General features: G+C 48.6%; 5 protein-coding genes and 3 long non-coding RNA genes across 10 annotated transcripts; 5 read left to right on the forward strand and 3 right to left on the reverse strand.

Moving 5' to 3' along the window:
* Positions 1-17,869: 17,869 nt before the first annotated feature.
* On the forward strand, positions 17,870-22,444 carry LOC125634690 (uncharacterized). Its single transcript, XR_007356009.2, has 4 exons — positions 17,870-17,958; positions 19,716-19,803; positions 21,137-21,260; positions 22,223-22,444. It is a non-coding gene; the product is annotated as an uncharacterized LOC125634690 (long non-coding RNA).
* A 7,965-nt stretch (positions 22,445-30,409) lies between these two features.
* Positions 30,410-37,557, forward strand: LOC125634693 (uncharacterized). Its single transcript, XR_007356013.2, has 4 exons — positions 30,410-30,497; positions 32,871-33,008; positions 34,400-34,526; positions 37,334-37,557. It is a non-coding gene; the product is annotated as an uncharacterized LOC125634693 (long non-coding RNA).
* A 46,699-nt stretch (positions 37,558-84,256) lies between these two features.
* LOC125634694 (uncharacterized) lies at positions 84,257-88,030 on the reverse strand. Its single transcript, XR_007356014.2, has 2 exons — positions 87,951-88,030; positions 84,257-85,994 (listed from the first exon to the last, which is right to left on the reverse strand). It is a non-coding gene; the product is annotated as an uncharacterized LOC125634694 (long non-coding RNA).
* On the forward strand, positions 87,337-106,547 carry XKR5 (XK related 5). 3 transcript variants are annotated; one of them, XM_048845761.2, is made up of 7 exons: positions 87,337-87,641; positions 90,252-90,435; positions 94,708-94,889; positions 97,409-97,618; positions 98,330-98,499; positions 99,379-99,490; positions 102,903-106,547. In XM_048845761.2, the coding sequence occupies exons 1-7, from the start codon at positions 87,584-87,586 to the stop codon at positions 104,213-104,215; spliced, it is 2,229 nt and encodes a 742-aa protein (XP_048701718.1). In that variant the 5' UTR covers positions 87,337-87,583; the 3' UTR covers positions 104,216-106,547. The 3 variants fall into 3 exon arrangements, with proteins under 3 accessions (XP_048701718.1, XP_074982447.1, XP_048701717.1); XM_075126346.1 differs by lacking the exon at positions 87,337-87,641 and adding an exon at positions 88,201-88,395; XM_048845760.2 differs by lacking the exon at positions 87,337-87,641 and having other exon boundaries at positions 89,856-90,435.
* Positions 106,548-117,382: 10,835 nt separating this feature from the next.
* TRAM2 (translocation associated membrane protein 2) lies at positions 117,383-172,467 on the forward strand. The gene is made up of 11 exons (XM_048845765.2): positions 117,383-117,551; positions 142,708-142,771; positions 155,252-155,361; positions 155,640-155,756; positions 160,803-160,861; positions 162,412-162,496; positions 162,934-163,004; positions 163,822-163,926; positions 165,145-165,288; positions 166,086-166,249; positions 168,027-172,467. The coding sequence occupies exons 1-11, from the start codon at positions 117,432-117,434 to the stop codon at positions 168,098-168,100; spliced, it is 1,113 nt and encodes a 370-aa protein (XP_048701722.1). The 5' UTR covers positions 117,383-117,431; the 3' UTR covers positions 168,101-172,467.
* A 1,257-nt stretch (positions 172,468-173,724) lies between these two features.
* On the reverse strand, positions 173,725-190,677 carry EFHC1 (EF-hand domain containing 1). Its single transcript, XM_048845764.2, has 11 exons — positions 190,528-190,677; positions 187,252-187,473; positions 185,487-185,774; positions 184,161-184,310; positions 182,689-182,881; positions 182,087-182,307; positions 180,000-180,140; positions 178,532-178,745; positions 177,462-177,609; positions 175,938-176,151; positions 173,725-174,044 (listed from the first exon to the last, which is right to left on the reverse strand). The coding sequence occupies exons 1-11, from the start codon at positions 190,588-190,590 to the stop codon at positions 173,973-173,975; spliced, it is 1,926 nt and encodes a 641-aa protein (XP_048701721.2). The 5' UTR covers positions 190,591-190,677; the 3' UTR covers positions 173,725-173,972.
* Positions 190,678-199,867: 9,190 nt separating this feature from the next.
* PAQR8 (progestin and adipoQ receptor family member 8) lies at positions 199,868-227,033 on the reverse strand. The gene is made up of 2 exons (XM_048845766.2): positions 226,923-227,033; positions 199,868-205,742 (listed from the first exon to the last, which is right to left on the reverse strand). Exon 2 carries the CDS (start codon positions 205,689-205,691, stop codon positions 204,630-204,632), a length of 1,062 nt encoding a protein of 353 aa, XP_048701723.1. The 5' UTR covers positions 205,692-205,742; positions 226,923-227,033; the 3' UTR covers positions 199,868-204,629.
* A 26,021-nt stretch (positions 227,034-253,054) lies between these two features.
* On the forward strand, positions 253,055-274,390 carry MCM3 (minichromosome maintenance complex component 3). The gene is made up of 17 exons (XM_048845762.2): positions 253,055-253,370; positions 255,937-256,049; positions 257,124-257,332; positions 258,714-258,844; positions 259,740-259,978; positions 260,480-260,588; positions 261,726-261,879; positions 261,978-262,109; positions 262,830-263,038; positions 263,681-263,855; positions 265,539-265,665; positions 266,164-266,314; positions 267,085-267,225; positions 268,483-268,580; positions 269,119-269,213; positions 270,245-270,320; positions 272,444-274,390. The coding sequence occupies exons 1-17, from the start codon at positions 253,290-253,292 to the stop codon at positions 272,640-272,642; spliced, it is 2,439 nt and encodes an 812-aa protein (XP_048701719.2). The 5' UTR covers positions 253,055-253,289; the 3' UTR covers positions 272,643-274,390.
* Positions 274,391-286,550: the final 12,160 nt, after the last annotated feature.

The raw sequence follows: 286,550 nt of genomic DNA on the forward strand, positions 1-286,550 counted from the left end.
AGTGTACACTTTGTATTCTGTGTTGTAATGGAAATCAATATATTTGAAAATGTAGAAAAACATCAAAAAATATTTCATTTCAATTGGTATTCTATTGTTTAACAGTGCAATTAAAACTGTGATTAATCATGATTGATTTTTTTGTTTATAGCCTGGGTTAACTGTGATTGATCGACACCCCTAATTATTAACCCTATTTGACAGTTGAGAAACTGCAGCCCAGAGACACAAAAGACCCAGATTTCTCCTTTGGCCTTTACAAATCTTGCCCAGAGTGACTTGTCCAAGATTACACATGGTGTTTGTGGCAGAGCTAGGAACTGAGCCCAGATTTTCTCAGTCCCCTCTAGTGACTGATCCATAAAACATCCATCCTGGCTAACACTGCAACAAGGGGCAGCAGGGTGATTCTGGGAATTATTATCCCACAAGTCACTTTTACTCTGGTAAATCAAAGTATAAAAGAAAAGAGTCCCTAGGGAGGGGATAATGGAACCCTGGGCAGGAGCAGGACATGGGTTTGAAGAGGACAAGCCTTGCCAGACACACCTGACGGCTTTGTGTGGTGGAATTATAAAATGAGCAGCACATAATTGATGTAATGTGTTGGGATTTCAGCAAATCACTTACTACGGCATCTTGTGGACTCTTACCCTGAAAGGGCCAAATCCTGCTCAGCTCACTCAGGTGATCCCACTGGCACAGGCCCACATCGGACAGGCTTTTGGGAGATCAGATAGTTCCATTATGTAAACTTCTTCTAGTCTTCTATGGAAAATCATTTGCCAGTTTTACCCAAATAGAACTATGCTGGCTTCAGTGAAGTTACTCCTGAGTTACTGTAGTCACTGTAATAGAGAGCAGACTCAGAGATGAAGAATCCACCATTAGGTTTGTTACATTGGTTAATTACCCTCATTGTTAAAAACTTCACCTTGTTTCCAGTCTGAATTTGTCTAGTGTCTACTTCAAGACATTGGATCTTGTCATACCTTTGCCTGTTAGCTTGAAGAGCCCTTTATGAAATTTTTCTTCCCCATGTCGGTACTTAAAAACTGTGATCAGCTCATCCCTTAACCTTCTCCTGGTTGAGCTAACTAGATAGAACTCCTACAGTCTATCGCTCTGAGGCATGGTTTCTGATTCTTTAATCATTCTCCTGGCTCTTCTGGACACCCTCTCTGGTTTATCAACATGCTTCCTGAATTGTGGACAACAGAAGTGGACAGAGTATTCCAGTATCAGTCTCACCAGGGCACTATACAGAAGAATTTCACCTCCCAGCTCCAACTCCCTATTCACCTGTTCATTCATCAATGGTTCACGTGAATCCTTCTGCCAAAAACTTGGACTGGGAGCTCATGTACCATTGTTTGTCTATTGTGACCCTTAGTCCTTTTTTAGAGTCACTGCTTTCCAGTTATACAGGTCCCCAGTCTGTAGGTCTGGACTGCAGTCCTTCTTGCTAGATGTATGACCTTGCATTTGACTGACTGTATTAAAATGCATTTTTTTATTGGGCTCAGCTTACCAAGCAAACCAGATCACTCAGGATGACAACCCTGTCCTCAACATTATTTATCAAGGCACCAAACTTTGTGTCATTCATCAATTTTTGTCAGCAGTTAAATGTATTTCTCTAGTCAATGACTTTAAACATCCTCATTAGTTACTTGTACACTGTCTCATCCTCATGTGATATGCCAACACCAAACTTCTTTTTTCCAGATGCAGAAAAATATTTATTGAACATTTCTGCCTGTTTCTGCATCAGTCTGAGTTATTTTTCTGTCTCCAAGGAGTAATGGGCCTGTACCATTGTTAGAATCTCTTTTGTTCATGAAATACTTTAAAGAGCTACTTGTCATCCTTGACCCTGCCAGTTATGGAGTTTTCCCCAGTGTCTTAGCTTCCATTTTCATATTTCTGCACTTTATTACTTCTAATTTCTATTGATTACTATCTACTCACCCCATTTGTTTTCCACTTGTTTCTTAATTTCTAACTACATGCAACCAGATACAAGGGAGACAAACACTATTGTAGAGATTTCACTTTTGTTCTCCTTGGTGGATTTTCCTATCCTAAAACGAAAACACAGTGTGGACAACAGATTGTTTCCAGCCCCAAACCCTGTCCCAGTGCGCTGCTCCAGCAGCGTATGGGAGATTACACACAACAAGGGGTTAGGAAAGAATTCTCCCACATGAGAAGGATACAGCTACCATAACTGGTCTCCATTTTCTCTGGGGCAGGCACTGGCTTGCGGTGGTACTAGAGAAATTGCTGTGGGCTGTTATGTCTAAAGGGTATGTCTACACTTCAATTAGACAACCATGGCTGGCCCACGTCATTGACTCGGACTTCTAAGGCTCGGATTCAGGGCCTGTTTTAATTGTGGTGTAGACTTCTGGGCTCAGGCTGCAGACCGAACTCTGGGACCCTCCCACCTTGAAGGGTCCTAGAGCCCAGGCTCCAGCCCCTGCCTCAAGGTCTACACCACAATTAAACAGCCCCTCAGCCAAAGCCTGAGTCCACTGGCACGGGCCTGCCACAGGGTTTGACTGCAATACAGACACAACCTAAGAGGCAATCCCTGGAGGTCTGAGCACTGTTGAAGTTTTGCACTGCACCAGGCTGTGGATTTACCCACAGGCCCCTTGGGCAAAGCCGCTGTTAAGAAAGAGTAGCCACTTGGGTGGTTCTAATATATGCTGGGGCTACCCAGGATCTGAGACGCACAGAAGTATCTAAAAGCCTCTTTTCCTGTCTGTTCCTGGGCTGGGCCATGTGTGCTGAGCTCCCAAGAGCATTAAACAATGCTCTGGATGCAAGAAGAAGAGGAGGAAATATTTCTGTTCATGCTGCAATGTCTCCCTTGTGGAATGCTGAGCTTACTTGAAACAGCCAACAACATCCACTAGAAAGCATCTTCCAGATTGTATATTATTCAGGAGACAGCCTAGTATAGCAGGTACCCCCAAAGCATATACACTTCACTCTGTTATCATGAGCCCAGGAGAATCCTGCACAAAGAAAATCTAAATTATCATTCAGCTGGGCAGAGAAAATAGGAGCTGTGATCCCATCATGAAGGGCATTTCCCATGCACTGAATTGCCCATTCACCAAGACCCTGCCACATCGGCCCAACTACCTTGCAGGGCACAAAGTTATCACAACTGGAGAACTGTTTTACATGGCTGTAGTTCTCTACACATTCAATAGTTCCCTCTGAAAAGTAAACAGAGTTCTGACACATGGTTCTTTGTTTCTCTGTTCCTAAAGGACAGACTGAAGAATTATTGCACAATTATGACTTTTATTAGCCAAAATAGAATTGAAAGCAACTAAGAAATTACAGAAAGGAAAACAAAGGTGGTTCAATGCTCAAGTATATGAAATTTAGAACAACAAATTCATCAGGCGAAATAACAATTTCCTGATAAATCAAATCAATCCATTCACAGTCTTATCACAGTCTTTTTATGTCAGCAATCTTAGTGATCAAATCATTATCATACATTAATTCCCAAACATAGTATACAAACAATGATTAAAATTATTCCAGCTTCTCTTTATTTTTCAACAGTACTGTCTGCTTTTAGGCAAATTTAACTGTATAATGAAATGGTGGTAAAGATCTTTAGCTTACAAGCCAATTAAGAGTTTCATCCCCTTCTTCTGCCAGAATCTCTCCATTTCTCTTGACCACAAAATCTATACGATTTCTGGGCTAAACTCTGAAACATGCAGGTTTTTTCTCAGCTATCTTTTGTTGTAGGTAAGTGCAGTTTCCTGTTACAGATATTTCTAGACTTCAGTAATTTGAATTACTGAGTTACTGCAGTTTCTAATTCAATTTTTTAGTGAAATGCACGTATATATCACACATTTTAGTTATTTACATGGTTGTAATTTGGGTACATACTTTCAGAGAAGCTTTAAACTAACCAAGTTTTCATTTGGAAAACAAAATACATGTATTTTTGCCACTTATGCATTGAAAGTGGCATGAAAGCAAATTCTCCAGCTCAGCCTCACGGTAGCCCCGACTGGTTTCTTGATATAGATAGAACGTTCATTCAGTAAAAAGAAAAGGAGTACTTGTGGCACCTTAGAGACTAACCAATTTATTTGAGCATGAGCTTTCGTGAGCCACAGCTCACTTCATCAGATGTGTACCGTGGAAACTGCAGCAGACTTTATATACACACAGAGAATATGAAACAATACCTCCTCCCACCCCACTGTCCTGCTGGTAATAGCTTATCTAAAGTGATCAGCAGGTGGGCCATTTCCAGCACAAATCCAGGTTTTCTCACCCTCCACCCCCCCACACAAATTCACTCTCCTGCTGGTGCTAGCCCATCCAAAGTGACAACTCTTTACATAATCAAGTCGGGCTATTTCCTGCATAGATCCAGGTTTTCTCACTTCCCCCCCACCCCCAAACACACACAAACTCACTCTCCTGCTGGTAATAGCTCATCTAAACTGACCACTCTCCAAGTTTAAATTCAAGTTAAACCAGAATATCGGGGGGGGGGGGGGGGGGTAGGAAAAAACAAGAGGAAACAGGCTACCTTGCATAATGACTTAGCCACTCCCAGTCTCTATTTAAGCCTAAATTAATAGTATCCAATTTGCAAATGAATTCCAATTCAGCAGTTTCTCGCTGGAGTCTGGATTTGAAGTTTTTTTGTTTTAAGATAGCGACCTTCATGTCTGTGATTGCGTGACCAGAGAGATTGAAGTGTTCTCCGACTGGTTTATGAATGTTATAATTCTTGACATCTGATTTGTGTCCATTTATTCTTTTACGTAGAGACTGTCCAGTTTGACCAATGTACATGGCAGAGGGGCATTGCTGGCACATGATGGCATATATCACATTGGTGGATGTGCAGGTGAACGAGCCTCTGATAGTGTGGCTGATGTTATTAGGCCCTGTGATGGTGTCCCCTGAATAGATATGTGGGCACAATTGGCAACGGGCTTTGTTGCAAGGATAAGTTCCTGGGTTAGTGGTTCTGTTGTGTGGTATGTGGTTGTTGGTGAGTATTTGCTTCAGGTTGCGGGGCTGTCTGTAGGCAAGGACTGGCCTGTCTCCCAAGACTTGTGAGAGTGTTGGGTCATCCTTTAGGATAGGTTGTAGATCCTTAATAATGCGTTGGAGGGGTTTTAGTTGGGGGCTGAAGGTGACGGCTAGTGGCGTTCTGTTATTTTCTTTGTTAGGCCTGTCCTGTAGTAGGTAACTTCTGGGAACTCTTCTGGCTCTATCAATCTGTTTCTTTACTTCTGCAGGTGGGTATTGTAGTTGTAAGAAAGCTTGACAGAGATCTTGTAGGTGTTTGTCTCTGTCTGAGGGGTTGGAGCAAATGCGGTTGTATCGCAGAGCTTGGCTGTAGACGATGGATCGTGTGGTGTGGTCAGGGTGAAAGCTGGAGGCATGCAGGTAGGAATAGCGGTCAGTAGGTTTCCGGTATAGGGTGGTGTTTATGTGGCCATTGTTTATTAGCACTGTAGTGTCCAGGAAGTGGATCTCTTGTGTGGACTGGACCAGGCTGAGGTTGGTGGTGGGATGGAAATTGTTGAAATCATGGTGGAATTCCTCAAGGGCTTCTTTTCCATGGGTCCAGATGATGAAGATGTCATCAATATAGCGCAAGTAGAGTAGGGGCTTTAGGGGACGAGAGCTGAGGAAGCGTTGTTCTAAATCAGCCATAAAAATGTTGGCATACTGTGGGGCCATGCGGGTACCCATAGCAGTGCCGCTGATCTGAAGGTATACATTGTCCCCAAATGTGAAATAGTTATGGGTAAGGACAAAGTCACAAAGTTCAGCCACCAGGTTAGCCGTGACATTATCGGGGATAGTGTTCCTGACGGCCTGTAGTCCATCTTTGTGTGGAATGTTGGTGTAGAGGGCTTCTACATCCATAGTAGCCAGGATGGTGTTATCAGGAAGATCACCGATGGATTGAAGTTTCCTCAGGAAGTCAGTGGTGTCTCGAAGGTAGCTGGGAGTGCTGGTAGCGTAGGGCCTGAGGAGGGAGTCTACATAGCCAGACAATCCTGCTGTCAGGGTGCCAATGCCTGAGATGATGGGGCGCCCAGGATTTCCAGGTTTATGGATCTTGGGTAGTAGATAGAATATCCCAGGTCGGGGTTCCAGGGGTGTGTCTGTGCGGATTTGATCTTGTGCTTTTTCAGGAAGTTTCTTGAGCAAATGCTGTAGTTGCTTTTGGTAACTCTCAGTGGGATCATAGGGTAATGGCTTGTAGAAACTCGTGTTGGAGAGCTGCCTAGCAGCCTCTTGTTCATATTCCGACCTATTCATGATGACAACAGCACCTCCTTTGTCAGCCTTTTTGATTATGATGTCAGAGTTGTTTCTGAGGCAAACAAGGAAAGATTAAGAATGAGCTCTCAAAAATGGATACTCTCATAAAGAACCAACCTTCCACACAAACTTCCTCGTGGCTGGATTTTACTAAAACTAGACAAGCCATTTACAATGCACACTTTGCTTCTCTACAAAAGAAAAAGGACACTAAACTTTCTAAACTACTACATGCTACAAGGGGCCACAGCAATGGTTCCCTCACCCCACCTAGCAATATTGTTAACCTATCCAACTATACTCTCAGCCCAGCAGAAGCAGCTGTTCTATCTCGGGGCCTCTCCTTCTGCCCCTCCACCCCCACGAACATGATACAGTTCTGTGGTGACCTAGAATCCTATTTTCGACGTCTCCGTCTCAAGGAATATTTCCAAAATACCTCTGAACAACATACTAATCCACAGAGGTCTCCCTGCCAACACTACAGAAAGAGGGATTCTAGATGGACTCCTCCTGAAGGTCGAAACAGCAGCCTGGACTTCTACATAGAGTGCTTCCGCCGACGTGCACGGGCTGAAATTGTGGAAAAGCAGCATCACTTGCCCCATAACCTCAGCCATGCGGAACGCAATGCCATCCACAGCCTCAGAAACAACTCTGACATCATAATCAAAAAGGCTGACAAAGGAGGTGCTGTTGTCATCATGAATAGGTCGGAATATGAACAAGAGGCTGCTAGGCAGCTCTCCAACACGAGTTTCTACAAGCCATTACCCTATGATCCCACTGAGAGTTACCAAAAGCAACTACAGCATTTGCTCAAGAAACTTCCTGAAAAAGCACAAGATCAAATCCGCACAGACACACCCCTGGAACCCCGACCTGGGATATTCTATCTACTACCCAAGATCCATAAACCTGGAAATCCTGGGCGCCCCATCATCTCAGGCATTGGCACCCTGACAGCAGGATTGTCTGGCTATGTAGACTCCCTCCTCAGGCCCTACGCTACCAGCACTCCCAGCTACCTTCGAGACACCACTGACTTCCTGAGGAAACTTCAATCCATCGGTGATCTTCCTGATAACACCATCCTGGCTACTATGGATGTAGAAGCCCTCTACACCAACATTCCACACAAAGATGGACTACAGGCCGTCAGGAACACTATCCCCGATAATGTCACGGCTAACCTGGTGGCTGAACTTTGTGACTTTGTCCTTACCCATAACTATTTCACATTTGGGGACAATGTATACCTTCAGATCAGCGGCACTGCTATGGGTACCCGCATGGCCCCACAGTATGCCAACATTTTTATGGCTGATTTAGAACAACGCTTCCTCAGCTCTCGTCCCCTAAAGCCCCTACTCTACTTGCGCTATATTGATGACATCTTCATCATCTGGACCCATGGAAAAGAAGCCCTTGAGGAATTCCACCATGATTTCAACAATTTCCATCCCACCACCAACCTCAGCCTGGTCCAGTCCACACAAGAGATCCACTTCCTGGACACTACAGTGCTAATAAACAATGGCCACATAAACACCACCCTATACCGGAAACCTACTGACCGCTATTCCTACCTGCATGCCTCCAGCTTTCACCCTGACCACACCACACGATCCATCGTCTACAGCCAAGCTCTGCGATACAACCGCATTTGCTCCAACCCCTCAGACAGAGACAAACACCTACAAGATCTCTGTCAAGCTTTCTTACAACTACAATACCCACCTGCAGAAGTAAAGAAACAGATTGATAGAGCCAGAAGAGTTCCCAGAAGTTACCTACTACAGGACAGGCCTAACAAAGAAAATAACAGAACGCCACTAGCCGTCACCTTCAGCCCCCAACTAAAACCCCTCCAACGCATTATTAAGGATCTACAACCTATCCTAAAGGATGACCCAACACTCTCACAAGTCTTGGGAGACAGGCCAGTCCTTGCCTACAGACAGCCCCGCAACCTGAAGCAAATACTCACCAACAACCACATACCACACAACAGAACCACTAACCCAGGAACTTATCCTTGCAACAAAGCCCGTTGCCAATTGTGCCCACATATCTATTCAGGGGACACCATCACAGGGCCTAATAACATCAGCCACACTATCAGAGGCTCGTTCACCTGCACATCCACCAATGTGATATATGCCATCATGTGCCAGCAATGCCCCTCTGCCATGTACATTGGTCAAACTGGACAGTCTCTACGTAAAAGAATAAATGGACACAAATCAGATGTCAAGAATCATAACATTCATAAACCAGTCGGAGAACACTTCAATCTCTCTGGTCACGCAATCACAGACATGAAGGTCGCTATCTTAAAACAAAAAAACTTCAAATCCAGACTCCAGCGAGAAACTGCTGAATTGGAATTCATTTGCAAATTGGATACTATTAATTTAGGCTTAAATAGAGACTGGGAGTGGCTAAGTCATTATGCAAGGTAGCCTGTTTCCTCTTGTTTTTTCCTACCCCCCCCCCCCCCCGATATTCTGGTTTAACTTGAATTTAAACTTGGAGAGTGGTCAGTTTAGATGAGCTATTACCAGCAGGAGAGTGAGTTTGTGTGTGTTTGGGGGTGGGGGGGAAGTGAGAAAACCTGGATCTATGCAGGAAATAGCCCGACTTGATTATGTAAAGAGTTGTCACTTTGGATGGGCTAGCACCAGCAGGAGAGTGAATTTGTGTGGGGGGGTGGAGGGTGAGAAAACCTGGATTTGTGCTGGAAATGGCCCACCTGCTGATCACTTTAGATAAGCTATTACCAGCAGGACAGTGGGGTGGGAGGAGGTATTGTTTCATATTCTCTGTGTGTATATAAAGTCTGCTGCAGTTTCCACGGTACACATCTGATGAAGTGAGCTGTGGCTCACGAAAGCTCATGCTCAAATAAATTGGTTAGTCTCTAAGGTGCCACAAGTACTCCTTTTCTTTTTGCGAATACAGACTAACACGGCTGTTCCTCTGAAACCGTTCATTCAGTAGTTTATTCACTTAGGGGGTCATGACATTTGTGTGCTTTTTCTGGATTTTGTACCTATGAGACTTGAGCTGTTACTAAATGAGGGGTGCTCTCAGTGGCCAAGTGACAGCAGGTGTCTCTGTCTCTTTCATGCAGATATTTTAGTTTTTAGAAGCAACATTTTCATCCAAACAGCCTATATATACAGTATCTGAGAGGTGGCATGGCTTGGCTTCTCTTTTGGTTAAAGTTGCTCTGGACCAACCAGAAAGTGACCTGTGCTCCTGGCAAAGATTGTAAATGTCCTGCCAGGACACAAGTTGTCCCTTCTCATTGTCCAATGAAAACATGAGACATCTCTTATGAGTTCTTCTAACTTTCTCTCTGCATAATTCCATGGTCTTCATGCAAGACATCATGTGTTATCCCCATTTGTGTAAGACACATTAGGCCGCAGCGGTTTGTGCGAAACATGTTGTGACACACACTGAACACCTACTGGTTTAGGTCTATTCAGCACTGTGCTTCTGCAGACCTTTTCCCATTGGAATCTTTCCCACAATTTCTATTTAAAACACACAGCATGGTCTAAAATGCTTCCAATATTCTTTTTAGTGAGATCACCTTGGCAATGAAACTTCCTCAGTCTCCAGGGCTCTGTCTCAGAAAGCTCAAGCTAGATTTTAATTTTCTATATAGTTTATAAAGTTATCCATTATACTGTCATATCAGGTAAGCGCTTGATCCACTATATGTCTATTATGAAATTCTAGGAATAAAGCTTACAATGTAAAAAAATTGATAAAAGAAGAAGTTACTTCACAATTTAGGATGACTTTATGGTTAGCTGAGTCAGTGACTGTTGCTTACACAATCCAAATCCTCTATGAACCACAGCTATCTTAGATGTATTAAGAAGTTAGGCATAAATTATGCCAAGGGTTCTGGCTTATGCCGGGATGTCTATGAAATAATTATTAATAAAAAATTCCATAATTTCTGTGTCATCATTACAGTTGATGAATCCTTGCTGGGTGGAAGTTACAATCTTGGGCAGTGGTTCCCAAACTTGTTCCACCGCTTGTGCAGGGAAAGCCCCTGGTGGGCCGGGCCGGGCCGGTTTGTTTACCTGCCGCATCCGCAGGTTCAGCCGATCGCGGCTCCCAGTGGCCGCGGTTCACTGCTCCAGGCCAATGGGAGTTGTTGGAAGCGGCGGCCAGTACGTCCCCTCAGCCTGCACCGCTTCCAGCAACTCCCATTGGCCTGGAGCAGCGAACCGCGGCCACTGGGAGCCGCGATCGGCTGAACCTACAGACGTGGCAGGTAAACAAACAGGCCTGGCCCACCAGGGGCTTTCCCTGCACAAGCGGTGGAACAAGTTTGGGAACCACTGCTCTAGGGTGATATGCTGGCCCCATGGAAGTCAATGGGAGTTTTGTCAATGACTTCCATGGAGCCAGAATTACAGCCTTAATATCTACACCCATTAAACATCATTAGCCTGCCACAAAACTGACTGAAGTGAAGGGAAAGAGTCCCATTGCCTTCAGTGAGCTTTGGATAAGGCCCGTGGTGCACAGAGGAATTCAGAAAACAGCTCCCCGGAGAAGTGGCTTCTCACTAGACTGTGTGTGTGCAGGTTGTGTATTTAGTTTATTTTCCGATTTTATGCACACACCCTATACAGAGAGGTTACAAATGGTGATAAAATAGCAAAATAACCGTAATAACTGTTCATACGTTGCTGAAGGGCAGGGTGGATGGTGCCACTCTGCAGAGAATGACTCCCTCAGAGCTGTGCAGAGACCCGTGTGGGTAGGGCTCTGTGGTGGAGGTGCAGGCAGTGAAGCCACTGACCGCGTGGAGGGGGCAGTCTGGGCTGCACTGAGCAGGGGCTGGCATACAGCGCAGAGGGCCCAGCACAGATGCCCCCTGGTGTTTTCCTGTAGTTCTTCATTACAGTAATGAGACTGGAAATCTGGCTGTCCTGCGGGGTGTATTGAAAACTGGGTTAAAATTACAAGCTGTACTTTGAAGTTTGTCTGACATATCCTGATCCTGCTTTCTGGCTGGCAGGCTTGGAAGGAAGCGTGCAATCTGTGTCCTCATCCTTCAGTCTACAGAGAGCCAGCTCAGAGGAAGGTGGGATGAGGTGACCCCTCTGTTTTAGGGAACAGCCTGCTTTGCCTCTCTCAGTTTTGGGGTTCTTGTGTGTTATCATTCCGAATTCTAAGAAACAAAATAGGGTTATGTTGCCACCTTCCTGCAAGAGTATTTTACGTTTTTTTAATCTCACTTCTCCATTTGTGTGCCATGAACATAATCCCACGGAGCAATGACATGGGAGGTCATAGACCGTACAGACAAGCTGTGCCAGAACCAACTCCTCTTGAAACCAAGAAATGAAGCAGATTTTTAGCATGTACAAGGAATAGATTCAGAACAACTGACATGAGTTCTTAGAAACACAAACAGCTTCATAGACCAGGGTGACATACCTTCCCATAGGGATGCAACGTTCCATAGGGATAAGTTTGTTTTCATTGGTTTGTATTGTTCTTTCCTTTAAAACAATGGATTTCTAAAGAGTAGGATGGACACAGCCCCTCCGCCCCCGCACACACGCGCTCACACACAGACTTCTATCATGACACACAGGCACTTGTCAGCATTGTGATTTCACAACAACTAGATTTTATTAAAAGGGGACAAGCCAATCTCTTTCTGGGTGATAAAAGGCTCCCGTCTGGATTTCTCTAGATCACGAGGTTCTTTCCATCCTGAGGGATCAGTGTGCCTCACTCAGTTTTATCGGAAGATTTCTGACCAGCTCTAATAAGCCCCTTTATCCGAAGAGAACAGTGTCCCCACTACCGGGGTGGTACTGGACCAGTAACCAGATGTTACTAGACAAACTCTGAGGAAATAAATCCCATGGGTCTTGTGATTTCTAAATGATCACTGGTGTCCTGTCTCAGGTGTGTAGTTTGATGTGTATCCAGACTGTGATTTCTTTGCTGGATTTATAGGCACTCATCTAAACACAAAAGTTGTACCACTCTAACTATACGGCTCCAGATATATGGGTACAACCCATCTCACAACATCCCTGTAGGTAAGGAAAGTGCCAGTCTAATTAAACCGAGTGCTGCAGCCCAGAATTCATTTTAACCCTTTCATTACCAAATTAAAGCGTTGCACAAAGCAGATAAATAACAGATCAGCAATCAATGCATGCTGCAGACCTTCTGAAACCTGCAGACCTGCATCCTGCCCTGTGACCATCCACAAAGAAAGCTGATGTCTTTGTGTAGCAAAAACATTTAATTGCCACAAAGCCATCCCACAGACCTGAGTTTGCAATGTGATATGGCAGCAAGAAGACCACTATAGTGTTTGGCCTCCCTACAGAGGGGCATAGTGTTCTGGACTGCGAGGTAATCATCCCTCTCCACACATCCCTGGTGTCCTTCCATAAGGAATAGCGTGTGCAGTTCTGGACTGTTCCTTCTCTGACCAATACTGGGAATCTGGTGAGAGGTGAGAGATGAAGGAGCAATGAGCAGAGTGCAGGGAAGGGACTGAACTGGGTTTTAAATATGAGACTGTACATGTATCCCTTGGCAAGTCAAAAACATGCTTCTCACTACTTCTACTTTGGAGCGCTCGCACTCAGCCCCTCTCACAGCTCCAGCCAAGCTGAGTACAGGGTGCCAAGGTCAGTGACATGACTAGGGAACTGTTCGGTTCCATAAAACGATGCGTATAGGGCACTGGCACTGAACGTTTTCCACGGGGGGGGGTGGTTTTTACTGATATCTCACTCCTGAGGTAACAAAGGCACTGAGACCACAGCTGCTGCTGGTGTCCCAAAGTCTCCTGGGCCTGTATGCCACTATCCTATTTACTGCAATGGTGCATGTCAAAGTTATTGCCAAGTGGTGGGGGAAAGTGTCCTGCCATGCAGGAAGAGATAAGGCTGTCATCCCTAGAAACCTTCAGGAGGGGATTGGAGAGGTTCTCCATGGATGTTTCATCAAGATCTCTCAGGAGGATTTAAGGGACATCTCTGTGTATGTAACCCTTCTGCCTGTCAGAATTGGCAGCAACAAGGGCCGGGTTCAGTATCTAAGGGATCCATTCTAATAACACAATGCACAGCCGGCTCGAGCCCCTGCCCAGTGACCTGGGACAAATATATACCACCCCCGCTGGGCGCCTCCAAGAGGCCATACTTCCCCTCTCGCAAGCACATAGTCTGAGTGTAGCAAAAAGCCTTTTAATAACAGAGAGAAACAATGTGGCATTATGTTGGAGAAACACCACCAACAGGATTCCTAACACAACCCATGAGCAAAAAACCCACCCCAAGCAAATTGGGGTGTGTCCTTTCCCTTTGGTTCTTGAGTCCAGCCACCCAAAATCACCCAAAGTCCCAAAAGTCCAACGACCCAAAAGTCTCTGTCTCTGGTCAGGGCAGTCCCAGAGTTCAAAAGCTTATCTGCAGAGTTTTACCTCCCAACCTGGGTGGAGATTGGGGGGGGGGTTAAGGGGCACCTTATGTGGTCCAAAGCTGATGGCCCCACCTCTCCATGGGGCTCCACTCTGCCAGCTGCCCTATGAGCTGCTCTAAGCATCCATCTGCTTAACAAACTGCTCTGCTCACCATCCCACAAACTGCTCCACCATATATCTTCAGGCTCCTCCACTACTTAACACAACACACAGTGATTTCAGCTCTTAGTAAGTTTAGCTCTTTTGTGATTTCAGTTTGTAGTAGGGGAGCCTCAGTGCTGGTGCACCATTAGCCCAAAGTGAATTAGCCCCAATAACAGAGACACTGGGGATCCCACAGCAGCCAAAGTGACCATTTGGGCAGCTATGGCCTCATTCTAGGCGGGGTGGGTGTGCCTATGCAAATGAGATCGGCCCCTGAAGTTCTTTTCCACAACTTGCCACACCTCACCACCAGATGTCAGGGTGGAGCTCATCCTGACTCTGCTTACATGTACATAAACAAACTGGTCCACATGCCCTCCCCTGCCTCACTCTACAGGGGAATGGAAACCACATAACAACTCTTCCTCTCTTTGTTGTACCACTGCCTCTTCTAATATGAGTAAATGAATGAAAAGTCCATAGCTGGGTCCTGCTAGTTTTGGGCATCATCATTGTAATGGGAAATAAATGTACACACTTCCCCAAAGTTTGTTCTCCCTGCATTGGGCTGAACTGCGAGGACTGGTTAGACTGGTGGAGTCCCAAACATGTCTTGGGTCACACCATAGCTGGACTGCCCAATCTTATGTCTGCATCCCCCTCCTTTTCCTCCTCCTCCTCCACCCCCTCCTCATCCTCATCCTCGCTGTTCACATCAGGAACCTGTGACTCAGGCTCCTCAGAGGTATTCCTGTGGTCAGTGGGGTGGTGATAGGTTATTCCCAAAGCATGGCATGCAGCTCTTTGTAAAGATGGCAGTTCTGCAACTCGGCAAGGGATCAATTCTGGGCCTCCCTGGCCTTCTGGTATGCCTGACGCAGTTCCTTCCCTGTGACGTGACACTGCTGCTGGTCCCTGGCATAGCCCTTCTCCTGCATCCCCTGAGCAATCTGCTCATAGATGTTCATGTGATCACAACTGCCCCATGGCTGCGCTTTCACAGCCTCTTCTCCCCACAGGCCCAGCCGATCAAATATCTCCTGTCTGCTAGAGGCAAGAACATGTCTGGAGCATGTAGCTGGCATGGTCAGCTGGGCAGTTGGGCACAACAGCGGAGAGCAGATAGGGATGTTCTCACCAAGATGCACATCCAGAAAAAGGCATTTCAAAAATCCGTGCGGGTGCTCAGAGGGGAAGGGGCTTCCAGCCTCTGTGCCCCTAAGCAGTGGAGGTAACAGTTGTGACCAGCACAGTCAGTGTCAGGAATTGTGGGATGGCTGGAGGACTGTGAGGGTTAACCTAGGTAACGCAGCGTCTACACTTGTGCTGCGCCAACCTCTGTACATGGGCCGTGGCTCAGCACCACTCAGGGAGGTGGAGTTACTCTGTAACTGGACACCAGGCCTCACATTTCTGGTTGAGAGCCATGAAACAGGGTGAATAGGACAGTTGATTTCTGATCAAAAGGCACAGCAGGAATTGTCCAGTCACTGAACGGTGAGTCCAACATTCCCTGTTACCTACTGCACAGAGAATTCATTTCCCTGTTGCAACAGTCTGCTACAGAGATTTTGTCAGCAAACTGAAATAAAGTTAATACCAAAAACAATCACTGAGTGCCATGGATTGATGGGCGTTATTGTAAATCTAATCTGGTAAATTTAACAGCTTTTACTGGAACTTTTCGATTATTTCTTGCCAGACAAATCCTCACCTTCACTATAACAAGCAAAAGTAAACACACGACCTGTTGATGTGTCAAGCCGGGCTGCTGCTGCAAATCACCTCTCAAAGTTCGCCTCATTCCCACAATTCAGGGAGGAGAGAACCAGAAGTGATGGGGCTCAGACTCTGGCTAGGAAAATGTAAGAAATATCGAAAAGGTTCGATGATGGATGTCACAGTTATGGAGCTGCTGGCATCTCTGTGACCCCTCACCTGGTCTTTAGTCTGCTCCCCACCCCACCCCACCCCAACTCATCTCATGCATTAGGCCTCAGGCTCTGACCTGCCCAGGAGTGGAGTTACACAATTCTTCCACTCTTTCATCAGGATCTGGGTACAACACCTCATTCATGCCAATTCTTTATTGGTAGACAGCTCTGACTAGACACCTGCGCCTCTTCTCTTCGACAGCCTGAGACCAGAGCAGTACAGTGACAAACAGCCTTCTGAGAACAACTGGGTTTATTCTGCAAAGGGTAGAAAGCATTAGAGAACATAATTTTAAAACACCCAGCAGCCAACTTACGTTTCGACTCTTCTAACGTTATGCTTCACTTCTAGTTAAGCTACATGGGATTCATTCCTAAGTTACAGCAGAAGAACAAACCCATGCCCGAGTGGGTCTCCGCCGAGCTGGGTGAGGGGTCAGGAGTCTGTCCCCCTTGGTGCCTCTGGCTCAGGAGTAGAAGCTGGCTGCTGCTGTACTGAACAAGTGTTCAGGCTTTTGAGTGCAGGGCTGAAAATAGGATGCAATGACGGTGGGATTAGATGGACACGTCACCCCTGCTGAAAAACCCGTCCAAAGAGACATAAGATAAACCAGGAAAAGGCACTGCTTTAGGGATAAGGGTGTCCAGATGGGGGGTTGCTCCAGTGTAACTACAGAGGTGTAATTGTACTAACATAGTTATGTCAGGAGATTTTCCCACATAAGCCACTAGCTAGCCCTGCTCTGCTCCTGTAACTCAGCAGAGAAGCCCTTCTATGTAACATGCAGTGAAGTGTAAGGTTAAATAAATCTGAACAGGTGTGTTAGCTCTTTGTTGTCTCAAAATCATTTTCTCTAATGCTTTCTTCCATTTGCTAGATCTACCCCCTTGTTCTCAGAAGGTTGTTTGTCACTAGCTCTTCTCACAAGCTCCCAAAGGCAAGAGGCGGAATCCAGACCGATCTGCACGGTAATAAGTGGTTGACATAGACGGGTTGCAGTTCCCAAACCCTGGTCACAGGGTAGGTCAGCACTGCAGTCAAAGGTGTGTCTGCAGCCTGTTTAGAGGTACCCGAGCTAGCTGTATCTAGCTAGCTGGAATAACCATATCAGTGAAGTCCTGGCAACTCAGGCAGCAGCAAATACTGTAAAAGTCCACACAGGACCCTGGATATGTACGTGAGTTGCTCACCTCTGCTTCTGTGGCATTGCTGCTATTGGTTCTTCAGCTAGCTAGATCAAAGCTAGTCTGGGTGTGGGTCCATGTGCTGCAGTCACACCTCCGATTCCAGGGTAGACATATCCTGAGAGTGGGAGACTTGTGAAATTCCACCCAGGGGCAGGTCAGTGCCCAAGACCTAATGCCTAAGAGGTACACCCAGAGACCAGCGAGGGGACAGAGGTGCAAGCAGCCCTGATCTTGACATCCAGCATGGAACCCTTTGAATTTTTCTGACAATTTCCTACTCAGAGTGTAAGCCTAATCATTTCTCTTTCTCTCCTACCTGAATCATGTGAATGAGACGAACCCTGAGAGGTGTTTAGCACCAGCAGGCACCACTGGCTTCAACAGGCTTGGCACATCAACAATTTGTCTCTGTACTTTTGACTAGTATTGTTTCACATGGAGTCATGTCAAGCTGGCCAAGCACCACCCTGCAGGGAGGCCCCTGGGAATTGGCCTGAAGAAGTAAGTTGCTGATCACAGCTAAACCAGTAGGTGTTTGTTATATGTCCCAAGACGTTTTGCACAAACCACGGTGGCCTAACGTGTTTTACACAGTCTGGGATGGCACAAGATGTTTTGCACAAAGAATTCCAACGTCCAAATTGTGGTTGGACATTTCAAATCTTCCCCAGAAGCAGGGGTCACCATCTGATTGGCCCACAGCAGCTTTCCCAAGAAGAAACCAAGCCCTCGGAAACTGTATAAAAAAGGCAGTTTTAGTCAAAGCATCACTTCCTGAAGCTCAAATATCGGGACGAGAGAGACGGTGAATAGGACTGTCATCACCTGGCTACTGAGAGCACCCCTTTCCTGGTAACTACTATAGTCACTTCTCTGATAATCACCCCGTTAATTCTTCCTTTAAAGTCCTGTCTAGGGAGACGGCTGTGAGATCCAGAAAGGGAAGAAGAACACAGCTGTCATAACCCCTTGAGTGAGTGAACTACCTAAATGAAGTTTCTAGGTATCTCGAGAAACCACCTGGAGTTCTGTGAGGCTGAGCTGGAGAACATGCCTTCCTACCAGTTTGAATGGAGAAGTAGCAAAACTACACACATTATGTTTATTATTAATGATAAGTTGATTATTTTAAAGCTACCTGAGTTAAAACCATCTACAGGATAATTCCAGTTATCCAAATTCCCTTTATCCAGAAATCCTAGTTATCCAAATGCATAGTGTGTGTCCCCCTGCAACCCTGTGTTAGTTAATCCCCCACTGGTTACCTAAGAGTAAGACTGTGGGAACTTTGAATTGGGAGGATTTCTTGCTTTAGGGATGATGACTGCAAGAAAGGGAGTGGAGGGGAAGGATGGAGAAGGTAGGGCAGGAGAGAAAAGGTGGGGGGAGAGAGAGAACAGGCAAGAAAAAAACAGATGAAGGGGTTAAGGTAAAGACTGAAAGGAGAAGTGTTCAGGGAGAGAAAGGACAGGGAGAGACAGAGAAAAAGCAGGGCAGGAGGGAGGGGAAGGAAAGGAGGCAGAGAACAGGGAAGAGGAGAGAAAAGGGGAAGAAAAGGAGGAGAGATGCAGGAAGAGGCGGAGTAGCCAAATGGACTGGGGCCTCATGGTGCTGCTTGAGCACTTTCAAGCACTATTAGCCCTGGGTTCAGCAAGACCTGGTACAAATAGGGAGGGGTGGGTCCAGCTCCCTCCTCCAGTCCCGTCAGTGCCGGGAAATATCAGAAACATGATCATCTAACCACTGTTCTTCTTTCTGTGATTTCTGACTTCCTTTAAGTGCTGCGTTAAAGCATATAAATTATGTAAATGTGTAATAAATCCCCATTCTGCACTTTGACAAAAAGAGGAAGAAGCTTTGAATTGTCTGGTAAGTGAAACATTGTTTCCACTATTTGAATATTTAGTAAAAGTGGCCTAAGACCAAAGGTTACTGGTAAAATTCCAGAGTAACTGGAATAGTTTCAATGAGAAGTTCTCAGCCTGGGGAAGGGGCATGGCACACTTTCTAAGGGGGGAGCGTTGAACCTGCTAGTAATTCAGTCATGATATAGTGTTGCAACACCACCCACTCAATTTGGCACTGCTGGCCTTCCCCATCACGACAGAGGGGCAACTGGGCCAAATTTGAGTGGCATTGTGGGTGGCTGGGTCAAACTTGAGTGAGTGGTGTGGAACCCCTAGGTGCCTGGTAACAAGGCCACTCACTCAAATTTGGCCCTCCATAATGACTATATATTTGCAACCCCATGAGTGAATGACTTTGCAACCTGGCTCACGGGGTCACAAAAAGCACTAGAGGTCTTCAATGCTGAAATTAAGAAATATGGTCCTGAAAACTTTGTGACTATTGATATATGTGCTTTGAAAAGGCCCCCGATACCACAAACTCATTACCACAGTTAGGTGGCAGTATCCTTCCTGTTATTGTAAAAGGGCAGGTGCAGGTAAAATAAATGCTAACGTTGGGCACGATTCAAAAAAGATTGCAGAACTCATATTAGAAATGTCCTTTGGATTAAAGGAATATTTCTACAGCTCAGCATGTCACAATCCCCAATGTCTTAATGTCCTCTGTCTCCGATCTATCTTGGTGTCTTTTCTCTCCAGTGACACTGAGTTCCCAGCCAACCTCCAGCAATGAAGATCCTTTACCTGCTCTCCGCTGTTGTCTTCTTGGTGCTCCTGACTGCCCCAGGTAAGGTGTCAATGAAAACAAGTGATGATATAAAGGGATATCTGGGAGCCATTACTCAGCTTGTCTAACACTTTCTACTAGAAAAATTATTCTGACTTTTTCTTATGATCTCTATCGCCTGCCCCCAAGAAAAACCATTGAGATTTGACTGAATTATGACCAGTCAAAACAAAATCCATGTCCCCTCAGTGTTATTTCCGCAGAATTTACTGAGGCTTGCTGAGTAAGCCACCCCACATTCTATCTGCACAGCATGTACTGTCCTTATAACAGGCAATCACAGAACTGAATGTCTGGAGGTGATACTGACAAATGAAGTCTAGCCATCCCCTTTCAATCTACCCTTGCGTTTGGGAGACGGTGCATAGGGCTAGGAGCCAGGAGACCATGACTTAAAGTGTAACTTCTGCTGCTTGTTAGTGTTAATAATTCTGTGCCCTTCACAACTTGACATTATAAAGTCAGGCCTCGTCCCACTGAGAGGTTACACATCTAGGAACAGAACCCAGATCTCTAAAATGGCAGCCTCTCATCTCTGTGTCTTAGCCCCACCATGTCTCAAAACCTTCCACAACAAGGGGCTTTGCTTTGTTTACAGAAATGATGTCCTCTGGGGGTGGCACAAAGTTTGCAGGCATGACAATGAATCATTTAGGGGGTCAGTTTCTATCTGTTAGTTGAAGATAGTTTTGTGAAAGCACAACAAATGTTCTAAACTAATCAACAAAATTTGGCTGTGCACATTTGAGCTTCATTTTTAAAATAAGAGTCCCCTCAGGTATAATCAAAAACTGGCAATTGCTCATGAGGAAGCTATTCTTGAGTGAACCTTCTGAAGAAAATCTGAACAGTCTCTCTGAGATGGGCAGGATTTCAAACCAGAAGGGACTTTTTCAAGCCTTTCTTTTTTGATAAGTTGTAGTCATCCAACCTAGTCCTATGCCAGTTCACCCTGCTTAGCCAAATTGCATTGATCATACTGTCTGGCCCATCACTGTCAGAGCCAGAGAGAATCAAAACCACACCTCCACCACAAAACCACTTCCGTTGCTTAAAAGTGTGGAGCAGTAAAAGATGCCTGAGTTCAGAGCTATGGTTCTAAACTGCAGCTGGAGAGTCAGTGTCCCTGTTTAATTCTCTTCTTTCCGATTGCCATTGAACGTGGGTAGAACTGCAACCATGGAAATAGTACTAAAACTGTGATAAACTTTCATACTGGAAGATAGTCGGGCTGACTTGGCCAGATCTTAGTGAATGGGAAATGCTTGGCATCCTGGAATCACAACTGTAATTTCCCCTGCTCTGCAGATAATTAAGACTCTTTCTTTGTTAGGATTCTCCCAGGCTAGATTTAGTCCAAGCAAATGTAAACGCCGTGGCGGTTCCTGTTACTTTAGGGGATGTCCCTTTAATGCTATATACCTTGGAAAATGCTGGATTGGTTCTTGCTGTCAAAGGTAAGAGACCCTGCAGTGTGAGCAGGAATTTTCATTACTCTCTTTCCATTTAACATCTGGTGAATCCTTCCGTCTTTAAAGCAGCTCAGCTCTTAGCCCTTTATTTTCCCACTTTTGAAAACCAAGGGAGGACATTATAAAAATCTTGGTGATGTCAGTGTGAACATTGTTCTGAATGAATGCGAATGGTTTAAGCACGAAGGTCCCTCTGTGAAGTTAACTCGGCCACATTGCAAATCTGCAGCCTGTCCTATTCCTGTTCTTTGTGACTGGAGGTGCCATAAATTATACAGGCCACTCAGGTAGTCACATTAATGTTGCAGCAGGAACAGGTCCTAGAGAAACAGTTAGGAGGGTGAGACACTTTCCCGCCCACTAAAATACCAGAGAGGCCACTTGGGGAAGGAGATGTGATGCTGGGAGCTCCTTGGGCCTTCAGAGCGGGAGCCAGGGATCTCGGCTGGAGTGGCCATGCTCCCAACTGCAGGGCTACTCTCAGGGCCAATTCACTGAGCATGCCCAGAGATCTGTGCTCTCCCCAGGCAGGGCTGCTAGCATGGAACTGCCACCAGATCAGAGTCAGGCTTCAGGCAGAATTAGAGTTCCCCTGCATTCCTTCAGAGTTAGTGATCTGTCACCTAAGTAAGTCGCATTTTACCTTCAGTTGCACACGAGGTGTGTTTGATAGAACAAGTACATGGATGTGTCATGCTTTTATGATGTATACTTGTTATAGACAGTGATTTCACCCATTTAGACACTTATAGCTATCCCCATTAAAACTCTCTAACTGAATATCACAGTAGCTACAATGGATTCCCTGTGCTGAGGTTAATCAGGAATCTCTTCACTCACCATTCAGTGACTGGGCAATTCCTCCTGTGCCTTTGATCTGAAATCAAACACCATATTAGCCCGGTTCTATCAACATCAAAAAATCTGATTTTCTTTCCTTTGTACAGGCTATTTACTGACTGATTGTCCAGGCAGGATCTCTGGGAATCTGGCAGACAGCCACTTGCTTCTAAAATCATCAGATCCTGCTTCAATGGAACCCTGAAGTGCTACTTATTTGGGCTGTAAAGAACCTTGCGAGCTGGAGAAATTCCAGAAAGGAGCTCTCGTATCACCATATAATATTTGTTACTCTTCTATTAATAAAAGCAAGCTGGTTTAAGATCCTATTACCAAAGTGTGTATGTGTTGCTGGGAGGCAAGGGGGTTGTTTCTATTATTCTTCTCCTTATGAAATCCAGTTTGTTTATCTTTTTAAAATTGAACGTAAAATGAAATACCCTAACAAAGCCCCTATCACACAAGGGTATTTATAGACTATGGTCCACACATCTCTGTAGGTATCAATGAGCTCCTGTGGGTAGATATTTATTTCGTATAGTAATTGCAAATCCTATCAGTTTGTGGTGTCACAGGAGCTGGGTACAGTCCCAGTTTGACTGTATGGTGTGTAACCCTCACCACAGTGTTCCATCGCACCTAGACCTTCCCTCTACTTTGAAACCTCATTGTCCACAATGAGGAGAACAGAGGAAATCAGACCAAGCTGTTTTAAGCTCCAAGCCCTGATTCTGCTCCCTGTTACACTTGGTGCTGTAAATAAGGAGTAACTCTACTGAAGTCATTGAAGCTATGCTGGTATAAACTGGTATAAGTGAGATCAGAATCAAGCACATGATTGTTCAGAAAAAGATGAGAAGAACTTTACAAAAGAAAAAAGAAAAGGAGGACTTGTGGCACCTTAGAGACTAACCAATTTATTTGAGCATAAGCTTTCGTGAGCTACAGCTCACTTCATCGGATGCATACTGTGGAAACTGCAGTAGACATTATATACACACAAAGACCATGAAACAATACCCCCTCCCACCCCACTGTCCTGCTGGTAATAGCTTATCTAAAAAGAAAAGGAGTACTTGTGGCACCTTAGAGACTAACCAATTTATTTGAGCATGAGCTTTCGTGAGCTCGAAAGCTCATGCTCAAATAAATTGGTTAGTCTCTAAGGTGCCACAAGTACTCCTTTTCTTTTTGCGAATACAGACTAACACGGCTGTTCCTCTGAAGCTTATCTAAAGTGATCATCAAGTTGGGCCATTTCAAGCACAAATCCAGGTTTTCTCACCCTCCGCGCCCCCCCCCCCCCACACACACACAAACTCACTCTCCTGCTGGTAATAGCCCATCCAAAGTGACCACTCTCTTCACAATGTGTATGATAATCAAGGTGGGTCATTTCCAGCACAGAGTGAGTTTGTGTGTGTGGTTTTTGGAGGGGGGTGAGGGAGTGAGAGAACCTGGATTTGTGCTGGAAATGACCCACCTTGATTATCATACACATTGTGAAGAGAGTGGTCACTTTGGATGGGCTATTACCAGCAGGAGAGTGAGTTTGTGGGGTGGGGGGGCGGAGGGTGAGAAAACCTGGATTTGTGCTGGAAATGGCCCAACTTGATGATCACTTTAGATAAGCTATTGCCAGCAGGACAGTGGGGTGGGAGGGGGTATTGTTTCATGGTCTTTGTGTGTATATAATGTCTACTGCAGTTTCCACTGTATGCATCCGATGAAGTGAGCTGTAGCTCACGAAAGCTCATGCTCAAATAAATTGGTTAGTCTCTAAGGTGCCACAAGTACTCCTTTTCTTTTTGCAAAGACAGACTAACACGGCTGTTACTCTGAAACCTTTACAAAAGAAAAAGTTTTCAGTTATTTCAGCTGGTCCCAAGATACCAAAATGGCCATATCTGATCCTACTCTAAAGGTTCCCTGAAACTGACCTCAGCCATGGGAACATGCATCAAAAATTTCAGTCAAATCTTTTTTTAACCCCTTCAGTGTGGGGAATCTACAGTGGAAAATTGATCACAGCCTTAGGCAGAGGCTATCTTTTCTTGATTGTCTCCATTATATGTAGGGTCACCAGATAGCAAGTGCGAAAAATCAGCACACTTTTTTGGAGGGTGGGGGAAAGGAGGTTGTTGGGCATATATGACAAAGCTCTTAATATCGGGTTGGTCCCGATAATATCGGGATGTGTGGTCACCCTAGTTATACGTCACAAAAGTCCAACAGGCTCAACTGAGAGTCAGAAGGTTCCTATTTCAAGGCTGATGCTCAATTAGAAGGACACAAACATCTTTCTGCTGTGGCTGTCATCTAGTGGTTGAGAGCCAGGAGTGCCAGTGAAAGACACTTTAGAAGTGTAATTAGATCATGGATTATGAGCCCTTGACCTCTCCCGTTTCCAGCTGTACAGAGCTTATCAGCTCTCACATCTTCTAAGGGCCATGTCTACACAGAGGTGGAGGTGTCATTTCCAGCTCGTGTACACACACCTGTACAAGCTCCGAGTGAGCTGGTGCAACAAAAACAGAAGTGTAGCCATTGCAGAGAAAGTGGTGGAACTAGCTAACCACTCCCAGTACGATCTCATCTGAAATTTGGACGCATTCTCAGGGTGGCTAGCCAAAATTACACTCTCCTTCCAGGGTAGACATAGCCTTAGGGACACTTGGCATTAGGAGGAGGTAGGGGTGGGGTTAAGATGCTTTGGGCAGCTTCAGGGGGGGAGGGGTTGAGGCTGTTCTTAGGTGGCAGGCAGAAGTTGGTAGCTGGGGAGGTGGGGGCAGGGTTTGCCCATGCAGTGAAGATCTTGGAGGGGGCTTTGAGGCTGTGGGCGTGCCAAGTGGAAATTACAGAATCAACTTCTTCTGTAGGTTACATGTCAGGTGTCTCATGCTGGCTTGAGGGCTTTGCAGCAACAGCCATGGATTCCACCCTGTCCCAAACACACTGGGTACATTATCTGATGAGTTTTCTTGTGTGAGCTTGTTCTGTGGGCCTGTCCCAAGGGTCTGCCATGATGCAGGTGGATGTGGTCAATGATTGATTGTTATTATGCAGCCCAGGGTATTTATTGCTCAAACCATACTTTCAACTATTATTAGTATCACCGTGATTAGAGGCCTCAATCTGGATCAGAGCCCCATTGCTCTAGGCACTGTATACGTACCTAGGAAAAGATGGTCTCTTCTCCAAATGCCTTGCAATCAAAATAGATGAGATAGATGAAGTATTATTAACCCTATTTGTCCCTGAAAAACTGAGTCCCAGAGAGACAAAGAGCCCAGATTTCTCCTTTGACCCTTTACAAATCTGGCCCAGAGTGACTTGCCCAAAGTCACACATGGAGTTTGTGGCAGAGCTAGGAACTAAGCCCTGACTTTCTCATTCTCCTCTAGTGACTGAGCTATAAACCATCCTTCCCAGCTAACACTGCAACAAAGGAAAGTAGAGTGATCCTAGGAATTACTATTTGAGCAGTGAATCATATCCTAATAGAGCAAAAGGTGAAAGAAAAGAATCCCTGTGGAAAGGATAATAGAACCATGGGCAGGAGCAGGATGTGTGTTTGGAGAGAACAAGCCTTGCCAAACACACCTGAATGCTTCCTTAATGATTCTGTTCTGGTTTCATAGCTCATCATGCTGCAACATCAAGGCATCTGACTCGGTTTCTTGGTTCACCACCAATAATACTGATAACAGTTAATGGGGTAATAAGATAAACAGCTGTATCCTCACCTGATGGTTCTTTACATTTCATTTGATAGTTAGAAGGTTGGATACATATGTTATGAGATCTCTTTGGAACCTACAGTCAGATAGATGATCAGGCAAAGTGTCGTACAGGCCTTGTAATAATTTTTCAGAGGGAGTCACTTTGCAGATTTTCATTCTTCATTGGTTTCACAACATATCAGCTGAGGGTATCACCTCCTTTATTCTAAAATAATGCTTTGTTATAACTTTGCTAAAGATTAATTATATCTATAGTCTAAAGTACTTGCAATATTCTTTTTAATGAGATCACTTTGGCAATGAAACTTCCTCAAGCTGATGGCTCTGTTGCAGAATGCTCAAGATAGATTTTAATTTTCTGTACAGTTTCTAAAATTATACATTATACTGCCATATCAATTCACAGCTGGATCTACTGTATCCCTTTTTGGAATGTCTAGGCACACAGCGTATCATATAGAACGAACTGTTATAAGATGAAGTTACTTCATAGCTTAGTAAGAGTTTGTGGTTAGCTTAGCTAGTGCCTGTCGCTGTCGCTCAGTGTAACTCCTCTATGAACCACAGGCACTGCATCTGCCATTGGACATGTTTTAAGAATTTAGAACTAAGTTATGCCAAGGATTCTGGCCTGTGCCTTTCGTAGTAATACAGTCCATGTTTTCTGTGTCGTCATTGCAGTTGACAAGCCCTTGTCTTGAAGAAATTACAATCTTGGTTGACATACTGGCCCCAGGGAAGCCAATGGGAGTTCTGTCATTGACTTCCATTGGGTCAGGACAAGTTCCTGAACATCTACACCAATTAAACATCATTGGCCTGATACAAAACTGATTTAAGTGAATGGAAAGAGTTCCTTTGATGTCAGTGGTCTGTGGATGAAGACCTTTGGTTCAGAGATGAATTCAGGAAACAGCTCCCCTGAGAAGTGCCTTGACACCAGACTGTGTGTGTGTGTCAGGTGTGTATCTCTTTTATACACTGCTCATCAATAGTCTATGAGTTTTTAGTTTATTTTCCTATTTTTAAGCCTCCATCCCCTTACAGAGAGGGCTCAAATCCTGGTAAAATCACAAAATAACAGTAATAGCACTGAGGATACTGTGAGCCATGAATCATGAGTCTGGTGGGTGAGGATATTATGTGGTGTACAGGAATTGGGTGATATCCTTTTAAACAGCTGGAAGCCCTCTCGTGCGCTTCCCTATCTCCTGTTACTGTAGCCACCAGAACTCTGCTGGAGCAGAAGTGTTTGTGGGTAGCCAGGCCTAGCATTTTTGTACCTAGTAATACACACATGAGAGAACAGGGTCCCAGAGCCTAGGCTCCAGCCTAAGTAGAAACGTCTACACTGCAATTTTAAACCCCACAGCCCAAGCCCCGTGAGCCCTAGCCAGGTGACCCAAGCCAGCCAAGGGTGTTTAATTGCTGTGTAGACATATCCTTTGAGTTTGTCACTATAAGGCGTGCTTTCTAATCCTTTAATCAGTCTTGTGGCTCTTCTCTGAAACCTCTTCAATGTAATCAACATCCTCTTGGAACTATGAACTCCAGCACTAGACACAGTATTCCACCAGTGCAAAATACAGAGGTCAAATAATTTCTCCACTTCCTCTCGAGATGCCCCTGTTTATGCATCCAGGATTGCATCAGCTCTTTTGGCCACAGCTTCACACTGGAAGTTTATGTTCAGCTGATTATTGACCACCACCCCCAAGTCTTTTTCAGAATCACTCCTTCCCAGGATAGAGTCCCCCATCCTGTTTCTTTGTTCCTAAGAGTTTAAAGGGTTCTAGGAGCCATTTGACCCTCCCCATCCAATTTTTAAAGACAGACGTGACTAGACTCAATTGAGAGACCTGGTTCTTTCTCAGTGATCACTAGAGCTGATATCAATGATAAGCTGATCTAAGGGGGCAGTGTCATGTTGTGGAGACAGTGCTGCAGTGAAATGACAACACAGAAGAGGCAGCAACAGAGAGATTTCCACTACCCAGTGAAGTCACGAAGAACTGGGCTCGGTGATGGAACCTCAAAACACGGCAAGCAGCTGGGGGCATCAGTGACAGTGGCTGCAATGAGCCGTGGCAGAGAGGCCGACAGAGACAGCGACCGCAGCCAGCCGCGGCAGTGACAATGGCCGAGAGAGCGGCAGAGACATTGACAAGAAGTGGCACAGACCGCAGAAACAGTGGTGACCAGAGATGGAGGCATCACTCAAACCCCCCTTGCCCCAGAGGTGGGAGGTCCCCTGGACTCTGGGATGGCACTGATCTCAGATAGCAAACCATGAGTGGGAGGCACAGGGGGAAATGGGGAGTGGCGTATTAAAGGACTTTCACACTGTACTGTGGGAAACTGAGGCAAAGGACTATTGCCCAAGATACTGCAGAGTGGGTGTTTTACTTATTGTTTGCTTTCTTTCAAGTCATTGTTGCAGCATTTTCCCAGATTTGTGCTGTATTTTCTTCTCTTAATAAACATTTAATTCTCTTATACACACTCTCAGTACCTGCAATTGTGGAACTATTCCCTCTAAAAGGGGCCCCGAGGTGGTGGTTTTTCCCCCCAGATTTCTGGGTGGGGTCTCGAGCTGGTTCTGCTTCACAATGATAAGAAGTACCCCTGTTACTGCTGACACCACCTGGCAGAAGGGTTACAGGAGGAATAAAGATTTGCACACATGAGATCATTGAAACATACAGAGATGTGTGGACCATGGTCTATAACCACCCATGTGTGGCACTAACCTAGAATAGGGACTTTTTAGGGTATGTTATTTTATTTCTTATTTTGAAAAAGGTAAAAGAAATGAATTTCTAAGGAACAGAACAAGAGAAACAATCTGCAGTAGGGGACTCTCCAAAGCCTGCTGATGCCAATGGAGGGTCTTTCCATTGACCTCATGGGGCTTTGGACCAGGCTGTAGATATTCGCCAGGTCTAAATATACATAATGTAAGTTCTTCAAGGCAGCAGGGACTTGCCAATTACATTTCTGTAACCTACTCTGGTGCGGTGTGGATAACAGTCATTATTATTAACTGCAGCACGTGTGTTTTAAATACCACTTGGAGCAAAACAAGATTTCTACAACATCACAATTCTCAGTGCTCTAAATACAGGGATGCTCTGTCTCCTCTCTGTCATGATGTCTCTTCCCTCTAGGGACCTGAGATCCTCAATGACCCTCTGCCATGAAGATCCTTTGCCTTCTCTTTGTTGTTCTTGGTGCTCCAGATTGCTTCAGGTAAGATGTAAATAAAATCTAGGGATAATATAGAGGCACATTTCTGAGCTTCGAGTTCAGTTGCCTAATTCTTTCTATTAAACTTCTTCCAGTTCCTTTTCTGAAGACTTCTAAAGCCTCAATGGGTTGCAGCCAGAAATGTGAAATTTGATAGGTGAACAGCCCTGACGCCAGGAAGGTTCCTTTGCTGCATCCATGGAAATCCATTCAGATTTGGTTAAATTCTGAACTAACAAAAATAACATTCCCAGCTGTGTTTTCCTCAGCAGAGCTTAGATGCCTGTTGCTAAAGAAAAAACCAAACTCAGCAGTCGATCTGCACCTCATGGCACCAAGAACTGTAAATACTTTCAGTTTTGAAAAGTTATAAATAATTGAAAACAGTGTCAAATGAAAGAAAGTGTCTAGTAACCTCAATTTTAGGTGTTGTTACCTGCGCCACCTATAATGTCTAACTAATTATAACACAGGGAACAAAACATTTGATTTATATTGAAGAAGGTGATAAATTTGAAGCCAATATGAAGTGAAAATTTGTAAGGTGAACTCAACTAAAATGTAATAAAGCCTAGATGGCAACAAAGCCCAATCAGCATTTTGACTGGTGCAAAAACAGATTATATTGTTATTCTTAATTGTTAGTATTTTTAAACTTATGATGCAATCCTACTAATTTACAAATGAAATGTAGAAATTACCCAGCTGCTGGTACAGTGCCATGTAGAGCAATTTGTCTAACTATTGATTTAATTGTAATAAACATTGTAAGTAATGAATGAATCAAATGACTTTATGCTGCAGCATGATGAGCTATGAAACACATACAGAATCATCAAGGAATGTGAAAGGACTTTACATGAAGAATTTCTCCTGCCTTCAAAATGGACATTTCTGCTGGCAGCTCAAACTGCTGATGGAGAAATTGTTTCTTGGGGAAGGACACAGAGTCGTGTCAAGTTGGCCAAGGACCACACCACAGGGAGGCCAACGGAAAGGGGCCTGAAGAAGTAAATTGTCGACCAGAGCTAAACCAGCAAGTGTTCGTTATATGTCCCAAGACATTTTACACAAACCTCTGTGGCCTAACGTGTCTTGCACAATCCGGGAGGGCACAAGATGTTTTGCACAAAGACCATGAAATTTTCCACAGATAAAGTTGCAAGAATTCCAATATCCTAATTATGGTTGGACATTTCAAATCTTCTCCAGAAGCAGAGGTCACTTTCTGATTGGCCCACAGCAGCTTTGCCAAGAAGAAAACAAGCCCTCGGAAACTGTATAAAACAGGCTGTTCTGTTCAAAGCCTCACTCCCTGAAGCTCATAAATCTGGATCAGAGAGACGGTGAGCAGGACTGCCATCACCTGGCTACTGAGAGCACCCTCTGTCTGGTAACTTCTAAAGTTGCTTCCCTGAAAATCACCCCATTAACTCTTCCTTTAAAGTCCTGTCTAGGGAGATGGCTGTGAAATCCAGAAAGAGAACAAGAACACAGATGTTGTAATCTCAAGAAACTACCCAGGGCTACTGTGAGGCTGAACCAGAGAACACACCTTCCTGCCAGTTTTGAGGGATAAGTAGCAGTAATACATGTGTTTTATTTGCCCAGATGAAAAGATGGTAATTTTAAAACTACCTGAGTTAAAACCATCTACAGGATAATGCCAGTTATTTGAATTCCCTTTATCTGAAAATCCTGGATATCTGAATGCCCAGTGTGCTCCCCTTGTAGTGCTGTCTTAGTTAATCAGCCACTGATTAACATTCACACTGTGGGAACGGCAATTTAAGAGATTTCTGGAGTTAGGGATGAGAAAAGGGGAGAAAGAATGAGAGGCAAGGTAGGAGAGGAGAGAAAAGATAGGGAAGAGAGAGAAAAAGAGCAAACAGACAAGAAAGAAACAGATGAACGGGTTAAGGTGAAGAGTGAAAAGAGAAGGGTTCAAGGAGAGAAAGGACAAAGGGAGACAGGACAGGAGTTAAGGGAAAGAGAATGGGTTAAGAAGAAGAGAAACAAAGGTGGGTAGAGAGGAGGGTGTAGGAGAGAAAAGGGAGACGAAAGAAGAAGAAGAAAGGGAGCGAGGGAGTCGGGAGTAGCTACAGGAAACAGGACCCTCCTTGATACGGTTTGAGCACTTCCTGGCCTGACATCCCTGGGCTCTTTATGCACGAGTGCAAATAGTGAGGGGCAGGGCCAGCTTCCTGCCTGGGGCTGTCAGTGCTGGGAAATTTCATAAACATGATCATCTAACCATCTTTATTCTTCTTTCTGTAACTTCTTAACTGCTTTAAATTCTGACTTGGCTAATAAAATATGTCAATGTACAATAATTCTCCACTCCACACTTTGACAAAAAGGGGAAGAAGCTTTGAATTGGCTGGGGAAAGAAAACCATGTTGACTACATATTCAGATTGTGGTAACTTTGACTATTTAGTCACAGTGGCCATAGATACTAGTAAAATTCCAGAGAAATAGGAATCATTTAAATCAGAGGTTCTCAACTAAGGGGATGTGTCAAACTTCCTAGGGGGTAGAGGCAAGCCTTCTAATAATTATGCAGGGTCACCATGCCATTCACTCCAACCTAGCCTAGCTTCTCCCCTCCCCTGTTCATGATGGAGGCATGCCTGTGTCAAATTTGAGAGGTATTGGGGTGGCTGGGCCCAGTTTGAGAGTTTGAGTGAGTGACGTTGCAATCTGGCCCACAGGGTCATACCTGAGGGGCAGCCAGGCCAGATTGGAGTGAGTGGCGTTGCAACCCCACGTGCCAGGATATAAAGCCACTCTCTGAAAATTGGCCCTACTTCATGCCTATACATTTGCAATCCTACAAGTGAGCGACTTTCTCGTCTGGCGCATTGGATCACAAGACCCTCTGCGCTCTTTGAGGCTTTAACTGAGTTTTGAAAACTGGGCAGATGTTAATGTAGGCTCTTTTAAAAAGGTTACTAGGTACAACAAATGCATTAGCAATACTCGGTGCCAATTATTGTAAGTGGGGGGCGCTGGGAGGGGGATGCTAAGGTGGGGCGTGATTCTAAAAAGGGTGACAACCTCTAGTTTAAATCATTCTCTGTTTGGAATTCAGTGCTTGATAACTAATTGAATTGGCATTCTTAATACTTAAGTAACTGCTTGGGTGAGCTGCCGCAGGTATTCCCATAATTCCACTGGCAAACAACATGAATAGAAATGGATAAGAATCTGCTTTAAAGAAGTCATAGTTCAGTGTTGGTGCCAAAGTCACCTGCCCAGTGCAATACAGAGCTAAGGTAAAGTTTGCCAATGTAACAAGACTGTGATAAGACCTAGAATTAATTGATGTGATTGATTAATTCTTGGATAATGGTAACATCACATGATGAATGCATTCTTATAAATTCCATAAACATGAGCATCCAACCATCTTTGTTTCGCTTTCTGAAATTTCTTAATTCTTTTCCGTTCTCTTTTTGCAAATAAAATACATAAATGTGCAACAATTCTCCAATCTGTATTTTGGCTCAGGGAAACAAGATTTCCATAATAACCCAAAATTAAGTAACTGCTTAATTACAATTATTTACGAAACATCTGTTTTTAAATTTATCTTGCATCACACAATTGTATATCTCTGAAGTCCTCCTAGGAGATAGATCTAGGATGCTGTCTAGAATATGATCATTATTATTGCTAGCAGATTGCAGAACATATACTATAATTGTCATTTAAATTAAAACAAAATCTCTAGAACTCAGTATATCATAATCCCCACTCTCCAGCAAATACAGGGGCTCTGTCTCCTTGCTGTCTTGGGATCTCTTCTCTTCAGTGACGCTGAGTTCCCAGCCAACCTTCAGCAATGAAGATCCTTTACCTGCTCTTTACTGTTGTCTTCTTGGTGCTCCAGGGTGTCTCAGGTAAGATGTAAATGAAAATGAGGAACGATATAGAGGGTCATCTGTGAGCCCATACTAAAGTTGCCTAACACTTTCAGTTAGAAACACTTTTCTGACTTTTTTCTTATGAGCTTTAGTGCCCTGCCCCCAAGAAAAAGCACTGAGATTTGACTAAATTATGACTGGTAAAAAAAAAAATCTAAATTTCCCTTAGTATTTTCCTCAGCTCTTGCTGCTTTAACCACCCCACCTTCTATCCATACTGCACATACTCTTCCTATAATGAGGCAATCACAGAACTGACTATCCAGATGGGACACAGACCAAATAAAGTCTGGCCAACCCCTTTCTATATTCCCTTTGGTCTAGGAGAAGGTGCGTAGGGCTGGAGGCCAGGAGACAATAACTTAAAATATAACTTCTGCTGCTGACAACTATTAGTAATTCTGTGCCTTTCACAGCCTGTATCATAAAGTCAGGCCTCATGTCCCCCTGAGATGTTACACAGCTGGGAACAGAACCCAGATCTCTAAAATGGCAGCCCCTCATCCCAGTGTTGTAGCCCCATTATCTCTCAGAACCTACCACAGCTATGTGCTTAGCTTTATTTCTAAAATTATATTATCAGGGAGTGGGCCAGTGTTTGTAACCATGACAGTGCATCATTTTAGGGTTCAGGTTTCGATCTGTTGGTTGTAGATAGTTTGGTGAAAACAAAACAACCTCAGTTAAAAATGTTCTAACCTAAATATTCCAAAAGATTCGGCTGTGCATATTGGGGCTGCCTTTTCAAAATGGCAGGCTCTTCACGTATAACCTAAAACTGGCAATTGGTTGTGAAGAAAGTATTCATGAATGAGTTTACAGAAAGAAATCTGTGCAGAGTCTCACAGACAGTCAGACTTTCAAACCAGAAGGGACTTTTTCAAGCCCTTCTGTTTCAAAAAGTTGTCATCATCCAACCCACTGCTGAGCCAATTCAACCCTACTTAGGCAAATTGACTTTATCATACTGCCTGGCATATCACAATTAGAGCCAGGGGGGATCCAAAACACAGCAGCAGCCACTAAAGAAAGTGGGTGATGTAGGCAGATTTTTGTTTTCTGTCCTTAAAGGCATGGGGCAGTGAAGGACGCAAGTGCTCAGAGCTACAGTTCTCGACTCAGCAGTCAGAGAGCCAGTGCCCCATTTCAATAACTTTCTCCATTCTCTTCTTAAGGGCTGCAACTGAATGTCCACAGAACTACAGCCATTTAAATAGTACTAAAGTCGTCATAAACTTTTGCACTGGAAGATATTGGGGCTGAAGTGGTCAGGTCTCAGTGAATGAGAAATGCCTGTCATCCTGGACTCCAGCCCTTATTTACCCTACTCTGCAGAATGATGATTAAGACTCTTTTTCTTTGTGCAGAATTCTCCCAGGCTGAGAGGAGCACCTTGGCGTGTGGAGAGCTTGGAGGTGCCTGCTTCCCTCTAAGATGTCCGTCCAATTCTGTGCACGTTAGAAGTTGCTATCCACAGGGCGTTTGCTGTCGAAGGTAAGTTCAGCATTCCACAAGGCAGACATTGCAGTGTGAACAGAAATACCTGTTCCTCTCCTTCTTACATCCAAGCTGTTGTTTAATGCTTTTGAAGGTTCAATGCTTATGGCACAGCCCACGTTCTAGGCCACGTGGGGGTGGGAGTGGTCCCAGAATATATTAGAATCACCCCCGTGGCTGTTCTTCCTTATATCGGCCTTACTCAGGATACCTGTGGGCAACTCTGCAGCCTGGAGCTGCCCCACTTCTCTGCAGCGCTCAGTGTTACAGGGATTGCCACCTTAGACCCTCCAGCAACGTCTCCAGCACCACCCCAACTCCAGTGCTTGCAACAGGGACAGCAGAGCCCTCTTATGGCAGTCGTGTGCTGCTCACGCTTTGAGCGAATTCTTTGCCAGCCCCTTGTCATTCTTTTACAGGCTCCTTCTGCTGCTGAAGCATCATATATGGGCAGGGGTTGGAGCCAAGACACCCTGTTGTCAAACATTGCTTTTATATTTTAGAGGAGTGAAATCAAGCAGAAGCAACAAAAGTCTCCACAAGAGAGTGTGGGGGCTGCATCTCCTCTGTATCAGTCTGCTGGGGAAGTGAAGGCAACAATTAGAAATGAAACAATATCTGTAACAAATGGGAAACAGGGGAAGTAGATAGTAATCAATATAAATTAGAAGTCATGAAGTGCAGAAATATGATAAAGGAAGCTAAGGACATCAGGGAGGAATCTATGGCTGGCAGGGCTAAGGACAAGAAATCATTTTTTAAAATATCAGGAATAATAGAAACCCTAACAATGGTATAGGTCCATTCCCTGGAGGTGGTAACATCGTTAATAATGATGCAGAGCAGGCTGAAGTGTTCAATAAATATTTCTGCTCGGTATTTGGAAAAAAGCTGGATGATGTACTGATGTTACATAAGGATGGTGAACTACTGTCTAGTCCACTGGTTCCCAAACTTGTTCCACCGCTTGTGCAGGGAAAGCCCCTGGCGGGCCAGGCCAGTTTGTTTACCTGCCGCATCCGCAGGTTCGGCCGATCGTGGCTGCCAGTGGCCGCGGTTTGCTGCTCCAGGCCCATGGGAGCTGCTGGAAGCAGTGCGGGCTGAGGGACATACTGGCCGCCACTTCCAGCAGCTCCCATTGGCCTGGAGCAGTGAACCGCGACCACTGAGAGCCGTGATCGGCCGAACCTGTGGACGCGGCAGGTAAACAAACCGGCCCGGCCGCCAGGGGCTTTCCCTGCACAAGCGGCGGAACAAGTTTGGGAACCACTGGTCTAGTCCATTAGTAACTATGGTGGATGTTAAATAGCATCTACTAGGGATAACCTTCTTTAAATCAACAAACCTGGATATTGCACCACAGAGTCCAAAATTGCACCACAGAGTCCAAAAAGCGTTCACTGAGGAGATCTCTGTTCCACTGATTATTGTTAATACAGTAGGAAAATACCAGAAGACTGGAAAAGTGTTAATGTTATGCCAATATTCAAAAATGGCAGGCAAGATGATCCAGGTAACTATAAGCCAATTAGGTTGACAACAATCTCTGACAAAATAATGGAAAAGCTGATTCAATCAATCAATAATTAAATATTAGGAATATAATTAATGACTGTCAAAATGCACACAAGATCTTTGTAAATAGACCTAATTAAATTTTTGATGACATGACAAGTTTGGTTGATCAAAGTAAGTTTGTAACTGTAACATGCTTATACATTTGTAAAGAGTTTGTATTTAGTACTGCACAAGATTCTGATAAAAAGACCTAGCATCATACAATTTCAGCAAAGCTCACACTAATATAATATAACAACCTCAAAATAGCTGCCATTGGGAATCATCATTGGATATGGGTGTCTCCCAGGGGTTCTGAAAGGATAGGTTCTAGACCAGGGATCAGCAATCTTTGGCACGCAGCCTGTCAGGGAAAGCTGCTGGTTGGCTGGGACAGTTTGTTTACCTGCAGCTTCCGCAGGTTCGGCCGATCGCAGCTCCCACTGGCCACAGTTCGCCGTTCCCAGCCAATGGGGGCTGCGGGAAGCGGTGCGGGCCGAAGGATGTGCTGGTGGCCGCTTCCCACAGCCCCCATTGGCCGGAGAAGGCAAACCGCGGCCCAAGGGAGCTGCGATTGGCCGAACCTGCGGACGCTGCAGTTAAACAAACCATCCCAGCCCATCAGCAGCTTTCCCTGATGGACCACGTGCCAAACCTTGCCAAACCCTGCTACACAGGATACTCACCATGGGAAAATTAATGTTATAGCTGGGACAGATTTCAGAGAAGCAATTGGGAGGGTGAGAGATTTTCCCACCTACTAAAACACCAAATATGCAGGAGATGTGAAGCCGGTAGCCCTTTGTGGTTGCAGAGGGAAAGCCAGGGAACTAGGCTAGAGTGGCCATGCTCGCAGCTGCTCATATGCAACTATCACCTGAACAGAGCTGGCCTTCAGACAGAACTGGAATTTCCCTTCATTCTTTAAGAGTAAGTTCTTTATCATCGAAGTAATTATCTGTCATTTTAGCTTCAGCTGTGCACAAGGTGTGTGTGATAGAACAACTGTACCTGGATGTGAGTCGTGCTTTTCTGCAGTATAGATTTTATAGGCAGCCAGTTCACCTGATTAGACACACCTGACTATCTCCATTAATACTCAGTGACACAATGTCACAGTAGGGACCTCTTTGCCCACCACAGAGTGACTAGGCAATTCCTCCTGTGTAATTGATTTGAAATCAAACATCATATTATCCCTTTTCTGTGGGAAAACATCACAAAATCTGATTCTTTTCTTTATACAGGAGATTTTTTTGACTGATTGTCTAATCAGGATCTCTGGGAATCTGACAGACAGCCTCTTGCTTCTAAAATCATCAGATCCTGCTTCAATGGAACCCTGAAGTGCTGCTTATGTGGGCTATAAAGAACCTTGTGAGCCGGAGAAATTCCAGAAGGGAGCCCTTGTGTCCCCCATATAAGATTTGTTATTCTCCTTTTAATAAAAGCAAGCTGGTCTGAGATCATATTCTTGAAGTGTGTGTGTATGTGTTTTGGTGGGAGGCAAGGGGGCTCTGTCTAGCATTATTCTCTTCAGAAATCCATCTTGTTTATCTTTTTTAAAATAACAAATTAAATAAAATATACTAAAGAAGTCCTATTGCATGTTAATACCACACATGGGTGTTGATAGATGATGGTCCACACATCTCTGTAGGTTTCAACGAGCTCTTGTGAGTAGATATTTATTTCTTATAACTGTTACAAATCCTTTCAGTTTGTGGTGTCAGAGGAGCTGGGTTCGGTCACAGATTGATTGTAAGGTGTTACCCAGCATGGAACTCCATGGCAACTAGACCGTCCCTCTGTTTCAAAACTCATCATCCACATTGAGGACAGCAGAGGAAATTAGACCAATCTGCATTAAGGTCTAAGGTCTGATTCTGCTCCCTGTTACATTGACTGCTGTAAATCAGGAGTAACTCTATTAAAACCATCAGACCCTTGTGTAAACTGGTGTAAGTGAGATCATATTTAAGCACTTGCTTGTCCATAAAAAGATGAGAACAATTTAGAAAAAGGAAATATTTTGTCTACTTCAATTGGTGTTATGATTTCCCAAAATTCAAATCGGATCCTTCCTTGAAGGTTCCCTGAAACCAACCTCACCCATTCCACCATGCATCAGAATTCATAGAATCATAGAACAGTTAGAATCATAGAATATCAGGGTTGGAAGGGACCTCAGAAGGTCATCTAGTCCAACCCCCTGCTCAAAGCAGGACCAATCCCCAATTTTTGCCCTAGATCCCTAAATGGCCCCCTCAAGGATTGAACTCACAACCCTGGGTTTAGCAGGCCAATGCTCAAACCACTGAGCTATCCCTCCCCCCCAATTGTCACATAGATATTTTTTTAAGTCTTTAAATGTGGGGGATCTGCATCTGAAAGTTGATCACAGCCTTTATCTAGGCAGATTGTGGTTGTCTTCATTGTTCTGTCACTAAAGTCCAGCAGGCTGCACTGTGAGACAGCAGGTTCCTACTTCAAGGTTGATGCTCAATTAGCAGGAGCATCTTTTTGCTGCTGCAGTCATCCAGTGGTTGAGAGCCAGGAGTGCCAGTGAAAGACACTTTAGAAATGCATGTAAGCAGAGTCAAGATGAGCTCCACCCTGACATCTGGTGGTGAGGGGCCGATCTCATTTGCATAGGCACACCCACCCCGCCTAGAATGAGGCCATAGCTGCCCAAATGGTCACTTTGGCTGCTGTGGGATCCCCAGTGTCTCTGTTATTGGAGCAGGAAGAATAAATTGTTATTACCCTGATTATGGGAACTGTGCTTGGAACTGTACTTGGCCTTTTGTTATGATGGAGGGACTCGCCATCAACTAAGTAGCACTCGCTAGGCAAGGGTCATGGGTTCCAAAACTCTGTGACTTAGGAGAGGCTGGGGACAAGTATTAATACTTAGTGGCATGGGCCCCTTGGTGGGGGCCTTACATGCTAATTGTACTTCCTTCTCTCTCCACTGCAGAATATCAGAGCTAATTTTGATTCTATTAGAAGTCTAGTTACAGGCTGCTGAGCTCACTTTGGGCTAATAGTGCACCAGCACTGAGGCTCCCCTACTACAAGCTGAACTGACTAAGAGCTGAAATCACTGAGTGTTGTGTTAAGTAGTGGGGGAGCCTGAAGATATATTGTAGAGCAGTTTGCAGGATGGCTGGAGTGCCTTGTGGACCGGCTGGTGGAGCAGTGCGTGGGACGGCGGGAGCTGCTTGTGGGCTGCGGAGCGGAGCTGAGCAAAGGAGTTCATGGGGCGGCTGGTGGAGTGGAGCGGAGCAAAGGCCTATGGAACTGTGGGGCGGTCAGCTTCAGATCACGTAAGGTGCCTCTTACCCTCTGCCCTCATCTCCACCCAGGTTGGGAGGTAAAGCTCTGCAGATAAACTTTCGAACTCTGGGGCTGCCCTGACCAGGGACAGAGACTTTTGGGTCATTGGACTTTTGGGACTTTGGGTGATTTGGGGTTGCTGGACTCAAGAACCAAAGGGAAAGGACACGCCCCAATTTGCTTGGGGTGGGTTTTTTGCTCATGGGTTGTGTTAGGAATCATGTTGGTGGTGTTTCCCCAACATAATGCCACATTGTTTCTCTCTGTTATTAAAAGGCTTTTTGCTACACTCAGACTATGTGCTTGTGAAAGGGGAAGTATTGCCTCTTGGAGGCGCCCAGCAGGGGTGGTATATATTTGTCCCAGGTCACTGGGCGGGGGCTCGAGCCGGTTTTGCATTGTGTTATTGGAATGGATCCCCTAGATATTGAACCCGGCCCTTGTTGCTGCCAACTCTGACGGGCAGAAGGGTTACATGCATATAGATGATGGAATCGTGATCTCTCCCTTCCCTAGCTGCACAGAGCTTATCAACTTTCACATCTTCTAGAGGTATGTTTACACTGGGGCTTAAGGGGTCATTTCCAGTTCAGGTAGATGTACCACACAAACTCTGATGGAGCTAGTGTATTAAAAATGGAAGTATAGCCATGGAAGTGCAAGGGGTGGAACAGGCTGAGTATGATCCCATCTGAAACTCCGGACACTTTCTTGGGATGGCTAGCCGAAATTACGCCTCCACGTCCACTGGAGACATAACTTGAAGGACGCTTGACATCTGGAGAAGATGGGGGTGGGTTTAAGAGGGCTTGGGCAGCTGGGAGTGGTTGAGGCCTTTCTTAGGGTGTAAAGAGAGTTGATAGCGAGCGAGGTGAGGGTCTATGAGGGTTTGTCCATGTAGTGAAGACTCCCCAGGGTAGTGTGCAAATAATGATTTAAACCATTCCTGTTTCTCTGGAATTTGATGAACACTGTCTGCTCTTAGGCAACTTTAACTATATAATCAAATAGTGGTAAAGATCATTAGCTTACAAGACAATTGACAGCTTCTTACTCTTTTTGTGCAAGAAGCTGTCAATATCTCTTGACCACAAATCTGTAAGATTATTAGGCTTTACTCAGACTTTCTCTGTGCAATCTTTCGCTGTTGATAAGTGCAGTTTCCTGTTACAGCTATTTCTAGACTTCAACAATCTTAATCACATATTGAGTTACCACAATTTTGAAACAACAAGGATTCAATTTCTTAGAGAAATGCAAGTGTATATCACACATTTTAGCCATTTACATGGTTTTAACTCAGGTACATACTTTCAGAGGAGTATTCAGCTTTCAAATAATCAAGTTTTCATTTGGGAAACAAAACACATGTATTTTTGTGTAAGCAGAGTCAGGATGAGCTCCACCCTGACATCTGGTGGTGAGGTGTGGCAAGTTGTGGAAAGGAACTTCAGGGGCCAATCTCATTTGCATAGGCACACCCACCCCGCCTAGAATGAGGCCATAGCTACCCAAATGGTCACTTTGGCTGCTGTGGGATCCCCAGTGTCTCTGTTATTGAGGCAGGAAGAATAAATTGTTATTACCCTGATTATGGGAATCAAGGACAGTGGAACTGTACTTGGCTTTTTGTATGATGGAGGGACTCACCATCAACTAAGTAGCACTCGCTAGGCAAGGGACATGGGTTCTAAAACTCTGTGAAATGAGAGAGGCTTGAGATAGGTATTAGTACCTGGTGGTGTGGGCCCCTTTGTGAGGGCCTGAAATACTAATTGTAACTCTGTCTCTCTCCACTGTGGAATGTCGGAGCTAATTTTGGGTCTATTAAGAGTCTAGCTCTAGCTGCTGAGCTGAATTCACTTTGGCCTTATGGTGCACCCTCACTAAGGCTCCCACTGCTATGAGCTGAAATCACCAAAGAGCTAAAATTACTAAGAGCTGAAATTGCTGAGCACTGTGTCAAGTTGTGGGGAGCCTGAAGCTATAAAGTGCAGTGGAGCTCTTTGTGGATGGGCTGGTGGAGCAGTTCAGGGGACGGCGGGAGCTGCTTGTGTGATGTGGAGTGGAGCAGTTTGTGGGATGGCGAGCAGAGCAGCTTGTGGAGCGGATCAGAGTGAAGCCCTGTAGAGCTGTGGGGCAGTCAGCTTCAGGTCACGTAAGGTGCCCCTTACCTCTTTCTCCTCCCCACACACACGCACATTTTTACCCAGACTGGGGAGTAACACTCTACAGATGAACTTTTGAACTCTGGGGCTGGACTTTTGGGGTTGTGGACATTTTGGACTTTGGGTGATTTCAGGATTGCTGGACTCAAGAGACGTTTGGGTTGTGGGACTCAAGAACCCGAGGGAAAGGACATGGCCCAATTTGCTGGGGTGGGTCTTTGCTCATGGTTTGGTTGATGAACCCTAGTTGTGGTGTTTTCCCAATGTAATGCTGATGTTGTTTAGCTCATGTTTATTAAAGATTCTCTGCTACACCGAGACTCTGTGCTTGCGAGAGAGGAAGTATTGCCTCTTTGAGGTGCCCAGGGGTGTGTGTAAGATTTTCCCAGGTCACTGGGTGGGGGCTCAAGCCAGTTTTGCATTTGCTTTGATGAGAGGGAACTCCTGTGTACTGAACCCGGCCCTTGCTGCTATCAACTCGTCCTGGCAGAAGGGTTACATTTGTGACTTATCCATTGAAAGGAGCATGAAAGTGAATTCTCCAGCTCAGCCTCATGGTAGCACTGACTGGTTTCTCAATATAGATAGAAAGTTCATTCACTCAGGGGGTCATGATAGTTATGTCCTCTTCCTGGATTTTGCAGTTGTTGCCTTAGGTAGGACTGTAGGACTTAAAAGGATCAATTTACTAAATTGCTTCTTGGGAAAGAGACTTGAGTTGTTACTAGACAGGGAGTGCTCTCAGCGACCAAGTGATGTCAGGTGCTCTCCCTCTCTCTCATTCAGTTATTTTGGCTTTAGGAAGCAACACTTTGATCAAAACAGTCTGTTTTATGCAGTTTCTGAAGGGTGTCATGGCTTGACTTCTCGTTAAAACTGACCTGGAACAATCAGAAAATGACCCATGATTCTGGCAAAGATTGGAAACATCCAACCTGAATACAAGCTGTCCCTTCTCATCATCCAATGACTAGGGTGACCATATTTCCCAAAGGGAAAATGGGACACCACTTGGGGCTAGACCGACGCCTTCTACCCGCCTCGTGCAGGCCCAAGCCGCTCGCCCGAGGCCCCCTCCAAGCCTTGCACTCCCCTACCCAGCGGGGCTGGCATCACTGCTCACCCGAGCACTGCCTGCCCCCCACCCAAGCCCTACATCCCCCTGCATGGTGCTGACATCGCCACTCAACACACACACCCCATGTTCCTCCACAGCCCACTTTTTTGACAAAAGTGGGCATTTGTCCCATTAGTTCTCACCAACTGATCAAGTTGGCAAAAGCAAATGGGACAAATGCCCAGTTTTGCTTCAAAAGTCAGGATGGCTGGAACAGGGCTTAAAAAAGAGACTGTCCTGGCCAAAACCGGACATACGGTCACCCTATCAATGACAAAAAGAGGCATTTCTCATGGGTTCCTCCAGCTTTCTCTCTACAAATTCCATGATCTTCATGCAAAACATCTTGTGCTATCCCAGTTTGTGTAAGGCACATTAGGTCACAGTGATTAGTGCAAAATGTCTTGGGATACACACTGAACACCTGCTGATTTAGCTCTGATCAGCAACCTACTTCTTCAGGCCTCTTCCTTTAGACCTCCTTGTGCTGTGGTCCTTGTGAAACTTTGCATGACTTCGTATCCTTCCCTACTGGTAGTCACCAGGAACCTATCCTTGCAACAAAGCCCATTGCCAATTGTGTCCACGTATCTATTCAGGGGACACCATCATAGGGCCTAATCACATCAGCCACACTATCAGAGGCTTGTTTATCTGCACATCTACCAATATGATATACGCCATCATGTGCCAGCGATGCCCCTCTGCCATGTACATTGGCCAAACTGGACAGTCTCTACATAAAAGAATAAATGGACACAAATCAGATGTCAAGAATTATAACATTCAAAAACCAGTTGGAGAACACTTCAATCTCTCTGGTCACTCGATTACAGACCTAAAAGTGGCAATTCTTCAACAAAAAAACTTCAAAAACCGACTCCAACGAGAGACTGTTGAATTGGAATTAATTTGCAAACTGGATACAATTAACTGAGGCTTGAATAAAGACTGGGAGTGGATGGGTCATTACACAAAGTAAAACTATTTCCCCATGTTTATTTCCCCCCCGCTTCTGTTCTTCACACGTTCTTGTCAACTGCTGGAAATGGCCCACTTTGATTATCACTACAAAAGGTTCCCCCCCCCGCACTCTCCTGCTGGTAATAGCTCACGTTACCTGATCACTCTTGTTACAGTGTGTATGGTAACACCCATTGTTTCATGTTCTCTATGCGTATAAATCTCCCCACTGTATTTTTCACTGCATGCATCTGATGAAGTGAGCTGTAGCTCACAAAAGCTTATGCTCATATAAATTTGTTCGTCTCTAAGGTGCCACAAGTACTCCTCTTCTTTTTACTTGACTACCAGTTTGTCACTTGACAGCACTTTGAGCTGCCTACAAAAATGTTCATTTTGAAGTCAGAATTTATTTATGTACAATCTTTTCACATTCCTGGATGATTCCATTCTTGTTTCATGGCTTATCATGCCGTAACATAAAGTGACTTGAGTCTTTTACTAGGTTTGCAACTAATAATATTGATAATTTTTTGGAGTAGTAAGATAGAACAGCTGTATCCTCTGCACCATACCTGATTATTCTCTACACTTAATTTGATAGTTAGGAGGATGGCCACATATGTTTTCAGATCTCTTTGAAATGGGCAGTGAAACAGATGACCCGATCCAATCTCATACAGGCCTTATAATATTTCAGTGGGATTCACTTTACAGGTTTTCACTTTTCAATGGGGGGAGGTCCCGTACAATTGGAAAAAGGCAAATATATTGCCCACATTTTAAAAAGGGAAGAAAGAGAATGTGAAAAACTACAGACCAGTCAGCCACACTTCAGTCCCCAGCAAAATCGTGGAGCAGATCCTCAAGGAATCCATTTTGAAGCACTTGGAGGAGAGGAAGATGATCAGGAACAGTCAACATGGATTCACCAAGGGCAAGTCATGCCTGACCAACCTGATTGCCTTCTATGATGAGATAACTGGCTCTGTGGATATGGGAACAGCGGTGAATGTGATTATATCTTGACTTTAGCAAAGCTTTCGATAGGGTCTCCCACAGTATTCTTGCCAGCAAGTTAAAAAAATATGGATTAGATGAATGGATTATACGGTGGATAGAAAGCTGGCTAGATCGTCGGGCTCAACGGGTAGTGATCAATGGCTCGAAGTCTAGTTGGCAGCTAATATCAAGCGGAGTGTCCCGGGGTCGGTCCTGGGACCAGTTTTGTTCAACATCTTTATTAATGATCTGGATGATGGGACTGATTGCACCCTCAGCAAAGAAGGACCAACACCAACTAAAACATCCCAGCTAAGGCTTTGTCAAGCCGGGCCTTAAAAACCTCTAAGGATGGAGATTTCACCACCACCCTAGGTAACCCATTCCAGTGCTTCACCACCCTCGTAGTGAAAGAGTGTTTCCTAATATCCAGCATAGATGTCCCACACTGCAACTTGATACCATTGCTTCTTGTTCTGTCATCTACTACCACTGAGAACAGCCTAGCTGCATCCTCTTTGGAAATCCTTCAGGTAGCTGAAGGCTGCTATCAAATCCCCCCTCACTCTTCTCTTCTGCAGACTAAATAAGCCCAGTTCCTTCAGCCTCTCCTCGTAAGTCATGTGCCCCAGCCCCCTGATCATTTTTGTTGCCCTCCCCTGGACTCTCTCCAATTTGTCCACATCCTTCTGTAGTGGGGGGACCAAAACTGAATGCAATACTCCAGGTGTGGCCTCACCAGTGCCGAATAGAGGGGAATAATCACTTCCCTTGATCTGCTGGCAACGATCCTACTAATACAGCCCAATATGCCGTTGGCCTTCTTGGCAACAAGGACACACTGCTGTTTCATATCCAGCTTCTCATCCACTTTTCTGGAGAACGGCTGCTTAGCCTCTCAATCCCCAGCCTGTAGCAGTGCATGGCATTTTTCCTTCCTAAGTGCAGGACTCTGCACTTGTCCTTGTTGAATCTCATCAGATTCTTTTTGGCCCAATCCTCCAATTTGTCTAGGTCACTCTGGACCCTATCCCTACCCTCCATCGTATCTACCTCTCCCCCCAGCTTAGTGTCATCTGTGAATTTACTGAGGGTGCAATCCATCCCATCACCCAGATCATTAATAAAGATGTTGAACTAAGTGTATTAATACCTCCATGGTTTGCAGCAGAAATATTAAATTGGGTAGGTGAGAAGCGCTGAGGCCAGGACTGTTCCATTGCTGCCTCCATGGAACTCCATTCAGGCTTGGTTAAATTATACCCTAACAAAAAGCCCATGTCCCAGCTGTGTTTTCCTGTATAGATCCAGCTAGAGGCTTGTTGCTAAAAAAAAACCCCAACACTGGATTTGCACTTCACACCACAGGAAACTTTATACACTTTAAGTCTGGCAAAGTTGTAAGTAATTGAAAACAGGGGCAAATAGAATAAAGTGTCATGCAACCTCAACGTTAGGTGTCTCTACCTGCGCCATCTGAAACATCTAACTAACATTATCAAAGGTAACACAGCTTTTGATTTATGTTAATGAAGGTGATAACGTTCAAAGCCAATGTGAAGTGAAAATCTGTAAGGTGAACTCAACTAAAATCTTATAGGGCCTAGGCAACCAAAAGAGCCAATGACTGGCACAAAGCAGAGGCAACTTTATATTGTTATTATTAGTAGTAGTATTTATTTCTAAATATTTCATACCATTCTACTATCTCACAAATGAAATTTAGAGGTTACCCAGCTACTGGTACAGAGCCATGTAGAGCAGTTTGTCTTACTGTTGATTTAATTGTTAACAACTTTATTAGTAATAAATGAGTCAAGTGGCTTTATGTTGCTGCATGACGAACTATGAAACACATACAGAATCATCAAGGAATGTAAAAGGACTTTACATATAGACTCTCTCCTGACTAAAAGAAAGAGATTTCTGCCGGCCGCTCAAAGTGCTGACAAAGAAACTGACACTTGGGGAAGTGTCAAGTTGGCCAAGAACAGCAAGGCAGGGAGGCCTATGGAGAGTGGCCTGAGGATGTTCATGGATGATCAGAGGTGTTCGTTATATGTCCCAAGACATTTTGCACAAACTTCTGTGGGCTACCGTGTTTTACATAATCTGGGATGGCACAAGATGTTTTGCTCAAAGACCATGGCATTTTCCCAACAGAGAGTTGCAAGAATTCCAACGTCCAGATTGTGGTTGGAAATTTAAAATCTTCCCCAGAAGCACAGATCACTTTCTGATTGGCCCATGGCAGATTTGCCAAGAAGAAAACAAGCCTTCAAAAACTATATAAAACAGGTTCTTCTGTTCAAAACATCACTCTCTGTAGCTCATAAATCTGGATCAGAGAGACGGCTAGCAGGACTGTCATCACCTGGCAACTGAGAGCGCCTCCTGTCTGGTAACTACTAAAGTCACTTTTTTAATAATCACCCTTTTAACTCTCCTTTTAAAATCTTATCTAGGCAGACAGCTATGAAATCCAGAAAGAGAACAAGTAGTGAATGAACTACCTGAATGAATTTTCTAGCAACCACTCAAGGCTACTGGGAGGCTGAGCTGGAGAACTCGCTGTCATGCCAATTTAAATGGATAAGTAGAAAAACTGCCTGTGTTTTGTTTACCTCAAGGAAAAGTTGGTTATTTTAAAGCTTCCTGAGTTAAAATCATCTGCAGGATAATTCCAGTTATCTGAATTCCTTTTATCCAGAAATCCTAGTTATCCAAATGCATAGCATGTCCCCTGTAGTGCTGTGTTAGTTAATCACCCACTGATTAAGTAACCTTAAGGCTGAGAACTACAATTTGGGAAAACTTCTGGAGTTAGGGATGAGACCAGCAAGAAAAGGGGGGAAGAATGAGAGATAAGGTGGGGGAGGAGAGCAAAGAGGGGGACAGAGAGAGAGGGAGCAAACAGGCAAGATAGAAACAAATGAAGGGTTAAAGTGAAGGCTGAATGGAGAAGGACTCAGGCGGAGAAAGGACAGGGGAAGAAAGGAGAGGAGTTAAGAGATAGAGACCACGGTAGGAGTGAGGTGAATGAGAGGAGGGTGGAGGAGAGAAAAGGGGAGGAACCAAAGGAGGAGAGAAGAGGATGTGGAGGAGCCACAGGAGACAGGAGCATCCTTGGTGCTGCTTGAAAATGTTCTGATAGCCCTGGGTTCTGCAAGCACCAGTACAAACAGTGAGGGGTAGGGTCAGCTTACTCCCCTGGGGCTGTCAGTACTGAGAAGCACTCATGCAGAACCAAGGAGGCTCCTGTCTCCTGCAGCTTGTCCCCCTCTCCTCCTTCTTTCCTTCTCCTTTTCTCTCCTCCACCCTCATCTCTGCCTCTCTTTGGGCTCTGTCTATATCCTGCTGGGACCCACATCATTGCAGCATAGCACAGCCCCTCATGTTCCTCCTGCCCCTGGCTTCTTGCTCTAAATTTCCTAGCATTTCCCTTTAGCCAAACTCCTGGTTATCCAAAAGTTTCTGATATCCCCAGGCCAGGAGGATGGAGAAAAGCAAGCTGTTATAAAGTGTGTGACATATACTTGTATTTCACTACCAAACTGAAGCTTAGTTGTCCAGAAATTAGAGTGACTCCATACGTGATTTTGAGTGCTGAGGTTGAGAAATACTTGTAAAAGGAAATATTTCCTACAGCAAAAGATAGCTGAGAGAAACCCTGAGTGTTTCAGAGTTTATCCGTTTTTGTGGTTGAGCGAAATTGGCAGTTCTAACCCAAAAAGAGGAAGAAGCTTTGAATTGCCTGGTAATTGTTACCACTATTGGAATATTTAGTTAACCTTGGATATTTAGTTAAAGTGGCCTAAATATTGGTAAAATTCCAGAGAAACTGGAATACTGTAAATCATTATCTGCATTATCTGTCTGGGGTTTAATGTGTGATAACTAATTAAATTATCATTCTTAGAACTTAAGTAACTTGTTTGGTTTTCTAAACTGTAAATTTAGAGCTTTTTGGTTCAGTTGCCATAGGCATTCCAATAATTTCACTGGTGATCAGCTTAATTAGAAATGAATAAGAATCTGCATTTAAGGTTTCATAGTTCCATGTTGGTACCAAAGTCACCTGCCCAACATTGTACAGAACTTCGGTAAAGTTTAACTAAGAAACATGACTATATAACCTAGAATGAATTGATGTGATTTTATTATCTCTTGATAAACTATAACATCACGTGATGAATTTGTTCTTATAAATTTCACAAACGTGAGCATCCAACCACCTTTATTTTGCTCTGTAATTCCTTAATTGCTTTCAATTCTATATTGGCTAATAAAATACATAAATATTTATGAACTGATAATTATCCAGTCTGTACTTTGGCTAAGGAGAAAGAGATTACCATGAGAAACCTAATTTCAGAAACTTGTTAATTACAGTTAGTTACAAAACATCTGTTTTTAAAATATATATTGCCTCACATAATTGTATTTCTGTAGTATTTCTATGGATCTATATTGATAACAATAATTATTATTGAGAGATTTAGAATTCAAAAAAGAACTACCGGTAGATAAATTCATGAAGGATAGGTCCATCAACGGCCATTAGCCAGGATGGACAGGGATGCAAAACCATGCTCTGAAGTGTCCCTAGCCTTATTTCACCAGAAGCTGGGAATGGGCAACAGGGGATGGATCACTTGATCATTACCTGTTCTGTTCATTCCCTCTGAAGCCCTTGGCCTTGGCCATTGTCAGAAGACAGGATACTGGGCTAGATTGACCTTTGGTCAGACCCAGTACGGCCGTACTAAAGTTATGTTCTTATTACAGAACACATATTATAAATTTAATTTGGATTAGAACAATATTTCTAGTGCTCAGCATATCACAGTCTTCAGTGTCCAAGAAATATTGGGACTTTCTGTCTCCTCTCTGTCTTGGTGTTTCTTCCCTCTAGTGACACTGAGATCCCAGCCGACGTTGAGCCATGAAGATCCTTTATCTGCTCTTTGCTCTTGTCTTCCTGGTGCTCCAGGGTGCCCCAGGTAAGATGAAAAGGAAGACCAGGGATGAGCTAGAGGGATAGCTGGGAGCACACACTAAGGTTGCCCAATGCTTTCTATTAGAAATAAGTTTTTGACATTTTCCTGATGAGTTCTAGCACCTCTTCAGTTTTCAGACAACATATGAAATTTTAGAGGCATTGTCCTGAAGGCCAGGATGTGTCTTTGCTGCCCCCAGTAAGAATCATTGAGATCTGACTGAATTATAACCAGTCAAAAAAAAAATTCCCTTCAGTGTTTTCCTCAGAGCTTGCTGGGACTTGCTGTAAGCCACCCCATGTTCTAGCTGCATGGCACATACTCTTCCTCTAACAGGCAATCACAGGACTGAACATCCAGATGGGATACAGAAAAAATGAAGTCTGACCAACCTCTTTCAATATACCCTTTGGTTTAAGGGAAGGTTCATAGGGCTGGGAACAGTGAGACAGTTTTTGCCGACACAACCATGTTCCATTTAGGATGCCCAATAACCTCCAGTTTAAATGCTCTAACCTAAATTCCCAGAAGCTGGGAATGAATGACAGGGGATGGATCACTTGATGATTACCTGTTCTGTTCATTCTCTCTGGGGCACCTGACATTGGCCACTGTCGGCAGACAGGATACTGGGCTAGATGGACCATTGGTCAGACCCAGTAGGGCCATTCTTATGTTCTTACGTAAATAGTCTAGAGGGTTTGACTCTGCACATTTGAGCTGCATTTTCAAAATAAGGGTCCTTCAGGTATAAACAAAAACTGGAAATTGGTCATGAAGACACTATTCCCAAGTGAATCTTCAGAATAAAGTTTGGGCAGAGTCTCACAGACATTCAGGCATTCAAACCAGAGGGGCTTTTTCAAGCCCTTCTCTTTCAAAAAGTTGTAGTCATGCAACTCAGCGCTGAGCCAGTTCAACCCTACTTAGCCAAATTACATTGATGGTACTGCCTGGTACATCACTCTCAGAGCCTGACGAAATCAAAACCACAGTAGCGGCCACTAAGGGAAGTTAGTGATGTAGGCAGCCTCTTGCTTTGCATTCCTTAAAGCAGAGGTCTCAAACGCAATTTACCTTAGGGCCAGTGCCAGTCCTCAAATCCTCCCAGCGGGCCAATAATGTCGCTCATGCAGCCCAGAACCTGCCCCCCAAAACTCCACCCCCCACCTGCCTAAGGCTCTGGGAGGGAGTTTGAGTGGGGGAGGGGTGAGAGGTTGGGCTCTGGGAGGGAGTTTGGGTGGGGGAAGGGGTGGGGTTGCGAGCTCTGGGAGGGAGGTTGGGGGGTGTGGGGAGGGGGTGCAGGCTCTGGGAGGGAGTTTGGGTGTATGGAAAAGGGGTGGGGATGCAGGCTCTGGGAGGGAGTTTGGGGGCGGGATGGGGTATAGGGGGAGGGGGTGGGGGTGCAGGCTCTGGGAGGGAGTTTGGGGGCAGGAGCGGGTGGGGGTGCATGGTGCAGGATGTGGGAGGGGATGGGGGTGTGGCGCTTACCTGGGGCACCGCCCCCGCAGCTTCCTATTGGCCGCAGGGGCACTGGGGGCAGGGGCAGCACAGAGGCACAGCCCCTTCCCGCCCCGGGGCCACTCTGGGGGGGCCAGCGGACACATGGCGGAAGCAGGCAGAGGTCGCTCAGCTCCGCTGCGCTGCCAGGGCCGCAGGCCATTGTAAATCACCTGGGGGGGAGCGCTCAGGAGCGGCAGGTGGGGCTAAGGGAGAGACCCGGCCTCAAAACTATTGGAACCCTGCGGGCCACACTGGGGAGGTTCGCGGGCTGCAGATGGCCTGCGGGCCGGGAGTTTGAGACCCCTGCCTTAAAGGGATGGGGCAGTGAACGACAGCTGTGCTCAGAGGTACGGTTCTGAACTCTGCAGCTCGGAAGTCAGTGCCCCTGTTTAATTCACTCACGCCATTGTTTTCTTAGAGGCTGTCACTGCATGTGCAAAGAAATGCAGCTATTTAAATAGCACTGAAGCTGTGATAAACTTTAGCCCTGGAAAATAACTGGGCTGACTTCCCCAAGTCTTAGTGCCTGGGAAATGCCTGTTATCCAAGAATCTCAACTCGTATTTACCCTACTCTGCAGAATGATGATTAAGACTCTTTTTCTTTCTGCAGAATTCTCACAGGCTTGGAGGTCCAGGAAGCGATGTAGCTATGTTTCTGGTATCTGTTTCACTGGACCATGTCCCTACAATTATATATTCGTTGGAATATGCTCTCGAAAGTACAGCTGCTGTAAACTGTAAGTTCAACAAGCCACAAGAGAGACATCGCCGTGTGAACGGAAATATTTCTTCCTCTTTGTCCAATATCCAAGCTGAAGTTTAATGCGCTTGGAGGCTCAGTCCAGAGGCAAGGGACAAAGGATACTTAAGCCACTTTTGTGTTCTCCACATTCTAGGCCACCAATGGCTGCTCCTACTTACAACTGCCTTACCCAGGTTTTCTTAGGGTTAATCCACAGCCTGGAGCAGCTCAGAGTCTGCACAGTTCTCAGCGTTACTGGGTATGTCCCCTTAGACCTGACAGCCTCCAGCAATGTCTCCAGCACCACCCCAGCTCCAATGCTTGCAACAGGGACAGCATAGCCCTCTTATGGCAGCCATGTACTGCTCATGCTTTGGGCGAATTCTCGCCCCAGGCCATTTGGTGCTTTTACAGCCTCCATATGCTGCCAAAGCTTCATATATGGGCAGAGGTTGGGGCCCAAAAACCCCATTGTCTACATTGCTTTTATATTTTAGAATAGAGAAATCAAGCAGTAACAAAAAAAAAAAGTCTGCAGGAAAGAGTACAGGAACTGTGTCTACTCTATCAGTCTGCAGAGGAATGAAGGCAATTAGAAATAAAATAATATCTATAACAAATGAGAAACATGGGAAATAGATAATAATCAATCTAAATTAGAAGTGATGCAGTGCAGCAATATGATAAGGGAAGCTAAGGACATTAGGGAAGAATCCCTGGCTGGCGGGGCTAAGGACAAGAAGGCATTTTTTAAATATATCAAGAAGAAAATAAATCCTTACAATGCTATGGGCCCATTCCTGTATGGTGGTAAAATTGTTAATAATGAGGCAGAAAAAGCATAAGTGTTCAATTAATATTCCTCTTCTGTATTTGGAAAGAAGTAGGTTGATGTACTGATCTTACAGGAGGATGGTGAACTACTATCTAGTCCATTCATAACTGAGGAGGATGTTAAACAACATCTACTAGGTATAGACCATTTTAAATCAGCAGACCTGGATAACTTGTACTGCAGAGTCCTAAAAGAGTTGGCTGATGACATCTCTGTTCCACTGATAATTTTTAATACATTTTGGAATGTTGAGGAAATTTCAGAAGAGTGTGGCTGTTATGCCAACATTCAAAAAGGGTAGTCCAGGTAACTATAGGCCACTTAGCCTGACATCAATCCCTGGCAAAATACTAGAAAAGCTGACTCAATCAATAAAGAATTAAAGATTAGAAATACAGATAATACCATTCAACATGGCTTTTTGGACAATAGGTCATGTTAAATAAACCTTATTTAATTTTTATGACATTACATATTTAATTAATAAAGGTTTCTGTGTAGATGTAATATACTTATATTATTGTAAATAGTTTGACTTAGCACTGCACAAGATTCTGATTAAAAACCTACCACCATACAACCTCAGTAAAGCATTATAATATAATATAATAATATATAATATAGTTGTCAATGGGGAATTATAATTGAATGTGGGTGTCTCCAGTGACTAGATTAAAATGTATAAGTTTATTCACAGGGAAAAAATACCAGGTTCTCAAGGACTCTTTACTTGAACAGAGAAGGCAGAACGAGAACCAGTGGCTGGAAGTTGAAGCCAGGCAATTTAAGTTAGAAATAAGAAGTAGATTTTTAACAGTGAGGGTGATTAACCATTGCAACAAGCTACCAAGGAAATTACATATTCTCCATCTCTTGGTGTCTTCCAATCAAATACAAGTTCTGAAAACTAATCAAATACAAGTTGCCTAGCTCAATACAGAGGTAACTGGGGGAAATTCTATGGCCTGTGTTATACAGGAGGTAAGACTAGTGATCTAATGGTCCCTTCTGGCCTTAAAATCTACAAAATTATGGAGAAAAGCCAAAAATGTTTGAATGTATTGACACCTGAGGGTGGATGTAAATGTGTGTGTGTGTGTAGGGAGGGTAATAAAGTAAATACAGTAAAGTATTTTCAAACTAGTTAACTCAAAAGTGGCAGAACGTGGTAACTGAACGTGTGTCCTAGTCCTCACTAAAGGGTCCATCCAGATGAACCCAGTGTGAAAAATATTTGAGTGGAAACTAACAAATTCATTAAAACATCAGTCGAACAGGTACAGTGCAGCATTTCATTGGGCTTCCTTACAGTATATATGGGTCCAGATGCTGCAAATTCTAACGTGCATGAGGAGCTGCATTGAGAGTATAGTAGCTTGTGTGTGACAGCTTGCAGAATAGGTAGAACACATAAGTGTGAACGGCATTGTAACAGATGGAGGATTGAAGCAGACATCTCCAGAGTGAAGCACATGAGTCTCTACAATTTGAGCTAAAGGGCCAGGCTCTCTAGTGAGGCTATAAAAGAATCCCATTCTCTGTAGCTCAGTGTGACATAGGAGGGTGTGATCCAGGCCAGTGAGGGGTTGTGTCATCTCTGCCCTGCAACCTTGGGAACCTGACTTTACCTTGCCGCAGGAGCTCCCACTTGGGCTGCTCACAAACTGCCTTCCAGCATGCAAGTCACCCCCTGAGTGTCTGTGTGTAACTGCAGCCTGCCAGCCACACTTGAGTCACACTCTGGCTCTGACCAGCCTCGGTTAGATTGCAAGGTCACCCCAACACACTCTCAGTCCCGGATTTCCCCCCAGAAATGTATGTCCTGTACTGTCCATCCCTCTCCTAGACAGACCAAATATATTAAGCGTGTTATTCCTTTAAGGGAATAATATATGCCAGTTCATCACTTTAAATGGAATTACCCAGACACTTTAGCTTAAACATACTGAATTAGATAAAAACAATAAAACAAGTTTATTAACTCTAAAGAGATTTTAAGTGAGTACAAGCAATGAGGCATAAAAGTAAAAAAAATGGTTAAAAGAAAAATAAAGATAAAATACTTTCTAATGCCTAACTTAACAAACTATATTAGACTCAAGCAAAGTTTCTCACCACATGCTTCCACAAGTCTTACTGTCCAAACTCTACAGGTCAGGACCCCTCCCCCAGAGTCCAACAGCTATTTCTTTTGTCTTCTCAGGTGCAAAGAGTGAGATGGACAGGGAGACAGAGGGGTCTCTTGTGGTGTTTGTACCTCCTTTTTATAGTTTCAGTCCCCCACTTGAAAAGCATTTCCAGCTGAGAACCAGGAGACAAAAAGTCTGCGTGGAAGGATGTTCCCTGCTAGGTTTTTTCACCTGTGTATGCTCACATGCAGGTTTCCTTTTGTTTCCTCCCTTCTCCCTTTTATGACTCCATTTACCACTTACATGCAAATCAAGGCAAACATACACTCCTTTGTTCAAGACAGTCCTGTTTGACCAGTTTGGTTCTCTATGAGTTTTGAACATGCAGTTTTAACATCATATAGTGGAAAGTTTATAACTTCACACATAATGCTGCTATACACATTTTACCATGATATCACTGATCAGCAAGTCATGAGTTTTTAATGATACCTCACAAGGCATACCTTGTGCAAAGATTATTGCTATAATGTGTAGGGAGTGCATTCTGTCACATTGAGACACAGAGGGGACATGTAATGCACGCTGACCAGTGGGTGACACAGGCATATCATCAGAAGCGCTGACTCTTCCATATAATTAAAACAGCACCAGTCCACTAAAGATTGAAAGCCATTTAAGATCTCATGAATCCTTCAGTCCTTAAAGCAGCTCAGTACAGACTCTTAGCCCTTTATTGTTCCCCTTTTGAAGACCAAGGGAGGCAATTATGAAAATCTTGGTGACATCAATGTGAACACTATTCAGAAGGGTTTTTTTAATGTTTTTAACATGAAGGCTCCTTTGTAAAGTTAACTTGGCCACATGGCAAATCTGCAGCCTTTCTATTCCTGCTCTGCTTGTTTCAGGCAGTATCTGTCAAAAACGATACAGAATGCCCAGTCATGTCAAATTAATGTTACATCAGGTACAGCTCCCCGAGAAGCAGTTGGGAAGGTGAGAGATTTTCCCACCTATTAAAGCACCAGAGACGCAGGTTGAGGACAGGCCGTGTGAAACTGGGAGCCCCTTGGACCTGTAGGAACTAGGCTTGAGGTGACCAGAGTAAGCAGCTGCAGGGTGACGCTCTTGGCTGATTCACTGAGCATGCCCAGAGATCTGTGCCATCACCAGGCCAGGCTGCTAGCATGGAACTCCCACCAGAACAGAGCTAACCATAGATAGTATTGGAATTTCCTTTCGTTCATTAAGAGCAAGTTATTTATCAACTAAGTAATTATCTGTCATTTTAGCTTCAGCTGTGCCCAAGGTGTGTTTGATAGAACTGTATCTGGATGTGAGTCGTGCTTTTCTGCAGTATAGTCCATAGAATCATAGAATATAAGGGTTGGAAGGGACCCCAGAAGGTCATCTAGTCCAACCCCCTGCTCGAAGCAGGACCAATTCCCAGTTAAATCATCCCAGCCAGGGCTTTGCAGTTTTTACAGGCAGCCAGTTCACCTGTTTAGATCCATACAACTATCCTCCTTAAAACTCTGTAACAGAATATCGCAGTAGGGGAAATAATTTCCCTTTGATGGAGTTAACCAGGAACCTCTTCACTCACCACAGAGTGACTGGGCAATTCCTCCTGTGCTTTTTGATTTGAAATCAAACATCACATTATTCCTGTTCTATGGGAAAATATCAAAAAATCTGATTCTCTTTTCTTTGTACAGGAGATATTTTGAGTGATTGTCTAGGCAGGATCTCTGGGAATCTGAGAGACAGCCACTTGCTTCTAAAATCATCAGATCCTGCTTGAATGGTACCCCGGAGTGCGGGTTATAAAAAACCTTGTGAGCTGGAGTAATTCGAGAAGGAAGCTCCTGTATCACCCATATAAGATTTGTTACTCTCCTTTTAATAAAAGCAAGTTAATTTGAGCTAATCTTGGTGTGTATGTTTGTGTTGGTGGGAGGCAAGGGGACTGTTTCTATCACTCTTCTCCTTTAGAAATTCAATTAGTTTATTTTTTAAAATCAAAAAGAAAATACCCTAAAAATGTCCCTATCACATGTTATTTCCACACCTGGGTAATTGTAGACCATGGTCCACAGATCTCTGTCGGTTCCAATGAGCTCCTATAGGTGGATCTTTATTTCTTATAGTTGTTACAAATCCCTTCAGTTTGTGGTGTCAGAGGAGCTGGGTTCAGTCACAGATTGGCTGTCCAATATGTAACACACTCCATGGATCTCCATGGCACCTAGACCTCCTCCCTCTGCTCCAAAACTCATCATCCACATTGAGAACAGAGGAAATTAGGCGAATCTGCATTAAGTTCAGAGGCCTGATTCTCCTTCCTTTAGGCTGACCAGCCTAAAACAGGAGTAACTCTACAGAATCCATTGTAGTTACGCTGGTTTAAAACTTGTGTATGTGAGATCAGAATCAAGCATACAATTGTCCATAAAGAGACAAGAACAATTTTACAAAAGAAAAAGGTTTTCAGGTGTTTCAATCTGTCACATGATCTCCCAGCAGACATATCTGATCCCACTCTGAAACTTACCTCTGCTATTGGACTGTGCATCAGAAATTTCAGGCAGATTCTTTTTTAACCCTTTCGATGTGGTGGAACTACATGCAAAAATTTAGCACAGCCTTAATTAGAAACACGCTGCCATCTTTCCATGATTGTTTTCATTGCACTGTCACTAAAGTCCAAATTTCCTTCTTTGACAAGGTAACTGGCCTAGTGGATGGGGGGGAGCAGAAGATGTAATAAATCTTGATTTTAGTAACTTTTTTGACACAGTCCCAAATGACTCTCATAACCAAACTAGGGAACTGTGGTGTAAATGAAATTACTACAAGGTGGGTACATAACTGGTTGAAAACTGTACTCAAAGAGCAATCATCAGTGGTTTGCTGTCAAACTGGGAGGACGTATCTTGTGGGGTCCCACAGGCCTCTGTTCTGGGTCTGGTACTATTCAACATTTTTGTTAATGACTTGGAAAATGAGTGGAGAGTATGCTTATAAAATTTGCAGATGGCACCAATCTGGCAGCGATTGCAAACACTTTGGAAGGACGGGATTAGAATTTAAAGCAATCTTGATACATTGGAGAATTGGTCTGAAATCCACAAGATGAAATTCAGTAAAGTCAAGTGCAAAGGGCTTCACTTTGGAAGGAAAAATCAAATGCACAAGTACTAAATGGGAACTGGCTAGGTGTAGTACTACTGAAAAGGAACTAAGAATTATAGCAGATCACAAACTGAACATAAGTCAACAATGTGATGCAGTTGCAAAAAAAGGCTAATACCTTCTAGGAGATATTAACAGGAGTGTTGTATGTAAGACATGGGATGTAATTGTTCCACTCTACTTCATGCTGGTGAGGTCTTAACTGGAGCACTGTGTCCAATTCTGGACAGCACACTGTAGGAAATACATGGACAAGTTGGCAAGAGTCCAGAGAAGAGCAACAAAAATGATAAAAGGTTTAGAAAATGTGATCTATGGGGAAAAGTTGAAAAAAACTGGGCACATTTAGTCTTTCAAACAGAAGACTGAGGGGTGGACCGGATAGTCTTCAAATATGATATGGACTGTGATCTATTTTTATCTCCACATCCATTGAAGATAGGACAAGAAGTAATGGGCTTAATCTGCAGCAAGGAAGATTTAGGTTAGATATTAGGAAAAGCTTTCTAATCATAGTGATAGCTAAGCTCTGGAATAGGTTTCCAAAGGAGGTTGTGGAATACCCACCCCTGGAGGTTTTTAAGAACAGGTTGGACTAACACCTGTCAGGGATGGTCTAGGTTTACTTGATCCTGCCTCAGCACCAGGGGCTGGACTTGATGACGTCTCAAGATCCCTTCCAGCCCTAAATTTCTATGATTCTATTATTCTGTGTTGTTGGGGGTGGGGACAGGACCAAGTGTGGGGAAGCGACAAGACCCAGAGATGTGGTTAGCAGGAGTTTGTGATTAGCTTAGCTAGTAGCTGTCACTGTTACTCAACTGAGCTGTGTGACACACAAAAGCTGCATGTTTTAGAAGCTTAGGCCATCACAGAACAGAAATAAGGATGACTTTTTCCCAAATATAAAAGTATTTTCAATCCAGTCAAAACTGGCAGCACATTGAAAGTTGATGCATGTCCTCATCCACAAGAAAGGGTCCATTGAGAATGACCTGGTAGGAATAACTTTTGAGTGAAAACTGAAATTATGAACGTGGGAAAACTGCAGATACAACAGGTACAAGGCAGCATTTCATAGAAAGCTCTTACAGGACATCTGGGCCCAGATCCTGCAAACACTCATGTGCGGAGCCTCATTGAGCATGACAGAGCTCACGTATGTGTTCCTAGAACTGAGACCAGGCCAAGCATGCAGGTGTTGCAGCTGCTTGCTTGGCCAACACATTGAGCATTGAACCCAGGCCCTCCAGAGCTAAATGCATGAGTCTCTGCAGCTTGAAAGAGGCTCTGTAGGCAGGCCCTGTAACATACTCACATCTTCTGTAGCTGGAGCACAAAGGGGGATGTGTAATACACACCAGCCAGTAGGTGACTCATGCATGTTATCAGAAGTGGTCACTTCAATACAATTAAAAACCCACCAGCCCACTGTAGGGATTTAAAGGAGTTGAAAACCCTGTGGTACCTTCAGTCCTTATAGCAGCTTGGTATAGACTTTTAGGCAGGGCTTAAATTCTCATAGAGTATTTCCCAGAGCCCCCGCATGCCCCACCCCCAACATGCTATGAAAACTTCAAGGGGGTTGAAAATATTTATCGGACCTCTGCTCCAGACAGCGCCAGCTGAATTTAAGCCCTGCTTTTGAGGCCAGATTTTTAAAAGTATTTAGGCACCTACAGATGCAGATAGGCACAGCAAAGGTATTTTTGTGCCTAACTCCCATTGACTTCAGCTCCGCTGTGCCTAACTCCATTGACTGCAGACCCTCAAAGTTATTTAGGTGCCCACTTCCCAGTGATTTCAATGGAAGTTGGGTGCCTGAATCCCTTTGAAGATCTGGGTCTTAGTGGTTTTTACAGAAGTGCCTATGCAGGAGTCAGGCACCTAACCTGCTTAGATGCTTTTGAAAATCACACTAGGCACATATCGGCATCTACCTGCAAACCTTTGAAAATCTGGCCTTTATCCTCTTATTTCCCCCCTTTTCAAAATCCAGGCCATTAATTGAAAAATTCTTGGTGATGTCATTAACATTGCTCAGCTTTTTTTTTTTTTTTAATCTTTTAAGTCTGAAGTTTTCTACAGTAAAGTTAACTCAGTCACACTGCAAATCTGCAGCCCTTTCTATCCCTGTTCTTCTTGTTACCGGCTGGGTATACCATAAAATACACAGGGGACCCCGCTTAGTCATATTAACGTTGCAGTGGCCATGCTACCAGCTGTAGGGCTACTCTCCTGGCTGGTTCACTGAGCCTGCACAGAGATCCCTGCTTTCACCAGGGGCTGCTAGCATGGAACTGCCACAAGAATAGGGTTGAGCTTTAGGCTTATGTGATCTGGGAGGCTGTGTCACCCTGCCTCAAAACATCACCCTGGAATTCTCATATTCACCACTGTCATATAATCATAGAATCATAGAATATCAGGGTTGGAAGGGACCTCAGGAGGTCATCTAGTCCAACCCCCTGCTCAAAAAAATCAAATATAATTCTGATATGTTTTATACAAAGTCTGCCTTGTGATGTATCAGTTTAAAACTCTTGATCTGTTGAACATGAATATCCTGTTAGATTGTATGTGTTATCATTGTGTGGGAAGTTATGCTATGAGTGTGTTACTGAAATATGGTGTGAGATTGGGAATACCCACAACCAGCCTGCCAGGTACAACAATGGAGTTGCCAGATGTGCTGGTGGCCCGTTAAAAGGAATCCACATGCCCAAGGACTATCCCAAGATCTGTATACAATGGAGACTTCTCAGAGGGAACATGTAGGCAATGGAACCTGCTTGACTCACATCATAGCAATGGATCTTTTCAGGAAGCTGGAAGAAACTATAAAAGAGGGAAAGTGACATCATCACTTGGCCTCTCTCCCCCCACAATTCAACACCTGGAAACACACCTGGAGGCCAAAGACTGAACTGGGGAGGGTGGTCCCAGGCTGATGGAGAGTTCCAGCCTGTGTTTTAAAGATCTTAACCTGCTTGTTCTATTTATCAGGGTGAGACACTGCTTGATTCAAATCCTGTTTAGTCTATAGAACTTAGACTGCAAATTTATTTTATTTCTTAGGTAACCAACTTTGATTTCTATGCTCACTACTTATAATCACTTAAAATCTATCTTTCTGTAGTTAATAAATCTGTTTTATATTTTACCTAAAACAGTGTTTTTTGGTTGAAGTGCTTGGGAAATCTACTCAGGTCACAAAGGCTGGTGCACGTCCACATTCCTTTGTAGAAGTGGCAAATTTAATGAATTTACACAGGCCAGGCTTCTGACTAGTTCAAGATGGTATAGTTCTGGGGTACAAGGCTGGGGAACTGGGGGAATTGGCTGGAGTCTCTCTATTGTTGGTTCATGAGTTGCTGGGAGAAGCATTCATGTCACTCAGCTGGGTCTGTCCCTGCCTGTGGATGTCTGTGTAACTACAATACCTGACCAAGGTTTATGGATCAGCCATAGCATCACAGTGTGAGAGGGAGCCCAGACTGGTGAGACAGAGGGCTCAGTGGTCCCACAGTTCAGGCTGCACTCTGGGAAAACCCATCACAGAGGCAGACCTGGAATTTTCATGCATTCTTTAAGAATAGAATCATAGAATATCAGGGTTGGAAGGGACCTCAGGAGGTCATCTAGTCCAACCCCCTGCTCAAAGCAGGATCAATCCCCAATTAAATCATCCCAGCCAGGGCTTTGTCAAGCCTGACCTTAAAAACTTCTAAGAAAGGAGATTCTACCACCTCCCTAGGTAACGCATTCCAGTGTTTCACCACCCTCCTAGTGAAAAAGTTTTTCCTAATATCCAACCTAAATCTCTCCCACTGCAACTTGAGACCATTACTCCTTGTCCTGTCCTCTTCTACCACTGAGAATAGTCTAGAACCATCCTCTCTGGAACCAACTCTCAGGTAGTTGAAAGCAGCTATCAAATCCCCCCTCATTCTTCTCTTCTGCAGACTAAACAATCCCAGTTCCCTCAGCCTCTCCTCATAAGTCATGTGTTCCAGGCCCCTAATCATTTTTGTTGCCCTTCGCTGGACTCTCTCCAATTTATCCACATCCTTCTTGTAGTGTGGGTCCCAAAACTGGACACAGTACTCCAGATGAGGCCTCACCAATGTCGAATAGAGGGGGACGATCACGTCCCTCAATCTGCTCGCTATGCCCCTACTTATACATTCCAAAATGCCATTGGCCTTCTTGGCAACAAGGGCACACTGCTGACTCATATCCAGCTTCTCGTCCACTGTCACCCCTAGGTCCTTTTCCGCAGAACTGCTGCCTTGCCATTCGGTCCCTAGTCTGTAGTTGTGCAAATTATTCATTATTAAATGATTCAAATTAAATGATTCAAATTAAATTATTCATATCCTAAATATCTGTTGTAGCACCATCTATCAACAAAAGTGTGTTTGATAGAACAAATGTCCATGCATGTGAGTCTCATTGTTCTGCAGTATATATGTATGGTTTCTTTTTTCTATATGTAATCGAAGTAGCCAAACATCTTCAAATTTTGCAATATCAGCTAAACTTTTCACTGGAGTTATTAATTTAAACAGAAAAAAACAGGACTAAATTTTGCTAATTTTTTTATGAAAAGATTGTATTGTATTTTTAACCAGCTCTAATGCTTAATTAGTTGTGGAGTTATTTTTGTATCACGTCACAGATGGATTTTTGTTGTTGTTGTGATCTTCACTTTGACTTTGCAGAACATTAGTAGGAAGGACATTTTAAAACAAAATTCATGCTTGTTGTTTACTACTTCTCATAACACAAGAACTAGGGGTCACCAAATGAAATGAATAGGCAGCAGGTTTAAAACAAATAAAAGGAAGTATTTCTTCACACAACGCACAGTCAACCTGTGGAAGTCTTTGCCAGAGGATGTTGTGAAGGCTAAGACCATAATAGGGTTCAAAAAAGAACTAGATAAGTTCATGGAGGATAGGTCCATCAATGGCTATTAGCCAGGATGGGTAGGGATGGTGTTTCTAGCCTCTGTTTGTCAGAAGCTGGGAATGGGCGACAGGGATGGATCACTTGATGATGACCTGTTCTGTTCATTCCCTCTGGGGCACCTGGCACCGGCCACTGTTGGAAGACACGATACTGGGCTAGATGGACCCTTGGTCAGACCCAGTATGGCCGTTCTTATGTTCTTATGTTTCCTTACTAAAGAGTTTGAGACAGGTGAGGGGAGAGCCATGTTCAGAAGGCTGGTATGCCAGGTAGGCAGCCCCATCACCAGTTTAAACACAAATGACCATTAAAACACTGTAGCAGAATGTTGCATTAGGGAAAATCAATGTTAACCAGAAATATTTGCACTGACGGGGCAATTTTTCCAGTGCCTTTTGGTCTGAAATCAAATGTCAAAATTTCCCTTTTCTTTTTTATGGGTATAAACAAAATATCTGAGAGTCTCTCTTCTTTGTGCACGGCATGGTATGTCCAACAGCGCCTCTCACTGTCCAGGCGGGATCTCTGGGAATCTGGGAGATGTCCCTTTGCTTCTAAAATCACTGGGTCCTGCTTCCGTGGAAGCCATATCCCACCCTAAAGATTTTCAGAAACCTCTGCCCTAGCTCTGCACATTAGAAACTTCAGGCAGCTTGATTTCTTTTTGTCCCATTTAAGTAAAGGGATGGAGGTGGGGGAGATTAGAAATCTTACCTCAAACTTAACTAGGCAGAGGCTGTGTCTTGCCATGATTGTCTTCATTACACTGTCACAAAGTCCAACAAGCTGTGCTGTGCTGTTTCCGACTCCCAGGCTGACATTCCCAGGGGAAGAGCCCCTTTGGTCTAGTGGTGGGCACACAGGATTGAGAGATGGGGTCCAGTGAAAGGAACCTTTGAAACAGAGGTAAATCTCTCCCACCCAATCCCTAATGAGGAGACATTAATCTCTCCCTTTCTCAGAAGTACAGAGCTTCTCAGCCCCCAGATCCTACCAGGGATACATGATTAAGGCTAAGATTTTGTCACAGATTTTTTTAGTAAACGTCACGGACAGGTCACAGGCAAAGAAGAAAAATTAATGGAACAGAGGTCCCAGTAGATGAAGTGACTTGCCATTTACTCTAGAGCCGAGCACTCGGTCCCCAAACCACACAGCCTGCCTGGATATGCAAGAGGAAACTCTAATGGACTAGTCCAGTGGTTCCCAAACTTGTTCCGCCGCTTGTGCAGGGAAAGCCCCAGCCAGGCCGGGCCGGTTTGTTTACCTGCCGCGTCCGCAGGTTCGGCCGATCACGGCTCCCAGTGGCCACGGTTCCCTGCTCCAGGCCAATGGGAGCTGCTGGAAGCGGCAGCCAGTACATCCCTCGGCCCATGCCAGTTCCAGCAGCTACCATTGGCCCGGAGCAGCGAACCGCAGCTACTGAGAGCCGCGATGGGCTGAACCTGCGGACGCAGCAGGTAAACAAACCGGCCCGGCCCGGCAGAGGCTTTCCCTGCACAAGCGGTGGACCAAGTTTGGGAACCACTGATCTAGTCTTATTACATTTAGTTGTGCTGGTGATGGAGTGGGTGTGAGGGCTACAATGCCACATCCACTCTCCAAGTTGTTATTCTGATTCACCTTGAGCTTGGGATGCATCACTTGAAGACTCAGTCAATTATCTCTCAAGGTCAGTGAGGGATTATTGCTCAAGCAGTTCTTTTAGGTGTGAATGCTTGGTTGCAGCCATGGGTATGTCAGACAATGATGGCTGCTAATATTGGTACGGCGGCAGGCTCATGTGGGAGAGCCAGCTGCACCCATATGATCTCTTGCTGTGGGGCATTCAGCAGGGCAAGAGCCTGTTGGAGCCCAAGACATCATTTCCTAGCCACTTAGACCATTTTTTTCAAAAGCCTTGGTGAGCACATTTGGAGTTCAATGGGGGGTGTGGGGTGAGGAGGAGATGGCACGGGATTTTTAAAGCTGGTGTCCATAGATTTCATAGATTCATAGATTTTAAGGTCAGAAGGAACCAATAGATCATCTAGTTTGACCTCCTTGATATCATGGGCCAGAGAATTTCCCCTATGTTACCTCCTCGGTCATGCCCAAATTGTCTGAGAGCCCAGTGACTTGAGCTGTACAAGGGGGCATGGTAGAAGGGATGCTGGGCATCCCAGGAGCACTTCCAGAGGAACCAGGTATGTACCAGGCACTCAGAAATTACTTGTGTCAGAAGTTAGCTGTGAGTCAGCCAGCAAGTGCAGTTAAGGGTTAGGAGCTCAATAACTGCTTCTTGGAGCAGATAGTCCTGGGAAGCGGCAATTCTTGATTTAGTCCTAAGTGGAGCACAGGATCTGATCCAAGGAGTGAATATAGCTGAACCATTCAGTAATACTGACCATAATATAATTACATTTAACATCCTTGTGGGGGGGGGGGAGAGAAATACCAAAGAAGCCCACCACAGCAGCATTTAACTTCAGAAAGGGGAACTAGACAAACATGAGGAAGCTAGTTAAACAAAAATTAAAAGGAACAGTCACAAGAGTGAAATGCCTGCAAACTGCATGAAAACGTTTTTAAAACACCATAATAAAGGCTCAAATTAAATGTACCTCCCAAATTAAAAAGAATAGTAAGAGGACCAAAAAAATGCCACCATGGCTGAACAACAGAGTAAAAGACATGGTTAGAGACAAAAAAGCATCCTTTAAAATTGGAAGTCAAATCCTAGTGAGGAAAACAGAAAGGAGCGTAAACTTTGACAAGTCAAGTATATTTAAGCAGACCTAATTAGACCAAAAAGAATTTAAAGAGCAACTAGTAAAAGATACAAAAACTATCAGCAAAAAAAGTTTAAGAACATCAGAAGCAGGGAGCCTGCCAAACAATCAGTGGGGCCACTGGATGATTGAGGTGCTAAAGGAGCACTCAAGGAAGATTATTTGCATTGGTCTTCACTGCAGAGGATGTGAGGGAGATTTCCACATTCCATTTTTTTTTAGATGACAAATCTAAGGAATTGTCCCAGACTGAGGTGTCAATAGAAGAGGTTTTGGAACAAATTAATAAATTAAACAGTAATAAGTCACCAGGACTAGGTGGTGTTCACCCAAGAGTTCTGAAGAAACTCAAATATAAAATTGCAGAACTACTAACTGTGTGTTATGTAACCTATCACTTAAATCAGCTTCTGTACCAGGTGACTGGAGGAGAGCTAATGTGATGTTAATATTTTTAAAAGGCTCCAGAGGCAATTCTGGCAATTACAGGCCAGTAAACTTAACTTCAGTACTAGGCAAATTGGTTGAAACTATATAATTATTAGACATGTAAATGAACACAATTTGTTGAGGAAGAGTCAATACAGCTTTTGTAAAGGGAAATCATGCCTCACCAAACTATTAGAATTCTTTGAGGGGGGTCAACAAACATATGGACAAGAGTGATCCAATAAATATAGTGTACTTGGACTTTCAGAAAGCCTTTGACAAGGTTCCTTACCAAAGCCTCTTAAGCAAGGTAAGTAGTCATGGCTAAGAGGGAAGGTTCTCTCATGGAAAAGTAACTGGTTAAAAGACAGGAAACAAAGGGTAGGAATACATGGTCAGTTTTCAGAATGGAGAGAAGTAAATAGCGGTGTCCCCCAGGGATCTGTACTGGGACCAGTGCTGTTCAACATATTCATACATGATCTGGAAAAAGGAGTAAACATTAGTGAGGTAGCCACGTTTGCAAACAATTCAAAATTACTAAAAATAGTTAAGTCCAAAGCAGTGTGTGAAGAGCTACAAAGGGATTTCACAAAACTGGGTGACTGAGCAACAAAATGGCAGATAAAATTCAATGTTGATAAATGCAAAGTAATGCATACTGGAAAACAGAATCCCAACTATACATATAAAATGATGGGGTCTAAATTAGCTGTTACCAATCAAGAAAGAGATCTTGGAGTCATTGTGGATAGTTCTTCGAAAACATCCACTCAATGTGCAGCAGCAGTCAAAGAAGCTAATAGAATGTTAGGAACCATTGGGAAGGGATAAATACTAAGACAAAAAATATCCTAATGCCACCTATATAAATCCATGGTACAAGCACACCTTGCAGTTCTGGTTGCCCCATCTGAAAAAAAGCTATATTAGAGAATTGGAAAAGATACAGAGAAGGGCAAGAAAAATGATTCAGGGTATGGAACAACTTCTGTCATAAATATAAAGGGAAGGGTAATCATCTTTAAAATCCCTCCTGGCCAGAGGAAAAATCGTTTCACCTGTAAAGGGTTAAGAAGCTAAAGGTAACCTCGCTGGCACCTGACCAAAATGACCAATGAGGAGACAAGATACTTTCAAAAGCTGGGAGGAGGGAGAAAAACAAAGGGTCTGTGTCTGTCTTTATGATGCTTTGGCCGGGGACAGAACAGGAATGGAGTCTTAGAACTTAGTAACTAATCTAGCTAGGTATGTGTTAAATTATGATTTCTTTAAATGGCTGAGAAAATAGCTGTGCTGAATAGAATGAATATTCCTGTGTGTCTTTTTTGTAACTTAAGGTTTTGCCTAGAGGGATTCTCTATGTTTTGAATCTAATTACCCTGTAAGGTATTTACCATCCTGATTTTACAGAAGTGATTTTTTTTTACTTCTATTAAAAGTCTTCTTGTAAGAAAACTGAATGCTTTCTCATTGTTCTAAGATCCAAGGGTTTGGGTCTGTGGTCACCTATGCAAATTGGTGAGGATTTTTACCAAACCTTCCCCAGGAAGTGGGGTGCAAGGGTTGGGAGGATTTTGGGGGGAAAGACGTTTCCAAACAACGTTTTCTCAGGAACCCAGATAAAGTTTAATGGTGTCAGTGGAAGTCCAAGGGCAAAGGGTAAAATAGTTTGTACCTTGGGGAAGTTTTAACCTAAGCTGGTAAAAGTAAGCTTAGGGAGGTTTTCATGAAGGTCTCCACATCTGTACCCTAGAGTTCAGAGTGGGGAAGGAACCGTGACAACTTCCATATGAGAAGAGATTAAAAAGACCGGGACTTTTCAGCTTGGAAAAGAGATGACTAAGGGAGGGACGTGATAGAAGTCTATAAAATCATGACTAGTGTGGAGAAAGTGAACAAGGAAGTGTTATTTACTCCTTCACATAACACAAGAACTAGGGGTCACCCAATGAAATTATTAGGCAGCAGGTTTCAAACAAATATAAGGAAGTAGTTCTTCACACAATGCACAGTCAACCTGTGTAACTCCTTGTCAGGGGATGTTGTGAAGGGCAAAACTATAACTGGATTATAAGAAGAATTGGATAAGTTCATGGAGGATAGATCCATCAATGGCTATTAGCCATGATGGTCAGGGATGCTACCCAATGCTCTCGGTATCCCTAGGCCTCTTACTGTCAGTTGCTGGTACTGGACAATAGAGAGTGGATCACTTGATGATTGCCCTATTCTGTTCATTACCTTTGACATTGGCCACAGTTTGAAGACAGGATACTGGGCTACATGGACCATTGGTCTGACCCAATATGGCCGTTCTTCGGTTATGTTCTTATGGCTCTGAACCTTGAAGATCCCTGTACCCAGATGGAGGCAATCCCCAAGGTCAAATAGACCAGAAACACCTCCCTGTGCCAGCTGGTGTGCAGGGCTGAAGAGGGAACTACCGAAGGCAAAAGCATCCACACCCAGAATGCCAGTGTGGGATTGTTTTCTATTGTACGTGTATCCATGTTCAATCTAATCTAAGCCTAGAGCAATACAGACTCCATTACCCCAGGAGTGGATTCCACAGCTGGAGCGATCTCACTGGCGGTACATTGTACCTGATATTCAGTTTAAATTTTTCCTTTCTTAATTTCAACCCATTCCTCCTAATTAGACCCTATTGCAAGTAATTCCTCTTCTCTCCTCTTCAGGATCATTTTGGTGCATGCCCCATCTGAATAGCTGTAGACTGTTATCATTCTTCCTGACTCCTTGTTCTATTGGGAGCTTCTTAGGAGCTGTAGTGGTCTCCAAGTCTCAGATCCTCAAAGGTATGTAGGCTCCTAACTTCCACTGATTTCAGCCCAGCCCTCATTCCCCAACAAGTCTGAGTCATTTCTCCCTGCCCCACCCCAAGCAAAAAACACAATGCTGACCCAAGTCTTCTTAGGGATGTCCCTGGGTCTTTTACCCCTTCTGATATCTTCAGATAAAAGCTCATTTGTATCCAATTAGGCCAGAGAAAGAGAGAAAGAGAAAGTGCTATGGAAGAAAGAAAGAAAGAAAGAAAGAAAGAAAGAAAGAAAGAAAGAAAGAAAGAAAGAAAGAAAGAAAGAAAGAACCAGTAGAATATATCACAGGTGCCAATAAAAAAGTTAAAACACGTTACTGTGTGTGTTTTTATGAACATATATTTAATTCAAATGTTTTATAAGGAGTTGGGAGAAAAACTCTCTTTGTTACATTTCAACACCTTGCTCTCATCTTCTTGTTAATAATGAAAAGCTAAGGAAGCTCCCATCTATTTCTCTGACCTCCAGCAATAATAGGGAAGATCAAACTTGACTTTCCTGATACTTCTAATGCTAAAAAACCAAGCCAGGGGGAAAACATATTGAAATCACACCATGGCCACACACAGAAAACATAACAACAAAGCCTACACCCTTCAGACTTTATGTATACCTTTTGAGGAAGTACAATGGCCCCAACCCCAATATCACTGTTACTTTCTCCTTGGCGGGTCATTTTTAATAAATAATCCAGTGCTGAAATGTCCAGTGTGCAACAGAGTATTAGCAAATCCCTGATCTCATATCTCACTTCAAAAATTCCATTTCCATCTTTTCCTACTTCTGGATGGGGGTGAAGTTAAGGACCAGCCTCCTGCTCCCCAGAATATACCGGTAGCTTAAATTTGTGGAAGGGGGAGCTGTCCAGCTATCCAAAATAGCGGGGGAGGAAGGAGGGGCTCAGACTGCCACTTTCTGAGAAAACATGAGGGTGAATAGACCAAGCTATTATCTCCTGGAGATGCTGGATGGGGACAGCAGAAGGGGCTGGGCCTCCTTTCAAGGGAGAAGATAAGGGTGAGACATGGGTCTTTTGGGGAGGGGGCAGGGACATGGGGACTATTCAGGCTTCCCCCATCTCCTCAGGATGGACCAGTGTTTGGCGGAGGTGTGGGGAAAAGGGCAGACATGGAGATTAACAGAAACATTCTCAAATGTCAGCAGAGGGTTGGTCCAGCTGGCAGTGGCATCTAAAAGAAGACCGGGATGGGTGTAAGGGGAGCATTTCTTATTTTGTCTGACCCAGTTCCCCCACCCCTTGCTGAAACAAACGGGCCTTCTCCAGGGCAAGGCTTGTGCATCAGTGCTGAAACCAAGTATAGGTCAAGGGCCAAGCCCTGCACCCAGTGGAGAGGGCATTCTGCTGCTACCATCCTCCCTGTCCCCGATGCTCTGGGGGAGCAGCTGCCAAACACCTGCCTGAGGCGGTGCCCTCCCTCCCCACCAGACGCAGTCACATGCTGCAGCCAGAGCCTGGGCCGCTGCCAGGAGCTCCAGGCCCTTTTAAATTGCCAGGCCCCAGGAAGCTGCCCCTTTTGCGCCCCCCCCCCCCTTAAGCGGCCCTGCTGGTACTGTCAGCTGTGTACCGGCTCTTACTGGTATGCCGGACCAGGCCAGACCAGTTTACTTTCACCTCTGGCTGTAGTGTATACACGTCCTCCCTTGGTGGAAGAGGTATTTCCATCATTGTAGGTAATCCGTGTCTCCAAGAGGCAGTAGCTAGGTCAACAGAAGAATTCTTCTATCCACCTAGCTATATCTGCAGTGGGAATTAGGTTGACCTAACTATGTCTAAGTCTTTAAACCATGATTTGAGGACTTCAATAGCTCAGACATAGGTGAGAGGTTTATTGCAGGAGTGGGTAGGTGAGATTCGGTGGCCTGCATTGTCCAGGAGGTCAGACTAGATGATCATAATGGTCCCTTCTGACCTTAATATCTATGAATCTATGTTGCACAGGATGTGGAATTAGTCACAGCCCTGTTTTGTATAGCTAGGTCCATCTAATTTCTAAGTGTAGACCAGGCCTGGGAGGGACCCTGAAGCCTTGTCGGGGGTTAAATGTTGCTGGCTCTGAGCCCTGGTGTTAGGAGATGTGAATTGTCACCAGACTTGGACATTGCAGGCCTCTCACTAGTGTCTGAATTTGATGACTCTGGTTGGAACAGGGTGGGATTTTCTGGTATCGATCCTAAAAAACCCCAAAAAGCCTAGTGGCCAAAGACTAGATTTGAAGGGGTAATCCCCCTCCTCCCACCCCACTGCACTACACTGATTGACTCCAGTGGGGGACACCTCACACTTTCACCCATGACATCGAAAAGGAAACCTCTTTTACCTACTACACTCCCAGCACCTACAACCCCTGGCTGGGGAAAGGGGTTCCTCACCTTAATATTCACAGAGATAAGGACTGGCTTGGTGATGGCATCGAGACGATTCAGCTCTAGCAAAAGTGGGTGCAGCTCCGACTGGCTTAACACCTACAAAAACATACCTGTGAACAAACTACGGATTCCCCCCTCCCTACACCCACTCTCACAGATATACGTATACATGCTGTACACACACTTGGCCTTGGGATTTGCAGGCTTTCAGCCTGACAGAAAGGGAGGGCAAGACAAGAGGTGCCATCCCTCCCACCCTCATCATCAGACAAGGAACCAGAACCGGCCTAGGAATTGTGGTGCTTCCCTGGGGCCATGGTGCTGCTTGCTTTGCTTGTTTTCCGTGCCGGCCCCACAAACATCTCCATGCCCACGCACACTTACATAAGCAAGGTTCACAATCTTATTAAATAAACGCTATTTTTTTTTAAAAATGCCTTAATTAGGAGAGAATAATAAATATCTACCATGCTATGATGTTCCCCATTCTGGTTTCCTGCAGATCAACAGATTCTTTACAGGCAAGGTCTACAGCACTTTGCTTTTCCATTGTAGCAGGTTCCATTGGCTTTCGTAAAGAAAGGACATATCACAAATGAACATTTGCCCTGAGTTTTCCGATATATGACAGTATCTGACAAGATGTGTTCTAAAAAAAGGAAAGTGTATTTAAGGTTCTTTGTGTATATTCATACATGCAGGGAAAACACAGTCGTTGAACTGGTCAACAAACACAACACCATTTAACCAGTCAGGTGAGCACACACATATGCCTAGCAAATTGTATCCCCAGGAGTTTATTTTACGTGCTGTGAAATTTTACTGCAGAGTTTTAAAGGGGCACCATCCATTTAAAAAATCACACTAATTTTTTATTTTGCCTTCTTCTGCTATATATAGCACCTAAGATGACTATATCTGAAATAGATTAAAATAGGAAAATATTTTTTCCAGTTTATTTCTTGGAATATTTGATGGCACTTTGTGTATTGTCAGCATCATGATTCCTTCTGGGTTGCCAAGCAACAGAAGAGAGGAAAATGTCATTGTAAAACCACAAAAGTTGCTCGAGTGGGCCCAGGGCAGGGATAACCCTTGAAACTATTTGAAACTTGTTATTTTAAACTGACTAGATTTCAAATTGGTGGCTCCCCTTTAACATTAAAGGGACAATTATAATTATGTGCATGGCAAATGCAACCTCCATGATCAGTGGAGACAAAAGATATTTAAATAGGTGTGTGAGCTATCGTACCTCTGCAGTGCACCTCTAAATATACTTTTCCCCCATTCACTGTCTCTCATGTCAGGATTCCCACATCCACAGCTAAATTCCATGTGGGTTTTTACTCATAATAAATACAACCAAAACAATCATTCCAAGTTCATCCTGCTGACAAAGGAGTCTTCTCTGGCTTCTCCAGACTGAAGGGCTGAGCAGGTTCCTTTAAGCAGCTGTTAAGTGATTAGGACCAACTCCTTCAAACATGGATGCCTCCAGTGAGTCACCTGTATTGGTGAGCAGGCACCTAAATAAAAGTGGTGCTGAGTACCCATAATTCCCTTCTATGCCAAGGGGAGCCAGGGGGACACTACACCTCTGAAAATCAGATACCTTTCATTTACGTGGCTGAGTATGGATTGAGGTGCTTAACTGGAGGCACCCAATTCTGAACACATGGTGTCCTGAGCATCATGTCAGGACTTAGTTCCTCATTTTACACTGCTGTTCACTCTTGTTTACTCTTTGCCAAGTGTGAAATCATGAACTGGGTGCTCTGTAAAGGCTGAAGAAAACAGAAGGTAAATAAAAAGACACCCCAAAATCTCATGATTTTTAGGCCAATCTTGTGACTTTAGGAAGCCTGAGTCATGCTCTTCGAATGCTTGTGGTTGGTGATGCAGTGTGAGTGAGTTTATTATCCATATGTAAAGCAGTGATAATCTAAGGCCAGCGCACTTGTATGGTGCTTAAGGATATTTATTCACAGAGTAAAGTTTTCAAAGTAAGATTTATTATTTGTGTTGCCGTAGCACCTTAGAGCCCTCGTCATGGACCAGGACCCCAATATGGTAGTTTTACAGAGATTCCAAAATCTTAATATGATCTGGGGATCTCCCTGAGCAGAAAATGCTTTTATTCTCTTTCACAACCAGGAAGAGGGGTGCGTGTAAGTGTGTTGGTATGACTAACTGTCTTTCCATATAGAGGCTGGGAGAAATAACAAAGATCGAAGAACACAGCCGAACTTTAGAGTTGATTTCTAATAGCTTTCACAATTTCCCTGATGAGTTTAGATTTTATTTAAACAGCCTGGTTTTTTCTCATACAAGGTCTGGGTTGGGATTCTTTTTCTTTTTTTTTTTTTAAATATGTATGCTGGGTAATGAGTGTTTTACCTTGATGATGGATTGCAGTGCTGGAGAGTGAAAGCAAAATGACAGAACCACATACAGAAAGCTAGATCGGCTGCTGGTGTAAACTGGCGTATGGATTTGCAAGCTTTGGCGACTACATTCATGACAGCCTGTTGCTTCCAGAGGACACTTGAACGACTGGACTCCTTTCATATTCTCTGTGTGTATATAAAGTCTGCTGCAGTTTCCACGGTAAACATCTGATGAAGTGAGCTGTAGCTCACGAAAGCTCATGCTCAAATAAATTGGTTAGTCTCTAAGGTGCCACAAGTACTCCTTTTCTTTTTGCGAATACAGACTAACACGGCTGTTCCTCTGAAACCTGGACTCCTTTAGCAACTGTACAAATATCCTATTGCTGTTGCCATCTAGTGGTGATCTTTATCTAGGCCACTCTATTTTGGGTGGACAATCCAGTGAGTTTGTTGGGGCAGGGACAGCGACAGTCCATTCTTCTGCATCTGGGAAACACTTAGCACGCTGAGAACAAATAAAAAATCAACTGGCACCTCAGATGGCGCACATCAGCATAGCTCCATTGACTTCTATTTACAGTAGCTGAGGATCTGGCCCTAATGAGGTACAGCAGTGTATAAAAAGGAAATAAAATTTAACATTGAATTAAATAATGCAAAAAAAAATCGCGATTAGATTATCCGTTTTCATATTTCATCCAATAAATCCCTCTGTGTTTGAACTTATCGGAGGCTGCAGCTTCAGTCTGCTATGCTGGAGAGCCAGAGAGTTCAGGCCAAGCTTGCTATGGAGCACATAGGGCACTGGTGATAAGATGAAGTATCACTACTAGTGATAACAGAGTGGTAGAATTCATCCTTGTGCAGAAAGCTTAAACAGGACATCACTGGTGTACAGGCATCTCCACTGAGGTGAGCTTCCACCCAGCGAGTCGGGAACCCCCCTGCAAGTGTTCCTTATCATCATCATCACCACTGCAAAGCCAGGACTTTTGCTGATGACCCAGGGACATGGCAGAAGGTTCTAACATGGCGTCACAGCCAGGAGCCCGATGTCACAGGGACCCGGTGGTGGAGGTTCCATGGCAGTTTGAGGCAGCCGGGAACCGGCAGGCCACGCTGCACCAGGAAGAAGGCTGTTGGCAGAAGCTCAAAGGGGCAGGGCTGAGAAAGTAATAGTGTCTTGTCACTGCCACTGTCTAAGGCAGGGCATCCTGCGTTCCGGTGAGTGCCACTTGCGGTTGGTCCCCCAGGAGGTCCCCCAAAGCCTGGGGTCTTAGACAGAACTCGGGGTAAAGGAACAAGGGAAAGGGGATCTGATGCTACAGCAATGGGGCTAGACAGAGAGGGATGTACAGGAAAATCTGTGATGAATTCCCACCCCACGATCTTTCCCCCTTCAAACCCCCAACAATACCTTCCTCTCCCCCCACTTCAACCCCAAATGGCCCCCAGCCCCTTTAAAAAAAAACAAAAGGAGTACTTGTGGCACCTTAGAGACTAACCAATTTATTTGAGCATAAGCTTTCGTGAGCTACAGTGAGCTATAGCTCACAAAAGCTTATGCTCAAATAAATTGGTTAGTCTCTAAGGTGCCACAAGTCCTCCTTTTCTTTTTGCGAATACAGACTAACACGGCTGCTACTCTGAAACCTTTAAAAAAAAAACAACCATAAACCTGTCTTGTTAAATAAAACAAATGTATTGAAAGACACAAGAGGGACGTGTGGAACTCACATGGCTGTGAGGAAGCAGAGCAAGGTGGGAGCACCAGCATTCATCTGGCCTGATGGCTGGAGGCCAAGCTGGCCTCAGATATGTGGGTCCCCCTCCTAACCAGATCTCCTACTTTTCTGTAGCCACGACAGGCTAGAGACACAACCTGTCACATCCTGCCTAGGAGTGACACCCCTCAGACATACACACTGTGGTCTGAGGTCAGCTTGGGGCTGCCAAACCTGGCCAACCGATATGGAGGCTGCGTGACAAGGCCCCTGTTGCTAAGTGAGCTCGACTCTAGATATGGACAGCAAGAGTGTCACAGCTGATGACGACCATCACTTGAGGGTGTAAGGGGTGAGGTGGGTGGCCCCAGAAAGCTGAGTCCAGATCAAACAGGGCTTTACAGATTGGCACCACCATCTTGCATTGCATCCAGAAGTAAAGCAGCAAGCTAGGTCAGAGCTCTTGTGCTGGGACTCCTCTTAAGAGGCAGGGAGCTGCTGATGCCATGGTGGGCAACAAGACGAGGCCTAAGGAGAAGGCATTAGTGTCATCTAGCCTGCAGGTGGGGCTGGAGGGAGGCAAGGTCATATTAGAGAGGACTAGCTGACACCCCTTAGCCCAGGGGCGGGCAAACGTTTTGGCCTGAGGGCCACATTGGGTTTCCAAAATTGTATGGAGGGCCGGTTAAGGGAGGCTGTGTCTCCCCAAACAGCCAGGCTTGGCCTGGCCTGGCCCATGCCCCCTCTCTGACTCCCGCCCCCTCCCCTGCTTCTCACCCCCTGATGGCACCCCCCCAGGACTCCTACCCCACCCCCCACTCCCTGTTCCCTGACCACCCCCGGGTCTCCCCACCCCTGACTGCCCCCTGCCGCCCCATCCAACCCTCCCCCCATTCCTGACTGCCCCACCCCGGGACTCCTGCCCCATCCAACCTCCCTGTTCCCTGCCCTCTGGCCGCCTCGACCCCTAACCACACCCCTGAACTCCCCTGTCCTCTATCCAACCCCCCCCCCCCCCATCATGCTGCCTGGAGCGCCGGCGGCTGGCGGAGCTACAGCCGTACCACCCAGAGCACTGGGTCAGGCCGTGGCTCTGCAACTGCCCTGCCCGGCCGCCCAGAGTGCTGCGCCAGTGGCTTGGCACGCTCAGCCTGCAGGGGTGGGAACACCGGGGAGGGGCCTGCAGGCCAGATGTGGCCCACGGGCTGTAGTTTGTCCACCTCTGCCTTAGCCGGTCTGAGACGATAAAACATCGAAAAAGGCTTTCTATCTGTTTTATAGTGATTTTAAATAACTGAATTATTGTTAGCATTGTGGGAGAGGCCCCAGCTGAGATCAAGGCCCTGTTGTGCTAGGCACTGTACAAACTCACTGAAAGAGGCAATTCTTGCCCCCAAAGAATTTGCAATCAAAATAGACCAAACAGGCAAAGCAAAAGGAAGTATAATTACCCCCTTTCTCAAATGAGTGTCTGAGGTGCAAAGAGATTAAGTGACCAGGCCAAGTTCACACGGGGAATCTCTGGCAGAGGTAGGAATTTAACCTCTTTCCAGAGTCCCACTTAGCCTACCCCTACACGGTTCTCAGCAGCAAGCCTCTGAAGTAAACAGACTCAGGCTAGTGGGGCTTGCAGTACCATACTAAAAACAGCAACGTAACCATTGCAGCTCAGGCTTTGAAACCCAGCCAGGGGGGAGGGTCTCAGAGCCCAGACTCCAGCCCAAGCCTGAATGTCTACACTACTGTTTTTAGATTAGCCACCAGAGCCTCTCAAGCCCCAGGCAACTGACTTAGGCTCCGAGACTCGGTACTATGGGTTGTTTTCTTTGCAGTGTAGACGCACCCTCGGTGTCTTACAGAGGAAGGCTGGCCTGGAGGTAAGTTTAACATTTTATTTGCCGTGCCTTGGCAAGTTGGGACAGGGTGTGCATGCTCTCAGCCACATTAGTATACTAAAGAATCTCCCACTCATTTTGCCTTTGCTTCTGTTCTCCCCAGCGAGGTGCCCGTCCCAGCTGAACCCCAGCCAACATGAAGGTCCTTTACCTTCTTTTTCTTGTTCTCTACTTCTTCCAAGGCACTTCAGGTAAGATGGAACATATCATAGGTCTGATGAAGAGCAGGGAGAAAGAGAAGGACAAAATAACGATTGACCAAGGAACTGAATCCTGATCCTCAAAACAGTGGACTTGATTCTCCACTGCCTTGCACCTTGTGCAATCATTTACATATAGGCATCAAAGGCTACTACAATTGGGCATGGAGAATTCTGATTTGGTGGCATTTTACACTCACTTTGCGTAAATGACTATGAGGTGCCAGGTCACAGACAATCAGGATTATGATCCAGATCCTCAGCTAACATATATCGGCATGGCTCCATCAAAGTGATCAGAACTATGCCAGTTTACCCAGTTGAAGATTTGGCCTCAATTATTATTATCATGGTTAAACCACTGGCCGATGGCAACTTGCCAGCAGAGATGGGAGAACCAGTTTGGTTAAAAGAAAAGGAGTACTTGTGGCACCTTAGAGACTAACCAATTTATTTGAGCATGAGCTTTCGTGAGCTACAGCTCACTTCATCGGATGCATGCCGTGGAAACTGTAGCAGACTTTATATATACACAGAGAATATGAAAAAATACCTCCTCCCTTTGTCTTCTTATCTTTATTTATTTATTTATTTAAAAACTTCTTATCTTTGTCACTTTGGATGGGCTATCACCAGCAGGAGAGTGAATCTGTGTGGGGGGGGTGGAGGGTGAGAAAACCTGGATTTGTGCTGGAAATGGCCCACCTGGTGATCACTTTAGATAAGCTATTACCAGCTGGACAGTGGGGTGGGAGGAGGTATTTTTTCATTTTTTCATATTCTCTGTGTATATATAAAGTCTGCTACAGTTTCCACGGCATGCATCCGATGAAGTGAGCTGTAGCTCACGAAAGCTCATGCTCAAATAAATTGGTTAGTCTCTAAGGTGCCACAAGTACTCCTTTTCTTTTTGCGAATACAGACTAACACGGCTGTTACTCTGAAACCTGTCAGTTTGGTTAAATAACCTACCCAAACCTTCTCCTAAGGTTCATAGTCACAGCATCTCTATAATGCGAAGAGGATGTTGAATGAAGTAATTATAGGAAGTTAACTTCTTAGAAAATATAGGCAAGCAAAATAACAAACCGTACAGCATGGGTAGATGGCTTTAACCAGACAACGAGGTTAGTCACCTTGGTCCCTCCTTCTGACTTCAGAGCTAACCCCAGCCTTATATATTAGGCCTAGCTCTGCCCCCTTTATTATCATAACCACTCCTCTGGTAAGACCCACTGTTCTTTATCATTATGGAGTTAGAGGCAGAAAGAAGGGCCCTGGTACATTGTAAACCCCCTATACCTTTGGGAAATGGATGAGAGGTAAGGATGGAGAGCACCCCCTCTGTCCAGCCTGTATCACTCACAGCTTTAATAACAGCAAGGGAAAGGGAAGACACTGGCATTCTCCAGCACAGGGATACATTTCAAACCCCTTGATCATACCCATTTGAAACCTCCATTCAGGAGGCTTGGAAAAAAAAACAAAACACAAAAAAACCCACACACAGTTAACTTTGGTTATTGGGTTCCCCCATCCCCAAATATTGATGCTGAAACTCAAGAACTTCTTATCTTAAAGTGATGTTTATCCTAAAAATATAGAGACATACAGGGCCTCTTCCTTAGCCTGTGTATATTAGCAAAGTTCTATTTGTCTTTCTTCAACTTCCAGCCACTGGATCATGTTATACCTTCTCTGAAGAGAAGATTACCTACACAGGGAACAAATGTTTAATACTTAATGACCGGAGTGGCCAAATTGTGGCTCATGAGCCACATGTGGCTCTTTTACCATGAAAATGTAGCTTGCAAGCCCCTTTCACTCCCTCCCAATTCTCCACCTACCAGACTGGGATGGGGGGATCTCAGGACTTCTGCCTTTCAGCAGGGTTATGGGATAGGGGCTTCTGCCCGGTGAGGAGGAGGGTCTCAGGGCTTCAGAGCTGCGGGGCACACCTGCCAGGGCTTCAGGCTTTAGCAGGAGTGGGGCTGAAGCCTTGAGTCCCAGCTCCTGACAGGTGCACTCTGGCTCTTGAACTTCTGAAGATTGTCCTGTGTGCCTCGGAGGGCCACCCCAGCTATAGTCTGATCAAGTCACCCCTTAACCTTCTCTTTGTTAAGCTAAATAGATTGAGCTCTTTGGGTCTATCATTATATGTTTTCTAAAGTTTTAATCATTCTTGTTGCTCTTCTCTGAGCCCTCTTCGATTTATCAACATCCTTCTTAAACTGTTGACACCAGAACTGGACACAGTATTCCAGCAGCGGTCACACCAGTGCCAAAGACAGATGTAAAATAACCTCTCTACTCCTACTCGAGATTTCTCTGTTTGTGCATCCATTAACCCTGTTGGTCACAGCATCGCAGTGGGAGCTCATTTTCAGCTGATTATCCACCTCAACCCCCAAATCTTTTTCAGAGTCACTGCTTCCCAGGAAAGAGTCCCCGTCATGTAAATATGGCCTACATTCTTTGTTCCCAGATGTACATATTTATGTTTTGCCATGTTAAAAATGCAGATTGTTGGCTTGAGCCCAGCTTACCAAGCAATCCAGATTTTTTGTATCAGTGACCTGTCCTCTTTATTATTTACCACTCCCAATTTTGGGGTCATCTGCCATCATTAATGATGATTTTATGTTTTCTTCCTGGCCATTAATAAAAAAATATTAATTAGCATAGGGCCGAGAACTGATCCCTGCATGATGCCACTAGAAGCACACCTGTTTGATGATGAATCCATGTTTACAATTACATTTTGAAATCTATGTTACCCAGCTTTTAATCCGTTTAACGTGTGTCATGTTAATTTTATATCTTTTTTGTTTGTCATGCAGAACCAAGTCAAATGCCTTACAGAGGTCTATCATATCAACGCTATTAACTTTATCAACCAAACTTGTAATTTCATCAAAAAATATATCAAATTAGTTAGACAGGATGCATATTCCCTAAACCCATATTGAATGTCATTAACTATATTACCCTCCTTTAATTTTTTATTGAGTCCCAGATCAACCGTTCCATTTATCTTGCCTGGGATAAGATCAGACTGACAGACCCATAATTATCAGAGTTGTCCTGTTTACACTTTTTAAATATTGGCATATTAGCTTTCTTCGTTTTCTTGACCTTACCCACTGTTGCAAGACTTATTGAAAATCAACATTAATGGTCCAGCGAGGTCCTCAGGCAGATCTTTTAAAACTCTTGGATGCAAGTTATACAGACATGATTTAAAAAGCTACTTTAGTAGCTGCTGTTTAACATCCTCCTGAGATACTATGGAAAGTAAAGAGTGTAATCCTATGATTGACTATATCATGAGGTTTTCCCCAAATACAGAACAGAAATATTTATTGAACATGTCTATCTTTTCGGTAGAATTACTGATAATTCTACCGTTTCCATCTAGTAATGGACAATACCATTGTTAGGATTCTGTTTGTTCCTAATATATTTTTTAGAAACTCCCTATTTCCCTTAACTCTGCTGGCCAGAGATTTCTCCTTGTGTCCCTTTGCTTCCCTTCTTCATTTTCTAGTTTCTAACTTCTAATTTAGACACATTACTATCTGCTTCCCCTTTATTCCATTTAGATTAGAAAGCAGCTTTAAATCTATCATTTCCCCTCTAAACTATGTTGTCTTTTCAACCAATATGGCCTTCCTGGATTGTGGGATTATGGCTTTTTGGGCACCTAATAAAATGTTCTGAAACAATTCCCAATTATCATTCCATTTTTCTGATTAAATTCTTCCTCCCAGCTGATTTGGCTCAAAATTGTGTTCAGCTTTGTGAAATGGGCACTTTCAAAGCACCAAGTGTATATATCACTGGTCTGGACTTTGTTCAGTTTGCACATCATAAATGTGACCTAGTCATGATCACTTGTACCTAAAGTTACCATTAATGTTTAGTTCTGTGATCAGTTCCTCTTGATCTGTCAAGACGAGGTCTAATTTAGCATATTAAGAATCCTGACCTTGTCCTGCCTCCCAACCAATCCCCCTTCTTCTCCACTGGAGCATCCTTGTGGCCAGCCAGGGATTAGCTAGTTCCCTAATTCTCACCACCACGTTCTGCCTCCTGGGACTGGGCATTAGTAGCGATGAGATGAGAATTCTGACACACTTGTTTCCCTTCCCAGGCACGGGACGATGCAGGAGGCTGAATGGTGTGTGCCGACATACCCTGTGCCACCACGTTGAAACGTATGTTGGCCGATGCCATCACGGGATGGGAAACTGCTGTCTCAATGATGATGATGATCGAAAACTGAAAATGTAGAGACCCTGCTGAAGTGGGAAGCAAAGAAAAGCAGAGGAGCAGTCCCAAGCAATGCTGATGATTCTGTGCTTCCATGGTGCAGCAGGGTCCCAAAACCTGGTGTTTCATTGTTCCCTTAATAAATGATCATTATATATAGATACACCCAGTATGTACCATGCCATGCTCTTCTAAGGCAGCAGTTCATAACCTGGGAGTCGTAACCCTCTGGGAGCTTGGAAAGAGGTATCAGGAGTTGCAGCCGCCCTGCCCTTCCCATACTGCTAAATGGGAGCAGGGTCTCAGCTAGAGCCTAGCTAGATTGGAGGGAGGGCTAATGAGATGGGCGTGGTCCAATACCCAGAAAGGAAGGAGAGTCCAGTGGTTAGTGCGCTCACAGGGGGACTTGTGAGATCCAGGTTCAAGTCCCTGCTCTGACTTCCTGTGTGACCTTGGACAAGTCACTTAGGCCCAGTAAACAGCTTAAAAAGTTAGGTCAGCACAGCTTTGACGTTCAGAGGGGTGGATTTTTCATTCCCGAGCCCGCACGCATGCTCGCTGTAGCTATGTTGACCTAACCCCCAGTGTAAACACAGCTAGGCTGATGGAAAAATGCTTCCATTGTCCTAGCTACCATCACTCGGGGAGATGGTGCTCCTACAGCAACAGGAAAATCTTCCATTGCTGCAGGATGCATCGACATTAGGGAGTTATGCCAGCATAACTACGGTGGTGTAGCTATGCCACTACAGTCCTCATAGTGTAGATATGGTCTTATGGTCTCTTTGGGCCCCAATCATGGAAAGTTAGGACCCTAAATGTCTTTGGGGATCTGGGTCTTAGCTCCACCTGTGAAATGGGGATGAACATGAGTACATAAGCCACAATGGGTCCTACCCCAGTATTATGCAAGCCCTCATGGACCACAGATGCCAATTGATGAACACCAACATGGGGTTGCACTGGAAAGTTCATGATGCCAGAGTTTTCCAACAATCAGAAGTCTGCATTCTTGGACAACCTGGGACATTATTCCCACCAAATGACATTGCCATAAATTGAATTATTGTTCCCATTGTTATCCTAGAGGACCCCACGTATCTCTTTTGCCTGGGTGTAAGAGCACGCTGACTCACACCACGATGCCACCTGCTAGTTGCTCTAGGAATTAGCTCTTGTCAGCTGTGGAGCACCCTCTGTGCGTGGTGTCTTGCCCGTTGTCTGCTCTGCTGGTTTGGTACCCGCATTACTGCCTGCTCGGCAGCATCCGCTTCAGGACACTGCCCTCCAGCAGTGCCCACTACTCCATTCTCACCCCCTTCAGAGGGAGGGGGGGATTAACAGCAGTCCTTCGGCTTGCACCTGCCTCAGTGACCGACCACAACCCCAAAGCCTAACCCCTCACTCAAGGGTAAGTTGCAGTCTGTCTTGGCCACACTCCTCCACAGCCAGGTGCAGTGCAAGGGTGGGGGGACCTAGGCCCACCCACTACTCTGGGTCCCAACCCAGGGGTCCACTAGCAGCAGCCTCTCTCTGCCCTCCTTCTCTCCCCTCTCGTCCACTTATCTTCCCTGGTCCACTTCCCCTTTGGCCCAACGCACCTTCTCAACCCTTTTTAGCAGGGGCCACAACCTGGCAGATAACTGGGCCTGAGCTGAGCTGAGCTGAGCTGAGCTCCCCCAAGCCTGTGCAGCACTGCTTCAGCCAAGGTGCTACCTCCTTACCTCAGAAAACAATGCTTACTAGTCAGGGAAAGACTACCCTTGCCTCCCTGCTGCAGCCTTTATACAGGGCTCAGCCTGGTCCTGATTGGCTGCCTCTTTCTTGGCCGTAATTGGCTCCCCACAGGCACTCACTGATTGGCTGCTGGTCTGCGCAGCCTCTCTGGCCTGTTCCAGCCCTTTTTCTCATGCAGGTGCCCCACTACATTTGGCTTATGAAACCATATGCAGAATTTTTCTTATGCATGAGATGACTGTTTGGGGGGGACGGGGCGTGTTGTGCATTTATGTTATGGATTCTTGTACATAGATGTATTGAGAGATTGTGTCTGGATATAATTTCCCTATTGTGCCTTACCATGTGTTTATCTTTATTATTCAAAATACAGTAACTCCTCGCTTAATGGTGTAGTTATGTTCCTGAAAAATGCTACTTTAAGCGAAATGATGTTAAGTGAATCCGATTTCCCCATAAGAATTAATGTAAATGGGGGGGTTAGGTTCCAGGGAAATTTTTTTCACCAGACAAAAGACTATATTTTATATAAATAAATAAATATACACAATATAAGTTTTAAACAAACAATTTAATCCTGTACACAGCAATGATGATTGTGAAGCTTGGTTGAGGTGGTGGAGTCAGAGGGTGGGATATTTCTCAGGGGATGTCTTACTGCTAAATGAGGAACTAACAGTCGGCTGAGCCCTCAACATTGTTGTTAATGTAGCCTCACACTCTACAAGGTGGCACGAATGGAGGGAGGGGAGACAGCATGGCAGGGAGAAGCAGAGACACACACTGTGTGTGTGAGAGAGAGAGAGAGACACGCGCGTTGCCCCTTTAAGTACATTGACCCCACCCTAAGTACACCGCCTTTTTAGTAGATCAGCAAGTTGAGACAGCAGCTGCTGCCACCAAGCTCCCTCCATCCTGAGCCCTGTCGTGTCCCCACCCCCATGCTCTATGAAGATGGGGTAAAGGAGTGGGGGACAGGAGCGAGGGGAGGGGACACCCTGACATTAGCCCCCCTCTTCCCACCCCTCCCCCTGCACAGCAAGCAGGAGGCCCCCAGGAGCAGCTCCAAGGCAGAGGGCAGGAGCAGCACATGGCAGTGGGGGGAGGGACAGTTGAAGTGCCTGGCAATTGATAGCCTGCTGAGCGGCTGCCCCCCAGGGAACTTAGGGGAGCTGATAAGGGGGCTTCCGGTCCACCCTGATTCCAAGGCCCCACCAGCGAGCTCCAAAGGCTGCTCTTCCTGAAAGCAGTGGACAAAGCAAGCAGCTGTCAAACAACGTTAGAAGGGAGCATTACGCAACTTTAAAAGAGCACGTTCCCTAACTGATCAGCAACGGAACAACGAAAGAACGTCAACCGGGACGACTTTAAGTGAGGAGTTCCTGTACATGTTATATGATGTGATGTAATAATGGCAATTAATTTTCTTAATTAAATAAAAGCCTTTATTTGTGAACATGGATGTATTCCGGGGGAGTGATGGTGCTGTTTTGGTGTTCTGACGGCAGCTGGCCTGCCTGCCAATGCTATGTGTGCATATATTAAACCAGCACAAAACCAGTAATAAAACAAAGTGCATAAACCAAACACTGCATGGCGTAAACAGTGAAACCAATGCCACCAAAACAATCCCCTAAGTTTGTGTGTCCTCTGGCATGTTCTGCTTTCTCAGTCATGCATGTTGAGCATGCGCTGGCTGCCACTGCTTGGGGGTGGAGTTCTGCAGGGGGGAGGGCGGTCAGCATAGGGGTGGACGTGTGCAGAGGGAATGGGGCCTGGATCGGGGTGGAGGACTGCAGGGGGTAGATTTGCCCTGTCCAGCTGCTAAGTGCCAGTTGCATGGGCCACCTGCCAAGCAAGGAATTGTCCAAAGCGCTCCTGGTCTGCGGCGCACGGTACCGTGGAGGGGACTCAGGCTGTGGAGTGGATGAGGCAGGATCCTGCACTCTAGTGGTCACTAGTGAAAGCAGCCTCTCAAACAGGGACTTTCCACTGCACTCTGTCTTCCCCGCTCAACTCACGTTCCTGTTTCAGGAACCAAGATGCACATGTCAGCTCCCGCGCTGCCATTTTGTCCTCAAGCTCTGCAGCCTGCCTGTGCTTTCAACTTGCCATGAATCCTTCCCTCTTTGAGATTGCACCTGCTTGTTGGCCCTGTCCAGATTGTCAACCATAATTTCATCACGGAAGCCCTTCCTCTTTGACCGATCCAGGATGAAATGAAGACCCAGGGTTCTGCTGCCGGGTGCCTGAGCTGCCGAAGTACAATGGCCAGCTGAGGTTGAGGGACCTGCGAGCACACATAAAACAGTATGTTATTGTCTCAGTAATTCACGGACGGTTCAGTGCATGAACACAGGAAAAATCTTTATGGATTCTCAAGGCCAAAAAATGATACTTTGTAAAGCTGAATTTCACATATATTGTGAGAGGAATGCTTCAGGTCCCAGAAGCTCCATGGACTGCTTACTTTGCTTAAGAGCTTTCGGTGCGGGACCTTGCCAAAGGCTTTCTGAAAGTCCAAGTATGCTATATCCACTGGATCACCTTTGTCCACGTTTGTTGACCACTCAAATAATTCTAATAGATTGGTGAGGCATAATTACCCTTGACAAAAGTCATGTTGACTCTTCCCCAACAAATTATGGTCAACAACGTGTCTGATAATTCTGTTCTTTATTATAGTTTCAACCAATTTGTCTGGTACTGAAGTTAGGCTTACGGGCCTATGTGACAGTCTGTACCCTCGTGTTCATCCTTTTTACAAAACTATAATAAATCTTGTACAAAGTATGCCCTGGAAAGTATCATTTGAAAACTCATAATTTGCTGATCATTATTGTCATGGTAAAATGTGTGTAGCAACATTGTGTGTAAAAGTTATAATATTCTACTGTGAGACATGCTCCAGGTTTAGAAAAGCGGGCACAAACCACTTCCTCAGATACAAAGGCAAACTAACACCGCAGGCAAGTGTCAACAAAATCAAATGGACTATCACCTGGTTAAGCGGCCATTCTTTGGCAAGCAGAAGGGCATAAAGGGAAAATTTACTTCCCATGTAAACAGACTGGCTGTCACCAGAACTCCAGCTGGAGATGATTCTCAAAGAGGATGAAAAGATATAAAAATGAGGAACAGAGGCCCCAAATCACCTCTTTTCCCTCATCTCTATTTACAGCCTTCCTTTGAAAGACAAAGGAAGCATCACTGAACTGGGGGATTTCAGAGTAGCAGCCGTGTCAGTCTGTATTCGCAAAAAGAAAAGGAGGACTTGTGGCACCTTAGAGACTAACCAATTTATTTGAGCATAAGCTTTCGTGAGCTACAGCTCACTTCATCGGACGAAGTGAGCTGCAGCTCACAAAAGCTTATGCTCAAATGAACTGGGGGAGTGGTCCTGGCTGGAGGAATCCAACCAAACTGCTGCTCCCATATGGTGAGAGAAACCTTTTTTTGCTTTGAATTCATCCCTGGCCCAGAGCCCACAATCCCAACCCCCTGCCCCAGCCCAGTGAAAGTGAGTGGGGGTGGGAGAGCTGAGGACTGAAGGGGTGGGATGGAGTGAGCAGGGGCAGGGCCCTGGCGAAGGGGCGGGGTCTCAGGGAGGGAGGCTAGTCAGGGGCAAAGCTGTTGGGCTTTGTGCCATTAGAAAGTTGGCAGGGGAGCCGGCGCCTGTTCCTGCAAAGGCAGCTGCTGCTGCTCCGCTGGCCGAACCGACCTCCCCGGCCGCTAACGGGGAGGGAGCATTGCGAAGGCGGGAGGCGAAGGCCTGGGGCTGGCCGGCCGGCCGGCCCTTGAAGGGGCGGGGAGAGCGGAGCCGGGCTGCTCCGGGATCCTTGCACCGGAGCAGGGCGCCGCGCCGGGAGAAGGAGGAGGATGCGCGCCGCCTTCGCGGGACTCTCGCTCCTGCTGCTCGCGGCGGAACAGGGCGCGCGTGAGTCTCCCGGGGGCCCGGCGGGACCGGCAGCTGAGGAGCGGGGCTGCACCGGCAGCGGACCCCCAACGCAGCGTACCCCCGTGTTACCGCGCTGCCTGCAGCCTTGCAGCTAACCGGGGGGGCTGCACCACTAACTGTGCCGCCCCCCCAGCGCACTTGCATGTCCCTCGTGCGCTGCACCCCTCTGCCTGCCACGCATGAATGGCGCTACACACACCCGCTCTGCGCCCCCCAGAGCTGCCCCCCCCCCCGCGCCCCGCAGCGGGCACCCATGCAACTCGCCAGCGGAACGACGCACACACTCACCGGGCACCCGGCAAAGCTGCACCCACCCCACCGCCCCCCCCCTTCCTTCCTGCGAACAGCCGCTGTGAGCTGCGGAGCAGCCTTCTTGTCCCGGCCCCACGACTGAACGGGGAGCATGCACGTGGCCGACTGGTTTGCGCCGGGGGGCAGCGTGCAGGGCTGAGCCCCTGGCACGGGAACCGGTGCAGGGCGCGGGGATCGGGCCCGGCTCTGGCCGGCTCCTTGCGGCGCAGCAAGGAGGAGAGCGCCGCCGGGACGAGCGCGCGCGCGCGCGTCTCGTTTTTAAAATCTTTAACCCTTTGCGTGCCGGGCTCTGCCGCCGATCCTGCTGCCGCCCCCCTTTCCTCTGCAGGCTGCCCCAGGGGGGGAAGCTGCCACTAGGGTTACTAGCTCTCCAGGACGGTCCTGGCACCTGCAGGAATTAAAGAGGAATCTTTAATGAGAGGTTAGGGCACGGGATGAAATCAGTAAACCTCCAGGAATGCCTCCAACCTGAATCTGCAATCCTAGCTGCTGCCTTTCGGGCCCATACTGGAGCAGGCAGGTGCATGGGAGAGGCTTCACCCTGTGCTGGGCAGGCTGATGCCCCTGCCTCGGGGCTGCTGGCTAGGGAGGGTCCCAGGGCAGCTCTCCCTTATTTTCAGTGACTGGCCTGCACCAGAATCCTGGACCTGAGCAAACCCAGAGTTTGGGAAGTTAGGATCTGGATTGGCCTGAGCTGTTCCTGGGCATCCCACTGAGCTATTCTAGATCCATCCCTGACAGCAGGTGACTACGAAAGGGCAGACAGAAATGATTGCTACTTCTTTGGGGGGGACAAATGTGTGGCCTATGTGAATAAAGCGCTAGACTGGGACTCAGGAGACTTGGATTTGGTTCCTGCCTCTACCACCAGTCTGCTAAACCTTAGGCAGACCGGTGGAAGAGGCAGGATAATCAGGCTGACCCCCGGGATAAAGCACTGTGCAATCTACTGATGAAGATGCAATAGGAGAGCTCTAGGTATCATTTTACTCATTGCTTTATACACACCCTCCAGAAAACAAGCCCCTACGTGTTTAAAGGGCTTTGGTTAAATTGAGGAGAGAGTATCTATTTGTGATTTGTATTCCCATAGCACCTAGGAGCCCCAGTCATGGAGCAAGGTGCTGGATCAGTGGTTCTCAACCTGCAGGCCCGTGGGCCACTTGCGGCCCAGTCAGTACACAGCTGCGGCCTATGTGACATCCTCAGGGCCATACAGGTAGTATTGGATGCAGCCCACAATGTTCAATAGATTGAGAACCGCTGTGCTGGATGCACACATAGCAAAGGATAGTTTATTACAAAGATGACGTTAACATGCATAGTTATGTTATGCATTAACCAGCACTTAGAAATAAGATTTCAAAAGTGTTAAGGAAGGAAAAAACCTCTCTCTCTGTATAGAGCTGAGCCCAAACTGAAAACCTAATCCAAACCCTCTTTTGCTTTAAGAGCAGAGATCTTATTAGTATTATTAATCTGTATGGTGGTAGCACCTAGAGGCCACATCTATGGATCGGGGCCCCTATGCTGTGCAAGCAGATGATGAAAAAGATGGTCACCCAGAGACTTTGCAATCTAAATATAAGACTATAGACCAGGGATCAGCAAATTTTGGCATGTGGCCCGTCAGGGAAATCCGCTGGCGGGCTGGGATGGTTTGTTAACCTGCAGCGTCCGCAGGCTTGGCCGATCGCGGCTCCCACTGGCGGCGGTTCGCCGTCCCTGGCCAACGGGGGCTGCGGGAAGCGGCGCGGGCTGGGGGATGTGCTGGCCGCTGCTTCCCGCAGCCCCCATTGGCCGGGGACGGCGAACCGCAGCCAGTGGGAGCCGCGATCGGCCAAGCCTGCGGATGCTGCAGGTCAACAAACCGGCCCGGCCTGCCAGCGGATTTCCCTGATGGGCAGCGTGCCAAAGGTTGCCGATCCCAGTGCTAGATGGATGCAAAAGGTACAGACTGAGGGAGCACAAGGTAACAGTGAGATCTTATGCTCAGTGTAACAAACACAGGTCGCAGCACAGGAGCCGCTTAGCCGTTGCTGAGCGTTGGGTAGCTATTGCGGGAGCGGTGAGTTTGAAGGAGTTGAATGTAGTGCCTCTGTGGATCTTTATGGGGAGCTTTGCCCTGAGGCATAAGAAGTGGCATGGGAGAAAGAGTGGTGATGCTTGTGGTCAGATGTGATTTGGGCCACAAAGGCTGGTGCACTGTTAGAGCTGAGGTGGGAGAGGTACCATGTGTGTCACCATCTATCATATTGTTTCTTTTCCCTTTTTCAGGGGTCTGCACCATCGTCCATTATCTTCTCTCTGGCCGGTATCTCTGGTGCTGGTTGACCATTGCCTTGCTTCTGCCTGACTATGTAGTTCAGATCCTGAGCTTCTCTTGGTTCCGGGCAGATGGGCACATAGGCTGCTGCTGTCTGGTGATCGTGCACATGCTGAAGCTGGGGATTTGGAAGCGGTGAGAAAACAACTCACAGCCTTTGAAGAATTAGGAGGCTTGAGATATAATGTTCTGAGGACAAATATATGTACTTTGCATGGAAAGTGTGCCTGAGTGTGTTATGTGGCAAGGAGAACCAATGGGGTTGTATTAGGTGTCTCTTTCTGCAGTGTAGGATCAGGATTTTCCTATGGTAAACTGAGACGTCAAACCACAGAACTGTGAGTAAACACTGTCTTCTAGAAAGTTGCGAGCCTGGTTTCTAAGTACAGTAGAACCCCTGATTTTATGGGCATTGGTCTCACGAATAGCTGGTTATCTGAACCATCTTTCTGCCATTGTATGTGACTCTGATCCTTCAACCAACATAGAATTACAGAAATGTTAGGCTGAAAGAGACCTCAGGAAGTTGTCCAGGCCACACCCCTGTGCTGAGGCAGGACCAAGTAGACCAGACTGTCTCTGACAGGTGTTTGTCCAACCTTCTTCTTAAAAAACTTACAGTAGCAGGGATTCCACAACCTCCCTTGGAAGTCTAGTCCAGATCTTATCTACTAACTAACTAATAGTTAGAACGTTTTCCTAATATCTAACCTAAATCTCCCTTGCTGAAAATAAAGCCCATTCCTTCTTGTCCTACCTTCAGTGAACCTAGAAAAGAATTGATCACCATCTTCTTTATAACAGCCCTTTACATATTGGAAGATTCTCCAGTTCCCCACCTGTCTTCTTTCCAAAAGACTAAACATGCCCAGTTATCTTAACTTTTCCTCATAGGTCAGGTTTTCTAATTCTTTGATCTTTTTTGTTGCTTTCCCCTGGACTCGCTCCAATTTGTCCACATCTTTCCTTAAGTGTGGCTTCCAGAATTGGACACAGTATTCTAGCTGAGGTCTTACCAGCGCTGAGTAGAGACGGTCAGTTGCCTCATCGTGTTGACTCTCACTCAATTTGTGATCCACTTAAGTATTCCTCCTGTGTCTTGCATACAATACTTCTGTTGTTGCACTCCTTTTTTGCCACTTTATATCAGTGGATATTTGCATCTGCAGATATAAATTTTGTATCCCTACGGGGCTCTAGCCATTTTATCGCTGTGCTTTTGATTTTTCCTTCCTTGGTGAAGTACTTTGCACTTCGAAGTTCATCTTGTTGAATTCAGACCAATTCTCCAATTGCCAAGGTCTTTTTGAATTCTAATCCTGTCCTCCACAGTATTTGCAACCCCTCCCAGCTTGGTGTCATCTGCATATTTTATAAGCACATTCTCCACGCCATTATCCAAGTCACTAATGAAAATATTGACTAGTACTGGACCCAGGACTGACACCTGCAGAACCTTACTAGCTGTCCTGATTTGACATGAAACCATGGATAAATACTCTTTGAGTACAATCTTTCAACCAGTTGTGCACCTGTCTTATAATAATTTCATCTAGACCACATTTCCCAGGTTTGAGAAGACTAAGATATTTGGTGGCAAAGATGAGGTGCAGTTCTCTCGCTCAAAGAAAAATCAAGTGCACTGAATCCAGTTGTTACCATTCGTTATATAAACTATCAGTGAGCGATTAATGAATTAACCTATGCACCATACCTCCTGGAATCTTGGGATGTTCAGTTTTATGAACTCAATCCCCCATAAAATAGGGGATAATCAAATAGGGGTTCTACTGTATGGACGAAGATGGGACCTGAGAGTAAGATGATGGGAAAGCTGACATGTTCTGGCACCTTGGTGACATGCAAAGACACATTGCACCCTTAATGCTGTTATTCAGCTCGAGTGGTCCAATATGTTGATACTAGCTGAGAATGCTTCTCTTTTCCCAAGTAGTGGAAAAAAGTCCTAGGGACTGTCCATTATCCCTGTTGTTGGAAGGAAGGCTTATTTGTCTGGGGTTTTTGCTTTGTTTTTGTTCTTGTTTTAGTTGAAGACCCTAAAAATCTTTCAGATCTTGTCCAGATTACATTGGGAGGCAGGGAAGGGGAGTGGAAGATGCTTGATTAATGCTCACAGAATTGGTTTGCACTTTATATGTAACTTGTGATTAATGCCAATAATATGGGGTTTTTAATTCAATAATGTTTTCTCTGTTGGTTTGTGAAGCTCCTATAAAGTGTATAATAGTGCTATTGTAAATAGATATTTCAAAGGGCACATTGTGCTTTTCTTAAAGCAATTAGTCACTCTCAGAAGTTTGAAACTAGAAGCTGTCTCCATAGCTGAACTTCTTATCTCTGCCCTTGAGCGTATGCAGTTACATTTAATAATGTCAGCAGATGATTGGGGAGAAACTGTCACGGATTTCTTTTCAGGCCAGGATGGACTGTTGTCATCTAGTCTGACCTCCTGCATAATGCAGGCCATGGAATCTCACCCAGCGATTCCAGCGTCTAGCCCAATAACTTGTGGTTGAACTAGAGCACGACCTGACAAATGAGGGTGTGAAATAAGGTGGTGGAAGCACCCCCTGTTGGAGCTGTTTTACAGCTAGATTGGACAAAGCGCTGGAGAATAAATTGCAGGGGATGGTGCTCTACACTGCAAGAAGATGGACTAAATGCCCAAACCACATCTGTATTACAACAACTACTTAGTCTAGGGAGCTGGTACAAAACTATTCCGTTTTGTAATGTAGGTGGGACCTAACCACGGTCACAAACCATGCAAAAGCCTTTGAGATGCCATAATTTGGGGACACTGTTAACCATTAAAATAGAAGCACATGAAAACAACATGGTGCACACACAGCGTTGCACCATCGTAATTGCATTGGTTTAACATCTGACCTGTAGTTGAACCAGTAAAATGTCTGTGTGTAGACAAGGCCTTGGTGCAACACAGTGGTAGAGCTGACTGGTCCTAGTGCTGAGGGATTAGGATTCTAGTTGCATGGCAGAGAGACAGACACGCATTGTGTAAACCTTTGCAAACAGATGGGCGTTGGAGGAAGAAGGCTAAACGTTGGATTTGTCAATTTTTGCACTGTCCTTTCATGATGGCACCGAAGGAGTTATGGGTTTCTCAGCATGCTTGTTCATTCTAGGGATGTAAATACTGTTAAAAAAAGTAACCGTTTAAACAATTACAAAATATTGTGTTTAAATGGTTAACCGATTAAGCGGCTGGGGCTGCTCCGGCCAGATGGCGCAGCTGGGGCCGTTCCAGCCGGGCGGCATGGGGCCGCTGCGGCCCGCTGGCACGGGGTTGACAGTTAAGGCCAGTTAACTGGTAAGCAGTAGTCTTACTGGTTAACATTTTACCTCCCTAGTTCACTAAATCCAGTGTCTCTGTTAGGAATGGCTGTACATGCCCGAAGTATAAAAGTAAACAGCCTCTGGTTAAGGGCCAGTCTGCCAGATGGCTGTATTTACTGTGTGCATAGGGTTTATTGCAAAACCCCAGTATCTACCTTAAGTAAACACCTCTCGAAGATTACAAGCTGTGAAATAAATTACATCGGTGGGTGTCAGTACAAGTCATTGATTCAAATTATGTCAGTGTTAAGAGATTAGCTAAAGTTCATGTATTGAACCGGATCAAATAGTGGCTCTGGAGGTGGAGGAGCAGCCTTCTCAAGTGTAACGCACTCAGAGCGACTGGAAGGGAACTCTCAAGAGTGTGTGTATAGTAGTGTGTGCGTGTGTGTATCTAATAACTTTATCCTCTACAGTTCCTGCTCAGAATTGTTTGTCTAGAACCAGCAACGTGCTAAGTTTACACGGAAGCATAAAGCCAAGAGGCCTGGTTTTCCACAACATCAAACCATTTGTAGTCATTTACACTGGCTGTGAAATGCCCCTGGATCAGATGTTATCATTTTACACAAGGGGAAATGACTGCATAGGGTCCAAAGGGCCTGATTCTCCTCTAGATCAGGGGTTCTCAACGTTTCTCTTTCTGAGCACCTCCTCTCCTCCCCCCCCCCTCCCCCCCCACACACACACACCCCCACACACACACCCATGCTGCTGGCCCGGCGGCAGCAGGGCTTCCGGACCTTTGATCCTTCGGCGGCAGCAGCTCGGCTCTCCCCACTCCATCTTCAGGGGCACGCTGGTGGCAGCTTTTCTTTTCTTTTCTTTTTTTTGCGCTTCCCTAGAGCTGGCCCTGGGGGTGTGCGATCCAAAAAGTATGGCGACCACTGCTGTAGATCACACCTGCGTACATCAGAAGTAACTGCTGAAAGCAGTAGAGTCACGCTATAAAGTTGATGGAGGTAGGATCAGAATCAGGCACGGATCCTTTGCCCCGAAGAGCCCTGACTGTGGTGTGTACTCTTTCAGGCACTGGGACGCTCTTTGGACAGCTGCGAAGCCTGGAGGAAGCTCCATTGCTGGAGATCTCCTCATGCAGCTGGGGGACCTGGCAGTTCTGCGGCTCTTGGAAGCCCTGCTGCAGACCTTGCCCCACCTGTTGCTACAGAGCTACGTTTTTGTAGTGGTGGAACCGACTGGCCTTGTCCCAGGTAAGTGGGGAGTCTTTAAATGTGGAAGGAAGGTGATGTATGTGTGTGATGGACTCTTGTCCTCTGGTCTACCCAGGGTAGACGGGCACAGGTAGCAGGAGTGGACTTTCAGGATGAAGGACCCTATTGCAGACTAACTGGAGAAAAACATATTCAGAACGGTGCTTTTTAAAAATTAGCCTCTTGAGCTACTTAGCGGCAAAGCCTGGTGTCTTCCCTTCTCTCTCAAGAGTTCCCCATCTTTTCCCAACTGTTGTCTTGTGCCCCCCAACGCAGTGGTTGCATTCCTTCCGACAGAGAACACCCAGAGCATACCTGCTTCGCTCCTCAATCCACCTGCAGCATGCCTGCTGTTCAACAGCCGTCTGCTCAGTGGCCAGTTCATACCATAGCAGAAACCCTGGGAATCTTGTGTGGGCAGGACAGAGAACAGTCCGGCGGCCCGTGTTTGTCTTATTTCTGGAGGAGATAATCGCTGGGTTTGTTGGGGTGTGTGATGGCTCGAGGAGTGATCTTGGGATAGGCATAGAATCTTTGCCATTTGAGATGGACTATCCAGTTCCTCTCCCTGCAAATCCATCCTGTAATGGAACATAGAGCTTCTGTCCTTGTACAGAAAGAGCGTTCCAACTCCCCGGCAGGTTAGAATCTGGCTCTGGCATGATGATCGTCCACCGAAAAGATAAAATTAGTGTTCTCAGCCCATTGGAGAGAAGTGACTACAGCGACAGTAAGGGGTAGTCTTACAAGAGAAGCCACGGACTGAATGACAATGAAGAATTAATAACCATGGTGCTTAGTACTCTCCATCTGTAGCTCTTCAAGCGCTTTATAAAGGTCAAGTATCAGCTCTGTTTTGCAAATAGGGAAACTGAGGCACAGAAAGATTGTGAGTTGCCCAAGGTCGCACTGCAATTCAGTACTAGAAACACCCTACTAGAGGAACTGCTGATTCCTCCAGACTAGGGGTATGGAAGGATGGGATAAACTTGCCCTGCCACTGCCTGTGGTATTCCTCCTGTGTGCGTGGGGGCGGGAATAGAAGACTCAGCTCTCCAGAGCTATCTGTCCCACAAGTGCTAGGAGTCCCTCTCTCACAGACCAAGGTTTCCCCATAGGTTCTCTAAACTGCTATGGTGTGCAATGGAATGTACTACTTGTGAGAGCGATTGCAATTGCATGCAGTATCTTTGGGGGCCATTGTATTACATTTATGAATGGTTTCTGTGTGAGTGTATTCTGTTCCATTGAGGAGGGGTATCCACAGTGCCTCCAGGAACTAACAATGGGGTTGGAGGCGGGGCGGGTTAAGGCGAGTCACTGAGACTAAACAGTTCGGGAGGAGAGGGGGGGTTGCATAGACTGGCTCAGGCTGGGTTTTCCAGAGACTAGGGAACAAAGAAAGGGGTTTTGGTATAAAAGAATGAGCCTAAATAGACTCAGGCTTCTTTCTGATTAGCAAAGGACAGGATCTTCTGTCCAAGGAGGGGCCCAACCCTTTCAGACGGGTTGGAAAGACTTTGGCCTGTGAGAGCCCCGTAAGATGGATGGGTGACTCCTGGGATGTTTCGTGTGGCTTTAAATCTGTATTATTTATATAATGTTTTCTTTGTAATGCTTTTACCTTAGGAATAAATGTGTTTGTGTAACGCGCACACCTCCAGGGTGTGGTTTTCTGTCCCATCTAGTGGCACCGAGACCACTTAGAGAGAGATCATGAGTCTGCTCTACAGCCTTAGCTAACAGCCAGGTGGCTTTTAGCTCATGCAATAGAGTCTCATGCACTAAGTTCCAGAGGCCCCAGGTTCGATTCCGCCCGCCGACGACGGGGGTCTGTCGGTGTTACATTTGCTCAGAAGGAGCTGGGTGGTAACTGAGGGCAATACACTGTTTATCACCGTCAGAGAGAAAGCAACACCCAGGGCCTGGCTGTTAGGCAGACTGGCTTGCTGAGGCTATCGCACTGTAAGGCAGGGAGCTGTGCAGCCTTAAAACCCCCAGCTCAGAAAGGAGTGGGCAGGGTTCCTTCCCAGAGACAGGTGATGGCTGGAGACCTGAATGGGCGTCCCTGGAGTGGACCATGGGTGTGGAAATAGAGGTGCAGTTACATTGAAACTGTAATAGTACTGATGAAGTAGAACATAAGAACATACATAAGAATGGCCATGCTGGGTCAGACCTAAGGGTCCATCCAGGCCTGGTATCTTGCCAATAATAAGAAGGTGTGCTTGATGCACTGGTGTGTATTAGCATGAGAACACTTGTGAGTGGATTGATGGTCTTTTAATGGCTGTTGCAAAAGATACTTTTAGTCCTAGTAAAACTGATAACTGGGGAGAGATGGAAGGAGAGAAATCGAGGTGAGGGTTTAGCGGAGCACAGACACAGGTCAGCAGAGGAACATTTGGTAAAGTGCTCCAGCTGGAGTGAAAACCATCTGTCCTGTGGAATGCAGGTGCCGTGGATTTCTGACTCCTCATTGTGCCTTTTGAATAATGTCCCTCCTCTTTCATTTGTAGGTGTGAGTGCTGGACTGTCCCTGCTCTCCCTCTCCTGGTCTTTAGTCTCTTATAGCCGCTTTACATGCCTAATGAAACCAGGTCATCTCTACATGCCAGCGGCTGCCCTCCTGTGCCAGCTGTTGTGGAGGACAGGAATGCTAGGAACGAGGGTCGTGGCCCTGGTGCTCTTTGCCAGAGTCTATCCTGTCTGGGTTTTTGTTGCAGCAGGTAAGATGAGATTTTCTGTGCATGCTTGTGCAGTTAATAGTCTCCTGTGTCACCTGTTGTGAATAGCCACTAGGTGGCATAATGCTCCCGTTTCTCTCGCAGAGGAGGGTTATGTCTACACTGCAAAGAAAGACCCACAGCGCTGAGTCTCAGAACCCGGGTCATAAACTTGGGGTACGGGGCTAGAAATAGTAGATAGTCCCACTGGGGCTGGAGCCCAGACTCTGAGACCTTCCCCCCTCGCTGGGTTTCAGAGCCTGGACTCTAGCCCAAGCCCTAATGTCCACTCTACTCTTTTTAGCCCCGCAAGCATGAGTCCGTTGACCTAGGCTCTGAGAATCAGCGCTGCAGGTTTTGCTCTGCAGTGTAGACGTACCCTCAGTGTCAGTGAATCCAGGGTTCATCTTTTCAGTAAATACACAGCTCATGAACAGTGTTGGCTTGATAGCCCTAGAGTCTGCAATCCCTCTCCCATCCAGGATTGGTACGACACGGGGAAAGCTTTCCCTGTGCTGCCCCGCAGGACATGGTGTAAGGAAGAGAGTCTGTTCCTTTGCACATCGATCCTGGCAGTGATCTGATTTCTCCATCCACCTTCAGGGCTTCTTGCCAGCGGTCCCTCACTGCTGATGCTTGTGAGATTTGCTAGCTTTACCCCTCAGCTCACCACAGCAACTAATTTGCTTTTTACTCTCTGCCTTCCCCACCCAGGTGCTCACTGGCTGGTGATGTCCTTCTGGTTGGTGTCTCAGCAAACTGACATCATAGTGAGTTCCTGTCACTGGAGACTGTTCAACTTCCTGGTGGGGGCTGTGTACATCTTCTGCTACATTAATGTCCAGGCCGGCCCCTCCAGGTACAGAGTGGCTGTGTTTTATGTGGTAAGTGCTCGATCTCCTCTTGGCTCTTAGTCACAGTCGCTAACAACGAAAACTATTAAGAACTAATCTAACCATAAGACCTGTGCAGTAAGGGCCATGGCTGCTTCTGTGTGTCCTACAATGTAGCCCATAGAGTCTGGCCATAATGAACAGTAACAGGGGCTTCCAGCTGTGACCTTCACCTAATGCTTCAGGTGAGCCATTTCCCCATCTCCTACTTCTAACAGCAGTGCTCCCTGGGGTGGCACTTACTTCCTGACCCTTCTAATGATCATTCTCTGCCCTGAGGCATGAGATTTGACTATCCTTATTTTAGCATCATGCTTAGCTACGTTTTTATGTTGGCAACATCAGTTCCACTTGAAAATCCCTGCTACAGTCAGTGGAGTGGATACTTTTCTAGAATCGAAGAGGTTATAAAGACAAAGTGAATTTAGTGCTCATGAAAGGGGCAGATTGGCAGCTCTGGGAGGCTCCTTCTAAATACAATAATGGCTGCTACTGTTATTGTTAGTGGGAAACACGTGCGCGTGGCTGGTTCTGAGGTGTTTGGCGTTGCTCCCAGATCTGTGCTGAACCTGTTCCATGGTGCTGCTGTGTGGAGATGCTTTGGCACAGAAAAGGTACGATTAAAAACTTGCAATTTATTGTCACAAGCAAAGAGCCATATTTCATTTCTATTCAAAACCTACGTGGGGGGGAAGGCCAGAATGGTAGCGGGAGCTCAGAGTATGATAGCAAGTGAGAGCAAAATAAATAGGTAAAGCTTAGAACTTATTCACGTGTGTCATTTAACTCCCTCCACGGTAGGAGGCATGTCTACAACCAGTTCGTGCACATGCAGCTCTGAGTGACAGCTATCTTTCCTTTGCCCTGCAGATAATGCTGATAGAGAACATCTTCCTTTTGATGTTGGCCACAGATCTCCTGCAGGGGGTGCGGCGGGATAGCCTGTTTATGACAGGGGCTGTGATGGCTGGATTCGTGATTGGTAAGATCTGTTGCTTTCTCGCGCTGTGAATCAGAAGGTGCTCAGATGCTATGTTGATGAGAGCACTGTAAGAACCTTTCTAGAATAGTGTTGCCAACTCTCACAATTTTCTCATGAGGGTCAGTATCTTTTCTGAAAGCTCTGGTTCATGGAGTCATAGTGGAAGGATCTGAGGGTGCAGGTCTAGAACCCGGGGTCTCTGGATCGTTGACACTGCCTCGGGGCCACCATCTCGCTGAACTTGGAAAGTCAGGCCCCATGGGAAGTTCTGTCTGAGCGCTAAAGGCCTGCAGCCGCCTGATTGGCTCACATCTGCTACTTAAGCCAGGAAGTGACCCGAGTGGGCCATCCAACCTGCTGTGAAGACTTTCTGTTGCGGCCACATGGGACCCTGCTCTTGCCTGTCTCCTGCAAACCTGATCTAAGCCTGGTGCTGATTCCTGCTCCACTCCTGACCTGTTCCTAGCTCCTGCCTTGATCCTGTTTTGTGCCTGATCCTTGCCTCTCCCTGGTTCCTGCCCTTTCATCTTGCTCCTGACCATGGGCTGCCAACCCTGGCTTTGAACCCCGCCCCTGACTTCTGACTGGCTCAACCCTTGGCTCTGGCATTTCATATCCAACCCTGACTCTGATCCTCAGCTTTGGTTCCTGGCCCCAACTCGGCTCAGCCTCCTGGCTCTCGTACTTGGGAGTAAACACCAGCTCCGACTCTTCACGTCCATTCCCTGCCTGGATGCCTGCCCACTAGATCTAACCCCCATGCTCTGACAGTAGGCCAGACCACCTGCGTCCCGGTTCCTAACATGGAGTCAATCTTGGCTTTCCCTTTTAAAAAGGGTGACTTCCTAGCCCTCATGGTAGCAGAGGGATGCTTGAAAACATGACTGCAGTGCACCCTGAAGGCTCCGAAACCAGGAAGCAAATGTATGATTGGCTTTAAAAAGTCTTGTGATTTTGGGGGCTTGACTCATGGTTTTTGAGCGCTTGGGATTGGTAGTGCTGTAGTATGGAGGATCACTGTTAGGAAACACTTGCCAATTAAATGAATAGGGGTGCAAGAGAGATTGGTCTTGTTAAGGTGTGTTCCTTTCTTCTGGCTGAGAGTATGTTGATGAAGGACTATGCAGAAATGTGGGTGATCTTTCAGGGATCAGATTTGGCCCTTGGCAGGTGATTGCGGCTCTCATTAAGGCAGGTGCATGTGCTTGAGGACTGAATGCGGCCCTGCCTTGTGAAGGATGTTGGGCATAACTATCCTTGGGGGGAGGGATAGCTTAGTGGTTTGAGTATTGGCCTGCTAAACTCAGGGTTGTGAGTTCAATCCTGAGGGGGCCATTTAGGGATCTGGGGCAAAAATTGGGGATTGGTCCTGCTTTGAGCAGGGGGTTGAACTAGATGATCTCCTGAGGTTCCTTCCAACCCTGATATTCTATGATTCTTTGCAACAATGTAGTGACTTGCACGAGAAAACATTAGCCTTGATTCTCTCGCATTGTGACTGCTCACCACAATATTGTCCCCTATTGTAACTTACTGCAGCTCAGCTTGTGCCTTTTGTTCCTCTCCACCCGCGTAGATGGGGTGGGGGCACTGACTTCTCCACAACATGCTCTCCACCCCCAAGGGACTGTCCCAGGCTTGCAGTGACCCTGGGACTCGAGTCAGGGGAAGAAGGGGCACAGGACGGGCTGGGAAGCAGCCACTGAAGCCGGGAGTGGTTTCCTCTCTCCAAGGCTGTAACTCCCAAGTCCATGGTAGTGAGCAGTTAATTCACTTGCTTCCCTCCCACATACCTCAGGAGGGATCAGCTGCCATGGGCAGAGTTGCGGGGGAAGCCCCATGGCTGTCCTTATCTCCACTGGGTTGTGTTCGGCTTTTCTTGCTGACCCTTGGGGGTTTGCCAATTCCCCCCCCCCCGCCCCAATCCTGCTCTCCAAGTCTGCGCACCCTTGCATTGTAGAGGGAGCCTGGCTCCAACCTTGTCAGCATCTCCGTGGGAAGTCATTTCCTTTACTGTGGGAGGGAAGCGTCAAGCACCTAACTCCTCACTAAACCACCGTTGCTGTTTTTCTTCCCTGCCCCCCGTCATCACTCCACGCACTGCCACTCAGGCCAGGGGCTGGGACTTGGGCAATATTCTGCCTGGCACGGAGCAGATCCTGCATTTGATCACGATGCAGCTCAGAGGGAATCGTGCAGTCTAACTGATTCCATTAACTTCTCTCCTGCCGTTGGCTTTCTTTTTCAACGAGTCTGGGGGTAATGTTTTCAAAAGCGCCTCAGTCACTTAGGAGCCTTTGAAAACGTTGCCCTAGACGTCCCCTTTGGGGCTCTCTATTCCTGGGCTGACAAGGAGCTGTTCTTTAGAAGCAGCTCTGCGTTGCTGCTTCACTGCACGATGGCACCACTAATCCACTGGTGTTCCTTCCGCCAGCTTGTTTTCTGAATGCCTTTTTCCAGAAATACAACCCCAGAGCCCAGCGGCTCCTGTTCATCGGGCCTCCCAGCCCGGTGTTGCTCTAACACCATCTCTCTGCATCCTGAGCCCTGCGGAGCTTGGGGCTGTTCTTCACCCAACCCTCTTCCTGGCCTCCCGGTGGCTGTGCACCAAACCTGGTGCAGAACTGTCTTCTGGACTGGAGTTAGGAGTGGCGTATGTTCTTATTTCGGAGCTGCTATTCGGCCACCCACGCCTTGTCCTCCTACATCCTCTGCTAACCACAAGCTCTTAACCTCAATCTGCCAGTGACAAAGGACGTTGGTGGCCCGAATAAAATGAGGAACTCCCCGCAGCACAACCGGAAGGCTGGAAGGCTGTGAGAGTTGGAGAAGCAGTTCAGTCTGATTTAAAGAAAATGCCTTGAGTAAGCACTCTGGAATAATTTCCACTGGCAAGCAGTAAGTCTGCGTTGAATGAGTGCTAAATTTGGGTCTAAAACCAAGTGACGTCCCTTCTGACTAGGTAGCGGTGGTGCAGAGATGCTTAGCTCTGCTCAAGTCTCCTGTTGGATCCTTGTCTTAGGTGGATGGTTGCCCTCACATATCACCTCCCAGTACTTAGGGACTGCTTATCTCTGCACATGAACCCATCAAGTGACGGTCCTAGCAAGTGGTATTCATGCTCCCAGAAGCATTCTTCGTATAGATTCCGGCAGCCAGGTTGCATCTAGCTACTGGTGCGTTTTCCCTCCCCGTGACACAGCTACAGTTGCGTCCTTTACATAAGCAACTGAAAACGCTTAAATTGTAAAGCAGACCCTACCTCGGCAACTTTGCACTCCACTGAATATCCGCCATGGTACCACTATTTAGATACCTAATCACATCAGTATCCCTAACTGTTTCGCACTATATGCCACAATGTTGGGGTGTTGGCAAAAATGTCACCTTGTTCCCCTTTGCTTTCTTTCAGGCTCTGCCGCTCTGGTCATCTATTATAGTCTGCTACACCCCAAATCCACAGAGATCTGGCAGAGTTTCCTGAAGAAATCTTGCAGCATCACAACTGCAAAGTATAACGGGACAGAAGGATCCACTTTCCGGTCCATAAACGAAGCTGGGGAGAGCTTTGGAATTTCAGCTCAGGGGGACATTGTCTCTTCAAATGCAGAAGTCTCCAAGGTGGTGCATACCAGGCCTGCTTCTAGAGCACACAGTGAGATCTCACTAGGAGAACTTGAAGGTCATACTTCTGTGAAGGACAGCTGGGTGAACCATCATCACTGGCTGTTGGTAAAGCTAGCCTTGAAAACTGGGGATGTGTCCAAGATCAACGCAGCCTTTGGAGATGGTGGAATTGGGGAGCTTTACCCTTCAGGATTGGTGGCAAGCAAACACTGCAGTGCCATGCTTGGGCCGAAGACCAATCTTGGCTTTTCTTCAATGGGAAAATGCCCTGGAACTCCTAAAGCCAGAGTGGTAGGACAGAGGTTTCAGGCAGAAGAGAACGGAGCTGGAGAAAGCCTGAGCAGAAAGGAGACTACTTACCTCACTTTAGCAAGCAGCGAACACAACACGTACTCTGTAATAACGCCGCTAACCCTGCCAGAGGAGCACAGGCCAACGGCAAAAGCCCCCGACTGCACAGGCTTGACGAGCAGACATGAAGCTCAGGCAGACAAAGCGGGAGGCGTGTCCGCTCCTCTCGCTCCAAACCGCAGTGCCAACGGCAACTCTGACTTGGAAGCCATTGTGGAGCACCCAGAAGGGACAGCTCAGATGCACGAGAGTCCCACTCTGTATTTCAGTGCCAATGCAGAGGTCACTGCATCTCTGAACGGAGGTGGGGGAGCAGCCAGCTGTGCGGCTGATGGCCTTGTGGAGCTGGTGGAGGACAGCAGGCTCAGGCCTGTAACTGACAACACTGTAGGTAAAGGAGATGGCTTCCCCATCACCATGGCTAATATCAGTCCAATCCTGGGCGTTGGCACTCCTGGCTTGCTGCAGAGCAGTCCGTCCTTCTGCTGCACCCATCAGTGCAATGCACTGAATTCATCCGAGGAGACCTCGGAGCTCACTGAGCAGGAGGGAGTCCGGAAGGCACAGTGCAACCACGGGGGCACCACATCCGTTGGGACTTGGGTTGCTGCTGTGAAGAGGAGACTAAGGCCAGCTGAGGAACCGTGCTACACGTCCACCCCCAAGGCTGACCCGCCCAGCCAGGACTGCAGGTTGGGGGAGGCAAAGGAGAGGACGAAACTGACGGGGTTGATGGAGCAGTTGTAATGGAATGAGACTGTAAATGAACCAACTGGGGCCCTGTGTTTGGTGTCCAATCTAGTCCCTTGGTGTCTTGTTAATAATTTACTCTTAAGTCTCCATAGGAGCGTACAGCTCCAGTTCGTGTCTGTCTGGAGCTCTAACCTTTTCTGCTGTGAGTACGTTGCTAGATTCCTCCTTCCTGCATCCACGTACTGTATCATGCAGAGTAGCTCCCCAGTTGTGTGCTGTCTCTTACCGCTCCTGCTAGAGTCCAACTCTGGAGATGTGTGCTTGCTCCCTCTAAAATGGCCACGCTCTTCTGCAATCTGGGGACACAATGGCAGGAGTTGCATAGTAAATTGGCAGTAGCAGAACCTGCTTTAAGTATTGGGGCAGCAATTCTGCTGCTTAATGGCGGTTGTGACGGTAGTACTTGGGTATGTTTAGGGTTCAGTGGGTGGGCCAGGAGGGCTGTTCCATTAGTCGTGAAATCCTGCGATGGCAGGCATTCACTGGACTGGGCAAGGGACTGTCTCAGGTGACTAACAGTGGGCTACGGAATCCTCCACTGCTCGGGAACGAGCACATATCCAGCACCAGCCATGATTTTCAGTCACTTTTACAGCTTAAAAGTGCATCAGAGCAAAAATGCAAACATTTTTCTAATGCATTAACTACTTGGGAAAGGAGAGGTGGTTGATGGGAAACTGGCCGAGTGGCTTGCACAGAGCATGCTAGCAATGCCAGCCTCTCTGCCTGGCTCTGACTCTAAGACTGAGGATAGGCTGCAGCAGTAGGAACTGTAGTCTCCGCGACATTGGCCTAGCTCTGCTGCCTGCAGCAAAGGGAAGGTACAGATGTTAAATCAGGCATTTTAAGATCTTACTAACCAACTAAAGCAGGGTGCCTCTTATGTATTTGTGACAACGTCTTGAAACTTGGCCATTAGCAGCCCTCGTTCCAGAGGGTTGTTTCCCTCGCTACTTGCTTCTCCCCAGCTTGGAGGAACAGCTGCTGCCGGGGCGGCTGGGTGGTTTTTGTACCCTGACCTCTGCCCGAAGCAAGTGTCTTTCCCTTTCAGGGCAAACACGAGTTCACAACAAAGCACCGTGATCTTCCCTGGCACGAGTCTGCCTACCCAAGCCGGGGGGCTTGCTCCCGGCTGCAGTGTAGACATACTCTAAATCAGGAGCAGAATCCTGCCTGTCCCAGAGCCGCTTCCTACGCTGGCCTGCTCTGCTCAGGCTTTCTCTCCAGCCTTCTCCTTGGTCCTCCACCCAACTGCTTTGTCTCCAGGCCTCTTCCCCAGCTCCCTAGAGAAGGCCTCACTCTAGATCTTGCTTCAATTCCTCTGTCTCCCAGACTGAGCACAGACCTTGCCTGACCCCAGCTCCAACCAGGGCTGACTTCCCGCTTGGTCACGTGATCCGTCGGGGGAAACTGAGGGGTTGAGCCTTGGAGCAGGGCTGGCTGGACTCTGGCGTGCCCTTAAAGGGACACCTCTGCACTACAGCTGAGAGGCCTGGTCAGCGAGCTGCTGGCTTGGGTCACAGTCTGTAGCTTGCCAGTACCCAACGCACAGACACAGATAGCAGGGTGAATAAATGGCCCCCTAAAATGTCCTTGCCATGCCTGAGCATTCAGTTACAATGGATGGTTTGTCAGTTCCAGGCAGTGACTCCAGCCCAACTGAAGCAGGAACAGAGAACAGGTGGGGATGGAATTGGGCGTTGCTTCGCTTAGCCAGAACAATAATGTGTAGAGTCATTTATTTCAAGCCCAGGCAAATTCATTTCCCTCCTCATTTAACAAAAGAAGTGAAGTCATATTGGTCTTTGAGCACTAACCCACTCGCATTGGCTACAACCTGCAGAATTATCCTGCTGAGCCACTAACATGGCCTGCTGCCAGTGAGATGTCAATAACACCCTGCAGAGGGAGCTGGTAGTGAAGTGTGGGAAGGAGGAGAGCCCTGATTTACTGACCGGGCGAGCAATAAAAGCTCCCTTCCCTATTTTGATTTAGTTTTAACAGCTTGGACATGCCTAGATGGGCAGGTTTCACAACATGGATGTTCATGTATTTAACTAATGATTGGGTGCTAATGTCACATTGAAGCTAGTTTCCCGTGTAACTAACTCTGGATTTTATTTTTTTTGTAACCATAAAAGAGCATTTTGGATGCGCTCGGTATGGAAAGAGACGTTTGTAGTGAGTTCCAATCTCACGAACCCCATATCAGCAGATATACTATGGAGGCACGGTAGTGGCTCCATCCTTCAGCTTTTATGAAGCTTTTACCTTTGACAGTTTCTCTGACTGACTGGTGTTTTTAAAAACCACAAAAAGTAGCAAATACTGTCTGAGTTTTTGGATGTGTTGTGTTAATTGATGGGTGCTGTATCCCCAGAAATGTAATTTGGGCTGCTGCGTCTCACCTTTGGAAAACAAGCCACTGCATAGCTTTACACCAAACAACAACTAACGGCAGTTCCGATGCAAATGCGCTATCGTTCCATTTCCATTGTAGAAAAGGAGGAAAAGGTTATTTGTCTCTAAACACAAAAGAGTCACACCTAGAATAGTCAATGAAGGGCCCCGCCTTGGTTCCATGTGTCTTATTTCTGGTTAGAGCAGGCTGAAAAACCAGAAAACAATTTTGAGACAATCTCAGGTTTTAGATTCCATTTTATTTTTCTCTATTTTTGATATGTGCTTATTGGTTTGTTTTGTTTCGCAAAACAACGTTCTTTTGGTTGAGAAACTCAGCCGTTCTCAAGCTGAAATTTTGCCCCAGAAAAGGAAATGCGAGCATGACCATATTGAACAGCTCAGCCAGAGTCTCTCTCAATGAGGAGAAAGGAGGTTTTGCAGGGAGCTCTCCTGCATCACACAACTTCCCCCTGCCCAACAAGGCTAATGAAAAGGAGGGGTGATGGAAATGGGTGTGGCTGCATCTCCTGCAGCCTAGGGAAGCATGGCGAATCAGTCCCAATGGTTCGAGCACTTGCCTAGGGCTTCAGAGCTGGGTTTAATTCCCTTCTCTGCCCCAGCCTTTTTGTGTGACCTTAGGCAACTCACTTAGTCTCTCAGTGCCTGAGTTCCCCATCTGTAAATGGGGATAACCGTACAGCCCTACCTCACAGGGGTGTTGAGAAGTTAAATACCTGAGAGTTTAAAGCGCTCAGATTTAATAATTTTATTAAGATGCTGTTGAAGTAAAAAGAAAACGGTACAGAGTTTAAGCATAGAAGTTTCTGGTTGTCAGGGAATAAGGTACAGATTATCAAGGGGTGTGAAATTCGGTTTAGGAACGAGTTGCGGAAGGAATACATAATCTGCAATCTCCCTGATTGGGGGTAAAAGGTTAACGGGTCAAAGTACAGACATTGAGATATGGGGGTATGTTCATATGATGGCTATGTTCAGGTGTGGAGTATAATGAGTGGATACAATGATGAGGATGCATTTACCCTCATTTGGTGGGATTTAATGTACTACTAGAGTGATGGGGGCCAGATGAGTATCTTAAGTATAGCCAGAGGCCTGTGCTCCTCCCTGGGGGTCGGGGGGGGGAGCATTTTGCTCTAGTTGCAGGCAAAGCGAAGGTGGGTGCCTGCAGCCACTGTGAAGGGAGCTTGGAGGTCAGCAAGGGGTAGGAATGTGGGTGGGAACTTGGGAGAATCACTTAGCCCTTCTAGACTCCAGTTGATGTTGCTATAGTATCTACTTCACAGTGAGGATCCATAATGTGCTTAAAATCCCCCCTGCTGACATGTGCAATATAGTGAAAGTTCGACAAGACGCATGGAAGAGGTCTGCTGGATTCCAGGCACAGCTGGACCTTCAAACAAAAAGCCAACACACATATTGTGTTGCAACTTTAACCATCCTCAGCTGAACAAAAGCAAGGAGAGCTGGAGGTAAGCCAGATTCTAGCTTAGCTCCGCTGTATCTGAATAATGCAGCCGTTGATTGATTTTCTGTGCAACGACTGCTGGACACCCCCGAGGGAGTTAATGCATGTGAGCCAATTTCATCCCAGCCTGGTGACTCTGACCCAGTGTTTCTGCCTTAGTTCAGAATGTCCTGGCTTTCCTAGATGAGTCGATGCAGTCTATTTCAGCTACTCATATAGTTCCCTTTACCATAATGTCTGCCTTACACTCTTAAGTATTTTTCAGGAAAGCATTGTATCCCAATTTACAGGTGGGGCACTGAGACACAGAGAGGCTAAGTGACTTGCCTAAGGTCTCACACAGTGACAGAGCAGGGACTTGAAAGCCTATGTCCCACGTACTAGACTCCTGCCCTAACTGCTGGACCATCTGTCTTCTTCAGAGAACTGCCTTTATAATTCCCCCATGGGATTCATAGGAGGTTGGTGTCCACCTCCAGTTGGAGATCTGGCCCCCTTTACAGCATTGACATACTTTGTCATTGTTGCTTGTACAGTGTAAACAATTTTACCACGCAGGGGATTCTGCTTTATATTAGGCTGGTGTTCACTTCACCAGCGTCTTGCTACTGGGGAGACTTTCAAAGGAACAGGTAGGAGCTAGGGACCCATCTGCCCCTGACTTGCAATAGGAGTTGGGCTGCTTTGACAATCACCCCCCACCATTTATTATTTATGTATATTACAGTAACGTGCTCCCCCCCCCCCCCAGGATGTGCTGGGTGCTGTACAAACACTTATTTAAAAAACAGCCTCTGCCCCAAAGAACTTGCCATCTAGGTTACAAGCAGATGAAACCCAGGGCTGAGGGGAAGATGGGGGATGCTCATGAAGCTTCATCTGCCTAGTATTAAAAGGGTGATGTGTGCAGAGTTAGGGGGAAGCAAAATACGCCCCCCCACCCGAGGCTGCAGCCCAATCAGTTCATAGGTTTGATCTGTGAACGTAGCCTCTGTCCCACTAGCGTGGGAGCCGTGGCGCTGCCGGATCCACTGAATATTATAGCGTGAGCACCTTGGGGCAGGGACTGGGTGATGGTGGTGATGCTAAACAAAAAGCTGTTCCCCTGTATCCCACCAGGGCTGACATGGAGCCCACTCGAAAAGAGATCACCTGTCCAAATGCCCCACCCACTGCCTCCTTCCTGGTGGAGGCCAAAGTTGGGAGGTAAATGGCTTGTGAGGATCTTGCCTGAATCTCTCATCCCAGGGTAGACATCACCCTTAAATTGAATGAGAAATATGGATAGCGAGCTGGGAAAACAACTGGTCCAGGACCTGGCTTGTCTTCCCAGATGCACAAGGAACTCTTCCGCATGCGTGAGTGGGGACAAGTGATCTCCTATGGCTTCGTGTCTGCTGGGAGCCTGGCTGCATCGCTGGGAGAGCTTTCTGTGGGATTTCATTTCTTCTCAGTGGAAATGTTTTCTGACCTTGCTCCAGCTGGCTTTGGCATCTCGTTGAAATCCAGGCTGCAACACCAGGGCTTTTCTTTCTTTCTGCTTGGTTACTGTATATCAAAGGAAGTGTAAACACTTGGCACTCCAGAGCCTGAGCAAAGCCATTTTACTGAGGAGTTTGGTTTTTGGACACTCGCTTTCTGGGTTGCCAGACTGAGGGATTTGCTGATGTCTCAGGGCGGCTTCATCCATGGGGGCTTGTGGCAGGGCCAATTTTGCAAACTCATTACTGAGCCTGTTAATGGGAAATTAATGGAAATCCTCATGATATCATGCACTAAAGCAGGGATCGGCAACCTTTGGCACGCGGCCCACCAGGGTAAGCCCCCTGGCGGACCGGAACAGTTTGTTTACCTGCCGTGTCTGCAGGTTCGGCTGATCGCGGCTCCCAGTGGCTGCGGTTCACTGTTCCAGGCCAATGGGGGCTGCGGGAAGTGGCAGCCAGCACATCCCACGGCCCGCGCCGCTTCCTGCAGCCCCCATTGACCTGGAATGGCAAACCGCAGCCAGTGGGAGCCGCGATCAGTCGAACCTGCAGACGCGGCAGGTACACAAACCGTCCCGGCCCGCCAGGGGGCTTACCCTGGCGGGCCGCGGGCCAAAAGTTGCCGATCCCTGCACTAAGGGCTGATTCTGCCCCCCTCTGCTCATGGTGAGTTGTGCCATACTCTGCCTAGAGCCAGCAGAATTCAGCCAGGGTGGGTTTGCACAATTACACCCGAAGAAGGATCTCGTCATGCTTCCCAGCTGAGCAGCCACATGCACCTAGGGGACAGCATATCTGAAAGGGCACTGCCAGCCTTTTTGGCCCCGTCCCATTATGCAGCTTCATTAAAGGATAACATTGCGGTGATGTTACAGCCAAGGTGGGAGTAGCGACTGCATTCTACCCTGCAATCGCAGGGTGAGAGAGCAGCTGGAATAGACATGTCGCTAGACTATGGGAGTAGTGAAGCCGCGGCAAGTTGAGCTGTACAAGCCTGCCAGGAATCCTGGCTAATTACTTGCAGGGCTAGCCTGTGCTGAAGCACATGCTGCCTGCCACAGCTTCGCTGCTCTGCTGCCTGCCACAGCTCGAATAAAGCTAGCTTGGGTGTGACCACTCAAACTGCAGTCGCACGGAGTGATTGTAATGTAGACATACCCTATGCACAGCTGGCTCTGGGTCAAGCTCTTAGAACCAAACTCCCCCATTTGAATTTAGAGCGATCTAGATTATATGTATTGTAGCACCTAAGAGCCCCTGTCATGCAGCAGGACCCCATTGTGCTAGGTGTTGTACCAACACAAAGCAAAAAAGACAGGCCGTATATCTTGAGCTGATGTATATTTAGTTCATTCTAAATGCCTAGTTTTGGCTGGAAGATTTCCCAGCTGCATGTAACAAACTTGGAGGAGAGGGGGTTGGAATTACCGGTTGTGCACAAAATGTTTTGTCTGTTCCTGGCATTAATTGTTGTCAGTTGAAACCTATTAATCTAGAGGGGGTTATATCTTTGGTACATGCAGCTAGAGATCGCAATGGGCACATGTTATAAACTGGACAAATAAATAAGCTCCCTGCTGATCATCTTCCTATTTTGTCTCAGCATTGATTTTCTCCCACTGAAAATCTAAATGCAGCGTGCCTTCCAGCCTAACAAAAGGTACATTGGATCCCAAAATCACCAGGCCAGCCACTCTGACAGTTTCCACAGTATGCATCCGATGAAGTGAGCTGTAGCTCACGAAAGCTCATGCTCAAATAAATTGGTTAGTCTCTAAGGTGCCACAAGTCCTCCTTTCCTTTTTGCGAATACAGACTAACACGGCTGTTACTCTGAAACCTGTCATAAAGGGACATTGTCACACTACAAATCATGGGTCTGATTTTCATAGGTTGGCCCTACCCAACTTTAGTGGAGCTTGGAGGTGCTCATCACTTCTGAAACAGAGTTAGATATTCTCCTAAATTCCCTTTTTGTGATTGCTGCTACTGACTTTTATTATTCATAATAATGGCACCTGCCACCTTTGCATCCAATCGCTTCTGTAAGGGAAGGGCCGGGAGTTCATAGCCAAGGCCTGTAGCTCTTACCCTGGTGCTCATCCACACAAAAACACTTGCGCCACTGAGAGGTGATTGATTTCTCTTTGGCCATGAGAGGGCGCTGCCATTCAAAGTCACAAAGCAGATCTGTTACAAACGCAGCTCTCTAGAGAATAGCTTGGGATGCAGGAGGAGGAGAGCTCGCAACATTGCTTGCACTGGTATTGATACCACCCCATTCCTGTGAACAGATGGGAGCCGAGGAAGGCGGGCGGTAGCCAACACGTAACTTGTATGCAGGATGATATGCCTACCTAACACCTGCAGCCAGTGTGTGTTGCACATTGTAGGGAGAGTGGTCACTTTGGATAAGCTATTACCAGCAGGAGAGTGAGTTTGTGTGTGTGGTTTTTGGAAAAAGGGGGGGGAGGGAGAAAACCTGGATTTGTGCTGGAAATGGCCCACCTTGATTATCATACACATTGTAAAGAGAGGTTTCAGAGTAACAGCCGTGTTAGTCTGTATTCGCAAAAAGAAAAGGAGGACTTGTGGCACCTTAGAGACTGGCCAATTTGTTTGGGCATGGGCTTTCATGAGCTGCAGCTCACTTCATCTGATGAGGTGAGCTGTGGCTCACGAGGGCTTGTGCTCAGGTGGATTGGTTGGTCTCTAGGGTGCCACAAGTACTCCTTTTCTTATTGTAAAGAGAGTGGTCACTTTGGATGGGCTATTACCAGCAGGAGAGTGAGTTTGTGTGGGGGGCTGGCGGGGGTGAGAAAACCTGGATTTATGCTGGAAATGGCCCAACTTGATTATCATACACATTGTAAGGAGAGTGATCACTTTAGATAAGCTATTACCAGCAGGAGAGTGGGGTGGGTGGAGGTAGTGTTTCATGGTCTCTGTGTATATATAAAGTCTGCTGCAGTTTCCACAGTATGCATCCGATGAAGTGAGCTGTAGCTCACGAAAGCTTATGCTCAAATAAATTGGTTAGTCTCTAAGGTGCCACAAGTACTCCTTTTCTTTGTGTGTTGTAACTTCACCTTTGGAACCCAGCACTGGTGTCATGGTTGTGATGAAGTTCTATGTACGAATTGGATTCTAGTGCTAGGATCCAACTCCTCCACGTGTGAGTGTCCCCAGGTGCCCTTAAGGAAGTGGATGTCTCCCATGTTACTGCCATTTATTATGGATTTTTTGCCATTTTAAAAATCCTGGTGCTCCTACTGTTCGTAAATCCAAGTACTAGACTCTTGCCTAGGGATTTCGCCGTTGATGCACATCTGTTTAGACGTATCCAATCATTGAGTGCTCTGCTGGGGTTTCCAACAAGGGGACAATACAGACCCAAAACTTACACACTGGCAAACAGTGCTATATAAATGACAAATCCTCAGATGGTGCCAATCAGCATAACCCCAGCTGGCCTGTCGTTTTTTAAAAAAACAACTTCACTATAAGTAGCGGATTCCTAGAAACAGGATTTGCATTCCAGTTCAGTTAAACAATGCAGCACTTTCATTCTACACCAGTCTAACCAGTAAAGCAGGGGTGGATGGGGCCCCTCACCCCAAAAAGGAAGGGGTGGGAGTGAGGAACTAGTTGATGTTTTTCTGTAGCCATGTAGCTTTGATGAAAAATGAATTTTTTCACAGAATTTTTTCCCCCAGTTTGCCAGTGAATGCTTTTACAGGTTTTGAAAAGCAGGTTTCAAAAATCAGCATTTATTAGAGGTTTGACTTTTATCAACCAAAAAATGTTCAATGTGAAAACAAAAAAGCTGCAATTTTTTTCAGTATTTCCCAGGAAAAAATAATTGGTGTTTTTCAGCTAGCTCTGTCGTTCCTGGTTTTCTGAACGCTCCCAAAGTCTGGGCAAGTTCAGAGCTGGGGTTTTGACCTGGGCCCACCTCTAGTTAGAACGGAGTGTCCCCATGTCCGAGTTCGCTCTAAGCAGCTTCCACTCCACCTCCAGGAGGTTACGTGTCCAAAGGACAGGCCTGGATTGTCTTGCATTTCTGAATATCTCTGAGTCTATGATTCGTGCTCATTTGCCCCCTGCTATCCCTTCCCTGGCTCTGTAACAGAGAGCATAACTGAGCCCCCTGGTCTATCGGCGGCAGTTTCATTCCACTTTTTTTAAAAAATGCCTAACGTTTTTGGCCGTTGGAAAGAAAACCAATTGGAACGGCTTTTCTTTTAAAAAGCAAACTCTGCCCAGTTCCATATAGGGTCTGGCTGACACGCCATAGCCCAGGAATGCTGACTCGAACACAGTGCAGCTGATTCGCCAGCTGACTCCCCTGTGAGCTCTTTCCGCCCACTCCAGTTCCCAGCTGGAGACTGAAAGCAAAACACCCCCAGCCACAGCCCCTGAACATAGACCTGATTCTGTGAAACAAGCCCAAGTGGAGGCATCTCCGCTCCAGTGAGGATCATGACCCTGGGTGTTGATCTTTCTCTCCCTTATTCATGGATTTAGATGGAGTCAATCTTGTTCTGAACTGGTGTCAGTGATTAGAAAATCAGTTCCTCCATCTAGGTGCCTCTGGCTTCCCTGTGGATCCTCTTCCACCTAACGATTAGGTGATCTGGTGGGTCTGACTGGCTGTTCTCAGATGGACAAGAGAAGAACATAAGAGCTGCGTTATTGGGTCAGACTAATGGTCTATCTAGCCCAGGTCTATCTGTACCAAACAGAGCAATATTGGAAAGATCCACCTCGTCTTCCCCTCCTATCTTCTGGTAGTCAGAGGTTGAGGTTCAGCCCAAGCATGGGGTTACATCCCTGATTATCTTGGCTCATAGCCATTGATGGACCTGTCTTCCATGAACTTATCTAGTTCTTCTTTGAACCCATTTATACTTTTGGCTAGCACAACATCCCATGGCTATGGGTTCCACAGGTTAATTGTGTGTTGCGTGAAAAAGTATTCCCTCTTGTTTCCCCAGCTCCAGGTTTTGTACAGGTTTTCCTGATACTCAGTCTAAACACCCCACTTTGTTAGTTTCACCCCCATTACAATCCCTAGGTATTGACCCAGCAGTTCCTCCCCACCCTTGGTGGTGGCACCCTTCAAATTAGACTGTTCTCAAGCCCTTCCTTTAGCAGTCACTTAGACAAGCTATTTTATCTTTTAATCTTTCCTCCTACATTGGTCCCTCCAGCCCTGTGCTCATTTTTCTCGCTCTTTTCCAAGCAGTGTCCAATTTCTCAGTATCTTTGGCAAAGGAACTGCATCTCCTTAGGTGTTTGGACAGCACCTAACACAGTGGGGACTGCAATCCTGAGTAGGGCTCCTGGGCACTAACACAGCACAGGCAATCCATAGTGACATGGAATAAAACAGGGGCTCAGGTGTGGCCATGTCAGAGCTGATCAGGGAGGGACCATCGTCTGCCTGCTCCAGGATGTGATGCTTGCCAGCGCATAACCGGAAATCCAGGGATCTTTTACTGTATGGCACATCTAGTTCACTGCTATCCAACTACGGTACCTATGTGGGCCTCACTACAATAGTATCTGAGCACCTCACAGTCTCTAATGTAGAACACCTCTGAGAAATAGGGAACTGCTATTTTCCCCATTTAACAGATGTGGAACTGAGGCTCACGGAGACTAAGTGACTTGCCCAGGATCACACAGGAAGTCTGTGGCAGAGAAGAGACTTGAATACAGGTCACCCAAATCCTAGGCTAGTTCCCAGGACCACACCTCCTCACAATCTCCCTTAGTTTGGTCTCCCTCAACATCTGTGCTTTCCTAGTTTCTCCTTCCCACTGAGTCAAGGCTTATCACCCTTTTTTCTCCTGTCTGACCAGTGTTCCCGGAGCTCAGTCCTTTGTTACTAAGTTATATATCAGGGGTTAGCCCTTGATCCATTGACTTCAGTGGGCTTTGGATCCGACTCTTAGGATCAGGCTCTGAGCATTGTTTTAGCTATACTGCTGTGATGTAGACATGCACAGTGACAGAAGGGGTTTTTTCATCACAATCCACCCTCTCGAGAGACAGTAGCTAGGCTGACAGAAGAATTCTTCCGTCGACCTAGCTGAGTCTACACTAGGGGCTAGGTCGACCTAACAATGTTGTGTAGGACGTGAAATTTACACTGAGCAGTGTAGCTACATTGACCTAAATTTTAGGTGTAGAACCGGCCTTAGTGAAAGAAGCCTTGAGTTTCTCAGTTGCTTATTCTAAACAACATTGTGTGGGTTTTATGGAGAGAAAAGCACAGTCATTTGCACCAGTTAATCAGGACCTATCTAATAGGGATCTCTGCTTCCGTAGAGCATGTAAGGCCAGGAATCTATTCCCTATGCTGTATTTGGCTGGAGGGGACACTCGGTGCTCTAAGTGTCCGGTTTGAAACAGCGCAGCCCCTTCAAACCAGCTGGAGCAGTCAGTCCTTCATGCTTCTTCTAACTCTCCCAGGACAGAATGGGCCAGATCCTTAGCTGGTGTCAATCAGCATTGTTCCACTGAAGCCAAGGGAGCTATGCTGGCTTACACCAGCTGAGGAGCTGACCCAGCGTGTTTACTGTGTAGGTCTTTGAGATGACATCTTAAAAACAAAGTGTCTGTTTCCAGTTTTTCTAAGCTACTTGCCATCACCTCTGTCTTCTGTGGCCTTCTCCCATGCATGGCATGACCCCCAGCTCATCTGCAAAACCCTACCTGGTCCACACTTCAGTCCCTCTTAACAACCCACTTTTGCCTTGCCAGGCTATAGTGAACTGAGTTGACTTGTATGTAAATTGTCTATTGTTGATCCCTCTCCCCTTACCTTTGCTTTTCAGTCTGTCCTTAGGCTGTCAGCCCTTTAGACAGAGCCCATCCCTACTCCAGTGTTTGGAAAGTGCCTTGGACTTTGGGGTGCGGCCATCAATAAATAAGAATGGATATTAATGAGTCCAGGATACTCTGCGAAGTGTTCTGCTCTGGAGACCTTGGCCAACTTCTTCTTGTCCTCCAGATTATCCTCTTCCCGCCTGGCTGCTGCTCTCTACCCCAGAAGCAGCTGCATTCCAGTGCTGCTCTGTGTGTGTAACTTGTGAAGCACCTTGAATCCTGGAGTCTGAAAGGTGTTCAAAATGTGCTGCATTATTATTCAATAGGTGTTCCTGTGGATATTAAAAGGGGAGAAGCCTGGGGTCAGATGATCGGGATGTGAACAGGAAGTCCGAGGCACCTGTGTGGGTTTAATGCCTCTGAAAATAAAGTCAGAGGGGCCCAGTCCTCACTCAGAGGCTTTAGGCAGGCTGCTCCCATGAATAATGCTCAGCGGGTAAAGGCTGTATGTTTCTAAGACCTCTGGAGTCCGAAAAAAGTGGGTTTAGGAGGCAGCATCGCCTAGGGGCTAGCGCGCTGGGCGGCAACTCTGGCGACCTTGCGTCTGTTCCCAGCGCTGCCCCTGGCCTGCTGGGGCGAGCCTGGGGAAGTCACCGTCCCGCTCCGTGCCTCAGTTTCCCCCTCTGACAATCGTGACACTGACCTACTAGGTCAGTGAAGGGTGGGGGGTTGGGCAGGGTGGAGGAAGGGGTGGGTTGAATGCCGGAGGGCAGGGAGCCGGGGGAGGAGCTGGGGGGCGGTGAGGAGCCGAGCCCGGCCGGCCGAGAGCCAGCCCCGCGGGCAGGGACGGGTTAAGCGGGCGGGGGCGGTCGGCGCAGGCGCGGGCCCGGCGCTGCCGAAGTTGTCCGGGCTCCGGGCCGGGCGAAGTTTGCGGCGCTGGGCGGAGGCAGCGGCGGGCGGCCGGGCTGCTCGCTCCGCTCCGCTCCGCTCCGCTCCGGCCATGGCCTTCCGCCGGCGGGCCAAGAGCCACCCGCTCTTCAGCCAGGAGTTCCTGATCCACAACCACGCGGACATCGGCTTCTGCCTGGTGCTCTGCGTGCTCATCGCGCTCATGTTCGAGGTGAGAGCGGGGGGCCCCCTGCACCCCCCCGGGGACCCCCCTGCACCCCTGATTGCTGACCCCGGGGGCCCCCCTGATTGCTGACCCTGGGGACCCCCCTGCACCTCCCCCACGGGACCCCCTGCCCACTGACCCCGGGGACCCCCCCTGATCGCTGACCCCCTGCACCTCTCCTGGGGGACCCTCCTGCACCACTGACCCCGAGCACTCCCCTGCGCCTCGCCCGTGGGCCCCCCCCCCCCGCACCCCTCTCCACTGACCCTGGGGACCCCCCGCTGCACCCACCTTGAGAGACTCCTTGTGACCCTTCCCCAGGACTTTGCCCTGTGCACCCTGGGGGTGCTGCCCACTCCACTCTGGGACCCTGCTGTGCCCCTTCCTGCAGATCTGCCCCTTGCCCTCTCAGGATACTGCCTGCTGCACCCCCAAGGAACCCTACTGCACTCCTTCCTTGGGGGACCCCTCTGCAGCCCCCTACCATGGGACACTGCAGCCCTTCCTGGGGGTATTCTATGTGCCTCTCCAAGGGACCCTGATGCAGTCCCTCCACCCAGGGCATCCTTCCTTGGGACCCCAATGCACTGCACACCCTGGGGGTGGATCCGAATGTAACTCCTTCCCAGGGGATCCTACTCCAGCAGACCCTCTCCTTGTCAGTAGAAGCAAATTCCAACCTCCCACGGTGCACCCCTGGAGAGTGCACCTTTGCAATGCACCCCTTTGACGTGTGGGGGAGAAGACGACCCCCCTGTACCCTGCCTGGGGAGAGAGCCCCAGTGAATCTGCCTTTCAGCACTACCCACATTGCGCCCATCAGGAGGAGCGCAATGCACTAAGCCCCCCAGTCCCACTAACCTCCTTTTCCCAGCCCCTTTGTGGGTTAGTTTCCCTCCCCTACACTGCACTTCCTTCCCCCTTTCGTTCGCCAGGGATCCTTCCCACTCTTCCTGTCCTTTCCCATCCCCATACGCCACCATCCACCCCCGGATAACTTCATTTCCCCTTCATTTCCCCTCTTCCATACCCCCAGCTGCTTCTCCACTCTGTCCACACCCACAACTTCGACCTCCCCAGCTTCCAGTCTCCCCAGTACATCCTTCCCCCTCCCCAGTGCCTCCTTCTCCTGCTCCAGTTTGCAGTCTCCCCTTCCCCCCCAGCCCCTCTTAGGCCTGGACCAGTGCCCACCAGGAACAAGATTTCCCCCTGGCCTCTAGCTGCTGCCCTCCTTGAGTCTGGTTGAGTGTAGGTGGGGGTACTGGGGACACTGACTAGCTACTGCCAGGGATGGCCATGCTTGTGTGACCCCTGTCCATGGGGTCCATGAGATAGGCCGGGTAGCATCCTTCAGTCTCTGTGTTTGGGCATGGTGCAGGCGGCGTGTTGACCGTCTTGGGCTCCAACATTGTGGGGTGGAGGAAAAGGCTTTTGGGGTGAGGCTCTCCCTGTGCTAGAGCTCCGGGGATGGGGGACAGCTGGCTCTGGCCGGTGCTTTCCCCAGGGTTTGGGGATGAGCTGCCAGATGGCGTTGGTCTGTGCCCCAGAAGTTGGGGGAGTTGATGAGTGAGGGGAAGTTGGGTGTGGCCTGAGTTGAAGTGGAGCAGCTTTAAGGCAGGGGATGTGTTGTGATGGGGTCACAACCTTTTGAGGTTTGGCGGGAACCCCTGCAGTGTGCTGTCATGCTGTGGTTAGCAGGAGAGGTGGCAGGGCCCACAGCCGGGCCACCAGATGCTGCCATCCTGACAGCTCTCTCCCTAAGCAGGGCAGGCTAGGTGAGGTCATTCCTTGGCTGGGAGACCTCTGAGGAGCCCGAAGGTGCTGCTGGGAGTGGGGATGGCAATTCAGTGGAAGGCTAATGCTCAGCCTGATGCAATGCCCCTGTGCTGCTGGATAGCCCCATCTTTCAGGTGCACTGTGGCCGTGGGTTTGGATTGTTGGGCTTTGTCAAAGGGGCGCTATCAGATTTTAAATCTTTTTTTTTTTTAATCCCTTGTCTAGGTTACTTACCACTGATACCTTTGATTACCAAAATCAAAAGAACTTTAAAAATCCAGCCCACTTTTCACCATTTGTGTAGCTTGCTCTGAGTTTCCCGCAGCTGTCGTTACTTCTGTGTTTGTTTATAACCCCTTTTTCGCGCTGGATTCTTATGTGCCAGCACCTGGTTGCAATGGTTGGGGTGCAAACTCTGCAGGGGAATATGCAAACCCAGATCAAATGGAAGATTTTTTTTTAAAGAAATGGAAACATTTCAGTAAATAGGGTTCATTTAAAGAAGAAAAATAGCTTTACCTGCGGAGGGTGAGAGGCAGTGTTGTTGGAGGACGTCTGCCCCTTCCCTTTCCCCGGGAGCAGCTGCCCCTTTCCTTTGCCCATCAGCTAGGGTTGCCATCTCTGAGCTACAAAAAACTGGGACATTCGGGATGATCCTGAGCGCGTTGCACATGACCAGCTGGCCAGTTTTTGGAGCACACTGACCGAAGCCCAGGACAGCGATCTCAAACAGGGACAATCCTGGGAGAATCTGGCCAGGTGGCAACCCTACTATTGAGGTACTGGGGGTTAGGTGTCGGTGGGGGCAACTGGCCTACCATTTTCCACCACTTCCTTTTGTTCCCGCCTTCCCCAGCGTTGCCCCTTCCCTGGAGGGAGTCGTGATCCTGACCTTAGAGAAATGTCCTTCTGGAGGAGTGCAGTGCCCCCTCCCAGGCCACACTGTCCCCAGTGCCCCTTTCCCCATGCTTGGGGCATCTTCCCCTCCACCAACCCCTGAGCTCTCCAGGAGCCTTGTTCTCCCTCTTTCCAGAGACATCCCACAAGCCAGAGGTGCTCTCCTGCCTCCCTTCAGCCAGCCCCCACCAGAGAGAACCCAATGAAACCTTTCCCCCTCCCTAGACAGGAGTGTCCGCTCCTCCTGTGGGAGGGGGAGTTATTTATCTGCCCCTCCCCAGTACATTTGATAGAAATGGAGCCCCTGGTAGGGGGAGAGGAGCAGACCCTTGGCCTCTCCCAAGCCTGGCATCAGGGCTCTTCCTCCCTGTCAGTCTCTAGCCCGGAGAGCAGGCTCCTTGCAGCCCCAGTGCTTTGCACAGAAATGTCAGGAATGTGGAGCTTCCCCCCCCCCACCCCGCCCCTTCCCAGCTTTCTCCTCTCTTTCCTCTCCTCTTTCAGGGGAGGAGACAGGATAGGGAGGGGGCTGAGGATTCCTGCTGAACAACTCAGCCCTTCAGGCTTGCTCCATACGCGGAGTCTGGCCAGCCTGGCACCTCAGGGGCGTGCGTGCTTCTGCGGTCAGCATCTGAACATGTATGTCTGCTAGGACCGTGTCTCTCCCAGCCCCCCAGCCGAGTGCCACGTTTCAGGGCAAATGGAGATGAGATGGAAGGGGGGTGGGGGAGAACGCATCAGAGAAGGGGGAAACCCATTTCCTTAATTAAAAAAACAAAACAAAAAAAAGACAGTTTTTTCCCTCCCTTTCATTGCAATGCACTGAATGAACAAGTAGTTTTCAGTACCTAGAAATCTTAATGTCTTTAAAGGAAACATCTAAATTAGAGCCAGAAAGGCCAGCTGGCTGGGGTATAAATTCCCAAACCGCATGCAAATGCCACAGAGTTGGACACACCGGCTGCAAGTTTCATAGTTGTACTTTGAAAACAAAACAAAACAAGCAGCGACTTTGAGCTGGAGGGGGTTTTGTCTCCCACTAACTCAGCAGGCCGAGGGTTTCCCCTTGGTTGTTGCTGGTGGTCACTTTACCAAACTTTCCTTCTCTAAGGCTGTGTCTACGCTGGCACTTTTGTCCGTATAACTTTGCCAGTGTGGACAGTGCTATGTCTGCGGGAGACCATCTCCTGATGACATGGCTACTGCTGCTTGTTGGGGGTGGTTTAATTATGTCCACAGGAGAACTCTCCCCCGTCAGCATAGAGAGGCTACACAGGAGATCTTACAGCTGCATCGGTACATCTGTGCCGCTGTAAGCTCTCTAGTGTAGACGTGGCCTTAGCCTCAGGGCTGCGTGCGGAATAAGCTCATCTGGGCTCTCTTTAGAAAAAGCTGATTATGTTTTTGCACAGTTGGAAGATGTCGGCTTGACAGTCCTGGAGACAGGACTTGTCTGCATTGGTATTTTCATTAATCTCCCACCGTTGCAGCTGCACTAGTCAGAATCCTGGTGTAAACAGGGCATTGTTACCATCCAGACTTCAGAGGAAAATTGTTAGAAGAACCTAAATGATGCTTTTGAGAGAGGAGGGGGATGAGGTAATATCGGTCGTTGGACCAACTTCTGTTGGTGAGAGAGAGAAGCTTTTACGCTACACACAGCTCTTCTCCAGGTCTGGGAAAGGTTCTCTGAGCATCGCAGCTAAATACAAGCCGGAGCAGATTGTTTAGCATCAGTGGTTAGTGCACGTTCTGAGGAATCACTGTCGGTGAAGTAGCCCATTAATACATCTTCAGTCATAGGACAAAAAGCGGGGCTAGTGGGCTACAGAGTGTTGTAATAAGCCCTAAATCCAGTGTCTCTGTCAGATCCATGATTTTCAGTGGCTAGCAGCGTTATGAATTTAAGCTCCCAGGCTTGTCTTTGGAAAGTGTTGTGCAGGTTTTGTTCAAGGATGCGGCCTGATAGGGCAGCTGTAGCGTGATCGCGCTGTGAAAAGTATTCACCACAGCTGCTGGCGTGTTTGTCTTTTCTCGTTTTCCTGTGTGAGTTCATTCAACGTAGGTGCCTTTTGTAATTTTACTCCCTCATCTGGACCTGCACTGAGACAACACAGTAATAAAAACACCCATGTCCTCTCTACGGTGGAACTTCAACGGAGGAGAATGTTAGTGTAGGGACAGCCAAGGCAGAGTCAGTATTAGCCTAAATACTGTCCCTGCGAAGGGACAAAAATGTTTTTTGCTTTATTTTTTTTTTCTTTTTGATGTACAGAGAGAATTTGAAGTGTGGTTTGTGCTGGAAATGCTGGTCTTGTGTCCCCTGCTTTCTCCCCCACCCGCTAGAAGGCTCTGTGGATGTCTGGCAAACTCGTAAGATTAGGACATGTGCCGTACCGTGCAAATGAAACCTGCTTAAGTGGGAAGGGAAGAGAGGGTCACGTCCACCTTCGCCTGTCCCAGCGACCTCACACCCTCCTGATCTCCTTTCACTTCTTCTCTTCAGCTTCTCCCCTCTTACTGCTGCCTTTCATAGTACAAATATACGGTGGTCCCCACGCCCTTGGGCTATGTCTACACATGGCAGCGTGTAGTATACAGGCACTACTTGCGTATCTACGTGTCACAATGAAAGGCTCCAGCAACAGGGAGCTGCTGGGGCCTTTTCCCACAGCGGGAAAAGGCTCTGGCAGTGGGGTACGATCCTGAAAAGTAGCCGTGTAGACATGGGAGGCACGTGTAGGTAGATACGCTGGAAGTTCAAACGTGTAGGGCGTGCTGCTTACATAAGCCGTGTCTCGCCCGCTACGCTGCTATTTATAGCCCTTCTAGCTGGGGGTGCAGCATCTGTACTCCACACGCCCCCGGAAGTGTAGACGTACTTTTAGAAAGTCATTTCTTGGCCCCAGCTGCCTCTTACTCTCACGTCCTCACCTTTGTAGCCTTTGCGCCTGAACCCACTGAGTGCGCCGTGTACGGGCAGCACCTCGAGTTCCTGTCTTTCATTCTGGATCCCCTGGCTCGCCATGTCCCCCTGCAGCTACTGTCACAGAGGTTTCTAACGGCCTCTTCCTGGCCAGGGGGTCCTCAGACTTGGTCCATCCTCCTAAACTGCTGCTTTTGGCTGTGTCAGTCATACTCCCCCCTCTTGATGTCTTTTCCTCCCTTGGCTTTTGTTGTGGCTCTGTCCTCTCTTGGTTCTCCTCCGACCGCTCTGATCGGAGTCTCTTTTCATGGGTGCTTCTCCCCCCTTTCCACTCTGGTGAGATGCCTCAGGGCTCTGCCCTGGCCTCCCGCTCACTTTACAGCCTCTCCTTGTGAGATCTGATCCATGATCTTTGCTGGAATGACCTCTCTCTCCACTCCTTCCCTGCCTCCCTCACTCCTGCCCTGTGTCTCTGCCTATCTCTGACAATTCCAGCATGTCTTACCATCACTGTGCACTTAGCGTGGCTAAAGCTGAGCTGCTGATCTCTTTCCAAAACCTTCTTTATCCCTCCTCTCCTCCCCCTAGTCTTGATCATCATTGCTTGGACCCACATCCCAGGTATCCCCTTTGACTCCTTGTTTCCTTCCTCACCCCGCGCAGGCATGCTGTTTCCATGTCCTGCCACTTGCTGTTCCACGACACTTCTAAGATCCGCCCTGCGTCTGCTAGAGTTGGAGACTTTGCATGGTGGGTGAATCTTCACCAGGGATGGGTGAATGCAGTCCACAGGGGCTTTGAGCAGCCCGTTAGGCCTTCCTCAGGCTGGTGTGGCCTGTGGTGGAGATCAGAGAGCATCATCTGCAGAGCCCTTCTAGAGTGTAGTGGCCAAAGCTCAGATCAAAGCGGAGAGTCTCAAGCTCTCTCCTAGGCTGCAGCTCCCTCCTAACGTGGATAGACGCGAGACGCTGCCCTCAGCTGGTGAAAGGTTTGGCACTCCCGCTGACTGGCCATACAGACGTGGAGAGACTGAAGGAAATGGCAGAACCTGTCTCACAATAGACCATTTCCTGTAGGGAAGGATTTCTCTGGGCTCCCAGGCACTCTCCCGCAGGCTGTGAATGTGTGACTATGACTTAACCATTTCCTTCCAAATCTGCAGCTGGCACACTTCTGACCTAGACAGTCGCCATCGTGTGTTTGCGAGGGCCCGTGGCGTTGTCTGCTCACAGGTGGTGAGCTACTATCCAGCCACAGTCCTTGCTGCCCTACAGCTTGCTGTGTAGTTCTGTGCTGCTTAGGCCTTAGCTGGAGTATTGTGTCCAGTCATGGGCACCACATTCCAGGAAAGATGTGGACAAATTGAAGAAATGCCAGAGAACAGCAGCAAACATTATTAAAGGTCTAGAAACTATGACCTATGATGGAAGATTGAAAACATTTAGTATGTTTAGCATGGAGAAGAGAAGACTGGGGGAGGGGTACATAACAGGTTTCAAGTATGTAAAATGTGGTTATAAGGAGGAGGGAGAAAAATTGTTCTCCTTAACCTCTGAGAATAGGACAAGAAGCAATGGGCTTAAATTGAAGCAAGGGAGGTTTAGGTTGGACATTAGGGAAAAACTGCCTAACCGTCCGGGTGACTAAGCACTGGAACAAATTGCCAACGGAGGTTGTGGAATCTCCATCATTGGCAGTTTTTAAGAGCAGGTTAGACCAGTGGTTCTCAACCCATTTACCATTGTGGGCCGCATATGCAGCTCTCTGTGTTACGTGGGCCACATCCACACACTATATATATACTACCTGTGTGGCCCTGAGGATATCACATGGGCCACTGCTGCGTACTGATTGGGCCACAAGCGGCCCACGCCTCAGGTTGAGAACCACTGGGTTAGACAAACATCTGTCAGGAATGGCCGAGTTAAAACGTCGTCCAGCCTTGAGTGCAGGGGACTGGACTAGATGGCCTCTAGTCTAGCCTTCGAGTCCTACACTACTATGATTCTGTGAACATGGTGGCTAGTACAAGTCTGAACAGCTGTACAGCATTTCACACCCAAAGTACTGTGAATATCAACTTCTTAGGGCCTGACCCTGCAACCCCTCTTCATACACACAGCTTCTATTGACTTCAGTGGGAAATCCCTGTGCAGAGAGCGCTTTGTAACCAAGGCCTTGCCTTGGCCAGTCAGACTTGTGCCCTTTGTGGCCTGGTATCCTGTCATGGGCAGTGGGCAGTTGCCAAATGGCGAAGAAGGACAGTGCAGCAGTTAGAGCACTAGCCCTAGGAGTCGGGAGACCTGAGTACAAGTCTCTGCTCCACAACGAGGTTTGTGTAACTCACTTAGCCTCTCTGTGCCTCTTATCCCCATTTTAGGTGGGAAACATAGCACTTTCCCACCTCAAAGCGGTGTCGTGAGGATAAATACATTAAAGACTGAGGCACTCTGTGACAGGAGCCTTGTAAGTCCATGACTAGGCAGATGCCTTTGAAAGTAGCCTGGACACAGTGCTATACAATGTACTATGGGTAGAGCCTTCCCAAATTCGCAGTCCACTTTGGTAAATTTCATGTCATAGCATTTTAAGAATCTTGAATTTCATGGTTTCAGATATTTAAATCTTAAATTTCAGTGTTGTCACAAAGCATGAATATGTATTAAAAAATATAACCGCGTCAAGCCCTTAAGTCAGCATTTCTAAAACTGGGGGTCCCGACCCAAAAGGGGGCTCCGAGGCCATTGTGGCAGGGCTGCGGTATGGCCACCTTTACTTCTGCGGTACCTTCCGAGCTGGGCGGGCAGAGAGCGGCGGCTGCTGGCCGGGTGCCCAGCTCGGAAGGCAGAGCTGACCCAGCGGTGGTATAGAAGTAAGAATGCCATGGTGTGGTATTGCCACCCTTACTTCTGCGCTGTAGCCTGCAGCGATGCGGCCTTCTGAGGTGGGCGCCTGGCTAGCAGCTGCCACTTTCTGGCCGCCCAGTTGTGAAGGCGGCGCAGAAGAATGGGTTGGCAAGTATGGGTTGCCATATGGGCGGCGCAGAAGTATGGGTTGCCTGCCCCCCCTCCCAAAATCCGGATTACGTGGGAGAGACCAGTTTCATGGTCTGTGTCATGTTTTTCATGGCTGTGAATTCAGTAGGACCCTAACTATAGGGAACAGTCTTGTGTTGGCAGTGAGATGGCGCGTGTGATCTACTATAGGCTTCTCCATCTGTAGCTTCTAGGATGAAGGCTGATGTGATGAAAATATTTTTTTTGGATTGAACCCAGTTTCAGTCCCCTCTTAATTCAAGTTGGATCTGGTTCCTCTCCAGATCGATTGTGTGAAAGGTGTAGTTGGTGTGAGAGTGAGAAAGCAGTGCTGGATTTTCTACAGCTCCTGGCCTCTTTGGCAAGCAGTCTAAATAAGTTTCTACTCCTGACCTGTCCAGGGTCAGTGCAGGAAGCTACAGGATGGACCATGCTTTGAAAAGACATGCTTGCTCATTCTAAAAGTAAATCTAAGTGATGGCAAAGAATCACTTCCACTATTTTACTGATTAAAATTACCCCATATTTAAATTAAAATAAGTTCTTTTCACCCAAGCCCCAAATTGCTTTTACTTCACTGGCATATTTTAAACCATGTTCTAGCAACAAATGAAACTTGAAAAGGATTTGTAATGCCAGCACTATGACATGGATGATGGCACCACCAGATGACCTTACCTAGCTGGTCAAGCTTTGACTAGGTTAACCTTAATACAAAATGCTTACGCAGTGTTTTTCATCCCTCAATCAACAAAGCACTTTACTAAGGAGGTCAGTATCATTATCCACATTTTACGGAAGGGGAAACTGAGGCACCGGAGATGATGTGACTTGCCCAAGGTCACCCAGCAGGCCAGTGGCAGAGCTGGGAATCAAACCCCAATCTCCCAAGTCCCAGTCCAGGGCCCTCTCTTCTGGCTTGCAGAGCTGTAGACATTTATGGTAATAAAATCTTGCTGACTCGTGTTAAATTCCTATTTGTCTCAAACAGTTCAGATAAGCTTGTTGCTAAAGCACACTTGTGACATGCAGCAATGCTCCTTTGTATAACGTGAACTCACTAAACTTGGAAACTTCCCCCCCTCCCCGTGCCTTGAAAGTAGGTGGTTTTAGTTAGTCAAAACCAAAAGCACATCTGGATTCTAGAGTCACCACACAGCTTGGTGGGAGGAGAAATTAATCTATTTTAGCCGGAGCCAATGAAGCTCAAGTTGTGATGCTTTCTCCTGTATTCTTGTTCCAAACAAGGATGGGAACATTCACTGCCATCATAGTCCTGAATCATGGTCTTCCAAATATGACCCTGCCAAAGGGAGGAGGCTCACAAATGAGCTCCTGTTTCCAGACTAATACTAAATATACTCTGTCCTATTATAGCACCCTTCACGAAAAGCTCTTAAAACACAGTACAAGCAGTAACGAACGAAGCCTCACAATAGCCCTTTGTGGTAGGGTAATGTCATCTGTGTCTGATGGACAGGGAAACCGGAGAACCCAGAGGTGAAGTGACCTGGCCAAGATTGCAGAGTTTGTGGCGGAGCTGGGATTAGAACCTAGATCTCCTAGTGCGGTGGGAATAAATAAAAGGGAAATGCATGGTAGACGAACTGTTGTATGTTAAAATAGACAGGTATATTTGGACAGTGTGTTGAGAATCAGATGCTTAAAAAAAAACCCCTCCTTTTTATCCTTGAGCCTCAGAGTCAAATTTGGGAGTCTAATTTACGTGCAGGTCCTATTCTGACGCATCTGGAATGTACTTTAGATTAACAGGTTTTTATTTGTGTTTCAATGGGCACTCGAGCCCTCAGAGCACAACATTAGGAAGCAACGTATATTTTTTTAATTGTTTGACAAACCTGTAGTATGAACAGAAATATTTTAAGGAGGCTGTGGAATCTCTGTCATTGGAGGTGTTTAAGAACGGGTTAGACAAACACCGGTCACAGACGGTCTAGACCAGTGGTCTCCAAAGTGGGGTGCACACACTGCAGGGGGTGCGCCAGGGGGTGCGCTGCAGGAGGAGCACTCTGCCGGTTTTTTTTATTCGGCGGCAGCTCGGCACGCCTGTGGCAGGTCTTCCCGTCTTCTTTCTTCTGCGGCACCATGCAGGTTCGCGATCCAAAAACTTTGGAGACCACTGGTCTAGACAATACTTAGTCCTGTTTCAGTGCAGGGGACTGGACTAGATGACATCTGAAGGTTCCCTTACAGTCTTACATTTCCATGATTTATTTCTAATGACACTTCCCGGGCAGGGCGGGGCCAGGTTTATGCATTTAAAGGTGCTGTAAACCAAACCCAATAGCCTCCTTGTAGCTGCGGACAAGCCCTGGGCACACCTGAAAGTGAAACTAACCAGGATTTGACTAGAAACGTTTGTCAGTTTCACTTTTGATTTTGCTGCATGACCTGCAAAATGCCAACAGCTTGAACAATGAAGTAAATGGGGTCAGGATGTTAAGATGTCCATTTAAGACCTATTAGAGGGACCTGGTTTTCTGAGGGGGAGGGGATGCCCTTTAATAGGTCTGTTTGGGATGCCCAGAATCTCTAGTCACATCTAAAAATCTTGACATTTTAAAATTCCAGCTTCAATAATCCAAGGTACATCAGTAACGGGGCCATGAATTATTGGTACATGGTGATGCATGTGCTCTAGGTTCTCTTCTAAAGGGGGGAAAGGGCACCCCAGCATTTATATGGGATAAGCAGCTCCCACACTAAGAATTATTTTGACTTCATTCACTCTCCAGTTATAAGTAAATAGGTGGGCTGTGGAGTGTGATTATGCGTCTTCAAATACTTCTCATAATAATTGAGTTGTGTTCCTTTGATTTTTGGTCCCCGCTATCCCATTCACTTTCCTGTGGCATGCTGAGTGGCTCCCAATGTCATGCTACAGGGCTGAAAGTAGCAGTGTAGACGTTCCCGCTCAGGCTTAGATCCACCCCCTCGCCAGGTTTCCATGCCTCAGCTCCAGTCCGAGCGGGAACATTATACTGCTATTTTTAGCCCTGTAGCACAAGCCCCATGAGTCTGAATGTGTAGACCTAGGTTCTGAGGCTTACTGCTGCAGGCCTTTTTTGCAGTGTAGACATACTGAGTGGCTGTTGGATGTCAGCCTAGTGCCAGGATTGGGGTTTTAATGTCACCAGTTTAGGCTGTTATTGGATCAGGTGTCAGTATCGTATTCAGTGGAGCAGATTCCCGTCTGAGTGATGGGGAGATTAAAACCCATCTGGCTGGTAGCTGGAGTAGGGCAGAGGGCTGTAATTTGCACAGCATTCGGGAAGCTTAGTTTTGGCTAATGCCGTCCCTGACCCTTGCAAACAGTTCTGTGCAAACAGTAGCTCCTCTCCCACCCGCTTGCTCATTACTCATTCCCCTAATCTGACTGTTCTCCACGTCACCAGCTGGCATTGCACTCAATGGATTCCAAACTCCAGCTGGTGCCAGCGTGTTTACTTACGCAGGCAGCAGGAGAGCCTGGCAAACGGCCCGTGGCCAAGTTGCTGCACAGCTTTGCAAAGAGAGCGCAAGGTAAAGGCATCTTGGAGATGAGACACCGGTTTATGTTCTCGCCCATAGTGCCTGTGAGGGAGGTGGGGCTGAGCTGCTGTTCCTGTACTAAAGGGAAGGTGGCTTGGCGTCTCTTTCTCAAGAACGGGAGTACTTGTGGCACCTCTAAGATGCCAGAAGTACTCCTGTTCTTTTTGCGGATACAGACTAACACGGCTGCTACTCTGAAACCTATTTCTCAAGATGGTCCCAGGCTGAGGGTGGTGGTAACGGTTTAAGATCTGTGTGATGGTAGCACCTGGAGGCCAACCAGCTATGGTGGTTGGTGCACGGACATACAGCACATGACAGACGCTGTCCTAAAGAGCTGACCACCAACGGGGGAGGTTTCCAAAGGAGTAAGCGACTTGGGGTACGTCCACACGGCAGCCAGGAGTGTCCTTTCCAGCTCAGGTAGATATACTTCTGCTAGCTTTCGTCAGGCTAGTGCACTCCAAATAGTAGTGTGGCCAATGGCTCCATGGGCAGTGACACGGGGTAGCTGCCTGAGTACACACCCTGTCGGGGAGGGGGGTGCAGCTCGCTTGTCCCATCACCCATGTAGCTGCAGCACCACTGCTATTTTTGGCTCATTTTATCTGGATCAAAGCTAGTGTGTGTACGTCTACCCAGGCCAGAAGGGACAGCCCCCCTGACTGCAGTGTCAGTGTACCCTTAGGAGCACAAGTTCCTGGGAGGGCTGTAACTTCCCCAAGTCCCTGGGGCTGAGGCTCCTAAATGACTTAGGGTGGTTTGATGAGCCCATTCCAAACCCCGTTGATATTCAGTGAGATGTACGTATCTCACTCCCTTAGTCTCTGAAAGTCTCAGTCTACAAGATGAGCCATAACCGGTAAATGAGACAAGCAGGCTGAGGTGAGGGACTCTGGGTATAACACAAATCCTGGGATGTGCCTAGTTCTTGGCCAGCTGTGGTTGCAACTTGCCACCTGCAGTCTGAACTTTCCCGCTCTGGTGCAGTCTTCCTCTTTGGATCCACCGGTACCTCCCAAGTGACTTACAAAGGGTTCTGGTTCTTTCTTTAATACTTCAAGAACTTAGAAAAAGTTGTCACCGGGGTCTCCAGGTTTTGCATGCCCGTCTTTGGACCAAATAGTTTTACAGTTGCTGTTTCTATTTTATAGATAGATCTTTTATTGGACACTAATTGCAGTTCATCCTAATGCTTTGCAAACACCAGTGCTTGCCATGCCCCTGTGAGTTTGGGAAGTCTTATCGCCATTTTACTGATGGGGGAAACTGGGGCACGGAGCAGTTATGTGACTTGCCCAGAGGCACAAAGCCAGGGCTAGAGCTCCTGAGTTCTTGTTTCACTGTCCTGTGTGTGAGCCAATAGATCATGCCCCTCTGTCTGCACAATACCCTGGATTATGTTAAACAGCATATGGCCATACGTTGGGTGTTTTAAATACTTGTTGCCAGTCCTGCTCCAAATGAAGTTATCCAGCCGCATCAGATCATACACAGTGGGTCTCCTGCTTTGAGCAGGGGGTTGGACTAGATGACCTCCTGAGGTCCCTTCCAACCCTGATATTCTATGATTCTGTAAAATACTGGGATGACCTCACTGTGATGGGTAAACACTGGTATGACTGAGCAGAATTTGACACTCTAATTTACATGTGGCCAGCAAGGACATTACAGGTGTCCTGTTAAATGCCCCTCTTACCTGCCAATGGTGCATGTAGCCTGTCCACACAGCCATGTATTCATCTCGCTGGAGTCCTGATGGTCCCTTCTCTGTTCCCTCTGCTTGTTTGTTACGTGCATCTTGTTTCAGTTTAAATTGCAAGCACTTTGGGATCTGAGTGTGTTTGCACAACCCCCAAAATGATGGGGCTCTAATCTCAGGGCTTCTCTACGCTTAAGATGCTACAGTGAGGCAGCTTCTCTAGTGTTTCAGTGTAGACGCTAGCTATGCTGACAGGAGGGGTTCTTCCATCGACGCTGGTAATCCACCTCCCTGAGAGGTGGTAGCTAGGTCAATGGAGGAATCTTTCTGCCGACCTAGCGCTGTCTACCTAGGACATAGGTTGGCTTAACGCTGCTGCTCAGGGGTGTGGATTATTCACACCACTGACCAACATAGTTAAACCGAGCTAACTTTGTGGTGTAGACTAGGTCTCAGTCTTTAGATCAAGACTGGATTCTAGAGAGAAATGCCCTAGTTCAGCCACACCATTTGGGGCTCTGGGCAGGAATCGGTGGGTGAAATTATGGTGGCCTGTGTTCTGCAGGATGTCAGTCAAGATCAGGGATCGGCAACCTTTGGCACGTGGCCCACCAGGGAAAGCCGCTGGCAGGCAGGGACAGTTTGTTTACCTGCAGCTTCTTCAGGTTCGGCCAATCACAGCTCCCACTGGCCATGGTTCGTCGTCCCAGGCCAATGGGGGCTGCAGGAAGGGCGGCCAGCACATCCCTTGGCCCGCGCCGCTTCCCGCAGCCCCCACTGGCCTGGAACGGCGAACCGTGCCCAGTGGGAGCTGCGATTGGCCGAACCTGCAGGTGCTGCAGGTAAACAAACGGGCCCGGCCCACAAGCAGATTTCCCTGGCGGGCCATGTGCCAAAGGTTGCCAATCCCTTGTCTAGATGATCCGAGTGGGTTCTTCTGGCCTTAAAATTTTATCTGCCCTGAGAGGGCAAAGCTAATCTTGCCAATTAGGTTAAACAGTGGTTCCAATTGTCTTATTCCAGTGACTTCATTGTTATTAATCTGGGCGCTTCCGGGTGAGTGAGAGCAGAGTTTAGTTTTCATTTGTAACCACATCTGGAATGGTTTGAAGCCTTCGTGTGAAGTTAGTGCCAGTGGTGGTATCAGAATGAAAGCTCCAGAGGCTTCGGTCCTCTGTGCGTAGAGCAAGTACAGTAAAAGCAGCAGCAACGCAAGCTTCCTCCCCACTTGGGAGCAAGAAGCAGCACTCAGGGTAGGAACTTTCAATATCTTCATAAATGTTCAATATCTTCATAAATGATCTGGAGGATGGTGTGCATTGCACTCTCAGCAAATTTGCGGATGATACTAAACTGGGAGGAGTGGTAGATACGCTGGAGGGGAGGGATAGGATACAGAGGGACCTAGACAAATTGGAGGATTGGGCCAAAAGAAATCTGATGAGGTTCAATAAGGATAAGTGCAGGGTCCTGCACTTAGGACGGAAGAACCCAATGCACAGCTACAGACTAGGGACCGAATGGCTAGGCAGCAGTTCTGCGGAAAAGGACCTAGGGGTGACAGTGGACGAGAAGCTGGATATGAGTCAGCAGTGTGCCCTTGTTGCCAAGAAGGCCAATGGCATTTTGGGATGTATAAGTAGGGGCATAGCGAGCAGATCGAGGGACGTGATCGTTCCCCTCTATTCGACATTGGTGAGGCCTCATCTGGAGTACTGTGTCCAGTTTTGGGCCCCACACTTCAAGAAGGATGTGGATAAATTGGAGAGAGTCCAGCGAAGGGCAACAAAAATGATTAGGGGTCTGGAACATATGAGTTATGAGGAGAGGCTGAGGGAGCTGGGATTGTTTAGCCTGCAGAAGAGAAGAATGAGGGGGGATTTGATAGCTGTTTTCAACTACCTGAAAGGGGGTTCCAAAGAGGATGGCTCTAGACTGTTCTCAATGGTATCAGATGACAGAACGAGGAGTAATGGTCTCAAGTTACAGTGGGGGAGGTTTAGATTGGATATTAGGAAAAACTTTTTCACTATGAGGGTGGTGAAACACTGGAATGCGTTACCTAGGGAGGTGGTAGAATCTCCTTCCTTAGAGGTTTTTAAGGTCAGGCTTGACAAAACCCTGGCTGGGATGATTTAACTGGGAATTGGTCCTGCTTTGAGCAGGGGGTTGGACTAGATGACCTTCTGGGGTCCCTTCCAACCCTTATATTCTATGATTCTATGATTCTATGAACTTTGACCCTGCTAGTGTCCTCGAGGCAACACACTAAAGAAAACCTGAGTAACCCGGTGAATTGCTGTAGAAACACTGTGTGCCTCGACTTGGAATCTCCAGGCAGTCCGCTTTGCTGGACTTGCATAGCGGATACAGTCACCAGTGGGTGAAACTCACTAGGCCTACGAATCTCTGATCACGTGGTGCTCCTGGGTTTCTCCTTAGAGGGACAAGGAAGACACGGGTGTTATCGGTTGTAGCTGACACGGTATGGGAATAATTTCACACTTATAGAAATTCTGATTTAGTGTGAAGGAAAATTTCACAGTCCCCCTCATATCAGTCTCTTTAAAAGCTGCCCTTGCGCTTTGGTTCCACCTCACATGCAGACAGGAATGGGGGCAGGAGGTGGGATTGGGAAGAGAATCAGCTTCCAGATGCAGAGAATGAAAATAATTTGGTCCAAATTCCATGACTAGACCTGCCGTAGTGTTAGACAGAAGGACCAGCAACAACACTTCTGTCACAAATCTCATGAGCCCTCAGGCCTGCAAAGCTGTTGCTGTATAGCCCAGGGAGGCTGGGATTATCAGTTCCCCACTGGCCAACCACATCTGTTTCCAAACCTGGCTGGTCATGAGACTTCAGATATTTAAAACTGAATCATGCTAATGACTAATTTGCTTTTGATTCCTTTCTGCTTCAGTTCAGACATAGATTTGAGTAGTTGCTATCTTGATTTGCCAAAGCTAGTAGAAAACAGTGTTTTGTGCCATCTGAAAGCTTGGAACCCCGCTTTGAAATAGCAGATATCATTAACTTTAGCCATTCATGAGATTGTCTACTAAAATCACATTGGAATTGACCAGAGTTTTGGGAGTAGAATGCTAAGGATGTTGTGGTATTAAGGTATGAAATCTTGCAACCAGCATGCCTGGAAGTCCTTTGGTGGGCAGTACAAGTGCTTTAGGACCAGAAAACTTTACAAAGCCCTGGTCCAGCGAATGGAAAGAAATACTTTTGTTCTTTGCTGTGTGTCCCTATTATGTAGCACAAGGTCTCTGAGCTATTCACTAAGGATTTGGATCACAGGTGGGCTGGAATGCAGGAAACCTGAATTCTGTTCCCCACTCTGCCACTGACTCACTGTCTGACCATGGGCAAGTACCTCAGTTCCCCATCTGTAAAACGGAAATGGTACAGGGCTCCTCTTTATAAATCTGAGACATACAGATTATAGTTCTGTGTATGGCATAAGATCACTAGCTGTCATTGCCTAGTTACCATGTAGGGCTTTTTTAGAATACAATAAAATGCAGCTACCTCTGGGGTGGAGGGTGGTTGCTGGGTAAACAATTGTCATGCTCACTAGTTGTGTGGGAGAGAAGGGAATGTTTGGCCAAGACCGTGGGCACATCCCTTTCTTGTGTTCAGTGCTATGAGACCTTTAATATCCCCACAGAGTCTTTGTTTTTTAAGGCCGTATCTGAAAGACACTGAGACAGATAGTTGCAGTGTTTCATAGATTGTGGTCTTCTAAATGGCAGTTGCTAACCTTTACTAAATGCAGCTTCTGTCTATTTGTGTTGAAGCTCACAGTGCACTAAGTCTGTCTTTTCTAAAGATCGGCACTTCCCTGCGTGGTATGGAATCTAGACGGCTCATGGGGGTGGGTGAAGAGAAATCCTGTGTTGCCACTTGCTTGGAAACATTAACGTGCCCAATGTTGCAGGTTTTAATTCTCTGATTTCAATACAGATGATTCAGCTTGTTATTACCAAGTCAAGTGTTGGCTGCTAACACTGCACTCTGCGATGAAGGGGGTCTTTGCAAACAGTGAATTCCACCTCCCCAGCAAGGTAGGGTAAATACTCCAATTTGGTAGCTGAGGAAACTGATACACAGATTAAGTGACTTGCCCAAATTTACTTTGTCAGTAGCAAAGTTTTGACAATAGAAACCAGGAGTCCTCATTCCTCATGTCCTACTTTTACTAGTCATAATAATAGCTAATAATACCTAGCTCTTATACGGTGCTCTTCATTAATAGATCCCAACTCGACGTACAAAGCAGGTCAGTATGATTATCCCCATTTTACAGATGGGGAAACTGAGGCACGGGCATGTTACTAGGCCAAAGTCACCCAGCAAGCCAGTGGCAGAGCTCCTTGGTATCTTGAGTCCCAGTTCTTTGCTCCATCAACTAGACAATACTGCCTTTACATTAAATGGCATCAGTGCTAGCTGATATTTATCATCTGAATTCTCTAATCACCTTTGTGTGTGTGTCTGTAATAACAACAATATATTTTACATTGTAAAAATTACTCTAAATATTTAATTACCTTCGTTGAGAAGGTTCCTGGCCTAGTGGATAGAGGAGAAGCTGTAGATATGATATATCTTGATTATAGTAACCCCTTTGACACATGACATTCTCATAAGCAAACTAGGGAAATGTAGTCTAGATGAAATTACCATAAATTGAGTATAAGTTTGGTTGAAAAACTACTCAAAGAGTAGTTATCAATGGTTCCCTGTCAAACTGGGACGGCATATCTAGTGGGGTCCTTCCAGGGTCTGTCGTGGGTCTGCTACTATTCAGTATTAATGGCTTGGCGAATAGAGTGGAGAATAAGCTCACAAAATTTATGGATGACACCAAACTCGGAGGGGTTGCAAACACTTTGGAGGACAGGGTTAGAATGCAAAACATTGGATTCTTGATTCAGTCTTGATACATTGGAGAATTGGTCTGAAATCAGCAAGATGCCATTCGGTCAAGATGAGTGCAATGTACTTCCCTTACGAAGGAAAAATCAAATGCATAGCCACAAAATAGGAAATAACTGGCTAGGTGGTAGTACTACTGAAAACAACCTGGGGGTTGTAATTAGGCTTGGCAGAGAACAATTTTTATTTATTTTTAAAATAAATTTGGTGGATAGTATTGATGCTTATTTTTAAGCATTTTTTCTATTATTGATTTAAATTTTCACAGTTGCAGGGAATTATTGGGGGGTGTCAGATAATCATTTTAATGACAATAGACATTAAGATTCAAAAAAGTAAAAACCTTATAACCACTAAAACACAAACTGTCAGCATCATGTGTCAAAATACGGAAAGTAGATATCCTTAAATCAAGCTCTAATACAGTCTCAAACAGCATTTTTCTTACTCTGCCTTTATGTAAATTTCTGTTCTCATTGAAAGAAGTATTTTCCCATCTGTTTATGTAGTAAAATCAACATTTACTGAAACTTACTGGTAAAAATCCAACCCTTCCAAGCACCGGTATAGTGGATCACAAATTGAATGAATCAACAATGTGATGCAGTTGAGAAAAAGACTGATATTAACAGGAGTTTCATATGTAAGACATGGGACATAATTGTCCCTTTCCACTTGGTACTGTGTCAAGTTCTGGGCACCACACTTTAGGGAATATGTAGACAAATTAGAGAGAGTCTAGAGGAGATCAACAAAAATGATAAAAAGGTTTAGAAAACCTCACCTATGAGGAAAGGTTAAACAAACTGGGCATGTTTAGTCTTGAGAAAAAAAAGTCCTGGGTGGGACCTGATAACAATCTTCAAATCTGTTAAGGGCTGCTCTCAAGAGGACAGTGATCAGTTGTTCTCCATGTCCCCCAAGGGTTGGACAAGAAGTAATGGGCTTAATCTGCAACAAGAGAGATTTAGGTTATATATTAGGGAAAACTTTCTAACTCTAAGGATACTGAAGTATGGAATAGGCTTCCAAGAGAGGTTGTGGAATCGCCGTCTTTGGAGGTTTTTAAGGACAGGTTAAACTTGTCCGGGATGGTCTAGGTCAGTGGTTCTAAAACTTTTCTTTTTGTGGATCACTTGAAAATTGCTGAGGGTTTCGACACGATCTTTCCAAATGTTGTTTGTACCGTTAGCTAACAATTGTAAAGCGCTTTGGATAAAAGCGCTATAAAAAAAAATTAACGCTTTTTTGTCCTACAATTAAAAGCACATAACTGCTATTTTAATATCAGTAGTCTTACCTTTCTAATGTGATGGATGTGCCCTCTCTCCCCTGCCGTGGCAACCCCCAAGCTGGGACTGGGAAGGAGGGGGTCTCTCTCCTGCCACAGCAGCCATGGAGCAGAGGCTGGGAAGAAGGGCCGTCTCTCCCTGGCAGCCGCAGCCCTGGAGCTGGGGAAAGTCGCCTCTTTCTCTGGCCGCCGCAGCTCTGCGTGTCCCAAATTCCCCCCACCCTCTCTTCTCACCCCACTGCCCCTCCCACCTACCCCCATTCCTCCCAAGGCCACCACCTCACCTTACATGTGCGTCTTCTCCAGAGTTCAGGCACTTAATTAATGGAGCCGTGCCTGGGCGGACTCCACTAATTAGGTGGGTGGCCCTTCATTCTCTCTCATGTGGCTGCCCAGGTGTGCACCTTAGAGCAGGGGCAGGCAAACTTTTTGGCTTGCGGGCCACATCGGGTTTCTGAAATTGTACAGAGGGCCAGTTAGGGGAGGCTGGGCCTCCCCAAACAGCCAGGCTGCCGGGCAGGGGGAACAGCAGGGGAGGGGCCAGGGGCTAGCCTCCCAGTCCAGGAGCTCAGGGGCTGGGCAGGAGGGTCCTGCGGGCCGGATGTGGCCCGTGGACTGTAGTTTGCCCACCTCTGCCTTAGAGGGAATTATCCGCAGACCACAATTTGAGAACCTCTGGTCTAAGTATACTTTGTCCTGTCTCAGTGCAAGGGACAGGTACAGTCCAGTATGGCCTCTTCAGGTCCTTTCCAGCCCTACATTTCTATGATTCTATATATAAAGTAGCCTCCCCAGAGACCACACAAATGCTCCCACACACTTGTATTTCCCTTCTTCTAAGCAACTTTGCGCTGTCGTTTTCTCTTGTTTGTTCTTAATTTAGGAATGCCTATATTGGATCAGACCCAGTCTGTCTAGGTCTGTATTCTGTCTCAGACAGTGTCCAGTACTAGGTGATTCAAAGAAAGGTAAAATAAACTGTGATTATGAGCTAGCCTGCCTCCCAAGGAAAATTTCTTCCTGACCTCTGTTAGTCATAGCTCAAAGTGTGAGGTTTTATATCCCTTTATATCCTCTTGGAAGAAAATGTAAAATCATCACTAATAAAATTTGCAGATGCTGCAGAAATTGAGGCTGTGGTATAGGATGAGGCTAGATCACTTGGTAACCTTGGTGCAAGCAAATAATGTCCATTGTAATACAGCAAAATATACCCCTACGAGCAAAGAATGTAGGCCATGCTTACGGGATGGGGACTCTGTCCTGGGAGGCAGTGACTCTGAGAGAGACTTGAGAGTCATGGTGGATAATCAGCTGAACATGAGCTCCCAGTGCAACACAGTGGCCCAAAGGGCTGATGTGATCAGGAGATGCGTAAACAGGTGAATCTTCAATAGGAGAGGAGAAGTTATTTTACTCTGTATTTGGCACTGGTGGAACAGCTGCTGGAATATTGTGTCCAGTTCTGGTAGCCACAAGTCAAGAAGGCCACAGAATAAGGATGTTGATAAAATGGAGAGGGTTCAGAGAAGAGCCATGAGAATGATTAAAGGTTTAGAAAACATGTCTTATAATGACAGACTCAAGGAGCTCAATCTATTTAGTTTAACAAAGAGAAGGATTAGGCGTGACTTGATCACAGTCTATAAATACCTACATGGAGAACAAATATTTGACAATGGGCTCTTCAAGCTAGCAGAGAAAGGTACAACTCAGTCCAGTGGCTAGGTGTTGAAACTAGATAAATTGAGACTGAAAAGATGTAAATTTTTGACAGTGAAAGGAATTAACCATTGGAACATCTTACCAAGGGTCATGGTGGATTCTCCATCACTGGCGATTTTTAAAAGGTTGTAAGCTCTTTGGGGTATGGTATTTATTTATCTGTATGGTATTTATGGTCATGCAGGGACTGGACTAGATGACCTCTCAAGGTCCCTTCCAGTTCCATGATTCTGTGCCTATCTATGGTATTATAATCATGTGTGTGCTTTGCAGTAACACTTTGTTACTCTTACCCTTTTATGTGCAGTGCATCCGATGAAGTGAGCTGTAGCTCACGAAAGCTTATGCTCAAATAAATTTGTTGGGCTCTAAGGTGCCACAAGTCCTCCTTTTCTTTTTGCTGATACAGACTAACACGGCTGCTACTCTGAAACCTGTCATTCTTCTCATTAGTAGCTCAGTCACCCAAGACTGAAATTCCTGCCTTAACCGCTCAGTGCCTCAGTTTTCCCTACCTCCACAGAGGTGATGTGCAGCTTGAGTCTCTGAAGTAGTTAGAAACTCTCAGATGGAACCTGGTAAATCAAGTGTATACTTCTAATCAAATCCACCTTCGAATGAGGCCTGTTGAATTGCCATGATCGCTGCCCAGGCAGCCTGCTTCCACCCCATTGCAGGCTTTACTGTCATCCATGCAATGCATGGAAGGCACAAAGCTCTTGAAGTGCTCAGTGTTGCTGTTAATTGGCTGGCCCTGGAGTCAGGATAGAGCCTGGGGTGTCAGCTCTGTCTCTGTCTTAGGTGCTGTTATTCTAGAGCTTGGGAATCGTTTGATTTAATGCTGCCTGCTCCCAGGCATGCCCACCTTTGGGGCTCAGTTGAGCGTTGGTGGCCCACGCTTAGCTATGGGAGCGTGCACTTCAGGACCTGCTCCCTTCCAGCTCGCTCAGCGTCAGGTTTCTGGTATTGTTTCTGGCTCTGTTTCCTGGGGCACGACACAGGGAGTCCTGTCTCGCTCCGCGTCGCAGCTGCACCTCCCGCTTGGTCTGTCGTCCACTTGGACCCTGCTAGCCAGGGGGCAGATGGATCCATTTTGTGACCAAACGCCAATGAAAACGCAGCCTTGGCTTTTGGTTCCAGATGGCTTGGTTGCCTTGTTCCCGACCTTTCCCCAGCCCAGCAGCTGTCCTTCTGCGTCTGCCTCAGCAGCGTGGGCTGGAGTCCCAGAGAGCATGTCAGCGATCAGATCTCCTGCTCCTGCAATGAGGAACTGGAAACTAATACTTGCCTACTTCTCCTTCCTGCCCCCTCCCCCCCCCCCATGGACTTCACACTCACCTCTACTGCCATGCTAACCCCTCCCCACCTGAGCTCCCAGTGCAAACCTCCTCTCTTCTGGTTCTGGGACCAAGGATCAGATTGAGACCCAGCAGCAGCATGAAGTTCAGACCCAGGGATGTGGCTTCCCAATCCCAGCCTTCCAAAGTTCTGGCCTTTTTCCCCGCACTGGGCAGCCTTTGCTCATCCCCAACCTCAGCAGCCTCCTGAACCCCAGAAGGCTCTTAGAGTAGCCAGCTCGCCAAGGACTGAACACACACTGGATTTCGAGGAGTAAAGAGACCATGCACAGATGCTGGATGGACACTTGGGCTTACCATGCACAATACAGACACGTGATTTTGAAATTTTGAAAAATCGTAGCCCTGGTATCCTTGAGGTTTTGTGAGCAGGATAGAATTAACCCTGAGATGCTTTCCAGGCCCTCAGCCCAAACCACAGATTTTACAGGATGTATCTATAGATGTGTGCCATCTGCAACAGCTTCAATTTGATTCCCAAAGCTGCTTTTCCTCCCCACCCAAGGAGTCTTAACAAGCATCTGCCACTCTCCTCCATGGTTCTGACATGGCTAATCCCTGTGTCTGTCACCAGTGGGAGGGATTACTGTAAAGAACTGCTGGCTAAATGTGTTTACAACCTACAGCGCTTTGCACCCATCACAGGGCTGAGGTTATTCTGGGGAGCCGGGGCATTCGTTTGTGAGGCAAAGCCAGTTAATGTACTATGCTGATGTCCCTGCCTGGGACGCTAGGAGCCGCTTAAAACCAAATAGTTTTCAAAGTCAAACACTATAATGCTTTAGCCCTCTGTGGTTCCTCTCCTTTTTAAGAGCAAGAGGCTGGGTGAGTGAGGGCCTGTCCCTCAGCCTAATGTATTGCTCAGTCCTTTGGGGGATTTGTCACACTATGACTAGAAATCCTGGCTCTGCCTTACAAGGCTGTATGTAAAGCATCCTTAGATTGAACTGATCTTGCGTGATCACAACGTGCAAGGATGGATGGAGCATGCCTCATCCTGAGGGACTTGGGAGCACTTCACAAACAGACAGACTGGGCACATCCGGGCTCAGGGCATCATTCCATCCTGATCACTAGTCATCACAACCTGTCTGTAAGTCTGTCCCCTCCCTGCGCTTTCCTATGGAGTGCTTTGTTTCTTGGTCAGGCTGTTGGCATGGCTGCTCCGTGGTTAAGTTTAAATCCAGTCTAACTTCCCTCCATGATATGACATCATGACTAGAACGTGGTCCTCTCTACCCCTTTGCTGTTTCCCTTTTAAGCTTCGTCTTTTGCAGCAAGGTGAAGGCCCCAAAGAAACAGCTGATGCTGCCTGTTTACCCCCAGAAGTGGTGCAGCAGGGCAGCGTAATCTTCTCTCCCCAGGCTGCCCTGCTGGTCTGCTTCAACCCTGATTTTAAGGGATCTGCTATAGGCGGTGAGCTGCGATGATTAACAGGGGAGCTAATAGTGGTAACGGACTTCACCTGCAAACTGGATTGGACTGAAAGTATCAGCCTTACCCAAGACACCAGCTAATTGTAGTCTCGACCCACCTAGTCTCATAAATCAGTTTAGACTGTTGGCTGAACAGTGAGTAGAGGATCTGGACTTAACCAGCATGCACTGCAGTGCGATTGGATGGGACATGTGACCCAGGGGGAAAGAGGTTGCGGACAAGACTGGACTTTGTGTCCTGCACAGAGTTCCTTATGATTGGTTGCTGAGCAGTCGGCTTTGTGGAGCAAAGGCAGCTGGCTTGGAAGAGGCAGAGGGATACAAACAGACGTAGCTGGCCCTAAACAGGGAACCCTTTGCCATGAGCCATGCAGAGCTGGGATTTCAGTGGGGGACGGTTCCTGCAGGGTGGATTGTTCTGGCTGGGTTATGGATGGTGGTGGGAATCTGTACCTGGTTCATTGAAAATACTATGATTCACTTTAACCAGGTGTGTGGTTTTTTTTGTCTTTAACAGGCGACAGCCAAGACTGCCTTCCTGTTCATCTTACCTCAGTATAACATTAGCGTGCCTACAGCAGGTAAGAGCATCCACACCAAAGCAGCAGCCCTGCATACAAATCCTCCACAGGATCTCAGCAGACTGTGCCACTCACCCTCATTGCTAAGCATCCCCAGCTGAATGGGTCTCACATTCCACAGCGTACATGACATGGGGGATTTTCTCATAGTAGAAAGCTACTTTAAAAAAACTATGCTAGCAGTCAGGGAATAGCTCAGTTACTGTTTATCTGGGCTGTTAATCCTCATGCGTCAGGGCATAAACTTCCCACTAGCTGGGGTCAGGAAGAAAATTTCCTTAATGACACATAGTTATTGTAATGCTTCTTCCATCCCTCTCCCACAAAACCACTTGGCCAAACCAATCGGGGCACTTCACAGCATAATCCTCCCAAACTGTCTTAACATTCAGACAAAAAATAATATGCACAGGGTGTGTTTTTTGTCTGCTAAGGAGCATTTGGTTGAGACACCGTGTTGAACTGCATGGGCTATTGGCAATTCCTCCAGCTTTAAATTCTTGATGTAGTTAGTTGTTGGGAGGAAAGAAAAAGAAAGGGAACAAGATCACTGAAAACCAGGATTGTGTAAATGAAGTCAGATGTGGGTGCCCCAGTAAAATCAATGCAGCACGCTCGACCATGCTCTGTTCAGACATACAGTAAATGCCAGTCCTTTTCGCCAAAGAGCTTGCAGTTTGTATTCATCCTAGCCGCTGGAGATGGAAAAGATCTGTTAGGCTGTCTTGCTTGTCTCTTACACAGAGCTGTCCTACAGTATCTCTTCCAGTGTTCTGTCCAGTCTCGCTTTCATTGTCCTAAGTAATGACCCATCTGCTATGTTCTCTGGGAGACTAGGTTTAAGCGTTCGCTATATGTAGCGTGGTTAAGTGATGCCTGAGGGGATGAGTGTGTGGTGCGTGGCAATCTGCAGATATTTAAAGTGTGTAAATGCCAAGGAAGGAAAGGAGTCATTGGAATTAAGGGCTGGTCTGCACTGGAATGTTACGTCTGCATAGCTATCACCCTGGGGGCGGGGAGAATTTGAAAAACTCACACCTCTAAGAGATGAAGTTAATTTAATCTAACACCCGTGTAGACAGCACTAGATCAGAGGAAGAATTCTTCTACCAGTCTAGCTACCACCTCTCCAGGAGGTGGATTAACTAGAGCGATGGGCAAATCCCTCCCTGTCACTGTAGTTGGTGTCTACACTGAAGTGTTACAGCTGTGTTGCTGTAGCATTTGGAGTGAAGACATAGCCTAATAGTGTGGGGTACAACTAGGGCTAATGAGATGAAAGGGGAACGTTTCTGATCATAACATTAATGTTTAGGCTAGAAGGGACCACTCTGATCATCTAGTTTGACCCGTATAGCACAGGCCAGAGAATTCCACCCAGTGAATACTGCAGTGGAGTGAATTCTATGAACCTATGAAATAATCTCGCAAGGGAAGTGGTGGAAGCCCCAACATTTGGAACACGTTAAAACAGGACAAACCATTGGGTATAATAGGGAACAGCCCAGCACTGGCAACAGGGAGATGGAGTAGCTAGCCTAACAGGGACCCTTCCATTTCTGACCCAATTGTTCTGTAGTGCAGTAGAATGCACTTGTAGGAAACTTCTGTTGCTAGCTTCAATTTTTCTTGGCTCAGCTTCACCTCCATCTCGAGGTGAAGACACTGTCACGCTAGCTGCTCATAAATCCAACATACCCTAATTAATTTACTCAGAGGTACCTTCTCCTGCAGTTAGCAAAAGAACAATTACAGGTAGAAAGGTCTGTGAAATACTTTAAAGAAAGGAGATGGGATGGTCCAACTATAGTGTCAAGTAATGAAACTGCTAAAAACCTCACAAACCCTGCAACATTTATTATAGGAACGTAGGAATTGCCAGACTGGTTCAGACCCAAGCTCCATGGAGCCCAGTATCCTGTCTCTGGCAGTGGTCAGCACCAGATTCCTCAGAGGAAGGTGTAAGAACCATGCAATGGGTAGATGTGGATTATTCCAGTTCACACACAGGTTTTGTCCCTGTCTCTGTGGGTTAATATCCTTTACAAAATGTTCGTTCTCTTTAATTAGAACTCTGGATATTCTTGTTATAAAGATAAATGTCAAGCACTTTGAATCTTGCAAAGTTCTTGGCCTCAACGGTTTCCTGTGACAATGAGTTCCACAGCTTAAGTTTTACATGAACTAGTATTTCCTGTTGTTGTTTTTGAAATTGTCACCTTTCAGTTTCATTGCATGTCCCCTGATTCTTGTGTTATGAGGCAGGGAGAGTAGATGCTCCCAATCTACCTTCTTTAGACCAGTAATTATTTTATCTTTTTTATCACCTTACAGATGAATAAGTGATCAATCCCTTCCTAGGAGAGTTTTTCAAGGCTCTTGATCATTCTCATAACTCTTCTCTCAGCCCCCTTCAGTTCTTCGGTACTTATTTTAATAACTTTAAATGAGATCAGATACCATAAGTAGCTGGGATTATACATACTCCATATTTAAAATGTGACTCACGCTGTCTGGAGTTTGAGTAACAGCCATGTTAGTCTGTATTCGCAAAAAGAAAAGGAGTACTTGTGGCACCTTAGAGACTAACCAATTTATTTGAGCATAAGCTTTCGTGAGCTACAGCTCACTTCATCGGATGCATACTGTGGAAAGTGTAGAAGATCTTTTTATATACACACAAAGCATGAAAAAATACCTCCTCCCACCCCACTCTCCTGCTGGTAACAGCTTATCTAAAGTGATCACTCTCCTTACAATGTGTATGATAATCAAGGTGGGCCATTTCCAGCACAAATCCAGGGTTTACAAGAACGTCTGAGGAGGAGGGGGGGGGTAGGAAAAAACAAGGGGAAATAGGTTACCTTGCATAATAACTTAGCCACTCCCAGTCTCTATTCAAGCCTAAGTTAATTGTATCCAATTTGCAAATGAATTCCAATTCAACAGTTTCTCACTGGAGTCTGGATTTGAAGTTTTTTTATTGTAATATAGCAACTTTCATGTCTGTAATTGCGTGACCAGAGAGATTGAAGTGTTCTCCGATTGGTTTATGAATGTTATAATTCTTGACATCTGATTTGTGTCCATTTATTCTTTTACGTAGAGACTGTCCAATTTGACCAATGTACATGGCAGAGGGGCATTGCTGGCACATGATGGCATATATCACATTGGTGGATGTGCAGGTGAACGAGCCTCTGATAGTGTGGCTGATGTTATTAGGCCCTGTGATGGTGTCCCCTGAACAGATATGTGGGCACAGTTGGCAACGGGCTTTGTTGCAAGGATAGGTTCCTGGGTTAGTGGTTCTGTTGTGTGGTATGTGGTTGCTGGTATTTGCTTCAGGTTGGGGGGCTGTCTGTAGGCAAGGACTGGCCTGTCTCCCAAGATTTGTGAGAGTGTTGGGTCATCCTTCAGGATAGGTTGTAGATCCTTAATAATGCGTTGGAGGGGTTTTAGTTGGGGGCTGAAGGTGACGGCTAGTGGCGTTCTGTTATTTTCTTTGTTAGGCCTGTCCTGTAGTAGGTGACTTCTGGGAACTCTTCTGGCTCTATCAATCTGTTTCTTCACTTCCGCAGGTGGGTATTGTAGTTGTAAGAATGCTTGATAGAGATCTTGAAGGTGTTTGTCTCTGTCTGAGGGGTTGGAGCAAATGCGGTTGTATCGCAGAGCTTGGCTGTAGACTGTAGAGTCTGGAGTAGCTCACAACTGTGAGTGCCAATCTGTGAGTGCCAGACAGGTCAGACTGTCAGAAAACAGGGTAGACACCCCAAACTGGTGGTATATTCTATAATTAGATTTTTACCAAGCCAGTAACAATTGTGAACTTCTGGATCACTATATTAGCCTTACCATGGCATTTCAAGCAGTTTCCTTAGGGTCTCCAGCCAATTTTGCCACTCAGACAAACTGGACTTTGTGTGATAATGGTCCCTTATACCAAATATCACTTGACATTATGTTACTCCCAACCTCAAAGGGTCAGTCACTTACCCCAGTCTGTATCTCACACCAAAGATCACTCTGGTAGCCAATTTTTCTAGTAAAGTAACTAAAGGTTTTTTTTAGCTAAGAAAGGCAATGAGAGTTACTTAGAGGTTAAAACAGGTAAAATACATTAACAGGTGAGTCAAAGTTTGTAAGTCCAAATGATAGCGGAGATGTAGTGATCTGCGCGTTTTCCATACCTCTCTCAGGATTACCCAAAATAACTTTGGGGATCTCTGTCTTGCTTCTGGAGTGCTCCCCTGTGAGTGTCCAAACAATCCAGAGCTACAGGCTCGATCCCTAGATCCATCTTTACAGCTGCTTTCTGTGGAAAGCAGTCTGGCAAGTGTTTTCATCACAGCATGGGCTCTCTCTTTGTGGACTAAATACAAACTGAGCTTGTGACTTTCCATTGTCAAACACAACGAACCCGTGCTTTGACGTTAGCAGTCTTTTACATTTCCAAGGCTTCAATCTTGTGTGATGGTTAAACCTAACGTAAACACAATGTGATAGCCAGAAACAATCCTTCATTAGTTTTCATGAAGTTTACACATCCAGTACATTCACATTTTAACTAGCGCACACTTTAATCTAGGACTACCTAATTACCAGGTATACATAGTGTAAAGTGATAGTAGACGACAGGTTATAGGTAAGTGAAGACAATAATATTAACAGTTCTTTGATATTCACCCACAAGTGAACTGGTCCATGGCTTTGATCTGAGCTGGCCTGTCAGTGTCAAAGTGACCTTGTCCACTTTTATTAGGCCTCAAACACCAAATATGGCTTATTTAAAATGAGTCCTGCCCGTTTAAAAGATTAGGCCCCACTGTTTAAAAGTACTTAAGCGTTGCAGTTCTCAGCATCACAATGCCTATCTGGTTTAGGAGCCTAAATCTTATTTTCAGAAGGGATTTAGGCACTTGAGTCTAATCACATCAACTGCTTTCAAAATACCCATAGGTGCATATCTGCATCTTTAGGCACCTAAATCCCTTTGGAAAATTTCCCCTAAATGTTCATTAAAGATACACAGATTAAAGCTGACAGTACAAACTATTTTAGAACATAAAAACCTAAGAATGCCCATAATGGGTCAGACCAATGGTCCATCTAGCCCAGTATCCTGTCTTCCGACAGTGGCCAGTGCCAGGTGCTTCAAAAGGAAAGAAAAAAACAGGACAATTATCAACTGATCCAGTTCTGTCATCCAGTCCCAGTATCTGGCAGTCAGAGGCTTAGGGACACCCAGAGCCATGGGGTTCCATCCAGTGATGGGCTGCCAAAATCTTAACAACCGGTTCACTATAAAAAGTTCTGATTTAAGGGATGTGCCCCAGTATGTATTTTTTGTACCAACAGGGTTGCAATACGTCCGTATTTTCCCAGGAGGAATTTTTAAATTTTAAAAATTCCTCCCGGACGGCGATTTAAGAACCAAAAAGCCTGACCTGTCCGGGAAAATACGGATGTGTGTTAACCCTGCCTAAAGTTCTTTTTTACGAAGATGATCCTGAACTAGAAACGAGCTCTGTTTCACATGTGTGGGTCCTCACCAATCCCTGGGGGTGTGCTAGGGTGACCAGATGTCCTGATTTTATAGGGACAGTCCCGGTTTTGGGGTCTTTTTCTTATATAGGCTCCTATTACCCCCCCACCCCCATCCTGATTTTTCACACTTGCTGTCTGGTCACCCTAGGGTGTGCACATGTGTGGGTCCCAGCTGCTCCCTGCCCCCCTCATTGAAGCAGGTGTGCCCTGGGAACTGCAGGGTACCAGTGGCCGTGGGGCCAGCTGTAGACAGGGCTAGCTGGAGGCAGGGGGTGCAGGGCTGGCTGCGGGTAGGGTAGGGGGTGCGGAGCTGTCTGGAGACAGGAGAGTGTGGGGTTGGCTGGAAGCAAGGGGGTGTGCGGCTGGCTGGAGATGGGGCTGGCTGCAAGCAGGGCAGGGGGTGCATGCGGCAGGGGCTGGCTGCAGGCAGGGGGTGCAGGGGTGGCTGGAGACAGGGTAGGGGCTGACTGGAGGTAGGGGCTGGCTGCAGGCAGGGCAGAGGGGTGCAGGGCTGGCTGGAGACGGGCTGGCTGCGGGCAGGGCAGGGGGTATGGCAGGGGCTGGCTGCGGGCAGGGGGTGGCTGGAGACGGGGGCTGGCTGCGGGCAAGGTGGTGGGTGCTCCCGAGGAGAGCAGCAGGACGCAGCCCAGGCCCAGCAGAGCAGCTGGGGACCCGCCAGGCGGCAGCGGGAGCCCCAGGGAGCAGCAGCAGCCCAGAGCCAGACGGCAGCCCACATGGCTTCCGCAGTGCAGTGCCCCCGGCGGCCAGAGCCCATCAAAGCCCCAGTGCCCCCTGCAGGGAAGCGGGTTAACAACCGGTTCTAAAACTGCTTCAAAATTGAACAACCGGTTCACGCGAACCGGTGCGAACCAGCTTCAGCTCACCACTGGTTCCATCCCTGATCAATTTGGGTAGTAACCTTTGATTGACCTATCTTCCGTAAACTTCTCTAATTCTTTTGGCCTTCACAACATCCCCCAGCAATGAGTTCCACAGGTTGATCGTGCGTTGCCTGAAGAAGTACTTCCTTTTGTTTGTTTTAAACCTTCCGGCTATTAATTTCATTGGGTGACCCCTCCGTCTTGTATTATGTGAAGGGATAAATAACACTGCTTTACTCACATTCTCCACGCAATTCATGATTTCATAGAATTCAATCATATCGCTTCTTAGTCGTCTCTTTTCCAAGCTGAACAATCTAAGTCTTTTTAGTCTCTCCTCAAACGGAAGCTGTTCCACATTCTTTATCATTTTTGTTGCCCTTCTCTGTATCTTTTCAATTTCTAATATATCTTTTTTGAGATGAGGTGACCAGAACTGCACACAGTATTCAAGGTGTGGGTGTACCATGGATGTATGTAGTGGCATGATATTTACTGTCTTCTTATCTATCCCTTGCCTAATAGTGCGTAACATTGTTAGCTTTTTTGACTGCCGCTGCACATTGCGTGGATTTTTGCAGAGAACTAGTCACAATGACTACCATGGAGGTCCTGGACTTTAATCTCTTACCTAGCAGCTTACATTTGGGCGCTAGGACTTCTCTCCTATCCCTCCCTATGTCATTGGTACCTACATGTACCATGACCACCGGCTTTTCCTGAGCACTGCACATAAGCCTGTCTAGATGGCTTGAGAAATCTGCAGCCTTTGAACCCAGCAGGCATGTCACCATGCAGTTCTCCCAGTCATCACAAACCCAACTATCTATATTTCTCATGATTGAATTACCCATTATTATTACATGTCTCTTCCTCAGAACTGGGGTCCCTTCCTCAGGAGGGGTATCCTCAGCAGGAGAGGACACCATTACATCATTTGGAGGGTGGATTACCACTATGGGATCATTTTCTTCCACTCCAGCTTGATGTTCTCCTTCCCCGCGACTTTCATCCTCCTCAACAGCACAGAGGCTGTCATACTGGATGCGTGACCACTCTGACTGTGTCCCAGAAAGTGTCCCCTGTGTACCTCTCTGTCTCGCTTAGCTCCTCTAGTACATCCACTCTGGTCTCCAGAGCCCGTACTTGGTCTCTGAAGGCCAGGAGCTCCTTGTCCTGAATGCACAAATACGCCACCTGCCCTCAAGTCAGGTAATCATGCATTCAGTGCAATCAACTGGATAGTCTCCGCTTTGCTGCTGGACTTCTGCCTGCTTTCTTTTTACTCCTGCAGCTTTTTTGGGGTGGGGGGTTGTTTATTAGCCTCAGGTTAGAGAATGTTAGGTGTGTCTCTGGCTCTCATGCTGCCTTTCTCAACTCCCTCGCAAAAATTCCATTAGCTGCTTCTGTTTGCTAGCTCCTCTGCTCACTTAGGAGCTGGCTTTTTAAACCTCCTGCTCTTCCTGAGTAGCCCTGCCTCCTGGTTAAAGGATCCTTGCACAGATATTAAGAGGGGGTGGAAACACTCAACACAAGCTACTACAGTAGAGTTAAGGCAGTTTAGCGTAGGGCTCATCTATCTGGAGAAGCTATTGTGGGAAAAGCTGGGGTGTGAATTTAAAGTGCAATGGCTATTGTGCACGAACCCACATGTGGACATTTTTATTCCACATCAAGGGTGTGTGTCTACCGTGAAGCTGGAGGCATAATTTCCAGCTCGGGTAGACATACACACACTAATTTTGACCAAGCTAGTGCACGCTCAGAAGAGTGGGCAGAAAGGTGGGGGAAGACGCCAGAAGGGAGTGGGGCTTTGGGGGAAGGGGTGGAGTGGGGGCAGGAAGAGGTGGGGTGGGGGCTTGGGGAAAGGGGTGGGGTGGAGCGGGGCTGGGGCCTGGGGCTGAACGGTTGAGCACCCCTGGGGAAAATTAGAAGCCAGCGCCTGTGCCAAAGGTTGCATCCAATAGGGACCTGTCTCTCCATAACTCTAACACTTTGGCTCTCCAGCATGTCAGATCCCCCAGAAAGCTCCCTGCTGAGGAGTTCTGGTTTGGCCGTGGGTCGCATCTCTCTGGGTCGCATCTCTCCAGCTGCGCTGCTAGGCCCATCTGGCTCTAAATGATGTGTTTGCAGTGGTGGTCCAAGGACGTTAGAGAGACCAGGCTTGGAAGGTAGTATCTTTTACTGGACCAACTCCTGTTGGTGGAAGGGACAAGCTTTCGAAAGGTGGGGGGTTACTCTCCCCCCACCTTGTCTCTCTAAAATAGGGGCCTGAGCTCCCTGGAGTGTTGAAATTCGCACTCTGATTATCCTGGTTGCAACACCCAGCCCCCTTGACTGTGCTGTCCCTGTCTCTGGGGTCTGTTGGGATCCTGATGCTTTTGCCATATATATTTTTATTGTAAAGGCTTGACTCGTTCAGCAGCTGGACTCTTGTTCCCCAAGTGACTTTAGTGCTGCTGAAGGGTTGGATTGACAGCCAGAGGGACTGGAGTCTTGTTGTGATGTTGCACTCCATATGCGATATAAAAATATGTTTATAAGTGTGAATATGATGGAACTGGAATCTGCTTTATGCAAACGGTCTCTTGTAAGGTATCATTACAAAGCTTATAATCTACTGAGTGTGTTCATCCTATTTGTATGAATGTAGCATTATTGTATCTGAAACTAGAATATGAAGTTTCAGAGTAACAGCCATGTTAGTCTGTATTCGCAAAAAGAAAAGGAGTACTTGTGGCACCTTAGAGACTAACCAATTTATTTGAGCATGAGCTGTAGCTCACGAAAGCTCATGCTCAAATAAATTGGTTAGTCTCTAAGGTGCCACAAGTACTCCTTTTCTTTTTGTAGAATATGAAGTGTAACTCCGAGGTCCTATTGTAATTATGCAAAGTGTGGGCCATTAATGGTGGTTTAGAATCTTGATGGCTCCCATTGACTAGGACAGTTGACTGTAAATGGTTCTGTTTACCTGCAAGCCCTGCCTGTGTACATGTAGGCCAGCCCCTGGGTAAGGAAAAATGGGGTCTTACAGTGACATATGACTATGTCACCTGATACTGGAATCCATCTTAAACCTGGTGCTTTTCCATTTAGAACGAGGGGTTGGGATCCAGAGAGACAAAGGATTCCCGCCTTGTGCCAAAGCTATAAAAGGGGGTCCCAGTCATGGGAGAGCCTCTGCTTTTCACTTAAGATGTTAGTTCCAGCAGGCAAGAACTGTACCGGGGAAAGGATTGGGCCCAGACTAAGAAGGAGGATAGTCTGTGAAAGAAGCTTATTGGAATATCTCTGAGGGTAAGATATTATCTGTAATCAGTTTCTTAATGTATTAGGCTTAGACTTGCGTGCTTTGTTTTATTTTGCTTGGTAACTTACTTTGTTCTGTCTGTTATTACTTCGAACCACTTAAATCCTACTTTTTATACTTAATAAAATCACTTTTGATTATTAATAAACCCAGAGTAAGAGATTAATGCCTGTTGGAGCAAACCGCTGTGCATATCTCTCTATCAGTGTTATAGAGGGTGGACAATTTATGAGTTTACCCTGTATAAGCTTTATACAGAGTAAAATGGATTTATTTGGTTTCAGAGTAGCAGCCATGTTAGTCTGTATTCGCAAAAAGAAAAGGAGTACTAGTGGCACCTTAGAGACTAACCAATTTATTTGAGCATGAGCTTTCGTGAGCTACAGCTCACTTCATCGGATCAAAATCGATGAAGTGAGCTGTAGCTCACAAAGCTTATGCTCAAATAAATTGGTTAGTCTCTAAGGTGCCACTAGTACTCCTTTTCTTTTTGGATTTATTTGGGGTTTGGATCCCATTGGGAGCTGGGTGTCTGGGTGCTGGAGACAGGTAACCTGCTGAGCAGCTTTTAGTTAAAGTCTGCAGCTTTGTGGGCATGAACCAGACCTGGGTCTGTGTTGCAGCAGGCTAGCGTGCCTGGCTCAAGGCAGGGTTCTGGAGTTCCAAGCTGACAGTGAAAACGGGCTCAGAGGTAAATTAAGCACATCAGGTGGCAGTCCCAAGGGGGTCTCTGTGACCAAACCCATCACAGTGACATAGTCGAGCAGGGTCTGTGCCCAGCTGATTGTTTTGATACACTGGTAGTGATTTTAAGTGAGTTTTAAGTGTGGTGGCTGGAGAACATACAAAGTGGTTACGGGTTTGTTATTTTCTGTTTGCTTATTTCGGGGAAAGGGAAGTAGGAACAGGAAAATGAGTGAAAGCAGTGAAGCGATGGCGAAGTTGGAGCTTTTTAGGCTGCAAGTTGTAGAAAAGGAGAGGGAGCACCAGAGATTATTGCAACTGAAAGAACGGGAGATAAAAGAAAAAGAAGAGTCAGCCAGAGAGGAGGCTGCACACAGAAGGGCTATGGAGGCAGAGGCAGCCAGGGAGAAAGCTGCACACCAGCAAGTCCTGGAACTCAGGCAGCTGGAGGCTGACGAAAAAAGGCAGGATAAGAACTGAGAGAGGCAGCAAGCCCTGGAGTTAAGACAAAGAAATTGAGGCCCAGATTGCAACTCAGAAGCATGAACTGGCTGTAATGGAGTGGAAGAGACAAAATCCTTCAGCAACTGGCTCCATTTCCCCAAAAATTCACAAATGGGAACGGTTATACCCACAGTATAATGAATCCAATGATATTGCTGAATATTTCATCACCTTTGAGAAACTGTGCACTCTCCTTGCGATTCCTGAAGATCAAAAAATGACCACTTTGGTTGCAAAATTGACTGGGAGAGCTTTGGACATATTCAGTAAGATGCCTATTGATGATGCTTCAAACTGTGGTAAATTTAAGGAATTGGTTTTGAAACAGTTCCAGACTACACCTGAAACCTCTGCCAAGATCCTGGCTCCTCAGCTGCGCAACAGGCCAACCATGGTCCCCATGCGGTGCTAACTAGGTTAGGCTTTTTGGATGCTCATGAGAAATGGCTTTGGGCCTGTCCGTCTGCTCCCCCCTCCATCTTGGCTATCATGACTAAGTGACTCTCTTGTGGGGTGGGTGTAGCTTTAGTGGGGGAAGCCCGTGGCTCCCGGTCAGCAGTGAACTCTACCCTTTAGCCCTGGATCTGGGCTGAGTCACCAGCAGGGGTTGGGCAAGGGACACCTTCACTTGGAATCTGAATAGTGAGAAGTCACTGGTCTCTCTCTCTTTGACTGCTGTGAGCTGTGGAATTAAACCCCTCTCTTATCAGAGTCCCTTGTCAGGTAGTTCTGTCTGTTGTGTGGGTGGTATTCCAGAAAACCCGCCGCAGGACCCAGGCTTCTGGGAGGGCCGTCCTGCGAGTGGTGGTTGGGTCACTCAGCTGCGCTCTTTTGTGACTGTGTTGCACGCTGTTTTATAAGACTGGGTGTGGTTCCCCCTCTTTGGGTGTTGCTTAAAATGTCTGAGGGACGACTCTGAAGCTGGCTGTTTTATGGCCCTCGATACCATAGTATCTGAGCACTGTGCATTTATCCACCAACTCCTGTGAGGCAGGGCACTTCCCCACAGGCCACCCAACAGCCCGGGAAGGCTGCAGCCATCTAGTGCTGCCGTGTGTTTCTAGTCCCATGGGAACGAGGGTGCCACTGACAGGGCCTCAGTTTGACTTCTGTCAAAAGGAAGGATGGCCCAATGGTTTGGCTGCTAGTCTGGGACTCGGGAGACCTGGGCTCACGTGCTGGCTCTGCAACAGACTTTCTGTGTGTCCTTAGTCACTTGGTCTCTCTGTGCCTCAGTTCCCCATGTGTACAATGGGGTAATAGCACTCCCAGGGGTTTATAAATCCATTGAAGACCTCAAGGCACTAGGGAGCTGTAAACTAGCTCAGCTACGTGTCAGTGTGAAAGGAGCATTCCCTGCCGCTGCCCATGCTGGGCCAAGATGAACAGAGTCCTCCAGGCTTGGCATCCACCTTATTTTAAAAAAAAAACACTTCATCTCTGGGTGCCTTTAAAACCCAACCCTGGCCCGCCGCTTCAGCGTCGGAAAACAATGCTCTTTTGGCCTAGCCCCAACAGCTGCAGTGATGATATTCGTCTCTCTCTCCCCAGACGGCGAGCTAGTTCACTACCGTTACGGGCTAAAGGACTTGATCACCATCCTCTTCTATGTCTTCATAGCAATCATCCTGCATATGGTGTTGCAGGACTACGTCCTGGATGTAAGTTCTGCTTCTGTTCTGAGGTAAAATTCCTGGAGGGCCTCTTGTTAAAGAGCCCGCAGGCCTCTATGTTGACTCTTAGTGGCCACAGCTGGCCTCTGCATGCTGGCTGGCCTTTCTGTGCTGGTTGGTTTGATCGGGCCGGGGGGTCTCTCTAGCCTGACATGGTGGCAGGTGAGCTCTCACTTCAGGGGCAGGCGGGAGTGACTGGTGTTTGGGAGTGAGGAAGGTGAATTGCCGGCATTGTGGCTTATGCCCTTTTATTATTTTTCCTCTAGAAAATCAACAGGCGGCTCCATCTCTCCAAAGTCAAACACAGCAAGTTCAACGAATCGGGGCAGCTGGTGGCTTTCCATCTCACCTCCATGATCTGGTGCTTGTATGTAGTGGTCACGGTAAGCTATGGCAGAGGGCCCAGCAGAGACTCGGCATGGTCCATTTCAGGTTTCCCTTTACAGAGATTGGGCCTAGACTGAGGGAGTCTGCAGCAGATTCCTGCTCACATGGGTCCTTTAGCATTCCCTCTGCTGGGTGTTTTCTGTGCGTGTTGGTTTGAGGCAGTTCTTGCCCATGCTCTCATCGGTAGGAATCCCTCCAAAGTTACTTACTGTGAGGGGTGAGGGAGTCTCGAGAGAGCAGACGACTGGACTCCAGAGCAGCATGTACAGTGGGGCTCCGTGTACTGCTTGGCGAGCTGGACTGAGTCTCTGTCAGAGTTAGGGGATTGCATGGCAGACAGAAAATTCGGTGTCCCTTTCACTGAGCTAAAAACAGGGGTTTGAATGAGCTCAGTTTGAGAGTGAACCATGCAGTCAGCATGGCAGCCACTGTGCTGTTCGTTTTAATATTACATTTAATTGATTTGAAGCTATCTCCAGACTTCAAATTGTCAATGTGACACCGACTCTGTATTGACAAGGCGTAATAATGATAATAAATACCTGTCTTTTATAGAGCACTTTTTATGACTAGCTCACAAAGCGCACAATGAAGCCGCATTGTAGAAGTTGTCATAGGGAGCACGGGAGGATCTTGGCACCTCGGGGAGGGGTAGAAGACAGTTTGGAACCAGCCCATGGAATGAGCACATTAGCTGGGTGTTTCTGCAAAAACTGTCAACAGTGAGACAGCAGTGCAGCAATTTAAACGGTCATTTCAGGATTCAGATTCTCCACACACACAGACAGACACACACACACACAACAATTAACCCCTCTAAGCTGTTGTTTCAGGCTGCTGGCAGATTCAGGCAGACGTCACCATGTTAGTTTACACTTGGTTCGTGTTTTCAGGGTTTTCTTTGCAAGCGTGAAGGATACAAACAGAGGGTAAAATTCTGGTCCCACTAAATCTGGGGGAAGTTTTGCCGCTGACTATAATGGCACCAGGGTTTCATCTGTCCTATGTTGTGGGGAAAGATTCTGGAGCACATTTCTCTGACAAGGGGAGGATTCTCAGGCAAAACTCCTGACCATGGAATTGCATTGTATCCTGGGCCCTGCTTTACAATCCCTTGGCAGCCTGCTCTCTCCCCCTCTCTGGGAAGCCTGTTGTTCTGGCTTTCTGCTATGTGAGGCCCCTTTATTCAAGACGAGAAAGCTGGAAATGTTCAACCAATGGTGCCATCTGATCGACTGGAGTCAACACACAGTACTGTATAGTCCACAAAGCTGCTGCAAGGAGGAGCTGCGGGTGGGGCTGGCTGTGTGCATTTTAGCAAGAGCAGATCTCTTAACCCAGGTTACCAAAGCCCTTGGAATGAGCAGAGAGAAGGGGATAAACTCTGCTAAACACAGTTAAGGTCTCTGAACTCCAAGTGTCTTACTGCCAATTGCTCTTCCGCTCACATTCTGATTCCAAGCTGGGGGAGCAGCGTAGCATAAAAGCCTAGAGATGCCAGGAGACTTTAATATGCATGAAAATGTAAACTGACTTTCCATTGGATTTGGGGGCAGGGGGCCTAGATAGGGCAGAGGCATTGTGCAAACATTCTGTAAAATGTGGGTTTAAAGCATGAGCCAGTGTCCCCCATTCCCCCCCAAATCCCAACCGAAACCTACGTAATTTCAGCTTTAATGTCACAGAACATAAATGCAGTAGACTAAAGTCAGGCAATGCAAAAGTTAAGGATCCTCCTGGCAAGGCTAACTCAGCCATTTGTGTGTGGAGGGGAGGTGTTTTTGGATTGCTCTTAAATACGTGGATTAATACATGTCCCATACAAAAGGCTTCATCCAAAGAACAGAAAGGGTGCTAGCAGTTACTAAAGAGTTACCACTTAACCAGCTGTATTAAGCCTCTCATATCCCCCAGTGTCAGGAATGCCCCAGTATGTGGTATCCAGCCAGTGCTGGATAGTAACTGACTATCACTGTCGCAAATTACATGTGACTCCAGTAAATAACCCTAAACTCCATCTACAGCATCTGCCCTAGCACCCATGTCCTTCCCAGCAGGCTGGCAGCTGCATGCTGCCTCAGGCCCCAACTCCTCCTCCAGCACAGCTGGCTCCACCCTAGTTTTACCCCTCCAGATGTACCTCACCTCCACAGTGGTGGGCGCCAGCCTGAGGGAGGTGGGTATCAGGAGCCTGCAGGCAGGGAGTCGGGGGGAGGGAGAGAGATTTATTTAAAAAAAAAAATGGATCAAGACTGCTGGTAAGACTGGCCTCCTGCCAGTACTCAGTTCTCCTTAGCTGTGACCAAGGAACTGGCTGGTCTCCACTGTGTTAAGAATTAGCCAGGGTGTTAAGGGTTAATGTTTTTGTTGCTCACTATCTCTGGGGAGGGACGGGGACACTTTAAATAAAAAAAAACAAAACGGGTTCACTCTCATTTTGTTTCTGGCCCAGCCTGGTGTAATGGGCTCCTGGCCAGGCCCAGGGCTCCCTGTGACTCTTTAGTTTCCAGTTAATTAAAACCACCGAGTAAATGTTCCTTTGGAAGCTTCACCTGGCCCTGCCAACCCCTCCCGACCTGCACTGCCTCGCAAGCCAGTCACGGAGCATCCCTCTTTTTCAGCCTGTATTACTTTAAAGTACATTCATTCCTGAGATGCCCGTGGCTGGTGGATGCTCCTGTGAACGATATGGGGCCTGGTCCATTGAAACAGGTGGCAAAGCTACCGTTGGCTTCAATTGGCTTTGCACCCGCCCTGTGGTGCCTGTTCTCTCATTGCTGGCGGTGGGCACCCTGTCTCTCGTTAGTGCAGCGTTAACCCTTTGGAGGCTGCCCATCTAGATACCTATTTCTGCTCCCCCTCCCTCCCACCAGGAAAGCCTGGTGTCCGGAGGGTTAAAAAGACTTGTCCATCCTTCAACATCTCTTATGCCCTTAGTGTGGGCTGCTCGTGCCCCTTGAGAGCAAATTAGCAGCATCACTCTTGTTTGAGTACTTCACGGCTACAGTCTCCTCCCCCACCACCACCATCCTGCTTCAGATATTTCCACTAGCCAGGGGTTGCAGAACTGGTAGGCAGGGGGGCTAGAGCCCCTGCAATGGAAATATTGTGGGGGCGCTGTCCCTGCATCAGCTTGCACATGCCCAGGTGCAGGGGGCGGGGAGGTTGCAGAGGCGAGAGCTGAACCCAGAGGGGCTAGAGTGGCTGCGTCAGGGCCTGGGACCTGGGACCTAGCAGAGCTGAAATGGAAGCCCCTGGACTGTCCTTCCAAGCCTGGAGCTGGCTGCCCACTCCCACCCCTGGCCAAGTCTCAGTACCTCCCCTTACTCCTCCTTCTATTCCTCTGTCCCCCTCCCCCAATTGCAGGGAGCTTCCGCCCTCCTGCCTCTAACTGGGGGCCGCAGCCTCCTCTGTAAACATCCCAAGTTGCTGCTGTGCCAGGGAGCCCCGAGGGCGTGCCAGCTGACTGAAAGAGGCTTCTGAGCTTTCTAACTCTGTGTGCTCTGTCCCCCAGCCTGGCTGCAGCTCGGTATCCATGTTGGTTTTTCAGAGAAGACGCTGTAAATGAGGGTGAATCGTCCGAGCTTGCCCTGGCTGTGGGTTTTGCCTCCAGATCCCAACTTCCCCCCAACTTCAATTTGACACCATGTCTGACAAAGCCAAGATCTGTTGGCCTTCAGGGTGCCTCTGTTCTCCCGCGCTTTCCTTAAGGGAGGGGGAGTTGATGGGAGGAGACTTCCCTTTGGTTTGGGAGCGTGGGCTTGTCTACACGGTGAGAAAGCCCAGAATAGTTAGTGTGCACCCCAGCCACTCCGCACTAACTCCCTGTGTGGACACTCTTACTCTGCACTAACGGAGCCTTGGTGCACATCAGCTTAATACACTTCCAGAGTGCCCAGTCAGTGTGTCCACATGAGGATCTAGCACAAGGTAGCTATTGTGCTGTAAAATCACACCGTGGCTTAGCGCGCGCTAGCTGCTCCGTGCAGACAAGCCCTGCATGTGGGCTTGCATGTGTTGAATATTGATCCGCTTGTATCTCACAATTCCAAAGCAGCCTGCAGTGTTGAAGACACAAGTCCAGTAAACCGAAGTAAATATGGATTCCGTGCAAAGACGCTGCATTAAAAGAGCACTTACGTTTGCAGAGCAAAGCACTAAAAATAAATCTGGGAATGTCCAAGTTCAGGTTTCCTGCACAACCATTATTATTGATTTGTATCATCCTAGCACCTCGGAGCCCCAGTCCAGGACCAGGAGTCAGGACCCCATTGTGCTAGGCACTGTGCAAACATAGAATGAAAAGAGGGTCCCTGCCCCAAAGAGCTTACAGTCTAAGACAAGTGACTGCAGGTTGATACAGGCCGGCAGGGGAGCATAAGGGAACACTGAGACATAACTTGAACTTCACCCCTTTGGGCTTATGATGGGTTTTAATGACAGGATCGCATCCTGTTACCTCTGCTGGACCCAGGGCTCGTTCAGCGTGCTGGCTGGCTGGTACACACTGTTGTAAGCCTTTTATAGCTTGGTGGAATCAAAATGCATTTTCACTGGACCCCTAAAAGGCAAATGGGACCGTCTCCATCCTTGAACTATTAGGTTTCTGCCCTTTCCCACTGAGAGATTAGCTGGGGGAAGGCTGCAGCAGCTTTATAACAAAAAACATTCCCTGCGTTCAAAAATGGCTGAAGAAGTTTTGCCCAATTTTTATTTCAGTTCCCCTTCAGATACAGAGGAGACCCGGAGAGGTGCAGCCCTGTTACGTGAAAGTTGGACAAAATTATCATAGCCGTAAGAGGCCTATTAGAATGTCAGTGTTTTGGCAACCTTAATGCTGGCCTTACCTAACGTGCTTCAGCTTGTAATAATTGCAGCTGCTCTGAAAGGATCCAGCCTCCAGGCCCCTTTTCTCGGTTTCTCATTACTGACATGGCATTTAGTTTGCGCAGTTGGAATTGGCGCTGATGTGGGTAACCCCAGAACCGACACGTGCTGATGATTTCCTTTGCTTAGAACTTGCCTCTCCTCTTCTCTTTCAGGAAGGATACTTGTCAAACCCGAGGAGGTGGTGGGAAAACTACCCTCATGTTTTTCTCCCGTAAGCGCTCTGTTCTTCAGCTGACTGCTTCCTTCCTCTTTTTAGGTTAATGTCAGGATGTGGCATGGGAGTCAGTGCCATGTGACTAGGCAGCATTTACCTTGCTGTGTATTTTCAAAGCACTGTACAAAGGATCCCACAGCCCCTTCCCATGCTGGGTTTGCCAGTAAACCCTGATTTCTACAAAGGTCTTAAGGAACATTTGAAATCTTAATACAAATTCAGGAGGTGTGGGAGGCATTGTGTGATCGGGCACTTCAGAGCATGTCTCCCCTTGTGGCCTGGGACTCGAGAGTCCTGAATTCGGTTCCGAGCTCCCAGTGACTTTGGGCAAGTCACTTAACCTCTCTGTGCCTCAGTTTCCCATCTGTAAAATGAGGGATGATAATTCTCCCCTCCTTGCAGGGATGCTGTAATGGTGAACTTGGGAAGGTTTGTGAGGCTGGGGGATATATAAGTACCCAGACAGAAAGAGGGAGCTCCAGTCAGTGTATAGCCAATGTTTGGGAACCATGGGTTCAGAAATTCAGGAGTGATCTGTCCCCTTATTAGGATGCTAATGGGGGCAGAGAAGTTGGGACTTGCCCAACCAATCAGCGGCAGAGCTGGGGTTAGAAGTTAGGAGGTTCCTGGCTCCCACTCCCATGCTAAATCCCCAGGAGGAGCTCAGTGGGGTTAGGAGCTGGATGCAGGAATCCCTGGGTGGAATTTGCTGGCCTGTGTTACGCAGGAGATCAGCCTAGGAGGTGACCACAGTTCTCCTCCTGGCCTTGAAAACTGTGACTCTAGATCATTCTGGCCCAGGAATCCTGGATCCCATGAATGATTAAACTTATATTTGGCCCCTCCTTCCCATGTGCGCACTCCCCTGAATGCTAGTGGGTAACTGGATCCTAGTGTAGGTGCAAAACAGTAGGGAGAGGAGTGCTCTGTGGTGCCCCGGGCAGCGCAAAGGGAATTCTAGCACCCGCATGCCAAATCCAGAATGAGTCTGAGTCTGCCAGGCCTCCCAGCAAACACACAATGTTGCATTTTGGTTGCTGTCAAATTCTCCTTCTCTCTTTTCCCTCCCATTCCTTGGGTGCCATATCTATTAGCTCTTGAAAAGCAGTAACCCCTTGACGACTTTGTCTAAGGCCCTAGGCCAGTACCTCTTTCCCAGTCCTCAAATAAGAGATTAAAAAACTAGCCCAAACCTGACCTTCATCCCCCAGACTGTTTGGGAATGGCTGCTCCCTGCAGGTTCTCTGGCTTTCCCGAGGCTTCCTCTTTCCAGGAAAAGTCCACAGGGGACAGACCTCCCGCTGAGTTAATGGGTGTAGTAGATCAGGCAGTCTTCCCCCCTTGGCTGGGACTGGGGTAGCTGGTTTGATTTCCAGGGGTCAGATCAGGGCATGTGCTTTCTGCTCAGAGGAATTCTCCCCGCAACTCTCAAAGGGGTGATGCCCCATCCCAGTCCACAGTATGGGGAATATTTACACACATGGAACTTCCAGTCTGGAGCTGGGTTTGCCCGCCAAGCTTTCACCTGTCCTGTCCTTGCATTTCAGGTTCCAGGTGAAGTTTTTCTACCTTTGCCAGCTGGCCTACTGGCTGCATGCCCTGCCTGAGCTATACTTCCAGAAGGTGCGCAAGGTGAGTGCTGGACAGGCCACGCTGCAGGCTTTGCAAAGGCTGCCTCATCTGGTGGAACCACTGGCCAGCGGATTTGCAGTAGCTTTAAGAAGCAAAATGCCAGACTGCATACATGGAACTTGGGGAGAAGTGCAAGGCTGGGGAAGGTACAGCTGCTGCATGTTCCCCTTACACTGAGAGCGAGCTTGGAAGCTGCTTTCTCTCAGCTTGCATAGGTGCCCTGGCCACCATGTTGCCTTTACACTTGGCCAATTAGGTGGAATATTCATGGCCACAGGATGACGTTGCATGTACCACCGGGAGCGCTCCACAAATCTTGGCAGAGCAGGGAAAGCCCTAGACTTACCTCCGTGCTTCGCTGCTCCATTGCGTGTGCTCATTCAGATTTCCAAGTGAGGAAGGTTGAACTTACTGTTAAATCTTTGTTCCTTTGCCAGGAGGAGATTCCTCGTCACCTGCGGTACATCAGCCTGTACCTGATGCATATAGCTGGAGCATACCTCTTAAAGTGAGTGCAGTGGAGTTCGCTTTATGGGGCCTGTGAATAATGATGGCAAAATCCTGGTTTCCGGAGGGCGGGTGCTCAGTATTTGCTGAGGGGTGGGCAGCCAAAATCGCTAGTCCCTGTGAAAATCTTGGCCGACGCATTGAGACTTGAGTAAAGGGGGGGGGGAGTGATTTAAAAACCAACAATAAATGCAACAAATGATTAGCCTGTGGAACTCCCAGCTACAGTATGTTACTGAAGCCAACAGTTTCCAAATAGGAGAATAGCTACTTTTAGGAAAGAAGATATTGTCTAGTCACATCAGCTAGGATGGATGACATGCCGGCACCTAATACTTTCAGAGCATCGTACAACGCAAACCTCTGCGAGTGCTTCTCAGTCTCAGGCTGGAAGATGTGATCCCCTTTTTGGTGTCAGGAAAATTTTCTCCCGGGGTTGTTATTGCAGTTAGAACAAATACGTTCTAAAGACTTTCATACGCCATCCGGTGAAGCACGCAGCCTATGTGAGAGGCAGCAGGGTCCAGTGACTAGTGCGCTGGACTACAATACAAGAGACCTTGGCTTCTGTTCCCGGCTCTGCTCGGTGATAGTGGGCTCTGTGCCTTGGTTTCCCCTTAAACCATGTCAAGTCTATTTCGATTGTAACACATGCCTGCCCCAGACAGGTATGTCCAAGGCCCAGCACAACGGGGTTTTGATTTTGATTTGAAGCACATAGTCCGCAGAACAAACATGAAGTAGGAGTAATAAGGTAGGTGGCTGACTGGAGCTCAGGTCTGTTCCAATATGGCAATGCCTGTGTCTTCTCTCTCTAGCCTAACCCGCCTGGGGCTTGTCCTCTTGCTGCTGCAGTACTTCGCTGAATTCCTCTTCCACATGGCCCGTCTATTCTACTTCACAGATGAGAACAACGAGAAGCTGTAAGTACACCGAGCTGAGAGGAGCGATTCGCCCCTTGCCGGCCAGAACTGTCATGCAATGGAGTCTAGGGGGAAGTCTGTCTTCCTTCTCCAGAACGGATCTGCAAGGGGTCTCTCATCTTGGAGGTCGGGGGAAGGAGACTAGGGGGAGCAGGGGAGTCTGTCTTCCTTCTCCAGAACGGATCTGCAAGAGAGCTGTCACCTTGGGGGTGGGGAGAGGGGTCACGGGTGCTGCAGTTCCTGACTAGCCTGTTGGCAGTGGGCAGGAAGATCTCCACAGCACAAGTACAAAGAGGGCACTTGAGGCCGGATTAACTCCCAGGCTTGATTCAGTAAGCATAAGAACCCCTGATCAGTGCAGCCTGTGAAGGGCCTGAGACCTTGTGTAGTCATGTACGGCGGTGCAAAGTTGGAGAGGTGGTGTGGTCTAGTGGATAGAGCACTGGCCTGGGAATCAGGAGACCTGGGTTCTATTCCTAGCTCTGCTGCTGGCCTTCAGTGAGATATTGGGCCAGTCTCATCTTCTCTCTGTGCTTCTGTTTACCCTCCCACCCTTTGTCTTTTTTGTTTAAACTCGTCAAAACTATCCCTCGCTAGGTGTATGCGCAGAGCTAGCGCAGCAGGCTGCTTTCCTAACACAAAGCCTAATGGATATAAAAAGATACTGGAATGGTGGTGACGTTATATGCTCCTGTTGCAGTGGGCTGCATGACCACACACAACAGAGGGCATAAGAGAATTGGACCTGAAATCCCCCCGGGCCTGAAATTCACTCGTGCCAACTGTGCACAAATGTGCCAGGAGACTCTCTGCGCATGCACAAAGTGGTGTGCTCTGGAGTGGAAGGTTGACAGCCCTGGAGACTTAAATCCTGTTCAGCACAGGCGCCAGCCAACCTGCCTCCCACGTGACTCGGCAGGGCCATCTCACGCGTGGCCTGTTCCGGCAACGGCACCCTTGCTGAGGCTGCAGGAAGGGGGCCAGCTGTGACAGTTGCATAGCACTCCTAGGCTGAAATAACCCCTCCTCCCCCAAAGTTCAACCCTGTTAAAAGTGGGTCCCCATGAACAACATGCTGCTCCTGGGCATGTTGAGGCAGTTTCCTGGCCTGAATGTCTGCGACTCGCGACTCCTGCTGCCCTTCCGGGTAGGCTGGCTGTGCGCCCCCACTGCGGATGGAGGCTCATCCCAGTGACGCTGCTGTTGGAATTCACACAGGTTTAATGCCTGGGCAGTGGTGTTCGTGGTCACCCGGCTCTTCACCCTCACCCTTTCCGTGCTGGTTGTTGGCTTTGGGCTGGCTCGGGTGGAGAACCAGGCGTTCGACCCAGAGAAAGGAAACTTCAACACTCTGCTTTCCAGGTAAGACGTGGCCATGTGCTGCTCCATCGGCTTCCTGCCCGTAGGCTGAAATGGTCTGCCGGATTGCTTAACGCATGCTCATGTAGTCAGGAAGGGGACTGATGAAAGCAGTAGTGATGCCCGTGTTCAGGTTCTCTACCCATCCACTCCCACTCGGCTCCCAAGGGCCAGACCTGCAAAGTCAGAGGGGTCTGAAAATCCAACTGTCTTCTGCTTGGAACTTCTCCCGTACCGAGGGCTCTGTAGATGCAGCATAGTGCTAGGCGCGCAAGCTGGGTGCTAGGCTGTCTTGAGGCTCAGCAAAATTGTCTGTGAACTGTAGCGTGAAGAAAAGAAAAATCCTTGTTTGCTCAGTAAAGAGACCAGATACGAAGAGAGCCTCCAAGCAGATCTGTCATGTAAGGAGGTGCACTTAGTACAATCCCTTTTCTAGCCATAACTGCAATTTAAGGGACCTGGTCAACATAAATCATACTTCTGTCTGGCTGTGTCCTCCCTCCTGTTGTCAGAGGAGCCTAGGGACGTGGCAGGCGTGATTGTACCTAAGCAAAAACTGGCAGTGGCACTCAGGGCAGGGCTGGTACCTGGAACAACTATTCCCTCCCCTCAGGTGTCCTCACAGAACTGGTCTGTGGGCTCTGGAGAGCACCAGTCTCTGTAGATCGCTGTGGTCTTTGGGTATGAAGGCCATTTACTAGCTGGCTTGGTTGGGTTTGGAAGTGGCTCCATGGCCCCTGGCTTCGGCCTCTCTGCTCCATTCTCAGCCTGCCTCTTCTCTGCCCCCTCCCACCCCCCAGGATGGGCGTGCTGTCCCTGGTGTGCCTCTCCCAGGCCTGGATGATGTGGCACTTCATCCACTTCCAGCTGCGGCGCTGGCGGGAGTACTGGAATGAGCAGAGCGCCAGGCAGAGAGCTGCCACCCTCACCAAACAGCAGTCCAAGCCCGTCAAGAGGGAGTCGGGTAAGTGCCAAGGCCGGGTGCTGAGAGCAGGGCCGTGTGTGGCTGAGCTGGGGGCAAGATGTAAGGGCCCAGGATGCTGTTGGGTCCCTTCCTCTGCTGCAGAGGGATCAGCAATGGCCAGGAGCCATCAGGGCCCCAGCTCTGTCCTAGGGTTGCCAACTTTCTGTTAGCAGAAAACCGAACACCTTTGCCCCGCCCCCTGAGGCTCCGCCCCTACCCCGCCCCTTCTCCAAAGCCCCACCCCCATTTACTCCATCCCCCCTTCCTCCGTCACTCGCTCTCCCCCACCCTCCCTCACTCATTTTCACTGGGCTGAGGCAGAGGGTTGGGCTGCGGTGGAGCTGAGGGCTCCGGCTGGGGCTATGGACTCCGGGGTGCGGCCAGAAATGAGGGGTTTGAAGTGCAGGAGGGGGCTCAGGGCTGGGGCAGAGGTTGGGGCTCAGGAGAGGGTTTGGCGTGCAGGCTCTGAGCAGCGCTTACCTCAGGTGGCTTCCGGGAAGCGGCCAGCATGCCCCTCCAGCTCCTCGGCACAGGGCAGGGTTGGCCACGGGGGCTCAGTGTGCCGCCCCCACCTGCAGGTGCCATTGGCCATGGTTCCCAGCCAGTGGGAGCTGCGGAGCTGGTGCTTGGGGAGGGGGTAGCGCGTTGAGCCCCCGTGGCTGCCCTTGAGCCTAGGGGCTGCAGGGACCTGACCGCCACTTCTGGGAGCTGTGCGGAACCAGGACAGGCACGGAATCATAGACTTTAGACTTTAAGGTCAGAAGGGACCATTATGATCGTCTAGTCTGACCTCCTGCACAACGCAGGCCACAGAATCTCACTCACCCACTCCTGTAACAAATCCCTAACCTATCTCTGAGCTAATAAAGTCCTCAAATCATGGTTTAAAGACTTCAAGGTACAGAGAATCCTCCAGTAAGTGACCTGTGTCCCACGCTGCAGAGGAAGGTGAAAAACCCCCAGGGCCTCTTCCAATCTGCCCTGAAGGAAAATTCTTTCCTGACCCCAAATATAGCAGTCAGCTAAACCCTGAGCATGTGGCCAAGACTCACTAGCCAGACACCCAAGAATGAATTCTCTGTAGTAACTCAGATTCCACCCCATCTAACATCCCATCACAGGCCATAGGGCATATTTATCGCTAATAGTCAAAGATCAATTAATTGCCAGAATTAGGCTATCCCATCATACCATCCCCTCCATAAACTTATCAAGCTTAGTCTTGAAGTCAGATATGTCTTTTGCCCCCATTGCTCCCCTTGGAAGGCTGTTCCAGAACTTCACTCCTTTGATGGTTAGAAACCTTCATCTAATTTCAAGTCTAAACTTCCTGATGGCCAGTTTATATCCATTTGTTCTTGCGTCCAAGAGCCTGTCTTAGTCCCGCTGCGCTACCAACTGGACTTTTAACAGCCCGCTCAGCAGCCACCAGGGTCCCTTTTTGACCAGGCGTTCCAGTTGAAAACCGGATGCCTGGCGACCCTACTCTGTCCCCTCCAGCAGTGTAGTGCCCCGAAGGCGGTGCTGGGGCTTTGCTCAGGAGCGACAGTGTTCCATGAAGCAACCCGAGCCCGTGGATCTGGTGGGACCAGGACACAAGGGGGAAGGGCTGCAGGGTGCTGACGTTCCTCTGCAATTCTGCATGAGCCCAAGCGGAGGAAGCTGAGATGACAGTTCTTACCCTTTGCGCTGAATTGGCACTAAGCCCACTCACCCCCTTGAAGCCAATGAGGCCCCAGTCGAGTGTCCCTAACTCGCTGCGCTCCCCTGTCCCCAGGTTACCATGAAAACGGAGTGGTGAAAGCTGAGAACGGAACCTCCCCACGCACCAAGAAGCTCAAATCTCCATAGAGCTGAAGGCTCGTCTGCTGGGGAGGAGGGCGAGAGACCAGGACTAAGCACCAGCCCCTCCCTCGGCCTCCCAGGTGCTGAATGGCTTGGAAACCTCTCAGTCTTCCCAAGGTCTCTCCCCCTCCCCCCCTCCCCAAACCATTTGCAATAAAACCAAAAAACCTTGCTCCGTCGCACGGCCTGCAGGAGCCAGAACCAAACCTCCCGTCCTCTCCTTCCGCTCAGTTCTATCGTCAATCAGCATGCAATTTTCTCCCCTCCCCGCCCCCTTCTTGAGTGTTTTTTCTTCCTGTTGTGTTTTTGTTACAAATGCACCATGGGATGGTTCCAAGCAAACCACCCCTTTTCTAAAGCAGGTTCTTCCCCTGCCCTTTTGGCATTTCCCTACATCCTGGGCTCGGAGGGGCAGGCGGGTGCTTGAAGGTGCCCTGTGACCATGCGGATAGAGGTTTGGGGAGCTGGGGAAGCCATGCCCTGTGTGCAGAGCACCTCTCGGCATCGGGGTGGTGTCCTTGGAGGGGGGGTGCCACTGCTCGAGTTCTTGGGTGAACTGCAGAGCAGCCTTGCATCCAGCACGCCCAGCGGAATTGCAGAGGCGGGCCAGGTCTGGCTTGGGCCTGTTGCATTAGGGCACAGGGTGGTGACCTCAGACGTGCTTTGCATCATGCTGGAGCTCCAGCATGTGGGATCCCTAGCAGTCTGCGGCAGGACATGAGCTCTTAGGCCTGTTCTGCCCACCTCCCTCCCTCTCCTAGGTGCGGTGATTCGGCTCTGCCTCTGCCCTGCAATTCCTAGTGCCTTACTTGGGATGATGTCACCCAAGGAGTCGCTCAGGCCAAACTCAGTTGAAGATGTGTAAGCCCTGGAGGTGAGGCCTCCACCAGCCCTGGTCCCACACCTCGCTTCTCCTTACCTCACCCAAGTGCTGGCTTAATCCTGTGGCGTTGTGGTCACGTAGCACTCGCTGCGTGCCAGAGAGCAGACTCCCTGCCACTCAGAGTTTATCTGTAACAGGGCCTTTCACCTCATGCCTCACCACTGCCCTTGCCATCCCAGACCAGCTATGGCCTCTCCCTTCCGGCTGCAGCTGCCAGCTTCTGTCTTTCTGCTTCACAGGCCTCGCATCCCCTGAGGGGTTTGGTTAATCTGGGATCCAGCCCATGCATCCCTTCCTGGGCTGGGTGGGAATAGCAGAGAGCAGCCTGTGGGAGTGCCTCTTGCCCGATCCATGCCACCCTCCTCCCTGGCTGGTGGATGGAATTGTCTCAAATCTACCTCAGAGGCCGCCTCTTTCATACAACCACTCTCCCTCAACCCCTCGTTGGCTGCGTATGTTGGGAGGAGATGTGGGGGAATTGTTTGAGCACTCATTGATTCTGTCCACTGCCCAGGAACAGCATCCCCTGCCCTCTTCCGGGTGGCTGGAGCTGTCCCACTTGCAGGGCTCTTCCAGTGCCATGTGCTGGTCAAGACTGGCCAGGCAGCCAGGCAGCAGAGGGTATTTCTCTCTGTGGAAGGTCCCCGTAAGCCAGACTTTGCAGTGGGCATGTTGCAATGCATTGAGGTGACTTGGCGCTTCACTGGGGTGGGAGCTTCCCTCTTGGCAAAGCTGGCTCAGCTGCACTTGCTGCGGCTGCCCGGAGGGGTAGCATTTCCCTTTGGCTGAGCAGGGAGAGGGTGTCGCTGCTCCCAAAGGGGCAGCGGGAGAGGCAGGCAGGGAGTAGCAGGGATGAAGTGTCATGGAATCACTTCTCATGCAGATCGGGATCAGGGTTCTTCCTTCTTAGCTGGGGTGAGTGACACGGGCCAGAATAAACCATACCGGATGTTCCTGGCTTGTTTCATGCTCCTCCCTGTGGCCTTCCTTACTGGAGGCGATTGTAATTCATGCTCTCCGGCCTTTTGTTTTTTGGGGTGGTGAGAGGAACTGGCTGCCCATGCTGCTTTCACAGATGTTGAGTCCTCTCCACGCCTGTTCTGGCTCCTGCACTGGAAGCCCCTGCCTGTGCTGGGGAGAGAATACCTGGGAGCCTGAATGTAGCTGGTCAGATTCCATTCCTTCCCCCCATCCCCCTAGGAGCTTTGAATGTCAAAGGAGGGCCACTAGCTGGCATCTCCCAGGGATCTTCCTCCTGCTCCCCCAATATCTTGGAGCAGAGCACCAGGGAATACCTTGTGACTGTCCTTCCTTAGCCCTGGCTGGACAGATGCATAGCAAAGCCAGCACTTGGGTGAAGGAGCAGCGGGACCAGGCGGGAAAGGACTGTTACGCCAGTGAGAGAGCGAGAGCTGGGACACAAGCTCTTGGCCCCTGGGCCTAGCACAGTTCACCCTTCCATCCCTCTCCCCTTTCCCGTCCGCTCCCAGCCAGGAGGGGATCGCTGAGCCCTGCAGGGAGTGACTGCTCCCCAAATCTCTCTAGAGCCGGAGCTGGCCTTGCTCCTCTGACATTAGCGACTTAACTGCAGACGAGGAGCTGAGACTCCCGGTTAAAAGGTGGCTAGTTGTCAGATCCAAATAAACCAGGCTGCTGAATGATTTCCCCCACCCCGCCCTGCTCCAGGCAGCCTTTCCTCTGGCACAAGCCTGCAAGGCCGTGAAGTAGCTCATTGTTCTCTATATACCAAGTGCCTTACATTGCGATATAGTCTGTACTCTCTTGCCTATGCGCTGCCTCAATAACTCCGTGCCCTCAGGCTCTGTGTATCTGTATGATGCGTGTTCCATATTTAGAGTCACTGGGGAAAGGGACCGTTCCCGCTGGAAGTCGCCCCTCATTTTCTGTGCCTTTTCGGTTTGTAGGATGGTTCCTTCCTCCATGGCTAAAATCCCCTCCCCTTTTTCTGCCTAGATCGGTCGGCCTCTGCAGTGACGCCCACGGGCTGCCATTTCGCAGGCATCGCTGGGGTCATTTGTGGCTGGAGGGGCTCCCATCCCATCCCTCCCAATGCAGACGCTCTTGCTCCTCTCTGCTCCAGTGCACGTACTGTCCCTGGCTCTGCAGTCACTGGTGCAGCTCTCCTTGCGTTTCCTAGCAAACCAAAACTTCCTCTCTATCCTGGAGAACCATCTCCTCGTAGAGATGGATTATTTTCTTTTCCAGTCTCTAGGGTTAACTCTTTCATCGACCCATCCACATACAAAGGTGCAGAGAGCATGGGGAAGGGGAGACCCACTTCTCGAATGGGTCCCCTTCTTGGGCCCCATCCCACAAAGTGCTGCGTATCTTCTGCAACGGTTTGAGTGTCCCCATCTGCTAGAAGGCTGAGGGCACTCGGGATCATGCAGAATTGGGCCCTGGGTCCCAGATTCAGTGTTATAGCACCGCTGGTTGTGCAATAACCCGCCTGGATCGTGGTCACTCCAGTAGTGCCTGCATCCGTCACCAAACCCTGGGAGGGGAGGGCCCCTGAGATGAGGTCAAGTTGTGATAATTGCGTGGAGCACAGAACGCCTCCTAACCTGGGCTGTGGCAAAGTCTCTTAAGAACCAGCAGTTCTTCTCCCTCTCTCCTTGTCCCAGATGGATCTTAGAGGGGTGGATGTCGGGGAGAATGTAGCATTTTGCAGATCAATATCTTTTTAAAAGTTTGTTGAATGAATCTTCCTTGCTCAACAGGGCATTAAAGTTTGTATTTTTGTAGGATGATTTTTTCCTACCTATCATGCACAGGTGTAGCAAATAAGGGAAGGGTTTCTCCCTGGTTTTTATATTAAGTGGAGGATGGTCTTTCTTCAGAACTAGACATGAAATCTGTAGAGGGGTGGTCTTCATTCCAGTGGACTGGAGTTACAGCTACATCTGACTATGGAGTCCAGTCAATGGAAGCTGACTTCTGTCTACAGTTGATAGCGTCTACAGCTGTCTGATTGTGCAGTATAGCAGTTCCTTTTTGTGACCTTTGAGTGCATAACATGTGGCTCGAGTTGGCAGTCTTTATATTGACGCTGTCATCTGGGTCACTCATCTCCCTATGTCATGTGTACTTCTTGCCAGAGGGAGGGATGGACACAAGACACAAAGTTTGGGTGGGTGCTCGTATCTGTCTTTTTAACATGTTTAATTCTCTGGACCAAACTTCAACAAAGAAACTCAAGGAAAATTCTGTTCTTCCATATTTATGCTTTAGTGCAAACATTCTCTTCCTTTGTTATGTATTTTAATTTGTTTTGGTTTGGGGGGGTTGGTTTTTTGGATAACCTCTTCAACTCCCCATCACCACCATATGTTTTTATTCTTCCCCTGACATTTAAAAAATAACCAATTTTGTACGGAATTTTTTTCATTAAATGGCTTTTGTGAACAAACTCTCAACAAAGATATTTTCTGAAATAATAAAAGGCATAGAATCATCAAGTGGTGCTTAACACTGGTGTGTGTGTTTCCTCAATTTGCGAATACCTCGTCGCTATGACTAGCTATTCTAGTGTTCCCAAAGCATGACAGGACGGACCCACCAGGTATGGCAGAGAGAGGTGCAATCTGCTCCATTTGGTGTTTGATCTATCTTTGTCATAGACAACACATCTGAAGGTGGCTGGCTCTTTCCATGGCTTGGACCTGTTCCATGGTTTGGGTGCAGGCAGCGTATAGGGGAAGTGATTCCTACCCAATGTGCTGAGAACGCAAGTGGATTCTGAAGGCAATTCTGTGGCTCGATGCAGTGGCCTGTGCTAAAGGCTACTGACGTCCATGGAAAGACTCAGTGATTACGACAGGCTGGGGATCGGGCTGCAGCTCTGAACCTACTGGTGAGGAGGCCTGGAAGCAGGTTCTTGAAGCTGAGGAGCAGCAGAGTGGTGGCCTTATCGATGCTCTGAATAAGGAACGGCACGGATAGGCTCTCGCCTTCTGGGGCTAACCTAGAGGATGGGAGCTGGTGTGTGGCTGTGTGTTGAGATTCTCGAGTATCTGTGAGGAAACGGGAACCACCCCACACACACACACCCCAAAAAGGGACGGATAAAATAAGCATTTTGCTCAGAAAGTGTGCCTAATGGTGGAGACCTGCATGGTCTCTGTCCTAGTTGCTCCTGAGGTGCACCTGGGCATCCCACTGGCACAGTTGGCTGGCTGACCTAGAGCACAATGGGGGTGGGTGGGTCTGTGGCAGCTTTCTTCATGTAAGGGCGAGCGACCAGACTTTTTAAACAAGGTGAGAGTGCTATAGACTCACCCTGACCATCTGTCTCTCTTCACTGTAGGGAAACACAGCACTATCCAGGCAATAGCCAACACTTCCTCATGGGACCAGCATTTCTAGTAGGGCAACTAAATTGAGAGAATATCCAGTGTGTGTGTGTGGGGAGCAGGGGGGATATGTATCCAAATCCATTCTCCGTGACGTGGGGCACGTTATTTAATCAGCTCTAAATCTGTTCCCCCGTGTGTTAAAATGGGGATAACAGTACCTCCTTTCAGATACTGTAGCACCTCGCACAATGGGGTCCTGCTCCATGGGTGGGGCCTTTAGGCCCTTCTGCAGCAAAATAATAAATTAAAAGGGTACCCAGTTGTGTTTTGCTTAGTTAGTCCTCCGCGGGCGGTCTGTATGAAAGGCCTGGAGCTCTCAGTCCATCCAGTCCACCCCATCAGAGCCCAGGAAGAGACAACCTGGAACGATGTGGAGTTATTTCTTTAATACAAATGAAGCTTTTTCTACAGACTCTGCTTACAGGCCCCGCATTTGGGACATTGAGCTACGTGAGGCAGGAAGGAAAGTGGGGCAGAGATGAGGTGAGCTGGTGCCAAAGGGATGAGCAGCGCTAAATGAAGCGATGGGGGGGGGGGGTCTAAAGGTACAACATTTGAATATGTGTCATTTCAGCTGGGACCATCTTGGCTGGTTTGTGTCTCACCTTCTGGGGGCAGCTCAGCAGGAGAAAGCTCTGATGAAGTCATGGTAATTGATCTTGTTCTCCCCATGTGAACACAGGCTGATCAGCTGGAAAAGAAACGACAGCATGAGGAGAGCAGAGAAGTACAGTCACATTTCTCTAAAGGGTAACTCCAGTGAGCAGCTCCTGTGGGACAGGACAAAGGGCCCCATTCTTCCCTATAGGGGAGCAACCCACCTACAGGAGAGGAAAACTTTCCCTTATAATAGCCCCATTCACTCAGGAGTAACCTGCCCCATGAAGTTTCAACCCAGCATCCTCCTCATTCTAGCAGGAAGAAGCCAAATGTTCCCCGCCCTTTGCCTACAGACTTCAGGGGATCCACAAGAACTGAGAGGGACCCACATGGGTGCCCCTTGCTCTGTTGTCCAGACACAGCAGGTCCCACTGACAGCTCCTACGGAACTGTTTCCCTGTGGCAGCAGCTCCCAGCCACTGCCTAAAGGCAGCAGAGGGAACTGGCGTCGGCTATCTTACCATCCCTGGGAGCTTTCACGGGGGGAAGTAGAGTTTTTAATGGTGTCTTCTCTTCAACACCTTGGGATTATCATAATTCCTTTGAAAGATTTACTCACCCTTCATCACCTCGTTTGCACGGTCACTTGTGTGGATGGATGCATATTTGGTTAATTATTTCTGTTTTGGAGGTAAGAATTAGCTGCTGCTGCTCGGTGCCTATTTTTAGCCTGTGGCTCTGGTATCTAGACTAGGGATCTAGGCACTTTATGTATTACACAGCTAGACTGGAGGGGCGGTCCTGGGGCTAAGGCCCTGGCTTGGGACTCAAAGCTGGGTTTAATTCCTGGCCTTGGCCGGGGTGACCTGGGGCATGTTAGTTAATCTGCTCTGAATCTCAGTTCCCCCATGTGTTAAAATGGGGATAACAATCCCTCCTTTCTCCCATTATATCGGGTATGGTAGGAAGAGTCTCCTGCAGAATCTAATGCAGCAGGGCCCTGGTGATGAAATAACCTTGTTGCCTTTGTAATACCAAAGAAACAAGTCTTGCTCAAATGCATTGTTTTAAATCGGCTTGATCCCTTGGCTACCATCCAGTCTAATTTTTGCTAATTTTATTAAGAAAATGGGGGACATAGTCCCCAGGTTTTATACATTTCTTCAGATGGAGAAGTTTTCTGCACTTACAACTCTAACAGTTTATACTGAGGAAACCCAAGTTACCATTCGTGTTCAACTATGTTTGGTTTCTTCTCTCACACACGTCGTTCTCGGTCCTGTTTCCTACAAAGCAGACTGTGATCTCTGCTGGCTTCTGCTCATGGCCCCATAGCTGTATTGCCATTGACCCTTATTAGCTAAGCCCATAAGGTTATCCAGCCTTAGCGAAAGCCTGAGGTGGAGATGGTGGAGATGCCATGCAGGCTTGGGCTTACTGTACCTTCTCGGCAATTCAGCTGGGATGTGGTACGCAAAGGCAATTGGTGATCAGAAGCTGCCCTGCAGGAAGCATGACTGTGGTGCCCACGACAACATAACCGTGGAGGAAGGCTAGTTACTTGGCTACCGGTGCTATCTTGGGGCCTACATGGAATTGGATTCCCACCTCCATCCCCCGGCTTCTGTTTAACCCACACAGGGGTGAAGTGGTTTTCACCTCAGGGTTTGAAGGAATTTCTCCCACCTCTTGCTAGTCCCACTGCCAGACTGTATGTGTGGGTCTCCTCTGCCTCTGGGGCCCTGAGCAGGAATGCTCCAGGAGGAGGGGGGATAGCACACAGTCTAGTTCATGGCATTGCCCGGGGATGGGGCACTGCCAGCAATGGGGCTTGGCTGCCTTCTGGAAATGGACAGGGCAGCTCCTTTGGAAGAGCTGAGGCAAGCGAGAGAGGACAGTGCTGTGTGCAATATTACGTGGCTCCCAGGTCAACGTTTCAGCTAAAAGCCAAACTCCGCACATGCTAACCATGCTGCCTCCTGACCTTGTTAACTAGGGCATCGCTGACCGGCAGGTTGAATCGGTTGCAGAGGGCAAAGAACTCTGCCTTCTCGAGGAATCCGGAGCCGTCCTTGTCGTGGTGAAGGAACGCCTCCCGCATGCTGCTGTTACTTAAGTAGTTATGGTACTTCAGCTGCTCTTGAACCTGCTTCACTAGCTCCTCCAGTTCCTGCCTGCCTGTCCCCGCGGCTAATTGGCTGTGGAGGAAGGAAAGGAGGAAATGACTGCATGCAGAAGTCACGCTTGACACAGCTGAGCTAAGTCCTTCTCTCATGTGTTCCATCAACTAAAATCTATGGGGGCCAGTCATGTTCCTGGGTTGGCCAGCTGTTCTTCCTGAATATATACAGGCAGTCCTTGGACTTACGACACAACTGGTTCCTGAATATCGCGTCTTAAGTCGAAAACATCGTAACTTGAATTTCCCATAGGAATGATGCTGGATCGAGCATTGTAAAGTCAAAACAGATGTCATAGTCGAAACACAATGACAATTTATAAACGTAAGGGCCGTTCATCGTAACTCCAATGTCGTAAAGTCAAGGACTGCCTGTAGTAGGCTTCTAAAGACACACTCCTTTGAATAACAAGGCCATCTGCTTGGTGGACAGGACATTGGGCTGGAAGGCAGGGGCCAAAAAGCCTCTGCCCAGCTCTGCCCCTTCCCCCTTTGCCTCTGTTTCTCTTCACTCCTTTTGTCTGTCTGGTCTATTTTGTGTAAGCTCTTTGGAGCAGGGACTGTCTCCTTCTGTGTGGTCATACAGAACCAAGTGGCCCCATTCTCAGCTGGAGCCTCTATGTACTGCCATAAAAATCAGTAGCTGGAGCCCACAACAGCTCGGTGTGGCGATGGATGCCCTCACCCCAGAGAGAGGGGAGGGGAGGTCATATAAAATAAGGCTGAACAAAGCACTAGACAATAGGGTAGGGTCCCGTCCTTCACAGGCCAAGGAATGGCCCAAATGACCTACTAGCAATGGTAAGAGAACCGTCAGGTAGGCTTCTCGTAGCCAGAGTGCGACGAGAGGCGGGTGCTGGTACTGTGAGCAGCCACTCTTACCGAGCGCCGCCATCCTCCACAGAAGAAGGATGACTTAAGTGCTCCGAAGCAGGGCTGAAGAGAAATCTTTGCTACAGGCCTCAGGGCGGCGCCAATGCTCTCTAAGGAAGATTTCAGGCTCGTGGGCTGTAGTAGCACGAGTAGCAGCAGTTCTTATATAAGCAGCCTTAGTGGTACCTTGCATACACTGAATTCCTTCTCTCTGTGCCCAAGGAGGGGTTCCCAGAGTGGAACAATCAGCTGATCAGTCATTAGCCAGCAGTGGCCAGAGTAAGAGGCTAGAGCATGGTACCACTGGTTAATGATGGTCTATGTAAGATTGCACTAGAGCGCACAGCACTAGGGCAGCTACTGCAAATAAATACTAGCCAGTTGACCAGCTAAAAGCTGAATGACTGATTAAGCCCAGCTCTCGCTGCCTCTCATGTGCTCGCCATTGAAACCTACCTCTCAGCTGCCTGCGCTGCCCTTCGGCGAGGGGCAAAGTGATCCCGCAGAGACTGCAGCGTTGCTGCAGGGAAACTCTCGACGTTGCTTTCCATGTAATTCAAGACGTACTCGTCAGCATCGTTGATGATAAACCTGTGGCCAAATACTGGGCAAGCAACAGCAAACCAAGTGTTACTTCCGTGTGTGGGCGAGTCAGGTTACTGACACAGGAGAAGACAAGATTCCTGCCCTGAGGAACTTGCAATGTCAGAGCCAAATCAGAGCAGTTCACACAGTTTTTTATTGTCTTGGTGTAGGAAAAAATCTCTATGAATTCCATGGGCGTTTTGCCTATGTCAGGAGCCACTGAGTAAAGGCTTCAGGATTGGGCCCAGAGGAATTATACATTTAACACTGTCTACTTTCTAACATGCTTTAGGATCAGGGTTATTTTCCTCCATGGATGAACTGATGGCCCAGGCTCCAGGATTTCATCTGGCCCAGGGCTCCAGCATTAACCCTTAGAATGCTGGCATACCTCAGAACACCAACTGCACAAATGTTACGGAAAATATAGTGCTCTCTCTCTATGTATGGTAGAGACCAGATCACCAGCTAAATGAATGGAACTACACCATTTTCCACCACCTGCTGCATTTTACACTTGATCCAGAACTAACAGTTTGTAGGTGGAGGATGTTGTGTGCAATATCTGTGCAAAAAGGAAGAGTTTGTCTACACTTACTGGGCGATCGAAGCATGGCAATCGATGCATCAGCAGTCGATTTAGCGGGTCTAGTGAAGACCCGCTAAATCGACCGCAGATCGCTCTCCCCATGGACTCCTGTACTCCATCTGAACGAGAAGCACAAGAGGAGTCAACGGAAGAGCGCCTCCCGTTGACATCACGTAGTGTGGACCCCGTAGAAAGCAGATCTAAGTATGTCGACTTCAGCTATGTTATTCATGTAGCTGAAGTTGTGTAACTTAGATCTATCCCCCCGAAGTGCATCAGAAAACTCATTTAAAACAATGAGCCTGCTCTAAAGAACAGATGCTCTATCGGCTCCATCGAGTTCCAGATCTACCTTCAACTGTGGCACCAATGGTGAGGTCCGCTGGCTCGTAGTAAACGGGGTTATCTGTAGTGGAGCCTGGCTTGGGGACTTTAGTTTTTCCTAAGTATTTGCCTCCAATGATGCCTGAATTGCAGACAGGCGGCTCATAGATGCCGATCATGTCAGTGGAGAGGAAATAGGAGAGAATGAACCGGCGCTTTCTCTCCTCGGGGTTTGGCGATTCCTAGAGAAGGGAAGGACCGGAGTGGGTTGTGTGGTCAGGAAACACATATTTGGACATTCAGGGTTAGCTGCTTTCCTTAGATACTCACAGATTACTCCTATACACCCCCAAGCAGCCAAGGACTGAACCTAGAGCTTTCTTTTTTACGCCTGTCTAAACACCTACAGTACTTGGTTCGAGCCCCTGCCTGAAGAAGGCAAGAGGAGTAACCAGCCTGCTGCACTGTAATAAAACCACAGACTACGTTCAACATCGGGATATCAGTGGCTCATTGGACTACTCCCAGCCCAAACTGTTGCTCAGCATGCCTAACCATGGCAGAATCTGGTCCAGAACTACCAAACTCACTCATTACATCCACGTCTACAGCACTCCAGGAGCAAGGCATATCTTGCATGAAGTGATTCATCCCACAAAGAATGATTAGCTGTAGAATTAAAGTCTGTATCTCCGTGAGGTCTGGGCCGATTCCAGCTCCTAACCACAAGACGAAACCCTCTGAGCACTCCACTGGGTTTATGTGCTTAGATTAAAATTAGCTTTGATCTGAGCACTAAATTATGGCCTTCGGGAACAAATACAGCCAACGCGAGAGAACAGCCACAGCACGCCCCTTAGAATGTGGGAGGGGCAGACATCAGCTGACCCAAGGGTAGCATGGGAACAACCACTACATCGCAGAGGCCATGCACATGGCAGCCTCAAAGCTGCTGCTGTGTGAAGAACACAGCTCTCAGCTGGGCTCCCTCGCCAGCTTCCCAGCCTGCAAATTGCCCGACAGTCCTGATGTAATGAACCACAGCTGGCTTCTAAAGCTGGGATTAGCCCTGGGGAGGAGGGGGCAACGTGCACAGGTGCTGGCAGGTGTTACTGGAAGAAGATGATGTAACGGGGCATGGACATGGGGGCGAGGATGGATGACAGTCAGGTTCAAGCGGCATTGATCCAACACCTACTGAAGTTAAGGGGAGTCTTTCCACTGACTTCAATGGGGGTGTGGTGCAGGACCATGTAATATTGTCTGGTCCTGCTTTTATTCTGCCTTACTATATTACTGCTTGTCTTAAAGGCCATACTGGAACATGTGACCATCCTCAAACAGAGGGCTGTTCGCTGGTGGCTGCTGAAGACCTTTCTTGTAGTGTTAGCTCCCCCCAGTGCTATCTTTTGTTAACTGAGAACACACCAGTCCCCCAACCCTTCTGATTTGGAGGGTGTAACCAGGTAGCGCTTACTCATGTACCAAGCTCTCACCAGTGCAACCTGATAGCGCAGCACCTTGTGGTCATTCTCTAGCATCTTAATAAAGTTTTTCCTGGGGGGATGCGGCAGTAGAGAGAAGCAGTTCTGCAGGGAGTCTTCGAGGAAGCCATAACCGTTGTAGGGAGGAATGATCTGCACACACAAAAGACAGGAGGCACATGTGGTTACAACTAACAAAAAGACAGTGGTCAGGAAGCGGCTCCGGGCAACCACTCTCTGCAGCGCGAATTGTGCCAGTTCTGAATACCTTCCCCACGGGCAGTGCTGTTTTCCCCAAAGCTGAGCCATGATACCCTGGACTGTACATGTAAATCAGCAGGCCTCCCATGACTTCGGTTACAGCAGCTGACCCTGTGTTTTACATACTCTGAAAAGAGGCTCTGGAAGAACAAGTCTGAGTTTAAGGCCAGAGGGACCAGCAGGTCATCCAGTCTGACCAATCTCCACTCAACCCCCGCAGCCACCCCCTCCCCAAGCCAACAACCAGCATTAGATCAAAGTATACCAGCCCACAATGGGACAGGCAGAGAGGTGCACCAATCCCCGGAAGCCCCTGCCTTGTCAGGAAAGTGAGGGCATTGCAGGGTTTCAGGTTTATTGTCTTGACTTCAAATCAAATGTGCTCCAGCCAAAATATGTTTGTTTTTCTAGTTCCAAAGCCTGCAAATTCAGCCTCAAGCTCGAGGCTAAAGCTGGGTTCTTTCCTTTCCAAATATCAGGTCCAGGAGTTTTGCAGGCCTGGGGATACCCATGCAACCCTATACTCTTCAAGGGGGTTCACAGCTGTAACTGATTGAAGCCAACTAATCCATTCTGTTGACAATACAGATCCTGTGACTTAAGCTCCTAAATCACTTAGGCCTAATGGGAGTTAGTCTCCTAACTATCTTTGAGGATCTGGGCATTAGCCATCTTGGCAAATGTTACCTATAATCACATTTCAGAGCACAACTGCTCTGTAATATGGCAGCCACCCCGAGAGCAGAGAACATGGCCAAACTGACTCACCAACTCAACTTGAACACCCCGCAGTTTGGAGGTAACCAAGCTACGCAGAGGTTTCCTACATGAGCTGTGACGTTAAGCCTTTCCCCGCTCCTGGAATGGCATCCCAATGAAAGTACTAGCCTCTCTGGAACTAGCCTCTCTGGAACTGCCATAGTGGAACAGATCAATGGTCCATCTACTCCTATATCCTCTCCCCATGACTGGCCAGAACTGGACATTCCAGAGAAAGACATAGGCCCCTTCTGCAATAATGTGCCTACTTGTGTGCAAGTTTACAGTGTACAGGGGCTGCAAATGTCTCCTTACTTCAGCTACTCACCCAACCCCCTGAAGCCAGAGGGGTGATAGCCCCTGTACTTTTTAACCATATGTACTCTCCTTGGCCAAAAGCCTGAGCTGTTTGTTCAGTTTTCATGGAGTCTTTAGTCAAGAAGTTTAGTAGGACTCCACTCCCATAGAAATGTAGGGCTGGAAGGGACCTCGAGTCCAAACCCCAGCACCAAGGCAGGACCAAGGAAACATAGACCTCCCTGACAGGCATTTATCCAACCTGTTCCGAAAAACCTCCAGCGATGGGGACACACGAATAATTCCTGCTCTGAGTCAGAGCTGCAGAATTTGGCTCTGAGTAGGGACCTGTGGCAACTTATTCTTATCAATATCTAATGAGGTTTATTGGTTTTTAAATCTCAGTACTCAAAGCAAATTCCACAAGTCCACTCATCACTGTGGAAAAGCCACCAGGCGCGTTCCAGAGCATTAGAGGATGTATTTTGCTTTCCAGCTGCCATGTCATTCAGCAGTGGAATTAACCTTAGAAGTAGAGAGTTTTCCAGTACTTCACTGCTATATAGGTTAAGACTCACAGCCCTACTGCCCTGGCTGACACACACTAGACTTTCCCTCTGGCGTCCCCTTAATCTGACTCTCTTGAGCAACACCACAACATTAGGAGAAAGTATTTCTAAAAGGCTTACAATAACGGCACTTAGGAGTCCGAAGGGTCTTTGCCTTGTACAGACTGTTGGGTTTCTCCCCCCCACCCCGCCCTGTGAATTTTCTCCCAGGACCTGTGGCACTTCCTCTGGTGGCTTCTTCTTTACATCCACTGGCTGGAAGTCAGTGATGCCAAACTTCTCGTAATAGAACTGTCTTGTGAACTCATCACAGTCGTAGATGAAGAAGCTGCGCCCCAGGAGGGTGACGGGCTTGCCAACAGCGAAATCTTTGGCAGTGTACCACTCCAGCACCTCCTGATTGGAGATCTCCAGCACGCAGCGGGGGAAGGTTTCTGGGGAAGATCAGGGGTAGAAAAGGCAGCTCAGTGAGCTAGATGTCGTCTTTATTACTGCATACAAAGCAAGAGATGAGAAAAGCCTGTCTGTATGTGAAAGGTATAAACAGCTTCAGGGGGCCGGTGGTGGAATGCCTGAGATGTCGCACTTGCTTTGGCAAAGCGGCAGCAAAAGGTTAAATGTTTTAAAACCAACAGAGATTGTTTCTGTTGGAAAGAAATTGTAAACTCAAGAAAGGTTCCTGGGATTAATTACATAGATGGTATATTTATAATATGAGACACGCATGCCCTGCGTGCATCCACCCATCTATGCTCATGCACACACACAATTCCTGCTAACAGAAAACAGGTAAAACCCCAAGCACAGACTCTTACTCATCTTGTCCACAAAGCTTTTGGGCAAGTGCTGGCGTCTGATCAGCACTGGGAAAGGGTCTCTGCCATCGTTGCGCTCATGGAGTTCCCGAACCTCCACCGTGTCGTCCGCCAGGTAGTAATGGATGATGAAAGGCCGGTTCTCGCCAAACATGTTCTCGGTGTCGTCCCATATGGCGTAGAAGCGAAGGACCTGCAGGTGTTGGAGAGCAAAGCAAGGCCCATGAACCCAACATGACACTAAAACATGCCCTGTCTGGATTAGGCCAGTGCAATTTGCGGGCTGTGTATGCAGAAGGATCCTGCCCTGAGCACAGGGGTGCCAGTCTGCCTGTGTTAAGCACTGGTGAGACTGGCCTTGAAATCCTGCACTCATTTCTGGGCTCTGGTCAGCAAGTCATGGAGGGAGGCAGTTCAGAGAAGAGAAGCAGAAATGGTTCAGCAGCAGGAGGTTTTGACTAAGAGAACCAAACAGAACTAGCTAGGCTAGGCAGCAGCTGAGGGGAGAGAAGACCCAACCACAAATATCTGAAACACTACGGAGGGACAGAAATTATTCAGGTAGTTCAGAAGAAATTTCATCAAAGGAAATATTGGGGAAAATGCCCTAGCACTGAGATGTATCAGTCCCCAAGGGCAGCGCTGGGACACTGATAACTAGGCTGGACAAAGTACTAGGGAATAACAATCTAGTACTGGTACAATGAGGTGGACTAGCTGATCCAACAGGGCTCAAACTGCGACCACTTCATAACAGAACTTCCTTCCACCCCAGATCACAGGGAGACACAGGTGGCAGGCATCTTGCTCTCAACCATCAGGCTGCCTAAACGCCATAGCTACTCTCAGGTGGGGCTGTGGTTTATTTGCCCCAGAGGTCAAAATAATCACACAGCGATGGATGTTTGCAATGCACCATCATTACCCACTGAGGTAGCAGCTAGCTGCAGAGCTGGGTTATAATGTGCCTTTCATGACAGATGTGAAATCAGGAGTCTTCAGATGCCAAACAGTAACTGCCCCTGATGCACTCAGGCAAGTGGCTGGTTACCCTACCTGGACATAAGGCTTTCTGGAGCAAGAAAGAGAGAGAGGAGGATCTAGAGTGCAACAAAGCCCATTGCCAACTGTGTCCACATATCTATTCAGGGGACACCATCATAGGGCCTAATCACATCAGCCACACTATCAGAGGCTCGTTCACCTGCACATCTACCAATGTGATATATGCCATCATGTGCCAGCAATGCCCCTCTGCCATGTACATTGGCCAAACTGGACAGTCTCTGCATAAAAGAATAAATGGACACAAATCAGACGTCAAGAATTATAACATTCAAAAACCAGTCGGAGAACACTTCAATCTCTTTGGTCACTCGATTACAGACCTAAAAGTGGCAATTCTTCAACTAAAAAACAGACACACACAGAGAACAACCTAACCCAAGGAAAGGCACCTGTGCCCCACTCACCTGCTTGTCAAAGGTCAGAAACTGTTTGAGCTGGTCGAAGTTCGATGGTGTGACGTACATGCGCATGGGCATCTTCCGGAGCTCCGTGTATGGGTCGAAAATCATTTTCTCAGGAGGGTTCAGCTCAATTCCTTGGCTCTCCAGAAATACCTGGGGAAGTGTCTGGGCCATTAATGCTGCGATGGGTTCTAAAGGTCAGGAGGCAAGGAAAGCTCTGGGCTGGGTTTGGGAGGGAATCAGCAAGAGCCTGTAAGCTCACTGTTAGCAGTTGCACCTAGAGGCCCCAATCCCAGTATGCTAGGTGCTGCACAATAATCATAGACTTATCGACTTTAAGGTCAGAAGGGATCATTGTGATCATATCATCATAATTAATAAAGGTTTTTAACTGTCAGTTGCCTCTTTGTTTCCACAGACCTTTCAGACCTCTCTGCAAGCCAGATCTTGAAGTCCTGCCTCAGGTTAGACTCGGGCAAACCTCCCATTGGCTCCACTGCTGGGAGTTTTGCCGGAGTAAAGACTGAAGAAGGACTTCAGGTCTTGTCCCTTTATGTTTCTATTACAAATCAAGAGGGCACGGCTCTCTTTTTTGGTTTAATTTGCGATGCCCCTGGAAGGCGCCAGCTCTGGAAAGCAGAGCCCTATTTCTATACTCACGGCACTCACCCGAGAGAGCCACTGAAGCCAGTGGGACTGCTCGCCTGCCTACGTCACCAAGATTTGGCCCAGAAAACATGCAGCTTGGGAAGCAGCAGCACAAGCTTCCCCATCAGGGAACTGACCCCTGAGCTGGAGAGATCACCACAAGTCCTTAGAAGGAAGGGTCAGGCTGCATGGCTTAGTAGTTCTGGCCCTGAGGATGCCAATTTATGCTAAATATAGTTGCAGGTTTGAAATGGGAACTGGACGGCATCATCAACTCATTTCATATAAGCCACCAAACGACTCTAGAGTAACTTCAGAGACTGGATCTACAGCTGGGGTAAACAGGCATAACCCCACGGATTTCAATGGTCATTCAGTTCCAGTTTGCACCAGCTCTATAAAAGAGATCAGTCTACATAACGGGTTCTCAATGTGTTGGCAGAACCCTGCGGGGTGGGAGTGTCAGAAATGGGTGTCAGGGGGTCATGAGTGATCACCTCACCTGCCCCATGGTCTTATGTGGGGTGGGGCCCCAGTATGGAAGAGGCTGAGAATCCCTGATCTTACTTTTGTGTGCTGGGATTAGTGGGCTGGGAACAGAGCAGGGATTCTAGTGAGCTTTGCCCATCGCTAACTCCTAGGATTCTCTTAGTCGGCTAGTTCCCTGCATCCCTGATGCACCTGTGTGAACGGGTCACAGTCGACTATGCGGAAAGTCTTGCCATAGATGGTGATGTTCATGCCCCGATTCAGGTCTTTCCAGTGGTAATGGTCCCCGCGGTCATTCTTGGGAATCCACTGGCGTTTGATGAGCTTGCCCTGAGGAATACCAGAGTTCTCCACGATGGGCTCCATGACGGACATGCTGTCGTCCTCCAAGTAGTAATAAATACCCACTTGGCGGATCCGGAAATGCTCTTCTGTGGATATGGGAACATCTTCCTGGAAATAGGCATCAAACTTTAACACCTGTAACGTGGGGAAGGACCCCGGAAGGAGAGAAGGAACTCACATTAGTGACGGCATTAATCAAAGATCTTGTTAACGTTTGCCATCTGCTTTGACAACATGGGTCACTGGGATTAGTACTTATCATGCCATCGAGGGCCCCAGAGTCTGACCACAGACTGCCTGCAAGAGCCTCAGGGGAGCTCTCATTGCTGGTGGTTTTTCTAGAGCCCAATACTTTGTAAATTTTTCCCTTGTCTGAGGCACCCAGGGACCGAGTGTAAGTGGCTCGAATAAACATAGCTCCTGCCCCCACGAAGGATCTCCAAGCCCTTTACAGCCAGGGCCCGCGGCTGGCACATTGCTGAGCTCTCCAGTTCCCATTGGCGTAGCTTACTGACATACACGAGCTTCTTTAATATGCTCATCCCCTCAGAGTCTGTGTGGCTGCCGAGCTCCCAATAGGGGAAGCCATTCTCTCGTTCTCTGGCTCCACTACTGATGAGGTTTCCTGTGCTCTACTGGATTTGAGAATCTGCCTCACTCTCCTGCAGTTGCATTTGCCCTGCAGGCTGACAGCAAGAGCCAGCCTGTGCGTGGGGAGGTGGTGGCGAGGGAGGGTCAGGGCACAAGGTGACTGCCCTGGCTTGGGCACCCTGCCCAAGTGCAGCCACAATCACAGTTCCTGTGCTTGGGCAAAGCACAAGGAACGTTTCCTCCATGAGACTCCAGGCTGCAAGGGGTGTAGAGTAGCTAGGGCCATGGACCTGTCTGCCTCTCCACACCAGCCCACAGAGCTGCCCAGGCATGCTATGGGGAGCAGATGGTGCCACCCTAAAAGCTGGCACAGCCTACGCATTCCCCGTTGCGCTCTCCGAGCTCAGAGAGGGATTGCAACTTGCTGGGGCATGATCCCTCCCAAGCTGTGCAAGGGGTGGTGCTGCAAGTTCCTTAAGGACACAGTCTGGCCCGAAGCAGGTACGCTGACGACGACTAATGCGGGAAGTCTATATGGGGCAGTACAGGCTTTAGGACGCTGTGGTGATGAGCACGGTATAAACTCCCAGATGACAGCTCGACAAACAGGAGATGCCCCCTTTGCATGGGACCTTTAGGTGCCCGGCTCTGTTGCAGTTCCAGCATAATTTTGCAAGGAGAACATGAGAGGGTGGGACTTACGAGGGTGGGACCCACCAGAGGGTGGGACTTACCAGGGGATGGTTGTAAAGTGAAGCATCTAGAGTTCATCCGAGTTCTCTTTTAAACTACTGGATATGTCCTTGCGTAGCTCGAGGGGAATGCTTTATAATGTTTACTTACTGTAATCCTCTTCGCAAGCAAAGAAAGCCTCTTTCAATCCAGACATCAGTTGTCTATGACTAAGGACTACGGCAGCTGGAAAATACATTCTATACTGTCTGTGTCCCCGCACCCTGGCGTTCACAGCTCACAGCCCTGGGTTTGGCTAGCAATGCTCCTGAACTAAGGCTTTCTGTACCTTTTTGTCGAAAGCCACATGTGCTGGAATGAAGTCGGAAGGTGGGGCCTGCTTGGCTTGCCCGTAGGTCAGCGTGGGTCTCTTGTTGGACAGTTCATCTAATTCAGCCTGGGACAGCTGGTTCACGTAGAGTCGCTCCCTGCCTATCCCCATCGTCGGTAGCCGCGAACAGGCAAAGCCATTCCTATAGCCCAGTGTCTGGGAGCGATGGAAAGCCGATTTCTAAGGAAAGCAATTCAACCATTAAATACAATCTGGCACCAGCTAGATCTTGATATATGAAGCAAATTCTTTCACCAAAAAACAGCTCAAGGTGTCAAATATCCTGAAAAACGGCAGTGCATTTTATTGTAATTTCTTGCAACAATTATTAATTTAACCTTTCCTGGTCCCACTTAGCCAAAGGAGGTTGCAGAGAGAACAGGTGTTTTGGGGAGCTGGCACTGGATTGGAAATCAGGAGATCAGTGTCAATAGATCCTCCTGCTCCAAAAGCTCATGCCAATCTAAAGGAGAATCTCAATTTGTTCTTAGCAGGATAGAGCCTCTGACACACTGTTGAGCCATTCTCATTCCATGCTATAGAAGGAGGTGGGAACCAGCACATTACAATGCATGGAAAGAAAACGCCTTCCGCGCCCCGAATTTGCAACCAGTTCAGCCTTGAGCACGTGAACAAACAGGTTAAGACTCTAATCCTATTTATAATCCCAAGGCACCAATGGCATTCCAAGTACTTGCCCGTTTTTCCTTAAACCCAAATACAGCTGCCTCGGCCAGTGCTGCTCAGGACAGAGCAGCAGTGAAGCAAGCTAGTTTTTTAAGGGAAGTTAATAGCCAGTTGCACAAATATTATACTTGCCACAGAATAATTATTTCCTGGTGGTAAATAAATGCCAGGGCGAAGCAGAGGTGGTTGTGGGAAAGACAGCTGAGACAAAACCAAGACGCTTATCTATGAAAGCAGGGGCCAGCAATCCTGTGACAGAGTAAACTGCAGTGTATTTGGGCCCAATCCTTCAGCCCTTAAAGGCATATAGGCAAGCGCCTAGGCGCCGACTGGCATTTTCAAAAGTACTTATCTACGTCTTTAGACCCCTAGGTGCCTTTCCAGATCGGGCCCATAAGGACTCCCAGTGATATTAACAGGACCAATCAAGTGAGTCTGGCTTCCAGTTCAGGACTCTCCTACCAAATGACTGACGTGAATGTAAAGAGACAGCCCCAAATGTAAGCTATTGCATCTGGTCTCAGCTACGCCAGCATGTATCTGAAGGAACACCATTGACTTCAATGCAGTTCCTCTGTTTGCTGGTTCAGAGCCCATTCTCCCCCTCAATGAACACACCAACCACCTTTCGCCTTCCTCGTGCAGATTGCTGACACCAGTTCCGCATTTTTGAGCAACCCTTTAATAATAGCCCGACTAGCCAACTCCTGCTCGTGGCGGATGGTTTTGCTAGAAGATACGCTCCAGTTCAAACAAATTAATTCAGCAAAGTTCTCTGGCCTGTGCTATAGAGGAGGGCCATTGTTTGAATGACCACAATGGGCCCTTCTGGCCTTCGACTCTAGAAGTCAATGTGAATTACACCAGTTGTCCTGCTAATGTCAATGGAACTACTCACATGAGTATGGCAAGCGGGATTTCTACAGGCCAGAGGAAAGAAACATTCGGACAAGGAACTAGATTTGAGGTTCAAACTTTCAAGGGGCTATAACCAATGGTGAGAAAAAATATTTAAATGGTGACGAGCTGGGACAAAGCCCTTTTGATAGGTGTGGGGGCAAGGAGGGACAGCTCTTCACTTCTCACTGGCTTGTCTGGCTGATTGTGTGCTTCAGAATGCAACTGGCCAACAACCAGTGTTAGAGTATAATTGGAAGAGTATCTGGGGAACACGACAGCCCATTGGGGGACATTGGGTTCCCAGGAGGGTACAGAGTTATCAGGCCCCATGGGGCACAGAGGTACCTAGCCTGGGGATATCAGATTCTCATGGGGGTCCCATCCCTATTAAGGAGGGTGTGAGGTCCATGGGGGGCTGATGAGACATGGGACCACTGGTTCCAAGAGTATTGGGTACCAGATCTGGGGGAGGGGATTGGGTCTCAGGGTCAGGGGTATCAGTCCACGGGTATCAGGTCCCAGGGGGAATGGGGTCCAAGGGCTGGGGGATGAGGGGAGGTATCCAGTCGCAGAGAATTTGTGTCCCGGAGGGGTAGGGTTGGAATTGGATCCCAGGGTTGGGGGTATCAGCCAGGGTATCAGGTCTTGGGGGGGAAGTATCAGGTCCCAGGGGCTATCGGTTTGGGAAGGGATCCAGTCCCAGGCTTAGGCAGGGGAGGGAATTGGCAGAGGGATTGGGTCCTAAGTGGTATCTGGTCAGCGGGGAGGATTGGATCCTGATGGGATGGGGCAGGGGATTGGGTCCCAGGGAATCGGTCGGGGGAGAGTATCGGGAACCAGGAGAATCGGGTTCTGGTGGGGGCTTGGTCTGTGGAGGGGAAGGGAGATCGGAATCGGGTCCGGGGGGGGGGATCGGGTCCCGGTGGGGGCTCAGGTGGGGGGGAAGGAGGATCGGGGCCCAGGGGGGGGCTCTGTCCGGGGAATGGGGGGCGGGAATCGGGTCCCAGGCAGGCTCGGTCCGGGGGGGAGGGGAATCGGGTCCCAGGGAGGGGCTCGGTCGGGGGGGAAATCAGGTCAGAGGGGGGATCAGGTCCGGGGGGAGGCTCTTTTCGGGGCGGAGGGGAATCGGGTCCCGGGGGGCTCTGCCCGGTGGGGGCGGGGGGAAATCGGGTCTGGGGGAGGATCGGGTCCCGGTGGGGGCTCAGCTGGGGGGGGGAGGGAAGGAGGATCAGGGCCCAGGGGACTCTGTCCGGCGGGTGGGGATGGGAATCGGGTCCCGGGGGGAATCGGGTCGGGGGGAGAATCGGGGCGGAGGGGGGATCGGGTCCCGGGGGGGCTCTGCCCGGTGGGGGTGGGGGGAACCGGGTCCCGGGGGGGGCTCTGTCCGGGGGGGAGGGGAATCGGGTCCCGGAGGGCTCTGCCCGGTGGGAGCGGGAGGGGGGGTTCGGGTTTGGGGGAGGATCAGGTCCCGAGGGGCTCTGCCTGGTGGGGGCGGAGGGGAACCGGGTCCCGGTGGGGGCTCTGTCCGGGAGGAGGGGAATCGGGGCGGAAGGGAATCGGGTCCCGGGGGGCTCTGCCCGGTGGGGGCGGGAGGGGGGATCAGGTCCCGGGGGGCTTTGCCGGGCTCGCGGGCCCGGCTCTCCTCACCGTGGGGTCGCTGAAGGCGCTGCCCGGCAGCAGGGGCAGCCCCTGCACGGGATGGGCGCTCATGGCCAGCGGGCGCCCGGCGCGGCGGCTCCGGTCCCAAGCCTACCCCGGCGCCAGGCAACGCCGTCACCCCTGGCAACCGTAAACATTCCAGAGAGCGCATGCTCGCCAGGAGCGCCGGCGGCGAGGGATGCGCCGCCTCTGGGCATGCGCGATGGGGGTGCAGCCGGCTCCTGCCGCGGGAGTCGGGGGCTCGTGCGAGCGTTTCCCGGGGGGGGAGGGGCTTTGCCCAGAGAGCGCTGCCAAGCCCCACCTGGGCAGCCCCCACCCCCACCCCCACCCCGCCCGCCGTGACAGGGTGCGGCGTTGCCAGCACGGGAATGGGCAGGGACTCGCCGCACCAAGCCCCTGCCCCTGCCCGGGCCCCTTCCACCTGCTGGGCTGGGGGTCCCTGCCCCCCTGCCAGGGCCCCTTCCACCTGCTGGGCTGGGGGTCCCTGCCCCCCTGCCAGGGCCCCTTCCACCTGCTGGGCTGGGGGGTCCCTGCCCCCCTGCCCGGGCCCCTTCCACCTGCTGGGCTGGGGGTCCCTGCCCCCCTGCCCGGGCCCCTTCCACCTGCTGGGCTGGGGGTCCCTGCCCCCCTGCCAGGGCCCCTTCCACCTGCTGGGCTGGGGGTCCCTGCCCCCCTGCCAGGGCCCCTTCCACCTGCTGGGCTGGGAGCCCCCTGCCAGGGCCCCTTCCACCTGCTGGGCTGGGGGGTCCCTGCCCCCCTGCCCGGGCCCCTTCCACCTGCTGGGCTGGGGGTCCCTGCCCCCCTGCCAGGGCCCCTTCCACCTGCTGGGCTGGGGGTCCCTGCCCCCCTGCCAGGGCCCCTTCCACCTGCTGGGCTGGGAGCCCCCTGCCAGGGCCCCTTCCACCTGCTGGGCTGGGGGGTCCCTGCCCCCCTGCCCGGGCCCCTTCCACCTGCTGGGCTGGGGGTCCCTGCCCCCCTGCCAGGGCCCCTTCCACCTGCTGGGCTGGGGGTCCCTGCCCCCCTGCCAGGGCCCCTTCCACCTGCTGGGCTGGGAGCCCCCTGCCAGGGCCCCTTCCACCTGCTGGGCTGGGGGGTCCCTGCCCCCCTGCCCGGGCCCCTTCCACCTGCTGGGCTGGGGGTCCCCTGCCCCCGCGCTAGGGCCCCTTCCACCTGCTGGGCTGGGGGTCCCTGCCCCCCTGCCAGGGCCCCTTCCACCTGCTGGGCTGGGGGTCCCCTGCCCCCGCGCTAGGGCCCCTTCCACCTGCTGGGCTGGGGGGTCCCTGCCCCCCTGCCCGGGCCCCTTCCACCTGCTGGGCTGGGGGTCCCCTGCCCCCGCGCTAGGGCCCCTTCCACCTGCTGGGCTGGGGGTCCCTGCCCCCCTGCCAGGGCCCCTTCCACCTGCTGGGCTGGGGGTCCCCTGCCCCCGCGCTAGGGCCCCTTCCACCTGCTGGGCTGGGGGTCCCTGCCCCCCTGCCAGGGCCCCTTCCACCTGCTGGGCTGGGGGTCCCTGCCCCCCTGCCAGGGCCCCTTCCACCTGCTGGGCTGGGGGTCCCCTGCCCCCCTGCCAGGGCCCCTTCCACCTGCTGGGCTGGGGGTCCCCTGCCCCCCTGCCAGGGCCCCTTCCACCTGCTGGGCTGGGGGCCCCCTGCCCCCCTGCCAGGGCCCCTTCCACCTGCTGGGCTGGGAGCCCCCTGCCCCCCTGCCAGGGCCCCTTCCACCTGCTGGGCTGGGGGGTCCCTGCCCCCGCGCTAGGGCCCCTTCCACCTGCTGGGCTGGGGGGTCCCTGCCCCCCTGCCCGGGCCCCTTCCACCTGCTGGGCTGGGGGTCCCCTGCCCCCGCGCTAGGGCCCCTTCCACCTGCTGGGCTGGGGGGTCCCCTGCCCCCGCGCTAGGGCCCCTTCCACCTGCTGGGCTGGGGGTCCCCTGCCCCCCTGCCAGGGCCCCTTCCACCTGCTGGGCTGGCGGTCCCTGCCCCCCTGCCAGGGCCCCTTCCACCTGCTGGGCTGGGGGGTCCCTGCCCCCCTGCCAGGGCCCCTTCCACCTGCTGGGCTGGGGGTCCCTGCCCCCGCGCTAGGGCCCCTTCCACCTGCTGGGCTGGGGGTCCCCTGCCCCCCTGCCAGGGCCCCTTCCACCTGCTGGGCTGGGAGCCCCCTGCCCCCGCGCTAGGGCCCCTTCCACCTGCTGGGCTGGGGGTCCCCTGCCCCCCTGCCAGGGCCCCTTCCACCTGCTGGGCTGGGGGGTCCCCTGCCCCCGCGCTAGGGCCCCTTCCACCTGCTGGGCTGGGGGTCCCTGCCCCCCTGCCAGGGCCCCTTCCACCTGCTGGGCTGGGGGTCCCCTGCCCCCCTGCCAGGGCCCCTTCCACCTGCTGGGCTGGGAGCCCCCTGCCCCCACGCTAGGGCCCCTTCCACCTGCTGGACTGGGGGTCCCGAGCCCCTTCCACCTGCTGGGCTGGCGGGGGTCACACACCCTGGGCCGGCCAGCCCTCTGCCCCACTGGGAGTGTGCACCAGGTCCCCGCCACCTGCCAAGCTATGGGGGAGGTCATGCTACCGCGGAGTAAGCGGAGTCGGGAGCGGGGGATAGTTCCACTGTTATGAGGCACTTTCCTGGCTTATACACAACCCCGGTGAAATGGGCTAGTAAAAGGATCTGAGTCCTCGCTGCCACTTCCTTTACCCAGAGGCCTGCCTGACCTCGAGGACTCCCACTCTCCTGTGTGGTCCTCGTAACCCCGACAAGCCTGGGCCCAGGATTCTTGAGGGACTGAACCCCCAACCTTGGTGTGGTCACTTAGGGCAGGGGCTAGGGTGTCCCCACTCCTGGGTGCTCTCTCCGCTCTGGACGCTTCCCTGGCTCACTGATCATTACATATAGTTCAAGCAAATACAATTTATTAAACAGCAACCAATTTTAAAAAAAAAAGGAAAAATGGGAAAGGTTAAAGGAAAACACATCGCCCCGCTCTGTGGCATGAGGATATCACACCCAGCCATCTCTGGAACATAAGGGCAGTTCATAGTTTGTTCCTCAGATGTGCCAGGCCTCCCTTCCAGGCCCTGGCTGTGCTGTAAGGATACTGTGGGGTCGGACACTTGCTCTCGCGGTGGCCACGCGCCTTCAGGCTCTAGGTGGGAGAGTCCTTCTTCCCAGCTTTCCCTTCCCTTCCCCCCCGTCGTGGTTATGATCCCCTCCAGGTTTGGCCTGCAAGGCCTCTTGGCTGGGGGTGTCTCCATCTGCGGGGCCCGCTGCCCAGGGTCCTCCCTCGTTTTCCCCCCACTGCTCACTACACCTGGCGCCAGACTGGTCCAGCCCCAGCACTGCTGCTGCTCCACCCCCGGTGCAGCTCCCTGGCTGCTCCTCTGGCCCCTCTAGATCTGTTTGCTGAAGCTCTGCTCCCAGCACAGCTGCCTGGGCTGCTTCTCTGGCCCCTCTGGCTCTGGCTGGTGTGGCTCTACTCCCAGCACAGATCTGCTCCCTAGGCTGCTTCTCTGGACCCTCTGGCTTTGGCTGGTGAGGCTCTGTTCCCCAGGTGAGTCCAGGTTCCTGCTCTCTCCTTAGCTCGGCACAACCCTGGCCCATGCAGGCAGCTCTAGCTCACACAGGATGGGACCCCTGGCCTCCTCACTCCCTCATTAGCCTGCCCACCCTGTCAATCAGGCTGATCTGGAGCGTTGGCCTCTCCGCATTGTCCCTGGTTTCCCATCGACCCTTCCCCTTACTTTTGGTACTGGGAGTTGTCCAACCAAACACCACCCCGCACTAAGTTTTAGTAAGGGGGCAACAGTCCCCTTACACAGGCAGCATTGCAGCCACACACTGTGGGCTGGCCAGCGCCTCTGTCCTGTTGACACCCTACCCATTCCTCCCAAACCAGGACCCAGTGCTGCCAACTCTCATGACTTTGTCTTGAGTCTCATGATAATTATTGTTTTCCTTAAAGTCCCCACTCCTAGAGTCAAGGGGACAGGTGATGATTTCAGCCTTCATTCTTAAAGAAAAGGCATATTTCTAGCCTGTGTGGCTGCAGAGACAGTTTCAAAATGTGGGCCCAGTGCACCCTAAAGGCTCAGAAAGCAAATCAAAACACCAAATCTAATATTTTTACATAATCTTATGATTTTTAGTGAGCCTGACTCATGATTAGGGCCCCACCAAATCCACAGCCATGAAAAATGCATCACGGACCGTGAAATCTGGTCTCCCCCACCTCGAAATCTGGTCTTTTGTGTGCTTTTACCCTGTACTATACAGATTTCATGGGGGACACCAGCGTTTCTCAAATTGGGGCTCCTGACCCAAAAGGGAGTTACAAGGTTATTTTAGGAGGGGGGTGTCACAGTACTGCCATCCTTACTTCTGCACTGCTGCCTTCAGAGCTGGGTGGCCAGAGAGCGGCGGCTGCTGGCCAGGCGCCCAGCTCTGAAGGCAGCACCCTGCCAGCAGCAGCGCAGAACTAAGGGTGGCAATACCAGACCATGCTACCCTGAAAGCAGCGCCACGGCCAGCAGCTGTGCAGAAGAAAGAGTAGCAGTACCGCAACACCCCCCCCCACACACACACACACACACAACTCCTTTTTGGGTCAGGATCCCTACAATTACAAAACCGTGAAATATCAGATTTAAATAGCTGAAATCATGAAATTTACAATTTTTAAAATCCTCTGACCATGAAATTGACCAAAATAGACCCTGAATTTGGTAGGGCCCTACTCATGATTTTTGAACGTTTGGGGCTGGCCATACTGAGGGCCATTCCAGAACCTCCCCCCCATTTCACACACTCTCTTCATCCCCAAACAGCATCTATGCAGGAGTGGCCAGCTCTTAAACGGGGACAGCTGTGGCGTGGGTAGGGCCAAGGGGGTGCATCCAGGAGGGGTTTGTTATCTAGGGTAACAGCCTTCCATGTCCCATACACACACAAAGTGAGGGGTCAGGCTGGCTTGGGGCCTCCTCTGGAGGGGCAGGGGTTGGTGGGGAAAGCCCCTCCAGAGGGCTGGAAAGCCCCTCCAGAGGGTGAGGGTGGGGAGGGCCAAGTGACAACATGCAACCGTTCTGCCTGGGAAGGTTCTGGGAAGTGCACAAGCCCACAGCCTGCCTGTCGTCCGTGTCACCATAGCAGTCAGCTAATGGCTCCTGCAGGTGGCTAGGCTGCAAAGGGTTAGAAAACCCAGACAAAATATAACAGGGACACTAGGGCAGGACTGGGACATTCCTGTTTTTCAAGGACACAGGGTCACCTTAATGGTCCGCCCGCAAAACCTGAGAAGGCCCACGCCATTGCTCTAATAGTGCAAATAACTAATAAAATGCAGAGACACTTAGAAATGCTTCTTACTGAGCTGCACTTCATGTATCTTTATCTACTGCCTAGTGTCCTTCTCGCTGTAAAACCCACCCTGGCCTGTGTTACAGCAAAAGATCAAACACTGTGACGGAAAGGAAGGATTTTCTGCTATGTATGATTTTGTACCATAAATAAAACATTCAGGGGGGAGGGGAATGGCAGGTTGACTTTTAAAAAACAATCTGGCTCCTGTATCTTTCATGCCATTGTCCCTTAATTCCTTGGAAGGCCGGTGGCCACCTGAACTGTGCACCATCGTTTTTTTCACAACATCAAGGCGGCAGCAGGAGCTATCTGTCTGTCCATCTTCCTCAAATATTTCAAGGCACCTATCACCGTGATATTTAGGCCTGGGACAATTAAAGGTAGCATTAAATGGGCACAAAAGGGCTCTGGTCTCTCCTCCTTCCACCATTACCATGTGCCCCCCACTCCTTCCCCCTCGTCCTTTATTCTCCTCCTCCAACTGCTCTTCTCTCGCCTGAGACATCTTTCTTTTCTGAGAACACTCAGATCCTCCTGCTTTCAAATCACAGGGTCTACCTGAGCCACAGGAGAATCACCATTCACCTTTAGCACTACAGACTCTATGACACACCACTGAGCAGTTCCAATTGCCATTCTACAGCAGTAATATGGATACACACTGACCACTTCATTGAGATATTCAGGAGCACATTGTCAGCCACAGGAACAATGGGTTTGCTGCATTATCTTGTACACAGCTGTTGTTTATGTTGCAAGTATACATCATAATATGCCACGGGGTAAGTGACTGCTGGACCACTGCGACTTAACATTTCCTAAACCGGGCCTGGTTCTGTTCCTATTACAGACAAAACTCTCATTGGCTTCAAAGGGAGCTGGGATCAGACTCTGGTGAATTTTAACTGTGAGCTTTACATTTTACCCTGAGGTTTGTTCCCTTCTTCTGCACATAATTTTTATCTCCTTTAAAAAGATGCAGTAACAAGGGAGTGGAGAGACCTTCAAAGAAGATGGTTGTGAAGAAAGCACTCCTCCATCCCCAAATCCTTGAAGCAACAGACAGCGGAGGTGTGGATCAGTCAGCAAAGGGAATTATTTTCCTGCTGCCTTTCTTTATCAGAAAACTACAACAAAGGCCACGCTGTAGCGTGCGAGCGGGCAGTGGGACGCGGAGTTCTGCAAATGGAGGTCGGGCAGGGAGAGACACAACCCTGGCCCTCGAGTGGGAGAGAGAGAAGAAACCAGCTGTGGTGAGATAAAGGGGGCGGATGAGCTTGGAAAGTAAAATGATAGATTCAAGGCCAACTGGTGCTGAAAGAGAGGAGATTAAAGAGAGGCACAACCAGCCGCTGGGCCTAAGCTATCACGCTAATGTACTTATCCCCATGTGAGCACCTCACAATCTCAAATGGATTTATCCTCACCATACCCCTGGGAGGCAGGGTAATGCTATTATCCCATTGTACAGATGGGGAAGTGAAACACAAAGGCCCAGATTCTCAAGTCAAGATTTAGACTCCTACCTCCATTCATGTCAATGAAAATTAGGAGCCCAAATACCTTTGAGGAGCTGGGCGTAAATGCCTTTCCCCCGGCCATATAGGAAAGCTGCCGCAGAGCTGGAACCTGTGCTCACCTGGTGGTGAGTCAGTTAATCCCTTCTTGCCCCATGCTCCCAAAACATTCCTATCAGGTATTCTGGGAGGAGTGGGACGGTTCAGAAAAACCATTTAATGACTGCAGTAAAGCACAAAAGAGGAAAAATGGTCCTGTGGGTAAGGCACCGGCTTGGGACTCCGGACAGCTGGAGTCAGTTCCTGCCTCTACCCTTTGTGTCCTGAATCAATCTTCCTGTGCCTCAGTACCGTATCTGTAAAATGGGGATAGTAATGCCTCCTTTGTCTCTCTCGTCTATTCAGATTTTAAGCTTTTTGGAGCAGGGACTTAGAATGTGTTTGTACAGCACCTAACACCCTGGGACACAGATCCTGATTGGAGTCGCTAGCTCGTCCAGTCACACAGCTACTGAGTAACACTACAAAGAGGTCAGACCTGGTGAACATTCAAGCCACAAAAGGAGTGAGTAGGCTTCCCACATGAGCTACTTCACTATGTTCCATTGGCTGGTGCTGCATGGGGTTAATTTAACAGCAGCCACCCTGTGATGTACCATGACCTTGTTTCCCCTTCTGTGAGCAAATCCCTACTAGCTGATAGCCAGGTAATGGGAAGGAGTGATTTTTAGTGCTTTCTTATTTCCATCTAGGGGCATTTTCTGTTAGAGTGATAGAAAGTCTGTCTTATCCAACCTCAGCCAGAACAAAGCAAAGAGCTGTGAGGTCCTGGACATTGGAGATGGCTGCACTGTTTAAGACCACAAGGAAGGGCTTTGGAGTTGTAAGCTTCAGGTTTAAAACACTTATGGCCTGATTTTCAGAGGCAATGAACATCCACAACTTTCACTGAAGTCAATGGGAGCTCCAGGCAGTGATGGACATTGGTCCAGCTGGGACACAGGGAATGAAATTTTCTCCTTTAATGGGCTAGTTGGCTGTGGAAAAATAAAATGAAGCCAGCATAATTTAAACCCATTTCCCAACCCCTGGCCTAGTTAATGCATGTTAACAAGAAGCTTCAGGAATAAGACCAGATAACACTTTTGAGTCACGGCGGATGCTCATTACTGCAGTATCTGGGTGCCCCAGGTGAAAAGTTATGCATTCAATAAAATCTTCCCCACTCCTATTAATAATGCCAGAAGATATTAAAAAAACCCCAAACTTTAAACCTCACTGTAATTTTCCCCCTTGATGTTGTTTCACTCTTTGCACTTCACTCAGTTTGGGCTGGGTTAGTCAAGTCCACTTTTTTTCTATTTACAGTCAGTTTCAGGTTTTCATGCAGCTGTTTCTAATATCACTGAGATGTATAAATAAAAAACAATCTCTCCTCTCTGCATCCCAAAAATCCCTATCATCGATTTTTTTTAAATCCTTTATTCTGTTTTGTAAATTTCCCATCCCCTCAATTTTGTATTTTTCAAACATTTAAGATTTGAGCCTAAACTGCCCATTTAAAAGCTTGACTTTGTAACTTCCATGACGGATAACACTTTAAAGAAAGGAATCCCCTGCACTGGAATACATCTGTTAAATAAGAAGTATCCACACTGCACGGAGTTGATACCGACTCAAATTCAATCTTTTTTTTTCCCCTTAGATCATTTGGAAGTTGTTGTTTTTTCTGTTTAAATAGTTTCCTCTTTATTGTAGGATCTGGGAGGAGGGCAGTTATGCAGATACTGCATTCGTGGGAAGCATGCTTTCTGCTGCTGAGGGTGAGGAAATCTTGCCATCTGGTGGAAGGAAATGCAAACACAGTGCAGTAGCCAGGGGGCGCAAACAGACTCACATGTTGTTATATATGAAGGGCCAAAAAAACTAAAAAAACATCTGATGAAGTGAGCTGTGGCTCACGAAAGCTCATGCTCAAATAAATTGGTTAGTCTCTAAGGTGCCACAAGTACTCCTTTTCTTTTTTTAAAAAAACTCTGTAGTAGAAGGAGGAAATATTCCCATCTCAGATTCCTGGAGACAACCTGTATAAGTCAAACTTTCCTCCCAGGGTTTACGAGCTCGCTGGAAAACAGTGTGTAGTTGTAGGTGACCAGATGGCTATAGCCAGGAGGAACAATGATAAGGAGTTCTGACCTTAACTCAGCAAAGCACTTAAGCATGTACTTAATTTTAAGCATGTGATTAGTCCCATTGACCGTCAAGAGCACTACTCTCCCATGCTTAACTTTAAGCACACACTTAAGTGCTTTGCTGAATCAGGCCCTGCATTCATAGCTCTGCCACTGATGCATTGTCACAATCTCTCCAGCTAGTCACAGTTAACCACTTTGTGCTTCATCTGTACAAGGGAGATAATACCTACCTGTTGTGAGGTGTGAAAAGTGCTTTGAGATCTACAGATGAAAGACAAGTAAAGCACATTCATTATTATTATTTATTGTCATCAACTTTTTAAGGCCAAACTTTCTGCTGAACAACTTACAGCCATGACCATCACATTCCCCCTCCTGTTGGTGGAGTTACAGATTTTACGTTGCACCCCTTTGTCTTGCTTTTATAGATTTTATTACTGAGGCTTTTGAACAGCTGTCAATACAATACAAAGTTTTCAGTGGTCTCAACAATACAAAGTTGGGGGACAAATGAGGGAGGGTTTGTGCATAATACTTACACCTCTCCCACACTCCCAAAGAAAAAAATGCAAAACTCACTACTCCTGTTCAGTAGGAAGCGATGCTTTTAAAACCCAGCCAGCACGAGATGTAAATACCAAGGCACATGTGTAGCCTGAAGCATGCACCCCAGTTCTGCTACATGAAGCACTCAAAGTAAATTCATGGTTAATGACCCCCTCTGCCTTCACCCTCAATACCAAGACAGCTCTCTTGGTAAAAAATCAACCAGTAAGTGTAATCATGAGGCTACAGATGGCAAAGCTGCTGCTTCTAACCTGCACATTCCCAATGAGCAAGTCCAACGAGTGAGCAGCATAATACACACTGGATCAGATCCTCAGCTGGTGTTAATCAGCACAGTTCCAATGGGAAACACTGATCCACACCTGTTAAAGACTTGGCCCTTGGTCTCCATCTGAGGGTCATGTCCCGCAAGGAGGTTTGTGACCCTGTTTCCCGTAGCCAACCTACCGAGGTTGATGTACTCAGCCTCTTGCGACCAGGTCATCATCAGATGCCACTGCTGGCTGAGCTTCTCGTGGGAGGCCCCAGATCTGGCGCAAAGGACTCTAGGAGCAGGAGGAAGACCAGCTGCAAATGGCCGTGCGGGAGCTGTGGAAGGAGTAACAGGCTGACAGCCGAACATGACGGCATTTACGTCCTCTTAGGACCAACCCTCAGTGAAGTCAAAGGCAAGACTCTCGATGACTTCATTGGGTTTAGAGTAGCACTGTCAGCGACCTGCAGCCAGCCCAGGAGTGCATACACAAAGGTCCACATGAGCAATCGCCAGCCAGCTGTGTAAGGCACAAGTACAAGACGACTTGGGAAGAGGGAGGGTTTGTGGTCTGGTCTGAGAACAGACAAGACTGGCTCGCTCACTGGGAGAAGGACGGCAGGGATGGCACTAACTCCAGTGCTGATGAAGCACCCTGTGTCCTTAGGACGTTATCTGAAAAGCAGCATTGGTCAGTACTTCCCTGCAAAGTCAGCTCCATCATTCCCCGAGGAGGTCAGTTACTGGTCACATTTGCAGGGGTGAGCGGGGGTAACTGCTCAGACTGAGAGTTAACGTGGGAACACCAAAAAAAAACAACCCAGGAGGAAAAAATTAGTTGATTTGTGACACCAGTAGGTGGCGATATAGTGTCACAGAAAGCACCAGGCTTAGTCCTTCCATTAAGAGTGATACACATTCTTGTCCCCTGTGCTTTGCAAACACTTGCGCTGAGATGGCATGGGTTAGTGTATCCTCCTCTGTTGGGACACAGCCTAGTTCACATCCTTTGGAGGAGCTACGCTTGGTCCACACACAGATTTTGTACCAGCATAACAAAGTATTTAGGTTAGGGATGTGATTTCCCCCCCCCGCTATAGTTATACTGGTACAACTTCTAGTGTAGATGCAGTTATATTGTACAAAGGTGCTTTATACCAGAATACGTTATTCCCATTCCTACACGGAAACACATTCACACCACTATAATTACATCCACACTAGAGGGTTTGTACTGTTTTAACCCAATGCAGTTACAGTGGTTCAACTTTAGTGTGTAAATAAGGCGAAAGAAGAAAATCTGCTCTGATGGACTCTTCCCCAAAACTAACAAGAGCAATTTTACAATTACGCAGGCCCCTGAGCAGCTCTCTCATATAAACCTCTTTTTATCGCTACCAACCTGGGCTGAATTTGAATCAGGAATGCAGAGTTCACAGCCTCTGTATCCTATTAGCAATCCCTTGAGCCAATCCCCTCCCCGCCACCTCCATAAATGTATTTAACTTGTCATTAAGGCCAGTAGTTTCAGATTAGGTTGCCCAGATGTAGGCACTTATCCACAGAGAGGTACCTAAATTAGTGGCTTGGTTTTAGTCCAGGCATCCACAGCTGCCATTGTCTACTCCTTCTCTCCACCAGCGAACCATTTCCCTCCCTGGCTGACCTTCACCCGGCAAAAGGGTTTGCTAACATCAAAGCAAAACAGAGCCCTTCTGGCAGTTGTAACACACACAAAAGAGAGGTTTCAGAGAAAATCCCCCAAACCAGACCGAACACTAAAGCTCAAGCTTATAGTGACTGAGTTTCGGTCACATCTCTCAGCCCCACCTCCAAGGCCAGTTTCAACTCACTCAAGTAATCCAGTTTCATTTGGATTTGATGGGCCAGATCCTCTGCTGGAGTAAATCAGTGTAGCTCCACTGAAGTCAATAGGGATTTACACCTGGTGACGATCAGACCGTTCGGGTGTGGAGATATTGCACAGGACACATGGGTAGTGCAGTGGTATAGTCAACCACAAGGGAACTGGGATTTAACACTGGGAGAGGACAGAATGGACAAGACAAGAACTGCTTACAAGTTAGGCCTGTGAGGACTGTACCTAGGCAGAGCCTCCTCGACGGCTGATGTAAGTGCCACTGACTTCAGTGCAGTCACTCCAATTCACACCAGCTGGGGATCTGGCTCATAGCCTCCAGTCACCTACTTCCCACTCAGGTAGACAGAAGGGACTTATCCAATTGGCGAATTCGTTCTAAGCAACCCAAATCTTTGTAATTCATTTGGGATGGTAGAAGGGAATGACCCACAACCATCAGCATGAAATATTTAACTGTCTCCTACCCTCATTTCCATATTACAGGAGGGCTACACTACAGTGTCAGGGTTACGCACTGCCCTAGATCCATATGCAAGGCTTCCGCTGACAGCTCGCTCCCGCAGCAGAAGGCAAAGGCCTATTACACCAGCCAGTCCATTCGTCTGCCAGGGTGGGATTGTTCCTTACGGTACGTCCACTCCACTGGCATCAGTCAGAGTCGAACATTCAATAGAAATCTGCAGTTCAAATGGAAGAAGAATTTTGCTCTGAATACAATAGACATTGGGGGACATCAGGCAGGATCATCGAAGGGAGAATGAGGGTACAGTTTGCTTCTTCCCCCCCTTCCCCCTCCACTGTTTTTTCTCCAATTATTAAGTTTTAATCTCTAATGTTATTTCGCTTTGATGAAAGGTGGCAGACTCACAACCTTGAAGACCTCTGTTTACCCTCATAAGTACAACACAGGCTACAGCAAGTGCCAGCTTCCCCAAAATGCCCATTAAAGAGCACTTCTCCTGGCCAGAAGGGGACTGTCCCTACAGTGAAGGGTCTTTGTTCTCTTTACTCCACCAGTAACTCAACTACGAGCATAAAAGCGTTTGATGCAGGCCACCAAACAGTCACTGGCATCACTACCGACCCAGCCTGGATTCAACAACAGGGGAGGAGGGATAGCTCAGAGGTTTGAGCATTGGCCTGCTAAACCCAGGGTTGTGAGTTCACTCCTTGAGGGGGCCATTTAAGGATCTGGGGCAAAAATTGGGGATTGGTCCTGCTTTGAGCAGGGGGTTGGACTAGATGACCTCCTGAGGTCCATTCCAACCCTGATAGTCTATGATTCTAAAGATCTACTAGGGAAAGGCTCCATATCCCATTACCAGCCCCTGAGACAGTCCACCTCATTGTTTTAAATTTTTATGAGCAGCCCTGGTACTGGATTTCTATAAACACCCATGCTAAAATCTCTCAGTGACAGAAGAGAGAATTTCGCTCACATCACCACTGGGTCAGGTGTCTCCTGGAAGAAAACCTGGGTCAGAGTCAAATAGTGAAGCAGAGATGGGCCCGAGGCACGAAGTTCTGATCTGGTCTGGAACATCCCCAAAGTCTGGGGATCGATGAATCTAGAGTTTTGGTCCAGACCCATCTCTACAACAAAGATTTGGCAAAGTCATCCTAAGAACCTGGTACAATTTATTTCAGGAGAGCAGAGTTGAGAGAACATGAGTCACTAGAATCTAACTTGGAGATATATAAAGGGCTTGTGCAGCTGTAAGCTATATATCACTGTGCCACCCAGACCTCCACAGCTACACCCTGAAAATTTAGACTCATATGGCCCAATCCTGCTGCTGCTGAAATTTTGCTATTGACTTAAATGGGAGCAGGATCAAGCCCACATATAGCAGAGATGGAAAAGACCTAGTAGGTCATCTTGTCCATGCCCCCTGCCAGTACAGGACTGATCCACACTGCTCAGTCTCCTGTGCTTTGTAAAGTCTTAAATGACTCTAGCCATGTGCTTCCCCTAGGAGACTGCTCTCCAGTCTAATGTCCCTTAGGAAGGTTTTCCTGATATTCAATGTAGTATTCCCTGCAGATTTACTAGCATGGAAAAAACTAGAAACCTCTGCCTAATCCAAGCATCCTTGGTTAAGTGCCCCAATCTGGCTTAAAAAACACCCCTGCATTGCAAGAGGCAGCCACTCAAGTAAAAACGCTTTAGACGGAAGGGCTCTTGTACAGCGACTCCAGCCTGCGACCCATCCCTCAGTTATAAATTAGAAAAACCTGTTATGCAAACAAACCAATTTGTTATGTCTCTATAAATTATCCTCCGCTGGTTTCCACCAAATCGGCACCAGCCAGTCAGGGTCTAACTAGTCTTCGCAATGGACTCTCAGGAGTCTCTTTTAGCCAGCCCCGCTTTGATCCTGCACTGCAGGAAGTGAGCAGTGATGGAGCTACAGGCCACCAGGCCGAAGAAAGAGACGCAGGACAGGTAGATGGAGAGGGGTCCATGCCTACTCAGGAAAATCTCCTGCCTGATCTTGTAATCCAGGAAGATGGCCTCCAGCTGCGAGAGCGTGCAAAGGGCCAAGAACATGTGGAAGATCTGATGGGCGTGGCCAATTATATCACAGGAGCCCGGGAAATACTTCTCGGGGACCGGGCAGGAGAAGAAATAAGCACTGATTAGAAAGAACAGTATCTGGAAGGTGTGATACCAGGCAGCCTGCTCCTCGCAGCCCCCCAGGTGGCACATGACCACACGGTGTGCAACAGGGCTGATGTCCAAGACGAACGCCAGCCCTGCTGGGATCACCTGACACATCTTCCTCATGAGGGGATAGGGTCGTCGGTACCGGTACTTGGCGTAGCAGCAGCCAGCACAAGAGAGCCAGCCGCAGAAGGCAGCCGCGGGAAGGAAGAAGAGCCAGAACTTGTCATACCAGGCTTGGTCCGAGCTGTAGTAGAAATGGGCCAGGGCGCTGCCGTATTGGTAGACGCTGACCCCGACGTAGTCCATGAAATAGAAGGTGTAGTGAGACAGCTCCGACTTGGATTGCAGTAGGTGGGCCAAGAGGCTGCAGGTTAGGTAGGTGAGGGAGGACAGCACAAAGATGAACAAAGGCAAGGATGAGACGTCCAAGGACAGCTCCTCTGCTTCTGCAAAGGCCTTGAACCTCAGCAACACAGCCAAGGCCGCCAGCAGGTGAGTCCAGACGTTGACCACCTCGTTGTGCTTCTGGAACAGGCTGAAGAAGTAATAGCGCCACTCCTGGTCGGTAGGGCGGTACCCCGTCTGGATGTATGGCTCCCGGAAGAGCTGGGGCACATCGGATTCTTCGACGGTGCAGGGCATCTTGGGGAAGCCTTCCTCCAGGAGTTTGGGGAGGCGGCGGAGCTGCTGCCCGCTGACGGACAAGGTGCTGATACGCTCGAGGATGGCCGTCATCATGCTCCCCACGGCAGAAGGGAGTCTGCAGATGGGTAAAGCCAATCCCTCGCCCTGCAGTTAGGAGAGAAATGGGAGCAGTGAACAGCAGGATAAAGCCGGAATGGAACCAGGGAACATGAGGCAGGGTTACAGAGGCAGCCAATGAGGCGCAGCAGCCTCTAGTGGCCAGTGCTGAGACCAGCAGCGCTCTCCCCGTCCCCAGGCCAAGCTGCTCAGGGCAGAGGGGTGCTCTGGGTGGGGTTGGATCTGGGAGGGTTTGCCCTAATTATGGGGAGAGTCACTGCACAACAGCAAGCAAGGGCCCGCACTGTGCTTTGAGCTTGCAAAGTGCTACGGATTTCCCCTGTGGGTGCTGCGATACCACGAAGCACAGCCCGAAAGGTGAACAGAGCTTGAGTTCCCAACGCCGGGAGGTCCCAATCTTAGCGGGGGGCCTCTAGCGGTGTGTCTACACAGCTCACTAAGCCTGGGGCTGTGGAAGCCTGCATTCACAGACCGTCTGACTCAGCTCTGTGGCTTGACCTGCTTCCACACTGCAAAATGACAGGGCTTGGACCCAAGTCACAGCGGGACTCGGGCTCTGAGCCATCCCTTAGCAGGATCTGGGTTTGGAGTGCTTGCTGACAGAGTCAGACTGATTTGGGTGTGGACCGAAGGAGGGGGTGGGCTCAAAATTGAGTCAGAGCCCGGGCTTAGTGCGCAGCAGCTGCTGTAATAATAAGTTAGCAATGCAGGCTGAGCCACTTAACTTCTGAACCAAATGCACACCTCCTCCTGGATGGGGAGCACTGGGCTCCGCCGGAGGGGCCAGACCCCTCTCCACTACTGAGCAAGCTGCTGTTTCAGTTGACATTCCAGCCTTCTCCCTTCACTGGCAGCAGTTAAGCAGCTGCAGGCCAAGGGAAGCTCTGTACCAAGGAGCTGCCAAAGAGATGTTGTTTTCAAGAGAGGTGATCTGATGCAGGGAGTGCTTAGCCTTGCCAATCCCATCTCCTCTTTCTAGAACCTGCCTTGAAACGCAGCCATGTGGCTCCCATTGTTATAAGATCCAGTCAGTCAGGCTTGGGGAGACATGTACTTGGACTTGCAGAAAGCCTATGATAAGGTCCCTCATCAAAAGCCTTTAAGCTAACTAAGCAGTCAGGGATGAGAGGGAAGGTCCTCTCATGGGTCACTAACTGGATAAAAGATAGGAAATAAAGGATACGAATAAATGGTCAGTTTTCACAATGGAGAGAGATAAATAGCAGAGTTCTGCCAAGGATCTGTAAAGATAGTTAAATCCAAAGCTGACTGCAAAGAGTTACAAAGGGATCTCACAAAACTGGGTGACTAGAGAATAGGGATGTAAATATCGTTTAAAAAGTTAACCTTTTAAACTATTAAAAACTATTTTGCATAAACGGTTAACTGATTAAAGGGCCGGCAGGTTGGCGCAGCTGGGGCCGGGGCCATTTTGGCTGGGGCAGGCACAGCTGGGGATGCTCTGGCCGGTGCAGGGACATTGGGGCTGGCTGGCACAGGGTCGGGCCCAGAGGTTAACAGTTAAGGCGGGTTAGCCGGTAAGACTGATGCTTACCGATTAACCATTTAACATTTTACATCCCTACTGGGGAACAAAATGGCAGATCACATTCAATGTTGATAAGTGCAAAGTAATTCACATTAGAAAACATAATCCCAACTGTACATATAAATTAGCTGATACCACTCAAAAAAGAGATCTTGGAGTCACTGTGGCTAGTTCTCTGAAAACATCCATTCAATGTGCAACAGCAGTCAAAAAAGCAAACAGAATGTTGGGAATCATTAGGAAAGGGATAGATAATAAGACAGAAAATATCATATTGCCACTATCTAAATCCATAGTACACCTACATCTTGAATACTGTGTGCAGTTTTCGCCTCCCCATCTCAAAAAGATATATTAGAATTGGAAAAAGTACAGAGAAGGGCAACAAAAATGTTTACATATGAACAACTTCCATATTAAAAAGAGTGGAACTGTTCACCTTAGAAAATAGATGAGTAAGGGGGGATATGATAGAGGTCTGTAAAATCATGAGTGGTGTGGAGAAAGTGAACAGGGAAGTGTTATTTATTCCATCACATAACAAAAGAACCAAAGGTCACCCAATGAAATGAATAGGCAGCAAGTTTAAAACAAACATAAGGAAGTATTTCTTCACACAACGCACAGTGAACCTGTGGAACTCCTTGCCAGGGGATGTTGTGAAGGCCAAAAGTATAACTGGTTCAAAAAAGAACTAGATAAGTTCATGGAGGATAGGTCCATCAATGGCTATTAGCCAAAATGGTCAGGGACACAACCCCATGGTCTGGGTGTTCCTAAACCTCTGACTGCCAGAAGCTGGACAACAGGGGATTGATCACTCGATAATTGCCCTGTTCTGTTAATTTCCTCTGAAGCATCTGGCATTCGCTACTGCCACAAGACAGGCTACTGGGCTAGATGAACCATTGGTCTGACCCAGTATGGCCGTTCTTATGTTCTTACATATAACCTGACCCTCACAAGCCCCAGTGGGCTGGCCTTCCTGGCCCCTAGAAACAGCCACCGCTCCGAGGCACTGGGGTGGTGTGTGGTTGCGAGAGGGTCAGAGCTCTCCCATCATTCGCAAGGCCTGGGAACTCCAGACACATTTCTGCAGCAGATGGAAACCTGCAGCATGAAATCGTGGGGTCTGCAGCAACCCAAGCAGTACCATCCCCCACCACGGAGGGCTGCACAGGTAGCACCCTCCCAAGGGGTGGTGGAACAGGCCCACTCCTCCTGCAAGGTGGGCAGCAGCACAGCGGACTTCCCTAAAATGCAAGGCCGCCTGAGGCTCCCTGGGAGGTGATGCAGCTCCACACAATTCCCATTGCAGAGCCGCACCTAGAAGGCACAGTCTTAGCCCTCAGCCTTTTCCCTGCGGTCTGGAGGAGGAGGGCTATACGGCCTGGGAAAATCTCCCTGTGAAAACCCGCAACGCCACTTTCCTTAGGACTCCCCTTTGCGGCAATGCCTATGATGCCCTCAGCTATGGCCAGGCAGCTGACATGCTCTGACCGCTCTCTGGTATACTCAGAATGATCTTACTAAGTGCATTGCCATAAATGCTGTGCAAACCCATAACAGAGAGACGGTCCTTGCCCACAAGGAGCTTACAATCAGCTCTCCGGTAACAACGAGACGATTTGCCCATCGGTTTGTTGTGTCCACCGCTCATCCCCCATTTTATTCTTAGGCTCTAAGGGCATGTCTACATTACAACAAAGGACCGGTAGCGTGGCTGCGACCGGTCCAGATCAGATGACTCGAGCTCGCAGGGCTCAGACTGTGGGGCTCAAAACGGCAGTGCAGCCATTTGGGCTTCAGGCTCAGGCTGGAGGTTGGGCTCTGACGCCCTCCTGCCTTGCGGGATCTCAGAGACCAGGCTGCAGCCCCAGCCCCGATCTCTACCCTGCAATTTTTAGCCCCAGAGCCTGAGCCCCGCAGGCCCAAGTTTATTGACCCCGGCTCTGAGCCACAGGGTTTTTATTACAGTGTAGACAGCCCCTAAGCTCTCTGGGGCAGGGACCATCTCTTTGCTATAGGTCTGTACAGTGTCTAGCGCAGGGACATCCTCATTCCTAAATGGGGGCCTCAAGGAACACATGCATTGCCAGACTGGATCAGACCCACGGTTCTACTAATCCACTCTCCTGTCTCTGACAGTGGTCAGCACCAGATGCCTCAAAGGAAGGTGTAAAAACCCCACAGTAGGCCGATGTAGGGTAACCTGTCCCCATGAAGGTCTCATCTTAATCTCTTAGAACTTGGCTGAAACCCTGAAGCCTAAGGGCTAATTTCCTTTCCAAAACTCTTTTAGTTTAGCATTTATTATTACAACTCTGGGTACCACTGTTGCCTGTAGACACTAATGTAATACAAACAATAATGACAAGCTATGGACCCAATCCTGCAAACACCTATCTATGCTTGTACTTTATGCATCTGAGTACTTCCACTGACCTCATTATAGAATTCCTGTTCCTCAGATATGTAAAGAGAAACGTGTGCATCTATGTCTGCAGGGTCAGTGCCTATCTCCTGACATGCACTGAACAACCACCGTTGTGGAGACGGTTCATATGTAAGTAAACACAGAGGACAGTTTGGTTTGGGGGCATGAATTATTTCAGGGGTGGGCAAACTGTGGCCCGGGGACCGCAACCAGCCCTTCAGACATTTTAATCTGGCCCTCAAGCTCCGACCGAGGAGCAGGGTCTGGGGTTTGCCCCACTTTGGCGCTCCAGTTGGGGAGCAGAGTTGGGGGCTTGCCCTGCTCCACGTGGCTCCTGGAAGCAGCACCATGTCCCCCTCTGGCTCCTACACGTAGAGGCAGCCAAAGGCTCCACATGCTGCCCCCATCCCAAGTGCCACCCCCGCAGCTCCCATTGGCTGGGAACCACAGCCAATGGGAGCTGCAGGGGTGGTGCCTGCGGATGGGGCAGCGTCCTGCTTCTGGGAGTTGCTTGAGGTAAGCGCCGCCTGGAGCCTGCACCCCTGATCTCCTCCCACGCCCCAACCCCCTGCCCCAGCCCTGATCCCCCTCCTGCTATCTGAACCCCTTGGTCCCAGCCCAGAGCATTCTCCTGCACCCCAAACCTTCATCCCCAGCCGCACCCCAGAGCCTGCACCCCCAGCTGAAGCCCTTGCCCTCCCCCCACCCCCACACTCCTACCCCCTGCCCCAGCCTAGACCACCTTCCTGCACACTGAACTTCTCATTTCTGGACCCACCACAGAGCCCACACCCCCAGCTGGAGCCCTTCCACACCCCAACCCCCAATTTCATGAACATTCATGGCCCCACATACAATTTCCATACCCAGATGTGGCCCTCGGGCCAAAAAGTTTGCCCACCCCTGAACGATTTCCTCCTTCCTCTGAAGCAACAGACACTGGCTATTGCCCGAGATGGGATATAGGGCTTGGTGGACGCACTGTATGATCTGGTATGGAAAGGCATGTTAACTAATGGCTCCACAGATCCTCCCAAAGCTACGTCACTCAAACACAAAGGGAGAGAAGGCCGGGAGATGGCAACCACCACAGGAGGAGATCCACATTTGAAGCCAACGCCCCTGAACTAAGAAGTCCTAGAAGAGCCAGAAATGAAGGTTCTGAGCCTGATTTTGCAGTGACCCGGCATTCCCCACTTCCTCCAACAACCCAACCAGTCCGTAAATAGAGATTTGGGTGGAACTTCCTGCTTTCAGCAGGCACTGTTAAGATTGCAAAAGAGTTTCTGGCAGAGCACCCGGTTCTTTTGCTTTCTGAAAACAGCACCTCGTGGGGCTGTCATTTCCCATCTTTGGCAATGGGGGAACTTGTCTGCTGAGTCTGACTCAGTCCCCATCGGTCACTTCAGGAGGGGAAATTTACAAAGTTCTTTTGGTTTTAAACAGGGCACTGGCAAAAAAAAAAAAAAAACCCTGAAGTGTGAAAGCCCTTTCAGACAGTGTCCTCAGTAAGGGCTGTGGCCTTGGCACAGTATTGAAAGAGTTGGTTTAGGACGGCTCAGAAGGGTTCACATGGGAGAGTCCTTCTGTAAACTGAAGCCATGACAACTGTGTTGTGCAGTGCTCCTGTCGTCACCCGCTGTTGCGCCGGTTCTCCTGTGAACATTGTGGCCCAGATCCTGGCCTGTGGCAGAGCAGCATTTGGTGCAGCTCAGGAAGGGCAGCGCAAAAGGGTTTTAAGCCACATTTGGGTCCCATTCCCCCTCCCTGTCCCCCAATCCTGGAGTTATGTGAGTGCTGGGCCATTCCCTGCCAGAAGAAGGAGCAGCTTCAGGACTGCTCCGTTTTACGCTGGCTGCCCATGCTGCTGTCCTGGCAACCGCAGATCGTCATGGCATAAGGATGCACCAGCCACAGCCCTTTTTCTCCAGCCATGCCCCCTGTGTCAGCCGCCAGGAAGGGCCAGTTCAGTGGCTGCCACCGGAGGATCCCCCTGCAGAATGAAAACCCTCCAGTGGCTCCATCTACCAGAAGGGCACAAAGAAGCTCTAATAGACTGGAGGATCTGGCTCTCTCTATTCAGCTCCCTTCCCTATTTAGCTTTAACCTTCCCTCCTATCCCCAAGGATGATTGACCCGAGCTCAGCTGCATCAGGGAAGGTGCAGAGATTGGAGCCAGACTTGTGCTTCTCTCCCACAGGAAGCTGCAGCACCCGGCTAGCACTGCCTGGCACGGAGCTATCATGGCTAGCAAACAGCGAGGAGAAGCAAAGCATCATGGGGAAGGAGGGGCCAGAGGCTAGCGGGGGAGTGGGTTTACAATGCTAAGCAGAACTCACTCAGAGTATTTTGTCTCCTGGTGCCTTGGATACACATAAAGGGCCTGATCCTAGAAGCTGCTGGGCACCCACAATTCCCACTGATGTTCAGCTCAGCACCTGCCAGGATCTGGTCCAGTCGCCTCACATTAGGTCCTGCAAAACTCCCACTACAGCAAGGCTGTCTCGGGCCCCGGGTTGAGGGAGAGTGCAAAGAAGCTGCCTCTCCTTGCACGGCGGTCACGAGCCTGACACTCCCTCCTGTGCAGGGGCAGCAAAAGGCCTAGGCACCACTTAAGCCTCCGAAATAGAGCTTGACGTGGGAGTTAAGGATGCCTCAGCCTCGCGCTGGCCCTCCACACGGGGGGCGGGGGGGAGTTTCACCACGGCAGTGCTGGGACTGCACAAGACTAACTATGAGGGTGGTGAAACTATGAAAACTTTCACTAGGAGGGTGGTGAAACACTGGAATGCATTACCTAGGGAGGTGGTAGAATCTCCTTCCTTAGAGGTTTTTAAGGTCAGGCTTGACAAAGCCCTGGCTGGGATGATTTAACTGGGAATTGGTCCTGCTTCGAGCAGGGGGTTGGACTAGATGACCTTCAGGGGTCCCTTCCAACCCTGATATTCTATGATTCTATGATTCTAACTCCTGCAGTAGCCCTTGCCCCTCCAATGGGCAAGGGCTACCGCAGGGCCTTGCTTCCCTCATTGGGCCACCCAGCACATCAGACCACGCACTGCAGTGAGTGTGTGCTGCACCTCAAGGCCAAAGCAGCAATCACCTTCCCACATGCCTCCTTCAGGAATAATCCCTCCCACAGGTCACACTGGGGTGTGCAGCTCTGCGTGGACCCCAAAGCGGGGCTGTGCGGTAAGGGCACAATAAAGCCTGTAATATCACAAATGTGGCGGAGGTTTTCTGCGTGGGATTTATGGGATATCGGCTGCTCCCGGCATAGTGTGTCATTGGTTCCTTGTACTCCCCGTTTAGGGCTACTCCAATACAAATAATAATAAAAATAACGCTCTGGAAGGAAAACACGTCCACGCATCTCACAGAGCAGATGGTCTCTATTGTAATGTAGAGATCCCATTGTCTGGTGTCTCCAGCTGACAATCGAACAGTCCATGGGGTTTGCATTACGCTGACCCTGTGCTGGACTGGGCACACCAGCTGGTTATGCAGCCTGACCTTGCACTCCCCACTGAGCTCCCAGTCCCTGACCTGCTACATCCCTTTTTAATTATTATTGAGCTTTGATGCTGAAAACTCAGTTGAAGCATTTCAGCCTCCCTCAATGTCCTCCATTCCCACACGCAGGGAGCAGCCAAACACGCTCCTCCCCGCACCACCGCCTCAGGGCTCAGATGACTCTGAATTATAGCAAGGTGAGGGCCGGTCAAGCCCCAGATTGGATTTCCATCCCAATGGCACTCTCCAAGATCACAATCCAGCATCGATTGTCCCCAACAAGGTCCAGAGGCGAGGGTCACCTGCTGGGAATGTCCTGCACCAGGCCCCTGATGTTTAAACCTGGGCACTGGGTGCTCGAGCACATCAGCTGGCCTTTGTGGTCATGGGGAGAGAGGCAGTCACAGCACATAGATCATTGAGGGCCAAGCCACACGGAGAGAAAGTTGTGTAGCAACTTCCTGCGACAGCTGGAGCTTCCATGTGCAGGCACTTGGTACTCACCTTTCAGCGTATCATCAGCCTCTCTTCTGTGGAATCATTGCTTGGGGGATGCCCACTAGCCCATCCCAAGGGAGATGGTGTGTAACCAAAGCACCATGCTAACCCTTCCCCATCTCTCCTTTAAGCAAACAGCAGCCAGGAATTCAGCCCTACCACGGAAAAGCTGGGTGGTAATCGCCAGGCTACCAGTGAGCACAGGTCATACCAGAACAGGGAGGATGGAATGGGTATCGCTAGTTTGAGTGACAAGACCTAAGGCCCTTGTTAACCCTTTGGAGCCTGCAGACCCGGCTCTACACAATACAAACCTGTTTATCTGAAGGTCTTGGGGCCCAAACCTCCTGGGTGGCCCCGGAGTGATCACTGCAGCTGCTTTCACTGGTGTCAGAGGATGGCACTGGGGCTTTGGTTGGAGTTTAAGTTAACCAAAGCTCACCTGAACGCTGTGGCATTGACATAAGAGGATCCAGACTGTGGCTAGCACGTAGCTGATCGGTTACTACGCTGGTGGGCGCAATGTACAAATCTAGCTAGGCAGATGGATTAGACAGACACAGGTGTGATGGCCCTTCTCCTGCAAACAGGGCACTAATACACCGCCAAAGCAACATGATTGTGTGGTCCTGAAGCCTGGTTCAGCCTATGCAGGGCTCCTTGCCCATTCTGCTCAAAGGCTGGGGGAGACCGTGCAGAGGGGTTGAGAGCAGATCAGGCCGAGCTGGTACTATACAACCCTGGCTCCCTGGTCACACCTGCTAGAGCCCCTTGGCACTGCAAGTCACAGAGGACATTCAGAGAGGTCTCTGCAACTTTTGGTAGTAACCAGCCAGCCAGCGTCTGTACTAGACTAGTACTGGCTACAATTAGTACGGTGTGTGTCAAAGTGTAGGCCATCCAGAATCTACATAGGGCCTGCTTTTCAAAAGTGCTGAGCTCTCAAGCTCCCATTGGCTTCAAGTGTACCTGCAAACGCTTAGCTAATGATAGACAGAGACTGACACTCCAAGCAGTCATGTAGCTAACGGTCTGGAAAGTGCTAATGTTTAAAGGGATAGACCCCGGCTAGACATTTTAACAATAATATCCTGATATTAAAAAAAAAAAATCACAAGAAACACACTTGAAACCTGGATAAACAACCCTAAGTTAAGAATCTCCTACATGGCTTATTTTAAACAGAGCCCATGACGCTAGTGAGCAGGAACCAGTTGGCAATTTCCAGCAGTCATGTGGTGAACAAAGCAACAAGCAATTAATGTTACAGAGAAAAGAAATCCACGGTCAGCACTGCCTGTTTCCCTTTCACAGAGCTTCTATTCTCTCCCTTTCGCGGGGGTATAGCCTCAGCTGAAAGCTGCATTCATTTGTAGGGCATCTATTTCAGAATCTGTCCTCACCCCGCTCTCTGGAGGATTCAATTATTTTGGCTGTTCCCAAACAACAGCAACCAAGTGTCATTTGTTTGGGATCTGAGAAAAGGGAAAGACTGAGGGGACCACAGCCAAGTTGTGTCATTACAAGCCCACTAAAAATGTGCAAATTCAAGGAGAATGATTCTTTTTCCTTTTATTAATGCCACAAAACAGGTTTAAAAGAGTTAGCAAACCCAAACCATTTCCAGACCTTTACTTTTGGTCTAAGTCTAGTGGAGAGGTTTGAATGAGGAAAATCTGATGCTATGTGACAATTCTCTATTTCCCCATCACTTTGGCCTCAGAACTGAGAGACAGAGATTGTACTGATCTGATATGTTTACCTGCAGTATGTTATCCAGTCAGTCACTAGATGTCTTTGTGTGATACCTGGTAAAGAAGAGTGACAAAGCTGGAACTGTAGCTGCATAGAAGTCTGTTTGTTTCTGCACTTGCGGTTGTTTTCTTTAATAAATGTCTCTTGTTTAAGAAAGACCGTGATTCTCTATAACGTGACAATAGCAATGGTGAATGATCTCCTCCTAGCAACCGTCCAGGTCATTACTATTACCATTTATGCAGTGCTAAAAGCTTGCTTGCCACTTATGGCAAGGTTCCAGTGCCATGGGCTACAAGGTTTTGTTGACTTGCCTGCAGGCTTTTGGGAGGACGGATGGGGTGGCCCTTCAGCAAAATCATTAGAGATTGTTGACATTTTTTGAAGTACAAAGTTTTTTTAGTGGAAAAAGGGCCATTTTTAAAAATCAAACTATTTTTGCAAAAACTATCGATGTTAGCTAAATTGTTTGCAAAAATGTTTGAAGCATTTTTCTTGGGCATCTTTATCAAACATCATTATGGAAACTTTTCATTTACAAAACAAGGGTTTCGGCAAACGTAAAGTTTTGGTAACAATTTCAATTCACAAATATGTTGCCAAAAGTTTGTTAAAAATGCAAAGTGGGCCCATTTTGAAGCCTACACACAAAACAACTTAGGAATTTGTCATAAAAGTTTTCTCCCTGACTAGCTCCAGAATTCCTTCTCCTCAAAGAAACTCTGCCTTCCGTCTTGTCATCCCTCCTGTTCAATGTGTATGTAAAGCCACTAAGGGGGACTGCAAATCATTTTGGGGCACAGATTTATTAGCTGACACTCAGCTCTATGTCTCCTTTGAATTAAAGCTAGGTTCTGCTGGCTCATTACCTTCCCACTACCCGGCTGAGACTGGGAGCTGAGAGGAAGTGATCAAACCTGCACAAGATATGCCTAGTGCTTGGTGGCAGTGTGTAGAAGAATGGGCAGGCCAGTAGTTGAAGGGTTATGTTTACCAGTCGTCGTGATGGCTAATGGCCTCCCTCCCTGTTGGAGCCATGGCTGCCCAGATAGCAGTGGGGGCCACTGCTTCCTTTCATTCCTACTATCTGTAGCTGGCCAGAAGTTGTGACTATTCCTCTCTAATGTGGGCCACACAACAGCCACACACATGGCTGTCATTTCCAGGCTCAATAAGCATAATGTTCTTGAATTGAGATGAACCTGATAGTTCCCCTAGGACATGAGCGGATGCTGAACGCAGCTGCTTAATGGCTGAATGAGGCAGGTCACAAGGGGTATGTCGACACTGCAATGTAAACCCATGCTTGAGCCCAAGCTCAAGGCTCAACCCCCTTATGTCCACACTGCAATTGAGTTTACCTAGTCCTGAGACCCTGCAGGGCTGGAGGGTCCGAGCTCAAGTCAAGCTGGGAAACAGGGTCCGATCCCTACTGCTTTGCAGTGTAGCCACAGCCGTGCTTGACTCAGGTCCCAGGAGTCATCTGCAAGTATCCCACAATTCCATGGGACAACTTCCTTAGTCCTTTCTATCCCAACAATCTGCAATCCACTCTATTGAAAACGGAAGCCACCACCCATTGGCAAAGGTCAACGGCTCAGGTCGGAGTTAACCCATTCTCTTCTGACCACCGATCTGCAAGCACACTATCAGAGAGCCTCATGAATTTGCAAAGGAGAGCAAACTTGTAACGTGTAGGGAAGGCAGTTAAGTTTCCCCACAGTGCACCATGGTCTAGAGCGGCAACACGGGAGGGAGGAACACTATGGTCTCTGGGATATGGTTACTTTGACTCAGGTCTTCCAGTGCAGACGCCAGAGCCCAAGGTTTGAGCAAAAACTTAACTAAGGGTTTAAATGCAATGTAGATGCTCAAGCCCAGGGTTCCCTAACACAGGCTAGCTGACTCCAGTCCCACTAACCCTGGGCTTACACTGCAGTGTAGACATTCCCTAGGAGCACATAGCTCTGGTGACTGAATCTCTGCTCTGGCTTCCGGTTGCAGTTCAAGGTGCTGGCTGTCTTTGGCTTCTCTGTGACAGTTATCAGAAAGAAACTGCTCCTTCTCAGCAGTGAAGACCAGTTGGGGGAGACTTGCTGTCAGTTCCTTGGGCTAGACACTCCCAGACAATGGGGGGGCTTTCTCAAGTGAGGAGCCCTCCTGCATCTCACCTGAAAGGCACCCACTAGGAACTAGACTGAGAGCACCACCTCCCATCACCTCCCACCAAAAAGCCACCAGATGATCATGTCTTTGGGTAGCTACTGAGCTGAGTTTGAAAGGATGTAGTGAGAGATGCACTCACAGTGGACTTGATCCAGAGTCCACTGAACCAGGAGTCTTTCCACTCACTGCTCTGCATTTCTGCTCGGGCCCATTGCCCATTTGCACTCCCCAGTCAAATCACCTTAGAACAAACTCACTCCTCTACAATCGTAGAAGTAACTTGGTCTAGAAGCAAATAGCAGAGGAGAAAAAAAATGGAACTTACTTTGAAATGAGCATCCTAGCACAACTGTAAATATTTCCCAGCCCCAACTCGTGTGACCACTGGGAATTACTACTGCCCTTGGCTGCGAAACTGAGAGAACATAACATACTTGTTGTTAGTAGCTCCCTGCACTCTCAGTCTTCACTTCCTTTTCCTGTGGTACGTAAACCTGCCATCTTCACATTTCCTGCCAACTGCTACAGCTTGAAGATGGCAAGCGCTGTGCATTCAGATAACTAAAGGACAGATTCTGATCTCAGCTACGCTTGTGCAATTCCAGACTTCACTTGAATAAGTCTGGATTTACACTCACGTAGCAGAGCTCAGAATCAGTTTCTGTGCTTACACTGTCCACGTAGTAACATATAAGAGGGCAGATTCAATGAATTTACACCAGGGATGAATTTCACCCAAGGTCTAATAGGTAGCAGTAAAGGATCCAGTGATTTTTTGATCATCTAGGCTCCAGTTGTCAGACATGCTGAGCACCCACACCTCTAACAGACAGGAACTGCTGTAAAATCAGATCCCAGGCGTCTCACGCTGGGCATCCAAAAATCAAAGCACCAACATTAGAGGACACAACTGGGAATATGTTTCTTAACTGCTCCGTGTCTCGGTTTGTGAATCTATAAAATGGGGCTAATAATACCTACCAGCTTTACTGGTACATCCTTGTGTTTGCGCTTTGAAATCCTTGGACAGAAGGTGCTCATCGTGCTGTTACTACATCATATATTAAATAGGTATGTTTTATTTCTACACAAAGGCGCAATCTGGGACCCACTGAAGTCAGTGGGAGTTTTGCCATTGATTTCAATGGGGCCAGGATTTCACCCAAACGCCATCTGATTTCTATCAGTCAAAGGATACATTCAAAGCACTCACCCAAGTGGGGGACTGAATGGGTCAGGACATTAGAATTGGACTGTGGAACCTTTTCCTTCTAGGTCACACCTTCAAACCCAGACTAGGCAGAAACCAAAAGCTATTCCTACCTGCTAGTTACTTAGTTCTCCATAGTGAGTTGGTGGCTCCAATCTGGTTTCCACTAGCTGGCAACCACCTCAACCGCTGGGTCTCTCAGATGAGAAGGGAAGGACGTAAATAGGCACATTTCATAAGCCCTAAAACTCACTTGGGCCAAAATGCTCTAATGTGGGGGCTGTTGGGCACCTATATTAAAGTAGTTAAGTTTCCAGAGTTTGCTGGCCCCACAAATCCTATCAAAGTCAACAAGGTGCTCAGGCTGCTTTTACTTAGGGTCCTAAATGATGGATTTAGGCACCCACGTTGGAACATTTTGGCCTGGCAGTTTCAAAAGAAAAGGTATTTTAACTAGGGGCAAAGCTCCTCAAATCTGACTTTATAATCTCTCTGGCTAGAGCATCTGTAGCACAAACAATAAGCCTGAGGTGTGTGGAACTGGGATGGGCACTACAGAATCTTATGGCAACTCCCACGTCCTTTGCATCTGCTTAGATTTGCTGCTTAGGAGGCCTGGCTGCTGTTCTGTGTTCAGCCCCTGGGCTGTGAACTCAAAGAGTACATAGGGCACGAGGTGGAAGTGTCTAAACCCTGAAACCGTAGCTCAGTGAGACAGAACAATACAGGGAGAAGATTGCAAAGGGCAGAGCTGCAGGGGAGAAGGCTCTTGCACCAACAGCGATGAGAGTGTGTGAAGTGAGGAGGTGGTGGAGGGCGCAGGAAGTGATGAAAAGAGAGAAGGTGCAAGAGAAAAGACGGGAGCAAGTCTGTGGAGGGTTACAAAAAAAGAAAATGGGTCTAATTCCACCTTCAGACATACACATGTACAGCTCCAAAGGGAGCTGAATACAGGGAGCTGAAGGCAGGATTTGTCCCCATATGTATTAATCCGAGAATTGGCATCTCGCAATTTACAGAGATTAGCCATCAAAAATGACAAGAGCTGGCATCACCATTTAAATCCTAAGAGAGTCACCGGAATGCCAGGTCTCGCTGTTTTCTGGCCTGGAGGCAGGCTCAGGTGTGCTGAGCCATAGTACTTCTCAACACTGCATGGTCTGTCAGTTGTGTTGTCTCCAGCCAGTGAGAGAGTTGTGCATCTTGTACAATGAACAGAGCACGAGGGCCTTGGATGAGGGCGAGTTATGACAAAAATATGCCAGGGCATCGCCAGACAAAACATCAATGATCCTGGAGATCCAAGACAGGGAAAGGCAGTTTGCAAAGTCCAGCCAAGATGAGATGTGCCGGAGCAGAGGGTCTCAAACTGTGGTCCGCGGTCCATCAGTGGTCTGCGAGCTCCATTCAGGTGGTCTGCGGATAGTTCCCTCTAAGGTGTGCACCTGGGCAGCCGCACATGAGAGAATGAAGGGCCACCCACCTAATTAGTGGAGCCCGTGCAGGCATGGCTCCACTAATTAGGTGCTTGGACCCTGGAGAAGACCCATATGTAAGGTGAGGTGGTGGCCTTGGGAGGAATGGGGGTAGGTGGGAGGGGCAGTGGGGTGAGAAGAGAGGGTGGGGGGAATTTGGGACGTGCAGGGCTGTGGCGGCCAGAGAAAAAGGCGACTTTCCTCAGCTCCAGGGCTGCAGCTGCCAGGGAGAGACGGCCCTTCTTCCCAGCCTCTGCCTTGTGATGGGGGAGAGATCCCCCTTCCTTCCCAGCCCCACCTCGGGAGCTGCTGCAGCAGGGGAGAAGGGCACATCCACAGAATTAGAAAGGTAAGGTACTGATATTAAAATATGAGTTGTGTGTTTTTATTTGTACAACAAAAAAACTTTTAATTATTATTAAGGGTTTTTTTTATATAGCGCTTTTATCCAAAGTGTGTTACAATAGTTAGCTAATGGTACAAACAACATCTGGAAAGATCATTAAGTGGTCTGCCAAGACCCTCAGCAATTTTCAAGTGGTCCGTGAAAAGAAAGGTTGAGAACCACTGTGCTGGAGAATTCTTCATGGTTTTTTTTTTGGTGCCTGGGGGACAAGAGCAGATAAGTAGATTGAACTCACTTGTAGCTGTGAGCCAGGAACTGAGGTCTAGCCCTGGCTGCTGACTCTGCCCTCTGTGCCCTGGGGAAAGTCACTATGTCACACAGTTTTAACCCTGGATACCTTAAGTTAGACATCTAAATACATGGCCTGATTTGCAGAGGCACAGAGTTCCCAGAGCAACTCCTAACTTGCTCAGTATCTCTGAAATGCAGGCTATGGATTTAGGTGTCTCACTTTAGGCATCTCAAATTGAAAATTTTGGCCAGAATCTTTCTGTCGCAAGATGCTATCACTCATATGTACAGTAGGGGGCGCAGTCCTAACCAAATTCCAAATAAAGTCACTGTCTGCCTTCCCAAATTGCAGTTTCTTTGGATATAGGATCCTTCTTCACCTCCTGTCCCAAATCATTGTGCAGTGTTACTACGTACTCCAGAGGTGGCTGCATTTCAGCGCCGATGCACATGTATAGCCTGCAAAGTAGTTTGTAAGAGGTCATCACCACCGCCCTTAGCCCCTGGACAATGCCATGCACCTTCAGCATCTGCCAGGGGTTGGGCTGGGCATACTGTGGAAATGAAGTAGGCCAAGGTCAGCTATGGATATACATTACACCGGGTGGGAGCAAAATTAGAGCACAGGCTCAGCATCATTAACAGTTGCTATGGCGGAGCTGAGTCACGGGAATCGGTAACTACGAGCGTGAAAAGTCACAGAGATGCTTCAGAGCAACCACAGCTAGGAACTACCCTCCTGGACCTGGGAGTTATAAGAACATTTTAGAAGGCAGTTCCCGACTCTTTGGATACCCTCCATCTGTCCATTTCCTCACTGTAGCCTGAAGGCCTGTTGAGCAGGTAACCCTTTTCCTGAATCAGTACAGGACCAATACCCACGTATGGGGTAGGGGGTGCTATGCTCCTGGGGGGGTATAGGTTTGCTATTGTAGATGCAGAATCAGGAATCAGTACAGCAAACCCTTCCTCACACAGGTAGATCAACTGACTTTGTGGAGATGACTCATGTGAGCAAGGCCCACTCACACAAGAGTTTGACAAATCAGGCCCTCAGAGAGGTCATTTGATGAGAGCTAAGAAAGTGCTCTTAGATCTGCTACCCAGACCAGTGGGGGGTTACAAGTGTCCTGCACTGCATGAACTGTGCTCCCAACAGCATGACATTTAAATTCTGGGTGGGATTTTTGTGATCAGGTGACCATCTGCAGCATGCCAAACAAACAAAATAAACCTGTGAGCCCATTGTGAAAAGCAACAGGGCAGTTGCCAAGAAGATCTCCCACAGCACGTCCTGCTGGACTGATTTAATTTTGCTATAAACATGTCGTCACCACAAATGCACAGAAAAACTTTTAAGGCTATGAATTCTGGTGCCACAGTCGTTAGAAAAAAATTTACACAAATTATTAGCCGGAATTAAAGATTAATTTTTAATTCAAGATTACGTGATGTGATGAAACCTCCAGGAATATGTCCAACCAAAATTGGCAGCCCAAGCCGTGCGAGGTTCTCAGTCCTACCCTAATTGCCTAGAGCTGTGGATCTTTTCCACATCAGGTCTCATTTACATACTAGTACCTCCATCCCCCACTCTCCTCCAATCTAGCAAGGAGCCCTTTCCCATTTATCAATATGAAAAGGACAAAGTGATCACAACCCCTTGACACCTGTTTGCGACACCCCCCCCCCCCCAGAGTCACAGCCACAGGCGAAGAAGCCCTGGCTTAGAAACTCTTCAAGGAAACTTGTAACTCTTGGAGAATTTATTGAGCAATTATGAATACTATAATTCAAGGGCTAGTAAAGGTTGCAGGGAGAGGGTTCCTGACACAGCTATAGCTAAACCTTGTAAATTATTCAGAAACATCAAGCTGTGCACGCACATAGCTGCTTGTGCAACCACATGATCTCACATTTTAGTCTCTAAGGTGCCACAAGTACTCCTTTTCTTTTTATGATCTCATTGTTACCCTCATCCTCCCTCATCTTCTCCCCTCTGTTATTTGTTCAGTTCACTTGCTGCACAATGTTGCAATCAGACTGTAAACTCTTTGAGACAGGGTCCATTTATCTGTGCCTGCCCAGCACCTAACGCAAAGGGGCCCTGATCCCGATCAAAGCCATTGGGCACAGTTTCAGTGGAAATATTAAATAATAATAAATGATGCACAGGGTATTTTTAGAGTCTGAACATTCTTGCAACCATATGGCAAGGGTGGGAAACACCCTTAGCAGCAAACAAGAGTAAATAAAGAATGTTTTTGTGGTTTGGCTTGATTTTTCTCTGTGTTTCTAGGAATTGTTAGACAACATCTGGATAAATTCACACTGTCCCTTAATGATAAAGCAGGTGCACAACCTGTTTATATAATCCACTGTTATGTTTCTCTCCCATATACAAAGAGGTAACCATATACTTTCAGCCTGAATGATTTTTTTTATATTCGATTTAGGGAAACAATCAAACAAGAAGGAACTGGAGTGATGTCTCCATGAGAAGGCACAGCACGTGTGCCATGTCTGTAACATGATTCACTGAACAGCAGCTGCCCTCTAGGCAGGCAGCCTTGTTAGAAATGGAGAGGGGAGTACACAGAAAACAAGCAATACTAGCTACAGAGCTACCAACACCACATTTACCTGGTATTGTGTTTTTCATAATTGTACAGTACTGGTAAGCGGCCTTTTTTACAAACCCAGCAACCATGTTGTCATGACTAATGATACTTTGTGTGCCTAGAGCTCTTTTTCAGCAAAGTACTTCACAAAGGTGGGTGAGGGTTACTGCCTCCATTTACAGATGGGGAAATGAAGGCACGGAGAGGTTAAGTGAGCTGCCCAAGTTACTTTATGAGATGGTGGCAGAGACAGGAATAGAGCTTAAGTCTCCTGCTGACTATCCATTAGATCAGCATTACAAATCACAGCTGTGGGCCTTTGAGAAGCGGAGAATGCAGGAGGGTGTGTCAGAGGGCCATGTAACTCAAATACATGTTAAATCTTAATCAGTCAAGGTAGAAGACGTGCAAGCTGTGGCTCTCAAACTGTGGTTTGTTTTCACTGCAGAGTTCATTCAAGTTTTCTACCCTCAAGTTACTTCTCTTGAGTGAGCCTAACTAAAGTGGTCTCTGGAACCCTCTCTGGACAAAACATACTCAATGCCAAGTGGCAGAAGGAAGTGGTCTGCAGAATGAAATCAATGATGAACCACTCATAAAATCAGAGAAATCAGAGATGGCAGAGACCTTTTAGTTCACGTATCAGGTACACTACAGCATGTTTGTATACTACATGCAACTGAGTATATGTGTGTAAAAATTAATACACAAGGGGCTGAGATTTCACTTTTAGTCCCACTGGAGTGAGCCCCAAAGGAATCATAGAATCATAGAATATCAGGGTTGGAAGGGACCTCAGGAGGTCATCTAGTCCAACCCCCTGCTCAAAGCAGGACCAATCCCCAATTAAATCATCCCAGCCAGGGCTTTGTCAAGCCTGACCTTAAAAACTTCTCAGGAAGGAGATTCTAGGAGATTCTACCACCTCCCTAGGTAACACATTCCAGTGTTTCACCACCCTCCGAGTGAAAAAGTTTTTCCTAATATCCAACCTAAACCTCCCCCACTGCAACTTGAGACCATTACTCCTTGTCCTGTCCTCTTCTACCACTGAGAATAGTCTAGAACCATCCTCTCTGGAACCACCTCTCAGGTAGTTGAAAGCAGCTATCAAATCCCCCCTCATTCTTCTCTTCTGCAGACTAAACAGTCCCAGTTCCCTCAGCCTCTCCTCATAAGTCATGTGTTCCAGACCCCTAATCATTCTTGTTGCCCTTCGCTGGACTCTCTCCAATTTATCCACATCCTTCTTGTAGTGTGGGGCCCAAAACTGGACACAGTACTCCAGATGAGGCCTCACCAATGTCGAATAGAGGGGGACGATCACGTCCCTCGATCTGCTCGCTATGCCCCTACTTATACATCCCAAAATGCCATTGGCCTTCTTGGCAACAAGGGCACACTGCTGACTCATATCCAGCTTCTCGTCCTCTGTCACCCCTAGGTCCTTTTCCGCAGAACTGCTGCCTAGCCATTCGGTCCCTAGTCTGTAGCTGTGTATTGGGTTCTTCCGTCCTAAGTGCAGGACCCTACACTTATCCTTATTGAACCTCATCAGATTTCTTTTGTCCCAATCCTCCAATTTGTCTAGGTCCCTCTGTATCCTATCCCTGCCCTCCAGCGTATCTACCACTCCTCCCAGTTTAGTATCATCCGCAAATTTGCTGAGAGTGCAATCCACACCATCCTCCAGATCATTTATGAAGATAGTTATGTAGGAGTTACTGTTCTCAGTCACACAGGAGTCAAGTGTGACCAAGAACAGAATTTGGCCATGAGATTTTAAGCAGTGCTTAAGGTAATGGGAAGGGCAGAGGACACAGGCCCAGGGGAAAAAATTGAGCCAAGTTGCTGATAGACCCCTCTACACCCACTTCCAAACCACTGTTAAGTCCTGGTTACAGAAGTTTAAATTATAAAGTATAAAGGCAGACAAAGTGGCCAAAGGAAAAAGCAAATTTGGGCTCACTTTCCCTTAAGTGCAGGGTTCTTGTTTTTCAAATACTAGTGAAATATACAAGCAACAAAGGACCTGATCCAAAGGTCACTGGAATCAATAGCAAGACTCACATTGTTCGACTTCAGTGAGCTTTGAATCAGGCCCACAGCTAATATACACCTTGCAACTGTGATGTAAAACAACACAACCCAGAAAAGACACAAACAAAACAGTGCATCCTGAGAAAAGCAGATCAGAAATATGCCCAGCTGATGTACTAATAGTGGGCCAATTCCTCAGGTCCTTACTCAGTTGTTTACCAAAAGTTTTGCTTGAGCAAGGGCCCGCTGGTTTTGGCCCAGGGATCTGAAAGCCTCCCAGGCTTATGCCCTAAAAACTGGGCGGCCATCCTTCCTTTCATACCACCAGGATCGACCCCATGTGGAACGTAGTACAGGCAGAGCTATCTCTGTGGTTGGGCAAAAGGTGCCCAGCTGCTGAGATGTCCATCTCTGGGACGCACCAAGGTACCAATCTATCCTTTGGGAGTGCAGGGGGTGTTCAATCTAGGCATTCAGCTGTGTGGGAGGGAGCACAATGCTATCTATCTATGCTGGTGTAGACCGGGTGCTCATAGCTGGGCCTTAATTGAGGGGGGGCAGACAGTGGTGTTGTCGGTGTGCCACTCTGGGTGTGCCCATCTCTGGGGGGGGACACACAATGGCTGCCCATCTATCTCTCTGCAGGCGGTGCCCACCTCAGGGGTGCAAATGGGGGGTGCCATCTATTTCTGTGGGGGAGGTGCTCATTTCAGGGGGGATCCATGGGGGGTGCCCATCTATTTCTGTGCAGGGGGTGCCCCTCTCAGGGGGGCAAATGGAGGGTGCCATCTATTTCTGTGGGGGAGGTGCTCATTTCAGGGGGGATGCATGGGGGGTGCTCATCTATTTCTGTGGGGGGGATGCCCCTCTCAGGGGGGCAAATGGGGGGTGCCATCTATTTCTGTGGGGGAGGTGCTCATTTCAGGGGGGATGCACGGGGGCTGCCCATCTATTTCTGTACGGGGGGTGTCCATATCAGGGGGACAAATGGGGGGTGCCATCTATTTCTGTGTGGGGTTGCTCATCTCGGGGGGGCACACAGGGGGTGCCATCTATTTCTGTCCGGGGGTGCCCATCTCGAGGGAGGAATGCATTGGGGGTACCCATTCATTTCTGTGCAGGGGTGCTCATCGGGAGGGTGCCATCATTTTCGGGGGGGTACCCATCTCTGGGGGGCACACGGGGGTGCCCATCTATTTCTGTGCGGGGGATGCCCGCTCGGGGGGCCCACGGAGCCCCCCGGACTGGGAGGCTGCTGCCCGCGCCCCGCGTCCCCAGCCCGTGGTCGGGGTCGCTGCAGACTCACCGGGCCTCCAGCAGCGGCAGCTCCCCGCGATCCTGGAGCGCGGCACCGGCAGCCACGGCCCTGGGGTGCCCGGGATGGAGCCGCCGGCCGGGGCTGTCCGCAGGCGGGCGGGGCCGGGGCTGACGGGGAGCCCTGCCCCGCGCATGGCCCTGCCCACGGCGGCCGCCCACCCGGCGGCTTCGCTCGGCAGCTGGTACACGCCGACCCCCACCTCCAACCTCACCGCCCGGTCCATACTGAACCCCCCCAACCCCCCAGTGACCCCCCACCGCCCGGTACACGCCGACCCCCACCTCCAACCTCACCGCCCGGTCCATACTGAACCCCCCCAACCCCCCAGTGACCCCCCACCGCCCGGTACACGCCGACCCCCACCTCCAACCTCACCGCCCGGTCCATACTGAACCCCCCCAACCCCCCAGTGACCCCCCACCGCCCGGTACACGCCGACCCCCACCTCCAACCTCACCGCCCGGTCCATACTGAACCCCCCCAACCCCCCAGTGACCCCCCACCGCCCGGTACACGCCGACCCCCACCTCCAACCTCACCGCCCGGTCCATACTGAACCCCCCCAACCCCCCAGTGACCCCCCACCGCCCGGTACACGCCGACCCCCACCTCCAACCTCACCGCCCGGTCCATACTGAACCCCCCCAACCCCCCAGTGACCCCCCACCGCCCGGTACACGCCGACCCCCACCTCCAACCTCACCGCCCGGTCCATACTGAACCCCCCCAACCCCCCAGTGACCCCCCACCGCCCGGTACACGCCGACCCCCACCTCCAACCTCACCGCCCGGTCCATACTGAACCCCCCCAACCCCCCAGTGACCCCCCACCGCCCGGTACACGCCGACCCCCACCTCCAACCTCACCGCCCGGTCCATACTGAACCCCCCCAACCCCCCAGTGACCCCCCACCGCCCGGTACACGCCGACCCCCACCTCCAACCTCACCGCCCGGTCCATACTGAACCCCCCCAACCCCCCAGTGACCCCCCACCGCCCGGTACACGCCGACCCCCACCTCCAACCTCACCGCCCGGTCCATACTGAACCCCCCCAACCCCCCAGTGACCCCCCACCGCCCGGTACACGCCGACCCCCACCTCCAACCTCACCGCCCGGTCCATACTGAACCCCCCCAACCCCCCAGTGACCCCCCACCGCCCGGTACACGCCGACCCCCACCTCCAACCTCACCGCCCGGTCCATACTGAACCCCCCCAACCCCCCAGTGACCCCCCACCGCCCGGTACACGCCGACCCCCACCTCCAACCTCACCGCCCGGTCCATACTGAACCCCCCCAACCCCCCAGTGACCCCCCACCGCCCGGTACACGCCGACCCCCACCTCCAACCTCACCGCCCGGTCCATACTGAACCCCCCCAACCCCCCAGTGACCCCCCACCGCCCGGTACACGCCGACCCCCAACTCCAACCTCACCGCCCGGTCCATACTGAACCCCCCCAACCCCCCAGTGACCCCCCACCGCCCGGTACACGCCGACCCCCACCTCCAACCTCACCGCCCGGTCCATACTGAACCCCCCCAACCCCCCAGTGACCCCCCACCGCCCGGTACACGCCGACCCCCACCTCCAACCTCACCGCCCGGTCCATACTGAACCCCCCCAACCCCCCAGTGACCCCCCACCGCCCGGTACACGCCGACCCCCAACTCCAACCTCACCGCCCGGTCCATACTGAACCCCCCCAACCCCCCAGTGACCCCCCACCGCCCGGTACACGCCGACCCCCACCTCCAACCTCACCGCCCGGTCCATGCTGAACCCCCCCAACCCCCCAGTGACCCCCCACCGCCCGGTACACGCCGACCCCCACCTCCAACCTCACCGCCCGGTCCATGCTGAACCCCCCCAACCCCCCAGTGACCCCCCACCGCCCGGTACACGCCGACCCCCAACTCCAACCTCACCGCCCGGTCCATGCTGAACCCCCCCAACCCCCCAGTGACCCCCCACCGCCCGGTACACGCCGACCCCCACCTCCAACCTCACCGCCCGGTCCATGCTGAACCCCCCCAACCCCCCAGTGACCCCCCACCGCCCGGTACACGCCGACCCCCACCTCCAACCTCACCGCCCGGTCCATGCTGAACCCCCCCAACCCCCCAGTGACCCCCCACCGCCCGGTACACGCCGACCCCCACCTCCAACCTCACCGCCCGGTCCATACTGAACCCCCCCAACCCCCCAGTGACCCCCCCACCGCCCGGTACACGCCGACCCCCACCTCCAACCTCACCGCCCGGTCCATACTGAACCCCCCCAACCCCCCAGTGACCCCCCACCGCCCGGTACACGCCGACCCCCAACTCCAACCTCACCGCCCGGTCCATACTGAACCCCCCCAACCCCCCAGTGACCCCCCACCGCCCGGTACACGCCGACCCCCACCTCCAACCTCACAGCCCGGTCCATAGTGAACCCCCCCTACCCCCCAGTGACCCCCCACCGCCCGGTACACGCCGACCCCCACCTCCAACCTCACCGCCCGGTCCATACTGAACCCCCCCAACCCCCCAGTGACCCCCCACCGCCCGGTACACGCCGACCCCCAACTCCAACCTCACTGCCCGGTCCATACTGAACCCCCCCTACCCCCAGTGACCCCCCCACCGCCCAGTACACGCCGACCCCCACCTCCAACCTCACCTCCCGGTCCATAGTGAACCCCCCCTACCCCCCAGTGACCCCCCACCGCCCGGTACACGCCGACCCCCACCTCCAACCTCACCGCCCGGTCCATACTGAACCCCCCCAACCCCCCAGTGACCCCCCACCGCCCGGTACACGCCGACCCCCAACTCCAACCTCACTGCCCGGTCCATACTGAACCCCCCCAACCCCCCAGTGACCCCCCACCGCCCGGTACACGCCGACCCCCACCTCCAACCTCACCTCCCGGTCCATAGTGAACCCCCCCTACCCCCCAGTGACCCCCCACCGCCCGGTACACGCCGACCCCCACCTCCAACCTCACCTCCCGGTCCATACTGAACCCCCCCAACCCCCCAGTGACCCCCCACCGCCCGGTACACGCCGACCCCCACCTCCAACCTCACAGCCCGGTCCATAGTGAACCCCCCCTACCCCCCAGTGACCCCCCACCGCCCGGTACACGCCGACCCCCACCTCCAACCTCACCGCCCGGTCCATACTGAACCCCCCCAACCCCCCAGTGACCCCCCACCGCCCGGTACACGCCGACCCCCAACTCCAACCTCACTGCCCGGTCCATACTGAACCCCCCCTACCCCCAGTGACCCCCCCACCGCCCAGTACACGCCGACCCCCACCTCCAACCTTACCTCCCGGTCCATAGTGAACCCCCCCTACCCCCCAGTGACCCCCCACCGCCCGGTACACGCCGACCCCCACCTCCAACCTCACCGCCCGGTCCATACTGAACCCCCCCAACCCCCCAGTGACCCCCCACCGCCCGGTACACGCCGACCCCCAACTCCAACCTCACTGCCCGGTCCATACTGAACCCCCCCAACCCCCCAGTGACCCCCCACCGCCCGGTACACGCCGACCCCCACCTCCAACCTCACCTCCCGGTCCATAGTGAACCCCCCCTACCCCCCAGTGACCCCCCACCGCCCGGTACACGCCGACCCCCACCTCCAACCTCACCTCCCGGTCCATACTGAACCCCCCCAACCCCCCAGTGACCCCCCACCGCCCGGTACACGCCGACCCCCAACTCCAACCTCACTGCCCGGTCCATACTGAACCCACCTTACCCCCCAGTGACCCCCCCACCGCCCGGTACACGCCGACCCCCAACTCCAACCTCACTGCCCGGTCCATACTGAACCCCCCCAACCCCCCAGTGACCTCCCACCGCCCGGTACACGCCGACCCCCAACTCCAACCTCACTGCCCGGTCCATACTGAACCCCCCCAACCCCCCAGTGACCTCCCTCCGCCCGGTACACGCCGACCCCCAACTCCAACCTCACTGCCCGGTCCATACTGAACCCCCCTTACCCCCCAGTGACCCCCCCACCGCCCGGTACACGCCAACCCCCAACTCCAACCTCACTGCCCGGTCCATACTGAATCCCCCCTACCCCCCAGTGACCCCCCCACCGCCCGTTACACGCCGACCCCCAACTCCAACTTCACTGCCCGGTCCATACTGAACCCCCCTTACCCCCCAGTTACCCCCCACCGCCCCGTGGACGCCGACCCCCAACTCCAACCTCACTGCCCGGTCCATACTGAACCCCCCCAACCCCCCAGTGACCCCCCACCGCCCGGTACACGCCGACCCCCACCTCCAACCTCACCGCCCGGTCCATACTGAACCCCCCTACCCCCCTGTGACTCCCCCACCGCCCGGTACACGCCGACCCCCAACTCCAACCTCACTGCCCGGTCCATACTGAACCCCCCTACCCCCCTGTGACCCCCCCACCGCCCGGTACACGCCAACCCCCAACTCCAACCTCACTGCCCGGTCCATACTGAACCCCCCCAACCCCCAGTGACCTCCCTCCGCCCGGTACACGCCGACCCCCAACTCCAACCTCACTGCCCGGTCCATACTGAACCCCCCTACCCCCCTGTGACCCCCCCACCGCCCGGTACACGCCAACCCCCAACTCCAACCTCACTGCCCGGTCCATACTGAACCCACCCTACCCCCCAGTGACCCCCCCCACCGCCCTGTACACGCCGACCCCCAACTCCAACCTCACTGCCCGGTCCATATTGAACCCCCTGACCCCCCCAGTGACCCCCCCACCGCCCGCTACACGCCGACCCCCAACTCCATCCTCACTGCCCGATCCATACTGAACCCCCGCTACCCCCCAGTGACTCCCCCACTGCCTGGTACACACCGACCCCCAACTCCAACCTCACTGCCTGATCAATACTGAACTCCCACTAACCCCCAGTGACCCCCCCCTCACCGCCTGGTACACAGTGACACCCCCCCACACAGCACCGGGTACACACCGACCCCCAACTCCAACCTCAACTGAACCCCCCACTAACTCCACTGACCCTCCCACTGCCGGGTACACACCAACCCCCAACTCCAACCTCACTGCCTGATCAATACTGAACCCCCACATTAAGCTCCCAGTGAGTTCCTCACTGCCTGGTACATGACCCCCCCCCACACTGACTCCCCAGGGAGCCCCCTCCCGCCTGGTTCACAATGACCCCCCCCATGAGACCCCTTCCCACCGCCAGATATACACTGACCCCCCCCACACACACACACACTGACCCTTTTAATGAGACTACCTCCCACCTGGTACACACAGACCACCCACCCACACACTGATTCCCCTTCCCCACACAGCGAGACCTCCCACTGCCTAGTACACACTGATCTCCTCCCTGTAAAACTTCCCAACTGCCTGGTACACACTGATCATACACACCCCTGAGACCTCCCTCCAATGCTTAGTACACACTGATGCCACACACACACACCCTGGTACACACACTGACCCCCACACACTGCCTGGTTGCACACTGACTCCCTCCCCCCTACACCCTGGTACACACACAGTGCAATCCCCCCTCAGAGTGAGCCCGCCTCCCCCCTGGTACACACACTGACTCCTCCAACAGTGCCCCCCTACCCCTGGTCCACACACAGTGATCTCCTCACATCGCCTAGTACACACACAGCCCAGTCTCCCCCCCACCCCAGTCTGGTACACACAGCCTGATTCCCCCACACAATGACCCTTTCACAACTCCTGGTACACACACAATGACTTACCTCACACTGCCTGGTACACACACAGCCCAATCCCTTCAACATAGTGACTTCTTCACGCCCACTGATACACACACATGGCCTGGTCTCTCCCTGACACAGTGACCCCTCCACACCCCTTGATACAAACACAGCCTGATCTCCCACACACAAAGTCACCCCTCCACACTCCTTGATACACAGCCCAATCTCCCAAGTACACACAGTGATCTCTCCACACCCCGATACACACACAGCCCAATCTTGCCCCCCCACCTCATAGTGACCCTCCCACACTCCCTGCTATACAGGCCCATCTCCCGCATACACACAGTGACCCCTCCACACCCCTGATGCACACACAGCCTGACCCACCCCCACACACAGTTACCCCTCCACACTCCCTAGTACACACACAGTGACTCCTCCACGTCCCCTGACAGACATTCAACCCAATCCCCCAACATACACAGTGACCCCTCCACACCTCCTGGTACACACACAGCCTGATCCCCCCACATAGTGACCCCTCCACAAACCCTGATACATGCAGAGCCCGATCCCGCACCACACGCAGTGACCCCCTCCACACCTCTGGTATACACAGCCTTATCCCCGCAACATCGTGACCCCTTCACACCCACTGAAACACACACACAGCCCAGTCTCTGCCCCCACACAGTGCCCCCTGGATACAAACAGCCTGATCTTGCACACACACAGTGTCCCTCAGCGCCCCCTGATACACACCCAGCCCAATCTGAAATACATACCAATCTCCCCGCTCATATACACAAACATATATTGATCCCCCCAACACACACGCACATAAACACACACATTTTGACCCTCCCCCATACCTTGACACCCAGGAATCACATTCACATACACTCTTTAAAACGCACACATACACAGACCCTGATGCACAGTCACATAAACACACGCAATTTAACAGTCACATTCACGTGCATACACCCACCATGTTACTTAGAGGCGCACACACAAAAATCACATAAAAACCCACATTTTAACACAGACACACATTCACATACACACATTGTCACATGGAGACACACACAGTTTAAGACAGACATACACACACAGTCACATACATGCAGGCACACAATGACCTGGGTGCGCCCACCCCCACTTTAAACTGTGCTTCCTGTAGAATACCACAATATACCCAGGGAGGGGTGGAATCTCCTTCCTTTGAGGTTTTTAAGGTCAGGCTTGACAAAGCCCTGGCTGGGATGATTTAGTTGGGGATTGGTCCTGCTTTGAGCAGGGGGTTGGACTAGATGACCTCCTGAGGTCCCTTCCAACCCTGATATTCTATGAATATAATACTCTATAAACCTTTATCCCTGCTGTCTTCCCTACTTTACTAATCTACATTATTACCTGTTACTGACAAAAATCAGCAAGCCTCAGCTCTAGCCACCAGCAGCAGAAAGACTATTCACATCCCCTATGCAAAGGTTTGATCTCTTTCAGATGATTGCATTTTCAGTAATATTTCCAGACCTATGCATTCTGTTCTGGCAATGTATAAAAGAGGTGACATTGAAACACGCCATTTTCTGGAGAGGAAGAACTCACAAGATCCTTGTTATTTTCATCTTCTGAGATGGAATCTGAGTCACACCATGATATTGCAAAATCACCACGGCATTTCTGTGACGGCCCCAAACCATGGTGTTTCTGGCCCGGCCCACAGCTCAGAGTACACGTGTATGAAGCGTTCATATCCTAACGGTAGTTTTATGGGGCACGGAATAGACGGTAAAAAATCAAGCATCTCCTGTGAATTTTGAGGGGGGCTAGATGGCAACCCAGAAAAAAGTCTTGCTCCTCTGGAGCCATTCAGACACTCAGGCTCCAGTCCTGGAGGATGGACGACGGCCCCTGCTTTGGTTTCAGTGGGGCTTCTGCTGGGAGTGACTGTCCCACTGAAATCAGTGTAACCCCAAACAGGTGCTTTGGTCCAAGAAGAAGCTGGAGGATGAGTGCCTACAGCTGTATTGATACCCGGCTTTTCCCACTCACATTTGCCACTGCTGAGGCCTCCAATACAGCTCCATCAGCAGCTGCTGCCATTTTATTCACCACGTCACGGAAACCTGTTCACCCAGATATGCAACATATACATAGTCTGGATCCTGAATAATTTTCTTTGCTCACCATGGACCAAATTCTGTCCTGCCCAACTCCAGGGGCTTTGATGAGAGTGCATGGGAGGGAAGATTCTTTTGTCTTAAAAGGGGAACTGGTTTGCAACAGCTCTGATGTAAATACAGTAGATTAGGAAGTTAACTAGTTTCACAGCTGCTTCAATACTAAACTTTCTGCATCCTCCGCTGAGCTGCTGTTTTGTAATTTCCGATGCGGGGAGACAGTTTATTGGATCAGATAACCCTGTTTCTTAGCATGACTGTACTCACACATGACTGGTTTCTTCTCTCTTTAGTGGTTAGAGCAGCAGTTCTCAACCAGGGGTCCAAGGCTCCCTGGGGGGGCCACAAGCCGGTTTCAGGGGTCCACCAAGCAGGGCCGGCTTTAGACTCACTGGAGCCCAGGGCAGAAAGCAGAAGCCCCGCTACCCCAAGCCCCAACACCCGGGGGTGAAGCCGAAGCCTGAGCAATTTAGCTTCACGGGGTCCCCTGTGGTGTGGGGCCCCAGACAATTCCTTGCTTGCTACCCCCTAATTCCAGCCCTGGCTTTTATACAGGGCACTGGAACAATTTGTATAATGGGGGCGCTGTGAACCATTGAACCAAACTGTAAACCCTGTATATGATAGAAACCATTTCAAGCCAATGGGTGTGGCTGCACCCCCAGCACCCCTAGTTTCAGCACCTATGCTTTTATATGCAGAAAACCAGTTGTTGTGGCACAGGTGGGCCCTGGAGTTTTTATAGCATGGGGGGGGGGTCAGAAGAAAAAGGGCAAGAACACCTGGGTTAGAGTATTATCCCATGCTGGAGGGGAATAACCTAATATTCTAAGCACCAGGGGCATGATCCTGAGAGGTGCTCAGTGCCCTCATTGCCCACTGGAGTTGAGTGCTCAGCACTTCACTGAGTCAGGCCCACAGATGGGAAGGCAAACATTTTTTTGCACCATAGGTTCAAATCCATTCAGCTTCCCAAGGGAGACAATAAACTGAGTTCCACTCAGTGCCCTGTGTGTGTCTTCATAATGAGTTCCTCTTTGATCTCTGGGTGGACAAGCAATGGGGCTATGCCCTGATGCCTTTAACTAACATTTTCCCTCCTGCTCTCTTGTTCAGCGTTCTGTAAGCTGGTCTCCTCCCCAGAAGTGGGCCCATGTATAGTTAATGATCCTTTTTGAGAAGGGAGATGTATTAATCCCAGGTGCTATTTGGTGACGTAAACTGTGCTGAATCCAGCATTTGTCTCCACACTGATGCCATGTCACACACAGGGCCATAGCATGCCCTCAATCCCTGGTTGTAACCCCCATTGACATCAGTGAAATTCCCCATGTGGCTCAAAGCAGCACAGAGCTTGTAAAGTGTAGGCCTAAAAATGGACATGAAACAAAATTCAGTACATGTTAACTCCTCATGCTTAAACAACGTGTTCCACCTTGCATTTAGTCGGGACACCCTGAGTACCTTTCTCAGACCTGAAGAAAAGCTCTGTGTAAGCTCAAAAGCTTGTCTCTCTCACCAACAGACGTTGGTCCAATAGAAGATATTACCTCTCCCACCGTGTCTCTCTAATATCCTGGGGCCAATGTGGCCACAACAGCACCGCAAACAGAATTCAGTAGGTGTCTGTATTCTGACTGATAAACTCCCGTGTTTCGGTCTCCTAATTATTCACCCTTCTTACGCCCTCATTCCTGGCTGCTTGCAGGGATCCTGGCCACTCCAGTCCCACTAGCTCAATGGTACTTCATGTGCATTCGGGTTGGATCACAAACACATCAGCATCTAAGAGCCACTTGGGACTGTACAGCCACAGATTGTGCGATCCAAGGAGGTATATCAGTAGGAGGAATAGAAAGAAATTGAGCAGGGGAAACTGAGGCTGAAAATTAGAAAAAAAAATCCTAAAAACAAGATCTATTAGCTTGTTGGGAAAGTGGTGGAACCCCTGCGGCCTGAGTCATTGAGTTGCATGATTGCACAACGCAGACCACAGCATAGGGGCAGAGCTACAGAAGCAATGGTTGTGGACTAGGTAACCTAATTGGTCTTTTCCAGCTCTGATTTCTATGGTTCTATGGTGTTTTATTTATAACATACCTTCTCTTATAACTCTAATTACTGTTATGTACCACTGCCAAGGTGCTAAAATCAAGGCATTTAAAAATACAATGAAATAACCTTTTGCACAAGTTTAATCCCTGTTGTTCCCCCTCCCCACTTCCAGCTTAAATGCATCTTGGTTTGTTTATGAAGGGTTGCTCATGATGCCTAGCACAGTGGGGTCCTGGTCCATGACTAGGGCTCCTGGGCGCTACAGTAATACAAAAAAATTAATAATAATAGTAAGAGCACTGAAGTGTTTGTTCTGGGAGAGCAGAGGAGACATATATAAAGAATTATATGCAAAAATAGGAGGAAGAAAATATGGCCCCATTTTGAGCCTACCAACCTTGCAAACAACCCCCTGAAGGCTTCAGCCCATCTTTCTAAGCACGCATGTGTCTGGCTGGCTGGAAGCTGCCAGCATTCTGTGAATTAACAGTCACATGGCTTTAGCCTGCGAGATACAATTGAGTAAGAACTCAGAGCTGGTAGTGAAGGAACAGATCTCCTTGATTGGCTGTCAGTAATGTTATAACCGTGGCAATAATCCTTGCTAAATGGCAATTCATAGCCCACTGAAGTCAATGGAAAGACTTGAAAGAGCCGAAGGCTGGAAATGCCTGCTAGCAGCATGCAGGAGCAAGCAAGATCCTTGTGAGTTTCCCTTCAAGGATGTACAGTCTCTGGATGGAATTTACTTTTCCTTTCCTCGCAGCAGGGAGTCCAGCAGGGTGGCCAGGATGAGCTGGTGCCTATGCTTTATCCGCAGTGCGGGCACCAAAGGGCATATCTCCACAGCCCATAGCAGCGAGCCTCCCAGCCCAGGCTCTGGTTTGGGGGGTTCACGCTAGCGCTCTAAAAATAGCTGTGTAGACAGCACTTTGAAGGTGCGGTTTGGAAGGTACAAAATCTATGCAGCTATTTTTAGCAACATAGCACAAGCCTTGTGCACCCAAGTCTGTCAAGCTGGGGTGGGAGGTTCACTGCTGTGGGCTGGGTAGACGGAACTGAAGGGCCAGAAAGGAATAACTGAACAACCCAGTAGTGTGGTTTAGTGGAAAGAGCAGTGGACTGGAACTCAGGAGACCTGGCTTCTATTTCTGGCTAGGCTGTGGGCCTTCTGGGTGACTTTAGGTAAATCAGGTCATGTTGTGCCTCAGTTTCCCTATCTGTAAAATGGGCTTAATGTAAAGAGCGTTGAAACCTGATGAAAAACATTGTGTAAGGGTGACGTGTTATTATAGTCTACAACTTCCCAAATGGTAGCGCTTTGCAAATTAAGGAGTATCTGCTTAACTGACAGATTGAGGCCAGAATGAATCTGTAAAAAAGTACCATAAACAGATCTACAGGAGAACGTAGACTGGGCTTGGCCATCCTGCTAGAGGACCTGATTTGTAAAGCCTATATCAGGTTTGCCCTCTTGTATGGTTTGTGATATAGATTGCTTTTCCCCATTTATCTTAAAACATGCCTGTGAATAGTCTTTGAGTAACCTTACCACAGCTCACTGCAATGCAGTCCTAATTGCTCTCCTGAGCCGGGGGCAGTCAGTTTGTTTTGCATGCTAACTTCTGTTGATGCTGAAAAGTGAGACCTGTGGCAGTGTTTAGTACATTTAATTACCTGATTTCAGCTGAATGTCCCAGGTATGCTAACACAGCTGCCATGCTACTGAGTGCTTGATGATGACCTGCTCTGTTCATTCCCTCTGGGGCACCCGGCACTGGCCACTGTCGGAAGACAGGAGCCTGGGCTAGATGGACGCTTGGTCTGACCTAGTAGGGCTGTTCTTATGCTCTGGGTACAGCCCCATAGAACACACCAGCTCTGCTACAGGTACATATGGAGAGAGCGCACCCAGAATCCTGCTGAATATGCCAGTTTAAGCTGATAGAAAACCCCTGCTGTGATACTCAATGCTATAGGTATTTTCAGGAAGATCACACCTGCCCTGCCGACATATGTTCTTTAGGTAGAATGCACCTGTCATGATGCCGACTGTTCCAGGCACATCCAGGTAGAATGTATCAGCTACTCTGTCAAACACAATACAAAGATATACCAGGTAATGAATGGTCCAGAGAAGGCAGATCTGGCACTTTTATTCACCTTCCTCGGAAGCAGCTGGTGCTGTCCACTGTTGGAGACAGGATGCTGAATTAGATGGACCTGATCAACTCCAGTCTGGCAATTCCTATGTTCCTAATTATGTGATATGATAACTCGTAATTCACACAACCATCTCTCAGCACACAGCAGTTGTAACATAAATGGTGTTGCTCTAAGGAGGTGAGACTATCTGAGGCAGGAACTGTCTTTCTTTTTGTGTCTTATTCAGTGGTGAGCACATTGTGACTACTAGACAGCAAATAATTATTGTTACTCTACAATTATTATTATGGCTTAAAGAATTACCCAGTCATGTTTCTGACATTTACTCTTTTTCCAGTGCTGAAAATAGCTTGTGGAAGTGGCCTGGGAAATCCCCCTCCCCCAACAGATTTCCCATGCCCGCTGGGAGCTGATCCTGGAGAGTGCTGTAGCTGAAGCAGGGGGCAGTTTTTGATATGACTTAAAGAAAATCATGCTTTAAACACAGATCAATGATTTTTACTCTTAAAGATGAGCCATTGATTTTGAGAATTAACCAAAAGAAAATAAAAATAGCTGCTTAAAACCTCAGAGGCTCCATATACAGAAGTGAATCCTGGCAGGGGATCCGCCTTCAGTGCATAGAGGTGAAAGGTAACACATACCTTACGTACACAAACTCTGTCATCTATGCTATTGAGAGTTTTGTTGATCCAGCCACTCCTCAGTTTCTGTTTGCCATGGTGGTGACATTTTTTTTTATTGCTGTTTTATTCATTGTCTCAGACAACCTGGAAATAAAAAAGCAACAATCCCAACACATACACCCCACAGCAACATCTGGATGTAGCATGTCCACCCATGCATTAACAACAGGGTTCGAACCAGAACAGGCCAGGATATAGGATAGCATTGTAGTATGTACCCAAGATCACTGATGCTTCAAAAAACTCCCGCATCCCAATCTGGGTCTATGCTGGTTATGTACTATGTATGTATCTTGTGAACCTTGTGAGAGATACCTGTAATCTCTCATAACTCACGCCTGCCCCAGATGTACAGTACCTTCCTTCTTAACTTGTGTAAATTTGATTTTAAACATTAGCTTTAATAAAAATTTTAAATCTGTGCGCTTCCTCAAGCATTTCAATACAGAAACACCGATAGTAGTCTCCTGATGGTGTTTTTTTTTCTTCCCAGTCTGTTGAGGAAATAGCTAGAGACTAAGGCTTTGTCTTCACTGGAACCTGAACGACAAAAGGTTTGTTGTTCAGAGGTGTGAATCCCCTGCCTCCCGAACATGAATGACAACAGTTTTACTGATGAAAAGCGCTGGTGTGAACAGCGCTGTCGGCAGGAGAACTCTCCTGCTGACAAAGCTACTGCCGCTCGTTGGGGGTGGAAGCATTTTGTCAGTGGGAGAGCTCTCTCCAGCAGACAAACAGTGGCTACACTGAGTGTCTTTTAACAGTATGGCTGTAGCGGCATGGCTGTGTAGGTGCATAGTGTAGACATAGCCTAAGAGGGAGAATGGATGTATTGTGTGTGTGATGCAAATATTGAGGGAAAGCAAAGTCAAAGATGCTTGAACTGGATGTAGGAATCACTGGGTGGAATTCCCTGGCCTGTGTTACGTAGGAGGTTGGCCTAGTTAGTCATAATGGACTCTTCTGGCATTAAAATCTATTGAACAAGTTTTGCACAGTCAGATCTGTGATAATTCTTCTCTCTTGCAGGAGTGTGTTCCATAGTCTGAGTCCAGTTCATAGAATCATAGAATATCAGGGTTGGAAGGGACCTCAGGAATCATAGAATCATAGAATATCAGGGTTGGAAGGGACCCCAGAAGGTCATCTAGTCCAACCCCCTGCTCGAAGCAGGACCAATTCCCAGTTAAATCATCCCAGCCAGGGCTTTGTCAAGCCTGACCTTAAAAACCTCTAAGGAAGGAGATTCTACCACCTCCCTAGGTAACGCATTCCAGTGTTTCACCACCCTCTTAGTGAAAAAGTTTTTCCTAATATCCAATCTAAACCTCCCCCACTGCAACTTGAGACCATTACTCCTCGTTCTGTCATCTGCTACCATTGAGAATAGTCTAGAGCCATCCTCTTTGGAACCCCCTTTCAGGTAGTTGAAAGCAGCTATCAAATCCCCCCTCATTCTTCTCTTCTGCAGGCTAAACAATCCCAGCTCCCTCAGCCTCTCCTCATAAGTCATGTGTTCTAGACCCCTAATCATTTTTGTTGCCCTTCGCTGGACTCTCTCCAATTTATCCACATCCTTCTTGTAGTGTGGGGCCCAAAACTGGACACAGTACTCCAGATGAGGCCTCACCAATGTCAAATAGAGGGGAACGATCACGTCCCTCGATCTGCTCGCTATGCCCCTACTTATACATCCCAAAATGCCATTGGCCTTCTTGGCAACAAGGGCACACTGCTGACTCATATCCAGCTTCTCGTCACCTGTCACCCCTAGGTCCTTTTCTGCAGAACTGCTGCCTAGCCATTCGGTCCCTAGTCTGTAGCGGTGCATTGGATTCTTCCATCCTAAGTGCAGGACCCTGCACTTATCCTTATTGAACCTCATCAGATTCATCTAGTCCAACCCCCTGCTCAAAGCAGGACCAATCCCCAATTTTTGCCCCAGATCCCTAAATGGTCCCCTCAAGGATTGAACTCACAAACCTGGGTTTAGCAGGCCAATGCTCAAACCACTGAGCTATCCCTCCCCCCTCCTGCGCTTCCTGCACTCGTGAGCCACCCCCAACATCTGTGTACAGTTCTGTTGTGTACGTGGAACATGGCTACCATGGGAAGTTGCTCTGAGTATGGAAGATTCAGCAAAGACAACTGGCAATGAGGATGGGAGTGAACATGACCCAGAGTAGCTCTTTCCTTTTTGTCCAATTGACCTTTACTGTAGATGAAGGGAAGCCAATCAAACAAGAAAGAACACAGGTAAAGACCAAGATAGTGCTTGGTGTAGATGTGTCTCCTTCATAACAGGTTGCATCTGAACCCAGCACAAAATGGCAGATGTCTCCAGGTCACTGCTATAAATTTAAAGGCACAGCACATAAAAAAATAATAACAGTTATATGGCTATATACACTGAAGAAATAAACACACAATTAGGACTCAAAGAAGCTGTCCCACTGTAGATCAGGATTGAGGCACATTGGATGCAGCTGCATAGGGAAAGCTTCCGCACCTGCTTCCTGCGCTGTACCTGTGCTGTGGCTATGCTAATAACTTTGTTCTCCAGGGCTGGCAGGCAAGTACTTTTCAACCTCTCCACTGGCTCCCTTGCCTGTTTTGTTAACTCAAGTCAAATCGGCCAGCACTTTTCAACAGGGTGACCTAGACTAATTCAAACCAAAAATGTTAGCAATCCTAGGAACGATGCATCAAATTCTTCTCTTGTTTATGCTAATCCACCTGCGCCCAGGGCTTTGCTTTTCTGTGTGTACAAGGCTTGCTGGATCTCTCTCTGGGAGCATTCTCAGAAGAATGAGGGGGGATTTGATAGCCGCTTTCAACTACCTGAAAGGGGGTTTCAAAGAGAATGGATCTAGACCAGTGTTTCCCAAGCTTGGGATGCCACTTGTTCAGGGAAAGCCCCTGGCGGGCCGGGCGGGTTTGTTTACCTGCCGTGTCAGCAGGTTCAGCCGATCGCGGCTCCCATTGGCAGCAGTTTGCCTCTGCAGGCCATTGGAGGCTGAGGGAAGTGGCGTGGGCCAAGGGATGTACCGTCTGCCACCTGGCCCGCCAGGGGCTTTCCCTGAACAAGCAGCATCCCAAGTTTGGGAAACACTGATCTAAACTGTTCTCAGAGGTAGCAGATGACAGAACAAGGAGTAATGGTCTCAAGTTGCAGTGGGGGAGGTTTAGGTTGGATATTAGGAACAACTTTTTCACTAGGAGGGTGGTGAAGCACTGGAATGCGTTACCTAGGGAGGTGGTGGAATCTTCCTTAGAGGTTTTTAAGTCAGGCTTGACAAAGCCCTGGCTAGGATGATTTAGCTGGGGATTGGTCCTGCTTTGAGCAGGGGGTTGGACTAGATGAACTCCTGAGGTCCCTTCCAACCCTGAGATTCTATGATTCTGTGACTGATTCTATGGCATGTCCAGAGATCATCTGTTTGAAAGCGGCCAGGTTCAGTGCTGTAAGTCAGATTCGCCTGCTGCATGGTGACCATTTGTCCCTTCTGTTCTGCACATACTTGGATGGACACATTTTTATTTCTCAGTGGAAACTCTTGGAGGCCCCTTTTTATTGCTCTTTAAGCCTCCAAGTTGATTATTAACAGCTCTAGACTACAAACCACACACCATCAGCTTGTTCCAATACAGGTTCTGCTCACTGGAAGGCCACTGTTTATTTTTACTCAAGAGCTTACATTAGCCACCAAGGGTCAGCACTCCAGGGGTAGCAGCCTACCTGAGTCTGTAGAAACAAAGCCCCTTTTCCATGCTGTCCCAAGGGATGGAACACTTTCCCACAACCATTTTTCCAGGCTTGGCCAGATGCCTCCTTAAAACTCATTTCCGCTTCAATGCCTATGAGAAGTGAAAAAATGAAAACAAAAAGGGAAGGGTTCCTGACCTAACCAAAAAGAAAAGGAGTACTTGTGGCACCTTAGAGACTAACCAATTTATTTGAGCATAAGCTTTCGTGAGCTACAGCTCACTTCATCGGATGCATCCGATGAAGTGAGCTGTAGCTCACGAAAGCTTATGCTCAAATAAATTGGTTAGTCTCTAAGGTGCCACAAATACTCCTTTTCTTTTCGCGAATACAGACTAACACGGCTGTTACTCTGAAACCTGACCTAACCAAGTCACTGCTGCATGACCTTATTGATGCAGCCCCAGTCAACTCCCCTTCTCTTCCCATCTTCTTTGATCTTGCCCTCACTGGCTGGGTTGTGTCTAACTCCTAGAACATAAGGCCACAGTGGGTCAGACCAATGGTCCATCTAGCCCAGTAGCCTGTCTTCAGACAGTGGCTGGTACCAGGTACTTCAGAGGGAATAAACAAAACAGGGCAATTTCAAATGATCCATCCCTTACTGTCCTGTCCCAGCTTCTGGCAATCAGAGGTTTCGGGACACCTGAAGCATGGGGTTGTGTCCCTGACCAACTTGGCTATTAGCCATTGATGGATCTTGAACATATCTAATTCTTTTTTTAACCCTGTCATAAATATAAAGGGAAGGGTAAACCCCTTTGAAATCCCTCCTGGCCAGGGGAAAGCTCCTCTCACCTGTAAAGGGTTAAGAAGCTAAAGGTAACCTCACTGGCACCTGACCAAAATGACCAATGAGGAGACAAGATACTTTCAAAAGCTGGGAGGAGGGAGAGAAACAAAGGGTCTGTGTGTCTGTCTATAGTCTGTCTTTGTTGGGGATAGACCAGGAATGGAGTCTTCGAACTTTTAGTAAGTAATCTAGCTAGGTATGTGTTAGATTATGATTTCTTTAAATGGCTGAGAAAAGAACTGTGCTGAATAGAATAACTATTTCTGACTGTGTATCTTTTTTGTAACTTAAGGTTTTGCCTAGAGGGGTTCTCTATGTTTTTGAATCTAATTACCCTGTAAGGTATCTACCATCCTGATTTTGTAGGGGGGATTTCTTTATTTCTATTTACTTCTATTTTTATTAAAAGTCTTCTTGTAAGAAAACTGAATGCTTTTTCTTTGTTCTCAGATCCAAGGGTTTGGGTCTGTGGTCACCTATGCAAATTGGTGAGGCTTTTTATCCAACATTTCCCAGGAAAGGGGGGGTGCAAGTGTTGGGAGGATTGTTCATTGTTCTTAAGATCCAAGGGTCTGGGTCTGTAGTCACCTAGGCAAATTGGTGAGGCTTTTTACCAAACCTTGTCCAGGAAGTGGGGTGCAAGGTTTTGGGAAGTATTTTGGGGGGAAAGACGCGTCCAAACAGCTCTTCCCCAGTAACCAGTATTAGTTTGGTGGTGGTAGCGGCCAATCCAAGGACAAAGGGTGGAATATTTTGTACCTTGGGGAAGTTTTGACCTAAGCTGGTAAAGATAAGCGTAGGAGGTTTTTCATGCAGGTCCCCACATCTGTACCCTAGAGTTCAGAGTGGGGGAGGAACCTTGACAAACCCAGTTATACTTTTGTCTGTCACAACATCCCCTCATAACAAGTTCCACAGGATGACTGTGAGCTGTGTGGAGTACTTCTTTATGTTTGTTTTAAACCTGCTGCATATTAATTTCATCAGGTGATCCTTAGTTCTTGTGTTATGTGAAGGGGCAAATAACACTTCCCTATTCACTTTCCCCACACTACTCATGATGTTATACACCTCTATCAAATTCCCTCTTATTTCCTCTTTTCTAAGCTGGAAACTACCAGTCTTTTTAACCTCTCCTCATACAGAAGCTGTTCCAAACTATTAATTTTTGTTGCCCTTCTCTGTACCTTTCCCAATTCTAATATATCTTTTTTGAGACAGGATGACAAGAACTGCATGCAATATTCAAGGTGTAGACATACCACAGATTTATATAATGGCATTATGATATTTTCTCTTATTATCTTTCTCTTTCCTAATGGCTCCTAACATTTTGTTAGCTTTTTTTGACAGCCACTGCACACTGAGCAGATGTGTTCAAAGAACTAGCTATGATGACTCCAAGATCTCTTTCTTGAGTGATAACAGCTAATTTGTACCCCATCATTTTGTATATCTAGTTGCGATTATGTTTTCTAACGTGCATTACTTTGCATTTATCAACATTGAATTTCATCTACCATTTTGTTCCCCAGTCACCCACTTTAGTGACATATCTTTGTAACTCTTTACAGTCGGCTTTGGACTTAACTATCTCGAGTAATTTTTTATCATTTGCAAATTTTGCCACCTGTTTACCCCCTTTTCCAGATATTTTATCATTTATAATCCTATATTGTACATCAAGATCAGCAACCTTTGGCATGCAGCCCATCAGGGAAATCTGCTGGTGGGACGGGACAGTTTGTTTACCGACAGCATCCGCAGGCTCGGCCGATTGCAGCTCCCACTGGCCGTGGTTCACCATTCCAGGCCAATGGGGGCTGCGGGAAGTGGTGCGGGCTGAGGGATATGCTGGCCACTGCTTTCCGCAGCCCCCATTGGCCTGGAACGGTGAACCACGGCCAGTGGGAGCTGTGATCAGCGGAACCTGCGGACGCTACAGGTAAACAAACTGTCCTGGCCCACTAGCGGATTTCCCTGATGGGCCACATGCCAAAGGTTGCCGATCCCTGTTGTAAGTACTTCAGGGCAGGACTACCTGTTTCTTCTGTGCAGTGCCTAGCACACGCTTGGGCATAGCACCAATCATTGTGCTCAGTCAGAAGGCCTGGTTTCTGTTCCTACTTCTGACACAGACATTTTGTGCTTTTAGGTGAGCCAATTAATTTCACTGTGGGGCAGATTGTGCTGTTCTTACCATCTCCAACAATGGCCAAAAAGAGCTGAAGGTGCAAGGAACCCTGAAGGAAGTAGTTGTCAAATAACCTGTCCGCATGGAAAATTTCCTCCTGACTCCCAAAATTTAGAGATTGGCCTAAACCCTGAAGCGTAAGGGCTTATATCCCCACCCAAACTCTTTATTTTTATTATTGACTATAACTCTGGGTTTTCTTGGTATCCATATAAATGTCCATTTTTAAAAATCCTGCTAAGCTCTTAGCCTCAAAACATCATGCGGCAGTGGGTTACACAGGCAAACTGTGCCACTCAGAGGGGGTTTGTGAAGCTTCATTATCCCGTGTAAAGTGCTCTGAGATCTATGGATGATCAATGCTATATAAAGGTAAAGCATTACTAATTATTAATTATTATTATTAGATTGGATAGTAGGTTAGTTTGTATGGTACCATGGTGATCTCTGAACCTGCTCTGGGATCGGAGCACAAAGTAATAGGAGTCAATTCCATTATCCCTGCTCTCTCTGTCTCTTTTCATTCCTAGGGACTGACTTGCTCAAATAAATTATTAATACAACTGCTGCCATGGGGCACTGTCATGAATAACAATGGGCTGCTATTTTTAGCCATCAACCTTGTTATTTTGAGGCTTGGAGCCATAGTCCTTTCTGACTTCTCAGGTGCTCTAGCTGTTGTGTGCTTAGGGTGAGGAAAGATGTTTGTATTTGTTCTTAATGTCAGAACAAAATCATAGCCACTAAGGGATTTATAGGTTCCCCTTGCTTCACACCACAACCTTTACGAGGTTCACTGTGACAACAAGGATAGAACTCAGATCCTACTACTCAAAAGCACAGGACCCCACCATTTAAGCCAGAGGAGACTTTCCCTCAGCTAACAGCAGTATAGGGCTTATGATGCTCAATAGAGCAGTTCTGAGTCAACCCACTATGGGGCAGTGGTGCCTAATCAGAATGTATACTAAAAAATCAGTACCCTCCTCTCCCTCACATTGGTGGTAGCAGTTTACACTCTGCACAGATGTAAATAACTTCACATAAGGGGCAAAGCAGTGTAGAGCGAAGCCCATAACCTCTCTGATGACATATGTTATAAATACAATACATGATGGCAATTTACGATGAGTCACTACTGTCTTTATTGGTGTTCATGGCTCGTTTTGTAAGCAGATCCACAGGTGCACTGAGAACTGGCTTCTACTGAAACAGATATGCAGTCAGACTCTTCCTGCTCCATCAAACGCTCATATCTTTTCTGTTTATAGTGAAAGAACTTTCCCATCAGTGACCATTTAAGGTAGGATACTCAGTCTATGCTGTCTATTACAGAGAGTGGAGAATACATACCATGCATTACAAAGAGAGGAAAGTTGCTCCAGAACTGATATTTAATGTCATGTCCTGATAACATATATCAACAGCTCCAAATGTCCTCCGGTGATTTGTTATGATAGCTGAATCTGCCAGCCAAATTGCAGATGTATGATTTGTCTGCTCCTGCCCCATTCTAGCCAATGCCTGTCACCTGTGTTTACTGCACACATCAGTTCATTCCAGGGGCTGGGGCTGTTATCTACACATGCATTAGCCAGCATATTCCTGGATATTTCCATCCTGCACCCAGCAAGCTCTTTTCAGGGTCTCAACTATAAAAATATAAGGCTTGATCCTAGTCTCATTCCTGTCGATAGCAAAACGCCTAATAGCTTCGGTGGGAGCAGGAGCGGATCCTTAGTCCTTTCTTCTTCTGCTACTGCTGCTTTTCTTCCCCATGGTTACACGGGTGTGCATAGTGCTTTAATGAGAAAATAAAGACATGGGGACAAATCCACAGGTGAACCTGAGCCCTGACTGTTGCACCCCAGCAGGGAGCATAAGTGGCTTTTTACCACCTTTCCATCACCTCTGATTTTGAAGGCTGCCAAGAGCTAATTTTACCCCAAGCACGAATTGGAGCAGCCTCACCCTCAAAGGTGCTCTAACTGGCACCAGCTGGAATGGCCTTCTGGGGCTGTTCTGCTAACCCCAGATCCCTGGAGTGCATTGTGCTTTGGCCATACTTCCTTCTGCCTCCAACATGCTTCCTTGTCAGTGGAGCCAAGGGCAGGTGGTATAGAGTCATCTAAAGCTGGGTTTATGCCCTTATCTGAGGGGAATCTCCAGCTTCATTAGGGATGCTTTCTAGCTACTTGACGCCATCGGAAAGACACAAAGCAGCCAGAGCAGGGACCAGAACCTGGTCAATAAGACCTAATTCTCCACTCCCCTGCATGCTGTGTAGCCATTTGCCATGAGTTACCATCCTGACCGGGTAGCATTTTATACCTACTTTGTGGAGTATCAGGTCCAGAGTCACGGCTCCAAACATCTTCCAACCTAGGTTAGACACAGCATGAAACGCTGGAGGGAGACATGACAGAGGGGGAAGCATGGGACATGCAATACGGTTATGCATTTGCGCATTACAAGGGTCATGTTACATTGCACTAGCTTAGAATTTACATTTAGATTTGCCTAGGATGCCAAAGGTTAGCTTGGAGGTGTGTGACATTGGGCCCAAATCCTCCCCTTCAGTTACACAGCCCCATTGAAGTCACTACAACTAAGAGGAGAATTGAGCTCACTCTAAGAGAGCCTGTGGAAAGAGGTACATTTGAAGGACCCAGGAGGCTGCTGAGAACATGGGATCAGGCAGGCTATTGCAGGGGGACAGCACAGGAAATAGCGAAATGGTCATGAACAGAAGCAGAATTGGTGGAACTCAGCATCTGAGTGGAGGAATTGCAGGAGAGGCCTGATTCTCCACTCACACCAATTTTACACTAGTGAAGCTGTATTGACTTCAGCTGAGTTATTCCAAGAGTAAAAAAAGAATAGGAGTACTTGTGGCACCTTAGAGACTAACAAATTTATTTGAGCATAAGCTTTCGTGGGCTACAGCCCACTAAATCAGATGCATAGAATGGAATATAGAGTAAGAAGATATATATATATATACATACAGAGAATATGAAAAGGTGGCTAATTAATTAAGATGAGCTATTATCAGCAGGAGAAAAAAAAAACTTTTGTAGTGATAATCAAGATGGCCCATTTAGACAGTTGACAAGAAGGTGTGAGGATACTTAACGTGGGGAAATAGATTCAATATGTGTAATGACCCAGCCACTCCCAGTCTCTATTCAAACCCAGGTTAATGGTATCTAGTTTGCATATTAATTCAAGCTCAGAAGTTTCTCATTGGTCAGTTTTTGAAGCTTTTCTGTTGCAAAATTGCCACCTTTAAATCTGTTACTGAGTGGCCAGAGAGGTTGAAGTGTTCTACCGGTTTTTGAATGTTGTGATTCCTGATGTCAGATTTGTGTCCATTTATTCTTTTGCGAAGAGACTGTCTGGTTTGGCCAATGTGCATGGCAGAGGGGCATTGCTGGCACATGATGGCATATATCACATGGTAGATGTGCAGGTGAACAAGCCCCTGATGGCGTGGCTAATGTGATTAGGTCCTATGATGGTGTCACTTGAATAAATATGTGGACAGAGTTGGCATCGGGCTTTGTTGCAAGGATAGGTTCCTGGGTTAGTGCTTTTGTGGAATTCCTCAATGGCTTCTTTTCCATGGGTCCAGACGATGAAGATGTCATCAATGTAGCACAAGTAGAGTAGGGGCGTTAGGGGATGAGAGCTAAGGAAGCGTTGTTCTAAGTCAGCCATAAAAACAAAAAAAATAAATGGACACAAATCTGACATCAGGAAGCATAACATTCAAAAACCGGTAGGAGAACACTTCAACCTCTCTGGCCACTCAGTAACAGATTTAAAGGTGGCAATTTTGCAACAGAAAAGCTTCAAAAACAGACTCCAAAGAGAAACTGCTGAGCTTGAATTAATATGCAAAATATGCAAACCCATTAACTTGGGTTTGAATAGAGACTGGGAGTGGCTAGGTAATTACACATATTGAATCTATTTCCCCATGTTAAGTATCCTCACACCTTCTTGTCAACTGTCTAAATGGGCCATCTTGATTATTACTACAAAAGTTTTTTTTCCTCCTGCTGATAATAGCTCTTCTTAATTAATTAGCTTCTTACTCCACCTTTTCATATTCTCCGTATGTATATATATATCTTCTTACTCTATGCTCCATTCTATGCATCCCATGAAGCGGGCTGTAGCTCATGAAAGCTTATGCTCAAATAAATTTATTAGTCTCTAAGGTGCCATAAGTACTCCTGTTCTTTTTGCGGATACAGACTAACACAGCTGCTACTCTGATTCCAAGAGGAGAGGAGAGAGGAATTGGACCCAAGAGATGAGAAGCAAGGAAGGGGCAGAGCTGTACAGTTTCAGTTGCGGAACCAGTAAAAAGGACTACAGGAGTGGGGTGATTATACTTGAGGATTGGGTATCATTCTAATTTAGTAACAATAGCTATTTAGCAGATTTCAGATGTCTAGGTGAAACTGATCCTGATACCTAACCCAGTAAAGAGGAAACAAGACACCTACTTGTTATATACTCTCATTTGGACACACAGACAACGGTTAGCTGTGTTCGATCTGAAGCTGCTTCCCCTAGTGGGACTAGATAGGAATGAATGAAGATTTTGATGTAGCATTTTACAGAGCTGATAATATCCTGACTGTTAGCGAGACAAGGAGGATGAGCTAATATCTTTTATTGGACTAACTCCTGTGGTGGAAGTTACAAGCTTTCAAGCTAAGTAGACCTCTTCTTCAGGTCTGGGGAAGCAGAGTATCTGTGCTAAATATTGCAAATAACATGTTGCAATATTTGCAGTGTTGTTGTAGCCTTACTGGTCTCATGATATCAGAGAGACAAGATGAGTGAGTTAACAAGATATTAAAAATAATAAAAGGCATAACTTTACCCACCTTGTCTCTCCACTGTCGTAGATGGGCATTTATTATCATCATAGCTGCCACTACCATTTTGTATTATAGTGGTGCCTAGAAGCCCCAATGAAGTATTGGGGACCCTCTGTGCTCGGTGCAATACACACACAGTGGAAAGATAGTCTTTCTTTCTTTTTTTTCCTTTTGCACCTATTTTTAATTGCAGTGAAACAAGCCTGTTTTTAAAAAAGAGATTCCAATGGGCATCTTATAAACATAAGTCAGGGAAATTCATTGGGGAAAAACTAGTGGCCTGCCGCTGACAGGTGCTGGGCCTCTGCAATTCCCACTGACGTCAGCGCGTAGAATCTCTGAAAATCAGGGCCTAAGTCAGCAGCGTTGCCAACACTTGCTACTTTATTGTGAGCCTTGCTTGTGATAACTCGTGATTTTCTGAAAGCCCTAGCTCCCGGAGTCATGTGAATATGTAAGAATTTCTGTTTCCATTTTAATAACTCGTATGTTTCCATCCCTTGGGGGTTGGGTGGGGTGGAGAAAAGCATGAAAATGTGACACCCCCACCCCCCAGTTCACACTAAAGGTGAGCAACCTGAAGGCAAATACCACAAACTTTGATTTGTGCTGGAAATGACCCACCTTGATTATCGTGCACATTGTGGGGAGAGTGGTCACTTTGGATAAGCTATTACCAGCAGGAGAGTGAGTTTGTGTGTGTGTTTTTTTTTTGGGGGGGGGGTGAGAAAACCTGGATTTGTGCTGGAAATGGCCCACCTTGATTTTCATACACATTGTAAGGAGAGTGGTCACTTTGGATGGGCTATTACCAGCAGGAGAGTGAGTTTGTGTGTGTAGTTTTTGAAAAAAGGGGGGGGGGGTTGAGAAAACCTGGATTTGTGCTGGAAATGGCCCAACTTGATTATCATACACATTGTAAGGACAGTGATCACTTTAGATAAGCTATTACCAGCAGGAGAGTGGGGTGGGAGGAGGTATTTTTTCATGCTTTGTGTGTATATAAAAAGATCTTCTACACTTTCCACAGTATGCATCCGATGAAGTGAGCTGTAGCTCACGAAAGCTCATGCTCAAATAAATTGGTTAGTCTCTAAGGTGACACAAGTACTCCTTTTCTTTTTGCGAATACAGACTAACAGGGCTGTTCCTCTGAAACCTTTCCATTTATTATTATTACTAATCTCATGAGTTTGGGGGCCTCACTCCTGGCTTTTGAGTGACAGGGGCTGGGTTAGCAACGTTTCAGTGCCTGATGTGCTGGTTCAGAGAATCGGAACTGACCCAAAAACAGCCAACCCTGATGGACTACATATCCCAGCATGCCCCTGGCCGTAATACACCTCCCAGCATGCAATGTTCTCTCCGACTCAGAGCAGTTCGAAGAAACTACATATCCCAGCATGCCCTAGGGCGGACTAGCGCTTGCACAGCAGAGGCCTCTCACTCGCTCGGGAGAACTCCCCCTCCGGTATACCACGCCCCCCAGTTCCACACGCCCTCCCCGGTGATTGGCTGGAGCTGGGATCCAGTCCCATCCTTCCAGTGGGGCTCCTCCCCTCACGCTCGACTATTGGCTGGCGGCGAGCCGGCGCCGTCAGAGGCTGGCCAATGGGAGAAGGCCAGGCTGGGAACCTTTTTGTGACCTTTTCCGTGGCGGGAAAAAGCATCGCGTTTTGGCGCCAGGGGCGGAGCCGGCGGGAGCGCGAGCGCGGCGGGCCCGGCCTGCGCCCCTCCACCCTCTGCTCCGCGGGTTCGCGCCCCGGCCCCGAGCAGCCTCTGGTCCCGTCCCGCCGCCCCTCGCCCCCGCGCAGCCGGCCCCGAGCGCAGGGAGCCCCGGGCAGGGCGCGCTCCGCGCTCCCCAGCGCAGGCAGCATGGCGGCCCCCCCGGCGGGGCTGGAGGACGCGGAGCTGCGGGAGGCGCAGCGCGACTACCTCGACTTCCTGGACGACGAGGTGAGGCGCCGGCGGCGGCGGGGGGCCGAAATCCCCGAGCTCCCGGCCCTGCTGCGGGGCGGGGGGAGCCCCGAGTCTCGCCGGGCCCGGCCGCGCCAGTCGCGCCTCTAGCCGCTGCCGGGGAGGCCGCAGAGGGGAGGGGTGCTGGGGGGGGAGGCCGCAGAGGGGAGGGGTGCTGGGGGGGGAGGCCGCAGAGGGGAGGGGTGCTGGGGGGGGAGGGAGGCCGCAGAGGGGTGCTGGGGGGGGAGGCCGCAGGGGGGAGGGGTGCTGGGGGGGGAGGGGAGGCTGCAGAGGGGATGGGGGAGGGGTGCTGGGGGGAGGCCGCAGAGGGGATGGGGGGAGGGGAGGGCTGTTCCTGGGTTTCCTGTTTCCTCTTCCAGCCCCACAGGGTGAGCTGTTTTGTGCTTGCTCTGATTGAGCTAATGTGCTATAAATAGATTGTAACTCTGGCGGCAGGAGGGTACTAGCCACCTCACCTATGTGCCTGTGGTCTCAGACAGGTACATTCTTTGGGTGGTTAGCCCCTCCTGCGGCTCACATTGGTATGGCTATGCTCTGAATTTAGTGAGCCAGCTCCATCAGAGCTGGTGTGGGTATGTCTCCACAAGTTGGGAACTGCACCTCCAACTCAAAGTGCAGACGTACCCCAGGGTGGGGAGGGGGATTGAGAGTGCCTCCCTCTATCTGGCCTTTCCCTGTGTCAAAGTTCCTTCCCCACTCTGAACTCTAGGGTACAGATGCGGGGACCTGCATGAAAACCTCCTAAGCTTATTTTTACCAGCTTAGGTTAAAACTTCCCCAAGGTAGAGATTATTTTCCTTTTTCCCCTGGACTTTATTGCTACCACCACCAAGCGTTGAACCGATATATAACCGGGAGAGAGCCCGCTTGGAAAGGTCTTTCCCCACAAAATCCTCCCAAACCCTACACCCCCTTTCCTGGGGAAGGTTTGATAAAAATCCTCACCAATTTGCAGAGGTGACCACAGACCCAAACCCTTGGATCTTAAGAACAATGAAAAAGCAACGAGGTTCTTAAAAAGAATTTTAATAGAAGAAAAAGTGAAGAATCACCTCTGTTATCAAGGTTCCTCCCCCACTCTGAACTCTAGGGTACAGATGTGGGGACCTGCAGGAAAAACCTCCTAAGCTTATCTTTACCAGCTTAGGTCAAAACTTCCCCAAGGTACAAAATATTCCACCCTTTGTCCTTGGATTGGCCGCTACCACCACCAAACTAATACTGGTTACTGGGGAAGAGCTGTTTGGACGAGTCTTTCCCCCCCAAATACTTCCCAAAACCTTGCACCCCACTTCCTGGACAAGGTTTGGTAGAAAGCCTCACCAATTTGCCTAGGTGACTACAGACCCAGACCCTTGGATCTTAAGAACAATGAACAATCCTCCCAACACTTGCACCCCCCTTTCCTGGGAAATGTTGGATAAAAAGCCTCACCAATTTGCATAGGTGACCACAGACCCAAACCCTTGGATTTGAGAACAATGAAAAAGCATTCAGTTTTCTTACAAGAAGACTTTTAATAAAAATAGAAGTAAATAGAAATAAAGAAGTGCCCTCTGTAAAATCAGGATGGTAGATACCTTACAGGGTAATTAGATTCAAAAACATAGAGAACCCCTCTAGGCAAAACCTTAAGTTACAAAAAAGATACACAGACAGAAATAGTTATTCTATTCAGCACAGTTCTTTTCTCAGCCATTTAAAGAAATCGTAATCTAACACGTACCTAGCTAGATTACTTATTAAGTTCGAAGACTCCATTCCTGGTCTATCCCCGGCAAAGACAGACTATAGACAGACACACAGACCCTTTGTTTCTCTCCCTCCTCCCAGCTTTTGAAAGTATCTTGTCTCCTCATTGGTCATTTTGGTCAGGTGCCAGTGAGGTTACCTTTAGCTTCTTAACCCTTTACAGGTGAGAGGAGCTTTCCCCTGGCCAGGAGGGATTTCAAAGGGGTTTACCCTTCCCTTTATATTTATGACATCTGTAAAATCAGGATGGTAAATACCTTACAGGGTAATTAGATTCAAAACATAGAGAATCCCTCTAGGCAAAACCTTAAGTTACAAAAAGACACAAAGACAGGAATATCCATTCCATTCAGCACAGCTATTTTATCAGCCATTTAAACAAAACCAAATCTAATGCATATCTAGCTAGATTAATTACTAAGTTCTAAGACTCCATTCCTGTTCTGTTCCCGGCAAAAGCATCACACAGACAGACAGAGCCTTTGTTTCTCCCCCCCCTCCAGCTTTTGACAGTATCTTGTCTCCTCATTGGGCATTTTGGTCAGGTGCCAGCGAGGTTATCCTAGCTTCTTAACCCTTTACAGGTGAAAGGGTTTTTCCTCTGGCCAGGAGGGATTTTAAAGGTGTTTACCCTACCCTTCCTATTTATAACACCTTGCAACAAAGAGATTCTGGCATCAATAACAGTTGGGGACTTTCTGAGCCACTAAAGACTCTGGAATCAGATCAAAAGGGCTGCATCTCACTGGCTTAACTTTGTAAAATGGAACCCTTCTCCCATGGCATGTTGCAGGAGGATCAGGGGATTTACCAGAGCAAAGTCCGGGATGTGATCAGTGACAATCAGTATCGTCTGATTGTCAGCATCAATGACCTGCGGAGGAAGAATGAGAAGAGAGCCAACCGGTAAGAGTGGCCTCTGAAGGGACTGGATAAGAGCGGTTAGCAAGATACTTTCCATTCAGCTACTGCATAGCACGCAAGCTTCTGAATGTCCTTAGGTTTTGTGACTGGCATGAGAGGAGAGCCATTACAGTTGTTGCCCTGTTGGCAAACTTTGTAGGCAGGCCAATGAGTTAAGCTATTACTTTCTCTCTAAAGCCCAGTCTGCGCTAGAAAAGGTTTGCTTGTGTACTTATACCAGCAAACCATACTAATGTAGATGCAGCTTACACTGACGTCTAAAGTGTTTTTGCCACTATACCTTATAACGGGTACCTGAGCAACAGAAGATATATCAGCCAAAGCACTTAACCATCTACCATAGGCCATATTAAAATGGTGCTGCGCCCCGCCTCCCCCCCCCCCCCCCCCAAAAAAAAAAATTACCATGAACAGACTTGCAATACTGGCAAAAGTTTCTTGTGTGGACCTGACCTAAGGTTATGCCTTCACTGCCAAAAAGGGGTGCGTGTGTAGTGTGTTTTTGGTTTTGTTTTTTTTACTGTGCATTAGCCATCTTGATGTAAAATCACAGGAGATGAGTCACAGGTAGCTTTTATCATGATGTAGTTAGATGATGTCAACGCTATGCTCCCCTCCTGGGTTTGACCTTGGCAAGCAGAAAGCGAATATAAGGGATGGGAACACTTTCTAAAGCCCCCAGGTAATTTAGGAATCTAATGGGGTTTAGGGCCAGACTTACACAAATATTTCAGCACCTACAGATAGGCACCTAGTGAGACTTTCAAAACTGCCTCAGTCACTTTGGTTCCTAAATCCCATAGACTTGCGGTGGGGGTTAGGTGCGTAACCTGGTTAGGGACTTAATGTCCATAGCACACTCACTTCTTGACTGAAGTGAATTCTCACGTGAGTGGTGGGGAAACATCTGTTGGTGTTTGCCCAGCTCTGCTATTAACTTGTGAAGGCATTCGGAATTGCCACTGTGTGAAGGAAGGGTCTTCCTGCTGCGGATGTGCTGGCAAGATCCTCTCCTAGCAGCTGAACTGACCAGAGTCCTGCTGCCTTTTGCTACAGGCTCCTGAGCAATGCCTTCGAGGAGCTGTTCGCCTTTCAGCGTGCCTTGAAGGACTTTGTTGCATCCATCGATGCCACGTACGCTAAGCAGTATGAGGAGTTCTACATCGGGCTCGAGGGCAGCTTTGGTTCCAAACACGTGACGCCCCGGACGCTGACATCCTGTTTTCTGGGCTGTGTGGTCTGCGTGGAGGGCATTGTGACAAAATGTGAGTATGGTGTGCGGGGGCTGAGATGTTCCCTCTGAATGCACACATGGGATTGATAGCTATCTGTAGACACTAGAGCGGTGGGAACGTCAGGGATGCTCTAGGGTGTAACTAGGAGTCATGGAGTGAAAGGTAGCTGAGAAATTTAGGCTTGTTGTCAGGGAACATGCCCCGAGATCTGTTACTTTGTGGGATGATCTCCCAGTGGAACAGGTAGAAACCCCACTGCTGAAGCCATGGTGAACAGGAGTGGACTATAAGGTGGATAGAAAGCTGACTAGATTGTCGGGCTCAACAGGTAGTGATCAATGGCTCCATGTCTAGTTGGCAGCAGGTATCAAGCGGAGTTGGTCCTGGGGCTGGTTTTGTTCAAAATCTTCATTAATAATCTGGAGGATGGCGTGGACTGCACCCTCAGCAAGTTTGCAGATAACACTAAACTGGGAGGAGTGGTAGATATGGAGGCTTGGGATAGGATACAGAGGGACCTAGACAAATTAGAGGATTGGGCCAAAAGAAATCTGATGAGGTTCAACAAGGACAAGTGCAGAGTCCTGCACTTAGGGCGGAAGAATCCCATGCACTGCTACAGACTAGGGACCGAATGGTTAGGCAGCAGTTCTGCAGAGAAGGACCTAGGGGTTACAGTGGACGAGAAGCTGGATATGAGTCAACAGTGTGCCCTTGTTGCCAAGAAGGCTAATGGCATTTTGGGATGTATAAGTAGGGGGATTGCCAGCAGATAGAGGGACGTGATCATTCCCCTCTATTTGACATTGGTGAGGCCTCATCTGGAGCACCGTGTCCAGTTTTGGGCCCCACGCTACAAGAAGGATGTGGAAAAATTGGAAAGCATCCAGCGGAGGGCAACAAAAATGATTAGGGGACTGGAACACATGAGTTATGAGGAGAGGCTGAGGGAACTGGGATTGTTTAGTCTGCAGAAGAGAAGAATGGGGTGGGGGGGGGTGCGGAGGCGCGGGATCTGATAGCTGCTTTCAACTACCTGAAAGGGGGTTCCAGAGAGGATGGATCTAGACTGTTCTCAGTGGTAGCAGATGACAGAACAAGGAGTAGTGGTCTCAAGTTGCAGTGGGGGAGGTTTAGGTTGGATATTAGGAACAACTTTTTCACTAGGAGGGTGGTGAAGCACTGGAATGCGTTACCTAGGGAGGTGGTGGAATCTTCTTCCTTAGAGGTTTTTAAGGTACAAAGCCCTGGCTGGGATGATTTAGTTGGGGATTGTTCCTGCTTTGAGCAGGGGGTTGGACTAGATGACCTCCTGAGGTCCCTTCCAACCCTGAGATTCTATGAGTGGGGAAGGTCTACAGGGTTTCTTCCCTCCTAACTTTTTCCTCCCACCAAACAAATCTGAATGCAGGCTCTCTGGTACGTCCGAAGATCGTCCGCAGCGTCCATTACTGCCCTGCTACCAAGAAGACCATTGAACGCCGATACACGGACATGACGACTCTCGAAGCTTTTCCATCCAGCTCTGTCTACCCCACTAAGGTGAGCAAACGGAGTCAGCGTCAAATATTTGCCAGAGACCTGGGGAAGGAAGTGACTTGCCCAAGGCCATACAGTAGGCCAGTGGTAGAGCTGGGTATAGATCCCAGGTCTCCTGAGTCCAGTGGACCTCACTGCAGTTGTCCCATATAGCTATTGGGAGCGAGTTACCTCCCTCTGGCTTCATCTGTGGGGCATGCATGTTGATTAAACAACAGTAATGTATCGGCTCTGCTGTAGCAGAGGTGCCGATGTATGTGGAGCCCCTCCTAGCGGCCAGTTGAATGCCCTCCCAAGAAACAGACATCTGCATCGGTTAACACCGTTTCAGTCCTGAAGGCAGCAGTGCAGAGGAGGCAGCTTATTAATTGTTTTGCAGTCTGTGCTGGGTTTGATGGAGTTCAAACCTAGGCTGCTGGTGAGACAGAAGCATCTGTTAGTCAGACTGGATCAAATGGTCTGTTAGGCAGAGTGATCACTCGGTCTCTGGAGAACATAGTGGGTAATTGGGCTGCCAGTGACCAAATAACACTCTTCTCACCTGAAGGTCTTGCTTGTGTAACTGCTCTTGCACGGGTGATCTGTGACTGCCTGTCTGGTGTAGCCAGCAGAGCTCTCCATGACTGCTTAGTCTGTCCTAGTGCTTGGGTAGGCCCAAGGGGCTCACGCTAGGTAGTACAGGCTGTTAGTCTGGGAGCTGGAGAGCCTGGATGAACCACAAGGTCTCTGTGTCCAGCAGCCTCAATAAAGAAGCCCCTTGTAGGACAGTCCTGTCGCACTGCTACCACAAGGGACACTCCAGCCTCTCTTCCCTGTGTGGGTGACCCCATCTGATCCCAGAGACTCCTTTGCCATGCTCCTGTGAATGAGGCATCTCATTACTGTGTCGCTCATTCAGGATGAAGAGAACAATCCCCTGGAGACGGAATTTGGCCTCTCTGTCTACAAGGACCATCAAACCATCACCATCCAGGAGATGCCTGAGAAGGCCCCAGCTGGTCAGCTTCCTCGCTCTGTGGACGTTATTCTGGATGATGACCTGGTGGACAGGGTGAAGCCTGGGGACCGAATCCAGGTTGTTGGAACTTACCGCTGTCTGCCAGGGAAGAAGGGGGGCTACACATCAGGGACATTCAGGTGAGGCACACAGTGTAATCACCTTCCCTTCATATTGCTGCTTTCATCGTGAAAGATCCCAGAATGCTCTACCTTTTATAGGAGGAGCACTTCACTTGCCACTGAGATGCAGCCAGCTCTGGGGTGGGATGTAATAGCTGTTGAACAGCAGCATGGTGCTGTAATTAGGCCAGAACACAGAGTCAAACACCCTGAATCTCTTGGAAGGTTCCATTAGCTCTCTAGTGACTGTGGATGGCCAGGACCAAACAAAGGATAGAGACGTAGTACTGCGGACACAGATGAAGAATGGTCTTATTGCTCAGTTAATTAAGCAGACATGAGGGCATCAGGATACATCGTTTTCTGAGCTTTCCAGAGTCTCCAAGACTCGGCTTGAGGAGTGGACCCTTATGGAAGGATGCTGTGGGTGATTGCTGTAATCTGTCGGTCCTTGGATGGTTGGGTCTGTCTGCAGGGTTTTTGTGTTCTAGACTTGACCAAGCTCCCTCTCCTTTCCAGAACCATTTTGATTGCCTGCCATGTGAAGCAGATGAGCAAAGAGGTTCGGCCTCTCTACTCTGCCTCTGATGTGGCCAAGATCAAGAGATTTAGCAAAAGTCGCTCAAAGGTATTAAGCTTTATTTTCAAACACACCTTGTAGAAAATTGTATATTATAGATGGGAACATAAACACTGGTCAGCTAACCCATCCCCATGGCGCAAGGCAGGGTAGCTCGGAATGTTTTCTAGTACTTTGTCCAGCTTTAAATGGCTCTAAAGATATAGCTTCCCCCACTTATCCTGTGCAGGTGTATGGGGGCTCTTACTCAGTCGTCCCTGTATCATTTGCTTAGTTTCTTCTCATTGCTTCGGCCCAGCATAAACAATTTCTTTGCTTCATGTTGATGCTCTTCAGATACTAGCTCAGCGTCTATCTGATCAAACGTCTCTCTTGTGCATGCACTGATCACACTGGAATCCAGTCGTGTCTGCTCTTCGCAGAAGTCCTAGGTTTTCTCACTCTCAGACCCTCCCCTTCTCCTTAGCTGATCAAAGTTTGAGCATTGCCAAGACTGAAAGGATACAAGGTCATATCCTACACTTACCTATTAGAGAAACAAATCAACCCTAATCCATACCCCTCCTCTCTTACTGCAGTGCCTGCAGGTCTTTTCTTAACCAGAGAGTGCCCTCAGATTGACCTTCCCTTCAGAACCATGTCCTGGAGAGATTTCCCAGCTGACCTTGCTCTTAAAGGGGTTGCTGCTTTACCATGAGGGAGAGAACTTGAGCAATGGGCAGGAATGTTAAAGGAAGCTCAGAATCTTTCTTCTGTAAATAACATCGATGTAAGGTCTGGCTCAATATAAAAAAACAAAACAAAGAAAAGACCTTCCTTTTTTGCCTCTCAGAGGTGCACCCAGGTTAAAATCGCATTGTAAAAATTCTTCCCCTTAGGTCACTGCTGAAGGGATTTAAAACACCCATGTTTTCTCAGCTGGCTGAGATACAGTGGACTAGTTGAATCAGGGTCTCTCTTTCTAGTTCTCCTGACCTAGCTCCGTGTTGTCGGGGGCTCCTGTCCTGCAGGGGAACGTGCCTGATGTGTAACAGTTGCCAGCGAAAGCCCCTTCCTTTCCTGTTGATTTTAAGCCCACTCATTAGACTAGCAAAGCCTGAACTACCTGATCGTGTCCCTTGAAAGGGAAGCCATTCTTGTTGGCTGGATTTTTTTATGTGGTACACTTCGTTTCCTCTGCCTTAGGATGTCTTTGATCAACTCTCGAGGTCTCTGGCCCCCAGTATCCACGGGCATGAGTATATCAAGAAAGCGATTCTCTGCATGCTGCTTGGAGGGGTGGAAAAGGTCCTGGAGAATGGGAGCCGCATCCGAGGAGACATCAACATCCTGCTGATAGGTAGGGTGGAGGGGAGTGGCATTGGGATTCTATGGTGACGGGAGGGCAAAGCCTGTGTGATGGGACACTTCATAATTGCTCGGACTCGTCCTTTCCAGGAGACCCTTCAGTCGCCAAGTCTCAGCTGCTGCGTTACGTGCTCTCCACAGCCCCCCGGGCCATCCCCACCACCGGTAGGGGCTCCTCCGGGGTTGGTTTGACTGCTGCCGTCACCACGGACCAAGAAACCGGTAAGGTTATCGTTGAAGCGCTCTGCTGGCAGAGGATGCTGTGAGAAAGGAAGTAAAGGGAATGGCTCTGTAAGATGTGAGGCTGCCTTAACATCTGTCAGCCATCACAGAACCACTTGTTGCTCTTGCTGGAAGCTTTTACATGATGGGACCCTCTTCTCTGGTGCCATCCATATCCTGTTAGTGGATGTCTGCTGGGGTGCAGCTTCTTACATCTTCTCAGGCTGCATGTCTGAGTGGCACCTGCCCGGGCAGCTAGGTAGATGGCTCTCAGCTCTCCCATATCCTGTGTGGGATCCCAATAGGCAGCAGGAGCTGGTAGTGCCATGTCCCTAAATCACTGCACAGATGTTCTTGACCTTCCTGCTGCTGGAAGTACCTGTGCGAGAACTAATGGTACTTGCTTCTTTGAATAGGATCTGGTTACTTTCCACCCAAGGTGGTCCCATCCCACCCCCAGGTCCTCCCATGCCTCTCTGTCTTGAAGATTCATCTCCCTGACTTTCCCTGCGTTACCCCCACCACTCTCCGCTGCGGAGAGCTAGGCAGAGCTATCTCTGAAGCCAGAATTTCACGTACTCCTTGGGCACCAGAGTTTTGGGGATTTGAACCCCAGATGCTGGGGATCTGTCAGATCTCTGTGAATTTCAGAGCGAAGGGGAGGGCTTGGGGATGATGGCCCATACATAACCCTGGACTACTCCCTGCTCCACCCCCCAGGTGAACGCCGCTTGGAAGCTGGAGCCATGGTCCTGGCTGACCGGGGCGTGGTCTGCATTGATGAGTTCGACAAGATGTCAGACATCGACCGCACGGCCATCCATGAGGTGATGGAGCAGGGCCGCGTGACCATTGCCAAGGCAGGCATCCATGCCAGGCTCAACGCCCGCTGCAGTGTGCTGGCTGCAGCCAATCCTGTCTACGGCAGGGTGAGTCAGGGCGAGTGCTGTCGGTGGGGCTCTCTCGGATCAGCTCTTCTCCTAGTAGTTACTGAGACCGGACCCACCTTCCAGGAGAGGATCATCTGATCTCCTGAGGGGTGAGCAAGAGGCTCGGATGAAAATTCTAGATGGTAAAAACCCTTGATCAAAATAACAGGGTCCTGGGTAGGTCTCCGTGCAGCTGTGGATGCCAAAAACATATCCTAATGTCCACACTGGGCCCAGACTCTGCCCTCACGTCCAGTGCACCCCATCTTGAAATGAATGAGCTGGAGACTGAACGTGGCCTCTAGCCCATTTTCTGGAGCTCAGCTCAAGAGCTGTTAAACTGAGCAATTAAAGCAACACGAGGTTTTCAGCTCTGATCTGGAAAGTGCCTGGCTTGGTGTCGACTCTGGGGGAGGCAGAATGTAAAATGTACCAGTTTCCTTTGTAAATGGGGCAACAAGGCATGGTGAAGCGGAGCAATACTGCTGGGTTTATTTTCCAGGGGCAGCATTCAGACCAGGATGGTGTGTTAGCACCTTCGTTCTTAAATCCTGTGACACCCAGTCCCTCGAAAAGCCACGATGTCCAAGTGCTTCTGATAGTTTCAGGGTCTCTTGTAACTCATCTCCCTGCTCTTTGCAGTACGATCAGTACAAAACTCCCATGGAAAACATTGGCCTTCAAGACTCCTTGCTGTCCCGATTCGATCTGCTCTTCATCGTCTTGGATCAGATGGACCCTGAGCACGACAGGGAGATCTCGGACCACGTCCTGCGAATGCACCGGTATCGAGGACCTGGCGAGCAGGATGGGGATGGTGAGTTGAGTCTTTTCTCTTTTTCCCCCCTACCTGCTTTCATCTTGACTCCTTTGTGAAAACATCTGCTCAGTGTGCAGTGGCAGTCCAAGCTAACAATATTATGAATCATTAGGAAAGGGATAGATAATAAGACAGAAAATCATAATGCCACTATGTAAATCGATGGTACGCCCACACCTTGAATACTGTGTGCAGTTCTAGTCGCCCCAGCTCAAAAAAGATATATTAGAATTGGAGAAGGTACAGAGACGGGCAGCAAAAATGATGAGGGGCATGGAACAGCTTCCATATGCAGAGAGGTTAAAAAGACTGGGATTTTTCAGCTTGGAAAAGAGACGACTAAGGGGTGATATGATAGAGGTGTATAAAATCATGACTGATGTGGGGAAAATGAATAAGGAAGTGTTGTTTATCCTTTCACATACCACAGGAACCAATGGTCACCCAATGAAAGTATTAGGCAGCAGGTTTAAAACAAAGATAAGGAAGTATTTTTTTCACACAACGCACAGTTAGCCTGCGGAACTCATTGCCAGAGGATGTTGTGAAGGTCAAAAGTATAACTGGGCTCAAAAAAGAGTTGGATATGTTCATGGAGGATAGGTGCATCTCTGGTTATTAGCCAAGAAGGTCAGGGACGTAACCTTATGCTGAGTGTCCCTAGTCCTCTGCTGCCAGAAGCTGGGACTTGACAACAGGGGATGAATCACTTGATAACTGCCCTGTTCTGTTCGTTCCCTCTGAAGCACCTGACACTGGCCGCTGTCGGAAGACAGGCTACTGGGCTTGATGGACCATTGGTCTGACCCAATCCAACTGACCGTGTTTCTTCTCCCTTGCCCAAGACCGTGGGATCCCTCCTACCCACCCCACCCCCAAATTTCTCTAGGCTTTATGTTGCACTCGCCATCTGGGGACCCGTAGTCGTTGGTCGGAAGCTTCTCTTTATTCCTGTGCCCTGAGGGGCTGGACTCTGATCTCCCCCATTGTAGTGCATTGACCGTTAAGCAGACTAGCTCTCGCCCGCCAGTAGCTTGCTGCATGCCTGGTTATCCAAACAGTCGTGGCAAAAGTGGTAGGTGAAAGCCAGCAGCAGAATAAACAGCAGGTTGAGCTAATGGGAGTGGCTGAGGTATCTGACTCGGGCAGAGCCATACTAATCTCCAGTGCTCTCCTGCATTGTTCTGTGTCTTGGTTGATTTAGTGACCGGGTGAGCTCAGCTGAGTGATATGCAAAACTTCTGAGGGCTCAAAACCTGCAGCATAATTGGTCTCGAGCTTCTCCTTTCTTAGAGTCTTAAATAAGAGGAAAATCCTATTGGATCTAGTCCATCTCCGGGGTAGGGCCAGTGCAAGATTGTTGTCTGCAGCACGTTCTCCAGTGGCTTGTCCTGTCCAGTTGGGCATTTCCTCCACTCCCCCTGGAAGGATACTCGGATCTCGCAGGAAATGAGCTTTCCTTGATGTCTAGTCTACAGTTTGCTTTGTTCAGTCGCATCCCATTTTACCTAGTTATACACGCCCTGTTACCACCCTAAACCTTGGCTCTCTCACCTCAGTGCTAGTCAGCTGTAGAGGTTTCTGGGTTGATATCTGTGGCTTAGCCAAGCTACGTATTAGCCTCTCAAGGGTTCGGGCCTGGATGATGCGTAAATCCTGCTCTCCTAATGTCTCCCCCAGCCATGCCCCTGGGCAGCGCAATAGAGATCCTGGCTACGGATGATCCTAATGTGGTGCAGGAGGAGGACCAGGAGCTACAAGTGTATGAAAAACACGACAACCTTCTGCATGGCCCCAAGAGGCACAAGTGAGTGTGTCCCTGTCTGCCCCATCCCTGTAGTGATTCAGTCGTGGTTTTTATCTTCGAGGAGGTTCACAGTATGACTGGTTGTAAACTGCTGGGGCTTTGGCACCTAAGCTCCTTTGTGGGCTTGTCAAGGGAGTGGGAGAAATGTCGCCTGCAGCAGCAGTACCTTGCCTTTATATAGTGCCATTTGTGTGGAAGGATCCCTGGAAGGATCACTAGCCCACTACAGACAGGTGTCCAGCCCTGGGGTGGAACACAGCAGCCGTTCTGCACCTGGCCCATACCACAAGTCTGTAAGAGGATCATGAAGAACATTGTATGTGGCTGAGCATTCCATGCATGTGTATGTTCCACGTACAGCCCGGAGTGTTCCTGTTCTTTGTGTGTTGCTCATGTTGCCGGGGGGACGACTTCCTTTTGGAAGGGAGCGGCACAGTAAAAATGGAGTCTCCTGGTTCCATTCCGTAACTTGTGTATATGTTTGTGTGTCTCTGCCAGAGAGAAGATAGTTAGCATGGAGTTCATGAGAAAATACATCCATGTGGCCAAGATCATCAAGCCGGTGTTGACCCAAGAGTCAGCGAATTACATAGCGGAGGAGTACTCCCGCCTCCGCAGCCAGGACCAGATAAGCTCCGACATTGCCAGGGTGAGTAAATCTTTCCGGGGTGTGGGAGGCAGGAGCAGACAAGGAAAGAGACCAGAATGGGTCAGCTCCATCCTTTTCCCATGGGCCAAGGAAACAGTCACACATCCGGCCCTGAGATGTTCTCTCTTGTGGGACGCCCACTTAGGGGCATGATGCTCCAGAGAGGTGAACTCCTCTCATTCTCCCAGGCTTTTGCTAATAATTCTCTGGGGGGGGGGGGGAATGTTGGTCTATTTCCCTTGCCCTAAAGTTGGCTTTCAAGCAGTTGAATTGCAGTTTGGAGCCTGCCAGTGCTTCTCAGAGCAGCACATTTCCGATGCTGATTCCCCGAGATGGGGAGGCGGGAGGTACAGAGGAGGAAATCACATGCACTTAAGTTTCACATGGTCCTTTCTCCAAAGACACATGCTGAGCCTCAAGCGAAGGCTCACTCTGGCCTAGTACGCTGGGATGCTATGGATCACGTGAGGCTATAGCCCACAGCATACCATGTGCATACTATTCCTGTTCCATGACTGGCACTGTCCCTCAACTCTTTGAGGGGCGTGTCTTCCACAGGCTTCCTTTGCATCCTAAGACATATGTAGACTACAGCAGCACGTGACTAAGGCTTTCGGGGGTGTGGCCTTGCTCGATCTGTGCTGGGACTCTGCCTGCAGCTGTCCAGCATGGACCATAATGAACATGTGGGCATTGCCGCAACATGGAGCCATTGTCTGATCCCTCAGTTGCTGGACTGTCTTCTCCTCTCCTCTCCTCTCCCCTCCCAGACCTCCCCTGTCACGGCCCGTACGCTGGAGACGCTGATCAGGCTTTCCACGGCCCACGCAAAGGCCAGGATGAACAAAACGATCGACCTGCAGGACGCGGAAGCTGCCGTAGAGCTGGTGCAGTTCGCCTACTTCAAAAAGGTGAGAGTGTAGTCAGGGTGCCCGCAGGGAGTGGCAACCACCCAGGACTCCGGCTGCCAAAGGATTAAATTAAAGGGGCAAACCTCCTGTTGGAATTTCCAGGATCTGGCTTTTCTTTGTGTGGCTCTCAGCTGTGGTGCTGGCTGTTGCTGGAGTCCAGGCTGAGTGCTGGGGCTTGGCAGCTGTAGCGCGGGGTAGAAGACTCGCTGCTGCGAGCCACCTTCCAAGACCCCAGCTGCAATGGGCTCCTTGCTGCATGGTCTAGGAAGCAAGCAATGGCAGTTGCTCTTGGCGGTCTTTAATCTGGGAGGGATTTGGAGTTTTGCTCTTTTTCGTGGCGAGTTGACTTAATCCTGGGTCATGGTGCTTGGAGACTGCAGCAAGAGGTACCATAGGAGTAAGCATTGTAGTAATTTTGGAATCCTGGGTGTCAGGACTCCTGGGTTCTATTTCTGGTTATGCTGCTAACTGTGGGCAGGTGACTCCACCTCTGTGCATGTTTCCCTGTATGAAATGGGCATGATAGGCTACATCTTGGGGTGTTGAGGCTTAATTACGATACCCAACACTCTGAGATCTCCACTGCTGAGTAAAATACTTTCCGTTCCCAGACCACGGCTGTGACTTCTCTGTTGGAGACTCAGCATGTATCAAATAGATATCAAGGTCAGAAGGGACCATTATGATCATCTAGCCTGACCTCCTGCACAATGCAGGCCACAGAATCTCACCCACCCGCTCCTGCGATAAACCTCTCACCTATGTCTGAGCTATTGAAGTCCTCAAATCATGGTTTAAAGACTTTAAGGAACGGAGAATCCTCCAGCAAGTGACCTGTGGCCCATGCTACAGAGGAAGGCGAAAAATCTCCAGGGCCTCTTCCAATCTGCCCTGGAGGAAAATTCCTTCCCGACACCAAATATGGCGATCAGCTGAACCCTGAGCATATGGGCGAGATTCACCAGACAGATACCCAGGAAAGAATTCTCTGTAGTAACTCAGATCCCACCCCATCTAACATCCCATCATGGGCCGTTGGGCCTATTTACCATGAATATTTAAAAATCAATTAATTGCCAGAATCATATTATCCCATCATACCATCTGCTCCATAAACTTATCAAGTTTAATCTTAAAGCCAGATAGGTCTTTTGCCCCCACTGCTTCCCTTTGAAGGCTATTCCAAGACTTCAATGCCTGAGGGGTTGACTCTCCTGTTAATCTGCTTGGGTTGGGTTGTTTGGCTCCCTTTTGCAGGTGCTGGAAAAGGAAAAGAAACGCAAGAAGCAGGCGGAGGATGATACAGAGACTGAAGAGGAAGAGGAACCAGATGGTGGGGAGAGAAAGAAAAAGAGGTGTGTTGGGGGGGGGCTGGAGATGCATGTTGGGAGGGAGCACTAGCTGGGACTGGCGAACCCAACTGGGTGGGAGAGACTGTGAACTTGACCAGCCGCATCTGTGTGCAGAAACAACCCCAGGAATGGATTTTCTTGGAGAGGTCAGACTGCATTTAACAAAGCTAAATCCCCCGAGGCTGTTGGCTAGAGGGTATTTCACCAACTGTCTGTAGGCTTGGAACCTCTGTCTGGGACTTGGAGGCAGAGGAGAAAGCTTTAGAAAATGTCATGATTTTTGAGGGGTGGAAATCTGAATCTTTTTATAAACTTCCAAATGCTTTGGCCAGCCTCAGGGCTGCTCCTCATTTGTTACCAGAACCAACCCGGGTGTCTTCCTTCAGTGTTTGAAGAGAAGCACTGAGTTCCCCAGCAATCTGCAGGTGGCCCGGCTGTATTCCCGCCCAGTGGTTAGAGGTGTGAAGTGCCTCCCCTGTGGAGTTGGAGGTGTATTGCCTAGAGTGGTGAGGAGTGGCAGTAACCTTCTGTTGCCCTGCAGGAGGAAGAAGGCGCACCCTGGGGATCAGGAAGCGAAAGAGGGGGAGTCCTATGACCCCTATGACTTCAGTGACACAGAAGAGGAAATGCCAGAAGGTGAGTGGCTTTCTTTCCCTCTCTTCCTGGATCCTGTGTGCACAAGGGGCTGTAAGTTGCTGTCTCCTGCCTGATGCTGGACTTGAGCATGCTGTGGAAGAGTCCACTGGATGGCATGCTGTGTTTCAAGCTGCCTGCTGACACAGCTTTTGGGGCAACAGATGAACTGAGCTTCTCTCAGACACTGGAAAGTGGGAGCGAGACACCTTGGATGATCAGCTCCAACCCCTGGGGCCAGTGCAGGATTGTTCCCTATAGCCTCTGTCCAGTTGTAGAAAATGGGCTTCCACCGCTTTGCTTGGGAGACTGGTCCAGGATATAGCAACCTTGCTGTTAGCAAAAGTTTACCGTGGTCATTACACACTGATGTTGCACTCTTGCGGTGCTTTACAAGGGCCCGCTTTCAAGAGGCTGTTGTTTTTAGGCAACCAGAGATGAAGACCCTGCTCCCATCTCAAAGAGTGTGCATAGGGCAAGTCTTCCTGGGAGGGAGATGTCTTGGGCTGAGGAACAGTTTATTGGCCATGATGGGCACATGAGTGCTAAAGACCTCCTAAAATCCAAACTGAGTACCAGGATGGTATGCTATAGGTAGCAATGCTGTGTCATCGTCATGGTCCCATTTCCCCAGACATCTGAAAGTAACCACTACAGAAATCAGATACAGCTATGGAAATCACCAGGGTGTACCAGTGGCATTATTCCTTCCATGGCTTTGGTGAGAGAGTGGATATTAATTATTAATTAATTATTATGGTAGCATCCCAGGGCCCCATTGTGCTAGACACTGAATTAACAGTAAGACTAATTAGCCACTGTAAAACTACGTGGAAGGAATACTATCCTTGCTCTGGAAAGAAGTTAGTGACAGCGCCATGCTGCAAGATACTGTACAGATACAGGGTAAAACATGGTACTAATCCCCTGGTTGCTGCAGCAGATGCTACTGTATCTTGTGTGCGCGCAGGCATTGGAGGGATGACGTGTAGCTCTTAGTTGCCAGATGTCTCATCTTCGCTTTCTGCTTCCAGTCCAGGCACATACCCCAAAGACCCCTGAACCTGCGGAGACTGGAGGGAGCAAAAAGACCGAGTTGGCTGACTCAAGGTGAGTGGTGGGCTAAAGAAGCCGTGGGGAGTTATGTCATTGGATCTCAAACGGGTCAGCTCTGTGGCTTAGCATCAAATAAACTCTTATCCAGAAACAAAGATGGAAATTCTGGGGGATTCACCACTCTTCCTTTTAAATAAAATACTGAGCCAGCTTGACAATCCTGGAGACTGACGTTCACAAAACAGGTTCAGCCTAATCGGGCAGTATGAGCTGACCCACTCTGTGTGGCCTTTCTCCTTGCTTGGGGGATAAGGAGGGGCAGTCCAGACCTTCCTCTTCCTGCTGAGTGTGTATAGAAAGGCTGCTTTTGATGCAGATACTTAACTAGCCCTGACTCACTTCAAATAGGCATCTGGATGGTAGCAACTCCTGGTCATTACTGGCTTGGGTGGATTTGAGCCAGACCCCATGTAGGTAACAGACTCTTTGCCCTGCTCGCAATATTGAGTGTTAATTGGGGGGGTGGGTGGATGGGGTAGGGGCTTATATTGCAGACAGAATTTAGGATAATGTACATGTCTTCATGGGATTTAACTCCAGCTGGGGGAGCAGACTGGGCGTTGGAAGACGTCCATTCCTTAGAGTAAAGAGAATAAGGAGACCAGCTGTGGCCTTGCAAGTCTCACCTGAGCCTGCGGTTCCAAGTGCCAGGGAAATGTCTGCACTCCACTGGTATCTTGTGCTCAGATATACCCAGAGCACCATGCTTTTTCTGGGCACTAAGTCTGCCTGAGGTGGAAGTTAATTACTATATTATGCATCCGTAGCCCCATCTTGGCTTAAATCCCCTTAGGCCTTATAAACTCAGCAGCGTCGAGCTAGAGCAGTATTTGAATGGGAAACCTCTGGTAAATACCCAGGAAGGGGTATGAGTGACCCATTTAGCATCTCTGATTAGGTACTGAGCCCTTGCCCCACATGGTGCTAAGGGGGGGACTGTGTTGTTTGAGGTGCATGCTGCCACTTAGGATAGATGTAAGATGTGGTCAGGGCTTCTGGTCACGGGAGATCACATGGCACTCTTTATGACAGTTAGGTGTCTGTACCCCTGTGTTCTCAGGTCTCCAGCCATCCTGTGTCTCTGGGCAGGGTCCCATGTCCCACTCCCTTCTAACTGGTGGTTGTAAGACAGCCCAGCTCCTTGCCTTGCACTGTGACAGCTCCAGCCAGCCAGTCTGCCTTAAGGCCAGCATCTGGGCTGTGCGTTGTCACCAAAGACCGTTACAGGTCACCACACAGCTTTGCTAAAGCAAAGTACTTTTATTCTTTGAGTAAAAGTGTTACAGAGGAAACGTATCGAATGACAGGTCATACATGCTTACTAAACCTGTCAGAAATCACTCGTCTCCCACATAGGGAGTCTGATTGGCCAACGTGCTTTCCAACCCTTCCATGAGAGTTGTCGCTATCTGTTTGCTGAAGCCTTGGGTCTGCTTATGTATCCCACGTTCATTTTTTCTTGCTTGGGCTTTGGCAAACCCAGTCTGAGCCAAACCACCCCAGAAAATGGTCCTTCTCTGGGGAAGTTTTACAGTCTTAGTGACTTGCCTTAATCCCCCCCACTGTTTTTAGTTCTTGGTGGAGCTGTGGTGACCTTTCCCCCGTGGAGTAGAACACAATCATGCACAAACCATTCATACATTTAATAGCAGTCACAAGAGTTAGGGGACTTTAACCCCTATGAGCTGACCAGATTCTGAAGTGGGTAAAATACCATCTGCAGTTCAGTTGGGGTATTATTTGCTTCCTGTCTTGAACAGCATTTCCAGGTCGGGTGCAGCAATTCTATCTAGTTTGTAAAGCACTTTGGAATCCTACTGCTTGGAAGGCACTCTGTCAGATAGCTGATACCATTGACCCCGACTCACGTGGTTGGCAGATAAGGCACTAAGGTACTAGTGGCACCTTAGAGACTAACCATTTTCACAGAATCACAGAATATTGATAAGGTGACCCCTTAAAAATTCCCAAGGTAGGTTGCAGGTGCTAGGGTCCTCAATCTTTGATCTCATGCTGGGAACTGTGACTCTCTCTCTGGGGAAGAATTAATGGCTGTGAATGAAGAATGATTTGAGTCTAGCTTCTGGTTCTAATTACCTTTCCTCCTGCTTGGCTAGGCTGAAAGCTTTCAAGGCTGGTCTTCTGGAGGTGTTCAGAGCTGCCCATGCGCAGTCGGTGGGTCTGAAGAGCCTGATGGAGTCCATCAACCTGGATAACCCTGACCCCTTCTCGGCAGCTGAAGTCAAGGTGGCATTGGAGCGCATGCAAGACGATAACCAGATCATGATGTCTGATGACATTATCTTCTTAATCTGAGCTTCAGGGTGGGAGATGCCAGGTTCTCATGAATTGGAGTTGGAAACGCTTCTCCTATGAGTCCTCAGGCCCATCCTGAATGCATTACTTGGCAGAACTGAACTTTCTGCCACTTATAGCTCAAGCTGGAATTGGCAAACTCTGCAGCTGTAGCTCTGTACTGTCTCATGGAGTTTGAGAAGAAATAAAGAAGCTGGTTCTTGAAGGCCTGGGGATCCAAAGTCTGTTTTGATTAGTTTGATTCCAAAACCATTGGAGTGTTTTTGTTTTTATGAGTAGCAAAAAGCCCTTAAGTGCAAATTACTTGTCTTCTAAATGTGCTTTAGGTGAGTCTCAGCTGTATGCAATCTCTAACGAGCTTCATTCAGGACACAATAGTTGAGGCTGATTTGAGATTTTTATCTCCATGTGGAGAGCTCAGGATACAAGTTTTTGCTGTACACTTTCACGTAGCATAGATTTCTCATTCTGAGGTGGTCCTTTTAAAACCCACCTCCATTTTTTAAATGTCTGCCTAAAGTGTAATTTTTACTTTTTTTACAATGGCAATGCACAAATTCACCATTTGGTGGCGACAGTTTTATAAATTCTCATACTTTCAGGTTTTTAAATGGGATATTAATATGCACTTAGTCAGGAAAATGACTGTCAAAATGACATTGGGTTCCATAATCTCTAGTGATTCGAGACCTGAATCTGATTCATTTACAAGTCAAGATAATTTGTCCTTTTCCCTGAATACATATGCTGCAAACTCAACCTGAGCTGTGATATTTGGACCATTTTGAACAATGATTCTACAATTGGATTTTAATTGATGCTCCCAGGAGTAGGCAGGTTTGACTTGGCAGATGTGATTAAAGGCTCTTCCTGCTGTGCAATGTTAGACTTGATGGTAGGTAAGAGAAGCCAAGGATGAGTGAATCTCACAGCCCTATCTGGAATTTCAAAACCAGATTGGTGACACAGTTTGGAACTGTTGAGCTGGTAACCTGTTTCAATACCAGGGTTCTACATATCAAGGAATTTAAGGCTGCAGAGTTTCTAAGGGATACATGTGGTTCCAGATCTCTGTCCAGAGTTCTCATCCATGTTAAGTCTTCCTGTAGAATGAGTAGAACAAGACACATGATACATTGAAAGAACAATGTCTAATTGTTTTAGATGCTTTTGAGCCTAGGTCCCATTAATTTTCAAAGGGATTTAAGCACCAAGTCCCACTTAAAGTTAACAGGACTCAAGCACATATGAAAACTTTACCCAGCAACTCCATAAGTACTGTCAGCTGAATTAGTGCTCATTTCTATCAGTGTTCTCCAGGGGCAAGCAGAGAAGGATGCAAAGTGTTACTAACTCCCTTTTGCCCAGTGATTTGTAAGACTGAAGGTTTGGACTTCTGCATTATATGGTGTAATAGGTTTATACACAGAGAGATGATATTGATAGAAAGCTCTAAAACCATATGCCCAGAGTTGTGTCAGATGACTTGTGTATAATGGAACCTGTCCTGAGTAATTTTCTCATGGTGCCAATGCCTGCCTAGCAGCGTTGGTGCAAGGTCTATCAGAATTGTAATAGTAACTCTCCGTAAAGGGCTCTCAGCAGGAGTGGATGTTGAAAGTGGTCCTTACTGTTTCACACTCTGTACAGCTAATACTGCTTTTTCCTTTGTGTAATTGGCATCTCAGTCTTGTGTTCAGTGATGGGGATGCTACAATACTTATTCAAATAATAAAATGTCAAGATCATCTGTCTCCAGTGCGGTGCCTTATGTTGCGGATGTTCTGTGGGATTGGACCAGCCCTGACCCAAGCAGAGGTGTCATGAAGGTGTAATTTAGCTGTGAAGCAGTTGGGGGAAGGCGAATGTACTATAACACTTCTGCCAGGGGTGTTGGGAGTAACAAGGGCTGGGTCCTTCTTTCTAGGGGATTCTGTACCATTTGTTTACTATTGGCTGGAGCTCCCCCGCAGTAATCTGGGAACCCATATCCACTCTGGCCACCTTTGATAGGCAAAACTGGACCCACTCGCAAGCACATTCAACAGAGGTTTAAATGAGTTTTGTTGGGGAAAGGAAAGGGTGAACTCGGACAAATTTTGCAGTTTCACTTTGTCACCTACTACCTCAGGGGGGCATGTGTCACAGCCCCAAACAATTGGATCCTGAGTGGCTGATGCAATTTTTCCACCTCCCAATCCCCTATTTGCAGTTCATGGGTTCCCAGTTTCCCCACTCTGTTTGTGGTCCCAAGAAAATCAGGGTCCCTGTTTCTTAAGCAGTTCTCAGGCTCTGCCACCTGTCCTGCTATGATTTTAGCAGCTAGGACAGGGAGGCCTCACTAGAGGGGACCAGCGAAACGGCCTGCAAACTCCTCTGCTCCCACCGTAGTCCACCCAATTGCTCTGTCTGCAGGATACTGTGGTTGGACCCACCTACCACTTTGCTCTACCTACTGCTGGCCAGCTGACAAAAATGGCTGCTGAGCGCTGCCTCCTTCTTCTCAAACAGCAGGAGTCACAGCTGAGCTCTGCTCACAAAGGCAACTGCAGTTCTCAGCTCAGCTCTTTCAGATGCAAAAGGACCAGTAATTGAAAGAAGTGCATCTCAACCTCTTTGATACGAGGGACCAGCTTGCTGCTTTCCTAAAATGTCTCAGGGAAATCTCAGGGACCGGCATTGAGGTTGCCATGGAACGGTGCTGGTACATTGAGAAACACTGATCTAAAGAATCCAGCAGCGCCCATGCCACCAAAAAGACATTTCTAACAGCAAACCAGAACATAATCAGACTTCAAAGAAAGAGAGAGTAAGTCCCAGGCCTCTGTCCCCAGCCTCAGCAAACATTAGTCTCCCTCAGGGTGATCCCAACCCAGTCAGTATCCAGGCTTTGCCCAGGTGATTCCCAACAGGATAATCTCCAAAATATTGTCCCCAAGTACAAAATGTAGCCAAATGATACCCCAATGTCCCCAAAATAGCCAGTTAATATGTAAACAAGGTATTGCCTCTCTCAGTTGACTCCCCTTGCTCTCCAGCAGATGACAGCAAAGAACGCAGTTGGTATTTAAATCAGGTACAACCTCACTCAGTCGATTCCCCTTGCTCTGCAGCAGATGCCAGCAGAGAGCTCACTCAGTTACATCCCTTCTCTGATAGGCTTCATGTCACCGGTCCATCTTACTTTTTTTGTGCTGATTTTTTTGAGGAAGTGCTCAACTTTTGCAATGAAAATTCTTTCTTCCTCAGTTTTTCCAACCAGCTGAAATTTCTAAAAATTATTTAGTACTTTGTTTTTCAGCCCATTCGACGTGAAATTCTTTTCTAGATATAGGAAAATGGGGAAGGGGAAAGGGGGGTATGGTAGAACTAGCCTAACTCTTCACTTTTCCAGGCAGTTGGAGTAGGGTGAAAGAAATCTGTACTACAGCAACTTCTGAGTCCCAGGCTTTGTAAAAAGATTGGCTGTCCCTGACAGAAAACATTTTGACCTCAGCCTGCTATTTTTGGTGCAGACAACGAGCAAATGTAACACCTCTTGCCTCATCCCAGAGGTAAGCCTGTGTAATTATGGACTCCTTACACACCTCGATGCATTTACTCACACAAATAGACCTATTGGCTTCAATGAGACATTGTGGGGTTGTGGATGTAACTAACCACTCAAGCACAATCTAGACCTAAATCTTTACTGTAGTCTCAGCAGTAGCACTAACTTGCATTTTCACCTTCCCTGGATTTCACTCTTGTTATTTAGGGCTGGACTGGACTGGTAGACATTCTACTGGTGTCACTGTATGGGGTAGGGATGTAATTTTTTACAACAGTTGTACTTGTAAAAACCCTGGTATAGACAATTACACCAAACCAGAATAAGCTATATTACCATAAGTACTTTTTATAGCAGTATAATTGCATCCATATTAGGTTCTCCCCCTCCGCATGCCCCTTTTATCTGTACCCACATAATTAGACTGTTACCTTGGTTGAAAATCCCCAAGCTCATTTTCATTCTGTTAGTTTTCAAAATAGAATGATTTGTTGTTTGATATTGTCTGCATAATTTTTATTGCACATTGTCACGGGGTACATACACCCCATTCAGGGGTATCCAGTCATGTACAGTTGGCAGGGGGCTTTACTCCCCAGCTGCTAGAGTCTCTCTGATGGCCTAAGCCACAAAAACAGGAGTGTGTGGCCTAGCAGTCAGTTCTTTGGGCTACCTTTTCTCTCAGGCAGTGTGACCTAGAGGTCAGAGTTCTTTGGGGCCATTACGCAGGGTCTCAGACCTTCAAGCCAGGTAGAGCACCCAACCAGTTCGGTCTTAGGATTTCAGGCAGTGTAGAGCAACAAACATGCAGTCTGGGGTCCTCAGGCAGGGTGGAACAGCAAACAGCCTGTCCTAGCTCTGGCAGGCAGCAGACAAACACAGGCCTGATGTGAGGAGGCTGCCACCCCAGGGGTGAGGTTGGTAGCTGGTGGTAGGGGACCCACCCTACTCCACCGGATCTCAGCCCAGGCCCCGAACAGTGGCGGACGGTTCCGCTACTGGGTCAGCAGGGATCCCACCACAACACTATGGCTGGGCCAGTATCTATTTTCCCTGGGCCACTTCCTATCCTGTCTTTCGGTGCAGCAGTCCGCAGGTCCTTTGGTCCCAGGGGTCTCCAGCTGGAGAGGTTTCTGACAGGTTCAGTTCCCTCGCAGGTCTCTGTAGGCAGTCCAGGGTCCGCCTGAGGTTTGGCGTGCCTGGTCAGTGTAGACTGGGGCTCCTGCAGCTCTCCAGAGGGAGCTTGCAATACACATCCTTCCTCCTTGGTGGTCCAGCCCAAATGAGCAGCATGGCTTCCCTTTATACTCTGTCTTCAGGCTGAATATGCCCAGCAGGGAGGGAGGGGCATGGCTTCCTCAGTCTGCATTAACCCCTGCAGGTCCAGTGGAAGGTAGATACACCCTGTCACACACATTTTTCATTTTCAAAAATGATTTATTTTTTTTTAGTTTGAAATCAAAGGTTTTCAAAAAGACACTTTGTTTGATTTTGGGAACCACCGGTGGCTGAGCTGTCCAATCAAAATCAGCAATGCAGCAAAAACAAACCAGCAGTGTCGATGCCTGAAGACGAAGAAGGCTTACTGACTGAACGCACGCAATCACACAAAAAAGAAGGGAGGTATAGTGAGAACTGCTAAACACAAAGGTTCAATGATGGCTGAACATAAGGATGTTAGAACACACAGCCCAAAGAAGACAACTGTGTGGGAAGACTAAATGTACAAGGAGAAGAAGATCAAAAACTAAAATGAAGATTGTGACTCTCTTTTTGTTTTGTGTTTGTATAGTGCCTAGCACAGTGGGTTCATGGTCCCTAGCTGGTGCCCCTAGGTGCTACTGTAGTGCAAATAATAATATTCATTAATAAAATAATTAATAATTGAAAAAATGAAGGCCAAAAGCCCAACAGGCTACCTTTAAAAAAAAATATTTGCAGTTTCTATTCAAAACTTTTGAAAAGTTAAGCATTGCCAAAAGAAAACGAACTTACTGGCTTCGCAAAATGTTTCATTTCTGAAAAGGTCATTTTTTTGCCTCCCCGATAAAAGACGATTTGTTTGCAAGATTCTACCCAGCTGTAATCACTCTGTATTTCCCCAGATGCAAATAATCATGGTAGCAAAAAATAGATGAGTGAAACATACAGCCATATCTTAACATCACCGTGTTTCCTGAGCGCTGGGATAGCATTCTTGCTATTCAATGAAAGACCACATTTGCTCTTTTCTTGGCATAGCTGCTATGAGATCTAGTTGGAGGCCTTGATTTCTAGGGCCTGTCATGGGGCGATTATCCATCTGACACCCAAGTCTGCCTAGACAGTCCCTCCTCCCCCCATTGACTTTCACGGCTAGAGGCCCCGAATTGGGCTTATTTACAGATAAAATCTGAAGCTCGGCTATGTAATATGCAAATACAGTACTATCAAGAAAACAGTTTAACCTAATTATGCTGACCAAACTTTCGATTCCCATCTCATGAAGCGAATGCACTTGGTCGAGTCAGCAACATTTTGATTGTTTGGGTCAAAGATCTGAGCCCAAGACTCTCGCAATTGAAGGCATTCTTCCCCCACAGCTGGGATCGAAGCGTTCCTGCCCTACATTTAGGCTTAGACTTTGAGCTGCATCTCTGTGGTGGCTTTCTCTGTGTTGTTAGCGCAGACCCCATCCCTCTCCTTACTTGGATAAAAATGCAGATCACAATCAGGAACCGAGCTCACAAATGATGGACCAAAGGAAAATAATAACAGTTAGCAAATTAGATAGCACCAAAAGCAAGGGTTAGGTTGCTGATTCTCTGCTCAGACGGCCCACAATCCCACGGTAGCTGGTTGTTTCTGCTGAAGACAACAGTAATAAAATGGCTAACAATGTTGATATTTAATTTTTCATAAGGCTTCACAGTTAATTGTGCCCACTGAGATGACTGGGGCAGTTCCCATCTCTCTTATGATGAGATCTTGGGAACTTCTGAGTGCCCTCAATTCCCACGCACTTTAATCAGCACTAATTTAGCTCTTAGGTGCCTAAATGCAGTGGTAGGTGCTCAACTTAATTTAATCACCTAATTTCTAGGCCCAAAGTGAGCTTCATCTCCTCAGACAGAACCAGCGGATAAGGATGTGACACACTGAATACAGATTCACTTTCTATGGAGTCCTTTATACCAATGGTCTCCCACAGCCCCTTACCCAGTTCAAACTCGTGCACATTTCCCACACTCCGAGCATCAACCTCCCACAGCTGTGAGGGTCGGTACTGCCAAGAACAGACGGGGAAAGTAGGCCTCAGAGAGGAGACGCAAGCAACACTCACCCAGTTAGGGAGCTGAGACTGGAACCTTGATCGTCTAGCTCCCGTGCTATAGGCCTCAACCACCTGAGGTAAAGAAATTTGCCTTCACTTGACACTAGTAATAGGGCCCTTATCCCCTCTGAGCCAGGCACCAAACACACAGCACTAGCGCCAGCTCACCAGAGCAAGGATTAGAGCATGGGTCAATTACGGGAGTGGGTGGGGAAAGTTCTGCAATGTTCTAGCTGGGATGGCCACCGCAGCAGGATTTGAACTGGGGACCCTTGGAGCTAAAGAGGCAGGTTCCTGAAGCAGTGTGATTATGTTGGGATGTAATGCCAAAACGCTGTTGCAAAACACCATTCCACCCGCACCTGAAGTTGTGGCAAGTAATGCCTACAAGTGATTTCAGTGCTGGGTACAGTTAGTAGCCCTGGAACTACTGGGACAGGTGAGAACTGTTTTCACAACGCTCCCAGCCCCTGATCATCTGGAAAGTGAGACACTGGGCCTGAGAATAAGATTTGGTTTTTTTGCATGGTGGCTTTGGATATTCATTACAAAACTACGGGGCTAGCCTGGTTGTTTTGAAAGGACCATCACCAAGACTTTTGCCACAGCATCTTTTGTGTCCTCACTCTTGTCTACACGTGGCCCCTGGAATACAACGGTGATAGCAATATCTCCAGGAGCTTCTTTCTAAGTGACTCCCTGGTCCCACCTAACTTTCACCAGCCCAGGGTTCCCTTCTTGTAAGGACGTTTCTCGCTTGCCCCCCAGCATGGCTTTCTGGGACTTTTCTTTTAAACTGAGCAGAGCCAGACAGCTGTAATCTTACAGCGGCCATTTTGTAATTAGCTGCTGTTTGTTGTATCTTCCACTCTTCCAGCTGGTTTGTTCCCTGCTTTGTTTTCCTGGTTCTTATTGCTGAGGAGCTGGGACATTCTCTCAGGCCTACATATACTCCAGTAATCGTGCAGTTCCAAATGTAGCACACCAGGGGGCACTCTAGTATAGCTAAGGCTTTGGCTTTTTATCACCATACTGTCTAACAAGGTTAGATGACACCGTGTGTCTCTCAGACCCTCTCCCTGTCTTCCAGACCTCTGGTTAGAGCGTCTACAGTTGGTAAGGCCTTATCTACACTGGGGTTTAACCACCAGGTTAGCTGTGCTGCTGCAAACCCGCAGTGTGGACAGGCAAAGCAGCTGTAAGCTGTGATTTCCACTGATGCAGTTTATTTCTGCTTTGAACCAGTGTAAGTTGCACTGGGGCATATATAGCGGGTTTGCCTGTCTAAACTCGGGGATTGCGTTGATTCAGCTACACCACTGATTCGCTGCTGCTGGCAGACACGAGCAGACCCAAGAGCAGACCCCCATGATCTAAGGCCTGTGGAGGCATCTTTCACTTTTTTGCAATGGTTTTGCTCATCCCAGAAATATCAGAAAATCCAAAAATGTTCTCCCCGTGCTACTGCCTCACTAATAATCTCTGTATTGTGTGGGGACGGGCGCTGAGAGCGCCAGATGTTGTGGGATGTTTGAAGAAACACACTGATGTCTTTGAAGAGCCAAGACTCGCTTCGATATTCATTGATATCGCTGCATAATTCCAGGCTCCCCTGCTGCTGCAAGAGGGGAAAAGAGGATCGGCTAGGTGATTGCGTTCCACAGTGCCACATGGCACAAAGGCCCTTGCCTGTAAGTAAATCAGCAAGTGCTAGTACATAGACAGCAAAACCAAGCTGCATCCTTCGAGGAAGAGCAGCTCAATACAGACATGGCTGGACTTTCCCCAGAGTGTCTTTGATAATATGTTTCAGAGTAACAGCTGTGTTAGTCTGTATTCGCAAAAAGAAAAGGAGTACTTGTGGCACCTTAGAGACTAACCAATTTATTTGAGCATAAGCTTTCGTGAGCTACAGCTCAGTTCATCGGATGCATACTGTGGAAAGTGATAATATGATAATATGCTAACTAACTTTTTGATAATATGCTAACTAACAGCTATCTGAGTGGAAAGGAGTCAGGTGGCAATGATGACGGTGGCAATCAGACTGAGAAAAACTCCCTGCTCTGTGGGTTAGACTCTGCTAAGTGCTGCAAGGTGCTTACGCAACCTACACTTCCATTGAGATCGCTGGGAGTGGAGGAACGGTCAGCCCTGATCTGGAGCATGGACCTGGGCACTTAGTGAGCATAAGGATGACAATTAATAATAACACCTACCGCTTACATAGCACATTTCATTAGGAGATCTCAAAGCATTTTACTCACGAGGGCAGTATCATCACGCCCATTTTACTGATGGGAAAACTGAGGCATAAAAAGGTGATGTGACTTGCCCATGATCGCCCAGCAGCAGAGCTGGGAATAGACCCCAAATATCTGAGTCCCAGGCCAGCGGTCTGTCCACTAGGTGACACTGTCTCTATCAAGGAGCTGTTACTGAGGCTATGGTGAGTGAAATGTGCTTCTGTTTTTGACAAATGATCAAGTTAATTTAAAATGAAAATGTCTTGGTGTTGATTACCAGGAACCAGGCGCGACTGTCCTCTGCCCCAGAAGAGAATTTGCCAATGAGCACGGTGTCTTAACTGGTGGTTAGAGCATGGGGCTGGGAGTCAGGATTCCCAGATCTAGTCCAGGCACTGCCACTGATTATGAGACCACAGCTTAACCGCTCAATGCTTCGTTCTACCCACAGTGTGAATCTGAGAGCATAATTTTGTTCAGGGTGTGAAGGCACACTCAAGAAGTAATAAATGGTGAGGTTTGCATTGTAACCCTGGAGAGTGCTCTAGCCACACATCACAACAATCCCTCCTCATCTTTTAAGAAAGCTGGTTCTGACAATACAGAGGCAGAGCTGGCCGTGGCTGCTGTACCAGACAGGTGAATGTTTAAGAACCCAGGGAGAACATAAGAACATAAGAACGGCCATACTGGGTCAGATCTAGGGTCCATCTAGCCCAGTATCTTGTCTGTGGGCAATGCCAGGTGCCCCAGAGGGAATGAACAGAACAGGTCATCATCAAGTGATCCATCCCCTATCGCTCATTCCCAGCTTCTAGCAAACAGAAGCTAGGGACACCATTCCTTCCCATCCTGGCTAATAGCCATTGATGGACCTATCCTCCATGAATTTATCTAGTTCCCAATGATGGACCTATCCTCCATGAATTTATCTAGTTGTGCTGTGGACTTCAATGGGAGCTAGGAAAGACAAAATACTTAGGCAACCTCTTTGTCCGCCAGAATTTGTTCTTTGTTGATTGGTTCGCCGTTTGATTACATTGATTTTCCATGTTGTTCAGAACTGCAAGCAAGTCAAACAAGTGCAAATGTCTATGCACTAGGAGAGCTTGTAGGAAAACCGATAGGATGTTATTTTAGAGAGTCTCGGGTAGCGAAGAGAAAGAAGCGGCGCGTAGAGTTGTGCGGATGCAGTCATGGTCTGTGGGTGAGGTATATTACGGGCAGGGGGTAGCAGAGTCAAGGAAAACAAAATCACTCAGAATAAGTATTACTTATTTGTATTAAGGTTTTGCTACACACCGTACATACATGCACACAGTGAAAACCAGTGCCTATCCCAAAGAGCTTACAATCGAAATCGGTAAGATGGACAAAGAAAGTATTCCTGTCTCCATTTTACAGATGAGGGACTAATGCATGGAGAGATTAAATGTCAGTAAGGCACCGGTGGAAGAACTGGGCATTGAACCTAGGCCAAAATACCTTCCCTACAAAACCATCCTTATGGGGCAAGGATTGCTAAGGCCGGGTCTGCACTGGAAAGGTTTCCCAGGGCCAGTTTTACTGGCATATAGCAGTTGACATGACAATGTTGCTACAGCACACAGGCAGGCTGCCTTTACCGATCCCATACTTTATAGTGCCACTATTCGGTGACAAATAGAGTGCAGTCAGGTGATTAAAGACCATGAGTGATTTGCTTTATGGCAGAGGTGGGCAAACTACAAGCTCCGTCCGGCCCACGGGACCGTCGTGCCCGGCCCTTGAGCTCCCGGCTGGGGAAACTAGCCCCCGGCCCCTCCCCTGCTGTCCCCCTTCCCCTGCAGCCTCAGCTTGCCGGGCTGCCAGCGCTCTGGGCAGTGGGGCTGCAAGCTCCTGCCAGGCAGCGTGACTGCGAGCTCCTGCCGGGCAGCACGGCTGCGAGAGCTGCTGGCCTGCCCCACTGCTCTAGACTGCGTGGCGGCCTGGCTGGCTCCGGCCGGGCATACGGTTGCCAGTCCTGGTGCTCTGAGCGGCATGGTAAGGGGTCGGGGAGTGGGGGGGGGAGGTTGGATAAGGGGCAAAGGGTCCCAGAGGGCAGTCAGGGGACAGGGAGCAGGGGGTAGTTGGATGAGGCAGAGGTTCTGGGGGGAGGTCAGGGGATAGGGAGTGGTTGGATAGGTGTGGGAGTCCTGGGGGGCAGTCAGGGGAAAGGGAGCAGGGGGTAGTTGGATGGGGCAGAGGTTCTGGGGGGGAGGTCAGGGGATAGGGAGTGGTTGGATAGGTGTGGGAGTGCCGGGGGGCAGTCAGGGGACAGGGAGCAGGGGACGGTTGGATGGGGCGGAGGTTCTGGGAGGAGGTCAGGGGATAGGGAGTGGTTGGATAGGTGTGGGAGTGCCGGGGGGCAGTCAGGGGACAGGGAGCAGGGGACGGTTGGATGGGGCAGAGGTTCTGGGGGGGAGGTCAGGGGATAGGGAGTGGTTGGATAGGTGTGGGAGTGCCGGGGGGCAGTCAGGGGACAGGGAGCAGGGGACGGTTGGATGGGGCGGAGGTTCTGGGGGGAGGTCAGGAGATAGGGAGTGGTTGGATAGGTGTGAGAGTCCTGGGGGGCAGTCAGGGGACAGGGAGCAGGGGGCAGTTGGATGGGGCGGAGGTTCTGGGAGGAGGTCAGGGGATAGGGAGTGGTTGGATAGGTGTGGGAGTCCTGGGGGGCAGTCAGGGGACAGGGAACAGGGGGTAGTTGGATGGGGCAGAGGTTCTGGGGGGGAGGTAAGGGGATAGGGAGTGGTTGGATAGGTGTGAGAGTCCTGGGGGGCAGTCAGGGGACAGGGAACAGGGGGTAGTTGGATGGGGCGGAGGTTCTGGGAGGAGGTCAGGGGATAGGGAGTGGTTGGATAGGTGTGAGAGTCCTGGGGGGCAGTCAGGGGACAGGGAGCAGGGGGTAGTTGGATGGGGCGGAGGTTCTGGGAGGAGGTCAGGGGATAGGGAGTGGTTGGATAGGTGTGGGAGTGCCAGGGAGCAGTCAGGGGACAGGGAGCAGGGGGCAGTTGGATGGGGCGGAGGTTCTGGGGGGAGGTCAGGGGATAGGGAGTGGTTGGATAGGTGTGGGAGTCCTGGGGGGCAGTCAGGGGACAGGGAGCAGGGGGCAGTTGGATGGGGCGGAGGTTCTGGGGGGAGGTCAGGGGATAGGGAGTGGTTGGATAGGTGTGGGAGTCCTGGGGGGCAGTCAGGGGACAGGGAGCAGGGGACGGTTGGATGGGGCGGAGGTTCTGGGAGGAGGTCAGGGGATAGGGAGTGGTTGGATAGGTGTGGGAGTCCTGGGGGGCAGTCAGGGGAAAGGGAGCAGGGGGTAGTTGGATGGGGCAGAGGTTCTGGGGGGGAGGTCAGGGGATAGGGAGTGGTTGGATAGGTGTGGGAGTGCCGGGGGGCAGTCAGGGGACAGGGAGCAGGGGACGGTTGGATGGGGCGGAGGTTCTGGGAGGAGGTCAGGGGATAGGGAGTGGTTGGATAGGTGTGGGAGTGCCGGGGGGCAGTCAGGGGACAGGGAGCAGGGGACGGTTGGATGGGGCAGAGGTTCTGGGGGGGAGGTCAGGGGATAGGGAGTGGTTGGATAGGTGTGGGAGTGCCGGGGGGCAGTCAGGGGACAGGGAGCAGGGGACGGTTGGATGGGGCGGAGGTTCTGGGGGGAGGTCAGGAGATAGGGAGTGGTTGGATAGGTGTGAGAGTCCTGGGGGGCAGTCAGGGGACAGGGAGCAGGGGGTAGTTGGATGGGGCGGAGGTTCTGGGAGGAGGTCAGGGGATAGGGAGTGGTTGGATAGGTGTGGGAGTCCTGGGGGGCAGTCAGGGGACAGGGAACAGGGGGTAGTTGGATGGGGCAGAGGTTCTGGGGGGGAGGTCAGGGGATAGGGAGTGGTTGGATAGGTGTGAGAGTCCTGGGGGGCAGTCAGGGGACAGGGAACAGGGGGTAGTTGGATGGGGCGGAGGTTCTGGGAGGAGGTCAGGGGATAGGGAGTGGTTGGATAGGTGTGAGAGTCCTGGGGGGCAGTCAGGGGACAGGGAGCAGGGGGTAGTTGGATGGGGCGGAGGTTCTGGGAGGAGGTCAGGGGATAGGGAGTGGTTGGATAGGTGTGGGAGTGCCAGGGAGCAGTCAGGGGACAGGGAGCAGGGGGCAGTTGGATGGGGCGGAGGTTCTGGGGGGAGGTCAGGGGATAGGGAGTGGTTGGATAGGTGTGGGAGTCCTGGGGGGCAGTCAGGGGACAGGGAGCAGGGGGCAGTTGGATGGGGCAGAGGTTCTGGGGGGAGGTCAGGGGATAGGGAGTGGTTGGATAGGTGTGGGAGTCCTGGGGGGCAGTCAGGGGACAGGGAGCAGGGGACGGTTGGATGGGGCGGAGGTTCTGGGAGGAGGTCAGGGGATAGGGAGTGGTTGGATAGGTGTGGGAGTCCTGGGGGGCAGTCAGGGGACAGGGAGCAGGGGGCGGTTGGATGGGGCGGAGGTTCTGGGGGGAGGTCAGGGGATAGGGAGTGGTTGGATAGGTGTGGGAGTCCTGGGGGGCAGTCAGGGGACAGGGAGCAGGGGGCGGTTGGATGGGACGGAGGTTCTGGGGGGGAGGTCAGGGGATAGGGAGTGGTTGGATAGGTGTGGGAGTCCTGGGGGGCAGTCAGGGGACAGGGAGCAGGGGGTAGTTGGATGGGGCAGAGGTTCTGGGGGGGAGGTCAGGGGATAGGGAGTGGTTGGATAGGTGTGGGAGTGCCGGGGGGCAGTCAGGGGACAGGGAGCAGGGGACGGTTGGATGGGGCGGAGGTTCTGGGGGGAGGTC

The sequence above is a fragment of the Caretta caretta genome, chromosome 3 (genome assembly GCF_965140235.1).
Source record: "Caretta caretta isolate rCarCar2 chromosome 3, rCarCar1.hap1, whole genome shotgun sequence".
NCBI lineage: Eukaryota > Metazoa > Chordata > Testudines > Cheloniidae > Caretta > Caretta caretta.

What these genes read in the sequence shown, in the direction of transcription:
- XKR5 (XM_048845760.2), top strand. Translation starts at nt 90,119, where the DNA reads ATGGGAGAAAGAGTGGTGATGCTTGTGGTCAGATGTGATTTGGGCCAC. An exon ending in AAGCTGGGGATTTGGAAGCG is followed by an intron (nt 90,436 to 94,707) that starts GTGAGAAAACAA and finishes GTACTCTTTCAG; the next exon opens with GCACTGGGACGCTCTTTGGA. An exon ending in GAGTGGCTGTGTTTTATGTG is followed by an intron (nt 98,500 to 99,378) that starts GTAAGTGCTCGA and finishes TTTGCCCTGCAG; the next exon opens with ATAATGCTGATAGAGAACAT.
- PAQR8 (XM_048845766.2), bottom strand. Translation starts at nt 205,691, where the DNA reads ATGATGACGGCCATCCTCGAGCGTATCAGCACCTTGTCCGTCAGCGGG.
- TRAM2 (XM_048845765.2), top strand. Translation starts at nt 117,432, where the DNA reads ATGGCCTTCCGCCGGCGGGCCAAGAGCCACCCGCTCTTCAGCCAGGAG. An exon ending in CATTAGCGTGCCTACAGCAG is followed by an intron (nt 142,772 to 155,251) that starts GTAAGAGCATCC and finishes CTCTCTCCCCAG; the next exon opens with ACGGCGAGCTAGTTCACTAC. An exon ending in GCTTGTATGTAGTGGTCACG is followed by an intron (nt 155,757 to 160,802) that starts GTAAGCTATGGC and finishes CTTCTCTTTCAG; the next exon opens with GAAGGATACTTGTCAAACCC.
- MCM3 (XM_048845762.2), top strand. Translation starts at nt 253,290, where the DNA reads ATGGCGGCCCCCCCGGCGGGGCTGGAGGACGCGGAGCTGCGGGAGGCG. An exon ending in AGTTCGCCTACTTCAAAAAG is followed by an intron (nt 267,226 to 268,482) that starts GTGAGAGTGTAG and finishes TCCCTTTTGCAG; the next exon opens with GTGCTGGAAAAGGAAAAGAA. An exon ending in ACCGAGTTGGCTGACTCAAG is followed by an intron (nt 270,321 to 272,443) that starts GTGAGTGGTGGG and finishes CTGCTTGGCTAG; the next exon opens with GCTGAAAGCTTTCAAGGCTG.
- EFHC1 (XM_048845764.2), bottom strand. Translation starts at nt 190,590, where the DNA reads ATGAGCGCCCATCCCGTGCAGGGGCTGCCCCTGCTGCCGGGCAGCGCC. An exon ending in GCAGCGCAGGCAGCTGAGAG is followed by an intron (nt 176,152 to 177,461) that starts GTAGGTTTCAAT and finishes CTTCCTCCACAG; the next exon opens with CCAATTAGCCGCGGGGACAG. An exon ending in GCGATGCCCTAGTTAACAAG is followed by an intron (nt 174,045 to 175,937) that starts GTCAGGAGGCAG and finishes TTTCTTTTCCAG; the next exon opens with CTGATCAGCCTGTGTTCACA.